General features: G+C 41.1%; 4 protein-coding genes and 1 long non-coding RNA gene across 17 annotated transcripts; 1 reads left to right on the top strand and 4 right to left on the bottom strand.

Moving 5' to 3' along the window:
* Positions 1-18,297: 18,297 nt before the first annotated feature.
* CFAP298 (cilia and flagella associated protein 298) lies at positions 18,298-31,261 on the bottom strand. Its single transcript, XM_061627811.1, is given in 9 exon segments — positions 18,298-19,562; positions 23,777-23,859; positions 23,862-23,914; positions 23,916-23,932; positions 28,636-28,703; positions 29,687-29,728; positions 29,731-29,811; positions 29,814-29,852; positions 31,123-31,261. Coding segments are annotated over 9 exon segments (579 nt in total). The 3' UTR covers positions 18,298-19,505.
* A 2,299-nt stretch (positions 31,262-33,560) lies between these two features.
* Positions 33,561-103,849, top strand: LOC133385222 (uncharacterized). The gene is made up of 6 exons (XR_009762819.1): positions 33,561-34,567; positions 95,873-95,924; positions 96,991-97,117; positions 98,444-98,604; positions 103,013-103,112; positions 103,527-103,849. It is a non-coding gene; the product is annotated as an uncharacterized LOC133385222 (long non-coding RNA).
* Positions 38,617-152,124, bottom strand: SYNJ1 (synaptojanin 1). Of its 13 annotated transcripts, XM_061627810.1 has the most exons (32): positions 151,927-152,124; positions 147,769-147,914; positions 139,236-139,322; positions 138,345-138,612; positions 136,220-136,445; positions 133,415-133,498; positions 132,540-132,601; positions 131,590-131,686; positions 129,820-129,989; positions 128,047-128,128; positions 118,042-118,194; positions 114,934-115,099; positions 104,389-104,580; positions 104,189-104,273; positions 98,718-98,858; positions 95,437-95,629; positions 89,214-89,372; positions 86,073-86,229; positions 85,356-85,473; positions 85,036-85,251; positions 79,941-80,019; positions 78,242-78,404; positions 66,944-67,156; positions 59,068-59,205; positions 58,339-58,377; positions 56,461-56,505; positions 55,568-55,603; positions 55,408-55,478; positions 46,822-46,930; positions 45,490-45,710; positions 43,700-43,720; positions 41,398-41,476 (listed from the first exon to the last, which is right to left on the bottom strand). In XM_061627810.1, the coding sequence occupies exons 1-31, from the start codon at positions 152,016-152,018 to the stop codon at positions 43,703-43,705; spliced, it is 4,026 nt and encodes a 1,341-aa protein (XP_061483794.1). In that variant the 5' UTR covers positions 152,019-152,124; the 3' UTR covers positions 41,398-41,476; positions 43,700-43,702. The 13 variants fall into 13 exon arrangements, with proteins under 13 accessions (XP_061483782.1, XP_061483781.1, XP_061483790.1 ...); XM_061627798.1 differs by lacking the exon at positions 43,700-43,720 and having other exon boundaries at positions 38,617-41,476; positions 59,068-59,193; XM_061627797.1 differs by lacking the exon at positions 43,700-43,720 and having other exon boundaries at positions 38,617-41,476; positions 151,927-152,123.
* Positions 152,125-159,333: 7,209 nt separating this feature from the next.
* On the bottom strand, positions 159,334-200,188 carry PAXBP1 (PAX3 and PAX7 binding protein 1). The gene is made up of 18 exons (XM_061627795.1): positions 199,548-200,188; positions 194,670-194,798; positions 185,767-185,940; positions 184,284-184,505; positions 182,163-182,266; positions 179,897-180,117; positions 178,493-178,682; positions 173,103-173,226; positions 171,418-171,517; positions 170,910-171,025; positions 169,710-169,909; positions 168,974-169,118; positions 168,738-168,859; positions 167,381-167,457; positions 167,184-167,250; positions 164,900-165,046; positions 162,547-162,701; positions 159,334-160,359 (listed from the first exon to the last, which is right to left on the bottom strand). Exons 1-18 carry the CDS (start codon positions 200,020-200,022, stop codon positions 160,242-160,244), a joined length of 2,886 nt encoding a protein of 961 aa, XP_061483779.1. The 5' UTR covers positions 200,023-200,188; the 3' UTR covers positions 159,334-160,241.
* Positions 200,189-208,680: 8,492 nt separating this feature from the next.
* On the bottom strand, positions 208,681-232,968 carry EPCIP (exosomal polycystin 1 interacting protein). The gene is made up of 4 exons (XM_061627796.1): positions 232,908-232,968; positions 225,374-225,465; positions 213,842-213,995; positions 208,681-211,531 (listed from the first exon to the last, which is right to left on the bottom strand). Exon 4 carries the CDS (start codon positions 210,902-210,904, stop codon positions 210,224-210,226), a length of 681 nt encoding a protein of 226 aa, XP_061483780.1. The 5' UTR covers positions 210,905-211,531; positions 213,842-213,995; positions 225,374-225,465; positions 232,908-232,968; the 3' UTR covers positions 208,681-210,223.
* Positions 232,969-244,779: the final 11,811 nt, after the last annotated feature.

Genomic DNA, 244,779 nt, shown 5'->3' with positions numbered 1-244,779 from the left:
ACAAAAGAATCATAGAATTGGGAAGGACTAAAAAGCAGTCTAGTTCATCTATTACAAGGCTAGAAAATGCATTTGTAAGCCCCCTCAACGGACTGACCTAGCAATTCCAGACTACATATCACAGCACGGAGCATGCACACAGTAAGATGCTGTTTACTGAGCAATAGCTGAAAAAGAACTGCAAATGAATGCAACAAAGGCACAGCTCAGACACTTAGTGGCCTAGTATTACAACTAGCCAGAACAAAGAGGTGGAGAGACACCACAGATATATCCCTTCTTCTGGGGAACCTATTGGATCTGGGCCCTTTGTCTTAGTGGGGCTGCTGTTTTGATACCAGGTCAGTCCACAGGTAAATAATCTATTATCCATGATTTAACCATGGGTGAAGGGACTGACCTGTTGTGTATTACTGAAACCTGCGTAGATGAACTGAGACGGAGTTGATTTGACATGACTCTGTCTACCTGGCTAAGCAGTTCAACACTAATACAGTGTAGAAGATCAGGAGAGATCAGATCACCTATAAGGAATCCATATCCCTTGTCAGGAGACCAGTCTGCTCAAAGGCTAGATCTGAGTGTTTGTACCTGGTGTTGGGTCAGAAATACAGATTAGGGATTTTACTTGTGTGCTGACTTCCATACTCCCATCAGTCTTCCTACCTGACCTGACCAAGATGATTCCAGCCATGTTAGAAAAAACTTGGTCAGTTCCTAGGGATTCCAATATCCATACTGGGACTATTTTGGGAGGATGTAGGACTTTATGCCTATCATGTCAACCATGGGGCTGTCTATAAACATCTCTGGCATATTCTTGATTTACTCTTTTCAACAGAATGGAAGGTCTATGGTCTGGAATGAGAAGAGTTCTTTATAAATATTTTCTCATGGGCATACTATTTCTGGGTCAAGTTTAGATTGGCAATGGCTAATCTGCCTCATCCAGAAGTGGGAGACCTATTAAGATGGTCCACCCTTTTAGACTGACATGACTGGTGCCCCTATTGAAGCCTTAGTCTCACAATTAAATAGTGAGATGAAAAAGACAGTTGCTCCCAAGCACCCTTGTCTGTGGTGTAGAGCCCAACTGGCTCCCTAGTTTTCTGGAGAGCTATGGACTATGAAACAGGCAAGACAACAGCTGGAAGGCAAGTCTCATTAGTGACTATAACTGAACACAAGTAAGAGCATATTATCATGCCTACTTTCTGGCAGTGAAACAATTACAATTCTGTATCCCCATTGCATCCTCAAGATAGACACCCAGCAGGGTACTTTCAGGTGGTAAAGGGTTATTTCAATCTGACCTGATCTATGGAGGTAGAAGAACACTTTGTAGCCTGCTGTGACAAATTTATAAGGCACTTGGAGAATAAACTATGTCATATTTGCGCTAATCTTGGCACTGCTGTTCCTATGGAGATGTCTAGATCACCATTTAGTCATGTAGTTTGGGTCAATTTCAGTTAATATGGCCTGAGGATGTGAATAAAGTGGTTGGATGGGACTTGGCCAATTGTATGTATATTTGACCTCCTCCTGTTGGCTTTTAACAGCCAGTTGGAGGGGATTGTCTGGGTCTGAGAGGTTTGAATTTTTCTTTGTGCGAGGGTGTAACATTAGCCACCTTGAAGGAAGTGGTTGTGTGATGACTCCTGAAGAAGCCCCATCTTCAGGACACAGAAGATTGCAATAACTAGTGTCTAGTCAAAGAAAGGGGAGAGAGAATATTGGGGACAAAATGCTTGAGAAGGTGGTGGCAGTTCAACTCCAAGTGTGGTTGGATGAGGCAGATTATCTGGACTCATTTCAATTTGAGTTCTGGTCTGGGTTTGGCACTAAGACAGCCTTAGTTGCCCTGATGAATAACATTCATCAGGAGAATGACAGGGTGAGTATAATTCTGTTGCTTCTTCTTGATCTCTCAGTGGCTTTTGATAGCAGTCTTGATACTAAGTGGCTTTTGATACCCTACTGGATTGACTCTATTGGATGGGTGTTTGGGTTATGGTGACACAGTAGCCTTACTCCTACTTGCTGGGACAGTTTCGAAAAATAACACTAGAAGGAATTCTGCTTGACTCCATGCCATCTGTGCTGTGGAGTCCCAGTGCTCTGTAATATCTATATGAAGCTGTTGTGTGAGGTCATTGGAGGCTTTGGAGTGAGGTGTATGCCGACACTCAGCTTTGTTTCTTTGTATCTGAGCTAGGCGAGACTGCGTGTGCTAAATCAAGGATAGGGAACTTTGGGCCCTCCAGATATTGCTGAACTATAATTCCCATAATCATCAGCTATGCTTGCTAGGGAGCTGTAGTTCATCAACATCTGGAGAGCCAAAGTTTCCTCCGTCCTGTGCTAGGCTTTTGCTTGGATTCAATAACAGGCTGGAGGAGAACCACATGGGGCTACTGAGGGTGGTGGTGCCATGGTTGTTATAATGTGCCTTCAAGTCGATTACAACTTATGGCAACCCTATGAATCAGTGACCTCCAAGAGCATCTGTCATAAACCACCCTGTTCAGATCTTGTAAGTTCAGGTCTGTGGCTTCCCTTATGGAATCAATCCATCTCTTTTTTGGCATTCCTCTTTTTCTACTCCCTTCTGTTTTTCCCAGCATTATTGTCTTTTCTAGTGAATCATGTCTTCTCATGATGTGTCCAAAGTATGATAACCTCAGTTTCATCATTTTAGCTTCTAGTGACAGTTCTGGTTTAATTTGTTCTAACACCCAATTATTTGTCTTTTTTGCAGTCCATGGTATGCGCAAAGCTCTCCTCCAACACCACATTTCAAATGAGTTGATTTTTCTCTTATCCAATTTTTTCACTGTCCAACTTTCACATCCATACATAGAGATCGGGAATACTATGGTCTGAATGATCCTGACTCTAGTGTTCAGTGATACATCTTTGCATTTGAGGACTTTTTCTAGTTCTCTCATAGCTGCCCTCCCCAGTCCTAGCCTTCTTCTGATTTCGTGACTATTGTCTCCATTTTGGTTAATGACTATGCCAAGGTATTGATAATCCTTGACAAGTTCAATGTCTTCACTGTCAACTTTAAAGTTACATACATCTTCTGTTGTCATTACTTTAGTCTTTTTGATGTTCAGCTGTAGTCCTGCTTTTGTGGTTTCCTCTTTAACTTTCATCAGCATTCGTTTCAAATCATTACTGGTTTTTGTGAGTAGTACAGTATCATCTGCATATCTTAAATATTTCTCCCTCCAGTTTTCACACCTCTTTCATCTTGGTCCAATCCCGCTTTCCCTATGATATGTTCTGCATATGGATTAAACAAATAGAGTGATAAAATACACCCGTCTCACATCCTTTCCAATTGGGAACCAATCGGTTTCTCCATATTCTGTCCTTACATTAGCTTCTTGTCCAGAGTATAGAATCATAGAGCTGAAAGGGGCCTTGTAGGCCATCGAGTCCAACCCCCTGCTCATAGCAGGAAATCCACAGCTAGAGCATCTCCCGCAGATAGCTGTCCAGCCTCTGCTTGAAGACATCCAGCGAAGGGGATCCCACCACCTCCCTAGGCAGTCGGTTCCATTGCCGAACTGCCCTTACTGTCAAGAAGTTCTTTCTAATGTCCAATCTGAATCTACGCTCCTGCAACTTAAAACCATTAGACCTAGTCTTACCCTCTGGGCAGCAGAGAACAAATCTGTACCCTCCTCTATGTGACAGCCCTTCAGGTACTTAAAGAGTGCAATCATGTCACCCCTCAGCCTTCTCTTCACCAGACTGAACATGCCAAGTTCCTTCAACCTTTCCTCATAAGACTTGTTCTCCATACCGGCTATCATCCTCGTCGCCCTTTCTGAACCCGCTCTAACTTGTCTATATCTTTCTTAAAATGAGGCGCCCAGAACTGAACGCAGTATTCCAGATGAGGCCTGACTAATGCAGAATATAGTGGGACTATTACTTCCCTCGACCTGGAAACTACAGCTCTGTTTATGCAGCCCTAAACCGCGTTTGCCTTTTTTGCCGCAGCATCACACTGCTGGGTCATGTTCAACTTGCGATCCACTACAATTCCAAGGTCCTTCTCACACGCACTACTGCTAAGCCGGGTATTTCCCATCCTGTACGCATAGGTTACGCATCAGGACAATCAGATGTTGTGGCACCCCCATTTCTTTTAAAGCATTCCATAGTTTTTCATGATCTACACAGTCAAAGGCTTTGCTGTAATCTATAAAGCACAGGGTGACTTTCTTCTGAAATTCCTTGGTCCGTTCCATTATCCAACGTTTGTTTGCGATATGATCTCTGGTGCCTCTTCCCTTTCTAAATCCAGCTTGGACGTCTGGCATTTCTCGCTCCATATATGGTAAGAGCCTTTCTTGTAGAATCGTGAGCATACCTTTAGTTGCATGGGATATTAAGGAATAAGTTCGATAATTACTGCATTCCCTGGGATCCCCTTTCTTTGGAATGCATATATATATTGAACACCTCCAGTCTGTGGGCCATTGTATAGTTTCCATATTTCTTGACAGATTTTTGTCAAAATTTGGACAGATTCAGTCTCAGTAGCTTGTAGCAACTCTATTGGTATGCCATCTGTTCCTGGTGATTTGTTTCTTCCAAGTATTTTAAGAGCAGCTTTCACCTGGCATTCTAAAATTTCTGGTTCTTCATCATTGGGTTCCTCCATGAATGAATCTGTCTTCCAGGCATCTCTTTTATAGCGTTCTTCGGTATATTGATTCCACCTTCCTTTTATTTCATCTCAGTCAGTCAGTGTGTTCCCCTGTTGATTATTCAGCATCCCTACTCTTGATAGGTTTCCCTTTCATTTCTCTAATCTTTTGGAATGAGGCTCTTGTTCTTCCCTTTTTGTTGTCCTATTCCATTTCTATACAATAACTATTGTAATAGTTCTCTTTGTCCCTATGTACTAGTCGCTGTATTGTTGTATTTAGGGTTCTGACCGTGTTTCTGTTTCCTCTTGCTTTTGCTTTCCTTCTCTCTTTAACCATTTTAAGAGTTTCTTCAGTCATCCATTTCTTTCTTTTTAAGAAGAGGTATTGTCTTTTTGCATTCTTCCCTGATAATGTCTCTGACTTCAGTCCATAGTTCTTCTGGCTCTCTGTCAACTAAGTTTAAAGCCTCAAATCTGTTCCTTATTTGATCTTTATATTCTTCTGGGATGTTATTTAAATTGTCTTTTGGCATTATGATTGCTTTGTTGTTCTTCAGCTTTACTCTGTTTTTCGATATGACCAGTTCATGATCTGTACCGCAGTCTGCTGCTGGTCTTGTTTTTGCAGAAAGTATGGAACTTCTCCATCTTCTGCTACCAATTATATAATCAATTTGATTCCTATATTGACTATTTGGTGATGTCCATGTGTACAGTCATCTTTTCAGTAGCTCAAAAGATGTGTTTGCAAGAAACAAATTATTGGCTTCACAGAATTCAGTAAGTCTTTCTCCTGCTTCATTTCTTTCTCCTAAGCGCCATTTCCCCACAATTCCTAGTTTTTCCTCTATTCGCTACTTTTGCATTTCAGTCCCCCATGATTATCAGCACATCTTGTTTTGGTGTGTGATCAATTTTCTCCTGTACTTCTGCATAAAATCTCTCCAATTCCTCTTCTTGTGTTTGCTGTTGCAGCATAGACTTGGATGATGGTTATGTTAATAGGTTTCCTGTTTAATCTCATTGATATCACTCGCTCAGACCTTGCATTGTAGCTCCTAATTGCTTTTGATACATCACTTCTCACTATTAAAGCAACCCCATTTCTTAATTTCTCATTTCCTGCATAACATATTTTGTAGTTGTCTGATTGAAAATGTCCCATTCCCGTCCATTTTAATTCACTCAAGCCAAGTATTGTAATGTTGATACGTTCCATTTCTTGCTTGACAATTTCTAACTTTCCCTGGTTCATGCTTCTCACATTCCATGTTCTTATTGTGTGCGTCGTACAACTTCGGACTCTCTTTTTGCATCTGTGCGCATCAGCCTCTGGGGTTCCCTTCGGCTTTGACCCAGCTGCATCATTAGTCACAGCACTACTCGTACTTGTCCTTTGTTCTTCCCCAGTAGCTCATTGAGTTCCTTCTGACCTGGGGGTCTCATCTTCCAGCACTATCTCGTGTTGCATTTTGGATACTCTGTTCATAGGGTTTTCGTGGTAAGAGGTATTCGGAGGTGGTTTACCATTGCCTTCCTCTGAGTCTGGATGCATCTTAGTCTGGTATCTCAGCTTTGACCATTCCGCCTTGGGTGTCCCTGCTAGGAGTCTAGCCTCTTGGTCTAGACTCCTGACAGCATTGCTCTCAGCTTCTTCAACACTCTCAAACCCCCTCACCATGTTAAGATGTGCATCCTAAAGGGGGTGATGGAGCCTATGTCCAATAATTATTGTTGCACGCCTCCCCAATCTCCGAGCTGTGAGATTCCAGGGGTCCCTGTACTTGTCCAGGGTTTGGTTTCCTTTGGGAAGAAGGTCAGCAGAGACTGTGGTGTCTTTATGAAATATGGTTTATTTATTCACACACATTCCAACCTGAGCTTAGGATGGAGGGGTTCAAGGCATCAGCAGTCCAATATCCAGCTTTTCCATGAGTGTTACAGGAGGCATCCTAAAGCCATAGTGCACAGAACCAGTCTCTCTGCCTGCCTCCAGTTCCCAGCCATTGTCCAACACACACTCCACACACTCAAACACAAACCTCTGCTAGATGCCGGGGGGGGGGAGGCTCTCCTGATAAGTTTCAATCACAAAAGGATCTTCCTGGCCCATTCACCAGTTGCTGGGCACCCGATAGACCCATTAACAACCTAGCCACTCTATTAGCTTAACAAAAGAAACTCATCTGACCAGCAGAGCCAGCCCCTCTCCCCAAGGCACAGGATTCCAAATCAGAGGCTGGAAGGGGACTCACAGGGACCATCCATTCCAACCCCCAAACTCAGAACATTATGTATGCAGCCTGTTCTAGGTGGGATTGCATTCCCCTTGAAGGAGCAGAACCATACTTTGGGGACACTCCTGTGACCAGCAATGTCACTAGAGGCTCATTCACATGGAGTGATTTTTTCAGCTTTGGCTGGTTCACCAGCTATGACTACTTCTGAACAGGGATAGTCTTTCCACAATGGCCCATGCTTAGTTAGCGTAGAATGTAACCGCCAGAGTTCTAACTGATGCATACTGAAAGAGTTGCATTGACTGCCTGTTCACTTCTGAGCCCAATTTAGGGCACTAGTGGTTATCTTTAAAGCCCTAAGCAACTTGAGACCCAAATACCTGAAAGAGTGCCTTTCTATATATGTGCATGTGTTAAGATCTTTGGAGGAGCTTCTTCTCCATTTTCCATAATTGGGAAAGGTTCACTATGTGGCAATGCAAGAACCTTCTTGATAGCGGTGCCCCATTTGTAGGATGCTTTCTGCTAAGACCTGTTATGTTGGAACCAAGCAGAAGGTTATTTGCCCAAGCATTTTAAGGTTTGATGTTGGTGATTATTTAGCATACTCTTTTATTATAGCAAGGTGCCTTCATTTGCTTTGATGATGTTTTTCTGTTTTATTGCTGCTTATTGTTTGATTTTATGTTCTGTACCCCATCCTTGTTTCTGTATAGATAAGTCTTCCCCAACTTGGTGTCCTTAGCCTCTGTTAGTATGACTGTGCTAGCCAAGGCTGATGGGAGTTGTAGTCCAAAAGGCCTGGAGGGCACCAGGTTGGCAAAGGCTGGGGTAGATGAAGGGTGGACTATAGAAATATTTTTAATAAATAAAAAAATAAATTCATCAGGCAGTTTTTTATATCGACCTTTCTGTGGAAAGCCCACGATTGTGCCATGTGATGTCATGCACTTGGTAGAAGGCTCAGGAGTTGTCTGAACTGGCTAAATCCCATGACACCATTCCAAGCGACGGTGTAAGCAACACAAGATAGTTACTAAACTCTTTGGTATTCTTAAACACAAATGATCAGATTCTAAGATGTACTGTCATACATATAATATTTTTCTAAGGTTCTCATGCTGCAGTTTGCAGCGCCATCTGTTGACAGCCGTGTACATGCTGCTGGGCCATCGTAGCAATGTCAGAGGGTGGCAGCAGATGTGGCAGCCAATCCAGGCTAGCTACGGAAGGACACTTATGACAGGCCAGGGCAGCTCTGCAGTAACCGTCCTGCTCTGCCGCCATTCACCTCACTGACGATTCTGTTTCCGTCTCAGCAGAGAAGGGCGAGGAGGAGGAAAGTGCCGGCTGGCTGGAAAGCAGGACATTTGCTGAGGAGCAGCCCTGGTGTTTTGTGAGTATTCCTGTGTGCCTCACCTCAGGTAGCCACTTCCATCCTGTGCTTCCCTCCTCCTCATGGAAGGTCTAAAGGGGCGGGGGGGAGGGAAGCTTGGCAGAAGGAGTGAGGGGGAAGGAGGCTTGATGACCTGTCAAGGGATGGGGGGAAGGAGGCACGGCCAGGTTGAAGAGGAGAGAGTTTGGCAAGCCTGGAGGCAGTGACAAGGGGATAGAGTTGCCAGGTCAGAAGCATCCCAAACCCTGAGATTTCAGGGGCGGGCTCTAGTGATGTCAAAGGGGTGGGCCCTAATGATGTCATTAAGCATGCTATATTAAGCATCAACCACTAGGGTTGCCAGGTTCATGGCCTGAGACTGAACCTGTATCTTTAGAAGAAGAGAAAGTCAGCCAAGTGCAGGTGTTCTTGCAACACTGTAATGAGAAAAACCACAAGGTGGAATTCTCCCTTCCCCCTGCACACCTTTTAAAGATACAGAAGACCTCTTGGTTGCCAGGCCTGAAAAATGCTCAACTTGCAAAAAGAAGAAGTCTGTGTGGAAAGTTCTGTTTTGAATTCCGTTGGTTACTGTTTCAGCTTTGCAGGAAAAAATGGCTATAGCTGGATATCAGTGGGATGCAAATGCTGAAACAAGAAGAATGAACAACAGTTGCCGGTATCATTTAAAAAAACAATCTAAAGACAAAAGGTACAGTTAAACAATGTGGCACACAGCATCACTCTAGAGGCAAGGACTTCCAAAGATAACAAGAAGAGGCATAGTAGTGTGTTTTGTATGCTCAAATGCAATGGCATTGGGTAAGAAACAAATATTCCAAACAGGAGCTAGCAAGTGACTTGGCTGACTGTGTGTGTCCTAAAGGCATCTACATATTAGGGTCATCATGTTACATTCTTACCTTACATAAATAACACATGCATTTGAAAAACACTACAATCTGCTACGACAAATAACTTTTAGTATTTGAAGTTCAACGTAAACTTTTTGTGCAGATCAGTTTTTTTAAAAAAATCCTGTCATTTGTCCCTTTGAACAGCTAGGCCACCTAGGAATCAAATGTTTACTATTGGGACTGCCCATTCTAAGGCTGAAAAAGAAGTTGAAAATTAATCCTTTTTGAAACCCAAGCCTTTTATCCAAACTCATTCAGGTGTTGCATGTACAACATTTCTCTGAGGCCCAAAGCATGCAGCTGCACTTTAGGAGCTTTTCAGGGTGCTATTGTGATCAGCCAGCCAGGGCACTGCTGTTTGAAAGGTGTGGTGAAGATGACAATGAAATAGGTGTGGCATCAAATTAAAGTAACTTTGAGGTTTCCTTCCATTCAAGTGAGGACCTGAAATAGTTGGAAAAATATAAAATAGAGACGCCAGAGAATTGGAAATGGAAAAGCCTTGGAAGCCATTCAACTGGTTTGACTTAAGCACTGTGAAGTGCCTAGATCTGCCTTGTAACACAATCCATTCCATTGTAAAATGGCTGAGCACCATATACAAACTTGGATGCTTTCACTCCAAGTCACACAATGAAAATCATTTGGTAACTGAAAGGACTTGCTCCAAAGCCTGTTGACATTGAAAGGATGAAATGGCTTTGATGGTGTTTTTTTTTTAAATATTAGATTCCTTTTATGACTCATCGTTGTTATTAATGTTTTTTTTAAAAAAAGGTTCACTCAAGTTTGTAATAGATCGGGTTCAAAGAGAATTCTCTCTCAGGCTGAAACAATCTGAGTAAAAAACACTTGTTTATAGTAAGAATTTACAGCTCTTAAAGGAACACTGAATTAAACTACACAATGGAATCCACTAGAAATGGTGGATATCTTGATTGTCCAAGATGACTGACCTAAGTTCCATACCCAATGGTAGCGATGATGAAATAGGACTGCTTTATGAAGGAGTCATCCTTCCCCCTTAGGGATTTTTGGAATAGTTACCTGAACCTATACAATATATGAGAACAGGTGTTCAAAAAGGTGGATGCCAAGTTATTTTCCTGGAGGAATCCTGAGGCAAGTGCAACCCAACAGGACTCTTTCATCCTATCACATAGAAGGATTCTGTTGAGGAACATTTTATAACATAAACACTTTTGATGGGATCCTCCATGTTGCAACACATTGTATTGATAAGGCAGAAAGCAGTATTTCTCATCATGTCTGTTTCCTTGCACTTCGCTTCTCCAGTCCATCCATCAAGAACTGCCAGACAGTTTGAATGAAGATGATTAATTTAAGCTGATGCGTTAGAAATGCCAGAAAGCTAAATTCTACCCTGAAATCTAGATGGTGATAAGGGGTGAATACAGAATGTGAACATCCCTCATTATTATCTTGCCAAGTAAGGAGGATGTGTCAAGTCTTGAAAAACAACTCTTTGAATGTCTCTTCTTGGGATGACTCCACCTGCATAGCATCAAGTACCTGGCACAGACATGTCCTAGCAAATATGGCACAGTGTCTCAATTGCCTCTCTTCTGGGTGGTGGCCAGAAAGAAAACAAAGTTTTATTAATGGCTCCATTATTTCCAAAGCACCAAAATCTATGTTAAGCGTTTAGGAAGAATTCCTTTGCTGAAGATGAGGAGAGCAGATCCCTCAGTGATGAAAAGGGCATCCTATATGAAAAGATGTGGTAAGGAGTGAAGTGAGCGCTAGAGAACAATTAGATTGGTTACATCATACTGCTGGTAGAGTTCTTTGACTGGCTGCTGTCTTACTAGTAACCCTAGTCATGTCACAATGTAGGACCTACATCTTTTGAAGTTATCACCTGACAAGTGGCCCCATAGTGGCCGGGAGAGCCTCATACCTGATGTAGGAGCAGCAAAGAGCATTTTGGCATATGCAAAGTCTCTCTTTACTGTCTCCCTTCCATTGGATTTTGGAGCTAAAAGCAGGAATGTGAGAAACTGTCTGTCTAAACACGGATGAAGAAACTGGTGCTATTTATTTATTAATTATTTGATTTATATCCCATCCTTCCTCCCAGCAGGAGCCCAGGGCAGCAAACACGCTAAAGATACATCAAAAGATCATAAAAATAGACTTGAAAATACACCAAAACAGAACAACTTTAAAAACAGTTAACTCCATCAGCTCCAGCCTGCATGACCAATAGTGAAGGATGAGAAGAGTTATCCAACAACATCCAGAGGGCCACAGGTTCCCCATCCTTGCTCTAGAAGCAGGAATGATGCTGTGCTGAACTCCTGGTTGACATTGCTGCTTTTAGCAGGTGGATAGCAGCCAACTGGATGGCCACACTAGGACCTCTGTTTTTCCTCTCGTAGCGTGCACAGTATTAGAATCAGCACAGACTGAGACCAGACATAGTATGTATCAGTCATCGAAATCGCGACCTCCCCAAATATTCTATGTACATTTAGTATTGAACAGAGAATGGAGGTGGGGTGGGAGTACAACAGAGTGGAATGCATTACTAGTGCCAAAAGTCTTCCCTCCACAAATGCCATATAACTAAAGGCAAGTAGTTAAAATTGGTAAATGCCCAAATGGATTTCTCAGCAAAAAACCCATCAACTTGAATAAACAGGGAATACATTTTATAGTAGTTAATTATACTTAGTACTTATTCTTCCTTGAAAGCCCTCCCCCCCCCCATCCCCTCAAGTGTAATCCGGGGATAAGAAAGCAATTGAAAGGGTGGGTTTTTTCCTTCTGAAGGAAGTGCCAAGTTTCCTAGTTTTTTTCTGTAAACTTCCTCATTCCAAGTCCCAAAAATTTAGTGCAGTACAGCATGTACTTGTGGGTGTACAATGACAGGCAAGTCATGCCCTTGAAGCTGACAAGCAGGAGTTCTATAGATAAGTATGTAATAATTCTGTCATGCATGTTTGTTTTTGCTGCTTTTTAGCTATTCCTTTTCATAGTACATTTTTGTCCATAGTAGTGTATAGCATAAACAGACAGAAAGTACATCAGGAACTCTGATCTCTAGTTGATTTGCCATAGATCTGCAAGGGTTTCTAAGCCCCTTCTAAATTAGGCTATTTAAATGAAGAAAGTTTGTGGGGTTGAGGGAGACTTTTTGGGCAAAAGAGCTCAGTTCTCACATACTGAAAGTGTACTGTTAGAAGCCCTGCTCTATAATAACTCAGATGTAAATTTGTACTTATCTATGCAAGTCAGCCTCATGTATGGTTCATGAGATGCAGTAGGCAATTGACTCCTTCCCAAGTCGTCATTTTGCCCCTGGCTCTACTCCTTGAGCCATTATTTCTATTTGGTGGACTTCAGGGCTCTAGTAAAAAAAAAAAGTAGATCCTACAAGCTTGACGTCTGCCCACCATTGTTCCACGCATGCAATACAGGCAAGCATAATGGCTTGTTGAAAACAATAGGGCTAATAACAAATTGTTAGAGATTTAATTAAAGCTATGCATTTCCAATTAATGTAATCAGATCTATTTCGTATCAGCGGCAGTGATGTGTACTCAGCTAGTCTGAGCATAGTACACTTCTCACTTATAATTAGCCCAAGACAGTAAGAGTAAGCACTGGAAAATTAAGAAGCTTGCTCTTTCTGCATCTTGATCCAGACGCTGTCTAATTTTTTATTATAATTTTGGCGGTTTTCAGATAACATACAACTTCAGTGAAGTAAAATAACTTAATCCCACATGGTAACAGAACATTTCTTATGCAATTTCATTAACTTTTCTTCCTCTGCCCCAGGATTATTGTTTTATATATATATATATACATGGAAATGGACTGCCTTTAAGTCGATTCCGACTTATGGTGACCCTACAAATAGGTAAGCGGTATTCAGAGGAGGTTTACCATTGCCTTTCTCTAAGGCTGAAAGGCAGTGACTGGCCCAAGGTCACCCAGTGAGCTTCATGGCTGTGTGGGGATTCGAACCCTGGTCTCCCAGGTCATAGTCCAATACTCTAACCACTATACCTCTCTCTCTCTCTCTTTATATATATATATATATATATATATATATATATATATATATATATATATATATATACACACACACACACACACACAGATCCTCAGCGGTCTGAGCTGCATGTGTGCCAGTGTGTGTTTTTACCTAAGCTCATTGAGACTTAAGACTTAGTAAAATAAGAAAAGCTGCTTTATTTATAGAAATACATAGTAGATACGTATGTTGGAGGCGCAATGCCTAGACTTTGGTATTGCCCTCGTGGCTCAGGAGAGAGAGCAAAGACAGAGATATCTCCTCTCTCCTGGGACAGTCAAAAAAGAAGACAAAGGAAGGAGGGACAGGTCAGCTTCCTGAGCATATCAGTTTACAACGAAGGAAGTTAGGTAGAGAACAGCCCAGGTAAAGGTGGGCAAGCCTAACCAGCTGGAGGACCCTAACTCTATCTTCCTTCTGGAATACAAACAAAAGAACCCAAGCAGGAGTTGCTCTTGCCCCACTTCCAACAATTACAGCACCAGAAATTTGCTAGAAAACATCATTTGTTGAGATCTTTCCAAAAGGCTTTCTGTATGCTCAGAGGCTGGAAGCCAGGAGCCCCCTTTATCAATAAATTCAACAAATGGAAACAATGACTCTGTCAAGTCACCATTTTTTGCAATCCCGCTGAGGAATCTGTTGTGGTGTGTTCACTTCTCAGGCAGAACTAATTTCCATAGGAATGCCAGGAAGGGTGTTCGAGCAAGGTGGGTAAAGGAAGTTGTTGATAGACCTAAGGTCTAGACCAGTGTTATGGGCTGTCCCCATGTATTTAGTGTTGATTTCCTCTCCGAGTCCTCAAATGTGTATTAATATGTTAATCCTAATGTATGGAGTATCATATATTCAGGTGTGTGGACCTCCTTGAATTTAAAAGGAGTCTTTTTTTTCCTTTCTGCTTCCCCTCCACTTTCAGATGTTCTGGGAAGAAAGCCAGCTTACACGCTACTCTATAAATAAAAGTTGATAAGACAGCAGCTGGCAGGAGCAGCCTTATATAGAAACTCCCAATATGTAACACCTGCATATAACTAACTAGTTTACCAACTATTTAGGTAGTTACTAGCTTATCAGTTGTCATCTGAGATGGAGCTCAAGAGGTGAAGGTTGTGCAGCTGTTAAGTAAGGTCATAGCCTTGAAACACTCGTATAAAAGGAGGAGAATTTAGGCAGCAAACTACCAATGCTTTTTAGCCTGGTTGAAGAGAGCTGATGTTGCTGAGGTCTGCCTCCCACAAGGGTGAGATGATTCTATTTCTTTCTGGATAAGAAACAGAAATGTATTAATATAGAGATGTACTACTATAGCGATATACCCATATGGATGTTATATATCTACACACATTGTATCATACTTTGATTCTGAGTCAGTGGCTAAATCACTGTATGCATTACTAGTAAAGATGCTTAATGTTTAAAAATAAATATTATATAAATTATAAAGATAATCCACTGTGGAACTCCCATTATTTTCCTGGTATCTCCTAAGCCCCAAGAAGGGTTAGTTGAGAGCTTCAACCTTAGCCTACCTATTCAGACAACTGTTGTTGGAAACTCTGTAAGCTTAGGTGAACACAGTGTCTGGCATATTGGGACTCTGAATAGGCAATGGGGAGAACATAAGAACCCTCTTATGCATTCATAAGAAAGAGACCATCTTGCTAGTTTCACCAACCTTCTCCAACCTGGTGCCCCCCAGGTGTTTGGGACTACCCATCAGCCTCAAATAGCACAGCTGAGGCTAATAAACGTCTGGATGGCAACAGGTTGGAGAAGGCCAATCCAGACCCTGACAGAAGAAATCTTCCAGATACAGATGCTATGATGACTATACACAATCCTTTGAGCCAGTGGTCCTAATGGGTGAAAAAGTGTTGTGGGAAAGAGGCACTGTTTTGAACTAACTGCAGCTGGTTCTTTGGCTCCAGGCTTCTTTTTAAAAAAAAAAAAAACTGCATTTCCCTGAGGGAGAGGGGGAATGAAAACATATCCCTCCTGTTACATTAAAATAACAATAATATGCAATATTAAGTGAACATGATTGTGGATTCCTTGCCTATGAAATATTCAGTCCGGATTAAGTTGGAAAGTGTGCATTTTATTTATTATGTAGGAATTATCAACTAATACTATGAAATGGCATTCAAATAATGTTTGGAATGTCTCTGATCACTTATCTCACAATTCATTGCTTGGCAACAGCTTTGTTTGGGGATATCTTAGCAACACTCTTGACTGCCATTAAGTAGAGTTGAATTTTAATTATTTTTCAGTTTTTCTCTCTGATCAGTACAGGAGCTTGTAAAGACTGCATGTTCAATGGCAGGGATTATAGCACCTTAGGGCTGTTCAGTGGTGATTCCACCTGCAGAATGGAATTCTGTGTTTGCCGCCCTGGGCTCCTTCTGGAAAGGCGGGATATAAATTTAATAAAGAAAGAAATACAGAACAGGGATGGGAGCTGTCAGTTCTTATTACACAGTTCTCATTAGGTGTGAATATAGAGGTGGGTAGTGAGAAAGGAAGTAAATTAGTAGATCCTATGGACTCTTATATGGAGTTAAGAAATATATGTTTTACCTAGGTTGTTTCAATGTCTGCCTTAAAGTTTCTAATTTGTCAGGAAAGCATTAGTCCTACACAGGGCCTGTTAGCCAGGAGACCCTGAAACAGGGATCCTCAGACTGTTAACCTTCATGCCTCAGATCCCTGAGGAACTGATCACCTCTCCACACTTCCTATGACAGGACCTCCAGTGCAGCACCATCAAACTAGGTGGGAACTAATGGAGCAGAGACACAGTGTTAGGCTCCAGGCCCTGTAAGCTCATCACTCTCCTGGTAAGCGGCAGGGCTCAGTAACATAAAAGGCATTATTTGGAATTCATTATTGTTATTCACTTAAAGGTTCTTCAACTCCAATATGTTCTGAGCCATGGGCTTCTGCCGAGGACAGAACAATAGCAAGAGCTGTTAGCTAAAGTCTACAGCAAATTCTCTCAACATTGATCATAAATAAATAGTGTTGCCAACTATGTTCATGCAATGTGCTTTCCCTTAAGCAATGTTTGTTGGCAATGTGCACTCATGCTGGAAAGGATATGCACACGGCCTTTGGGAAAAGAAAAAATACTGAATATTTTGGGGAAAGGTGAGCTACACAAAATGGCAGTTACATGGAAGTGGGATTTGTTCTGCAGGTGACTGTGCTAGTGCCACAGTCACCATTCTCACAGCACTTGGCTGTTTCCCAGCAACCACACTGCACAATCTAACTGCTAGAAACACCAGAGCTTGGTGGGATAATGTAATCCGAGCTGATAAATGAAGGATTAACAATGTGATGACTGAGTAGCTTCCTCCCACCCCTGCTGCAACTTGGATCCCAGTGTTTGAAAAAGTCCTTGTAAAAACAGATGGGGGATAGTTAGATAGGCAGTCACAGGTAGAGAATGGGTAGCTAACTACCAAGTCATGAATGTAATGCTAGAAAAGCTAATACCAAGTTAAAATGCTTTAACATAAAGTCTAGTAAAACTTTCCTCTCAAATATACTGTTCAGATCAATCATTTCATAAAGGATATTGACAAATTAGTAAAACTTCAGAACGCTGTGAAAATTATTAAGGATCTAAAAGGAAAATCATATGAGGGAATAAAGGAACTGGTTGTGTATTACAGAGAAGATGGAGGAAGAGCTATTGAACGTCTTTAAGTGGTTCAGCAAGAAGGGGATTTGTGGTTCTCTTTCCTCAGGAAAAAAAGATGCAATGGGCTTAAATTATAGGAAATGTATATTGAATCTTAACTATAAAGAAAAATATTGGAAATGAAGTTAGCCACTTAGGGAGAGCGTGGCATCTTTTTGCAGGGGTTAAAAAAAAAAACACCCTGGAAATAAAGATCCGAAAGGGTAATATCCAGCTGATATGAACAGTCAAGAACAAAGTAACTCCAAACCAATATTAGTTTTTGGTATTTATTCTTTCAAGCCAACATAGCTATTCAAAATAATTAAAATGAAAACATTAACTGTAATGGTTTGTATATTTTCAGCCATCCATTAAGACTGATCAAAACCATCTGGAAGCATTTCCACCAAATATACCAGTCTTTATATTCCCCACCGTTCCACTTAGAAAAAAAGTTTTTCTCATTATTACCATGAGATCAGATCCCCTTGAGGAATTTCATTTAGATCACACAGGCAGTTCCTGATGTAGCCTTTGAGATATGTTATTAAAAATATATCTGAATTTATGGAACTCAAAATACTTTTTAAAATATCAGTTGGCATTTTATTTTAGCTCAAGTCTATAATAAAAAGGCTGCTGACTGCAAGATTTTCTAACAGGTCCTAGCAACTATTTATCATGTATATCCTGCCTTTCCTTCAAGGAACTCAAGGTGGCATACATAGGATTCTCTCCATTTTATCTTCGCAACAATCCTGCAATGTTATTAGACTGAGAGATAAAAACAAGCACTGACCAAACGTCATCACTGTGGCTGCTCAGATGACTACGATGTCTGTGAGCTAGTATTTATTTAAATATTTTATACCACCTTTCAAGATAAGACATCTTAAGGCACTTCAGAAACAAAGAAAGAACAACATATAAGATAATAAAAGTTCTCTGGTACCCACACAGTTGCTAATTGATGAGAAGACCCTTGTAGTGCCACCCTACCCTGATGCTAACAGCTTGGGCTACTAATGTGTATATGTTTCAGGAGGTCCTTGTTAGAGGAATGTATCACAGCCGATCTGCCCCGCTGTTCCTACCTAGCTTTTGGTGCGTATGGCTTTACCACAGCTTGTGATGAGTTCTCCACTAAAGTTTCAATCACACAGTTGCAGAAGTGGGGATGGATCTAGAATTCACCTTCTGCAAAAGGAAAGGCTCCTTCCAGCCATTGAAAAGCTGATTCAGCAGGTAGATCCCATTAGTGGAAGATAGGAGGTGATGTTTGCTGATTCCCTCCAGAACAGTGTGAGAGGTAGTGCTGCAGGCTGCATGGAGAGAGGGGAATTGGCAAATGTCACTGGCAGAAGTGAAGTCTGGACCCAAACAGTGGTCTACTTGTTAAAATATACAGCCTAGGTCCAGGCTATTTGTCAGACCGTATCTCCCTATATGAGCCTGCCCAGGCCCTGAGATCTTCAGGAGAGGCCCTTCTCTCAGTCCCAACAACTTCGCAAGCGCGATTGGTGGGGACGCAAGATAGGGCCTTCTAGGTGGCTGCTCCTAGGTTCTGGAACTCCATTCCTAGGGAGGCACAAATGGCCCCCTCCTTGCCATCCTTCCGTCGGAAAGTAAAGACTTTTTTATTCCAACAGGCTTTTGGGTGTTTAGGATTGGGCTCTACAAGGTTTGTTTTATTGTTTTATGCTATTATTTGTATTATTTTAAATTGTTTTTTAGTATTTTAAGTGCCTGTTCCATGGTTTTAAGGTTGCGTATAGTTTAATTGTATTTTAATTGTATGTTTTTGTATGCTTTTAACTACATGTAGTTTTATTTGTAAGCCGCCCTGAGTTCCAGTTTGGAAAAAGGGCGGGGTAAAAATAAAATTACATTCATTTCATTCATATAAAAGAAGTGTTACCTTCTAAAGCAGCTTTTGCCATCTTGAATAGCTTCATTACAATGGAAAAATGGGAATAAGACAACTGAAGAATGAGAACAAACCTATTTAATTGTATATATTGTATGAACTAGTTTTGTGACCTAGTTAAAAATTGAAACGTCTGATCTGTAAGCCTATTAAATGAAATTTTAAAATACCTTATAAGCCATACTTTTCTGTTTCTAAAGGGCAAATGTGCACAAGAGGATGAACATATTTTGCAACAATAAATCATTTTTACAGAGAAATTTATTATTTCACAACAATTAAAATGCACAGATTTGCATCCATATTACCAGTATAACTCAGTGGGTTAATTTATCTTGTAAAAAGAAAAAGAAATCCTGTAAACATAGCTTCATTTTGGTCTCCATTTAATGTCATTTACACCATGAAAACAATGTCTTTTCAAGGCATGACTGTCAGCCCATTCAGACTCTAAAAATGAATCATCATTTTCTTCTAATTTCTGGGGAAACAAACAGCAATGAAAATGTGTTAAAAATTGCAAAAATGTTTCGCTATTTTGGTTTCAACAGTATAAATGCAGCAATAACCCTTGATACCTTGAGTTCTTCTTGCCTTCTGTGATAAAAAAGGAATCATCTGCGTTCTTCACTACTTATGACAGACTCACGGGCTAGGGCTCCTTGTCCTTTCTGGAAATAAAATAAGAAATTAGTACATTTTATTGTCATGATCCTGGCAACAGAATAATTCTACAAGAAACATGGCATAAAAATTGCCAACATTCTAATGTGATAAAAACACACTCGTCTAGCAGCTTAACTATGATTTCTTAACAATGGTTAAATGTCACACACATTAACTAAGGCTTGTAGTTTATATAACTTAGTTAATATTTATCATTGCTTAGCATTACATTTGAACTCTCATCTCCTCCATATCTCCTTAACCATAGCTGTCACTACTGAAAACTTACACAGCTGCAGAAAAGAGTGGGGGGGGGGAATCATACCACTCTCAAGGTTTACGTGCTTTTGTTGGGGCTTTTAACTATTTTGTGATGCAATCAAACCAAGATTTTTGGTTATGTGATCATCTGCCAGATGCCTCATCTTTAATTATGGTTTATCCAATGGCAAACGCAGAAGAGGAGGAACTGGAAAGATTTTACACAGAAGTACAGGAAGACACTGATCACACACCAAAACAAGATGTGCTGATAATCATGGGGGACTGGAATGCAAAAGCAGGAAACAGAAAAGAACTAGGAATTGTGGGGAAATGGCGCTTAGGAGACAGAAATGAAGCAGGAGAAAGACTTATTGAGTTCTGTGAAGCCAATTTGTTTCTTGCAAACACATTTTTTGAGCAAACAAAAAGATGACTGTACACATGGACATCACCAAATAGTCAATATAGGAATCAAAATGATTATATAATTGGTAGCAGAAGATGGAGAAGTTCCATACTTTCAGCAAAAACAAGACCAGCAGCAGACTGCGGTACAGATCATGAACTGGTCATATCGAAAAACAGAGTAAAGCTGAAGAACAACAAAGCAATCATAATGCCAAAAGACAATTTAAATAACATCCCAGAAGAATATAAAGATCAAATAAGGAACAGATTTGAGGCTTTAAACTTAGTTGACAGAGAGCCAGAAGAACTATGGACTGAAGTCAGAGACATTATCAGGGAAGAATGCAAAAAGACAATACCTCTTCTTAAAAAGAAAGAAATGGATGACTGAAGAAACTCTTAAAATGGTTAAAGAGAGAAGGAAAGCAAAAGCAAGAGGAAACAGAAACACGGTCAGAACCCTAAATACAACAATACAGCGACTAGTACATAGGGACAAAGAGAACTATTACAATAGTTATTGTATAGAAATGGAATAGGACAACAAAAAGGGAAGAACAAGAGCCTCATTCCAAAAGATTAGAGAAATGAAAGGGAAACCTATCAAGAGTAGGGATGCTGAATAATCAACAGGGGAACACACTGACTGACTGAGATGAAATAAAAGGAAGGTGGAATCAATATACCGAAGAACGCTATAAAAGAGATGCCTGGAAGACAGATTCATTCATGGAGGAACCCAATGATGAAGAACCAGAAATTTTAGAATGCCAGGTGAAAGCTGCTCTTAAAATACTTGGAAGAAACAAATCACCAGGAACAGATGGCATACCAATAGAGTTGCTACAAGCTACTGAGACTGAATCTGTCCAAATTTTGACAAAAATCTGTCAAGAAATATGGAAACTATACAATGGCCCACAGACTGGAGGTGTTCAATATATATATGCATTCCAAAGAAAGGGGATCCCAGGGAATGCAGTAATTATCGAACTTATTCCTTAATATCCCATGCAACTAAAGGTATGCTCACGATTCTACAAGAAAGGCTCTTACCATATATGGAGCGAGAAATGCCAGACGTCCAAGCTGGATTTAGAAAGGGAAGAGGCACCAGAGATCATATCGCAAACAAACGTTGGATAATGGAACGGACCAAGGAATTTCAGAAGAAAGTCACCCTGTGCTTTATAGATTACAGCAAAGCCTTTGACTGTGTAGATCATGAAAAACTATGGAATGCTTTAAAAGAAATGGGGGTGCCACAACATCTGATTGTCCTGATGCGTAACCTATGCGTACAGGATGGGAAATACCCGGCTTAGCAGTAGTGCGTGTGAGAAGGACCTTGGAATTGTAGTGGATCGCAAGTTGAACATGACCCAGCAGTGTGATGCTGCGGCAAAAAAGGCAAACGCGGTTTAGGGCTGCATAAACAGAGCTGTAGTTTCCAGGTCGAGGGAAGTAATAGTCCCACTATATTCTGCATTAGTCAGGCCTCATCTGGAATACTGCGTTCAGTTCTGGGCGCCTCATTTTAAGAAAGATATAGACAAGTTAGAGCGGGTTCAGAAAGGGCGACGAGGATGATAGCCGGTATGGAGAACAAGTCTTATGAGGAAAGGTTGAAGGAACTTGGCATGTTCAGTCTGGTGAAGAGAAGGCTGAGGGGTGACATGATTGCACTCTTTAAGTACCTGAAGGGCTGTCACATAGAGGAGGGTACAGATTTGTTCTCTGCTGCCCAGAGGGTAAGACTAGGTCTAATGGTTTTAAGTTGCAGGAGCGTAGATTCAGATTGGACATTAGAAAGAACTTCTTGACAGTAAGGGCAGTTCGGCAATGGAACCGACTGCCTAGGGAGGTGGTGGGATCCCCTTCGCTGGATGTCTTCAAGCAGAGGCTGGACAGCTATCTGCGGGAGATGCTCTAGCTGTGGATTTCCTGCTATGAGCAGGGGGTTGGACTCGATGGCCTACAAGGCCCCTTTCAGCTCTATGATTCTATACTCTGGACAAGAAGCTAATGTAAGGACAGAATATGGAGAAACCGATTGGTTCCCAATTGGAAAGGATGTGAGACGGGTGTATTTTATCACTCTATTTGTTTAATCCATATGCAGAACATATCATAGGGAAAGCGGGATTGGACCAAGATGAAAGAGGTGTGAAAACTGGAGGGAGAAATATTTAAGATATGCAGATGATACTGTACTACTCACAAAAACCAGTAATGATTTGAAACGAATGCTGATGAAAGTTAAAGAGGAAACCACAAAAGCAGGACTACAGCTGAACATCAAAAAGACTAAAGTAATGACAACAGAAGATGTATGTAACTTTAAAGTTGACAGTGAAGACATTGAACTTGTCAAGGATTATCAATACCTTGGCATAGTCATTAACCAAAATGGAGACAATAGTCACGAAATCAGAAGAAGGCTAGGACTGGGGAGGGCAGCTATGAGAGAACTAGAAAAAGTCCTCAAATGCAAAGATGTATCACTGAACACTAGAGTCAGGATCATTCAGACCATAGTATTCCCGATCTCTATGTATGGATGTGAAAGTTGGACAGTGAAAAAATTGGATAAGAGAAAAATCAACTCATTTGAAATGTGGTGTTGGAGGAGAGCTTTGCGCATACTATAGACCGTGAAACACCCAACAAATAATTGGGTGTTAGAACAAATTAAACCAGAACTGTCACTAGAAGCTAAAATGATGAAACTGAGGTTATCATACTTTGGACACATCATGAGAAGACATGGTTCACTAGAGAAGACAATAATGTTGGGAAAAACAGAAGGGAGTAGAAAAAGAGCAAGGCCAAACAAGAGATGGATTGATTCCATAAAGGAAGCCACAGACCTGAACTTACAAGATCTGAACAAGATGGCTTATAACAGATGCTACTGGATGTCTTTCAAAGGTGCCAACTTGAAGTAAAATAGGTGGCTTAAAGAACAACATCACCATGAACTTTTCTTTATCAGGTGATGGGAAGCCAATTTTAATGGATTCACTGTACTCTTGCTAACTTAATTTCTGTGTAATGCAGCATCAATTTCTTCAATATAGACTTCAGCATTTATGTTCAATTTCCAAATACATAATGTTTTTACGATAGATTTTTAAATAAATTAATTATTGTGTTATCCTAAAAACCAGCTAAATGGGAATTTAAGGAAATATTATTTCTAACAAATGTTTATTAGCTCACTAAATTCTCATAAACCTGAAATCATTATGATACAAGTCTGCTTGCCCTTGCCTCCCAAAAAATAATTCTGCAGAAATGGTCTCTTGCCCTTTGGCCTCTCACTAAAAGAAGAACCCCACTAAGAGGGAAGTAATGTAAAATGTATATAGTTGTGCAAGTCACTCAGAGCCTTTGGGATGGAGTAGAATATAAATCAAGAGATAAATCAAATAAATACATGAGTAATACATTAGTGAATACACCTCTGCAAAAACCTCAATTTTTTCATTCTAGGAAGGGCAACATTTTTAAAACTAGAAACCACATAACCTAAGTAAATAATTACATGAGTTCCTGACAGATCTTCTTTATCTTCAAACTCCATTCTAATTGGGTCGTATGGAGGGAGTCCCATTGAATAAATAACATTACAGCTCCTCTGAGCTGGTCCAGTGCATCTTTCACCATATCCTTATTAACACACGTTGGCTTGGACTTGTTTCTGCAATACAGACAGAAGTCATTTAATTTAACAAACTAACAAAGCACAGAGGAAAGAATGTTTTCCCTTCAGCTCACATTGTGACTCGGCATGACATCTGAGTAAAGACAAGTAACAAAGAAAGCTGCACTTTCCCCCCGATCATAAAGGATCAAATGTTTGCTTTACTGTACATATTGTAGAGCAGTTTACAATGGCTAAGGGAAAAATGAAATCTCTTATCAAAGATTCTGTTTAAAAGATATGTGGCCAAACCCACTTGTAGTCAATACAAAGCTGGATGTAGAATCACTTTTATGCAGTATTTACAATTTCCCCCCCAGAGTAATTCAAGCCAGCAGCATGATTTACTCAGAGGTCATTAAAAGGCCCATTTACTACTGTGGGGAAGAATGGGGCATCTGCTTACTTTCCTACTGAAATCAATAGTACTTGTTGATTTACATTGTATATTTTAATTGACTTCTAATCCTTTCCCCATCCCCCACCCCTTCAAAATTAAATATGAAGCTAGAAGAAGGGAGACTCCTTGTGGACAATACCTACATTAATTCTTCAGGAGACATTTTTGATTGGGAAAAATGGGGGAGGGAGGATTAATCACCCTTCCCTATTTGCTCCAAACAAATTGGCAGGTCCAAATAAACACATTTCAGTAAACACAGCCACCCAGAGGGTCATCAATCACAGATCTCATGTGTAACAAGTAATTTTTAAAAAAAATGCAGTTGTATAAATGCTTGTTTTCATCATTATTGATTGGTTTTGCTACTTTGGCAGCAGAAAGATTAAAGCAAAATTAAGTGTGATTTAGCTAGAAATCTTTGCCGCCCAGAGGAGCTTTTTAGAGTTGTCCGAAGGCTACTTCATTCTGGCCCTCAGGACATGTCAGAGTCATCGGTGGCCCGCTGCGATGAGTTTGCTGGACACTTCCAAAACAAGATCTCATGCATCCGTCGGGACTTAGATTCCCAGTTTATAGCAGTTGATCCTAATGAGGTGTCTGGAGCACAGTCTTGTCATGTTTTATTGGATGAGCTTCAGTTCGTTCAGCTCGAGGACGTGGACAAGGTGCTTGGACAGGTACGTGCAACCACTTCGATACTGGATCCTTGCCCCTCTTGGCTAATAAAAACTAGCAGGGATGGAACAGCTAGTTGGGCCAGGGAGTTGATAAACGCCTCTTTACGAGAGGGAGTGGTCCCTGGCCCTCTGAAAGAGGCGGCAGTGAGACCACTTCTGAAAAAACCTTCCTTGGACCCAGATAATTTCAACAGCTACAGACCAGTAGCGCATGTTCCATTCCTGGGCAAGATCTTGGAATGAGTGGTTGCTGGCCAGCTCCAGGCGCTCTTGGATGAAACCGATTATCTAGATCCATTTCAATCGGGTTTCAGGCCTGGTTTTGGCACTGAGACAGCCTTGGTTGCCCTGTATGATGACCTATGTCGGGAGAGGGACAGAGGGAGTGTAACTCTGTTGATTCTCCTTGATCTCTCAGAGGCTTTTGATACCATCGACCATGGTATCCTTCTGGAGAGGCTCGCGGAGCTGGGAGTTGGTGGTACTGCCTGGCAGTGGTTCCGCTCCTACTTGGCGGGTCATCTCTAGAAGGTAGTGCTTGGGGAACATTGCTCGACACCGTGGGTTCTCCAATGTGGAGTCCCGCAAGGGTCGGTCTTGTCTCCCATGCTTTTTAACATCTACATGAAGCCGTTGGGTGCGGTCATCAGGAGTTTTGGAGTGCGTTGTCATCAGTATGCTGATGACACGCAACTCTACTTCTCCTTTTCATCTTCCTCAGGTGAGGCCGTCAATGTGCTGAACCGTTGCCTGACCTCAATAATGGACTGGATGAGAGCTAACAAACTGAGACTCAATCCAGACAAGACTGAGATGCTGTTGGTGCGGGGTTTCTCTGATCAGACGGTGGATATATACCCTGTCCTGGATGGGGTTACACTCCCCCTAAAGGAGCAGGTTCGTAGTCTGGGAGTTCTTTTAGATCCTTCCCTGTCACTGGAGGCTCAAGTAGCCTCGGTGGCACGGAATGCGTTCTACCATCTTCGTTTGGTAGCTCAGCTACGTTCCTATCTGAGCGGGGACGACCTCACATCAGTGGTACATGCTCTGGTAACCTCGCGATTGGATTACTGAAATGCACTCTATGTAGGGCTGCCTCTGAAGACAGTTCGGAAGCTACAGCTCGGGCAAAACGCGGCTGCCAGATTGATAACAAGGACCAAGCGGTCCAAACACATAACACCTGTTCTGGCCCGCTTGCACTGGCTTCCAATTTGCTTCCGGGCCAGATTCAAAGTGCTGGTTTTGACCTATAAAGCCTTATACGGCGCGGGACCACAATACCTGTTGGAACGCCTCTCCCAATATGAACCTGCCCGTACACAGCGTTCCACATCAAAGGCCCTCCTCCGAGCTCTGACCCACAGAGAGGCTCGGAGGGTGGTAACAAGAACTAGGGCCTTCTCTGTGGTGGCCCCCGAACTGTGGAACAGTCTCCCCGATGAGGTGAGCCTGGCGCCGACGCTGCTGTCTTTTCGGTGCCAGGTTAAAACCTTCCTCTTTTCTAGGGCTTTTAATTTAACTTAATTTAGTTTTAAAATGTGTTGTAATTGTTTTTAGATCTTTCATTCTCTGTACTTTGCTTTATGTTTTACTGGATTTTATTGTATATACTTGTATTGCTTTGTTGTTCACCGCCCAGAGAGCTATGCTAGTGGGGCGGTATAAAAAATTAATAAATAAAATAAATAATAAATAAATAAATAAAACATATTCAGGAATTAATAGCATCTACATATACCAGGAACTATACCACCTACAAACTATTTTTTCTTCACAAGTATTTTAAACAAACTTAAAAGATACAACAGTCAATAAGGTCAAATGTTCTATAAAGCTGTTGCGCTACTGATATTTCTAAATAATAATAATAATAAAATTTTATTTCTAGGCCGCCTATCTGGCCGAATTAACGGCCACTCTAGGCAGCGTACATAGAGTAAAATATAACATAGAGTAAAATATAACATATAATACAGAACAACAATAAGTATACTCAATCCAAACCTACCCCCATCATACAAAAATTTAAACTAAATTAGACAGAGGTCTCGAATGCCTGCCTAAAAAAACATGTTTTCAGTTCTCGGCGGAAGCCTGTCAGGGAGGGGGCATGGCGGAGATCATAAGGCAGAGAGTTCCAGAGGGCGGGGGCCACAATTGAAAATGCCCTCTCTCTGGTCCGCACCAGCTTAGCTGTTTTGACTGGTGGGACCGAGAGGTCTTGGGAGGCTGATCTCGTTTGGCGGCCTATCTGGTGATGCTGAAGGTGTTCCTTTAGATAAACTGGACCAAAACCGTGTAGGGCTTTAAAGGTTAAAACCAACACCTTGAATTGGGCCCGGTAAACAACTGGTAGCCACTGCAGATCTTTAAGTACTGGAGTGATATGGTCTCGGCGGCGGCTGTTCTTGATCAGACGTGCCGCCACGTTCTGTACCAGCTGTAATTTCCGGACCGTCTTCAAGGGTAGCCCCACGTAGAGCGCATTACCATAGTCTAAGCGAGAGGAGACCAGGGCATGTACCACCCGTGGGAGCAGATGGACAGGGAGGTAGGGTCGCAGCCTTTGTATCAAATGTAATTGATACCAAGCTGCCCGGCTCACCACCACGACCTGAGCCTCCATGGACAGCTGGGAATCAAGAACAACACCGAGGCTGTGAACCTGGTCCTTCAGGGGCAATCTTACCCCATTCAACACCAGGTCAAAATCACCCAACTTCCTCCTATCTCCCACAAGCAGTACCTCGGTCTTGTCGGGGTTCAGCTTCAGCCTGTTTCCTCCCATCCATTCACTTACAGCCTCCAGGCACTTGGAAATGGTAACCGCAGCCATCTCTGGTGAGGACTTAAGTGAGAGATAGAGCTGAGTGTCATCTGCATATTGGTGGCACTGCAGCCCAAATCTCCTGATGATGCCCCCCAGCGGCTTTATATAGATGTTGAATAGCATGGGAGAGAGGATAGAACCCTGTGGCACACCACAATTGAGAGGCCAAGGGTCTGAAGCCTCATCTCCCAATGCCACCCGCTGGTGCCTATCAGAGAGATAGGAATGGAACCACTGTAAAACAGTGCCTCCTATTCCCATTCCCCTCAGGCGATCCAGGAGAATACCGTGGTCAACGGTATCAAAAGCCGCTGAGAGGTCCAGGAGGACGAGGAATGTGTGTTCACCTCTGTCCAACGCCCTCCTCAAATCATCCACCAGAGCGACCAAGGCTGTTTCAGTTCCATGTCCAGTCCTGAAGCCCAACTGGAATGGATCCAAATAATCCACTTCATCCAAGTGTGTCTGTAACTGAGTAGCCACCACTTGCTCGATCACCTTGCCCAAGAATGGTAAATTGGAAATTGGGCAAAAGTTGTTCAAATGACTTTCATATTGCAAAACCTGGCTGGCTTGCAATGCTACACTACTACAACTAAACTACAACGATTGCTTCCTCTGATGATTTTGTTTGCATAGAGGCTCTTAGGACCAGGTTGTCAGTTGTTCCTCTGAATAGGCAAGTTAACATTAGTTGCTTGATAAATTGTAATACTCGTAATTGTGTCCAAATTAAAAATGCCAATTAAGTGCCTCAAATTTCATACTAACAATGTAAGTATCTTACCTTAGATATTAGTGCCTTGGCTTCTTCTACTGTCTCTTTTAAAACCTGTTTCATTTTTTCATTTGGATCTTAAAATAAGAAATCAACCTTTAATATATATAAACATGTAGGCTGCAAAAAAAAAAGGTTTTCAGAAAAAAGGTGCCACTATAAGCCAGAGATAATCAAAGCTCATATTCACACCAATACTGACATTTTTTAAAAAACCGTATCTTACAATATATACTTTTGCTGAATGGTAACTATAAAGACTGCTTCAAATGTTGCATTTTACACCTGTTGCTTGATACAAACCTGAATATTGTCATTTATGAATGGTGCAGACAGTGGCTTGCATCTGAAGAAGTGCAAGTGGATTTCTGCTCATACAATGGTGGTTTCCTACCCTGTGTGTCTCACTGCAGCCTTCCTGTGCTTCTGGAAGACCCTTCAAATAGTGTGGGATGTGGTGTGGAAGGTGGGAATCAGTGGAAATGGGGTGGGACATCTTGAACCAATGGAAGTGCCTTTCTGCTTGGCAGGGCGCTTATAAATCCAAGCTATAAAATGTGTAGCTTTTGCTAGCAAAATTCAGGCTCATCTGGTGCTAAAAGGCTGAAGAGCTACTTTATTTCCCCAGTATTACCGCTCCATTTTAGGGATCCAATTAGGTTTTCTTGCTGACTGCATGCTCTTGTGCTTCACAAGGCCTGCACTGAAATGCTCATCCAGAACAACAGAATAGCTCTGCTCTCCATTATGCAAAGTGGCATGTATTTTGCTATTTGACACAGAAATGAAGCTTGCCAGTATAAGTATAAAAGTATAAAAAACAGTTGGGCAAACTGTTTGGATTCTGCAGAAAATTCCGAGTATGGTTTTTATATATCCATGCAAATATATAAGTATGATAACAAAGAGAACATAACTAGCATTGTTTTTATCTTACAGTCACTATTCAAGATGCAAACGTATGCAATTATCAAAACACAAAACAAAATAAAAATACCAAATAAAATCGTCTAGGTAATTATATACAGAAAATATGTATCCTTAAGCTACATTTATTTACCATGGCCATTTCTTCGTCCAATTTCATCTTTTTTTAGACACGTCCACTACGCGGAATACATTTTTCTGCCCATTCATCCTTCAGCTTCAGCTCTTCAATCTGCTCGTCTGTTAGACCTTGCATTTAGGAGACAAGAAAATACCATGTTCTGCCAGTGATTTTATTTCTATAAAAAGATCGGAGAATAGGATAAGAAGATAATTTTATGTCAGATATCCTTTATGGCTATTTGACAGAGATTTCTAAATATCCAAAGTATAAAAATTTGGCTGCTGTAGAATTAGAATATACATGTTATACAGACATACGTAAAAAGGTTATGATGCCTTCATACATGAATCCCATGTGGTTAATTCAAGAACCATTAAAAGGCTTTCATGTTTTTTAAAAAGACAGCAATTCTTGACAAAAAGAAAGCCTGAACTGTCAGCATAATTCTACAGTTCATCAGTGCCATCAGGAACACTAACACTTGCATGGCATAGGTAATCCACAGATACCAGGAAGGAAGCATTGCCATACAAAATTACGGTGCCAAGGTTAGAGATGTGAAGGCCTGGAAAAAACTGGAAAAAATCCGGGGGGGAAATGGTTTTTTTCCATTTTTCTGAAGCCTTTTTTGTTTTTTCCTGAAAAATTGAAAAAATGAAGAAAAAATAATTAGGAAATGTTTTATTTTAGCATGATGAATAAAATGTTGCACTGAATCTTGGTCCCTCCCCTTTCTCAGTTCTTTTTATGGGAAGGGATGCTTTATGTTTGCTTGACACTGTGGAGGACTAGCAGAGACATAAATAATGTTTTTGTTATTAATGTTGATGGTTTCGTCTGTTTTTTAAAGTTGTTTTTTGCCTGCTCCTCATAAACTAGCAAAACGAAAGAGGTTTCTTACAGTTCAGGTGTTCCTAACAGTTCAGGAGTTTGTAGCTCCATTTGTGACAAAAAAAGTAAAAATTTAAAAAAGCAAATTCAATTTGTAATAATTGTTTGAATAAAATGTATTTTTAATATACAAATGTGATAAACCAACTTGTACATAATTACATCTTATGTTCCTGAAATAACAAAGTGACTTTCAATCTGTAAAAAGTGCTAATATTGCATTTTTTCAATTTTTCTGAACATTTCAATTTTTTCCCAACCCCCCACCCCCAGAAAAAAGCCAGTTTTTTTCCATGGCTTCAAAATTTCCAAAATTCTGCCTCTCTAGCCAAGGCCGGAATTGGTCAAAAGAGACATCACAATAGGGAGAGTAGTCTCCAGCATTCATAATCCTTATCCAGAATCACATGAGCTTGGTACAGTGGTTCATATGAATGAAAATGATGTCACTTGTTAACATAAGGGGCAGCAATTCTATATTTTTAAGGGATGGGTACGTGTGTAATTAATACAGAAAGAGAGCTGGGGGGGAGGCAAATGGATACATTTGGCACCTGCACAAATATGCTGAACTTTGAGCCTTCCAGTGTCGATCTTGGTCATTTCCTGTGTTAAATCTTCAGTGCAAATGCTGTCCATTGTCTCTAGCAGAAATCAGCTCTCATCGCCATGCTTCACATGGAGCAAAACCATTTCTGCAAAAGCAGAGAAACACAGACAAATGGGTGGGGAATAATGAAAAGAGCATGTCACCATTTATTAGAGAAGATGGAAAGGATGCTAAGAACTTTGCAACAAACATAATCAAGATTTCAAGAAACTGCCCCCAAGAGCCAAATTCTTCTTCCCCACTCCACCTCTGTCTCTGAAATTATACAGAGTAATTAGGAAAAATGGGGGGGGGGCACCTGCAGCTTTATTTCCCCTATGCACCACCATTTTCCTTGTAATCAGTGAGAAAGTAATAGGCAAAAAAGCTGCAATTAAGCTAAAATAACTGGGGAAAATACATGGTTTTATTAAATGAAGATACACAACTGATAGACTTGTCAGTTAACGAGTCTGACAGTAGATTCAAATCATGACAGCAGGCTTTGGCTGCACATTTTCAAAGCAAACAAAGCCACTACCTTCCAAAACAGGAGCAGAATGTTCAGAGTTCATTGGGAGGAATATGAGTGAGCAAGCATAGCAGTTTCTAGTAAGAGCGAGGTTTAGAATTTTAGGGAAAAGTATTTTTTTTCTTCCTTTCCACTCTGGGAAAGTACGCAAGCACAGATCTGTTCCAAAAATAAACAAACTCTACCATGGTGCAACTCAACTGCTCAGGTCTTGGCTGCAGGAATCCTGTTCCTTCCTGGGACTTTGCACTTTCGCCTCCAGGTCAAGCCCTACTCCATTCATTTAGGAGGAGGAGGCGGAGGAGGATGTGGAGACTGATTATTTATTTTATTTATTTATTAAATTTATAACCTGCCCTTCCTCCTAGAAAGAGCCAGGGCGGCAAACAAAAACACTAAAACCAGTCCAAAAAGATTTTAAAAACAAAAGACTTTAAAACATATCAAAACAAAACATCTTTTTTAAAAAAAGCTTTAAGAACATCTAAAAAAGTGATTCCAACACAGTCGCAGACTAGGATAAGTTCTCTATTTAAAAAACTTGTTGAAAGAGGAATGTCTTCAGTAGGCCTTTAAACACATTTAGAAAGCCCGTTATACACAGGCTCTGCCCTATTTTGTAGGTTAAGGGGCTTTTGAAATGCAAATTATTGTTACGCTGCATGGACCTGTGACATTCTGGGATTCCTTTCTATACAATGTATCATATTATAATAAGGGTATGTGTAGCTCTTTCTCAGAAAATATGAGTTCCATCTTAGACTTTATTTTCACTAGTAGTATGTGCCATGAAACATGGAAAGTAAGATTAAAGAATCCCTCTGAGCATATTTGCCACACTTCTTAATTTACACCTACTAAACTTTGACATCCATTCTACTTTTACTCTACCCCAACCAAGGAGATAAGGCATTTATATATTTAATTTGTATACCACTTTGCATTTCAGGACATCTCAAAGCGGTTCAGATTCTAGTTCAAGGGTACATCAGAGCCCCCCCATGTCGCTTTCCAGGGGTTATAATTAGTCTAGACTCAGTAGTTAGCTGTTACCCCCCATTTTCTCTCTAAAATGTTTGAACTTTACCCATCCTCCTTCACCCCCTAAAACTTCTAGCAAAAAAAATTAAGCCTCTAAAAAGAGCAAAGTGGACTCCTACTTGAAAGAGGCTCATTTACTTATTCCAGTTTACAAAATGCAACCTCTCTAGTGGCTTTTGTCAGATGCTGAAAAGTATGTAAAATGACAACTTCTTACACAAAAGCTCCAGCCTCTAGTCTTTTACAACCAGAGTCTAGTCTTAAAACAACCAACAGAGCTCTTACCTGTAAGCTGGAGGAACATGACTGAGGGCAAATTAAATGCACTGATGTTGGGGCGAGTGCAGTGGTTCTTCTAGTATGTTTTGTGGCCCTATTGGTGTGAGGTTGGGATTGCATATAGGCTGGTGTGGGGTTGCCACCTTTCTTTTCCTGGCAGGATGTGTCTTTCTTTCTTTCTGGCATTAGCACAAGAGGCAGAGGCAGCAGTCGTCGTGTCCCCATCATTGCACCTCCAGTCTGCATTAAAAGGCAGCAACCCTGGTTTTCTTTCGGGCTAATCAAGAAGCTGTGAAAAGGCCCAAGAACTTTCTCCGTCTTACACGGTTCTTGGGCCTTTTAACAGTTTCTTGACTCTTAAGAAAACAGAAGTAGGGAATCTGGGAGGACACGGGGACAGTGGGAAGCCTGGAATGCAGGAACTGGGAAGCAACTGCAGCCTTATAACGCAGCGGCTGGATTGAAGGACGCCTCTCAAAGCTATCACTGGTAGAAGACCAAGAAGAGAGGAGGAAAAAGAATGAGGGTCTTGCCCACGCACTTACTCCGCCCCCTTCAACTGTTACTGCCGTGTCCATGGAAACCAAACGACGAGGAGAAAGCAGCGCGCGGCCATCTTCTTTACCTTCCCTCTTCCACGGCGTCCAGAACTCGCAAAATCCCCCTCACCTGAATCACCACCGCACAGGAACAGCCCCGCGCTCAAGCTCTTCGCTCTCCTCCAGCGTCGCCGCAGCCAGAGCTGAAAGCGGAGTGCTGCGGTATCATTTCACGCGGCACAGGAAGTGTTCTCCTCCCAACCAATCGCGCAGCACCCTGAATGCTCGTCACTCCCCTGTCACTCGGCGACACTAGCCCCGCCCCTATGGTGGGCAGTAAGACGGAAAGGGGCCCGAACAGTTTTTAAAGGGCCAGAGTACTCCTAAGGCACGCTTTGCTGGGGAGAGAATGCAGATAAGGTTTGACGTTTTGCCCCGGCGAGCTACCACGGCGAAGGGTGGCAAGCTTCCCAAGGGGAGGAGCCATTCGCAGAACGGGCAGATCGCCGAAGAACAGGAGCGTGCCTGTTTGTTGCCTGCTACAACTGGCAATTCTTTCCTGAAAGGGAAGGAACCCTCAGAAAAAAAATTTTTTTGAAGTTGAAAAGTCGTGCAGGCGGGAAGATGTGCCGGCGGGATATGCAAAAATAATGACATGGAGGCCAGGGTGGCGGGTACATCTGTCCAGGAAGATGGTGATCAACCAACTCTGGAGGATATTATACATTCTGTCTTGAAAGATAAGGAGCGCTATTAGTCTTTCTTCTTTGAGGCTCAGAAAGCCGAGGTGGGTGGGTTATGAATTAATCCAAATAAGAAGGGGAGATCCCACCATTAATTGGCTACCTCTTGAACTTGAAGCCAATCCACTTTACTATAGGGCTCTCTCATTTTTAAAAACTCAGTCCACAACGAATGTGAAACATTGATAACCCTTTTTATAAAGCAACGCTAACAGTTTGGAAAAGATGGGCTCGTCAGCGCCCCATGATTCTCCAGTGCTTCCTTTTCTGAATCAGGTAAGTTGCAGATAAATTCCAGCAATATAAAAATTGGGCACAGAAAGGTTTATATACGATAAAAGATGTGTTTAGAGATGGATATTCCCTTTCTGATGCACTGCTAATGCCGAATTTTACTATTTTTAAATTGGTTTTGATTCCTTTTTATCTAGCAGTATGGTTGGTTTTAATATTGGATGTAGTTTGTTCCATTTTAATGTAGATTCTGTTTGTTTCAATTATATGTGCTTTTATCTGGAAGCCGCTGCGAGTTCCAGTATTGGAAGGATGGCGGGATATAAATAAATAATAACTAACTAACTAACTAACAAATTAGGACACAGCTAGGTGAGAGATCTACTTGGTTTCAGTTGGCTCAAATTCGGTACTTCAGTACTCCTATTAATCTCCTGCCTGCTTCACACAGAAGCCTGACTTTCTTTGAAAACTATTCTGTTAATTTGGACAAAAATTTAAAAAGTATAATTCCCTCTTAAATAACATACTACTGGCAGATTCACTCCCAGCTCTGACGGGATTAAAGGAAAAATGGGAAGATGACTTAAACACACAAATTGAAGAGATACAATGTCGACTAATGTGTACTAAGCCTCCCCTGAAAACTGTTTCAGCTGGTGTTAGAGAAACCATGCTTAAAGTCATAGATAGGTGGTGTTGTATTTCTGTCAAACTAAAACAAATATACAGTATCATGGTTTATCAGATGTATGTTGGAGGGGCTGCAATATGTGTGGTAGTTACTTTCATATGTGGTGGGATTGCCCCACAATTCAATCTTTTTGGCAAAGTGTATTTCAAGAAATCTCTGCAGTGGTACAACAATTAATTCCAATGAATCTTGGTTTGGCATTGCTCTCCTTATATCTGGATACCACGACCACTGTAAGCAACAAAGAGCTGATAGTGTTTATGTTGGCTGCAGCGCATCTTGAGATCGCAAAGCATTGGTGTTATACTTCTCCCTTCATAGTATAAGGCTGGTGGTCTAAGATAGCACTAGCTGAGAAACTTACTGAAGCAAATAAAATTTGAAACCAAAGACTCTTTTATTGGAACATGGCACCCACTCACAATGTAGCTGATAAGCATGGAGTGAAACTGGCAGAAATCCACAAATCCTTATGATCTCCTACCAAAAAAGGTATGGTTATAATTGCCCAGAGCTGTTCTTGTTTTTTGTGTGAATACTTTACTTACCTGTAGTGTCATTCTCTTGTTACATGCTTCAAAATATGCCAGCTATGTAGTACAAAGCAACTTGTTGCTCTGACAACTATGTTTTTGGTTTGTTTCAAAAAGAAAATAGAAACTGAATGATTTTTAAAAAAGAGAGCCTGGGTAGTTTATAAGCAGACTGTGACCTCTCCTGGACAGAGATAGCCTAGTCACAGTCATCTACACTTTGGTATCTTTGATGATGGTTTATTGTAATGCGCTTTGCTTGGGGCTGCCTTTGAAGCCAATTCAGGATCTACAACTACTCCAAAACACTGCAATTAGGTTGCAAAAGAGATCATGTTGTCTGTACTGAAACAACTCTAGCTCCCAGTGAGTTTCCAAGATCAATTCAAAATAACACTATAAGTGGCAGGATCCATCCAGGTGTTATTGGGCTACCATATCTAGGCATCTGCCCATGGAGATAGTCATCCAAGAGATTTCTCCAGGTGCTATCAGTCACTTAAGTGCAGCAGGTGGTGACTGGAGAGCTTTTTCTATGGTGGCTTCTGGCCTTTGGAATGACCTCCCTTGAGGAGGCTCACCTATTAATCTCACTTGCTCTCATTTTAGGTACATCCCACACATACACCCACTTCTAATGTAAGCATTCTTTAGCTTAGAGCAGTTTGATCTTATCCAGTTTGATTTTATCATCTATTTAAATTGACTGTTCTTTTAGTTTGTTGCTTCAAGTTGCTGTGTTGGTTTTTATGCTTTATATTATTACTATAAGTTTTTGTTTCTTACTATTTACTCTGATACCCACTCAGAGAACATAAATCTGTGTTGAAGATGCAGGATATGAATTATGTAAGGCCCCATTCAAATAAATGTTAGCTACAAATAAAACAAAAGAAATGCATTCTGTTTAAGAATGGAATGGCACATTACATCAAGAGGAGACAGGGGAAATTATGGGGAATATCAATGACAGTTCCCAAGAGCCTGGAATGATGGCACCCATCCCCCTAAGGGGAAAGACTGATTTGGGATTGGAATGAAGGCTCTTGGGAAGGAAACAACAGACCTAGCACCAGATTGACAGTTGCTCAGGGTGGACTGACAGCCCCCAGAGCTAAGGAAACAGTTATAATCCCATAAGCACACCTTGTCTTCATCTTTTGCAAACTTTTTTGCTAATTTGTGTTGATGACACGTCACTGTTACTTAGCTAGTTAGAACTAAGTTTGCCTTTCTATCTACTTTGTATTTCTATAAATAAAGTAGCTTTCTTATTTTACTAAGTCTCAAGTCTCAGTGATGCCGATGCAGGGTAAAAGCCTGCTTTCTTAGGTAAGCGCGCACACACTGGCACACTCGCATTTCAACATCCGCTGTTACTCTCTGCTGCTGATGTGCTGCTTTAAACAAATTTAGCAACACAAACACACACAGCAACACTGCCTTCAAGTTGATTCCAACTTATGGCGACCCTATTAACAGGGTTTTCATGAAGCTGAGGCAGTGACTAGCCCAAGGTCACCCAGTGAGCTTCATGGCTATGTGGGGATTCGAACCCTGGTCTCCCAGGTCACAGTCCAACACCTTAACCACTACACCACACTGGCTCTCCTGTATTTTCAATAAATCTCTTAAATTCATTTGAAGGTGGCTCCTCACTTATTCAACATTTTTAACTGGAGCATTCTTAGAACTTGGTTGCAAAAAGGATAACTTTATTTATAAGAGCCAGAAAAGCAAAAGCTATTTTATTTAAAGAGACATGAGCAGGATAGATATCACCTCCTTACAACGAAAGTCCTGATAAATGGTTATAGCAATATATTAATAACCTTGATGCATCTAACTATGCAGTTCTACACCTGCCTATGCGGAGGTAAGTAACCAGGTAACTTTCCCAGGTAAGTGATTATAGGATTGTGCCCTAGTGGATTGCACTCCTTGTGAACATGTAATCAATTGCCTCTCAGAGAGCTGCATTTTTTTAGAGTTCCCTGAGGGCTGATTTTTAAAACCACTCTGAGAATTGTAGCTCTGTGTGGGGAATGGGGGGTGGGTCTCCTAACAACACTCAACACCCTTAACAAACTACAGTTCCCAGGACTCTTTTGGGGGAAGGCACGACTTTAAAGTGGTGTGATACTGCTTTAAATGTATAGTGCAAGTGGGGTCTTACTGTGGTTAATGTAGTCTACTCCTGTGTCTCATTCCATTCTGTTTCAGGATCTGTTCACTGCTTTATTTGTAGCTTGCTTTTCAGTGGAGCCCTGTTATGTCAACTAGAATTCACAATTCTCATTATTTCCAGTGGGCCTTCAGCTACCTCCCAGTTTTCAAACAGGCATTCTTGTCATACATTTCTAGTATGTCCCTTTGCACATGGCTCCTTTGTGAAGTTCAGGAAGAGCTGAGAATTCTACAATTCTGTTTCAAATGCTTTGAAGCAGGCCAGTGGTGCTGCATGCTTTGAACATGAACTGTTGACTCGAGTGCTTTTCTTAGATTACTCCACAGCCTAATTTTCTTTGCATTTTTACTGAGAAATAAATTCCACTGAACTCAAGGGTACTTACTCCCCAAAAAGTGTACATAAGACTACAGCCTATGAAAGGGATATGTGAATGGAGTATGAATGCCTCATAATGATAAAATGTCACCCCCTCCCACCTCTGGGGACTGTTCCACAACCAAGCGTAGTGCAGTGACCTGAGGTGTGAGCATCTGAATAAAAACCATCTACCAAGCTTTTCTTTGCATCTGAAATTTATGTCCTTTCATAAGGGCATAACACTAAAAAGGCTGGACATCTAAGACCACAAGATTAAGCCAAATCCTGACACAGACAATAAATGGAGATTATAATCTGAAAGATAGGTATATTTATTTAATTAATACAACACCACATTTCACAGGATATGTATGGAATATTGTAGACCATTGAGTTAATACTGTATTTTTGCAATGGATATAGTCAAATATTGTGTATCACAAGCAATAATTTGTTACACATGAACAAAGCAACTTGCCACAGGGAACACACTCCATGAAAAGATACAGCATTTTTTACATAGTTGGCAATTCTGACACCTCTAGTAATTACCTTTAAGCAATACATTAGGTTGTTAACTATTCATCCTATACTTGGTAGATGCTTTGTTGCAATTTATGTTACTGTGCTGCCGGATTCTGGAATCTACTGAATGTGTTGGGGGCTTGTATTTTAAATATAGAAAAAGTATAATACGTGAAATTAAATATCTAAACAAGGACTACATATCACTGAGCTGTAATTTGCACTAACTTTCCAGAACACAATTGCTTTGTTAACATAAGATTATTCCAAAGCACGATCACATAGATGTTAATAATCAGTTTGAATGACTTAAATCACATACTGAAGCACAAAGGTTACAGTACCACTGCTGTTTCAAGATGTACAAGTACTTTTAAATGAACTTCACTGTAAAAGTACAATATAGAAGTCACTGTATTTACTTATCTATCCAACTGCAGATAATGATTTTCACTGTTAGATGGGATGATTTATATAAATATGCTGGGATAGTAGTAAAGAATTTAGAAATGTAATTTTATTTTTGCTGCTCCATGGAATGCTGTGCTTCTCCCTCAGATGCTACCAAAAGACATATACTTAGCTAATAGAATCAATAGAAGAGCAGACATATTTGGCGAGGCTCTTCTCTCAAAGTTTTTTCATAAATGTTTAGAAAAGGAAGCAAGCAATATAAATAGCTGTGACAATATGCATAAGAAAGGGAATCTATAGCTTGCCTGACAAAGTATTGTTGAAAAAACTTGTTTCCTTCATAACACCAAAATACTACAAATGACTTTTGTTGCAAAAACCATGGGGGCAGGACCACTTGCAAGTTTACAAAGCGTTGAGCGAACAAAAACAGAATGATCCTTTATAATTGCCACATGTGGCATCGACAGCTTCTGTCTGTGAAGAACAGTGATACATCTAAATAGCTTGACAGAACAGTACAGAAATGGTCTGTTGAAGCCATATTTGAGACCCATAGTGAAGATGCAAATACAATTGAAATACATGGACCACTTATCAGATTACTTCTTCACCTAGATCCTCATATCAAGTTCTACATTTTCTTCAGTCATGAAGTTCTTGTTCTTTAAGTTAAAAAAGCAAAGACACATATTTTTCTGATAAGCTAGAACAGGAAAGTTCTTTAAGAGTAGTGTCCAAAACAAACATTGAATGAAACTAGATTATAATTAACCACAATTGTGTGCAAAACAATAAAATGTACGCAGTTGCAGCTAAAATATATTACTATATGCTGTGTACTTTAAAAAATCTTTCAACTATTTTGTAGAATTCACCATTACAAATCTTCATAAACCTCTGGTATATAATAACATTTCCCCAACATTACCCTTAAATAGTCAATAATTAAACTTTGGCAGTTCTTTGGTAAATACTCATAAATATACCAGTTTTCAGTTCCTGGAAGTGATTCTAAGTTCTAACAGTCCAGAGGGTGTTTAAAATAGTATTTAAATTGTGCTGTAAGAAACAGATTTTTCAATAGCTATGTGCATTTCACAGACAAGTCAATGCTCATCAGTTGTACTGAAAATCAATGGGTGGCAACACCTAATTTTGAACTTGAGTCCTATGGCATTAAAATGGGATTTAAATATATGCATAACCTTCCCTGCACTGTGCCCTATTAGAAGTGGGATAATGAAATCACTTGTGGAATTAGCTTTGTGAATTACCCTATAAGTACACATATTATTAATGTTTGTACATAGTGACCTAATAGGTTCAGTGCATCTGACAAATTATTGCACACAGAATTACATCAATGCCCAATTCTAGGGAATACTCTTAGCAAACAATTTATAGAAAGATAAAAGTGTAATTTATCTTTCAGTAAAATCTTGTACAGATAAAACTTTAGGTGCTTGGGAAGGGCCTGTAGTTGATTTAGCACTAGCGGACCTGGACGGTACAGGAGGTGCAGGTGGGAGTCTTGCTGGCAATGGAAAGAAAGAATCAGAACTTCTGTTCCAATCATTGTAAATGGCAGAATCTGAGCCCAGTGAACTTGGAAAATAAGTTGCTGGCAAGGAACCAGCTCTTTTTAACTCAATGGGATTATCCAGTGACTTTAGCTTCATCACATAATCTTCTTCATCAAATGTTACCCATCCTTTTGGTTTTCCATAGTTCGCTACAGAAGATGCGCTTTGCAAACTAAAAGTGTCTTCAAATGCATTAACATAAAATGAAGCCTTGCCTTTATGACTGGGCTGCTTTAGAGGTGGAAAAGTGAAGGCAGCAGGTCCTTCTGTTGAACACTGTGAAGTAGCTCCAGATTCTCGGGTTTCTGTACTAAATGGATTTCCAGCAGTAGTAGTTTTTTCAGTGAATGGATTGATGCTGTTTAGTTTGGTAGTAAATGGATTTGGAGAACTGTGCATATGTTCTTCAGGGATACTGTATGCTGGAATAACTGGCATTGCTGGCATGCAATTTACATTACTTAAAGTATTAAAACTGTCTGTTGCAGAAGGCAACTTTTTCGGCTTCTTTTGGTTTAAAGGTACAACTGATGACATTCGAAATGATGACTGAATCTTGGATGCAGAAAGAAGCTGAAGGGACGGATCTTCAAAAGGGTCACTGTTGAGCTGTGTTTCAAGCTGAATGGCATGAACTCCATTTGCTCTGATCTGAAATGTAAAAAAAAGTGCTCAAACATCTCACTTGGCTGCTAAATGATATTCTTCATTGTCCATGGCAGAAGCAATAGATTTGGACTTCTGCGTCACCTTTTTCTAATTTGCTTTTTTCTTTTTTCTTTCTGTCCTGTCTGATTTCCTTTCTAATCAAAATAATGTTTAGAACCTCCACTGTCCTAGATTCACTAGGCATTTTATTTAATAATATCTCTATTAACGGATGCCACTATAATATTTCAGTCTTTTGAACATAATAGAATAGTATAGCACTATTGGATTAAAAGCATTATGCTTCATTATTTGAACTAAAATATTAAATAAATAAAATTTTAAATGTAGTCACACTTTCACATGCAGAAGAGGATGATCTTATGAAGTTTTTATCATGATGAAAATGTTAGTAACATCCTGGTTTTTAAAACTTCAGATGGCTTCTCTATTTCTAGACAGACTTTAAAAAAAAGACTAATTATAAATTGCCTGGCTTATGATTTTCTACTAAGCCAACATATAAACATCTATTGAACTTCCAGATGAATGTTAAGCACAGTTAGAAGTATTTTTTTAACTAGGCAAAGATGTTTTATTCTCCCAGGCATTCTCCCAGTGCTAATGGTCTGGGGTTTGGCCAATTATTTTTGGTGCTTATCCTTATGTGGGTGGAGTAGTTATGCTATTGGACGACTTTTGTAGATTAACATTTAATATATTTCATTTTAATGAGTTTTTATTGCATCTTGTATATTATCCATGTAAATTGCTTTGGATTCCTTTTGTGGGAAGCAATACATAATTGAGTAAGTCTAATCTAAACTATTTCTGCCAATTTCAGTTGAACTAGAGCTCATCGGGAATGGAGACAAAGCACAGGCCTCAGTCCTAATAAATAGACTTGAGGATGTCCCCTTTGTGTTCATACCATGACATGACACCAAACTAAATGGTGGGGCAAGTTCACCCTTAGCTAGCCCAGAATTCTAACTTAAGTTGGATGCATTTCCACTAGCCTGGCTTCCTCTCCCAGCATGGGGAAGAAAAGGAGTCCTGCCCAAGTGCAGGAGTTGCCCTTATACTTAGGATCAAAGTGTTCCTCACCTTTAAGATATATTCTACATTTTTTCTTTCAGTAATTAAGACTGTAATCATAAACACACTTGAGAATAAGCTCCAATTGAACTTATTTCTGAGTGACTATGCCTATGTTAGTATAATCATATTTTTTGTTTTACATAAATATACATTAGACACTCAATTCAGTATCAAATTTTACATTCAACAAATCTAACACACAGTTTTAAATATGAAGATACATTTTATACTTAGTCGTAATTCATCTTATGTAAACAGCCTGCTGTAAAAAATTAAGAATTTTTTTCATTGTCCAAGTGTAACAATGTTTAACTATAGATTAAATATAAATCAAATGCAGTTTTGCATAGGACATTTGACATGCTATATTGACAGTGTAATTTAAAATGCCAAGTCCAAGAGCAGCAACACCTCTGCTTTTTAAGTTCACTTGAATGTGTTTAAGTCACACTGATCTCAGAAGCAAATTGATTCAAGACTAGATAAAATGTTGTTTGCATTAAAAAGTCAGTTTTTGTTTCATGAACTGGTGTGTGAGAGATGTCGATTCACATGAAATGAGATTTTGAAACCAATGTTAGATTTCCCCCCACAATATCCATTTTGTTTCAGAAAGTGGTTTCAAGTTATCGGGTGATCACTGTTAAATGGTTGCAGAAGAAGTGATGAAATTAAGTATTCTCTATAGCAGCAGTTCTCAAAGTGTGAGGCAGACAGACCTCTTAGTGAGGCATAAGTGAGGTTTCCAATTCTTTTCATCATAAAGCAACTTTGCTTTGCTATTGTTCTGCCTTACTGCCCTGTCCCGATTTCAGAAGATTGTCAATAATCAGATTTTTTTTTTTAACTTATTTATGTTGTTTGCTTGATTTGGGGAGAGGCTTACATGATACATTTTGAGAACTCTTGCTCTACGGGCCCTAGCATACCAAGCTAAATAAGGTGTTTTATATCAATATGCTGCAGAAAGCAAAAGGAAACTATGGCATGTCTGCCTATTTATGCAGGCAGGTGATTTCAATGCAAGTACAGATGTATGAAACAAAACTGTTCATACATCTTTTTTGTTTATGGAGAACATAGAATGGATGGACATTAACATAAGACTAGTAAAGAGTCAGGTACCTTTTACCCTGAAGGTTGATCCTGCTTGTGAGAAAGAGATAGATATCAAAGGGAAAGTATTAGGAAGAAATCAAAGGCAGAATGCTTTAAAAATGACTCTGTAGTATGTCTGTCCAATTGAATGCTCACCCAGTGTTAGCTGTTACTTTGATAACACACATATGCAAAAACACTCAACTATACTAATTGAACTTGCTATCACAAAAGCCAGGGCCAGCTAACCTTTTTCAGGTCAAGGACTGCACTGACTCATGGTCAAACCCCCGGGGCCACATGTCAAACTGGGTGTAGAAAACTGTTAGAGACTTTCCCATCAGCTATTGTATGTCAATTTTTATAATTTATTATTCATTACTAAATTAAGAAAAATATTTTTTAAATAAAATGGACATATCTGGAGGAGGCCTCAAAAACTTTTCCACATCATAGTATCATAGTGGGAGACCTATGAGAGCAGTCAGTAAGATTTTTTAAAAAGTAAATAAAAATGGGGGGCTCTGAGGGGTGCACACTTGTTGGGGACATCATGCCACCGCAGTGGAAGCAGTCAATAATTTTTAAAATGGGGGGTCTTGAGGGTACAAAAAACCCTTTTGGTGGGTGCAGATGTCCCATGTGGGCCATAGGTTAGCGACCTCTGATACCAACAGTACTTCAACTCAGGCCCTGCTCTTACAAAAGAAGCTGCCTCAACTGACAGGTTATGCTTGAGTCTAGCTATGCAGCAAGTATTTGGTAAGCTTGAAATACATTCTCTTAATAACCAAGGGACTATTCATTTGACTATCTCAGCCTGTGGCAGGTGCATTTTTAAATCAGCTCCAGATGACCTTTATTCCTGTTGCTATGTGAGCCAGATAATCATGTAACTGACTAGCTGCTAGCACATTCAAAGGTTAGGATGGATCGGGTTTTGCATTCTACTGCAACTACAGATTTAAAGCAGGCTGAGGTAATTAGGCTGTACTGGCTTCCAAGACTCAAAAGCTCTTTCTGAAACAAATCACTGCTAAGAGATTACTTTTCTTTGTCTAATTGCCAGTGGATATTCTAACAACACTGTTCTAGCTCTGCTCTAAATACCTCTTACATACTCATGCCATGCTATTTAGGGAAAGTGCATGGAGGACTGTGTTTTAACTGCCTCCTAACTTCACCAAGAAAATGGATGTTCAGTTGAACAACTTCCAACTCCTGTTCCCAATCCAGGCTAAAGTTATGCCAAGAAAAAGATCAGTCTAAGAAAATAAATTGTATGGAAGTCTCTGGGGAGCGCTTAGTCGCTGGTAGGGGTATTTGTGGGCGCTGACCTTTAGCCAGCCAGATGCCTCCCAAATGGCAAATGGATGCCACAGAGCTTCTCACCAGCTCCCCTTCCACCAGTTTCCCTTTAGTTGGATTGCTCTGTTAATTGTGCACAAGCCCCAATGAATTCAGTGGGGCTTAATTTCAAACAAATATGCACAGAATCAAATTTGTAACTGCCTCAGAGTAGAGACATATCACACTAATTAACCCACCTTTGAATTGCAAACATCTGTGTGAAAGTTAACTACAAAGAAGAAAACTAAATTTTACAGTGCTATTTTTCATTAGTTGGTTTAATGTGTTTCTTTGCGTTTTTTCCTCTACATGGTTTCTCATAGCCCTGTACTATAAATTTGAATGTAAAAGTCAGCAGTGTGTGAATGTGCTGCTCAGTAAGCCCATTAAAGTAAATGGAGCTGTGAAGCAGCGGTGCTAGACGAGTTGCACCAAAAATAAAGTATTATAAAGAATTGCATACATACTTGTTTCTGTGAAGGAATGGATTCAGAAGGCAAACTTTGGGATGATTTGCTACGAGGGGGAGGCTGTGGTGGTGCTTCCAGATTTTGTGGAGAAGTGGTCTGAGATGTTGCTGTCATAGGTATAAGAGGTTCCTGCATCTTTAGGACAGGGGGCGGCTGAGTGGTGGGATGAACAGGAATGGCAGCCTGTGGCTTAAGCGGTTCAGGAAGCATTGGGGATCCTACAAATACAAAGAAGGTATATTTTTATGGGATTAAGATTTTCTCAGTTAACACAAAACACACAGTTTTCTTGACAACAGCCAGTGTCTCATCACTGGACAGCAACAGGTAGGAAGAATAATCATCCGTACCTATGAATATGTTTTAAGAGTAAGCACAGTGTAGAGTTCAGGAAACCAGATCCAAAGAGCTGCTTAAACTCATTTGAATGCTTATACTACTTTTGGCCTTTCAAACTGCTTTTCAAACTCACATCAGTTTCAAAAGTGTTTGTCATTAAAGGAACTGCTCCTTGAGAATAACCGATCTAGACTCCTTGGGCTCATGGAACATGTCTTAACAGTTCTTTAGGTCCCGAGCAGAGAGAGTTCTTCGCACATTATGGAAGTAAGAGGTCAAAGTTTGAATAGTGCATACACCCGTTTTTCTCCATGATGCATAAGAATCGTTGGTGTATTTGATCACATACTATGTGTACATACCACAGCAGGTTTGGATGAGGCATGATTAGTCTTAAGGAGCAACATGGGTATACTGGCATGTTTGACAGTTGGCCCTGTAAGCTACTGTAATTCTAAAATTGTCCTTATATATAAAACAGCAGGAAATGGGGGTGGAAATGAGAATTGCTACCTTCAGATGCGTTACTCATCTCCAAAGTAGTCAACAACAAACTTTCCTGAGATTGCTTAGTAATCCAGTTCATTATGTTTTTTTCATGCTGTACTTCTGAAATACTTGTGTATCCATGTCTAAAGATCTGGACTACTTTCATACATATGGATAGGCACATTTTCTTGCAGGAAATTTTAAACAGGAACAGAGACCAGAAGCAGCTATTGAAATTCTAAAATCTTCTCTTTATAGCAGACCTATAGTTCATAGATTCGTTGTGTGAGATTGAGTCTGTATTCGATTAGTATCCTTGAACCACTTATAAATGTTATGTGCTACTAGGAAACTCTCTGACATTAATTCTTAAAGAGATGAGAACAAACAGGACACTGTCACAGAACCGGTAATGCTAAAGGGTGAAGTATGAGATGGCAAAATATAGGTTAGCCACTAAACTGAAGAATAATGACATCAAAGCAAAAACAAACAATTTACCTCTTGGTGATTCTGCTGGCTTGGGTTGGATTTCAGGTGTGTGTCTCCCCACAGGGGGACGGATGTGGCTTAGTGGTGCACTAATGACTCCAGCTCGGGGAGGAATAGTCTGAAAAGCATCAAGTTTAGAGATTCAATTAGGGCTATAATTTAGGAATTTTAATGATCACCTGTGAATTAAAGTTCAGTTTGCTTCAGATTGAGCAACATGGAATGTTAGACTACTGTATGGCTTTCTAGCTATTAGTAGAATCCTGAAAATCATTTGTTTATATTTAAGAAGTCAGTTTTTGGACTTCAAGTCTGCAGAGAAACATGCAGTTGGACATACAATGGTACACGTTTCTTATGGAGTTTCCAATGTTCAATAATTTTTACTTCTTGAAGCTTCATTTATGAAACATGTTCATCTTGTATAGTGGCTTTTGTTCTGTTTTCAGAAAATGCACATTTGTAATTATTGCATAAATATCTTTTTATATCTTAGAAAACTGCAAACATTCATCATCCAAACACACAAATTGCTGGATCAGAACAGTAGGAATAGTGTGATGTGGTAAGACACATCTGTCAGTTCTACTGTCAGGAACAATGATGAGTAGACCAGGGATTTCATTCTGAAGAATGATGTACATAATTTTCAAATGTGCAGTTTGCTCCATCTCAAAGACGTAGGTACTAGTAGTAAAAATCAACTAAACTGAGCAATATTATTATTCCATGAGATTTTCTGACCAATTTTAACTCTGAGACAAGATCCATTCAAACACACTTCTGAAAGATGCTCAGGCTTAGACTTTGAAAATTCTGCAATGAAGAATTACCCAATTGTGGCCAGGCACCCACTGCACTTATGGCCAAACTAGATACAACAAATTCAGACTCATTTTTTGTTCAAATGTCTGCTTCAGTCATATAAAAAGTAGAATTTATGTGCAGGTCTTACTTAATCACAACAGGGATATGGTGGATGAATGCTCACTGTCTTCGGATTCTCTGTTGCCTAAACTTCCCTGCCCCAACTCAAGAGACAGAAAGTGAAGCAGGCTAGGAAAAAAATTACTGGGGTGATGGACTGCAGACAAATTTTGTTTACCCCACCATGCACAACCATAATGTAAAATGGGCCATTAGTCTCACCTGAAAGGTGGTTTTCCCAGGTATCATGCCATCACATCGGTTATAGCGCCATCTAGCATCCGAAGGCAAGAATGCAAAGGAGTCAAGACCCTAGCTGCTCCTTCCGGTCCCACTCTAGTTCATTTGAGACAAGGCCGAAGTGAGACATCTTGACTGCCATTGCATACAGAACAGACAGAACAGCAAGGAAAAGGGCAACTGCACAAACAAAAGAGCAGCAACAGCCAGAACACATACACAAAGGACTTGACTCATTAACACATTATAACGTAGTTGAATTAAAGGAACCTTACCATGAAATACGTGTATGAAAAAGTGATACAAAACTATACACCCAGGCAGCCTCCATCAGGGAGGGCCATTATGGCATGATACCTGGGAAAACCACCTTTCAGATCAGACCAACAGTCTGTTTTCCCCAGGTAGCATGCCATCACATGGAATGTACTAAAGCAGCGAGAGAGGCTACCCGCTGCCTAAACATTAGAAACAACCTATTGCAGAACATGCCTCCCAAAAGAAGTGTCATCAGAGGCATAGCAGTCTATCTTATAGTGCCTGATGAATGGAAGAGGTGCATTAGTAGCGAATGAGCCATAGTAGAATGTGCTGTGATCTAGCGATGCACCTGAAGCTTGAGGGAGTCATAGGCCAGGTCAATGCAGACATGCAACCAACCAGAAGTGGATTTGTCACTTTCTTGAAAGGATATAAATTAGGATTCAGTTAGCCATATGTCTTGGGTACGGCAAAGGTAGACCTTGAAGGCTCTGAAGACATCTAGAGAATGCCAGGTTTTTTCAAGCAGGTGAGCCGGATTAGAACAGTTGTACCATGTCCTAGTTACCGTGAAACACAGAGCTTAATTTCAGTCATAAATATGGATCAGGACATAAAATGACGGAGTCCTTATGAAATAAGCAGAGATGGCAGCTGATGACACTGCTCCCTAACTCTGACCCCCATCAAGACGAAGTGAAGCCACTAGAAAAAGGACCCTGAGAGACAGCACTCGCAAGAGCACAGTTCTGAGGGATTCAAATGGGGGAAGCTGCAGTGCTTGCAGCACCTTCTGTAAGTTCCAGGATAGACAACAAATACCTACTACTGGAGCAAGCAAAGCAACTCCATTCAGAAAACGTTTAACTAGATAAGAGCCCACCTGCAAACCTCTGTGAATGAATTGTAAAACCCGTTGGGCAGAGGCTTTGGAGCGTTGCAGCCCACAGGAGGCACACCAGCTGAAAAATGCCAACCACATACTCTGCCTAGCAGGGGAATGGGCGGAACACATATAGGATGCCGTCTAGCCAAGGAGGCAGGAGAGTGTCTGTGGACTCAGTCTTTGTCTCTAGATACCTGGAAAAAAACCAGGAAAGCTGCTGAAGCAGTGTTGAAGAGGGAGAAACACTGTTGGATGTAGCCTCCACTCCCTGGAATCACTTGCTGCCTGCTGATCCAATCTGCAGTGACATTCAGAATCCCACTGAGATGTTCTGCCCTCAAGAGCAGCAGGTGTCTCTCGGCCCCTCCTGAAGGGTTTGAGCCTTGCTAGTTCAAATGAAATTTAATGCAGGCGTTGTCTTGACTGGAAGTGACAAAGGACCAGATGAAGTGCCCTCAACTTGAGCCACGTTACACAAATTGATAAATGGAGTTTTAAACTGCTGTATGTTACCCAGGGACCTGCAAATGAAGGTCAGGACTTGACTGAGGAAGCACTATCTTCCAGGAGAACTGCATCTCAGCACATATATGCCAATGCGAGTAACCTTGTGTTTAGTTACACAAATCAAGATGATGCAGTAAGCCTTAGCAAATGTCTTAAGTCACCCAGGAACCTGCTTGTGAACAGCAAGACTTAACTGAGCAACCAGCATAATTAACATATCTTGCTAAGTTACATTCACCCAGGAGGTCAGCCACGTGACCCTTAAAGCTTCCAATAGTCATGGGACCCTGAGAGCTTCCAATGAAGTCTTTGGATAAATCCAAATATTTACTCCAAAAGTTATGAAGAGCTGCAACTGTTCAGAGAAGCAATCTGGAGCTTTGCATTGATGTCCTAGAATTAGGTAGGGCAGAAACTCTCATGTAGTTGACAGATTCAGCTTAATTCACTTATCCTGCTTATTTACGTTTTCCCACTGGGATGAAAATAAGATCCTCCTCCATAAGGAAGTCACTGGATATTATAAAGGGCTGCCAGATTTTACACAGACATTTGTGAAGGGCTGCAACCATTCAGAAGAACAGAACAGAACCTTGAGCTGAGGCTCAGTAAGCTATTTGTATACCCTCTCTACACTGAGGCCCCCTAAAGGAGCCATCAGGTTATGAAGGGCTGCAAAAGTTTACACAGCCAGGTTATGAAGGGCTGCAACTGTACCAAGGAACAGACTGGAGTTTTGAATTGAAGCTCATGATGCAGTTCACATACCTTCACTACCCTGAGGCCCCATAGAGGAGCCACCAGGTTATTCTACAGTTGCCTCTGGAAATGGCCTGCTGCTGTTCAGGCCTAGAGAAAACTGGAGCTTTAAGCTGAGACTCATGAGGCCATTCACGTACCTTCACTACACTGAGAAGAGCCATCATGTTATTCTACTGTTGTCTCTGTACATGGTCAGCTGCTGTTCAAACCTTGGGAGAAGTGGAGCTTTGAGTTGAGGCTCATGAGGCAATTAATATGCTCTCACTAAAATGAGGTCCCTTGGAGGAACCACCAGGCTATTATACTATGCCTCTAGAAATAGCCTGCTGCTCTTCAAGCCTTGAGAGACCAGGATCTTTGAACTGAAGCTCATGAGGCAATCCATATGCCTTCACTACTCTGATGCCCCCCCCCCAGGGGAGCCACCACATTATTCTAATGTTGCCCCTGGAAACACAGTCTGCTGCTGTTCAGACTTAGGAAGAAAGGTAATCAGGTCTCTTAGAAATATTGAACCTACTGTTGTAGTGCCTCCAATAAAAAAAGGCGGAAATACTGCTCAGCCGAGGACTACGCCATATCTCTGCCCAAAGGTTTTGAGCAGAAAGACTAGGCCAGAGGCACCATAAAAATGGCGGGAAACTCCTCAGCATAGACTACGCCAGCCCTTTCCACAGTCACTGAACAGACTAGGACCCAAAACACAGCGAAGAGTTATAAACGCTACAAATTTCTCTCAACCACAAGCAGCATCGACATCAAATGTTACTGCTCTGGTGCAATTTCTGAGGAGGAATACTTGGAAGGCCGAAGTTTGGCTGCCCTACTTACCTTAGGACCTGAGGTGACCAAGGTGTCACACCTAAGAAGAATTGCGCACACAAGGTGAAGCCCAAATTGCAGTTCAACATTCCTCCCAGTGGGAGACAGATGGAACTGATGACCGCTGAAATGGCCACTGCTGCATATCACTGCTCTGTACCTCAATAGTGAAATCCATAAAAAACAGCACAGGGTGGCCCAGTCATGGTTACACACATGTAGTAGAGGGAAGCGGTATATGGATAGATTCCTGATTAATCCACACACGCACAGGTAGAAGGGTATGGTGGATTAACAGGGCCAGTGCCGTAACTAGCCAGGTGCAACAGGTGCACAGGCACAGGGCACAGGATGAAGGGGGCCCTGAAATGGAACTGACAAAAAAAATTGTCAAATATAATAATATTTTCAAATTTTAAATTTTGCTGCCGTGCTCTGCTGTGAGGTTCAGATGTCGGTGAAGCAAGTGCGTCGAGTGGGCCCAGGCAGCCCATTGCATTATTTAGTGGTTTAGCGATTGGTCATTGCGTCGCTCAGTCCCTGAGTTATTTAAAATGCAAATTTACAGCATTTTTGACACTCTATTGTCTCAAATAGATTGGCGTTATGAGCAACTGAGAACTATCTGTGATGATTTTTGCTTTCTCTATGGCTCGTCTTTAGAATCGATGAGCGTTGCTGATTTACAAAAATCAGCTGCAGATCTCGCTATTAAGTATAGCAAAGATTTAAATATGTACGAGCTCACATGTGAAATTCAAAGCTTTAAGTTTGAAGCCTTGACACTAATACAAAACATTAAAACTGCAACTCCGCTTGATATTCTACAGGCTCTTCATGACTTTGGATTAACTGAGTCATATCCGAATATCAATGTTGCTTTCTGAGTATTTCTCACTCTTCCCGTTTCTACTGCTTCGTGTGAGAGACGTTTTAGCAAGTTAAAATTAATTAAGAATTATTTAAGATCGACTATCGGACAAGAACGATTATCCAATCTTTCCATAATTTCGATTGAATATAATATCGTTAAAGATATTAATTATGATGATGTAATCAATGAATTTGCTGAAATGAAAGCCAGAAAAGTGCAATTAAAATAATTATTTTCATTTATAAATACATGTGAATGATCTTGTATATTTCTTGTGTACACAAAAATTATTTATAAACAATTGTTGTATCGTATTTGTTTTATTATTTCCCCCCCCCCCAAAAAAAAATTAAGGGGCCCAAAAATAAAACCTTGCACAGGGCACATGAAAAGCTAGTTACGGCACTGAACAGGGCCAAAACTACTGCATGGGTTAGAGGTGGTTTGACCTCTAAATGCATCCAAGAAATGCAGCCAAGGGCAAAAATAACACGAACAGTCAGCTGAAATGCAACCGAGGGTGAGGGCAAGCGTAACCGCATACAATAGAGGGGAGTGGTTTGAGCTCTAAATGCAGCCAAGAGATAACAGCCAAAATTAACCTCACACAGTCAACTGCAGCCCAAGCAAAGGAACTTGAGTGGTTGGCCGAGGGCTAAATCAAGTATCTGTAGTCACTAGGTGTGCCTGTTGTTGTAGTGACAAGACAGCAGCATCATGATTGCAGCCTCCAACTGACAAGTGGGAGCTGAAGAGGGCTCCAACACAGCAATGCCAGGAGACTGAGCCCTAGCCTCTGTGACTGGCGAACCAGCAGTGCAGGCACGGGAAGCTGGTGAGCAATGGAGGAGTGCACTGGAAATTGGAATAGGCTGCCAGTCTTTCTTGACCAGTAACACAGACCTCTGATCTAGCCTGCTCCACAGCAAAAGTGGCCATAGTAGAGGACACTTCCAGCAAAGCTGGGAAATGTACCATGCCCTCCTGGCAGCCAGATGAAGAGTGCTTGGTTTTGGCAGCAACCTTAGAGTGGTTCTTGGAGGAATGGTGCTGGAGGCCTTGCACTCTGATGCCTTGGACCCCATAACGGATTGAGGTGTTGTGGCGGAAACACAACACAATGCTGCTCCACCTCAGATAGCAGATCAAGAAAATCCACAATTGGCTGTGGACCTGACATGGCATATACACACACACAGTAGAAGGGTGTAGTACCTGGTGCATCTAACACTGAGGCACCTGTACCAGTAGAAGGGTGTGGTGATTTGGGGCTAATACATGGTATACAAGCATACAGTAGAGGGGTGCAGTACCTGAAGTCCAACACATGCACAAGAGGAAGGGTGTGGTGAATCTAACCGTGAGGCACATGCACACAGGAAAGGAGTGCAGTACCTTAAGTCCAATGCATGCAGTAGGAGAGTATGATGATTTCATGCACTAGAATAGGGGTGCGATGATTTCAGTTCTTAACACACACACACACAGTAAAGGGCACTGTGACAGTAGAGGGGTATGTTGATTTAGGGGGCCAGGTCCACACACACAGTAGAGGGGTGTGGCAAAGCCCCCACTTCACATCAGTTGTGCTTTTTTTTTTAAATGTATACATATAACTCCTCCCTGCCCTCTGTCCAAATTAGGGAGAGGAGGGAATGGACAAAATAACAGAGCTTGACGAGAAAAGCAAACGAATCATTTTAAACAAAAAGAGCGGGAAAATTCAAACAAAATGGTGGGTGGAAGGCAAAGGTCAGCCAAAAAGGAGGGAAAGTCCCAACAGCCTGGAGCTGCAGCCGTAAGCTCCAAAGGGCTTGCCTCAGCCAGCCATGTGGCCACACAGTAGAGGCAACACAGAGACCCCCACTGCTGCTTCAGCACAAAATGAAAAGTCGCAAGGGAGTGTCACTGCCCCCAACGAACGGCCTGAGCTGCAGCCATGAGACAGAAAAGTGGTAACAGGTGCTGCCGCCCCAGCAGCCGATACGAGCTGCAGCTGCGAGCTCTGGTAAAGGAAAGATCTGGGACTGCAGCATGAGCCTTGTTCAAGAGGGAGTCCCAAAGGACTTCCGGGGCCGCCACTGTGAGCCTCACGAGGTAAGGAAGCCAGCTCTGCCAACAAGCAAGGGGGGCTGCAGCTGTGAGCCCCGCAAAGGTGGGAAACAAAGATCTGCTCTGCAAAGAAGCAGGGGAATCTGCGGAGCTGTAGTCGCAAGTCCCACAAGGGTGGAAATGGGGAGATCTGTGGGGCAGCAGCTACAAGCCCCATGAAGAAGGTGGAGATGACAAATAGTGAGAGTTGCGGGGCTGCAGCTGCGAGCTCAGCAATGAAGGTGGGGAGGGCTGGGGAACTGCCAGAGCTCCAGCAGGGATCAATTCCCACATAACAAAAACAAACACTCTTACATACTCCTGACACCACTACTCCCAAACAATCCTAGAAAAACTCACTACAGTAAGGATAAAGAGATCAGCCTCAGATGAAAGCAAGAATGAACTGGAGCAGGACCAGAAGGAGCAGCTAGGGTCTGACTCCTTTGTATTCTTGCCTTCTGACACTAGATGGTGCTATAATGCACATGATGGCATGCTAACTGGGGAAAATTAAACTTCTCCCACCTTTACACGTGAATGAAGCAGACACATGATTAAACAAAAAAGGCTGCCCCCATCATGAGTAGTTTGGCTCTTAATACCCTGCTGATTGAATCTACTGTACAGATAGTATATTTAAGAGGGTATCCTCCCAGAGATTGTGAAGAGACACATGAGAGGCAGAGATCTCTGTGCTATGTTGCGGCTAGCCATTTAGGGCTTTGTAGTTTATAATCAGATCCTTGTATTGTGGCCAGGAGAGAACAAGAGCCAGTGCAAACTCTGGAACACTGCTCTCTAATGTAATAACACTAAAGTGATGCAATATCTTGATGTTATAAGACTATGAATAAAGGGTTGATCAAATTTGATCAGTTACGTGCTCTTAATCATTTTCAAGTCATATGGGAAAATACTAAACTAGTCTTCATAAACAAAGACTCAAAATTGAAAAACAAGCTCAAACTGCAAGAATGTTTATTTAGAGAAATGAGGAAAGAAGCTAAATCATGAAATCTTAGTGTTGGGATTCAAATTAAATGATAATACAGATATTAGAAGTTTTTTTTGTAGAAAAAGAGGATTCTTTGGCTAGTGTCACTAAACCTGAAAAATTATTTGAAGAGAGTACACAATTAAGTTTCATCTTGCTCTTTTTCAAGAACTTTGAAGGAAATACACTAAAATTCAAGATGAACCATCACAAATTCTGAATGCCTACCGGTCTACATGTACTATATCCAGATGTTCCTATGCTTGTAAGTCCAGCTGGAGTTGGTGACTGACTCTGAACTGCAGAAAGAGTAATACGTCACTAAATTAGAATATATTTCAAAGTCCAGGTTCTCTGCAATTAAGTATTTATAATCAATATATAGTACCTATGTCTTTTCTTTGCGGCCCAGGGCTTTTCTGACCTTTGGCACGTAAACAAACAAATAAAATCAGTCTGTACTATTGTCCACTTAAATTTACATATAGATAACTGATGTTTAGATAAAAATATTGCAAACATCCTAATCCTGAAGATTTGTATTATTGTATCTCCCTGTACTTATAACATTATGTTTTGATAGTCTTTAATGGCATAGCAATTGTATGCTTTATTCTCTCAGCATAGCATGCCCCTGGAAATATGAAACAAGCATTTGGGGATCCTCTATGAATGGTCCTGTGAATAGTCACATTAGATGCATTGTGAAGATGAGAACTAATTTGCAGAACAGGTTATCCATGGTTTTAGTAAAATGCGTATTGATTTCAAATAGGCTGAATTTCCTCCAGTGCTTACAAGGAGACTAGTGTGACAGTTCATGCCTAATCTAAACTATAGTTATGCAGTTTTCAATTTCAATATCTCAAAAAAACCCAAACCCAACTAGTACATTTTCAGTAGAAAATATGTCTAAAGCATCTTCACACCTGCCCAATCACTGCATCAACAGAAAGGTTTTGTTTCACGCAATTTTGCATCCCATGGAACTGAAAGTGCTTTTTAATTGTAAGCTTACACACACACTTACTTGCATAGATAGCAAACCCATGAAATACCTTTGTTGCTTTGAGGTTTTTTTTTAAATGGTGCCCTTTGTTCTGTAATTTCTTAAACAAAAACAAATTCAACTCTATTTACGATGGCTGAATTATTATCTTGATATGTCAATACTGAAAATTATAAAGTACAAATAGGACCCAACATGAAAGGACAGAGCTATGCATGAGTATTTGCATATACAATTTAAATATCTAGTTTGACATGAGGAATAATGGTTACCTTCTTCTCTCCTAGCTACAACAGGGCTGGGAGGAGCACCAAGACCTTATTAGAGAAAAGCAGTATATTGGCAATGCAGCAGATTAAGGAAAGATAGGAATGAACAGAATTGCAAGGTTTCTGTTTTAAATACAGTGATTAAATTTAACTGTACATTGCTGTGATGTGAAAATGAATATGCAAGCACAGAGTTCACATTTAGAAAGATTAAACAGCTTTTGTTTTATTTTTCATTGATAGGATCACATTTATCTCACAAACAAGATGATAATGATAATGATAATGATAATAGAAGAAGAGGAGAAAGAAGAAGAATGCATGCTTCTTGGTCAAGACCCAAACTGTGAATCAAAGTTCATTGTGCCTTGTAATTATACAGAACTGTCACAACCATCACAGAAGGACCCTTTGAATGAGTTCATTCACAGTGAGAGCCTGTAGCAATAGCACTTGTTCACAGAATGAGCTCTACAGAAATTTCAGTAGATCACCTCCTAGGCTTTTTAAAAAACATCCACAAATAGCTAATACATACATCTTGTCCATTTGTAAGTATTGTTTTTTACTATAGCTAGGACTCAAAGGCACTCCAGACAAGCACAAAGGAGGCTACAGCAGGAAGGGGTGTGTGAGACAGTCTTATCTTGTAAGCAAAACTACTTACAGAAGTTAGGATCCAAGGTTGTGCAGGTGAGAATGCAATCACACCCATATGCTGGGTACAGTTTCTGAATAAATAGTATACAATGTATACATTTTTATGTATATATCATACTCAGGACCCCAATACCTCAAGGACTGCTTCTCCTCACATGAACCAACCCAGATCCCGTATCTGTCATCCAAAGCCCTTCTGTGTCCCCACTCCAAAGGAGGTGTGATGGGTGGCAACATGAGAAGGGGAGATCCAACTCAACCCACCCCACTAAAAAAGCTTTAGCAGAAGAGGATGCCAAAAACATGTATTACCCTCCAAATAAAACTCCAAAAGTCTGGGTGAATAAAACAGATAGTAATGGCACCAGGCATGCCTCCCTGTGGAGAGCATTCCACAAATGGGGAACCACCAGTGAAAAGCCCCATTTTATACATGTTATTGGGAAACAGATTTTTTATACTTCTTTCTGTAAGTCACTTTTGTGAAAAAAGTTAGCAATAACAATAATAAATTATTTTGTTCACTGTTTTGCACAATTTTTTAAAGCAGAAAATCAAATAGGTGTTTCAATGTACAAAATGATCAAGTTGTCCTCCACCTAAAGAAGTAAATGTGAGGACAACCAAACCCTGCTTACCAAACTGGATTAAGGGCTTTTGGAAGATTTCACCACCTTCTGTCCAGCAAGAAGTTCTCTGTCAACTGCTCTGAGTCACTTCCATGGTGTATTTTGGGGGCACTTATAGAGCGTTAGGAATTTTTCTCTTTTTAAAAAGGTATTTTCACCTTTTCTGAGCCAGGTGCTCAGAAGTCAAGGGATATAGCTGTATATAACAAACAAATGTGCCCCCACATAATCTCAATTACAGGTTTACCCACATTTGTAATTAACATTTAATTAGTCATGTTACTATATTTTTAGCCCCATCTTTAACATTTTGTAGTAGGTAACAACTTTACTATATTTACGGAAAAATAAGAATTCTAGACTAAAAATGGGTCACAAAACCTTTGTTAAAAACAAGAAGAGATATCCAGCTAACTTACACCCAGAGCAGACCCACTGAAATCAATTTAAGTCCAGTGATTTCCATGGTCCTACTGTGAATATGTATGACCAACACATATCAACTAAAGTATTAACTTAGGAATATATTATAGAATAGTTTACACAAAATGTTTTGCTCATTATTTAAGTCATATTTGAACACAAACATTACCTCCAAATTCTCTTCTAGTAGGTGCAGGACTCTTGCCCCCTTAAGAGTAAGAGGTAAATGCAGCAGTCAAGAAAAAGTATCAGTTGAAAAAGAAGTATTAGATAAAGAGAATGAAAGAAAGAATTATGATCAATAAATGCATTGTATAGTTTTTGAGGGCTTCATGCTCACATTTAAAAGCTGTTTTAGTGAAGCTAGAAAAGCATCATAGACAGCAGTGACTGCATCAGATGGCTAAACCATAGTTTAGCATAATAATTTTGGGCTCATGCACTCTTCTCCCCTCTCTTCTTCCAGTGCAGTCAAAAGGAAGGAGTTTGGAAGATTTTGTTTCTGCTTTTCCTCAAGTGCAGTTTGTCATGTCATCCAAACTGACAAAACTGTAGGTAGTGGTAACTATGGTTTGTTTGAAACCATGGATTATGAAGAAGCTTGTTTCAAACAAACCATGGTTAACATTAACCATGGTTTTGTCACTTCAGAAGTCACAGTAAATTGTGGTTATGCAAAAACAGAACAGAAAGCTTCCAAAATCCTTCTCACAGCCATAATGGAGGGATGTGTGTGTATGTGCGCGTGCAAGAGAAAGAAAGTAGGCATGCAAGGTTTCCCTAGACTCTCATATTGAACCATGGGTTCAGTCAATATCAAGATGTGCCTAACTTAAGCTCATTTACCACCAAAAATAGAACTTTCTTAAGGTATTATTTTCACATTTTACTGGCTTACCTGATGGTGGAGGTGGTCTCTGTGGTGGAGCAGGACGAGCAGGAGGTGCTCCTGGGCGAGGTGGTGGCTGGCGTTTGGGTTCCAAACCTTGAGTAGACTCTCTTTGTTGAGTAATTGGTTGAAAATCTATTGGAGAACCTGACAATAGTAATTTGTAAACAAAGATAATTTTTTTCTAAAAAACGAAATACTCCTACTCAGAGCTTGGAAAAGTTACTTTTTGAACTACAACTCCCATCAGCCCCAGCCAGCATGGCTACTGGATTGGGCTGATGGGAGTTGTAGTTCAAAAAAGTAACTTTTCCAAGCTCTGCTCCTACTTAAATATCAACTATTTTTCAAAATTATATTATTCAAAGCAGCTTTCAGGACACGTATCTTAGTACAGGAAAATTCTAAACTAAGTTACAACACATGTAACAGTTAGGACAATTGCTCTGATGAAATATCTTGCACAACTAAAAGTAATAAAGGGCCCTTAAGTCATAACCAACATGCCTTACAATAGTGTCAAAATGCCTTCATCTTGGGTCTGCTCTTTTAGAATTTGAAGTTCCCTATAGACCAACTAATGACACATGGTGCTGTCACCTGCCAAATGCTTCCCCTTGTAGCACATGGTCTGGCTCATTTGGATGAGCCATCTGATAATATAACCCAGCATACTTCACATTCTGTTTTATTGTTTCCATTCATCTAACATAAATGTTTGTGTATATGTTTTTGGATAAAGTCTGCCGTATTTGCCTTTCTATCTGACAAGTGGAACCATTTTACTCAACAGAAAGGTCTTTCTCTGGGGGCACCAGGACACTGCCAAGTGGGTATTGTCTTCCTCTCCTGTTGCTTGAGGCAGGACAGAGTTAACACTCCAAGGGACTCTTACCTTAGCCCCTCCCACGGAGTGACAGTTCGCTGTCTGGCCAAGCTTGAAAGTATTACACTTATAACGCTGACATCATCATGACTCAAAATAACATTGCATGCACTGAAGCCAACATGAAACATGAACTTGCAAACTTCTAGGTCAGTTCCCCAACCCTTCAATCTCCCCCCATTTTCCTTGTGTTGTTCTTCCTCATGTTGCATCCCAGGGTGGGCCTTGGCGGTGTCCTGGTGCCCCCAGAGAAACACCTTTCTGGTGAGTAAGACGGTTCCTTCTCAAGTGGGCATCAGGACACCCCCAAGTGGGATGTTCCAAAGCTGACCTTCTGTGTGGGTGGGTACATGCCCCTTAATGATCCAGCAGCACCTGCTAAGAAACTCGCTTCCCCATGGCTGCCTCCGCAGATGCATAAATGCCCATCTTACAGTACGTGATAAATGTATCCGGGGTTGCCCAAGTGGCTGCCCGACAAACCTTGTAGAGGAACATTTGTTGTAAGTGCTGCATAAGCAGCTGCTGCTCTTGTTGAATGTGCCATGATACCAGGTGCAGAGTAAGGTGACCCCCTGAATGCTTTGGAAGCAGCTACAGAAGCTCCATCTAGGAAGAACTCACTAATGGACACCTGGTAATTTATGCAACCAAACCTCCTGAGTATTTCGAAAGCAGCTAGGAAATCTCCAACTAGGTGAAACTTCTCATACCTACAAAGCAATCCCTGAAATATTGCCATGCTACACGAACCTGCTGAGTGCCAGTAATCTGCAAACATAAATATTCCATTTTTGGGTAAGGTAATAGAGCGTGTGGTGGCCTCCCAGCTCCAGGGATTCTTGGATGAAACAGATTATCTGGATCCATTTCAATCTGGTTTCAGGCCTGGTTATGGGACAGAGACGGCTTTGGTCGCCTTGGTGGACGACCTACGCAGAGAACTGGACAGGGGGAGTGTATCCCTGTTGGTTCTGCTGGACCTCTCAGCAGCTTTTGATACCATCGACCATGGTATTCTTCTGGGCCGCCTTGCTGGGATGGGACTTGGGGGCACTGTTTTGCAGTGGCTCCATTCCTTCCTAGAGGGACGAACCCAGAAAGTGGTGCTGGGGGATTCCTGTTCGACCCCTTGGCCATTGACCTGTGGGGTCCCTCAGGGCTCAGTTTTATCCCCTATGCTATTTAACATCTACATCAAACCGCTGGGAGAGGTTGTCCGGGGGTTTGGGGTTCGGTGCCATCAGTATGCTGATGACACCCAACTCTATGTCTCCTTTCCATCTAATTCCAAGGAAGCTGTCTCGGTTTTAAACCAGTGTCTGGTGTCAGTGGTGGACTGGATGAGAGTGAACAAACTGAAGCTTAATCCAGACAAGACAGAGGTGCTCCTGGTCAGTCGTAAGGCGAATCAGGGAATAGGGATACAGCCTGTGCTGGATGGGGTTACACTCCTCCTGAAGACACAGGTTCGCAGTTTGGGTGTGCTCCTGGACTCAGCGTTAAATTTGGAGTCCCAGGTTTCTGCAGTGGCCAGGAGTGCTTTTGCACAATTAAGATTAGTGCGCCAACTGCGCCCGTTCCTTGAGCTGTCTGATCTGGCCACGGTGACACATGCCTTAGTTACATCCCGTTTAGATTACTGTAACGCGCTCTACGTGGGGCTGCCTCTGAAGACTGTTTGGAAACTTCAGTTGGTACAACGTGCTGCAGCCAGAATGTTAACTGGGGCTGGTTACAGGAACCGTACTACCCCCCTGTTAAAAAAGCTCCACTGGTTGCCAGTCTGTTTCCGGACACAATTCAAAGTGCTGGTGTTGACCTATAAAGCCCTATACGGCTTAGGTCCAGGCTATTTATCAGACCGTATCTCCCTGTATGAACCTGCCCGGGCCCTGAGATCCTCAGGAGAGGCCCTTCTCTCAATACCCACATCTTCTCAAGTATGACTAGTGGGGACGTGTGAGAGGGCCTTCTCGGTGGCTGCCCCTAGGCTTTGGAATTCCCTTCCTAGGGAGGTAAGAATGACCCCCTCTTTGCAGTCCTTCCGCCGACAAGCAAAGACCTTCCTATTCCAACAAGCCTTTGGAATTGAAGGGTAAGGATAGGGCGTGAAGGGTGCTGCATTGGTAATGTCTATTATATCATTTTTTTAGCTATATGTGTGTATGGTTTTAATATTGGAAATAGTTTAATCTTATTTTAATGTAGACTTTGTATGTTTTTAATTATATGTATTTTTTATCCGGAAGCCGCCATGAGTTCCAGTTTTGGAAAAATGGTGGGGTATAAATAAAGATAATAATAATAATAATAATAATAATAATAATAATAATAATAATAATAATAATAAACTACTGTTTAAATGAACACAAAGGAACAATAGGCCTGGTAGCCTTAATTTCCAGTGAATTAAGGATTATATAAGAAGCATATGTTTGTCTTCGATTCTGTTGCCCACATTCTCAAAAAACTATATAAAAAACTATCTACCTATTGAAGACAACGAATAAAGACAAGTTAACTTACACGCAGAACATGCATTAAATTTGCTACTGAACCTCCTTGAGGGAGGAAACGAAATGGCATCACATGTGTGTAAACCTTAGCCAAGTTACCAAATTGTGCAGAGTAGTAATCCCTACCAAAGGTTACTTTGTTCCAGCAAATAATTTGTTTGTAATATTAATCTATAAACTGTTTTACGTTGCCCTGGGACCTGGTGGCAAAAGGCGGGCAATGAATTGAACATCAGTACCATTCCAACAGTTCTTTAGCTAATGAACTGAACATCCTGGTAAAATAATAGTGAATATGTTGTTGCAGAAGATAATACTGAATATGTTGTTGCAGAGGATATGGCTGAAGCCTCATGGAAACTTGTGAAAAAACAAGCTCATCTATATTCTATTTATTTGTTGCTATTTAATAGTTATTGTTAAGGTATCCTATAAGGGACCCTTAAACTCCTCAAGAATTGGTATTATATGTAATATCCATTCCTTTAGCTATTAAGGACTGCAGCTCTTCAGGACAGCAAACTTATGCTATGTGTTGCTACTCTTGGAAAATACTTCCAAACAAAATTTTCACAGGGCCATCTGCTAGAAATAACATTCTCATGAAGCTCATGAGGTAACTGATATTTACTTATATGCCTCTGATCCTAGAGGAAACAACAGACTATTCCCAAAGGGCCAATATTCTGGTGTGTTCTGAGGGGGGAAAATCTGACAGTCTCCAGACATGTCTTTATAACTCTTCAACACTGTATGAACATTCTCAGGTCCAAAGAACCCCATATTGGCAACATTTAGGACTGGAAAAGATCAGATGGTTTGTCAGAATGATCCAATGCTGCTAACATTCTACAAAACAAATGAATAAAATGTTCATTCTTAACAGCATGTGAGATACTTTCTTTTCAATCTGTACCAAGAAGTTACTTCCTTTCCCCTTCTCAGTATCTGGAGTCACCTGAGGATCAAGGGAAAGTGTTCATAGCAGCATCTGACTGTCTAGCAACCTGTAATGTCACCCTGAACGGTGCCCCCCAGCCCCTTGGAATTGCATGCAAGTCTGCAAACTTAATACCCTCCTCATCTGAAGAACTGTGCCCATGATACGACTTTCTCCTAATCTGACTGTGCGTCAGACTAATTTTATTTATTTATTATTTTATGCTCAGTTGAATGTAGGCATTAAGCAGATATATAGCCCCTGCGTTTTCTTTGTGGAGACCAGAGGTTGTTTTTTTTAGTGAAGTGTCTTTGTCTTTTGCTTGTGCCCACAAATTCATCACTTGATGAAGATAACATACATGAAGCAGGCCCCAGTACTTGCAGTTGAGATGGGTGCTGCACATTTGACAGCTCAGCTGCATGCTTGATTGTAGTTTGCCAAACTGAATTAGTGTACTTCAACTGACCAGGGCATCCAGGCCATGCCTCCCTCATATAGCATGTTTGTAGTGGCCACTAGTTGCTGCCCAATCATTGACCCTTAGATGAGGAGGATGTCACACCCTCCACAGGACTACCTAAGACTATTGAGGGAACACAGCAGGGTTACTCAGACCAAACAGTTAGTTTACAAGTCCACAGACATCAGGAGTTGACTTTGCCATCCTTGATGGAAAAGCCTCAAGGTGGGCTGCTCTTCCACCTGTGAACCATTTATATCCTTCTCCAGAGAGACAACTGAATCATCATACACATTCTGTTGTGTCTCAGTGGTTTGTCTGCCAAACCTCTGTACCATCAGCCTCAGTGCTCTACCTCTGGACACATCATGTGGGTCTGGTTAAACACTGTCACATGTTCTCTGTTGCTACTTGAAAATACTGTTGAAATGCAGCTAGTTCTGCAGAAATGTCATCCATCTGAGCTCTTCTAATGTGATTTAATGCAGCAGGACTTAAATTAAAAGATTCCACCTGCTGAATTTCCTGACTGAAACTGGAGATGGCAGCAGAAAGCAAATTAACTGTCTGTGTTGAATCTTTATGCTGTTGCTGCTTTTTGACCAGAGGTTGTTTTTGACCAGAGGTGGCAGCATTAAGCAATGGCACCGTATCTAAACAGGTCTGTGGAAGTTCAGACTGCTGGGTGTTAAACGCAGTGCATTTTTCTTCCTCTGAATTTGAGCAAAAAAGGACCAAAGGACCAAAGGATCTGGAGCCCTTTCATCCTCATCTTTTGCTGCCACCCACTGCTGGCTTTGCTCTCCCACATAAGTTGCTCTTCTGCACTTCTAATAATGTTGGTAAAACTGCATTTTTATTTTTGTCCTTCGTTTTGGCGGTATTTTCCCTCCCTGATTGCTCTGCTACCACATCGCTTGCAGGGTTTGCAATGCTTTTGTGCATGTTTCTGGCCCTCTCTGTGCTACCGCAAGAGTTAATGGGCTGCCGGCTGCCTGTGAGGCTGTTTTCTGTTGCCCAAATGGCAGCCTTCTGCACTAATACTGTTGGTAAAATTGTGTTTTTATTTTTCTCTATAGTTCTGCCGACATTATCATCATCATCATCATCATTAATATCCCACCCTTCCTCCCAGCAGGAGCCCAAGGCGGCAAACAAAAGCACTAAAAACATTAAAACATCATAAAAACAAACTTTAAAACATATTAAACCAAAACATCTTCAAAAATGTTTTCCCTCCTTGATTGCTCTGCTACCGCATTGCTTGCAGGATTTTCAGTGCTTTTCTGCTGATTCCTGGCCTCTCTCTGTGCTACTGCAAGAGTGACTGGGCCACACGCTGACTGTGAGGCTGTTTGCCATTGGTCAAAATGGCAGCCGCTTCCATGAGCACTGCCGTGGCTTGTCTTCTTAAGTGTCATCTTGCCTGAGTGGGCTGAAGGTGCTAGCGCACCAACCACTCCTGCAGCTTTGTGCCATGACTTTAATCTTTTAGACTGCTCTATAGAGATTTTGTTACGATCCTTGTGTTTTTAACCAACATCTTTTTCTGTAAGAGGGCTGAAGGCACTATGGCACCACCTGCTTTTGCCACTTTCTATACTGATTTTATTTTTTGGAGTGCTCCTTTGGCATTTTGCTTCTATCAGGGTCCCCCCCCTTTCAGAAAAGTCACAGTTGAATCAATAGACAGAATTCATTAGATAAAATGAAATTAATTTGAACACCTCAGCTAATTACCTAGGTAATTAATTCAGGATATCAAATGCTTAGGGCAATCAATTTAACAATATAATAAACTGACCAACGAACATAATGGACACTTAACAGTCACTCTCACACACACACAATTCATTTGGAAAAAACTGTAAATGACACTCAAACCACTCAGAAAGGAATTCAGACACAACAAATCAAAAACAGTAGGTACAGATTTGGGATTCTAAGAAAGGATATAAGCCGGCCAGACTGAAGAGCAAGGAGAAAACAGTACTGCTCAAGCCAGGCACGAAAACGAACTGTCACTCCATGGGAGGGGCTAAGGTGAGAGTCCCTTGGAGTGTTAACTCTTTCCTGCCTCAAGCAACAGGAGAGGAAGACAATGCACACTTGGGGGTGTCCTGGTGCCCCTTGGAGAACTATATTTCACCATAACATAAGTGTGCTCAGTAGCAACTTCAGTCAACGGTATGACCTCTCTGCATGTGTTCCTAAACGTTTCATCTTCACTAAGACTAACCAATATGTTTTCACACACACAAGTCCCTATTGTTTTCATATGGCTCTGGCATTCTAACTCCTAGCTTGGTATCAAAGAAGTTGAAATACACGTTCCAGAAAAGAGAATTGCAAAGTGTGGTGCAGGTGAGTCTCTCTCCTTGGACTGTACGGCTTTGCAATTTCTCCCTGTTCTAAGGGGAAGTTCATAATCAGGGTGCCACCAAAGAATCAGCTGTTGGAATCAGCTGCTGATCTTAATACATAGGCAGATTGATATAGGAGGATACACTCCTTGAAATATCTAGGTCCCATGTTGTTTAGGTCTTTGTAAATCATTACACTAGTAATTTGAATTTGACTTGATAGCAAATTTAGCAGCCAGTGCAATTCTCTCAGGATTGATGCAACATGATCTCTAGGAGCTAACCCAGTCAGCAGTATGCTGCCGCATTTTACAGAAGCTGCACCTTTCAGGCTATTCTCAAAAGCAGCTTTACATAGAGTGCTTAGCAGTAATCAGTTGTGAGGTTACTGGTGCATGAGTCACAGTTGCTGGAAATGGCTGAAGCTGGGAAAGCTGCTCCTTCAAGGGGAGTGCAACCCTATCCAGAACAGGCTTTTTAATCAGTTTCCTGGACCTGGGCTTCCAGAGTGAGCAATAAGATGGTCCTTTCTCTCAAGCTCGCAATTTATATTGCATCAATTAACAACTGATGAGATTTTATAGATTCTGTTCTTGAAGAGCTTTGCTTGAACGCTTAGGGCACTTAGTATTTGAACATTCACACACATATATTGCGGAATATACGAGTAAGTACATGCACATATGGACGTGGTTTGTTAAGATGTAATAATACCTTGAGACGATGTAGGTGGTCCAGGAGTCTTGTTAGGTGCCCTGCTTGGTCTGGATGGAAGGGTTAGAGGTGGCCCATCTGATAGTGTAGGTGACTGGCAGGGGCTTGAACGAGGTGAAGAACCAGGTGAGGCTCCAAGACCAGAACTTGCTGCTAGCTGTAGATGCTGAGGAAGAATGTCTTCTACTTCAGCACTATAATCATCAATATCACCTTGAAATAAAGTTAAATATTCTTAAGTAAACAGAACTACAAATCTATGCAGTTGTTCCACAATACAGTATAATGGGCAGTGTAATGGGCTCAGCCGATATAGACTTAAAATGTACCATTGGTATCACCTGAAGGGTGATTTTCTTAGGTAGTCCGACATCACGTGGGATATAGCGCCATCTAGCGTCCGAAGGCAAGAATGGATCGAAGTCAAGACCTGGGGCATTGAGCCCCTCCCACTCCAGTTCATTCGTGATGAGACCGAAGTGAGAGACATATCTGAAAAGACAGAAAAGGCCAACGGGCCTCACAGCAAGGAAACAGTGTCCCAAAACATAACCCAAAGATCGCAAGCATATTAAACAGGTCCAAATTGGTCTTGACTTGGTAAAAAAGTTTAAATATTATAACACTGAAGAATAATAAGTGGTAAGGTAGCAAAAAAACCCCAATCCTCCAAAAAGGGAGGGCCGTGATGTCGGAATACCTAAGAAAATCACCCTTCAGGTGATACCAATGGTACATTTTCCTTAGGTAGTCTGACATCACGTGGGATGTACCAAAGCAGCCCCTAATAGGGAGGGACCGCCTCTTGGCTACTTAGCAAAGATAACCTGTTGTAAAACACGCCTCCCGAATGAGGCATCAGCAGAAGCGTAACGGTCTATCTTACAATGTCTTATGAAAGAATTTGGGGTAGACCATACAGCTGCTCTGCAAATCTCTGCTAGAGGACATTGGTTGCGAAGGCAGCCGTAGTGGCAGCTGACCTAGTGGAATGTGCCGTTATGTTACGAGGCACTGGCAGCTGAAGGGACTCATAGGCCAATGCAATACAGGCATGCAACCAACAAGATAACGTAGAGCTAGACACCTTGTGCCCCAAAGTACGCAGGTGAAAGGATACAAATAAGGAATCCGTTGACCGTATGTCCTGGGTGCGAGACAGGTAGGTCTTGAGGGCCCTCCGGACATCTAGCGAGTGCCAGGCCTTCTCGAGCGGATGAACAGGATCCGGACAGAACGAAGGCAAAACAATGTCTTGGTTACAGTGGAACGCCGAAATGACCTTGGGATGGAAGGAAGGATCTAGACGCAGTACCACTGAGTCCTTATGGAAAATACAGAGATGGCGGGCCGAGGACAGCGCCCCCAACTCTGAGATTCTTCTCGCCGAAGTGATCGCCACGAGGAACAGGACTTTGAAGGTCAAAAGACATAAAGGCACAGATCGAAGGGGCTCAAAAGGAGGGCGCTGCAGGGCTTGCAGGACCTTCAATAAACTCCACGAAGGAAAGCGATGACAAACTGCTGGTGACAGTAGGACGGCCCCCTTCAAAAAACGTATGACCAGTGGGTGTGAACCCATAGGAATATTAGGAGACGTGACGGAGAGAATAGATGAAATGGTGGCGGCGTAAGGTGTTAGGTTTCAGTCCCATCTTCAGGCCTCTATGTAAAAATTGCAGTAGATGTTGAACCTTGGCCTGAGATGGTAGAACGTTTTGAGAGTCACACCAACTAGCGAAGGTAGACCAGGTGCTCTGGTAGACCCGAGAGGTCGACTGCTTTCGAGATGGAAGAATTGTGTCCACAACTTCCTTAGACAGTCCCCAATGAATCAAATGTCTGCATTCAAATGCCACGCTGTCAGATTGAGCCATTTGGGATCCAGATGGCAAATTGGGCCCTGAGATAGAAGATCTGGTCTGAGTGGCAACCTCCAAGACTCCGTCACTGAAAGGGAGAGCAGGTCGGAGAACCACGGCCAACGAGGCCAGTACGGTGCTATCAGGATCAGATGGGCCCTTTCGCGTCGCAGCTTCCTGATGGTCCTGCCCAATAGCGGTATTGGGGGGAAAGCATATAGGAGGCCTGCTGGCCACTGAGTCAACAGTGCATCCGTCGATTCCGCATCGTTGTCCAGATACCTGGAGAAGTAGCGAGGTAGCTGGTAATTGTGACGGGATGCAAACAGATCCACCGAGAGGCTGCCGAACCGTCATTGGAGAAGGCTGAACACCATGGGGTGTAGCTTCCATTCTCCCGGGATCACCTGTTGTCTGCTGAGCCAGTCGGCCGCAACATTTAAAACACCTCGGAGATGTTCTGCTCTCAGTGAAAGTAGATGTATTTTGGCCCATTGGAAGAGTTGAGACGCTTCCGCCTGGAGGCACCGTGACCTGGTGCCCCCTTGTCTGTTCAGATGTGATTTCACACTAGTATTGTCCGTGCGAATCAATACGTGGTCCAGAAGGAACAAGGGTTGAAAATGCCGAAGAGCCAGATGGACCGCTCTTAGTTCCAGCCAGTTGATATTGTGACTTGCTTCCGTGTTGGACCACACTCCCTGAACATACTGGGAATTGCAATGGGTCCCCCATCTGGACAGACTGGCATCTGTGGTGAGTATGGTCCTGTCTAGTTCTCGGAACGGGGTTCCCAGTCTGAGATTTTTGGCCATAGCCCACGAATGGAAAGAGGTCCACAGAGATGGGTGCAGGTGGACTGTACGGTGGTTGGACGTGGCAATGTCCTATTGGAAAAGGAGTAGGGCCCACTGTAAGGGTCAAGTGTGGTGCCGAGCCCATGGTACGATGTGAATGGTCGAGACAAACATTCCCAGAGCCCTTGCCAGAAGCATTAAGTCCACTCTTGAACGACATGCGAGGTGTAGAGCCATCTCTGTGATGGCCGTAATACGATCTGGTGACAAAAAGATCATGGCCTGCGTGGTGTCTAGAATTGCACCCAAATGATGTAATCTCTGAGTTGGTAGTAGTTGACTTTTGTTGTAGTTGACCAGCCAACCATGGGTGCATAGAGTCGTAAGAGCAGAGTGAACATGAAAGAGGGCCAAATCTCTGGAACTCGCTCGAATCAACAGATCGTCCAAGTAAGGATAAATGTGGACTCCCTAGAGACGGAGATAAGCCACCAGGGTTAGCAGCACTTTGGTGAATACTCGCGGGGCCGACAAGAGACCGAAAGGCATTGCTCGATATTGGAAGTGATGGGGGCCGAAGGCAAATCGCAGGAAACGTCTGTGGGTTGGACAGATGGGCACATGAAGGTAAGCTTCTTTGAGATCTATGGAAGCCAGAAAATCCCCTTCGTGTAGCGCCTCTACAATTGACGCCAGGGACTCCATCTTGAACAGTCGGTATTTCACGAAACGGTTGACAAATTTGAGATCTAGTACCGCCTTCCATGACTGATCTCGTTTGGGAACTGCAAATAGGAGGGAGTAAACCCCTTGTGCTCTCTCCTCCGGTGGTACAGGTTCTATTGCAGCTATGTTGAGAAGATGGGTTATGGCTTCCCGCATGATCCGGCACCTGTCTCGAACTCTGGGTAGAGTGGATGGAATGAACTTGTCTGGAGGGGTCAACCAAAATTCCAGTTCGTAACCGTGGAGGAATAGATCTCTGACTCAAGTGACCTGTGTCAGACATAACCAGTGACTTGCAAACATTAGCAATCTGCCCCCCACAGGGAAAGCGTCAGTATTGTCTTCGCTGATGAGCTCCCCTGCCATAAATTGAAGTTGAGGCCCCTTGACTTCCCGTTCTGTGCTCTGGCTTGGAAACGTTGCCTGTTCCAGGATCCCCTGGAGGAGCGGAAACCAGAAGATCGAAAGTCGCGGCCTCGCCCTGCAGGCCACGCTCCTCGAAAGGGCTGAAAGGAGCGATATGGGGTGAAACATCTGAAAGCCCTACGATCCTCTCTCTTAGAAGTGGCCAATACTGGCCTTTGGCTGTCTTTAGGGTCTACCAAGACCGCCTTGAGGGCTTCATCTCCGAAGAGTAAAGACCCAGAAAAGGGTGCTCTAGACAAGTTACCCTTGGCCATAGAATCAGCATCCCAGTGCCTGAGCCAAAGGGTACGCCGAGCTACCACCTGTGAGGCTAGAGCTCGTGCTCCCAGCTGGGTGGCATCCAGTGTGGCATTGGCTACGAAGGCCGCTGTCTTAATTTACCAGGCCCTTGCGGAGCTTGACAGGGTCTGGTTCGGGATCATCCAAGAGTTCGTCTAGCCACATCATAGCCGCTCTTGAAAATATGGAAGCTGAAGCAGACGCCTGAATAGTAAAGGCAGTAGCCTTGTGGTTTTTACGCAAGGCATAGTCCATGCGGCGTTCAAAGGGGTCCTTTAGTTGTGATTCCCCTTGCTTTGGAAGGAGCGAGCGTGAAACCAAACTGGAGACTGGCTCATCGATGTCTGGAACAAGCAAGCGATTCATAAAGTCTGGGTCCAGTGCATAGAGCCTTTTGGCCATAATGAAAAGCGGCATGCCTGCAGAGGATGATCCAGCTCTTCCTTGGCCAGTTTGCCAATGGGGTCTGGCACAGGAAGGTAATGATCCAATGATTTTGGAGACTTAAGGACTTTAGCCCCTTTCATGGGGGGAGTGGTAGATTCGGGCTGTGTAGTTCGAAGGCCCAATATGCCCAAAGCTCTGCGAGATAGCAGAAGAAAGTCGGCCGCATCAAATAGGCGATATGAGGTGTCCTCCTCGAAGTCTGCCTCGTCACTCCACTCATCCCCTTCGGCTTGAAGAGAATAATCTGGGTCCTCCAACCCAGGGATGCCATCTTCAATCCTGCCTCTAGCAACGTCAAATGGGTTGGGCGAGGGGAGCGGTACCACATCAGAACAGCCACATGGGGCTGGGGCACAGGAAGGGTGCTGTTCTCTGTGCTGAGTCAATGGAGCTGTCTGGACTCTTGACTGATCTGAGAAGAGGCTTAGGATATCTTTCAACTGCATCAGGAATTCAGGAGACAACTGCAGTCCTGGTACAGAGGCAGGTAGTTGCCCTGATAGCGGACCAGCAGGCGGTTGTGTTTGTGGAGGAACAGCAACAGTGGGCTCACTGGTCTGCAGCGGCAGGCTGGACTGTGAGTGGCAGACCCCAGGCTGGTCAGGAAAACCCTCGAAGTCAGCCTCAGATGACCCAGCTGGAGAGTGAAAGAGGGCTGTCAAGTGCTCTTGGTTAGCAGCTTGAGAATGTGGCACAGAAATGTAACGTGTGTTTTTGGTGGCACTGAGGCAAGACAGGTGTTTAGTTTTAGCCACAGCCTTGGAGAGCAGCCTGGGCAGTTTTTGATTTGCAGACTTATGATGCGAGGACTTGCAGGGTCTCTTAGCCGCTGCTGAATGTGTATCTGAGTGTTGATCTGCCATTCTGAGCACCCAGCAATGCTATATATATATAGATATAGATATAGATATACACATATATATAAATACCAACACACACACAGAGGTGGGAGGTGCGGTGCGGCAAGGGACTTTCACCAACACACGGTATGCACAGAGGTGCAACACATGCACAGAGGTGGGGGGTGCGGTGTGGCGTACAGTTCCAATATGCAGCTGCGGCGCAGATAATTTCAAGGTGCAGTCCGAATATGCAGTTGCTGTGCAGAGGCACTTGTTGTAAAAATAAGTCCTACAGGCACTTGGATAGCCTGACTAAATAACTGTACAAACAAGTGAAGGAGAACAGAAAGGACGGGAAAAATGGGCAGATCAAAATGGTGCCCACGAAAAAGGGTGGGAATTTCAATCAAAATGGCGGCAAGGAAGAAGGCACAATAGCGGGTAGGCAAGGATTCTAGTGCTCCAGAAGGCCTATAACAGCCGCGGCAGGAGTCAGACAGACAGATAGGGGAGGAGGAGCAAGAGACAGCTCCAAGCACAGCAAGTGACGTGCTTTACAGTAAAGGCTGTGAACTGGTAAAAAAGAGCCGGGGGGGTCCTCCCACGGCCACCTGAAGAGCCTCAAGGCAGAGAAATGCCAGCAGAGGAGCCGCGAAAGCGAGCTCCAACCACTACTTGCTAAGGGAAGCAGCCGCCTTTCGCCACAGCCCAATAGCAGCCCCTGCCGGAAAAACGGTTGTTAAAGGAGCCACAGCCGCGGCTCCCTGCGAGGCAAAAAATAATAAAAAAGGCAGCAGCCACCGAACAGCAGTTGATAAAGGAGCCGCAGCCGTGGCTCCCGGCAAGGCAAAAAACAATTAAAAAGGCAGCAGCCGCCGAAAGCAGTTGTTAGAGGAGCTGCAGCTGCGGCTCCCTGCGAGGCAAAAAACCATTAAAAAGACGGCCGCCCCGTGAAAGTGGCAGCAAGGCAAAAACAAGGGCTGAAAAGAGAGCCGCAGCCACGGCTCGCAGAAAGGCTCGTCCAAAGGGAGAGGTGAGCCCAACAAAATCGGTCGTCGCCTGTGGAAGGGAGACCGATGGAGAAAAAACAGGGAAAAAACGGGCTGAAGAGAGAGAGCCGCAGCCGCGGCTCTCAGGGAAGGCTCGTCTCAGAGAGACGGGAGCCAAAAGGGAAAACGGCAGCCGACGGATTCCCCAACAAAGGGACTAAAAGGTGGAGGCAAAAATGAGTTAAAAATAAAATTCCCCCCCCAAAAATAACGTCCCAGATATATAAAGAGAGGGTGAGGGAGAGAGGAAACAAGAAGAAAAGTACAATCCCACACACTCCAACTTAGCTAGCTAGCAGATCCAAAAGCCTTGAACGAAGGAAGGCAAGAATGAACTGGAGTGGAAGGGGCTCGATGCCCCAGGTCTTGACTTCGATCCATTCTTGCCTTCGGATGCTAGATGGCACTATATCCCACGTGATGTCAGACTACCTAAGGAAAATATGTTTACTAATAATAATAATAAATTTAATTTTTGAGTCGCCTATCTGGCCGAAACCACTCTAGGCGACGTACAACATTAAATTCAACAATACATAATAATACAATACATAATAAAATACAGCGCAGTCAACAATAACCATTTTAAAAAGCGGCAGTACAGGGCCATCAATAGACAATTTTAAAACAATATAAAGAAATTAGCCCACCCCGGGGACCCCAAAGGCCTGTCCAAAGAGCCATGTTTTTAAGGCTCGGCGAAATGTATCTAGGGAAGGGGCATGGCGAAGATCGAACGGGAGGGAGTTCCAGAGAGTGGGGGCCGCCACTGAGAATGCCCTCTCTCTAGTCCCCACCAACCTAGCTGTTTTCGTTGGCGGGACTGAGAGAAGGCCCTGCGTGGCTGATCTAGTCGGCCGGCATAGTTTGTGGTACTGGAGGTGCTCCTTCAGGTAAACTGGGCCGAGACCGTATAGGGATTTAAAGGTTAACACCAACACCTTGAATTGGGCCCGGAAAACAACTGGAAGCCAATGTAGATGAAATAACACCGGCGTGATGTGATCACGGCAGCAGCTGTTTGTAAGCAGGCGTGCCGCCGCATTCTACACCAGTTGTAGTTTCCGGACCGTTTTCAAGGGTAACCCCACGTAGAGCGCATTGCAGTAGTCTAAACGAGAGGTAACCAGGGCATGTACCACCAGTGGGAGCTGATGAATAGGAAGGTAGGGTTGCAACCTCCGTATGAGGTGTAGTTGATACCAAGCTGCCCGGCTCACTGCCGAAATCTGAGCCTCCATGGACAGCTTGGAATCAAGAACAACCCCGAGGCTGCGGACCTGATCCTTCAGGGGCAATTTTACCCCATTAAGATTCAGGTCAGCAACACCCAACCTTCCCCTGTCACCCACAAGTAGCACCTCGGTCTTATCAGGATTGAGCTTCAGCCTGTTTCTTCCCATCCACCCACTCATGGATTCCAGGCACTTGGACAAGGTCTCTACAGCCAACTCCGGTGAAGATTTAAAGGAGAGATAGAGCTGCGTGTCATCAGCATATTGGTGACATCGCAGCCCAAAACCCCTGATGATAGCTCCCAGCGGTTTTACATAGATGTTAAATAGCATGGGAGAGAGGATAGAACCCTGTGGTACTCCACAAGTGAGGGGCCAAGGGTCTGAAACCTCATCTCCCAATGCTACCTGTTGATGCCTGTCAGAGAGAAAGAAACGGAACCATGGTAAAACAGTGCCTCCTATTCCTAATCCCTCCAGGCGATCTAACAGGATACCGTGGTCGACGGTATCAAAAGCCGCTGAGAGATCCAGGAGGACAAGAAAGGTGGATTCTCCCGTCTAGTGCCCTCCTCATATCATCTACCAGAGCGACCAAGGCTGTTTCTGTACCATGCCCAGTCCTGAAACCCAATTGGTATGGATCTAAATAATCCGTTTCATCCAAGTGTGCTGACAACTGGTTAGCCACCACTCGCTCAATGATCTTGCCCAAAAATGGCAAATTCGAAATGGGGCGAAAGTTGTTCAAAACTTGGGGATCCAAGGAGGACTTTTTTAGAATGGGTTTTATAATTGCCTCCTTGAGGGCCGGTGGCATTACACCCTCCTTCAAGGATGCATTTACCACCGCCCTGATCCCTTCGCCCAATTTCTCCTTGCAGTTCATAAGGAACCATGATGGGCAAGGATCAATCAGACAGGTGGTAGGCTTCACCGTTGAAAGTACCTTGTCCACATCCTCAGAAGGAAGAGGCCGGAACCGATCCCACTGAACCGGATTGCAACTGGTTAACTCTGGATCCTCTACTGCATCCACAGCGTACAGAATCGAGTTCTTCAGATGTTCGACTTTATCGGCAAAGTGCCTTGCCAATTTGTCACAGGAAGCCTTTGAATGCTCCAAGGGTTCCTGAGCGACTGGACCGACCAGGCTTCGGACCACTTGGAACAGCTTCCTGGGACAGCACTCTGCGGATGCAATAGAGGCAGCAAAGAAATCTTTCTTTGTTGCCTTTATTGCCAGCTGGTAGGCAGCTATTACTGCTCTAACCTGTGTTCGAGCATCTTCAGAGCGGGATTTCCGCCACCGGCGTTCTAATCGTCTCACCTCCTGTCTCAGACTTCGCAACCGAGGTGTATACCATGGTGCTGTCTGAGTTCTGTTCAGGGGGAGAGGACGTTTCGAAGCCACCCGGTCTAATGCCCTGGTGATTCCCTCGTTCCACTCCATCACCAGGGTTTCGACCGGACGACCTTCAGCAGGTTCCAAATCCCCCAGGGCAGTCAAGAATCCATCCGGATCCATCAGGCGCCTAGGGCGGACCATTCTAATAGGTCCTTTACCCCTGCGGAGGGTGTGTGGCATCGAGAAGTCAAAATTCACCAGATAGTGATCTGACCATGACACGGGGGTAAAAGAAAAGGCCCCCAACTTCAGAACACTCCCCACCACTCCCAGGACAAATACAAGGTCGAGAGCATGACCGGCTACATGGGTGGGCTCAGTGTTACTAAGGTGCAGTTCCCAGGAAGCCATGGTTTCCAGGAAATCCCGAGGGGCTCCAATGAGAGTGGTCTCAGCGTGTACGTTAAAATCCCCCAGTACTAACAGTTCTAGGGTCAACGTTCGCACATCTGAGACCACCTCCAACACCTCGGTCAGGGAGTCTGCCGTGCAGCGGGGCGGGCGGTACACAAGCAGGATCCCCAGACTACCCTTCGGGCCCAACCTCCAGTACATGCAATCAACAAACTTGGTCCTTGGGAGCAGAGGCCTGGTGAACATCAAAGACTCCCGATAGATGACTGCCACTCCCCCTCCCCGCCTTCCCACCCTCGGTTGCTGCGCATAGCGGAAACCTGGCGGACACATGGCCTCAAGAATGGGAGCTGAGGCCTCGTCCAGCCAGGTCTCCGTAATACATACCAGGTCTGCGCACTCATCCAGTATCATATCATGGATGACAGATGTTTTTTGTGTTTAATATTGTTGTTTTATATAGTCTGCTTAAATCAATAGTAAGCATATTGCAAAACAGCAAAAAAGTTCTTTTTAAAAAAGGGTTTATCTATCCTTCCTTCCCTCTGTATAACAGTCAGTTTAGTAACAGAATGCTGGGAGATAAGATGTCTGGGAAGACAGTCAAATATTCTGAGAAAAATTGTCAACATTGATAACTACCAGAACACTGTGTAACACCATATAAGGCGTTCCATTTTTTGGTGAATCTGAATGAGACATAGTAGTCAGAGCCACCAGAAAACATACCTAGTTAAGCCAACTAGCTGTTAACAAAACTTTCAACTAGTCACTAGACCCTATTAAGAATGGATTAAACTTAGTTTTCTAATTACAAATAGGACTTAAATTTTCTACTTCTTTTGCTTTTGAAAATTTCCAACCTATCTTTAACCACGAGGTCAACTTTTGTTGGTAAACACGTATTCTGTGTGTGTTATTCATACCCAGAGCAGACCCACTGAAATAGACAAGAATTTATTGCAACAGGTCTACTCTGAGTATTACTAACACTCAATCTATCACTCACTGACTTGTGATACTATAATGTTGTTGTTGTTATGTGCCTCCAAGTCAACTACAACTTATGGCGACCCTATGAATCAGCAACCTCCAAGAGCATCTGTCATAAAACACCCTGTTCAGATCTTGTAAGTTCAGGTCTGTGGCTTCCTTTATGGAATCAATCCATCTCTTTTTTGGCTTTCTTTTTCTACTCCCTTCTGTTTTTCCCAGCATTATGGTCTTTTCTAGTGAATCAGGTCTTCTCATTATGTGTTCAAAATATGATAACCTCAGTTTTATCATTTTAGCTTCTAGTGACAGTTCTGGTTTAATTTGTTCTAACACCCAATTATTTGCCTTTTTCGTAGTCCATGAAACCTGCAAAGCTCTCCTCCAACACCACATTTCAAAGGAGTTGATTTTTCTCTTAACCGCTTTTTTCACTGTCCAACTTTCACATCCATACATAGAGATTGGAAATACCATGGTCTGAATGATCCTGACTTTAGTGTTCAGTGATACATCTTTGCATTTGAGGACCTTTTCTAGTTCTCTCACAGCTGCCCTCCCCAGTCCTAGCCTTCTTCTGATTTCTTGACTATGGTCTCCATTTTGGTTAATGACTGTGCTGAGGTATTGATAATCCTTGACAAGTTCAATGTCCTCACTGTCAACTGTAAAGTTACATAAATCTTCTGTTGTCATTACTTTAGTCTTTTTGATGTTCAGCTGTAGCTAGACAGCTTTGTTTGAGGTTGAATTTTTACGCATGTTAGCTTGCATCTATCTTTATACAGGCTAGCTAAGATGTATTGCCTTTTAGCAATATATAATTCAAGCAGTACAGAATAATTTCCATAGTACAGATTCAAGTCTGAGTTTGGCAAACCTTCCATATCATAGTCTGCTGACACCTCTGCATCTTCACAAAGCAAAGTGGAACTTGTTGATGAAGACAATCCAATATTAACTCTCTCCAAACTCATCTCTTCTTCCAAGCTCTTAATCCAATCTGGGCTTTTCAAATTAATATTGATAGTTTTCCCAAGGAGCTGAATTTCAAATACATCAGAGAAAAAGTACAAACCTTTCAGAGTTATGGTTTATGCAACTCTTTTAAAATTATAAATATCAAGAAAAAATATAAGCAATAATTCTGAAAGAGGGAGATTCTTCTTCATGGTATAATGGGAGACACTGACTATGTTCTACACCCAGGCCAGTCTAGAAAGTGTAGACTTCTGTACTCAGATGAACTGAAAAGCTACATATTCTAGGAATATGGAAATATGAGGGTAGGGAAGCCACACATTTGTAAATTAAATTGTATTTTAAAAAACCAGCACAACCCTGTGAGTTTCCAGGTCACTGCTACATACTGAATGTTACAGGCATAAAAATGTAAATGTACTGCCTTCAAGTCAATTTTGACTTATGGCAACCCTATGAATAGGGTTTTCATGAGGCTGAGAGGCAGTGACTGGCCCAAGGTCACCCAGTGAGCTTCATGGCTATGTGGGGATTCGAACCCTGGTCTTCCAGGTCACAGTCCAACACCTTAACAACTACACCATGCTAGCTCTCCCTGTTACAGGCATATAGTTAAGAAAACACTCGATCAACTTATCTTGTTTCTAGAAAGTTTCACACTGAACTTCACAAAGAGCTTGTCTTTGCTGCTCCTTTGGCAGCAGTAATTGGGGTGGGGGGATAATGGCTGCTGCCCAATCATAGCTATGCAAAAATCATGTTTTTTAAAATACTCTATTGGCAGTTCTCATCTCTACCCAGGGGTGAGAAAAAAAATGGTCTAAAGCAGGTGGAGGGAACCTTTGGCTCTCTAGATGTTGCTGAACTACAACTGCCATCATCCCTGGCTACTGGCATGCTTGCTGGGGTTGGGCAATGTAATTCAGAAACATCAGGAGGGCCACAGATTCCTTATACCGGGTCTAAAGGATAAGGAGGTGAGCAGACAATGAGTTAAGTAATTAAATATATGCTTGACAGCAGCTGAACCATGGAATGCCAGTTGAAAACAGGTAGTTGAAATTATACACACAAAAGGAAAATGGGGAAAGATGGGAGGGGATTGGTCTGCTTGACTGTTGCAAGCTAATAGTATCTTGGAGGTGGAGCATTAGGAGGGAGGGTGTCATGAAAAGTTCTTCTCCACACACTAGATTCTCCCCCTTCTGCTATATAGAAATAAAGCACTCTGTTTCAAAGCTGGAAGTCAGTCCTGAACTTGAGGCCTTTAGCACTATATAACACAGCAGGGTGGGAAGAAAAGATTGTCTTCTGAAAGCTCCCCAAAGCCTTACAAATGTTCTTATTTGAGGCTGGCTAGAGGTCATACTGGAAGCCCAGAGTGTACTGCAACATTTTGTTACAGGTCTTTACTCTTCCAGATATGGCCTCATCCTAAAATAAAGCCATAAAATTAACGAACTATGTAAGAAGGCTTCAGTGGAAATCTATATCCCATGAACAGAACAAAGACCACTCTAGAACAAATCAAAAGTTCACAATATGCATAAAATACTACTACTAAGCAGACCACAAATATATTTAGAAATGTTTATTACCTCAATACCATTCATGTTAAGAACATTTAAAGCAGAACTCCCTTCCAAAAACGTCACCCACATTTTGTCTTCTACGAATCTGTAAAATATACCAAATGTTAAAATAACAAATTACAAAGCAAACATTTATACCCAAGCACCCAACTCGCCTCTATTTTGTCCCCAAGTTTCTGTTGTGGTATCAGTGTTTATATTTTGTCTGTAGAGATTATTAACAGCTAGTTATCTAGGACAGGGTGTATTTGCAAGACTAGTCTCCATGCCCTACTGGCATGTACAAGAGAGCATCCTGGCCCTCTATGCTTTGACCTAGGGAGCTCCAGGAAGCAAAAGCTACAGTTCCAGTATCTAAAATGCAATCAGGACAACATCTTACAATTTGGCACTAAAACAAACCCATCTAGAGTTAAGTATCTCTCTATTCAAAAAGCCACAGTTACTCTTCCCTCGGTTCACCTGGAAATCCCTCTTTCATTAGCACCCTGTTTATTTTCTATGAGTACAACTGGTCTTGGAACATCTGAATGGAACATTCTTCATTTACCATGAATGTTCCTTTTGGTTTGGTGTGCAGGAGACATTTAGGATGAGTTATCTTCCAGCACTGCCCAGGACAGGCAGGGATCACGTGACCTAACTTTGTAGACTACGTATTGCTCAGAGGGTGTTCTTCAGGGCTGGCCAGTGACCAAGGTGAATAATAGAGTGCACCAATGAGTCTGTAGGAAATGACCCTATGAGAAGGCAAAAAGGGAAAGAGGTATCTACCCCTGGCACAGGTGAGAACACAGCTGGGCTATGGCTGAAATGAGTATCAGTCAGTTACTAGACTAGGTGTGGACTGGATGCCTCCCACAGAAACCAGAAGGAACCTTCACAGTAAGTGACCAATGTTCTGTTCTCTATTTGGTGAGAAGGGGGCATCCAAGATGGGCATGCTCAAGCTGTCCTTTACAAAAGGGTCTAAAGGTGCCTGATTCTAGGGAGGGAAGTTGTGCTATAGCAACCTTCTGTCAAATGTTGCCTCTGCTGAGCCAAACATATCAATCTTACATCACTTAGTGAACCTATTAGTGAAGGTCCATGTTAACACCCAGAAGATCTCACTAAGTGGAACATTGGTGGAGAAACCTGGACATGTGGCCACTACCCTGGTGGAGTATACTGTGACATGCAGTGGCAAGGGTACATGTTGTGCTTCATACACCTTGATCTACCAACTCAAAAGTAGATCTTGAAGTCTTTGCTCCCTAGACTGATGGGACGGGAGGGCTGCAGCTCAATGGTAAGGCACATCAGCTTTGCATGCAGAAGGTTCTAGGTTTAATTCCTGGTATCTCCAGGGAGAGCTGGGAATGCCCCCTTTGTGAAAATCTGGAGAGCTGCTGCCAGTCACTGAGCACAATACCGAGCTAGATGAATCATTGGTCAGATTTGGTGTAAGGCAGCTTCCTGTGTTTTATACTGGGCATGTCCTCATTTCTGAAGGGCCATAGCTCAGTGGTAGAGCATCTGCTTTGCATGTAGAAGGTCCCAGGTCCAATCAGACAGGTGCCTAGCATGAGGATGTTTAGGTGCCTGCTGAATGCAAGCTTGCCGTGAGGTGTAACTCAGTCACTTATGGAATATCAATTTTATATTTATGAATATGTTTGATTGTTTGGGGAGTTTGTATAAATGGTTTTATTGTTTTTAGAGTTTGTTGAATTGATTTTATTGTTTTTAAAGCTTGCGTTTGTGTGTTTTATTCTGTTTTTATGGTGTATACTGCTTTGGTGATTTTATGCCGCGAAGCGGTCTATAAATTGGTATAATAATACTACAACTAATAAAAATCCCCAGCATCTCCAGGATAGAGCCGGGAAAGATTCCCTGCCTAAAACCCTGGAAAGCCACTGCCCGTCAGTGTAGACAATACTGAGCTAGATGGTCAGTGGCCTGACTCCATATAAGGCAGCTTGCTGTGAATAAAGAATGTGATTGTCTAAATGCCTTTGATTGGTGGATGCAAATTTTGAGCCCTCCACACTCTGAAATCCAATGAATGCCATGGTTGTTCCAACAGATGGGATGGCATAGAACAGGAGGAGGGAAGAATGGATTCCTGGAACAGTGGAAAAAGAGTTCACTTTAGGGATAAAGTTAGGGTTAGGATGAAGAATGACTACCTGGAATGCACATATGCGTCTTGATAGACAGTGCTCCTAAACTGGAAACATTTCAAGCTGATGTAATGGCCACAAAGAATGCCATCTTGATGGGTAACTGCTTTGGGGGGGATAGACAGGGCCTTCAGAATGATATGCAAGTTCCATTATGGGAAACAATGCACCATAGGCATGCTGATGAGCATTGCGTTACCTCCCCAAGGAAACTTTTGAGATAGAGTGAGATCCCAGCAATTTGATGCCTGCTTTAGTGAGAAGACAGGAAAGCAATGTTACCTGCTGATGTAGGGTATTGGGGTTCAGGCTCAACTCAATTTAGCTTGCAGGAAAGGCAAGAGTTCTACAATACCTGCTACTGATGTGTGAAGGAGCTCTGCTCCTGAGCAAGACAGAGAGGAAACCTCTGTGAGAGAGACCTAGTCTATAAAACTCTGCTTATCCAGTGTGATATGGGAGTTAACCCATCGAAGATGCCTCCTTCCCACCAACTGGACATTCAGTATTATTTGTGGTTTGTCATCTTTTGTGAGTGCACCCTGTGCATAGTCTGATAGCAGAGAGGGGTCTTGGTGGCCGTTATTCTATCCACAATCCTCTCTCTCCCCTCCCCAAGGATCTGCTACAGCTACACTCAGTTTTCTGGACTGTTGCCCACTCCTTGAGAGTGATTTGGCAGCCATTATTATTATTATTATTATTATTACTACTACTACTACTATTACTACTACTACTAAATTTTGCTTACCACAGTTAATAAGAACATAAGAACTTAAGAAGAGCCTGCTGGATCAGGCCAGTGGCCCATCTAGTTCAGCATCCTGTTCTCACAGTGGCCAACCAGGTGCCTGGGGGAAGCCCGCAAGCAGGACCCGAGTGCAAGAACACTCTCCCCTCCTGAGGCTTCCGGCAACTGGTTTTCAGAAGCATGCTGCCTCTGACTAGGGTGGCACAGCACAGCCATCACGGCTAGTAGTTTTTTGTCTTACTTTTTTAAAAAGCAAACAATACCAAATTTAAAATATGTCAAGATAGAATAACATAGTACTATCCTTAAATAACATAAAGACACATCCTACCCCACCCAGCTAAAAGATGAACACCAATTAAAGTGAAATGCCTGGGTGAATACAAACGTTTACACCTAGTGCCTAAAGACTGATACAGATGGCGCTATGTGCATCTCTCTGGTGAGAGCATTCCACAGTCAAGAAGCCATCACTGAAAAGGCCCAATCTCATGTTGCCACCCTTTCTCGCCTCTTCGGGGGGGGGGCACATGAAGAAGGACCTCAGATGACATATGCAGGGTCTGGATAGGTTCATGTGGGGAGAGGCAGTCCTTATAGTATTTAGATCCAGGGCTGTATAGATCTTTATAGATCTTTAAATCAGCACTTTGAATTGTGCCTGGAAAACTAATTGGCAGCCAATGCAGTCAGGCTAGATCAAACCTCCTACTTCTAGTCAACAACAATGGCTGCTCTGCCCAACTCACTCCTGAAAGCTCTGGTGGCTGTTTGTACCCCTACCTTCTTCAACTCTGGTTGGTTGCAGTGGCTCTGAAAACAGCTTTGATTTCCATTTTTTGATTTACCCTGATATTGCAAACCCTGCTCCCTTTTCTTCTGATGTACTGCTGACAGATCATAAATGGATAGGTGTGTCTCAATTTCTCTGTCTTCATCCTCTCTCATCTGCTTCCCAGCTTCCAATGTTCTCTGTCCCCTGCCCCCAAATGCTGAAGCATCACTGGGCAGCTGCATTTGGCTCACTGATTACCTCATGCTCTCACCAACCAGGATTGCCTTCAATTATTTGCCTTGCAATTTGCTTTTCATTTTACCGTACATTAAGATGCCCTTTTCTGGAAAAGCTTTGGTCTTGTCCATTCCTCCCTGCTGGGCACCCAAGACCAGGAGTAGTCAGCACAGTGCCCCCAGATGTTGATGGGCTACAGTTCCCATTTTCCCTGATCTTTGGCCATGCTGGTTGGAGCTGTTGAAGTCCAACAACATCAGGAGGGGACCACATTGGCCACCCCAAACCAAAATTCCTAACATTACTTACACTGTGCTCCTGTTATTTGTAACATGTGTCAGTTTCTGAGCCACCTCTACTCAACTGACAGCAGCCTGGGAAAACAGAGCAAGAGCTAAAGATAGAAGAGTTCCCCTAGCACTAGAGCTATTCATGTTAATCTTCCCTGTCCCACAGGAGTTTACTTCTTGAACACAGAAAATTAGTTTTCAAACATGTATTGAGACAGGTGTCCCAAACAAGCTTGGTGCCATTCTATTAATTATACCACATATTGCTTTAACAGCACTTTTGAAGTATTCTTCAGATACAATGGGTGAAGTGCCACACTTAAACTGGCAATCATTTGCACTGTAGGTCCTCTGATATTTTCTAGAGCAGACAAAGGGAGTGTGAATGACAGGTATGTGCACTGAAATACCCAGTCACATATACAGGGTGTTTAAGGCCATGTGCTTGCCATTCATATTTTTTGTGTCTGCTGTAGGAAATGTCAGTGTACCCACAGGACACTGAATTGTCTAGTAAAGAGAGGAGCTACTCTGGAAAATGGAATAGGCCTGTTTTGCCAGTATTGTTTTCCTCATAAGAATGCAGTCAATTCTTTGATTTAACAACAGCAAGATTAACTTTTGTTTAAAAAAATTACTCTAAATGCATTTTATACAACAGTTTAGGTCTCCCTTGAATTTCAGTGCAAATTTCTTAGATCGTGGGCAGAACATGTTTAAATCCCATATCCATAAAGCTACCATTCTCAGCTACCTAATGGATAATGAGAGTTTTAAGTTACAATATGATGCAAGTAGAAAAAATATGAGCGGGAAAAAAACATTCAGAAAACTGACAGTGTGGGAAAAGTCAGTGTCACTGAAATGAAGCTGTTCTAACCTTATGAGTATAACTTCACCATAAGTTGCAAACTTTTGAAGAAGTTCCTCAATCAAACTGTCATCAAAATAGTTCTCTTCTGATGAAGACCCTTTGATAGAGACCATTATAGTACCATCAGGTGGCCCCTGCACTGCAATTACTTCCTTGTAAATTTTGTGTCGTTCTTCCGCATCAACTTCAAAGATATCTATATCAACCAATGCAACAACAGGCCTGCAAAAACATCAGTAAACATTGCAAATCAATCAACAGCTGAGGAACACCAAGAAATAATTTTGTAAAATATTAGAAGGTATTATAAAAGGCCAACTCCAAACCTATGATCAGATGTCTTCAGCTCTGCCCTTCCATAATATAACAAAGTTCCAGGATTCCATGTGTAAATAAGTTTACTTTCATCATGAAAACTGGAATTCAGAAGATCCATGTCTTCGGCTAAAAATTCATATAAAAAATTATATAAATATGCTATAAATTGTCAGACTGTAAACATACATGCAACAGGAAAAAGAAGCCTGCTTGCAAGAGATGCTAACTTCATTTTGTACTCAAGAATGTATATCTGAGTACAAAATAAATAGGCACCTCTTCAAATGAGAACACCTATAGAATTCGGCACGTTTCTCTTAGATAATGTTTACTGGTGGCTGGGAGAATACTGGGCCTTTGCTTAAGGAAAGACCTCCACACAATTCTACACATATGCTACAGCAAGTGTGAAGGGTGAATATTTTTTTGTACTTCAGACTTGCCATTTATACAGCACATTTCAAGTGTACGAAGTACGTCATACACCTTTCATTAATTTGGACATGTGTATCCATGTACAAAAAAGGTGAATTGGCAATGAATTCTACAGAACATTAATCTTTTGTGCGTGTCTGGCTACTACAGTGCATATCCTAATAAAACAAATGAACATTTTATTATTTCAGTATTAAATAAAAACATGAATATTTAAAAGTTATACTATGACTCTATCAGAAGCAGTTATATCACTTTGAACTGATGAATACTCAATTTTATTATCTGACCTGATCGGTCAAAAGGCCATTTTCTTCTCCTCCACAGAACGCGATCTGTCCAGGCTGGTGTACGACATTTTTCACTGGTATCATAGTCATCCGAAAATAAGTCATATTTGTATGTAGGGGCAAAGGCTATTTTCCCCTCTAAAAAGCCTCTAAATATCTGTAGGGAGAAAGCTAGAGCATCAGGAAACCTGCAGTGTTGGAACCCTCTATTCAAGGGGGGAAAGGCACCTTGCATACAAAGCTACTATTGAAAGGGGAAAGAAGCCACTTGAAAACTACCGCAAATGAAGTCAAACTATATTGGTAATTGATTAACAAACTATTAATTGTTTAAATTGTTCAAACAAAGTAACTTATATTCTTAAATTTATCAGTTAGTGTATATTTGGTTTTAGAATTCTTGACAAAATAACAATTTAGAACAACTAAAATTTGTTTCTGACATGAGCATTACAAATTCAGTTACATTTTATTAATCCTTTAATGAAAAGGATAGTGATGATTACATGTTTACTCTTTTATTAAGCAAACAATCAAAAGAGAAGTGGTGCATGCTGTATAAATTGTAAACAAATCTGATCAAATGATGCAGAGATCTAATTATTGCAAACCAGTAAACATGTTTTTAAAAGGGTGAAGTTTATGGTATGTTTATGAAGTTATCTTCAAAAGCAATCAAGAGTCTTGTAGCACCTTAAAGTCTTAACTTTATTATGCCATAAGTTAGAGTCTACTTCATCAGGTGAAAGAACATAAAAGCTTATTTCTAAATAAATAAATGTTTAAGGTGCTGCAAGACTGATGTTTTTCTGCAACAGATTAACACAACCACCCCATGGAAGTTGTCCTCAACCATCTGACCACGGTGGTCCATGCACTGATAACCTTAAGACTCAATTACTGTAACGTGCTTTATGTTGGGCTGCCCTTGTATCTGATCTGGAAGCTGCAACTAGTGCAGAATGCAGCAGCCAGACTGCTAACAGGAGTAGGTTACTGACAACATGTTAGCCTGCTGCTAAAAGAGCTGTACTGGTTACCAATTTGCTACTGGGCCAGGTTCAAGGTACTTGTGTTAATTCACAAAGCCCTTAATAACTTGGGCCCATAGTACCTTAAGGACTACCTGACCCACTATGTTGCATCTTGATCACCAAGATCTTCTCATGGGGCACTTTTGGTGGTTCCCCATGCTTCTGAGGTTCGGTTGGCCTCCCCAGGGATCGAGCCTTTAGTGTGGCAAGCCCTGCCTTGTGGAACTCCCTGTCAATAGAGGCTCAGCAGAAACCATGCCTCCTTTTTCAGGCATCTTTTAAAAACTGAACTTTTTAGATAGGCCTTTTAACATGATTTCCCCACCTCAGCCAATTCAGTATTATTGAAACTTTTATTATTTAATGGTTTTTATTGTTTTAAAATTTTAATGCCTTTATATGTTGTAAGCTGCCTTGATCTACTCTATGAAAAGTGTGGACTATGAATACTTTAAGAAATAAAATAAATAAATCTCATTCTATTGTCATGTTCTACAACACAACACAACATAGTATCAAAACTACCAAATTTTATTTTTATTATCTTATATACCAGTATTTCTTTTCCCAGTTCTGAAATGTCAGGATAGAGAAATATCATCAAATATCAACCCTATAATTAACATAATACTTTATTCAAAGCCACTTTTTCAGTCCAAAATTCAGGTCAGTGATGGATTAAAAATTATTTATATAAGGTGATATCCAGCTAACCCATACTCAGAACAGACCATCAATGGACTTCATTAAACTTGTCTATTAATTTCACTATTTGCAAGATATAGCCAACTAGCCTAGCAAAATTTTATTTATTTTCTTGTATTTATATCCTTCCTTTCTTCCACTATGGAAATCATAGAATACATGTGGTTACCAGGCAGTTACCATCCAGGCATTGACCAGACCTAGACTTGTTTCCTTTCAGCAAGGAGGTGGCCTAATATGCCTTCAGATCATATAATAATATACACAATGATTATGTCCCAGCTTCCGCCTGCATTAACCCCCATCAACCACCACTTGAACTAAGAAGGGCTTACAGCTCCAGCTCCATTTGAGTTTAAGGAAAGAATCCTAGACCTGTAAAGCTGCTGAACGCATCTGTTTAATTACTAAAATGGCATGCTCAAAATATCTTTCAGACTATGTCAGAGCAGTCATTAAGTCTTTACAGGTTAAAAGGAGCTCCTTGAATTGCATGGAACACAATAGGAATCTTATGTACAAACATTAGCTGATGCATAGCTTGTAAGGAACATATTAGAAAAGTTCACAGCAATTTGCATAACATAGTTCCAACAACCCATTCTTGGCAAAGGGTGTAGTGCTAATTTAGGCATCACCTAGAGCTTCAAATCAGTCGGTCAGAAGGAGACCCATACCAAACACGTTACAGCAGACCAGTATTGAGGTTTAAAAAGTGATAATTCTGCCAGATCCCCTACAAATAGTCTCAGTCTTTTTGGTGAAAGGACATTTTTGTCCACTTCTACAGCACAGACTCCCAATACTGTGATTGATCTAGAAGCAACACAGTGTTGCAAAATCTATGTGACAAGGAAGACTGCAAACTATCAACAAAAGCCATCTTCTCTAGGACATACAGGTCTAGTTCTGATCAAACTGGTATACTATTGTCTGGGCTGTTCTTACTTGGGATTCGCATGACAATGTTTCTCCTCCTCCCCCCGAAAAAATCCCTTCAGAGAACTAGCAGGTCAGAGAGAAGAATTCTGGCCCAGCCCTTTCAGTAATCTGTTTTCTATGCACAGATAATTTTTAGTGGTTGGAGGCTTATGAATGAAACTAGACACGATAGAGCAGTCAGATGTATCTGCCACTTCACGTATAAAGCAGAGTGGTGGTAGCGATGGGTGCATACGTGAACACATTTTCAATAGAAAGTGGAAGCTCAAACCTGGCTCCAGCCAGAAATACTAGCAAAAGAAAGATTGTTGTGTTCTATACCACGTTATTTCTGAACATACAAAATTGCAGACGATTAACCAGCATGGACTAATGGAAAAGCTAACATGTACAACTCTCAATCATAAGAAGGCAGCAAAAAAAGAATCAACACATCTGTTAAGGAAACCTGAGTTGTTACCTGGCCAATATTTTTCTGATTAATAAGTTGATCTCCTGCAATAAGAGCATCCCAATTCTGCTGCCGAATTAGTTCCTTTACTTCCTCATTAGGAAGATCTATACGGTAATTAAAATCGCCACACCAGAACACATAGTCATGGGAAAAAAGCATTCGTCCCTGAAAAATGAAAAAAATAATGCAATTAAATACAAGTATTAACCCAAGTGCTATATCTAGTTTAAGTGATAAAAGAATATGTAAGATCTGTATTTACAACTTTGGAAAAATGTATGAAATCCGTATTTTGTCAATCTCTACCTGAAGGGCCAGAATTGCTATTGATAATTGCATTATAATTTCGCCTAAGAGCTCAGCTCAGTGTTATGTAATCCCTTCATTTTTCCTCATTACAATCCTCTGAGACATGTAGGCTGAAAGTGGTTGACATGTGTGCTGTTGTTAGACAGTGGCTTGGTGAAAGGGAGCATTAATAAGAATGGTAATTCTTTAACCTCTAGTAGAGATGTGATCACTCTCACAGACTGCCTTATCAGGTTGCAAGGATAAGTACAATCATGGGTTGGAAACAAATTGTACACTAAAATATGGTAGAAATAAATCAAATAGATGTAAAGAAATTACACAATCCTACTTTGATTCTAGAAATAATGTTAGCTGAATCATAAAGCTATTGCTATACATACAATGTACTAAATTAATAGTATGAAAGTGATGAATCTTAACTATTGATTTCACAATTAAGATATAATTTGGGATAGTAATTCAATACAGCTATGGAAAAAAATGGACCATTGGTCTCACCTGAAGGGTGATTTTCATAGGAGGAATGCCATCAAGTGGGTAACATAGCTCCACCTATCGTCCGAAGGCAAGAATGTTTTTTGAAGTCAAGACTAGGGGCGTCAGGCCCCTCCCACTCTCCAGTTCATTCTTGCCTTCGTCCATGCAAGTTAGATAAAGCTAGCGTCTAGATAAGTTCTTTGTCTATTTGTGTGACAGGGGGTGGAGGTTTTTTGTGTGTGTTTCCCACGTTATTCCCTTTCCCCTGTCTTTTATCTTGGAGTCTGTGGGACTGACTGCATTTGTTTGTCTTTGTTTTAAGGGGAATCCAAAGCGAGTCCAAAGAGAGAAATCTAAAAATGCAGGAGAAAAAGCCAACGGGCCTACCAGCAAAGACATGACACAATAGCAATAATCATAATATGACTCTAACACAGCTATATAACAGAAATATCAGTCTTGACTTCATTAGAAAGTCTAAATATAATAGCGTAACATGAATATATAAAAACTCCAGAAAAATATCTAAATATCCTCCAACTGGGAGGGTTGTGATGGCATTCCTCCTATGAAAATCACCCTTCAGGTGAGACCAATGGTCTATTTTCCATAGGAGGAATGCCATGAAGCAGGATGTACCAAAGCAGCCCATAACAGGGAGGGACCACCCACATCCTAATCATCCTTAAGAACCTGTTGCAAAAACTTGCCTGCCAAAAGAGGCATCGGCAGAGGCATACCGATCTATTTTGTAATGCCTTATAAAAGAATGTGAGATAGACCCACAGCAGCTCTACAAATATCAGCAACTGGAGTGTTGGTAGCAAAAGCAGCCGTAGTGGCCGCTGACCTAGTGGAATGTACTGGAATTGTTTTTATTGTTTTATTGTTATATTGTATTTTATGATGTATTTTATTATGATGTAATGTATTGTTGTTAAATTGTACGTCGCCTAGAGTGGCCATTGGCCAGATAGGCGACCCACAAATTAAATTATTATTATTATTATTATTATGAGCTGTTATGCTAGCTGGAATTGGAAGCTTAAGAGACTCATAAGCTAAGGCAATACATGTCCGCAACCAGCGGGATAAGGTGAAATTAGCTATTTTATGCCCCATAGAACGTGGATTAAAGGATACAAATAAAGACTCGGATCGTCGTATATCCTGGGTCTTAGACAGGTAGGTCTTGAGAGCCCTCTGAACATCCAATGAATGCCAAGACTTCTCTAGCAGATGGGTGGTTGCAATGGAAAACTGAATCGACCTTGGGACGGAAGGATCATTCTTCAGCAGGACCTTCGACAAATTCCATGAGCTTCCTTTAGCTCGATAGAAGCCAGGAAGTCTCCTTCTTGTAGGCTTTCTGTAATGGAGTGGAGGGATTCCATTTTGAACCTGCGATACTTTACAAAACGGTTAATGAACTTGAGGTCCAATACCGCCCTCCAAGACAGATCTCGTTTGGGCACAGCAAATAGGAGGGAGTACACCCCTTCCGACCTCTCTGTTGTAGGGACTGGCTCTATCGCCGCTATGTCCAAGAGGTGATGTATGGCAGTCTGCATGATGCAGTGCCTGGCTGGTGCCCTGGGACAGGGGGAGGGATGAAAACTTGTCTGGAGGTGTTGCCCAAAACTCAATTGCATAGCCATAACAAAAAAGCTCTCTCATCCAGGCAACCTGAGTCAGACGCAGCCAAAAATCTCCAAACAGGAGCAGTCCACCCCCAACCGGTATCATGTCCGCACTGTTTGTGCTGGCGAGACCCTCCCCTATATGAGGACGTGGAGGTACCTCTGCGCCCTTGGTACTGACCTCTGCCCGGGAAACGTCTGTTCCAGGTTCCCCTGAAGGGGCGGGAGTCGTAATTTCGGAATTTGCGGACTCATCCTCCGGGCCGCGATCCTCGAAGGGGCTGGGTCGTGTGGTATGGGGTGAAACGTCGGAAAGGTCTGCGATCGACGTTCCTGACAGTGGCCAAGACAGGCTTTCGAGCATCCCTGGGGTCAACAAGCACAGCCTTTAGGGCTTCCTTGCCGAACAGTAAGGAGTCGGAATAAGGTGCCCTTGATAAATTAACTCTGGCTGTAGAGTCCGCTTGTCAGTGACGAAGCCAGAGGATCCGTCGAGCGACTACCTGAGCTGTCATAGCTCGTGCACCCAGCTGATTTGCATCCAGGGTGGCATCGGCCACAAATGCAGCTGTCTTGTGCAGTGTAATCAGTGATCTCCTTAGAGCTACAGGATCTGGATTGGGATCATCTAAGAGGTCATCCAACCACTTCATCGCTGCCCTGGAAAAGAAGGAACCTGATGCAGAAGCTCTCATGGCGAAGGCGGTGGCTTCATGGTTTTTGCGTAAGGCAAAGTCCAGCCTCCGCTCAGTGGCGTCCCTTAAGTGGGACTCTCCTTCCCTCGGCAAGGGGGATCTAGAAACCAGACTGGATATGGGCTCGTCAATGCCAGGGACGGCTATTTTGCTAGTAAATTCCGGAGCCAAGAGCGTTAAAACAGCGAGTTTGCAATGGGTGAGACCATTCTTCAAAGGTCAGCTTAGCAATAGGGTCTGGTACTGGAAAGTAGTGCTCCGCTGGTGTGGGAGATTTCAGGACTCTGGCCCCCTTAATTGTGGAAGTGGCAGCTGCAGGTTGTGCAGATTGTAAACCAAGGGTGGTTAGTACTCTGCAAGCAAGGGGCTGATAATCGGAGGTATCAAATAGACGATATGAGTTATCTTCCGCTTGCTCCGACTGGTCACTCCAGACGTCACCTTCGGCTTGCATAGGATAAGGTGGATCCTCCCCACAAGAGACGTTATCGACAAACCTGCCTCTGGCAATGTCAAAAGGGTTTGGAGAACATGATGGATCTGCCTCATTGTGAACATAGTGACCCAGATCATCGGGTAGACTGCTAACCCTCTGCTGAGGCGAGGCAGTGACTTGTGCCTGAGACTGTATTTGACAAAAGAACGACAGCATGTCTTGTAGTTGTGATAAAAGCTCATGAGACAGCTGCAGCCCCAGTGTGGAAGATGGATGTGCTGGTAATACAGGAGGAGGATGGCTGGCGGCTGGCTGGTCAGGAAACCCTGCAAAATCCTCCTTGGAGGATGCGGTCGGAGAATTAAACAGAGATGTTAATGGTTCCTGGCCAGCTGCCTCAGACACTGGTACGGAGATGTAGCGGGCCCTCTTGGTTGATCCAAGGCTGGATATATGCTTAGTTTTGGCAACCGCTTTGACGTGCTTGTGCCTGGTTGCCTTAGACTGTATATGCTTGGTTGCCTGAGCTGTCGCTGGCTGTTCCGCCATCATATATTCCAAAGGGGGTTCAGTACACGGCCACGGGTGGGGCAGAATGTACAGACCCAGACAGGCTCAGTACAAGGCCACGGATGGGGCAGAATGCACTGGCTCAGATGGCGAGGTATACGGCCACGGATGGGGCAGAATATACCGAATTAACAGGCTTGGTACACGGCCACGGATGGGGCAGAATGTACAGTTCAAACAGGTTTTGTATAGTATCAACAGCCTTAGTACACGGCCACAAGTGGGGCAGAATGTACAGTTCAAACAGGTTTTGTATAGTATCAACAGCCTTGGTACACGGCCATGGATGGGGCAGAATGTACAGTTCAAACAGGTTTTGTATAGTATCAACAGCCTTGGTACACGGCCACGGATGGGGCAGAATGTACAGTTCAAACAGGTTTTGTATAGTATCAACAGCCTTGGTACACGGCCACGATAGTGCACAGCCAGTGCAGTACCAATAGTCTTGATGAAAAAGTCACAGATTGTACTGGGTCAGATAGTTGCAGTAATCAAATAGTTGTCAGAGCCAGCAGCAGTAGCATATTTAATAAAGGAACCTGTGAAGAACTATAGGATCCTATCTGCAACACACACACAAAGGGTAGATCACGCTGTGGGAGCTGACTGAAAGCCTGGGCTCTGCTATCCACAGCCCTTGTAATAGCGACTCCCCTTTGCAGTACTTAATAGGCTTAACAGAAAGAGCGGGAAAAGAGGGACAAACAAAATGGCGCCCGTGAAAAAGGCGGGAAAATTGGCCAATCAGAAGGGCTTGTGGTGATGAAGAAACAATGGCGGTCCCCGGGGAGCACCAGCGAGCCGAAAAATTGGCCTCCAAATTAAAAATGACGCTCTGGAGCCACAGGGCTGAGAAGCGCAATCGCGGCTATAAAAGCCAGGAAAGAGAGTCTGGCCAGCAAAATCCCCTAGTAATTGGGCAGAATTAGGGACACTGGTAGTAATCCGCAGCCGAAGACTGCTAGCAACTGTCGTGGTGAGATTTAAACTGCCGCAGAACAAGCCGGGGGAGGCGGGGCAGTCCAGCCAGAAAGGGACACTGAGAGTATTAAGAGCCGCAGCCGCAGGCTCTGGGGAAAAAACCGCCGTGAAAATAGGCGGCGAGTTGAAAGAGGAGAGCGGACGGACAGAGCAGCAGCCACAAGCTCCTGGTTAAATCTGCGTCCGCTGGCGAAGGGAGGGAGAGCCGCAGCTACGGACTCCTAGAATCGCCATTTGCCTAGGGAAGGAACGCAGCCGCAAGCTCCTGGGGTGAGCTTGCGAACGCTGACTGAGGACGGGAGAACCGCAGCCGCGGTCTCCCAAAATAGCCGTTTGACTAGTCAGGGAGCTGCAGCTGCAAGCTCCCTAAACAAGGCTGCGTCCGCCGCCTTGGGAAGGGAGAACCGCCGTCGCTGTCTCCCAGAAAAAGTTCAGGGACTGAGGGAAAAATATACAAAAAAGAGGATTCCCCTTAAAACAAAGACAAACAAATGCAGTCAGTCCCACAGACTCCAAGATAAAAGACAGGGGAAAGGGAATAACGTGGGAAACACACACAAAAAACCTCCACCCCCTGTCACACAAATAGACAAAGAACTTATCTAGACGCTAGCTTTATCTAACTTGCATGGACGAAGGCAAGAATGAACTGGAGAGTGGGAGGGGCCTGACGCCCCTAGTCTTGACTTCAAAAAACATTCTTGCCTTCGGACGATAGGTGGAGCTATGTTACCCACTTGATGGCATTCCTCCTATGGAAAATATAGAGAGATATTGTCTTGTGAGTAAGTATATTCCCGAGAGTAAAAATTTAGAACGAGTCTGTCTCCTAGGATCAAATGTTGATCATGGCAAGAACAAACAATTTTTGGTGCTGAAATATTAGGAAAGGAATGGATTTCAGTCAAATTATTTCTCAGATTGTTAAGGGTTTATAAATTTGTTATATTTTCTTATGCAAGGTAGAATAGCTCCTTTGTTGAACCTTCATATACTATGCTGATTTTGTTTGCTATACAATATTTTTATTTCAGACACCTTGAAAATGGATTCATTAGACATTCTTTAAATTATTTTTAGGTATTTCCCAATTAAGAAATCAAATTATTCCTTACCATTGGGAAGCTCAGTTTTCGACATATTTCCATGAAATCTTCATTTCTCTCTTTGACTTGCGACTGTCCTGCAGCAAAGTGGCTGCATACAAAGCAAAGGCTGGAGGTATGAAATAACATTCGAATTGCTACTGCACCCTTGTTACCAGTAGCTCCTCCCATGCCAGTCTTTACAGTATCAACGGCAACATCCCTAGAATGGTAGGTAAAGCAAATTCAAATAAGTTTTTAAATCTTGGCAAGAGGTTCTACCAGCTTGGATTATATTAAAGTCTATATTTTGAAATGACTAATTCAAGACTAAATTTTACAACTATGCCTACACATACAAATGTTGGTTACTTGTGGCACACACTGACAGCCAGAAGTAAGAATTATTTCTCATTTTAGAAATGTTCTTCTGCCTGATCACCTATACCTAATTCTTATTTTTCAGACAGACTATCAGGAGGTTGGTGAACAACTGGCATGGAAACCCACACACCTGAGTATGATTCAAAAGTTATGTAATGCTTGATCAAAGGATGTTAGCACTGAAGTTTTATGTCATTCAATCTGGCAATCTGGCAAGTGCTTATGCAACTGCAAATATCGCAAACTCCTACATCAGTTTTAGACCCACATGCTTGGGTTGATTCCTGCCACAACACAATGAGAAAAGGAGTCCAAGATGGGTGGGAGTTTCTAAAAAAAGAAATTCTAAAAGCGCAATGGCAAGCAATTCCAACAAGGAAAAAAGGGGGAAAACAGCAGAAGAAGCTAATGTGGCTTCACAAAAAGCTTAGAGATGACCTGAAAACAAAAAAGGACACATACAGGAAGTATGGCTTTATAGACCCCTTCCAACTCTACTATTCTATGATTCTATGAACCTGAATAGCAAAGGCCTTTTTAAAATATATATATATTATCAATAGTTTTTATCTATAGTTGTTAAGGGGAATGTCAGGCAATAAATGCACATTCCCCAAGGCCTGCTAGGGATTATGTATGTTGACTGGGAAATACGCATAATTCCTTCTTCATGGAAGAATTATGTGCACATTCTCCATGAAGCCTAGTGAATGTGCACAATGGATGGTTATGATGCACATTAACTGCTCAACTTACATTTCTCTTTACATAGCTATTATCAAATTATTACAATAAAACAGGCCAGTCTCTCTCCTATCACTAGCAAAAAGCTTCTGTCATTTGAATAGTAAATATTAAAGAAGATGAACAAATCTATTTTCAAAGACGCATTTGCTTTTATTTATTTATTTATCTAACTTGTATACTACTTTATATTTCAAAAAATCTCAAAGTGGTTTACATTTCAACAACGTTTAAATACAGTTGCTAATAAGAAAAAAATAATTGACATTTTAAGTAATATAATTGAGCAATAACTCTCTAAACAATGTACATAAAATGAAAACAAAGTGAATCATATACAAAACAAAAAAGGAATATAACAATTATAAAATACATCTAAAAATTCACATGAATATTACAATAAATGCATGTATGCAATATCTTAAGCCTGTTTTAATTGGAATTAACTATTGAAAGGAAACCACTACTAAAAATGGACCCATACAGTAGACACCAGCATCAGAGAACAAAGAAAAAAGATGAGTCTCTGACCTTCACAGAGGATTCGGGGATGATGCAACTGGCTGATTACACTCACCAAAAGGTAACTCAAATCTTGTATCCAACAAAATCTTATGATGGGTTGGGTTTTTGGTGCCACAGACCTCGTGGCCCTTCATCAAGACCTCTGCTTCCAGTGTAGCCCACTCCCCAGGGCCTTTCTCATCTGACTGCCTGATAGCCTTCAGCTCAATCCACGCTGTCCCAACCATGGTGTCCCAGATCAGCCCTTTGTTCCAGGCTTCCACCATTGGTCCATCTAGCCCAGTATTTTCTACAGCGATTGGCAGCAGCTCTTCAGGGTTTTAGGCAGGGGCCATTCTCAGCCCTAACTGGAGATGCTGAAAGAACCTGGGACCTTCTGTATGCAAATCAGATGCTCTGCCACTAAACAGCCTTCCCCAACCTGATGTCTTTAGTTGTTTTGGACTACAACTCCCATTAACCCCAGCCTACACAGTGCTGGCTGAGACTGATGGAAGTTCTAGTCCAAACAATCTGGAAGCACTAGGCTTGAGACACCTGTGCTACAATATGGCATGTATTGAATCAACCATTGCACTAGGATAGAACACTGATTGTAACCAACCTTGGTGGACAAAGTACTTCAGTACACAGCTTTTTTAAAAAATATATTATAAAAAATAAAAGCCATCAGTAAAAGCAGCTACATATAAAACCCAACAGCAGATTAAAAAAATTACAAGAAGTTAAAAGCAACAGCAACAGCAAGATTACCTCAACAAACCAAACGCCTGTCTAAACAGGAATGTTTTCATGCACCATCAAAAACAAGTAGAGCGCGAGTCAAATTCCAAAGCCTTGACACAGCCACTGAGAAGGCCATAAAACCTCCCTACTAATAATAAACTTCAGGTCAAATATTCCCCAGCATGAATTTTTAGTAAATGATTGAGAGTTCAAGGTGAAGTAGAGGCTAAAATATTTCCTAAAGTTCCCATGCCTATTTACCTTGTTATGTACCTGTTCACAGGAGCTCCTCTAGCATCATTTCCATAGCAGTTAATTACAATCTCTAGTTCCTGGGATTGTAATCCCAGTCAATTTGGAGAGGGGAAATACGGCTAATGTGGTACTAGCCAATCTGATATGGCTACATGGTTGTTCTCAGGAACCATTACCTGCATTTCGAATGAGTGAAGGGAATGAACTGTGCTGCAAACACTTTGACCCTGTTCAAAGTTTCACACACACCCCCAAAAAAAGCTAAAGTGGGATGCATTTCACAGCTGGTGAAAATGTCTGCAAGCACAACCTCCCATTTAAGCTCAGCATTAAAGAAAAAACATCAAGGAGAAGGCTAGACTAGAAAGATTAAACCTTTTTGTTTTTGATTAACTATTTTCAGATACATATCACAAACACTTTACCACTTGTATAAGCCAACCATCAAAATGTGAAAATGTGAAAAAGGTGGCAATGGGGAAGAAATGTTCCTTCAACCAGCTCTTATTATCGAAAATACTGACTCCTGAAGTCATCTCCAAGCCATTAGGCTGCCCTGACTCGGTATGTTCAATAACACAATAACTTTAAAATGCTATTGAAATACTACAGTTATCAACATCACTTATTTCACTTTAAACAACCTGAAATTTGTTTTAGCGTATCTATTCACTGACCTGATAAATGGTGCATGCTGTGGTCTGATGAATACAAAAAGGCAGACACCGACCAACTGTTCTGAAGCCAGCAGAACATATTTGTAATCTCTTGAGATGGTCTTCTGCAATTCAGCAGCCCATAACTTTTGATTCGTTGTACTGCCAAAGTGTGTGGGGGAAAAACATAGTTTTTACAGCATGCAAGCGCTCACAAACTTTGGCAAAGCAACAAAAAGATAATGAAAAACAAAGAGAAACTAAATAGAAAGGACAAATTGCATCATTTTACTCAAAACTGGAAAGATCTGGAGACCAAAGAAAAACGCAGAATGGAATATTGGGAACGAATCGTGAATGCTGGTTTTGAATTGAGTACCCAGGAGGTGCCCAAGTGGGTTGTTGTTCCTTCTACTGCCCAGAAGCGGAGAGATCAGCATTTTTAAAAGGTGCAACCTAATCATGATGCACTTAAGCATTAAGGAGAAATAAAGCAAAAGAAATAAAAGGACCCAATGGAAATACAGAGTGCCCAGGAGCACTGGACTGGTAACATCACAAAACTTCCTCTGGGGCATTGAAGAATCTAACTAAACATGAGGTGTGATGTAAGTGTGATCAGTGGCAGGCACCTACATGGATGGGCCTTGGACATCTCCCAGATACTGTGAATGTTGATTCTGAGTTGAATAAGTTCCCGACTTTCCATTCTAAGTTGGGTGAGGGAGGTATCCAACTAGGTAGCTGAGTGTTTAGGTGGCTGCATGTGGAGGGAAGAGAACGTGTTGAACACTTGTCTTCCAAAAGCAGCCTCTGTGGAGGCATGTAAATTGAGTCTAGTGATGAGTAAAGGTACTGGCTGATGCCCAGGTGGCTGCCTGGCAGATTTCAGGTAAGGGTGCATCGGTAGAAGCAGCTGCCAAAGTGGCAGCTGATCAAGTGTAGTGTGCTGTCAGGTAGTGGGGAGCCAGGAAGCATAAAGTCTCATAGACAAATGAGATGCAGCTTTCAGCCACCAGGCTAGACAGCAGATATCACCTTTCTATCTAAGTGTAGTGGGTCAGACACACACACAAATTCATTAAGAAATATCTGTGAATGACATTCAAGCGCAAACCAATCAAAAAGACATTCATACACAGAAGATCCAAACAGTAGAGAAATAATTGTGAATTTAAAGAAGGATATAAGCCAGCCAGACTCTAGAGCAAAAAACAGTACTGCTCAAGCAAGGCAGGAAAACAAACTAACACTCCATGGGAGGGGCTGAGGTGAGAGTCCTTTGGAGTGTTAACTCTTTCCTGCTTCAAGCAACAGGAGAGAAAGATGATATCCCACTTAGAGGTGTCCTGGTGCCCACTGGAGAAAAGGCCTTTTCTGATGAGTGTACTGGTTGGGGACAAAAAGATGGCAGCATCAGTACTTGAGAATGAGGGGAAAAGGAGTTGACCTTTGGAATAAAGGTGTGATCCAGATGAAGTACAACCGCCTGTGTGAAAAACATGACTAGAGAGCTGAGCTCCAAAATTCAGCAGGTTACAGGATCAGGAACACCACCTTCAAGGAGAGAAGCTGAAGAGGCCCTAACCACAGAAGCTTGAATGGAGGATATTATAGAGCCCAAAGGACTTTGTGGAGGTTTCATTATAGCAGGCAATGGATGATGGGAGGGGTTAGAAATTGGCACCCTGCAGAAATCTGTGTAACAAGGCATAGGCTCCAAGAAATTGAGCAAACAAAGTAGAGGCTCAACACTTTAAGGTGTTGGCCCAAAGACCCATTCAAAGCCCTGCTCAGAGGAAGCCTAATAGGTTTCCCATCAACACAGCAGCTGAGGAGACATGAGATAGTTTGCACCATCTGTGGTAAGCCTTCTATAATGGATTCTTAGATTTTTGACATGGATTTGCACCTGAAGGTGAGGGTGGTGGCTACTACTTCTGGAGGGAGACCAAATGTCAGAAGGGCCACTGCTCAGTTTCCAGACAGCTAGCTGAAACTAGTCAGGATTCAGGTGCAGGAGCTGGCCTTGCCTAAACAGGGCTAGTTGCAAGCTGGAGGATCTCCAAGAACTAGGAACACAAAGGCCAGTGGGGCTCCACCAAAATCACTACCCTATCTTTGCACAAAACATGTTTTTAAAGATGTTTTGTTCTAATATAGTTTAAAGTCTGTTTTTATGATGTTTTAGAGTGTTTTTAGTGTTTTTCTTACCACCCTGGGCTCCTACTGGGAGGAAGGGCATGATACAAATTTAAAATAAATAAATATAACCTGAGCAAGAAGAGGGAGCGCATAGAGAAGAGCCTGAGGCTGCAGTGCTAGGAGGGCATCCACTGTCTCTGCCACCACCGAGAGGTATCCAGAGAAACACCTCCTGGTCTGATGGCTGTTTTTGCAGGCCAAAAAGTCCACTTCCAAACACACAAAGTGAGGCTGAAATGCCATGGACTTCCAGGTTAATTTGCCATTCCCTTGAAAATATCTGCTGGTGGCTGAGCCATTCCTCTACTGTGATGAGGATACTTCAAATGCATTCTGCCTTCAGGGACTTCTCAGCCCAAAAGAGCAAGGTGGAAGCCTTGGAGCAAAGGAGATATGAAGCACTGAAGTAGGCAGGCTATCTGCTATCTTTTCGGTGCCTTTTGAAGACTTTTCTTTTTCTTTTTCAACAAGCCTTTTAAGCTGAGAGCTATCCCAGTCTGTGTCTGTGTCAGAATTGCTTAATATGTTTTTAATAATGTTTTTAACCCTTTTAAAAAGATTTTTTATAAAATGTTTTTAATGCTGTTTTGTCTTAATGTATTTTAAGATTTGTTTTTATGATGTTTTAATTAAAGTGTTTTTAGTGCCTTGTTTGCCACTCTGGGCTCCTGCTGGGAGGAAGGGTGGGATACAAATTAATTAATTAATTAATTAATAATAAATTAGTAGTAGTAGTAGTAGTATCAGATTGCATACCCATAAGCAGACTCTTTACTCACAAAAAGACCACAGACTCTCGGCTGTTGCTCTTAAGCCTGTACCCAAAGCTTCTGGTGCCAGCAGTTTCAAAGACTTGGGGGTTTCACCTCCTCTAACATTTCCAGAGATTCTTCGGGTATCAACCCAGAGGGCCCCTCAAGGAGACTCTTGGCATTGGATTCGAGGAATCCTGTCTGCTTCTCAAGGTCCCTCAACTGTGGAGTGTCTTGTTTGTCTGAGGACACAGAGTCTGGTTCCAGGTTAGGGCTAGGAACAGCAGCAACAAACTGGTTCTGAATGTTGATTTGATGAGCTGAAGGCTGGCTTGGCACTAGCTACAAGCTGAATAGAGTTGAAGGTGGCATCTGCCAGGAAAACTATGTGGTTTTCTGCCACTTGGTTGGGGTGGTCTAGCAGGTCATCTAATCAGAGAAAGGCCTCTCTAGCAAAAATGTGCTTTAACGCCAAGTCAGAACAATGGTCAGAAGTGTCCTTAAGCAGAGAATCCCTATCTTTAGGAAGAATAGATCCTGAAACAAGAGTTGAAATTAGACATTCCACAGTGGGTCATACAACATCTTCTTGTTCTAATGCAAAGTGCTTTTTGACCATTTGGTTATTTTTTTCTGCTGTGGAGCAAGGTGGCCCACAGATGTCTTAAAGACTTGATGGAAAGAAACTGGCCCTTGAAGGGATTTGAACTGTGGCAGGACATAATACCTCGTAGGCATTTTTGATTCAAGGACTGGTGGTTGTAAATTTAGGGCCTACAGAATTTTGGATAACAGAGACATGAAATTCTGCTCACTGAGAAGTCTAGGATTATGAACTTTCTCCCCATCAGATTCAGAACTCCACTCCCCCTCTTTTGATACCAAATCCTGGCGAGGGGGTGCAGGATTGGTGCAGGAGGATAACAAGCTGAGATCAAGGAAGCCTGTGACCACTGGGGTTCTAATCTAAGATGGGGATCAGGAAAGTCAGGGTCCTCTCCTTGGCAGGTGAGTGACTGTCAATAGCAGGAAGCTCTGAAACAGGAAGAGGAAGTAAAGTTCTCTCTTCTGAAGTTAAACCCTCAAGGGTAGGAGAAAGAAAGGGATCCCCAGCAGCAATGGAGCTTTTTGCAGGATCAAAGCCAATTCCCTGGTGTGACCAGCTATAATGTCCCACTTTACCATATGGATAAAATAGGGTCCAGTATGCGGGTTGCCCTTCCTGGAGAGAGGGAGGAAATCACAGGATCACCAAGGAAAGGTGCCTGTTCTAAAATATAGGTTCTCTGATCCCCTTGCTCCTGGTCTGGCTGCTAGTATAGTCTTTGGTACTGTAATGTTTGCCATTTGTTTCAATAGGTTTAATAATATCCAGCATCCTCTTGTGGAAAACATCAGAAAGGATGACATTGGCAGCTAATGAAGATGGTACCAACTGTTTGCTGTGCTGAGAAGCCTGGTAGGTCACTGCCTGTCATCCAAAGCTGTGAAGGGTGCATGCTCAAACCTTCTGTGATGGGCAGAGAGGGGGCAAGTCTGGCACATCTCTATCAGCAAGAGATGCCCTTCCTGGGAGAATTGCACCAGAGATGGATGTCCAATTACCACCACAGGGACAGAGAAAACAGCAGTAGAATTGGAGGTGGCATATGAGGTTAGGGGAGTGGATGGCCTCCTTTGGATGGTGCTAGTAGCTGACTCTGATTATTCACAGTTGTTTCAGACCATACTTGAGTGCGTCATGGAGTAGGCGGCTTTGGCTTAGTTCCCTTTCCTCATTGAAGCTATGTGGGAGAAGAGTGAGAAGAGCCAAAGAGATGGACAAAGATAAACAGAAAGAAATAGTTTCCCCGTTTTCCTTTTTTTTTTTAAGCTAAGGAAGAAATTCGGGAGAAGACAAGGAAGGAGAAAGGTGAGACAGTAAAGGTACAAGGAAGTAAGAAAAAACACCTGAGAGGAGCAAGTGGGTACTGCTCCAGGAAAGGGAGGAAATGCAACCAAGGTTCAGTACAGGGAAAGTCTTCAAGCAAAATAAAAAAATGCTGATCTCGCATCCTGCTGAGCAAAGTAAGAAGAAACATATAGTCCCTTTTCTAAGGGATGACAAAAAGAGCTGTGCAGTTGAAGCCTATTTCAATAAATAACTTTTTCTAATTTGACTTACTATTTTGGAGCCAGCACAAACCAATGTAGGGCTGCAATTTAGAAGAAAGCATGCATAATGCAAGTTCAAGGTTTTTTTAATACTGTCCTATATCTTCCCCCACCTCACCCCTACACTTGCTACACTGCATACTGTTTTGTGATGCTGCTACTAACTTGTGATATGCTGCAGATGGGATGCAATTAGAGAAGAGATAAGAGCCCTGCTGGACATGCAAAGCTAACCGCCCAGACATAGGCAAATCATAATTAGGAAGTCATACTTTGATGGTTAGGTGAGGTATATAGTATAACAGTAAGCTTTCCTAAAAATTCTTAAAAGTTTGACAAAATCTGCGTAACTTGCTTGTTTTACACAGCAGTGGCACTTACCTTGCACTCACAATGTTTCCTGCATTTAGCTCTACCATTTCTTCAAATCCTATAGCAAAGATGTCAATCGGTTTACTCCGCCGATCTGAAGTTAACATACAAAGCTTTGGTAATTACAAGTTTTGGTAATTATTTTAAAGAACAAAGATCAGAGTGACTAAAAATCTAACCCAAACTGATAACATGGTAATGACTCTCACCTTGGAATTCGCTGATGCCAGCTACCTTTGGTGCATCTAAAAGCCAGTCAGTGAGAGTCTGGTTTCTAAAGGCAATGCTTCGAAACTGCTTTCCGCCATTGACATTCCATGTTCCAACACAAATGCGAATTTTTTTTGGCTTTGAATATTTATAAAAATTCTCACACATGTTCTTCAGGATTGTTGCTGATGCTACAAAATATTAAGATTGATTTGCTTACAAAGAAGTTTCTATCTAGTTGCAAGTCAGCATGCCACAGATATGCTTACAAGCTAAGTTTTAAGATAGCAATGTATTCACAAGAGGAGATGCACTCCTCAGTTAGCATATTTCAATTTATTTTCAAGTGATAGTTCTCTCTATTAACCAATATGAAATTCCCCAAAACTTTAAAAATTAGAATCCTTTTTATCCCATGTTTTATCCCAACATGTTTTTCTCAACTATTCTATAAACAGATTCTCAACATGGAATAAAACAGAGTAAATTTATTTTCATGGTAAGATTTCAGATTATTTACATCCAATGGATAATTTAAACAGCCTATTAGTCCAATTGTAATTAGATTAGGTTAAATTGCTTGCATTGTGTAGTGTACTTAACACATGCACTTCATCAGGCATTTATCAAATCTGTAAGTCATTGGGTCAAAGTGATTTTTTCCCCTTGAGGTGCAAATTGTGCCTTAACTGCTTTTGAACTCTAAGGCTTTGTTTTCATTATATACCATATACTATATGAGTACAGTTTTCCAGCAAATTGTACAACAGTAGTAAGAAAACAGGATTGTAGCAGGGCTCTTCTAGTGTAAATGCTATCAAAGAACTACTCTCTACTAGACTGGGACTTGGACTAAATTGGAAGAAAACAACATTGGACTGGATTCAAAGAAAAGCATGCATAACAGGGCGGTCTGAAAGTGACTTTACCTTTCTTGCTTCACCCCAGTAGTCCCCTTTGTGAAGACTCTCTCAAGGGTGGGAGATCTTGCTAAATGGTGTGGGCTATAGTATAGGGGAAGAAGCTCCCATACATAGAAGGTACTTCCACCGATATTCAAGGATTCTCCCTTTCTTCCTCATTCCCCCTGCACCATAATCCACACCATTCAGCCAGGTCTCCCAACCCTTGGGGAAGCCAGTTTGTGCAAGCTTTCCTCTAGATCCAACCCTGTATTTTCTTCCAATTTAGTTCTACAGTCCATAAACCAAAGCAACTCCCAAATGTCATAAATCAAGGAGTCAAGCCAAGTTACGAAAAAATACAAATAGATGAACCATGAACTCCAACTAGGTATTTAACTTTGAATCCAGTATGCAGGATGGTTTCATTTTCTATCCCAGCTACTAAAAGGGGGATAGCATCATTTACACACAGAATTTAAACAGCTGAATGGCTTTCCTGAACAACATGAATCCCTTCTCTAATACAGAAAAACACAGCAAGTTATTTAATGCTTTCATATGTGTCAATAAGTAGGTCCACAGAAATAAAACTAGCAGGATATTATGAAGAAGTCCATAGAGAATTGCGTGCCAGACAGACTTCAGTTTCAAAATTTGAAAACATTTTAAGCATTAAAATTTAAGGGATAAGGCAATACATTTTTTAAAAAGGAAGATACCATGAATTATGGGACATGAGCCATGCTGAAGCAAACTGTGGGGCTGCAGTAACCACCTCCCTTACTCTACTGACCCAAGAACACGATTCAGTGGGGTATAATCTATTTGTTGAGGCTGGTGCCCTCTGAAGTATGTAGGCAGTGATGGCCACCAATCTGGACGGCTTTAAAAGAAGATTAGACAAATTCATGGTGAATAAGTATATCAAAGGCTATTAGTCATGATGGTTATGCTTTGCCTGTACCATAGTCAGAAGCAGTATGCTTCTGAATACTGTACCAGTTGCTAGAAACTGCAGGAGGGGAGAGTGCTCTTGTGCTCAGGTCCTGCTTGTGGGCTTCCCATGGGCATCTGATTTACCACTGTGAGAACAGGATGCTGGACTAGATGGGCCATTGGCCTGATCCAGCAGAACCTTCTTATGAAGTCAGATATGGATTTTTTCTCTTATTTGGACTGCCTGCTCAATGATGTCTAACCTCTACCTTCTAACAAATGGTACCCTGAATTTATTATTTTTTTAAAACTGGGAGTTTTTGTTGCAAGAGTTTATTTATACTCATTAGCTTTAAGCTGTTATTGCACTTTGACACTCTAAGGTAGATCAGCAGCAGCAGAAATAAAGGGATATGTTGTTACCCTAAGCCTAAGCCTATCTTTAAAAGCCTGGAGTACTCTTTTAAGTACACTGCAGTGCTGGTGGCTATTCATCAGAATATCTTATTCTGTGATACAGCAGAAATTATAGTCTAAACAATATAAGTGAAATGGATGCTATTTAATTACCATGGGTTGTATTCAACTAAGTCCTACTCAGAGTAGACCCACTGAAATTAATGAACCTAAATTAGTCATGTCTATCAACTTCATGGGTCTACTCTGAGTAGAACTAGCACTGAATACCACCCAGTCTTACAATATTTATAAATATTCTAATAAAATAATGTTCAAGTAAAGCTGTAGATTTGTTTAAAGAGAACACTTATGCCCCATTAAGGGCACTTTACTGATTTCCCCCCGATTAAATATTCTGTTCAAGTACTTTTGGCAACTGGAATCCTCCCCAAGATATTTATACAGCCCCACATCTAGAGCTCCACAGATTAGCCTCCCTCCCACATTAGACCATGGTGGTTGGTAGTCTCAAAATAAGGTAAAGACCTAAACCTCTATGCATCAATCTGCGCTGCCTCCAATTTTCTCAATTGTGGAGCAGTGTGCTATAATGGTTAGAGAGCTGGACTAGGATCTAGGAGACCAGGGTTCAAATCCCCACTTGGCAATGAAGCTCACTGGGTGACGTTGGGCCAGTCACAGTCTCTCAGCCTAGCCTACCTCGTGAGGTTGTTGTGAGAACAAAATTGGGAGGTGTGCCACACTGAGCTCCTTGGAGGACAGGTGGAATATAAATGTAATAATAAATACAATAAATAAATAAATCTGCAGAACATGCACTTGTCTCTTATCTTCTTTGCTTTCAGTCATGCTGACAGGAAAGACATATAGAGAAGGGCTATAGTTCAATGATAAGCATATGCTTCGCATGCAGAAGGTCCCAGGTTCAATTCTCATCATCTCCAGTTAGGGCTGGAAAATAACCATATCTAAAATCCTGTTGAGCTACTGCCATCATTGTAGTCAACACTGAGCTAGACAGACCAGTGGTCGGACTTGGCATAAGCAAGCTTCCAATATTCCTATTTTCAGAGACTTACAGCACACTATACTAAGAACATAAACCTATGGTTTAAAATTAACTTAATATCCTGGTCGGTTAGAAGGCATTAATCTTAATTTCTGAGCTTGCATGTCATGAGAACCTATGGTTCAGAGCTTAATCCTGGCTTGTTCAGCTGCTCATGCAGAGGGAAGGGCAAAGCAGCAGGAAAGCAGCTGTGTGCACCTGCATGTTGCTCATCTACATCCTGGCTTATTAAGACAGAATTGATCATGTGAACCAGGCCACTATATATATAGGATTGCTGCCCAAGAGTTGTTTTAGATTTCTAAATTGTGACATTCTACTAAAAACTATCTTTTTAAACACCCCCCCCAAATAAAATCCTGAAAGTACGCTATGGACGAATTCACATCATCAACAATCATGGGTATTAAGTATTCCATGATGTGTTGATCTTGTGAAGTCTAGTCTGTAGGGCCGATTCATACAAATTGGTATGACAATCATACTTTTAAATGGTTTTTAAGGTCTGTGATCTTAGAAATACTCTACTTGCATGTACTGTTATTTTCTATATAGCCAGTTCTTATGACCTCCAAAGCAATCACCAGGAGATCTGTACACTTGGTTCCCATTAGCAACGTGAACCAGTCTCCAACTATAAAGGGTTATCTACCTAATTTCCTAAAAGAGATTCATTCTTGACACAAGTGACTAGGGCAAATTGATATTTATATGCCTGGATTAAATATCCAGAGCTGTGCATATTCCATACATTCCGCAATGTTAAATTGAAAATACCCCCATACCATTCTGATGCTTCCCATAAGCTCATTTCAAAACAAAACCTTATAGTCCTGAACTCAGAAACGCTTGCTTAACAACCCTGTAAATTTTCATGGTGATACACAAAACAGTCAGAGAGAATAGAGAGTTCAAAGTCGAAAATGAGAGGGGAAAAACGAGAGCCCTTTTGGACTTCTTTCTGTCAGAGTTCTCATAAACTGTTGAAATTCATTAAAAATCAGCCATGTTAACAAAGTACCTGTAATCCTGTTACTGACCTTGCCCCATACTTTGACCTTCATCCTCTGCAGTTCAAAAGTTAAAAAAAATGCCTGGCTGATTTTTAATTAATTTAAGAAATTTTGGCTTGAACTCAATGATAGTGCCGGGCATGCTCAGTAAGAACCAACTGTCAGTGTTCTAAAGCCAGACTCACAGCTGCTGGGCTTGGCTAATCAGGGGGCCACACCCACACCAGACTTTGATTTCACGTGAGACAGTCATGGCTTCCCCCAAAGAATCCTGGGAAGTGTAGTTTGTGAAGGGTGCTGAGAGGAGCCTCCTATTCCCCTGAGAGAGCTCCAGTGGCCAGAGTGGTTTAACAGTCAGCCCCTATGATTGAAGGTCTGTGAGGGGAACAGGGCGTTTCTTAGCAACTCTCAGAAGCCTTCACTAACTATACTTCCCAGGATTCTTTGAGAGAAGCCAAGACTGTCCAAAGTGAAATAAAGGCCTGGTGTGGATGTCGCCAGGGACAGGTTTGGGTGGGAGGCTACATGTGCCTGCTGTAGAATAAAAAGGTTAGGGAAATGCTGAAAAGCAATGATACTGTTCACAATGCTTTCATTTTGCCCACCCCACCCAATCTCCTCCCCCCCTCCTCCTACCCTCCCTGCCCCTCCCCCAGGTAAGTGTTGGACTACGACCTGTGAGACCAGGGTTCAAATCCCTACACAGCCATGAAGCTCACTGGGTGACCTTGGGCCAGTCACTGCCTCTCAGCCTCAGAGGAAGGCAATAGTAAAACCACCTCTGAATACCGTTTACCATGAAAACCCTATTCATAGGGTTGCCATAAGTCAGGATCGACTTCAAGGCAGTCCATTTCCATTTTCAAACATGATTGCACAGAAATAAATCCCACTGAACTCAAAAAGTATGCAACTAATCAAACCCACCCTCCTCCTGCCTCCTATCCCCTCCTATCCCCTCCCCTCCCCCTCCTTCCCCTCCCCTTCCTCCTCCCCATGGTCAGTTTTACCTATCTTAAGCATGATTTCATGGGAGTAAATAACACCCAACTCTATAAGCATGCAAATGATCAAACCTGCCCTCCCCTTCCCCTTCCTTTGCCCCCTCCAATCTGCTCCTTCCCCTTCCCCCTCCTCCTCCCCCATGGTCAGTTTTACTTATCCTAACCATGACTGCATAAAAGTAAATCCCATTGAACTCAATAAACATGAAAATGATCAGACCTGCCTTTCCCCTCCTTCCCCTCTCCTCTCCCTTCTTCCTCTCCTCCCCTCTTCCTCCTTCCTCCTCCCCTGCCCACTCCAGCCCTCCCTCCCTGACCCGGTCAGTTTTAATTATCGTAAGCATGATTGCATGGGAGTAAATCCCACTGAACTCAACAAGCATGCAAATCATCAAACCTGTCCTTCTCCTCCCCTCCCCCTCCCCCGCTTGCCTGCTCCCATCCCCCTCCTCCCCTCTGCCCTTCCTATCCTTCCTCCTCATCCTCCCCCCTCCCCATCCCCTCTGGACAGTTTCACCTATCCTAAGCATGATTGCAGGGGAGTTAATCCCACTGAACTCAATAAGCATGCAAATGATCAATCCATTCTCAGCAAACTTGCACAGGATCCCATTTCTTACCTCCCAGATTAAAAAGCAGAGAAATTCACTAATAGGCAAAAACCCTTGCGGTTTAAGAATGTACCTATAGCCCACAGATATTTCTATCAAACTTTAAAAAGCAGGGAAATTGGGCAGCTATAGTGAATGCACCAGGGGAGCAGGAGACCTGACCTCCTCTCTGAGATATTGTACTGCCCTACAAAGTTGTCAAAAGGCAAACACAATTTGGGTTGGTCTTTCACAGTCCAATCCACTTGCTGTGTAGCTTGGAAGAATTTGGTAACGTGCCTCTGAGCATATGGTGTGTGGTGGCAACACCTGCAGTCAGCCCAATAGAAAGAAGACATGTACTGTGCTGATCTTGTTTTAGCAGGGAGGAAGCAACATTATTAAGATAGTTGATATAGTTTAGATGGTCACTTTAAATATGTCTGATTTACTTTGCAATTTTAGTGAAGTTTCCTATAGGAAATCATTTTCTTTTGTTTCTATTTCTGTGAATATGTGAAGTACAGCAACACTCTGCAAAATTTACACTAAAAAACTCCAAACGTAATTGTGGAATAATGGCACTGACTATTCTGCAGAATAGTCTCCAGTGGATATCAAGAGTGTCTTAATTTACACAAGATAAAACAGTGGGAGGTGAAATATATTCTAGCAAAATGCTAGGTGTGCTCTATGTTTTTAATTGACCGTGCCCACCTTGCCTTAAATAAAGTGGTTTCAACATAGCACCCTGAAAGCATGCATCCTCTTTTTCCCAACAGCTAGAGCAGTGGTTCTCAAACCTTTTTGGTTTGCGGCGCACTGTAAAACATATAAAAATTTTCTGGCGCACTTCGTGTACAAAATTAAAAATATATTAATATATTTTAAACTATGAATAAAAATAACTATACAAATGGGTTTCTTCTCATTTTTAAAATATACTTTCATAATATTAGCGGCACACCTAGTCACCTCTTGTGGCACACCGTTTGAGAATCACTGAGCTAGAGTCATTGCTGAAGTAGCAACATATTGTAATCAGTCTGATTTTACATCAAACTGCCGTTTCAGATTCAACTGTTAATACCCCCGAAATAGAACATAACCTCCAATTTGAAACACAAAAGGCTATCTTCACCATCATATGACATTGACCAATAAAAAGGCTTTGAAATTAATAAAAATAAATTTGACACAGATTTCTAAGATGAAAAATGAGAGAAATAAAATTTTCTAGATTAGATTCTCCGTAGAAACATTAGTAACACAGGAAAGAAGCAAAGTAAGAAGAACACAAATATACAAAAATATAATTCTCCATCTTTGGAGATGGCAGGTGTTGCCACCACTTACCATATGCTCAGGGGCACATGTTACCAAATTCTTCCAAGCTACACAGCAAGTGGATTGGACTGTGAAAGACCAACCCAAATTGTGTTTGCAATTTGACCAATTTGTGGGGCAGTCCAATATCTCAGTGAGGTCAGGTCTCCTGCTCCCCTGGTGCATTCATTATAACTGCCCAATCTCCCTGCTTTTAAAAGTTTGATAGAAATATCTGTGGGCTATAGGTAAGTCCTTAAACCGCAAGGTTTTTTGCCTGTCAGTGAATATTGAAAAAGCAGTCCCATTGACTGCAATGGGCCTTATTTCTGAATGTTTGCCTTATGACTACCAGTTAATGAGACGTTTTTGTGGAGCTATTTTTATACATCTTAAGACCAGAAGTATGCAGGAGATATATGTTGAAGATTGAAAAAACAAAGAGGGGAAACTTGACAGGGAAGGTTTCTGGACTCTGCATGTCTTTCCTGCTCAACTGTTTTCACACACTATCTCTGCCCTCCTCTTTATTTTATTTATTTTTTTATTTATTTCTTAAACTTATATACCGCCTGACTAGCAATAGCTCTCTGGGCGGTTAACATAAAATACAATAAAATTACAGAATCTGATACAACAAGCATATAAAAACTACACAATCTAAAACCAAGTTACAAACATTTAACTAAGATTAAAATGCCTCAGAGAAGAGAAAGGTTTTAACTTGGCGCCGAAAAGATGATAGTGTCGGCGCCAAGCGTACCTCCTTGGGGAGACCGTTCCACAATTCGGGGGCCGCCACTGAGAAGGCCCTAGATCTTGTCACCACCCTCTGGGCCTCCCTATGCGTCGGGACCCGGAGGAGGGCCTTCGTAGTAGACCATAGTGTACGAACCGGTTCGTATCGGCAGAGGTGTTCCGACAGATATCGTGGTCCCGCGCCGTATAAGGCTTTATAGGTTAACACCAACACTTTGAATCTGGCCCGGAAGCATATTGGAAGCCAGTGCAGGCGAGCCAGCACAGGTGTTATATGCTCAGACCACTTAGTTCTTGTTAGCAGTCTGGCTGCCGCATTTTGCACTAGCTGTAGCTTCTGAACTGTCTTCAAAGGTAGCCCTACGTAAAGCGCATTGCAGTAGTCCAAACGCAAGGTTACCAGAGCATGTACTACTGATGTAAGGTCCTCCTTACTCAGGTAGGGACGTAGCTGGGCTACAAACCGAAGTTGGTAGAACGCATTCCGTGCCACCGAGGCTACATGAGCCTCAAGTGAGAGGGAAGAGTCTAAAACGACTCCCAGACTACGAACCTGTTCCTTTAGGGGGAGTGTAACCCCGTCCAGGACAGGGTATATATCCACCATCTGATCGGAGAAACCATTTATTTTCTAGCTCTACCATAATTCTGTAGAAGTCCATATCCTGCAGTCAAAATTAATGATCTAAATTATGTATGTACATTTGTTAATATATTTGAAACATAGGCAATGAGTCTTTTGTACAAAATTATGGGAGATACATGAAGTACACATTCAAACATGTGGAATAAAAAGGATTTCTATGCTGTATGACTATATATTATTGGCATGTTTGTTATGCATTCAAGTAATTCTTCATCTAAAAGTAGAAACTGGCAACCAGGCAGAATGCAGTCATCAAGGGATACCATCTAGTGTGTCCTTCACTCACCTCCCATTCCCTTTCACCAGAATCCTTGGGACTGTGTTAGAAGAGAACAGACACAAAACGTACGAAATTTGTCACTGCTTGCAAGCAAGCTTTTCTCAGTGTCTTGGCACCCAATCTTTCCAAGCTATCTCCTGACTTACAAAGCCTCCCCCCATTAAATCCCTAGCATCTGAATGTAGGACTGGGAAAGACTCCTGTCCAAAAACCTAGAGAGCCAATGCCACTCAGTTTCACACAATACTGAGCTGAGTATAAAAGCAGCTTCCTAAGAAGATGACAGGGAGAAAGCAAGTACAATGACACCTTGAAAAAGAAGGAGGATCTCCTTCCCTCTCTCTTTTCTCCTCATGGCTTGAAAAGGAGAGGGGTCTGACTTGCCAGCAAATCTCTCTGTGTGTAAATACATAAAGAAGTTGGCCTGCCACTTTTCATTTGAAGTGGCTTGTGGTGCATCTCACTGCCAACCAAACAGATAGGAGTACGTAACAGATTCTCCTGCATGTATTTCAGGATGAGAAAAATTTAGAGAAATTTAACATGATAAAATTTAATCCCAGATGTTGATAGTTATGGGTACTATACTATACCTGATTGCAATGCCTGTTCTGAAACTACGGATGCAGTAAAGGAGAAAAGAAAAGAAATTAGTTGAAGAGTTATATGTTACCAAGCTACAGTGTACGCTTCCAGGACACTTTAAGCACACTTTTTATGTTTTAACTTTTAACAGTTAAATCACTTTGCTGCAAAATTACAGTTCTCACTCTTAAACATCTCGAAACTATGAAGCAATTGTTCAGTGTAGATTGTTACATATTATTCCATGTAATACTGCTTATTTCATAATGACTTTGTAATGCCACATGTCCCCGAAAGAGCTCTAAAATTGTTAACTGAGCTTTGCAATTATCACTTAGTCTCCCAGAACAAGATTATCTACATGCTGAAGGCTTAAGGTACAAGCATTTGTTTTTATATATGCATTTGGTTGTTACCTGCAAATCTAGGCTAAGATGCACTTAAATTTACAGAACATATGGGATTTCATCTTCTAGAAATGGATTCAGTTCTTAAGATATTTAATATATCCAAATAATGCCTGTATCTGATAAATCCGATTTTCCTCTACAATGCATTATGAAAATATTCATTCCTTTATTCTCCTAGATTCCTCAAAAGTAGTAATCCAACACTATTATTAAAAAACAGCACACTATTTATAAGCAGATTGCTGTTAAGATGACATGAACATTTTGAGGTTTTACTACATAGGATGGATCAGGATGGATCCAAAAACCAGAAGTAGAAAGAAAATAGATGCTAATGAAGGATCATAACTGTTAGCAGAAGAATTTGTGCAGTAGGGAGGCTCAAAAGCAGTTCTCATACTTCTTCAAGAGCTTGGAAAAGGGGAAGAAAGTCTTTAGTTTTAGTTTCAGTTTTCTTGCACAATGCTCTAGCATAAGTTGTAAAATATCTCTCCAGAAGAAGAAATACACTTTCCACATGCGGAAGGGCAGCTTTGGATCCAACTACAGCTTTATTAGTACTAGTTGTTGACATATAAATAAAGCACCTAGAAACACATACCACGTAAACTGCCGGTGGTTAAGAGAGCTCGTGCTTTGTCTGCTAAATCACTATTTAGGGTATTTCCCAACAACAAAACGTCAATGGCTTCCTGCTTTGAGCTATCAAAAAAGTTATTCTGAATTGTTCTGGTCACAGAACGTGCACCATCCTTCAGCTTTCCAGCCTGTTAGGGAGGAATACGCACAAATATTTTACTGAGTTACTTACAGAACACTGGCAATTGCATACAATTTTGAAGTTTTTATCTACTATAGCAAGCTAGTTTTTGTGGAGTATTAAATTCATTAGTTTCTGTTTATGGCATCGTTTTATTTACTTTTTCATAGGATGAGAATAGAGATAAACCAAAGGAATTTTGCCAAGAAATCACACAGTGTAGTCATGCAATACTTTGCCTTTACCCAAAATAGTGAGGAATGAACAAGCACTTAACACACACAAAATATGCATATATTACATTACATACTTTAGAAGCTCATGCTTTAAAATATCCACAATCCTTTTAAATGCAATGTCTTTAAAGGAATAGTCATTTCTTCTATAAATATGGAATAAGTAATAAGCTGATTATTAAAAGCCAAAACAGAGTATTGACTGGCAATATACAAAGCTGTGTTGACACATTAATATGTATGGAAATATTATACATAGATCAATATGCTATGCTTACAGCTACATTTATAAATGTGTATTATACACATATGCATGTACTAGTACACATCCATTATGCACACATTAAAAATATACAAACTGAAGAAATTGAAACTATGGTTTCAAATCTGCAAGCAAGCACAGATAGCATGCAGCCTCATCCAACATTTTGTTTGGATTATAGAGTATGATGAGAACCTTCAAAATTCTAGCTCTCAGTTTCAAAAAGTTTCTAGTCCTCATGGCGGAACACCTATTGACATGAGTGAAAAAAACTACTAGATGTTCTGACATGCATCAGTTTCATTAAAATGACAGGTATATTAAGTCAAATGTATATTATATCTGTACATATTGAGACCCACTCTTAAAGATATTTTCAACAGCAACCTCAGTGACTGAATTATCAGCCCATGTATTAAGTTCTGTCCATATGAGCACCTTTCCCATGCATATCCACCTATACAATTGTTGTTTTAGAAGTCAGGCTAACTATCCTATATGTTTGAAAATCTGCTTATAGCTGCTGTCTATTTTTCTGCTGGTTTGTATATTACAGGTTGTTGGTTTACTTTTACGGGTCCCTTTTATATTGCCAGAATGGGATTTGTAAGCCACCTTGAGGACCAGAAACAGTGGAAGACATGGCGTACATGTAATTTTAAAATACGAAATACTGGTCATTTAACTAGAATTGAATGTTTAAGACTGAAATAACTATAATGTTCAAGGATAAAATATAGAACACTACTGTTGAAGAAATCTACTATATGTTCCAGTAATAATATTTATACAGTATACTTCCTAAGGTCTTAAAAGTGCTTTCATCTATATTCTCTGTAGCTCTTGTAACATTGTAAGGTAGACCAGTAATGGTCCCATATTATAGATATGGGTCTAATGTCAACGAAGAGCAATTTGCCTAATGTACCTTTTTAGTTCATCTGCCATTGTAATTGAAGACTTTCAGCTCATGGGGACAATGGCTGGAATCCAAGAACCACACCAATAGTTGTATGTAACCAAGGGGCTTTGGCCTTGGATTTCTCAAACAAGTCCCCATGTCAAAGTACTTTTGACAAAGAAAGAAAATTTCAGAAGCACTTTGTGACATGGCATGAGGATATATTCAATGTCAAATATTGTACTAGCCATGTCAAGGTCTTAAACATGCCTGAAGTAGCTCCTTGGATCACAGGCAGTAACTTTACAAGAAAAACTGCAAGAACCATAACAATTGGCTCTATAAAAGGATGCTGTTAGGTTCAGTAAAGAATAATCTATCCTAACAAGTCATTCAAATAAAGTCTTTAGCATTTTGAACCATCAACAAGTTGGGCGGGGATAAATATTTTAACTCTTATGAATATATAAAATTTGACAGTATTCAAGAATTACACTCACCAATTACATATCAGGTAAATAATTGAAATGAACCAAGAGGAAAGCAAAAGAAAAGTTAGTTAAGATGTTAAACAGTAACACAATAGCTTAGAGAAAATTTGAAATAACCACTGTTGAGCACACATTTCAGGTTAGTTGTAGTTAAGATTAAATTGCATGGCTTGTATCTAACTAAATAACTGTGTGCAAATAACTTCCATAAGTACAACAGAACTTCCTGTTTCTCTCCTATCCCTCCCAAAAAAAATTTGATCTGGATGGTTGGGGAAAAATCAGAGCAGATCTGGGGGAGCACACAGGGAAGAAGAACTTCTGTTACACTTGCATAAGGTATTTCATATGCACAAAGATTTAGTTGGATACAACCCCATGGTTTGAGAAGGCCCTCCCCCAAGTACTGTCAGATAAAAACATGCAATGAAAATACTTCAATATCTGCTATTTCTTTTAATTTAACACCTGTGCCCTGCAAAGGTACAGTTCTTCAAGGCCACAAGCAAAATATACAGAAAGCTTCAGCTAAAAATACTACATTAAATTATGTTGTCAGACATAACATATACATGCTACCGAAATAAAGAGAACTTGTATGGAACTCGCAACTTGTCTGACTATTTGTGACTACCACTTACTGCTGCCTGTATCAGCATCGCTTCTGCTTACTACATCAGCAGAAGGATTTTTGGCATTTGACTTGAATGAAATAACTCTAATGACTAATAAATTACAATGGGTTGCAAGGTAATAGCTTATATCTTACCTAGGAGGGAACTTTTTTTTCCCTCAGACATTTTATATGAATTTTGGATAAATTGGTAAAGTTAAATAAAGCACTGCTGGGAAAGGAGTGAGAGAAGTTTTAAACTGATACATGCTAATCCAAGACCAGTGGGTAAAGATAGAGCACAACTTACCCCTCACTAGATAACAGTCAAATAATGGAAATTCCATACCCAGGCACTTAAGAGATTGAAAAACAACAGTTGTGAGCAGGAACACAATTTAGCCCTTTACAATTACAATACTCAAGCTTCTAAAACCATTACTTACCTTTGCTTTTCCTTCAAGAGCTCCAGTTCCAGCATATATTTTACTGACTGAGTCACCATTAACAGACCACATGGACCGAAAAACTTCCTGGAATCGAGTAACCAACTGAGGTTTTTCCGCTAAACCTAATACTTCCAATTGTTTTGTCAGCATCTGCAAAAGTATGCAAGGCAAAAGTAGATTTAAATACAAAACAGTATGAAAATATTTTATTTATGAAAGCTTTTGGGCAATCTTAGCAAACTAACATTGTTTGGTTTGGCTTCCCATTCCATCTGGTTAAGAAGCATTTTAAATTTACAGAATGTCATCAGTGAACAAAGTATGTTACAAAACAACATATGGAAGTAGTAAGGCCTGTATCCAATGCTGCTGTTCCACTTTCACAACGTACTTCCCTCTCCTCTTGTCTCCACGGCAGTCCTTCATACACTCTCAAAATCTGTTCCAGATGGTTGGGGGACCCTCTGAAGCATATTTTGGGGGTACATGGGGAAAGGAGAGGAAAGGGAAGTCATGTTGCACAAGGAGAATTAAGAGAGAGCACAGTCATAGTGAAGCTTTTCTCTATTGCATTTCCACAAGAGAAAAGCTTAACTTGTTGAATTTCTGTCTGCCACAGACCTGTTAAAAGTCACAAGAACTCTGTTTCCCCCAATGCCAACCACAAACCAAAGGCTAGGCTGCCATCATATACCCTTACTTGGGAGTAAGCCCATTAAAGACTTTTACTTCTAAGCAGACATGTGTACCATTGTACTGTAAGGTAACCATACAGTGAATTCTTAATGAGTGCCTAGTCTTTGGTTCCTGTACAGAAGGAGACATGCCTAAGCCTCTTTGCAAAACTTTCACATTTGACTTTGGTGAAGAGAGAGGATTCTTTAACATCCACCTACTGAGTTGGCTGAGTGTCTGAGAGTTGAATGTTTATATTTTGAAGCCTTGACAGTTGTGAGTGGATAGAGACAGGGCAAAGTTTGTGAGTGAGACAGGGAAACGTTTGCAGGTAGGCAGGGCAAGATTTATGAGACAAGGCTTGCTTTAGAGATAGGACTTGAGTAGTTTATCTTGGGCCATTGGAATAGGTTATGGGAATCATAATTAAATGATTTATTAAGTGTATTACATTTGAACTAAAGATCAACTAACTGTAACCACATGCTTAAGAACTGAGTTAAAGTACTCTTGTTTATTTTGTTTTTCTGTTCAATAGTCTGTTTAGTTTTCAAACATGCCTAGTTCTTAGTCAGCTATCAAAAATGGCATAAGTATTGGCTGAACATAAAGACAAAGATTTTGAAACAGTATCAATGGCAGCAGCAGAGCTTACCTTAGAGAAACAGTAACAAGTTAAGAGAGCAGCTCATAGGTATGATCTTTTAAAAAGGCACAAAGATGCGTGCGCGTGTGTGCGCGTGTGTGTGCGCGTGTGTGTGCGCGTGTGTGTGCGCGTGTGTGTGCGCGTGTGTGTGCGCGTGTGTGTGCGCGTGTGTGTGCGTGTGTGTGGCTTGCCTGTAAACCTGCCTGTAAACCTGGTTGTTTATACAGTAGGGCCCCGCTTTTCAGCGCCCCGCTTTTCAGCATTCTGCTAATACGGCACCAGTGGGGTGATCAGCTGATCTTCTCCTCTTCTGGCACGATCAGACTCCTGCTCTTGACCTGATCGTGCCGGAGGAGGGGAAGATCAGCTGTAGTGTGCTACAGCTGATCTTCTCCTCGGGGGCAGTCAGACTTCTGCACTCCAGCTGATCGTGTCGGAGGAGGAGAAGATCAGCAGTAGCGTGCTACAGCTGATCTTCTCCTCTTCTGGCGCGATCAGACTCCCGCTCGAGCTGATTGTGCCCGAGGAGGGGAAGATCTGATCTTCTCCTTTGGTGCGATCATCAGGTTAGGTTCCAGATCCCCGCACTACAGCTGATCCGCTTTTCGGCAGGGGTCTGGAACCTAACTTGCCGTATGAGTGGGGCCCTACTGTAGTGAGGGCTGAGGGAATATAGCAGAGCCCCTAGGAACAGCATTGCTATAAGAGTGTGTTGGATAAATAAAACATGTCCCCATCTACTACAAACAGTGTGGTGGGGGGTGAGGGCACAACAGCAACCTCTATCTAAAATATCAACACCGTTCAAACAACTCTCCAAACCTTGGCCTGGAGGATGGGAAATGAGATGTAGGCTCCCTCTCTCCTTTTGCATGCAGTTTCACTTTCAATTTCCAGATTACCACAAATCATAGGTTTCCGTTACAATGTAAATCAGCAGATCAAGTTTACTATTTGCCCTCCAAACCAGAATCAGAAGCCATGGTTCAACATGAGTTTCCAATTCTGGTTTTGAGATCAAATGCCAGCTAGGAATTGCCCATTCAGACATTACAGCAAACTATAATTATCACAAAACTGCAGAGCAGATTAAATAAGCTGCATACAAGAAGGGGCCAATGTATGAGTGTATGGTTTATTTCTGATCTTTTTAACTATGGTTTCAAGAATTGTCCAAAATGAGCCAGAGGTAGAGGGACAGTAGGAAGACACATTGATGTTTATGGCATAACCGCTAGGCCATACTGCAGCAATTAGCCCTTGTTGAATTCTGTTATCAGCAGAGGAATTCACTTGGTCACAATAATCTGAAACCTTAAATAACAGTCTTAAATAACAGCAGCAAAAACAACGACAGTCATCCAATAGCTAGCTCAGGAACCTAAATAAAATTTGTAAAGCAACATAGTCATGACTAAATGAGACAAAGTTTAGAATAGGGAACTGAGTATGCATAAAGTAAGTAGTGGACACTCTAGGATAACAATGAGAACAACACTACAAAGTATCCACATGGATGGGGAACAGAGAATAAATTAATGGAAAATTAAAGTCTAGCCCTATCAACCTTTACATAGCTTTTGAGTAAAGCATGTATCTGTCCACTGTTCAGAACAGACTGTTGGTCTCACCTGAAAGGTGGTTTTCCCAGGTATCATAACATCACGTGAGTTATAGCACCATCTAGCATCTGAAGGAAAGAATGCATAGGAGTCAAGACCGGGGTTCTTCCTTCTGGCTCCACTCCAGTTCATTCGTGACAAGGCCAAAGTGAGACATCTGACCAGCAGTCATACACAGCACAGGTGGACTGGCAAAGAAAAGGGCAACTGCCGAAACAAAGGAGCAGCACATCCAGAACACATACAAAAAGGTCTTGACTCATTCATACATTATAAACTTATAAAAATGATAAGAAAAAATACAGTGTAGTACACCCAGGCAGCCTCCATCAGGGAAACATAGAACTTACTTTGGGTCAGAAAGATGGATCCAGACGTAAGACTACTGAGTCCTTATGAAAGGTGCAGAGATGATGAGCCGATGACAGAGCTCCCAACTCTGAGACCTATCTAGCCAAAGTGACAGCAACTAGAAAATGGACTTTAAAGGAAAGCATCTACAAGGACACAGTCCTGAGGGGCTCGAATGGAGGGTGCTGCAGTGTTTGAAGCACCTTCTGTTAACTTCATGATGGAAAATAATGACACACTATTGGAGTGAGCACCACGGCTCCCTTCAAAAAAATGTTTAATCAGAGGATGAGAACCTACAGGGATACTTGGTGAAGTGGCAGCCAAGATAGAAGATACAGCAGAAGCTTGGCACCGCACAGTATTATGCTTCAGTCCCATCTTCAAACCCTTGTGAAGGAACTTTAAGACCTGTTGGACCGTGGCCTTAGAAGGTTGTAGACCCTGGGAGACACACCAGGTAGAAAATGCTGACCACGTACTCTGGGAAATTCAATAAGTTGACGGCCATCTTGAGGCCAGAATGGTGTCAATAACCTCCTACAGGCTGGTGCAGATCAACTGTGTCAGCTCAAATGCCAAGTTGTGAGACTCAGCCAGTCGGGATCCGGATGCCAGATCAGTCCCTGTGAGAGAAGATATGGCCTTACTAGTAACCTCCAAGGATCTGCTACTGACGAGGTGAGGCGATCTGAGAACCACAGGCAGCAAGGTCAGTACAGGGCTAGTAGAACTAATTGTGCCCACTCACACCCAAGTTTCCTCAGTGTTCTGCCTAGCAGGGGTACAGGTGGAAATGCATGTAGGAAGCCGTCAGGCCAAAGAGTCTGAACAGCATCTATAGACTCAGCCTTTGTCTCTAGATATCTTGAGAAGAATCGGGGAACCTGAGAGCTGCTACTCGAGGCAAACAGATCCACAGTCAAAGTGCAAAAGCTTTGCTGGAGATGACGGAACACTGCCAGATGTAACTTCCACTCCCCTGGAATCACTTGCTATCTGCTTAGCCAGTCCACAGAGACATTCAGAACCCCGCTGAGATGCTCCGCTCTCAGGAACAGCAGGTGTTTCTCAGCCCAATTGAGTACCACAGTGGTCTCTGCCTGGAGAATTCAAGATCTGGAGCCCCCATGCCAGTTCAAGTGAGATTTCACTCGTGTGTTGTCCATACGGATCTGGACATGAGTAAAATGAAACATTGTCTGAAAGTAACGGAGGGCGAGATGGTTTGCCCAGAGCTCCAGCCAGTTTATGCTGTGATGCCTCTCTGACATGGACTAGGTGCCTTGCGTGAAGCAGGATATGCAGTGGACCCCCCCAGCCAATCAGACTGGCATCTGTTGCAAGAACAGTCCTGTCCGACTCTTGGAATGGAGCCCCTTGTTGAAGATTCTGAGTTAAAGACCAGCACCGGAAGGAAGACTGCAGGGTTAGGGACAGATGAATCTCTCGATGTGTGGAATTAGCAATGTCTGACTGAAAAAGCAATAAGGCCCATTGGAGCTAGCCCATGGGACAATTATGAATAGTTGATACAAGCATGCCCAGGACCTTTGCCAGTAACATTACATCTGCCAATGAATGGCGCATCAGGAGCTGCGCCATGCCCTTGATCGCTGAGATTTTATCTGACCATAGAAAGACCATGGCTTAAGCTGTGTCCAGAATGGCTCCCAGGTGCTGGAGGCTTTGAGTAGGAGATAGATGGCTCTTCTCAAGATTGACTAGGAACCTGTAGTCCTCAGGGCCACGAGAATATGACAAAAGTGAAGTAAAGCCTGCTCCCTGGATTCTGCCTGGATGAATAGGTTGTCCATATACAGATAAATGTGGACACCCTGGAGATGGAGGTGGGCAACCAGTGTGACCATCACCTTTGTGAACATTCTTGGAGTCGATGAGATGCCAAATGGGAGGGCCCGATATTGGAAGTGATGGTGGCCAAACACAAACCTCAGGAATCATCTGTGGGCAGGACAGATTGGAACATGAAGATACACCTCCTTCAAGTCGATGGACGCCAAGAAGTCCCCTTCCTGTACTGCCTCTATGATTGAGGCTAGGGACTCCATCTTGAAGCAACAATATCTCACAAACCTGTTCAGAAACTTGAGGTCTAGAACAGCTCTCCATGAAATCTCTTTCTTGGGGACTGCAAACAGAATGGAGTAGACCCCTACACGGCATTTGTTCAGTGACACTGGCTCTATTGCCACTAAGTCCTGAAGGTGCTGTATGGCTTCTCCCATCACTAACCGTTTCCCCAGAGAGAGAACCAGGAGGGGTAGGATAAAAATCTGTTTGGTAGGGTCATCCAAAACACTTATTTTGTAGACATAAAAAATGAGATCTCTTACGCAGGAATCCACTGTCATGTGTTGCCAAAGTTCTGCAAAAGGAAGTAATCTGCCTCCAACAGGGATGGTGTCAGTAATGATGGCCTCCCATAGAGGAGGAAGAGGGGCCATACCTGCCCTGATATTGACTGCAGCTGTGGAATCACTGCTTGGGCCAAGAACCTTTGGGATTTCAAAAGTCACAGCCCTTTCCCCCAGTTTGCGTTCCTCGAAATGGCTGAAAGGAGTGGTATGGGGCGAACCTTCTAAATGATCTCTGGTCCTCTTTTCTAGTTGTGGCTAAGACCAGCTTCCGCTTGTCCTTAGGATCCACAAAGATGGATTTGAGAGCCTCTTCTCCAAATACAATAGTGCCCATATAAGGTGCCATCAAGAGACTGGCTTGGGCCGTAGTATCAGTATCCCAATGACGGAGCAAAAGAGCTCTCCGTGCTACCACACCTGCTGACATAACATGAGCTGCAAATTGTGTCACATCCAGAGTGGCATCAGCCACAAAAGCCACTGACTTGTGCAGCTTCACAAGAGCCCTTTTGATCTTGGCAGGATCTGGATTGGGGTCATCCAGGAGGTCATCCAACCACATCATGGACGCTCTAGTGAATATAGATGCTGCGCAAGGAGCCCTGATAGAATAGGCCATTGCGTCATGGTTCTTACGAAGGGCAAAATCTATTTTCCATTTGGATGAGTCCTTAAACTAGGAGTCTTCTTCCTTCACCAAGCCTAAAATTGGCTCATCCACTGCCAGAATCTTTAAGCGATTCATAAAGTCAGAGGCCAAGGAATAGTTTTTATTAGCCAGGGCTGGGACCCTTCTGGTGTGCCGAGGCCAAGCCCATTTCTCCTTTGCCAGATTATCAAGAGGATCCAGAACAGGAAGACAGTGTATTGTGGACCTAGGACTTCTCAGAACCTTGGTGCCCTTAACAGGAGGGGGCATAGGTTCCAATGGATCAGATTGGAGACCCAAGGTTTCCAGTGTCATGTAAAACAAAGGTAAGAAGTCGGCTGAGTCGAAGAGACGATGAGAAGTAGTCTCCTCTGCCTCTGATTCTCCACTCCAGTCATCTCCTTCAGCATCTGGTGGAATAGAGGGGTCCATTAGGTCTGAAGGGTCCATTAGATCTGTCACATCACCCATAGCTCTGCCTCTGGCCACATCAAAGGGATTGGGCAACACGTCTCGACCCTCATCTGAATGGCCATGAAGAGCTGAGGAGCTGGCGTGAAGTTGCGTACGCTAGGGGACTCACAAACCTGTGCCTTCGCCCTGCGGTTGCAGCAGTGGTTGAACTTGCGGCAATGCATCTTTCAACTGATTAACAATTCAGGAGTTAACTTCAGCCCCAGCAAAGGCACTTGAATGGTCAGTAGGAAGGGTGGCTCCATAGTCCCTGATTGAGCGTGCTGCGGTACTGATGTGGCAGCTGCCTGACCAGGTGACTGAGCTCTAGCCTCAGAAATAGTAGAAGGTGGAGGAGGCTGGTGGACAGTGGAAGGCTGAACTGGGAATCCATCAAACTCCTTGTCGGATGATACAGCTGAAGAGTGAAAGAGGGCTGTCAATCTTTCTTGACCTGTAACAGTTGCCTCCTCCGACACCACGGTGGCTCTAGTGTGCTTGGAAAGGACACATACCATGCCCATCTGGTTGCAAGCTGAGTAGAAGAGTACTGAGATTTGGCAACCACTTTACAATGTTGCTTGGAAGGCTTGCGCTTTGATATCTTAGGCTGCCTCTTTTGAGATGTTGTGGCGGATATGGCAATCCACTCTGCATCAGAAGCATCTACAGCTGCCATCTCATCTGCCATGATATGCATGCCCACAGTAAATGGGTGTGGTACCGAGAGTCCAACACACGCACTGGAAGAGGGGTGCAGTGATTAAAGTGCTTAGACACTTAGACACTCACAGCAGGAGGGTGCCATAACTTGAAACTCAGACACACACACACGGTAGAGGGGTGCAGTGACTTGACACTCAGACACACGCACACAGTAGAGGGGTGCAGTGAATAGAGACAGACACAAATACACACTAGAGGAGTGTGGTGACTGACAATTGAATAGAGACTTAGATACACACAGTGACTTGACAATTGGGCACAAGCACACCGTGAAAGGGTGCAGTGAATTGGCACTTGACACGTATGCTCACACGTAGACCTTGTGGAGGAATACAGTAAAGTAAGGGCTCAAACTCACACACTGGAGGTGCAATACAGCCCCACTGTATATAGAAATAATGATAATTTTTAATTTTAATATTTTAAAAAAAAATATATGCATATATATAAATCAATAGAATTATGTAAGCCCTTATATGCCCTTTCAGGGAGAGAGTGCACTAACACTAACAGGGATTAATTAGAATCAGCCAAAATCCCATAAAAACCTTTCATGAAAAAAGGCAGGAAAATTAGAAAACAAAATGGCAGGCACGAATGACTGTGGTAGACAAGAAGCTAACAAAATGGCAGGTGCTAGAGAAAAGGGTGGGAAATGTCAACTGCCAGGATCCTCCACCACTGTGAGCTCCAAGAAGGAAGCACCTCCACCCCCCGCAATCAATTGGATGTGCCAACAGCCACTGCAGCGGTCTACCAGAGCTGCAAAAGCGAGCTCCAGAGAGCTACCTCCAGAGAAGGGGGCAAATTAAGGTTCCCATGGGGCCGCAGCTGTAAGCCCCACAAGGTAACAGCCGGCTCTGACAGCCAGGAAATCTGCCAGCTCTCCAAGGAGGGGGGATCTGCGGGCCACAGTTGCAAGCCTCGTGAAGGTAGAAATCTCCCACCCTGTAAACTGCTGGCTCTGTCAGCCAGGAAGGCAGCCAGCTCTCCGGGGGGGGGGGGTCCGCAGGTCTCAGCTACAGGTCCTGCAAAGGTGGGAATCTCTCACCCTCTAACCTGGGTTCTGACAGGCTACAGGCACAAGCCCTGCCAAAGAGGGAACAAGTAAAAAGGAGGGAAGGTGAAAAATAGCTGCGAGTCAGGGCTAAGACCCAGAATGCAAGCAAACTGCCCGGCAGTGCCAAACACCCTCACACTCCACACACCACCTATTCCCCACACACAAACAACTCACTACACGACAGTAAGAACCTTCTCGGACGAAGGCAAGAATGAACTGGAGTGGAGCCGGAAGGAACAGCCCAGGTCTTGAATCCTGTGCATTCTTGCCTTTGGATGCTAGATGGCGCTATAACCCACATGATGGCATGCTACCTGGAGAAAATCCACTGCTATCATCCACTGCTGAAAAGTAGCAGACCTTAACATTATGTGCTAAACACTATGCTGCTGCCAGCACCATCCCCATACTTTAGTAGGTATAGTAGGCGTGATTCTTGGGGCAGGGTGGTGCTGTGCACATGGCGTCCCACTTACTGGGGGGGTGGAGAGAGTGAGGCGGTGAGAGGGCAGAGCCAATTTGGCACTCCCATCTGTGTGCCAGGACAGCCCCAACCTCCCCGTCACCTCATCCTTCCCCTCCTAGTAAGCAGCAGTAACACCAGAACCAGAAGCCAGATAAGAAGCATCACTCCTCCCTACTGGCTGCTCTTAGGCATTGAGTTGGTGTGCTTATACTAGGGAGAAATCCCATATGAAGAACTGCACAATAATCTGTTTCAAAAGGCGAGGAGGAAGAGGAAACTTAATATTCATGGAAACAACCTCATGTCCCTACTGTTTGCAAAGATCTATAGATAAAGGGTGAAAATGATGGTTTATGAAGCAAGGGCTTTTGTTGCAATAGTTTTAGCTATGGACAGAATTAGGCTACAGGATATATAGTTATGTTCTCTGGTTCAGCCAAGTGGGATACATTTGGAAACTAGGCATTTCTTTGACATCTGACAGTTAAAACAATATTAATTTGCTACCCAGATTGAAGTAATTTACAAAAGCATTATACAGGTGGAGTTCTAAACTACTCTGAGCGATATCCAGTGACATCCATCCACCTGTGCAACCGAAAATCTGCTGTAACCAAATAGTATGTGAACTTTGCAAGAAATACTTTTCTTCCCAATAAGTTACCAAGTTTTATATCATATCACTGAAAAAGGAAGCCTGAACCTACAAGAAAAACAACAACACATGAGCTTTCTGTCATGATTTCACAACAGCAAAAAACTAGGAAAGTTGGTATGAAATGCTGAGGGAAATTTCCTCAAAAGAAAGGGGTATATACAGTTTTGTACACTCTGGTAGGTCATCATTGATGATGAATCAATTTATCCTCTCATAAGATGTTTTAATATTTCATATATCATTCAACATTTCAAACATCAACATCTAAAATACTTCTAAAATACACCAAGGGCAATACCTTTATATTCCTACCTCTAAGCCAATGAAAGCCTGTACACTATTTGTTCTATCCAGACAGTCCAAGCAGTTTGTTCTTATAGTACCACTTTGCGATCTGTGCCAAATACAACAAAGAGGGACATTTAAAACTGCACATCACACCAAGGACTTTAAACATAGCTCTTGTCAGAAGTATTACTGTTACCAAAGAACACCAATGAAAGATTATGAAGACAAGGATATGCTCCTCTCAATTTTACCATTAGGTTTTCCAAACTAAAAAAAGCCCTCTCATTGCACATTCAGATTTATTTATTTAGTATGAGCCAACTTAATGTTCAACACAAATCCAGCCAGCCTACTACAGCCTTCAGATCAGCAGACCACAAAAATAGATCTGGGGGGAGAACCCTATTTTAAACAGAGCTCTGTTGAGAAGGTGGAATATAGGACTATTTCCCCCCCTTTCTGAGGGACAGCCCCATGCTCTGCTTTCCCTATTGTAAATAGGACTCATACTTGGCCATTTCTTTACTCCCTTCCAGGGAGGGAAAAGGAAGTGTTCTTCCAACACAAGGCTGCAACAGTTGTCTGCAGACAAATTTCACTTACCCCAGGCAAACGGGTGAGTAATTATTTGTAGAGTCTGGAGTAGAATACTTTGTCGGTATAATCCCATTCATGCAAATAAGATTAAAACTGGGTTCAATTTGGTTCAGCTAATTTGTGAACAGCATTTTTAAAATCATGATTGGTTGATTTCTCTGTACACCCTCCCTACAAATTCAGCTAAGAAATCCAAATGACAAATGAGTTGGCTGAAGTGTTTATCTACTTGAATGCACAATCTTATTTGAAGACATACTGCTGATGGGTGATTTTTCAAAGTATTTGTAGCATGTTTATGCAAATGAAAAATGTATTCAGAAAGCATTTAAGGAAAATGCCTTTATTAGATAATTGATTCTGAACAGTTTTGAGTGAACTGTTCGAAACAAATACAAAATGATTCTGACTTTGTAGTCAAAGATGTTAAGGCTGAACTCAAGGACTAATTATGGCTTTATGAAAATATATGAGAACATCACTAAAGCCCAGAGCAGATGTGATATTCCTCTTCTTTTGATCATGATTTTAAGACTGGGAGTGGTTACCTGTACACCCCAGCCCCATGTGAATAGTCTCCTCCCTTCCCTTGTTGGCTTTAATACTAGCTTAACATTACTGCCCTGAAGTTAGTCATACTAATTCATCAGAACTTTCTTCAGGCCTTGGTTAAATTTGGTGTAGATGTTGCACCAAACTGGTTAAAGCAAACAAATGGAGGAGGAAATTTGCATTGGAGTGTGCATAGCATTTGCACATAGAACTGCAACATATTCAGTTATTTTTTTCTTAGATGACTAGTGTCAACTTTTTTAAAAAAGCCGCTTCCCTTTTCAGACATTTTTTGCACTTCTGAAAGGGCTAAACCTAGCAACAGCCAGCAAGGTGAGGCTGCGTTGCTGACTTGACTTTCCAACATTCTGTGTCACAACCGCTTACCAAGAGAGAGAGAGGGGCAATGCAGCAGGGATTTCAGTGGGAGTGCAGTGGCAGGAGCATTGGATCAGCTCAGTTGCTGCACCTGCACCACATAGAACTCCCCATAGCCTTGTCCTCCCCCTCCCAGTAACTGTCAGCAATGTGTGGAGTTGGGAAGTCAGATCAAAAACACAGCCCCGCTTGTGCTGCGCCACCAACCACTACTGGCTAAACCAGAAGCATCTTCTATTCTGCCAGGTAACAGAAGCTAAGAATCCAAACCTTTGAACTTCCTTTCCATCAAAGTAAAAAAATCCACATTCTAAGAATTTCTGGATCTGTGGTTTAAGAACGCTGTGCAGCTTTTCTGCCTTTCCACCTTTGACCATTTGATGATAATCAAAGTTCACCATTTTGATGTCATCCGCATGTTCAGATGCTTTCAAATGGCTCTAATGAGAATCATGAAAGAAAGGAGAAACAAATACATTAACAAATAGATATTAATGTCATGGAATAGGACTTTGGTAGTACCTAAAAATGTGATACTACAATGAATTTTAACAATTATTTATCTTTATTATTACTTTAATACTTGTAATGTGTTAATTTCTAGACAAACAGTTATGCTTGAAGAAAATTAATCATAGTTGAAGTAGCCCTTAACCCACAAAAACATATTCACTTTATTAAAAGTCAAAGGGCACAACATTAATGGGATTACTGATATACTGCTACGGAAACTATTGTTTGTCATTTATGAGACATGAGTTTCCTCTACAGATATGTGTTGATTCATTAGTACAACACTTTTATGTTTTATTAATTATGAATTCTACTAATCTGACACTGGACATAATTTCACTGGTTTATAATTTCTAGAATCATTCATGGCACTTCCTAGTTCTTCCATATGGAAGGTTGACATCAGGCAGAAGCACTGTATATCAGAGTCATCATATTTTTACAGTGTTTCAATTGTTACATAAGCTTGAGTAGCTTACTGTGTAATTCACTTTGCTCCTTTATCAACATAAGAGTGTGAAGCCTTTGGAACTAGCCTAAAGAGACTTTTTATTATGCAGTGTCATCTGTGCATACCATGTACAAATAACAAGTTTATATTTGTTATTCCTCAAACAGTAACCCACTACCCAGGCCACACGGCAAAATGCTTTTTGAAACTGAAGGGAATTTCAAAAGTAATTTTTCAACAGCCAACCACACCACCATATCACAAACCACCATGATGATACCACAGCTTTGGCCAATGTATTTTTGATGATAAGTATACAATACACACATTTTTGGTATCTCTGATCCTAACAGCACAGCTGCATTTACACACTGAATGATATCTTCCTCTCAGTAAAGGATGAGATTTTCTTTGCTCATCAGAGTTCCAGTTCAGTGCTCCTGCAGACAATGGCTGCTTTTACATTTCTTGCTAAACTATGGTTTAGCGCAATGTGCACAAGCAGGAACAAGCTGCAGCAAGCCTTGGGCTTGTGTATGCCCATCTCTCATGCAGTCAGAAGAAGTTCAGAAACTTTTGCTTTCCCTTAGCTGCAATAAATCATGTTGTCTGGAACAACAAACAGTTGCTAACGCTAACACTAACCTTGGTTAGATTTTAAAAAGTCATTTTCAAACCATGGTATCTGAAGTTGGCTTGCTTAAAACCAACCACAAAAAAAATTAACCACAGTTCATGGTTTGGACAAGAGAAGCTGTGGCAAAAGCAAAGGTTTCCATGGCTCCTCCATTCAGTCACAGATATTAGGAAGGGAGGGGGAAATGCATGAACCTGAGGGTCACTGAGACGGTTTCTATTTATGCTAAACCATTGTTTCTTTTATAAAGCACACCTCTGCCTTATATGAAATATAAAATTGTCAAACAAACCTGTTAAAAAATATATCCTTCAGGCTTCTGTATGACTCCTTTAATATTATCTACTGATACACAGCTGTGCCTATTTTGCACTCATTAAGATTGAATGCTAGGGTAATGGCAAATTCAAGTAAGTAGTAGAATTTATAATATTTTTACCTGAAAAGCTTTACTAAGCATATGCTCCCCTTCTTTTGAGCCAAGAAGATTCACAATTATTTGCTTGCCATATATATTTTTAAGTGTATGAAAGTGTCTGCAAGGCAAAAAAAAATGTATCATTCTTGGGGCTAGTAAAGGAGTACCATCTTTAAATTTCCAAATAGACCATACACATTACCTTTAACTACTTATACTGATAGAGGACAAGAGCAGTTAAATGGATGAATGAAATTACAAAAACCAGTCACATGAGAAAACAGGAAACCAGTATAAGAATTACGACAATTTACATACAAAATAAAATTCAGTCCTAGCACAGATGAAGCCCACTCCGCAGAAAATGACGATTAAATGATTGCATGAAGTTCTTAAAAATCTCATTTTAAGCCTTCTCAAGTGTACATGTCACAAAATGTTGTTATTATTATTGTTAGTTTAATTTATATCCCATCCTTCCTCCCAAAGGAGGCCTGGGTGGCAAACATCAGCAAAACAAAACTAACAAATCAAAAAACAGTTAACACATTCTAAAAACAGTTACAGTTAAAAACAACATTTCATCCAGTGATCTCTGGGTTGCCAAGAAGAGTCTCCTTCAGCCATCAAATGCTTGGATAAACAGGAATGTTTTCAAGTTCCTCCAAAAAGTCAATAATGACAAAGACAGACACATCTCAGTGGGGAGGAAATTACACAAACAGGGAGCCATCACTGAAATAGCCCCGTCATGGGTCACCGCCAATAATGCCCCCACCTGCCGATCATAGAGTCTGAGATGGCTTATATTGCGGAAGGTACTCTTTAGTTCACCAACACACATGCTAACTTTTAGATACTGGTTTTACTTCATCCAATTCCCAGTGGACCGCTCATGCATTTAAGAACTTTGCAGAAATATGCCAGAGTATTCAAAATGAATAGCTTCTGCTAGAAGGAAGATTTTTTACCTGTCGAAGGCTGGTGCATTTGCTTCAAATCCTCTTGACATCCTGACACGATGAGATCCAACCTGAGACAGAAGAACACTTAGTTTATTTTTTGCATGTGTTATTGTTCCACAAAGCCTTTTGGATTTAATCAGATTTTATTAATAAAGTACTCAAATTACTACACTGTACAGTGATTATAAAAAAAGAAAAGAACACATGGTTTACCATGTGAATATGTTTTTTAGTTTCCTCATAATATTTGCAGAGCAGTCCTACCCTTCCACTCCCCTGTGCTTGGCTGGGGGGGGGGGTTTAGGATGGTGTGTAGTTGTCTCCCTGATGGCTTCCAATGATGGAGAGAAACATCTCTGCTGGGGTGGGGGAGGCTCTGCCACTGCAGACGCCCTATCTCTACCCTAGAGGGCAGAATGCAGGCTACTAGTTGTAACCAGCAGAGCACCCCGAAATAGGGCATTCTGGGGCAGAACTCTGGATGTAAACATCCATGGAACCCCCAAGAGGTGCTGCAGCAAAACATTAACAACCCCCCCCACTGCCCCAGCCAGCATGAGTACCCAGGTTCTGGATGCAGTGGTGGATCCAGTGCTCCATCCCACTGCTCTCAGCCAGGGGTCTGGAGTGGCCTGCCAGGTATGATTCTAATCAAAGTCAAAATAAAAACAAGTGCTATAATTTAAGAGCTGACATATAGTTTAAGATAACAAGACACAAAAAGTAGTAGGCTTGAAGCAACTTTCAAACAATTCTTGAATTCATTAAAATATATCCTGTAACATGCTCTCCTGAAATTACTAGGCCTTGATTCTTCAAGAAGAACGTAAAAGACTCCAACTAATGTGGGGAATACAATAAAAAAGATATAACCCTCATACTTGTAAACCAGGTTGCTCCCAAAATAATGGAACAGATCCACGAATTTGTATAAAGGAAGACACACATTCATCTAGGAATATCACCTGTTGGAGAAATAGCATTGTATTAGTTGTTTTAAGCAATGACATGCACACATCTACCAGTATAAGGAACAAAGCAGAAAATTTGTTCAAATTCTTCCATGCCATGCTCCCACACATGAAAACTTATTCTGATTAAATAGATCCAACATTGCCTAAGGCTATAAAAGAAATTTAAAAGCTTTACACAGTGATTTTAATAAAAATCAGATTATTTACAGTCTATGTATCAATCCATATAAAACAGGCAATTGCAAGATTAATATATTGCAATAAATGATTGCTTAGGGCATATCAGTTCCCATCAAACGATTACTGTAACACTTCATTTAAAATGTCAGGTCTTAGCCATGCAGACTGCCAGTTTTATTTAACAGCAGAATATTTAATACTGTGTTTATATGCTCATCTTAAATGTTTTGATTTTGTAAAACTCCTACTGTACATTGCTTCAAACATTCTCAAATATGAAGCAGTAAGTGCATTTTGCAAAAAAATTATGTGTGTGTGTATCTTTCTGTCTATATCTCCGGTGCCATATAAGCACAAGGATACTCACACAAGGGAATTCTCCACCACTTCCTCTCTAATGCAGGCTGCTGTGCCTCCCAAAAGTCTCTCCCACAGATTACAATCACATAAGGAAAGATCTGGAACATAGGGCTCCACTGAAAGAGGGGAACTGGAGAAGATCAGATAGGGGCAGCTTACATAAGCATGAATTGATCAAGATGTGCCATTCAAAGCTCCCTGGAGAGGGGGAAGGTATGAGGAGCCAGAATGGCTAAGTTTGATGTAGGCTGTAGGTAAGATTAGTCTTTCCTGGGAGAAGGCATCTTCACTCATCTGTGACTGGTGGCTACACTGCCGCCACACACAAAGGGATGCTTTTAGGACACAGGCCCTCTAGCAAGGCCCTGCAGAATAGATATACAAGGGCCAGGATTTTTTCTATTGGACTAATTTTTCTTATAAGCTTGAAGACACCTACTCCACTTGCTTTGAGGCTGATTGACAAAGGCTGAGTGAATTATTCTTTTGTGCATTAAGACTTTTATATTCACCTTTATTACACATGAATGAATGAATGAATGAATGAATGAATGAATGAAGACATAAAGAAATAGCTTGAAAGGTGGATATAAAACAGGGGTAGGGAACCTCAGGCCCAGGGGCCAAATGTGGCCTTCCAATCCTCTCTATCTGGCCCTCAGGACTCTTGGCATACCAATTTCCCCTCCGCACCCTTTTGTGTTTTTGCTTGGCTGGATTATGTCCTTGAACTCCAATGCCTCTTCTTGCCTGGATAGAGAGGGGTGTGAGTGTGTAGAAACCAGCCTACTGTACAATGGTTTGTAATGGAATGCAAGATTTACATTCATTGCTTTGCCCATGTTTGCCTCTGATCCCACATGTGGCCCCTCATAAGGTTCCCCAGTAGGGAATGTGGTCCTTGGGCTCAAAGAGGTTCCCCATTCCCGATATAAGGCACATACTGCTGAGACAGAATCATATGGCTAAACAAACAAACTAGATCCAAGTACAGACATTGGAAAAATACACTGCTGAATAATAAACTGTTGGGTAAATTAATATAAACCAGGATTGATAAACCAGGTAAAATATCATGCATTATCAAGCAATTTTATAACCAGCCGAGTGCTACTGGGTTATGGACCTTAACAAAAATCCATTTAAACACTGAGAAGCAGAGCAACAAGAAGTGACTTCCTAGAGCAAGACAGGAATGCATGTAAGGTATGCAGGTTGGTCACATCCTCATGTGAGATAAAAGGAAGCATATTTTGGCACCTGGTATTTCATCATTTATTAGTTGCAAGCAATTGAGGGAAGCTACAAGGCTAGGTAATTTTATTGTTTCAATAGAGCATCACTTCAACAGATGGAGATTTTGTTGTGAATGGGATTATGTCATATCGAGACACAAGTCAAAAGGAAATTCTCAATTTTTCAATATTTGCAAATAAGAAGTTGTCAACAAAAAAAGGCAAGATGTTTTAAAAGATTTAGACCTCATACTACATTTGAAGATTTATGGAGAGATCCGGTATAGTGCAAGCCTGCATCTGCAGTGGGGCTTCACCATCCTCCCCTCTCTCCCACATACACCCAAAATCTGCTCTGGAGAGAACAAACATTGGTTACAGCTCATGGTTAGTCCAGAGAGAGCTAAACCATGAGCCTGGGTTCACACAACACTCTAGCCAAGCTATAGGGAAGAGCAAAATGGCCACCATCTCCTCTCTGGGAGCCTGCCCAGTCATATATTCATGCTAAGCCATGGTTTGACTTAGTGTGACATGTGAACCACACCAATGCCTACCAATGAGATTGGCTCAGATAATAAAATGAAGGATAAGATATTCACATCTGTCTCACACACTGAGACAGTTTAATTTTAACAATAGGGGGATTTGAAGGTTCAAGGTAATGTTGTGACATCCTTGTAGAAACAGACATCTCATTTTTCACACTTGAGCCTTACAGTTCCAGAATGCAGTTATAATAGAAGAGGTGTGAGATATCCACAAAAGGGTAGGTTTTGCAACCACCATGTTCAAGGGCATTATATATAAGATATGATAGCCTTATGTACTAAATATGTGAATCAGATGTAGCTCCCTGTACAAAGCAATGCCTAACCTCAATTTATGTATTCTAGTCAGATCAATACAAAGATACAATACAGTGCACTTATCATACCTGCTCAGTTTCAACAAAATTGGCCACATGGCCATCATCATTTGTTCCTCGAACATTAAATCTGGTCCCAGCTCGTTCACAGCTCAACCGTGAAATAATACAAGCCTTTGCCTGTTTGTGAGCTGCATAAATTGTTCTAATCTCTACTCCTCCACACATGAGACGCAACAACCAGTCATCACAGTTCACTCCATAATGTTTAAGATGCAGGTGCAGTGATTGATTCCTGTCAAAGAAGTGATTCAGATTAACATTAGTTCAAAGAATTTCATTCTGAAGTGTGAAACATGGAAGACAGCACAGAAAATATGTCATGCATATCTAAGCAAGTATGCTTGAATGGAGCACAAGACCATTTCACATAATTCTAAATTACGCAGTCTTCTGTAATGACTTTTCAAGTAATAAATAGAGTTCAGACAAGCTTAAAGGGAAAGGTACAGATAAACATTCAGCAAATTACATTCTAGAAGTCCAGTTTCCCTATGCTGGCTAAACTGTACTTTCCAGTAGCAAAGTGGCAGCATAAAATGAAAATATAAATGAGAATTTCAAACAGTGCAAACTTCCAGGTTTCAGAGAAGACAGCGGTTATTTAAGTACAGAAAACCTTTCCTTTTTTAAAGCTTAAATGAAGCAAATCTGAGAAAAACCATGTAGATTTCACACGTGTGAAATTACTTATAAGTGAAAAAGGGCTTTCCCATTGATTTCCATGTCTGGCAGCTTCACATGTGGATGGTACAGAAACTAATTGTCATGGTCCTGATCATCAATCCACACCCAACAGAGAAATATATTGCTGCATTCTGAGTCCTGGATACTGAGTCCAGATACTGACCTGGGGTCGGATAGCTCACCAAGAGACCTCAGCAAACCAAAAGCAATGCTAAACTCCAGTTCAAAGTATTAAATAAAAGAGGGGGCCCTTAAGTATTTAGGACACCCCACAAGTAAGTGAAAGGCCCACTGGTGTTCTCTACAGAAGGGGTTCTATACCCAAAATTATCAGGTAGTAGCAACAGCTCAAATAAAGGGAGATTTTGGAGGAGTCCCTGAATTGTTTTTTACCAGAATCTCCACTACCTCTGCCAGCTCAGATAGAGCTAGTATTATTAGCATATTAGAAGCACTTGGACAGTTAAAGATCATGCATTGGAGTTTAAGCACAAAGCTTCTCAAGGCTCTGCGTGTTTCATGAACATATCATGCAAGTACAAGAAACTGGAACTGGGTGCAGAATGCTAAAACTAGAAAATTTTACAGCTACAAAGGCTACTTATTTTGTACAATTTATTCTGCTTTTCCTAGTCACAGGGAAAAGCAGGAGTCACACAGTGCACTGAAGAGCTAGGAGCTTGCTTTCTAAAAGCACTGAAATTATTATGCAAGTTGTATCCAATCCCAAACTCTGTTGTTCTGCTAAACTTGCACATAATTTGCTAACTATACAGCCATGCATATTAGAGAAGGCATCTAATCATATACACTATTATATCACAAATGACCATTCTATAAAGGGAGAGTGCTCTGTGTATCTCAACAAGCACCACACAAATATTTATGTTACTGATATCTGCTGACTTTCTCACTATAATAATTTATACTCAGATACTACTGATTTTCACATCTCCTTTTGACACTTGTAAAACATTTCCCAGAGCAGCTAAGCATGAGTTTGCAAAAGGGTTCCTTTTGTGTGCGCATGCTTTTTTTATTGGATGGAAAGGGTTATTTTATAATAAAATTATTTTATAATTCCCCTTATAACTGGTGAAGACAAAATGCAATGTTTTGCTTTCCAACCGAAGCCATCTTAGTTTGTGAGCATTTTTTCCTCAAATTTAATACTATCTTCCAGTATCTGTTTTCTAAAAGCAGTGATCCAGATAGCTTTTTTCTATACTATAAAGCTAAATGCTCAAAGGATAGAAGATGCTGTCTTTTTATTCATGATATTTTTCCATATTAATATTTATAAAATCCTTAAATGCAATTTTAAATGAAGTGCAATTTCAAAAAGGGAGAACTGCAAATACTATCTTAATGCATGCAACCATGAGAAATTCAACAGCTTAAAATACAAATGCACATGTATCAGACCTCCTAAAACTTATCAACTCACCAGAAAAACCTGTTATCAGTGGTTTGTTCTTGCACACTACGGTGGGCATTAAGACTAAGATCTAAACTGACCCCAGAAGAAGACCATGCAAAATAAAAGTTTCCTGAATTCAAAACTTTGCGCACTTCAGAGATGCGTTCTTCATCAGATGGATCAATTCGTAATGATATTAAATCAGTGGAAGTAACACGAAAAACTTCAGATTCTTGAATCTTTCCCACAGACATACATCCTGTGACAAGAACTAGATAATGTAGCAATGTGTCTCCTGTAAGAAATAAATGTAACTGATCACTGTAGTTTAAATTTTTGCAAAGAACACCTTCCCATTTCCCAGTTTTAACTGTTAAAATTTTACAGAGAATTAGTTACATAATTCTAAAAAAATTATTTATGTGTATAAGATGTTTTAGCAATTGATTTTGCATGAACGCTAAAACAGCTATTTTTAAATAAGTGCTAGGATGCCACCATGTCTATTTTAGGATGAGTATGTTTATTTTTGTTTTTTTAATTACTGATAGCATATGCATAAACTGAAAGAAACAATGACGTCAGCAGTCTTCTATAAATAGCTCAGAAAAAAATGAACTTCATATCAATCCAATCCTTTCTCCTTATGTTACATATACCATGTTATACACCCATGTCTTTGAGGCACTTGCAGTTCCAAAAATGGTTTGCTATGTGGTGTTGGGGAACAGGAGATGCTATTCAAAAACCCAACAAACATCACCAATAAAAAAACAAAATCCCCTGTTCTACACACAGAACAACTAGTCATGGTGTATGGTGGTCACATTCCAGTAACTGTATCAACTGAGAGATGGCATGAGCAATATGGGAAGAGGTCTTATAACTGTTACTGGTCCCAAAAGAAATTCTACTCACCAAGATTTAATCTTAATACACCTAGAAGTCCATATGCATCCATTACCTTGGAATACATGTTCTTGATAGCCTCTTTCTCTGCAGATGCTGTTTAAATAAAACATGAAAAATTAGGAATTCTGGCAAAAGAATTATCCTCTTCTACTTCTTGTCTCTGTTTTTTTCATTATTAATAAGTGACCCTTTTTTGGCAGAGCCAAGTCATCCAGGTGGAGAAAATCTAGCTAGAACATCAGAGTCCATTGAAATTTCTACTACCATGCTTCTTGGGTGCCAATAGCGGCTGGCTGGGTAGTGCTGTGTTCTTCACCTGACTTTCCAATGCAACATGTCACTGCCAGTTACCAAAAGGGGGAGAGACAAGGTAGCAGGGATCTTGGCACAGGTACAGCAGTGGAACCAATGCAACACTCTGCCATTGCACCTGCACTGAGGTCCCTGCTAGGTGAGCAACACTGTTTATTTATTTATTTATTTTATTTGTTTCATTTTTAAACTGCCCATAGTGAGTGGCTCTCTGGGCGGTGTACAAAAGATTAAAATACAGAATATCACAATAAAATCAACCTACCAACAGTAAACATAAACAGCAAACAAAAAAAGATTTAAAATTATAACATTAAACGCTTAAAATGCCTGGGAGCATAGCCAGGTCTTAACCTGGCGCCGAAAAGATAGAAGCGTCGGCGCCAGGTGTAATTCTTCGAGGAGGCTGTTCCATAGTTCGGGGGCCACTACAGAAAAGGCCCTAGATCGAGTAACTGTCCTCCGGGCTTCCTGATGGGTTGGTACCCGGAGGAGGGCCTTAGATGCTGAGCGAAGTGACCGTGTCGGTTCATAGCGGGAGAGGCGTTCCACAAGATACTGCGGTCCCACGCCGTGTAAGGCTTTATAGGTCAAAACCAGCACCTTGAATCTGGCTCGGAAACAAATGGGTAGCCAGTGCAAACGGGCCAGAACAGGTGTTATATGCGCTGACCGGCTGGTCCTCGTCAGCAGTCTGGCTGCTGCGTTTTGCACTAGCTAAAGCTTCCGAACTGTCTTCAAGGGCAGCCCTACGTAGAGCGCATTACAGTAATCCAACCTAGAAGTTACCAGAGCATGAACAACTGAGGCGAGGTCATCCCTGTCCAGATAGGGGCGTAGCTGGGCTACCAACCAAAGGTGGTAGAACACATTCCTTGCCACCGAGGCCACTTGCGCCTCAAGAGACAAGGAAGGATCGAAAAGAACCCCAAGACTACGAACCTGTTCCTTCAAGGGGAGTGTAATCCCATCTAAAACAGGGTAAACATCCACCATCTGGGCAGGGAAGGCATTCACCAACAGTGTCTCAGTCTTGTCTGGATTGAGTCTCAGTTTATTAGCTCTCATCCAGTCCATTATCGCGGTCAGGCAGTGATTCAGCACATCCACAGACTCACCTGTAGAAGATGAAAAGGAGAAATAGAGCTGCGTGTCATCAGCGTACTGGTGGCAACGCACTCCAAAACTCCTGATGACGGCACCCAGAGGCTGCATGTAGATGTTAAAAAGCATGGCGGACAAAACCGACCCCTGAGGGACTCCACAATGGAGAGTCCAAGGTGTCAAGCAATGTTCCCCAAGTACTACCTTCTGGCGATGATCCGCCAAGTAGGAGCGGAACCACTGCCAGGCAGTGCCTCTAACTCCCAACTCCGCGAGTCTCCCCAGAAGGATACCATGGTCGATGGTATCAAACGCCGCTGAGAGATCAAGGAGAATCAACAGAGTCACACTCCCTCTGTCCCTCTCCCGACAAAGGTCATCGTACAGGGCGACCAAGGCTGTTTCAGTGCCAAAACCAGGCCTAAAGCCGGATTGAAACGGATCCAGATAATCGGTCTCATCCAAGAGCACCTGGAGTTGACCGGCGACCACCCGCTCCAGAACCTTGCCCAAAAAGGGGACATTTGCCACCGGTCTATAATTGTTCAAGTTATCTGGGTCTAAGGAAGGTTTCTTTAAAAGAGGTCTCACTACTGCCTCCTTGAGACTACTAGGGACTACTCCCTCACTCAAGGAGGCATTTATCACTTCCTTGGCCCAGCCGGTGGTACTAGTCCTGCTAGCCTTCACTAGCCAAGGACAAGGATCTAGAGCAGATGTGGTCGCCCGCACCAATCCAAGCACCTTGTCCACTTCCTCAAGCTGCACCAACTGAAACTCATCCAATAATGAAAGACAAGACCGTGTTCTGGACACTTCAATGGATTCATCTGTCATAACATCGGAGTCTAGGTCCCTACGGATGCATGCGATTTTATTTTGGAAGTGCCCTGCGATGTCGTTACAGCGAGCTTCAGATGTTTCAATGGTATCTCGAGGACCAGAATGTAAGAGTCCTCGTACAACCCTAAAAAGCTCTGCAGGGCGGCAGAGAGATGTCCTGATAGAGGCAGCGAAGTGGGATTTCTTCTGCTAGCCACTACTGCTGTGGACTGCCAATATTTTCAGCAACAGCAGCCTAAAGCTGGGCCACTGGCATGTGTTCAAGTGTGTGTATAAGTGTGCACTGAGGGATAATTTGGGGACTTAAACTAGGAAACTCGTTGAATTTAGTGTTAAAGTTTAATCTTTGGTTTGGTTTTGTCCCAGGGTTGCATTTGTATTAATTTTAAACTTCTTTTAATGCTTTATTAGAATGATGGTTTGAGGGATCCACAGCTGATTGAGCTCACAGACTTGAATGAGGGGATGCTTATAAAATTTGCAAAGGAGAAAGCTAAGAGGGATACACAGAAGACAGAATCAAGATTTAAAAAATATTGAAAGCCTGGAACACTGGTCTGAAACTTAAATTCAACAGAGATAAATTTAAAGTCCTGCATGTTTGTGCAAAAAATAAAAAAAGTCAAGAACAGGCAGCAGTACATTTGAAAACGATCTAGGTGTCTTAATGGACACAAACTGAACATGAGCCAGCAGTGCAATGTGATCACTAAAAACTAATGCAATCTCAGGTTGTATTAACAGAAACATAGCATTCAGATCAGAGGTAGTAATAGTTGTACTCTATCACATCCTGGTAAGTAATAGTTGTACTCTATCACATCCTGGTAAGTAACAGTTGTACTTTATAACGTCATCTGAAGTACCATGTCCAAAGAAAGGCAATCAGAATGGAGACCTTCTATGAGGAACAGTTAGAAGAGCTAGATATATTTAGCTTAGAGAACATAACAGGGAAACATCTGAACCACTGTCACACAAAAGATGGAGCAAACTTGATCTGTTGCCCCAGAGGGGAGGAGTAGAATCAATGAGTAACAGGGAAGCAGATTTCAGCTAAACGGAAACTTAACAGTAACAGCGGTTTAGCAGAGGAACAGTGATGTGCACTTATTCATTGGAGGTATTTAAGCAAAGGCTGGATGGCCATCTATCAGAAATGCTGTAATTGTATCCTGCATTGCAGATCCTGTACTGTGCAGGGGGATTGCCGTGATGATCTTCAAGGGTGATGTTCAATGCTAGTCCTACACAGAGGAGACCCACTGAAGTTAATACACATGACTAATTTAGGTTCATTAATTTCAGTGGAGTTACTCTGAGTAGGACCTAGTCGAATACAATCCCAAGTTCCCTTCCAACTCTATGATTCATTAATCATAGCGTGACTGACAGATGCAGTGAATCTCCCCAGCTCATTATTTTTTAAATACAATTGCTGCCTCCTTCCACATCTTGCTTACAGTGGAATCACTGGTCAACTTTAAATATGATTATGTTCTTTAAGTAAACATGCATCAATACACTTTAAGGAAACATCTGCAGCAGCATCAATAATAACTCAAATACTTAAACAAGCAAAACTAATATGCATCAGTAGAGTGCTGTACATCTGTCCAAACATTTCACAACTGCCATGCACATTCTGTAAATCTAATTAGCAATATTATTCATATCAGAATATCTAATCTTAAAGAATGAAGAAAACCTAAAAAGTTATCAGGTTTTTGTTTAAAGTTTCAACCATTTACATGGGAATTCTGTAATTTAGGCACAGAGAAGAGTTACAGAAAAAGAAGACCAATAGTTTTTTAAATGACACGTGATCAATGCTTGCCTTTCTAATAAAAGTTATGTTTTGTCCCTCTACATTAAAACAGTTATCTGATAATTTTGTCTCCCCAAAGAAAGAACAATAGTTACTAAATTCTACCAACTACATATCACAAAAAATATTCTCATTCTTAAAAAAAAACTTCTAAGGCTGCAATTGTATGCATACTTATTACAGAATAAACCCCGCTAAACTCACAGGGACTCACTTCTGAGTAAACATCCATAGGAGTGCACTATGAAGACTAAAAGATTAAATACCTGCCTTACATATAGGGTATACCCTATTTTGCTGTGCTAACTCATACAAGCGTTGGACAGTTCCAGCCCTAGAGATTTTATTTCACTTAGCTACATGCATAATTTAAACCCTTTCACTGTAGATATTAAGTCTGTGTTAATAGAAATGTTATACATTTTAAATCTACATTCCTATTAAGAGCTGCCAATTGTTTAAGCAGCTGTGGCACAAGCAGGATTTCATTCTACAACATCTAAGAACGTCCACACCCTATCTGATACAAGTCAGACAAGGCTGTTAAGCTTTACACCACTTTCTCTAACTAAGTAGGAATACATCTTTATCTCCATCTTTTCTGGATATGTCAGCTAGCAGGTTAAAAAAATCTATTCAGTTTAATAACTGAGGGAGATGTGTTAACACAACTGTTTCATGAATGGTAGAGAAAGACAAAGGTCCAGTCCTCTCTTTTGAAAACTTCTTGCCTCTAACTAAAATTGCTGATAGCCATGACAAACAAATAAAATACTTTTACAAGGATCACCTATTCTAGAACTAAACCACTAAAGAGTCACAAAGAAGACAGCCCAATCTACCCTAAAATGAAGACTGGGGCTTTTTCATGATGCTCAAGATCTCTCAACCCACCTTGTTAAGCAAAACAAAAAACAAAACAAACAAACAAAAACAAACAAAAAACTACCTTGAAGAGTTTTTATGAATATACACAGATTGATATAGTTACCCGGCAGAACCTTCTACCACATAATGATGGAACAATACGTGCTCAACAACCATTCTCCCAAACCCAATAGGTAACACTTTTGTTAAAAGTGTATTTAATTGGGCTGTTTAAAATTTCTATTGATTTTAATTTTAGGTGCAGCAATTGGGTATGATCTCTAACTTTGTCAATATTATGACTATTACATTTTCCTTTATTTTTGCTCTCTTCCTTACAAGAGACTTGCAAGTTTCAATTAGTACAGCTTTGACTAAACTGCTGAGCTTAATTTTTCCAAACACCCATGGCCTCTGTAATCTTTGGTGGAATCAGACATCTTTTTACACCAAGCATAGCTTAACCTAATTAAATCTACATAACACCTCCCCCATTCCATTTTAAGACTATTACAAACTGCAGAATGGAGCCTCTCGTATTTTTGTTTCCTCACTCATTCACTTTTTTTTTGCATGTGTGTGCGAATTGTGTTTAACATAAAACAAAACTGTTAAAGGGTTTTTGATTAATGTGATTTTGTGGTTTTTTAGTTGGTCCTAAAAAAGGTATTGGTCCTGTATTTTGGATCACACCACAGTAACAACTAGTTATTATATTTTCAGCTACAGTACCAAACCATTAACTCAATATCATTTTAGGCCACACTTGGTATGCCTAATTTCATTTAAATGTATTTACAATGCGTCAGTGTCACTTTTCTAGTAATCAAGGTGTCAGTGTTTTGGTTTTGAATGTCACACTGTAGTGGTTGTATCAAATTCTCAGAGTACAAATAGTGGATTTACCCTATTTCAATCTCTCCAGATATGGAATTCTGTCTATACAAGTTAGAAAACATTAACTTCTCAGGAATCTGACAGATTTTGAAAAATGGCTGTGTATGGGCATGGGTTTTCAAAAATATATCTTATGCTTGCAGTATTAATGTAAATTTATTATTTAAAAATGGGGAAAGGATCAATAAAGGGATGTTTTTTCAGAATTTTGTCTTTCCTTTTTTGGACCTGGGAATCAGTTTACTGTGGGCTCATTGTTGAGAGAGTACTGCATAAAATGGCAATGCAATGGCATTTAACGTCTCTGAAATTAGACAAGATGTACAAAAGCTGGAAATAGCAACTACTGGTACTAGACAATACATAAAATGGTTTTACAGAAATTTAGATCGGCAAGGCGGTTAGTTGTTACAACTTACACAGGCTACCCAAATTCATGTTGTGGACCATAAACGTAAATAGCTTCAATTACATAGACAGATGGAGGGAGGAGAGTTTATCTTATTTGGAACATAAGGGTAGGTGCTAGAGAGCCAGGAGAGTTGAAGTGGCCTAAACACTTTAGGGGGGAAATTTCATATGCAAATGACTACGGTTTGAACAATACGGTTTGAACAATACGCAGACTGAAAGATAGCAAGATTACATAAATGAGAAAGGTAGAGATCAGAGGGAGAAATCTGACACTAATAATTAACAGACCAGAGGAAGGGATGGTGAAGAAAAGCAGTTCGTGTTTCACCATGATTTGAGGTAGCGTAACCATAGCTCAGTCCAGGGTTGCTGGCAGGAATTCAGTTGATTTAGGTGGCGACTTCTATAGATAAGGTAAATTTGCAAGTTTCCCTAAACCATGACAGGCTCAGGTGAGGACAGGGTGGCCAATAAGGCAGACCTCAAGCTAAACTCCAATTCCCATCTCCGTTCCTTAGCATCCTTCTAATAAAGTTGAAATATAGAAACAGCTTTCCTTTTTGCCTTATGTTTCCCACAGGGGTTCTGCCTAACTTGAAGAAAACAACAGACATGAGAGGCAGGGAAACGGTGAGGATAACAGACCCAGCATAGGATTAAGAAGTTTTGCTCTAGCAAGCACCCACAGGGTTAGAACAGGATTGAAATAGAAATGTGTGGAGCAGTCTCCAGAACAAAAGACTGAACCATGCAACAGCCTCCTGGACCAAAGACTACACGGAATCTGCAAGACACCCAGTTACAGGAAAGAAGCTTCTTGACAAGTATGAGCTCTAACACAAAGTATCCTGACCAACCCCATTGGATTCAGACTTAGACTCACTAATGTGTTTTCTCCGTTATGTTTAATGTGGAATCTCCGCTTACAGCGTTTCATAGATCAGCTTACACAAGACTCTGCATTGATACACAGCATAATTAGACATGATTACTCAAGCTAAGATGTTGTAGCAGCAATTGGACACACCCCTTGAGACCCTTTAAGTAGGCTCAGGGGTGGTTTTTATTTGCATGGTGAATGTTTCTCTGAGCAGGACTGGGTTAGCAAGCGGGCACTCCTATGAACAGGTTGGAAAGCTCATGCCTGCGCATCTGTCAGTGCAACCTTAGCAATGGGGGTGAAGGCACTTCAGCCAGATTCTGCTCTGACACTGCCTTTGGTGAACCTCTGGTTGCTCCTCCAGAGGCGAAGGCGCAAGTGATGGCTCCCACAACAAGGAAGGGCTGAGAGGAGGGGCAGGGACCAGCTCATTATCAGACAGCACTTCTTCAGTTGTAACTGGAACTAAGGGGGCAGAGCTGTCAGTGTCTAAACTGCTAAGGGCATCTCCAACTCAGCTCCCTCCTCTTGCAGCCCATTGTGTCCCTCCCCAGGATCCCAGTCCTCCTCCTCCTCCTGGTCATTCCGCCAAGAACTCTCCATGAGGCCCATGGCACAAAGGGTGATTAGTGCATGAAAAGGGCCACTGAATGCCAATTAAGCACAGAGTAGTTACCAGACATCAACACAAGTTTACCATAAAGTAGCATGGAGGTTGCAAGAGGTTTTGGGCCAATCAGAACTTAAAGCCAAGGTGTCCAAAATGTCACTTGTGGGGAAAGACAGTGGCACTTCCCCAGGAAACGCAAATTTAGGTTTAATCCAATTACTGGTGAAAAATGCTTGTTGGAGGAATCCCTCAGGATAAGGGTGTGTGCTTACATTAGATATAGTAATGGTTCTGGGGACTAATTAGTCTTGCACTTATATTGTAGCGCATGTGAAGGTTCATGTCTGGACACAATGCCAAAGGGTCCTTAGCTAAAAAGAGAAGTGAAAGCTTATGATGTCGTAGCCACACTGGAGGGGGTCCAGGGAGCTGATGAACCCAAGGCTTGTTCACATAATGCTAAACCCCCTCAATTTACCATTATATTTGAATGCAGTTGATATTTGAGAAGGTCTTATTTAGGTTATCAGCAAACAAGATGACATTAGGCAGAGTTTTACGGCAACTTTCAAGATACCAATAATTACAAAATGTGTTACTCTGAAAAATACAGTAAGACAGAACACATTTAAGCAAAAAAGACTAGAAAATATTCAAAAGACATTTAAAACACTGGCAGAACAGATAGGGTGACTCAACAGTTCTTCATCTGCTTCTGTGTTTCACTTTTACAATTTTTATAAAGTTAGCCATCTGCTTATATTTGCAGAGTTTCTCAACTTACAGAGAACAGCCACAGCTCCAGACTCAAACATGAGACATTCTTCCTTGTTTCTGGCTTCCACTATCACACTGAATGGTGGTGGGTCCAGTTTATGAAAGATACGATAACCTTTACTGAATGCCATTTTTCTTTTGTCAGAGGCAGAACTGCGCAACAAAGTACAAAAAAGAGGGGTGTTAGATTTCTCAACATTCAGAAACATCCATTCCAAAGCAGTCTGAAAGTAACCTATCCAATTGACAAAGCTACAATATTCTGTATTTATTTTCACTTGGTGGAACTCAAGAACTCTGCTAGACTTCTTTTAATAAGCCTAGCCCCTTCAGCAGCCTTTTCATGAATGAAAGAATCACGTCATGACTAGCTGAGAGAATCAACTCTGGACAAGTAACAGATATGTTACAGATTAAATGTGATAGAAGTTTGCATAAAGTATCAGAAGTTATTTAATGTAACTAGCCACAATCATTCATGTTCTAGATGCTTCCAGGCTGGAATACTGGAATGAGTTCTCTGTGGACTGCCTTTAAAGACAATTTAGGGACTTCAATTTGTGCAGAATGCAGCTGACAGGATTCTGCCTGGAGCAGCTGGACTGGTCCATAGTAGCTCTAGGAATAAATAAGTATACCTTAAACCAAGTCAGACCATTAATCCATCCGGCTCAACATTATTCACTCTGACTGGCAGCAGTTCTCCCATGTTTCAGACAAGGGACATTCCCAGTGCTACCTAGAGATGCTGGAGATTGAATCTGGAACCTTCTGCATACAAAGTGGATGTTCTACCACTGAGCTACAGTCCTTCTCCAATTCTATAAAATCTGCAATGATTACCAATTGTTTCTGGGCTCACTTCAAAGCTCAATTATAACCTTTAAAGTTCTAGCAACGTAACCAAAGTATTTTAAGAATTTCCTTTACCCCCACATAGCAATGTACACAACTTTTGAGATAGTCTACCAAAAATGTACTCAATCACATCCTACCACAGTATGATGGATGGGCATGAGGAGTAGGTCACCAAAACAAAGGAATAGCCTACCAAAGAAAATCTGCTTGACCCCATCACTAGTCACCGATTAATAAGCAGAGCAAACATACCTCTTTTAACAGCTCTTTCAGATGTTGCTTTTTAAAAATGTTTCATTTACTGGTGTTTTTATACTGGTTTATGTTCACTGTTAAGTCTAATTTTAATTTTTTATAATTTTATAATGATACGTTTCAGTTAGCACATCTGTATGGTACTAATGGCCTAGAGTTTGGTCATTTCATTTTTTTGTGTTCAACTTTAAGTAGCTGGGGTGTTTATTTTATATTACTGGGTGATTTTTAAGGATGAACACTATTAGTATATTTGTTTCATTTTAATAGATTCTTATTCTATATCGCATGCTCTCCCTAGAAATAGCTTCTCTTAGGGACTTCAGTATGAAGTGATACATAAATTGAATAAATCTAATCTAATTTTGACAACTGTCATCTTGATATTTTTCTATAAAAAGGCAGGATAAAAATATTGAAAATAAGGTATTTAACAACATACTGCTTCATGAGAACAGTAAGGTTCTCATACAAGGAAACTCTCAGGATGGATTAATATATCTAAATATTTATAAGATGGTTAATTGCCACAGTGCAACTAAATTTGCATCTGCTTCAGCTGCTTTGCCCAGAATATATCCCAAGAAAAGCAGATGCGATCCATACCTAATGGCATTCCCAATCAGGGCTACACTTCCAATTTCATAGGAGGATCTGCACCATACAGAACATGCATTGTCTTCGGCACAATGTTACAATGTTCAAATAGACATTAAAGAACATTATCCTGGGCAAGCTTACTACATAAAAAGATGCTTACTCATAATGTGATCTATTAATGTAACACACTCCAATTTGCTACTATCTTGTCCACTCTCAAACACATCTACTCACAAATGCTACAGCCTGTTATTGCAGTCAGCAAGTTGGCATGCCACCTCCCAAGGATATCTGCTTTAAGAAAGTATCTCAAACTACCTCTTGAAACCACCAGCAAGTTCTCCTGCATTGCTTCTTTGTCCATTTGAGATTACAAATGCAGAAAGAGCATTCCCCAGAAAAAATCCCAGAACAATGAAGTGCAAGCAGAAAAAACAATGAACATAAATGAAACCAAAAGGTATGGTGTGGCAGCCTAATAGCCAAAAATGAAAAATGTATGCTTTTTGTGAGGTATAAACTAAGGTAAAGGTAAAGGTGTCCCCGCACTTACAGTGCGTGTCATTTCCAACTCTTAGGGTGACGTCTTGTGACGTTTACTAGGCAGACCGTATATATGGGGTGGGATTGCCAGTTCCTTCCCCGGCCTTTCTTTACCCCCCGGCATATGCTGGGTACTCATTTTACCGACCACGGATGGATGGAAGGCTGAGTGGACCTCAACCCCTTTTACTAGAGATTCGACTTCCTCCTTCCATTGGAATCGAACTCCGGCTGTGAGCAGAGCTTCGGCTGCGTTACCGCACCGCTCTGCGCCACGGAGTAACTAGTAACAGTAACTAGTAACAGGCAAAAGTTATTTTAGTTTCCAACCTGTCCTGAGAGTCAGTGTGGTGTATCAGTTCGAGTGTTCGACTATGACCTGGGAGACCAGGGTTTGAATCCACACTCAACCATGAAGCTTGCTGAGTGACCTTGGGCCCTTCACTGCCTCTCAGCCTAACTTGCATCACAGTGTTGTTGTGAGGATACAATGGAGAGGAAGGAGAACAGTGTATGCCACCTTGAGCTCTTTGGAGGAAAGGTGGAATATAAATGTAATAAATAAATAAATGTAAGGTTAGGTTTGTTTTTGTTTAAGTGTTTTAAGTTTAAGAACACATACAAAAGGCTTTATATTTCATTACTGAGCATTCCACATACACTCTGTGCTCGGTCAGGGCTTAGCTTGAACCAAGGATCATCAGGGCTCATTTCTAGAACAGGATACTGCATTTGCTATAGTATCTTCTACTAAAGAAGGATAAGTTATCAAACCCCTATCCTACACCGATACATAAACACACTGGCTAGACTATATGTAACCTACAACAGCACCAGTACACATAACATGTAAGTCAGAACTTGAAGTTAATATCCAGTTATGAAAGTAGAACAAGCAAATTGTAGTTTTCAATCAAGTACCAACGTATTTGTTACAAAAGCATCAAGCAATGATTTTGCTTTGAGCATTTCATTATTTACTCTCTTACCATCAGTATGACAGAAACACCGCATTACCAAGTAAGGTAATCGATTTCTTAATAAAACACAGCCGAGAAGAAACTGATTAGTAATCAAAGCAGTAACAGGGGAAGAGTATAATACTTTTTAAGCGATTGCTCCAGCGGTGAACACAGCACTTCGGGAACGATATGTAAAGACACAAGGCAGTGCCAAGGTGCTTCCCACAGGCACCTGCACTGACAGTTCCTCCTTTCTCCCCCTCACAACTCCCTCTTATTCCAGAAAAAGGACCCCCCCCATTTCTCCAAGAGGGAGGAGTGGCATTCAAGCCAAACTAGACCACCCTCTTCGCCACACAGCCCCGACGAATAGTGGCGACGACCACAACCTTCTCAGACGTCATTGTAACGGAAACGAGAATAGAGCTCGAGGAATTATTTCCCCCGCCCTTCAGGGGTAAAATAAAGGGGGAGAAGTAAGCCCAAAGGATCGCCGTTTGCCGCCAGTTATTAGAGGACAGAGAGAAGTCTCGACTTCCTCGATGGGCGGTTAGGTGCGCAGTAGGTGGACGGAAAAGCGGGATCCGGGGGTGGGGATGGTAGTAGTAGTAATAATAATAATAACAACAACACTAATAATAAATATAGTAAGCAGAACTAAATCCCCGACGCCCTCCCCGTGACAGACCGAGGCAAACGGGCAGAGCGCCGTGTGGGTGTCGCTGCGGCTCAAAAAGCGTCCATCTTGTGCCGAGGGAACCTCTTCCCTTCTCCCCTCGAACAGCTCCGCCAGCCCAGGAAAGGTAGCTCCGCTCCTTGCGACCGGGGGGGGGGTGGCTAAAAGAAGACTTGCTTACACAGAGGAAGAGAGACAGGGAAGGGGGGGGAGAGAATGAGAGAAATACTGACGTCTCGTCCTATTTCCCCGTCAGTTCAGTTTCCCTTACCGGCTCCTCCGCCACCTCCAGGGGCGCTTCTTAGGGCCGCTGCCTGAGGCGGCTGCCTCACTTCCTCTCCGGCAAGGCCACCGCTTCCGCATTGCACCGCCCCCACACCGGAAGCCGTGGGCGGGAGGATGAAGAGAGGAGCGTGGAACGTGCGCTAGTGCTGATAGAGGGAGAGAAGTTGGCTTCCTTTTTTCGCCAGGGCGGTGGGGGGGGGTCTTTACCTCCGCCGTGTATAAACATTCCTTAGCCGCTGTACACCTGAGACTGTGGTTTTAGGCACGCTTGCTTGAGAGTAGACCCCACTGAACTCAGTAGTGCTTACTTCCGAATAAACGTGGGTAATTAGACATGTTAATCTTGTCAGACGCCAAAGCGGCGGATTCTCTTACCATCCTTTTTTCCATTACCTGAGGAAGCCCGGAGGGTGGAGTGGGGCGAATGACAGGTCGAAGAGGAACTGGTGGTTGGGCTGGGCCTTGTGCTCTACTCACTGACAAAGCGCAAGACGAATGCTAAAATGTCAAACAATAAAAACACTCCGCCCAAGCGGCTTTTCTATAGCAAGCTTTTTTATATAAATTAGCTGCTAAAGAATGAAATGAACTCTCGGTTTTTAAACACACTCAAATAGAGCAAATAATTTGCCTCGTTTTTAGAGAGGCCTTCCTGAATGGTACTGGACATGTAAACATGGCTTTCAGCCTACCCTTTGTTACATTTACTTGCTGTTGAAATATTTACCTGCTGGGAATTTTTGATCCGTCCATCAAGGCTGTATTACTACTGTAAGCTTATGATTTAAGCCTTTTCTGTTGCAATCCTTAAAAAAGCACTGGACTGCTCAGACAAATTTATTCTTAGCTGTGACTCAGTGTAATTAGAAAGCCTACTATTGCTCGTTAATAGGTTTTAGGCTACAATCCTATAGAGCAGGATTTAAAAGAAGACTTTTGTAACTTCAAAGTTGATAATGAGGACATTGAACTTGTCAAGGATTATCAATACCTTGGCACAGTCATTAACCAAAATGGAGACAATAGTCAAGAAATCAGAAGAAGGCTAGGACTGGGGAGGGTAGATGTGAGAGAACTAGAAAAGGTCCTCAAATGCAAAGATGTAGCACTGAACACTAAAGTCAGGATCATTCAGACCATGGTATTTCCTATCTCTATGTATGGATGTGAAAGTTGGACTGAAAAAAGCAGATAAGAAAAAAATCAACTCATTTGAAATGTGGTGTTGGAGGAGAGCTTTGCAGATACCATGGACTGTGAAAAAGACAAATAATTGTGTGTTAGAACAAATTAAACCAGAACTATCACTAGAAGCTAAAATGATGAAACTGAGGTTATCATACTTTGGACACATAATGAGAAGACATGATTAATTAGAAAAGATAATAATGCTGGGAAAAACAGAAGGGAGTAGAAAAAGAGGAAGGCCAAACAAGAGATGGATTGATTCCATAAAGGAAGCCACAGACCTGAACTTACAAGATCTGAACAGGGTGGTTCATGACAGATGTTGTTGGAGGTCGCTGATTCATAGGGTTGCCATAAGTCGTGGTCGACTTGAAGGCACATAACAACAACAGAATGAAATCGGTAGTGGTGCAGGAAAGAAAGACCTCAACAATGTTTCTTCTAATGGAAGTGTTTAAATATATTACTCTCAATCCATGTGAATGAGTAAGTGGTAAGACTACTGTATCAAATCGCCATCAGGCTCTGGTTCTGCATACTTTTGCTTACAGTAAGGATTTTCCTTGTTATTTTTCAGTACTTGAAAAGTTGTATGTATATCTGTAATGTTATTAAAACATCATTAATAATTTTGCTTAAGTTGGAATTGCACACAGACAACAGGGTAAATCCAGCACTGTATCTAAGGTTTGCAGTGTTAAGTAACTCCTGTCATCAAAAAATAGAACAAAATAGTCCTGAAGCTCGTTGTAAGAATCAATTTGAAGGCAGAAAAAACAAATGCCAGACTGCAGTGATAGATTGATAATTCTCAGAAAAGTTTCTATCCTGTTTTTCAATAAAACATTACCAAAGCATTGTATGTTAATATTTTTTTTTGTTACATGCTTTCAAGTCGATTATGACTTGTGGCGACCCTATGAATCAGCGACCTCCAACAGCATCTGTCATGAACCACCCTGTTCAGATCTTGTAAGTTCAGGTCTGTGGCTTCCTTTATGGAATCAATCCATCTCTTGTTTGGCCTTCCTCTTTTTCTACTCCCTTCTGTTTTTCCCAGCATTATTATCTTTTCTAATTAATCATGTCTTCTCATTATGTGTCCAAAGTATGATAACCTGTTTCATCATTTTAGCCTCTAGTGATAGTTCTGCTTTAATTTGTTCTAACACCCAATTATTTGTCTTTTTCACAGACCATGGTATGCGCAAAGCTCTCCTCCATCACGGTTCAAATGAGTTGATTTTTTTCTTATCTGCTTTTTTCACTGTCCAACTTTCACATCCATACATAGAGATCGGAAATACCATGGTCTGAATGATCCTGACTTTAGTGTTCAGTGATACATCTTTGCATTTGAGGACCTTTTCTAGTTCTCTCCCAGCTGCCCTCCCAAGTCCTAGCCTTCTTCTGCTGTCTTGACTATTGTCTCCATTTTGGTTAATGACTATGCCAAGGTATTGATAATCCTTGACAAGTTCAATGTCCTCATTGTCATCTTTAAAGTTACATAAATCTTCTGTTGTCTTTTTTTGATGTTCAGCTGTAATCCTGCATTTCTGCTTTCCTCTTGAACTTCCATCAGCATTTGTTTCTGGTATCTGCTAATAGTATGGTATCGTCTGCATATCTTAAATTATTAATATTTCTCCCTCCATTTTTCACACCTTCATCTTGGTCCAATCCTGCTTTCCGTATGATATGTTCTGTGAATAGATTAAATAAATAGGGTGATAAAATACACCCGTCTCACACCCTTTCCTATTGGGAACCAATCGGTTTCTCCATATTCTGTCCTTACAGTAGCCTCTTGTGCACAGTACAGGTGGGGGGACATAATCTGGGCCACTGGGCAGTGAAGGATCTCCACCCCTGCAATGTGTAATCAACCCAACACACATCACAAGACACACTCTATACACCTGTGCAGGAGGGTAGTGATCTGAAACTGGAAGACTTCACATCTCTTCCCTTGTCATGGTCAGATCGCTCCTGTTGAGGTTTAGACATCTATGATATTTCCCCTCTGCAAGGGCGTGGACCTTTTAAAATGGCCCACCCCAGAGACAAATGGATTTGGATGGATTTCTGAGGGCTTTGGAGGATTTTCCAGTTGGTATGACAGATACTCCTATTGAAGTCTTCATTGCTGCCTGGAATTATTTATTATTATTTATTGATTCATATATTGCTTATATGCCAAAATGGAGAGATGACTGGTGGTTAACACATTGATCCCTAAGTGCCACTTTCCACTGGGCAGAGCTCCTTGTGGTATATATCTGAGCTTAGGGGCTACAAAGCAAATGGGAAAATGGCTGGAGTGCAGGTGGAGGAAAATTCATGATGGATCTAATCAAACAATTCAGAGTCTATTCTGTGGTGGTGATAGAAGCACAGAAATGTTTTCCTATTCCGCTATTACATTCTCTCACTGTTGTCCAGTGGAGCTCTCTTAAGGAATGTGTGGGCTTTTGCAATCCAGCCCAAGAGGAGATTGGTAGAATGCTGTGACATATCTGCAAGACACTTTGAGGACAACATTGCTCATATCCATCATGACTTAGACTCCACAATTAGTGCAGTGTTGTTAATGGAGGTGTTCTGGTCCAATTTTGTAGGATGAATATGGACAAGGTTCTTAGTTGAGTCCTGATACCAATTTGTGTGCTTGATCCTTTGCCCTGCGTGGCTTATTCTTTCAGAGAGGCAATAATTTGACCACTGCTGAAGAAACCTAACCTGGACCCTTAAGATGTTAACAAATATACGCCAATGGCTATAATTTCCTTCCTAGGCAAATTGCTCAAGAGACTGGTTGGCAAGGCCACTTCAGTCATTCTTGGATGAAACAGATTGTCTAGATGTATTTCGGCTAGGCTTCAGGCCCAGGTTTGGGCAGAAACTGCCTTGGTTACTCTGGGATTATCTTTGCCAGGAGAGACAGGAAATGCAATCCTGTTAATTCATCTGGACCACTCAGTGGCATTCAGTACCATCAACCATAGTTTTCTTCTGGATAGGCTGAGTTGTGTGTTAGACACTGCTTGGTGCCGGTTCTGCCCTTACAGAGGTACCAAGGGTGGGTGGTTTGTCCAACAATGTGAATAGTATTTAACCTGTTCCTGAAGGTGTTGCATCCTTGTAAAGCAGGCATGCAGAACCTGTGTTTCTCCAGATGTTGTTGGGACTCCCATTTGCATCAGCTGCAGCCAGCATTGCGATTGGTCAGGGATAGTGGGAATTAATAGCAAACTTTTGGACTTCCAGATGTCAGACTATCTCTGCCCTTAGGGAATCAGGTTTATAACTTGGGATATTTTTGGATCAACATTTGTAACTTCTGTGACTCAAAGCACCTTTTATTAGCATTGGCTGATAATGCCTGCTACAACCGTATCTGGATGGTGTAGCTGAGCCAGTTACCTGTGCTTTGGAAACCTCCCATTTGCAATGTGTTGTATTTGGGCCTACCTTTACAAACAGTCTGGAAACCGCAGTTCAAAATAGGGCTGTAAGACTATTAATGGGGACTGGACACTTGATCATATTATTGCCTGTGCTTTACCAACTGCACTTGCTCTCAGTCTCTTTCCAGGCTTATGACCAGGTTACCTGAAAAATTACCTCCCTGTGTACATGCATCTTTAAACCTCAAGATCCTGTTCTGGATGTCCCTGCCCAGTGGAGCGGGGGGGGGAGCACTGTCAAGATGGTGGCATCCCAGCTATGGAATAGCCTCCCTAGAGGCTTGCTTGGCACCTTCCCTCTGGTCTTCTCAGCACCCCCCACCCCAAACTGTATTGTTTGGTTTGTCTGCCAAGAACAACATATTTTGCTATCTTTTGTTTAGTGTTGGTATACTGCATTTAATATTATCTTGTCTATAAAATGCCCAGGGAATATTTATCAACAGGGAACTATATAAATTTAACAAATAAGTGCTATGACAGCCCATCAGCCATGCTTTGTTTTGCGCAACAAGTATTCTGTTAGGATACACCAGGAGTATGGAATCTGATCCAGCCAGGAGGCTGGATCTAGAAGTAGCCAATCCTCCAAAGGCCATTTGGACATATAGGTAGGGCTGCCACATGCCAATCTCATAAACATTCAAGAAAAGAAAGTACACTTCTTCCCTTTTTAAAAACGTTCTAGTGCCTGTGGGAAAGATGGCTGTAATTGGCTCCAAACAGCCTGGTGTTAGGCCCATGGGCCAGAGGTCCCTTATCACTGCCCTTACAGGCATAACCACTTGTTTCAGTGGGGATAAGATGTGCATCCACAAACTGTTGTGGCACTTTTGTGCTAAATACACACCATTCATCTGCTTTCAGGCTTTCCTACTCTTTAAATCAGTTGGAAGCTGAACAAGTATTTGTGAAGCTGCATTATCATCTTGGCTACAGTCCTAACCTAGCATTTATGGACTTATATGCCATTGTTAAAGGATGAGAAATTAACTTAAAAAATCAAGCACCAATCACTTTTAAGCTTATTATATAGATATGATTCAAAATAATTGCTATTTAAATTTGGACTATTATCTTCCCAGACCTTAGCTACTGTTGCTGATGCACTCTAAAGAGATATGAGAAAATTTAACTATTAGTGAGTTCAATAAGACTGACTTCTGAGTGTGCATAGAGTTGCAACCTCAACAAAGCATAAAAACCTTTAAGGATATGTTGTAAATGTAAGGCGTTTATGCTACAGAATGGTAAGAAATATTTTTTGCATTCTGCAGTATAATAAATTATGCAGACTTTAATAAAAAATTATCTCCAGGCATAACTTGCAACTTAACTACAGTAGACCCAGACACAGGAACACCATATACAATTTAACCCCAAGAAATAATTGTGGATTATTTAGTGGTGAGCATTTTAGATGGGAATGAACATCCCCAACCAGCTCTACTAGTTGTATGGAACAAAACACAACTGGTCCTCTCATCCATGCTGCTTCATGAGTGAATTGTTCTAACAAGGGTTGCAATAGCTGTTTGAAACTGATGGTTTTAGAGTCTACAAGCTTATGCAGTAACTTGTTTTCACAAGTCTGGCCTGAGGAATCTATGCATCTCTGAGTTTTTGATACACATTTATGGGATATGTTCTCAAAGAACTGTAAAAGGTTTATAAACATTTCAAGTATCTGCAAACGGGCACAAACTAAGTCGCCATCTATTAACCCAACCTATTTTAATACTATTAACATTTTCTTGGTAGCAGTTCCCCCTAAACAACTCAGTCTTCCATATCATTTCATAGGTGCTTAATCTCCTGCTAGATTACATGTTTTCAAGTTTAAGAGTTTCATGGTATCTTTATACAGCATTGCCACTTAAGCAACTTTTTATGTTGTGTGATATGAAATTAAACCTTAAGTTTGAACTTAAGCCATCAGCAAATGATGCTAATTCAGTCTTCTCTGTTTGCTGAGGGATCTCAACAATCTTGAATAATAATACAAACCAAGGTTCTTTCTATTATAATCTCTGACAGTTTGAAAAAGAAAGGATAACTGATAGTGGTCAGTGCTACCATCTAATACTTACGCAGTTTGTATTTGTTTACACTGGAAGCTTCTGAACAAATCTCCCACTTATTTACTGGACTTTGCCCATCTTCCCACCATTTAAAATAAATATTGGAACAGAATGTATAGAATTCACATCACATTGATTAAACCAAAGTTAAACTATGGCTTTATGTGAATGTACAGCATGCTTATGTAGCCTGCTAAAATCAGAAGTGTTTTACTCCTTTTCCTGTTGTTGCTGTACTGTCAAGAAACAACCCCATGGTCTTAGCATTACATCCATACCTGGGTGTATGACTTGTTTCTCTCCAAACAAACCATTGGGGGGGGGGTAATCGAGGATTGTTCTTTGCCTACTGTTTGTGGGGGAAGCGAGGGAACAAAGAGCCCAGGTTCAGATGCAATGCTAACCCAAACCATGGCTTGTTTCTTGGCAGCAGGAGTTGGGGAGGAAGGAAGTGTCTGTAGTTTCAGCCCCATGTACCAGTATGCTGTGTGTTCACATTACATTATGGTTTATTTTAACTCTGGTTTAATGGGAATGTTAATGAGGCCACAGTATTAATATTTTAAATCTGAGGACTTGAAGATGGCTGGCCTTATATAATTGAAAATAATCAGTGTAAGAAATTCATAAAATGATTCAGTGTTCAAAAGGCAGACTGTACATTTAATATTTTCTTTACATCACACGACAGGAGCATCATAAAGTACAATGATCCAATGTTATTTAATATTCCAATTCCTACTGTTCTCAAGTATAAAAAGACTACGCTTGATAAACAGACTACCTACAACAGCAACAATATTCTTCAGAATTCAAACTAATCTCATCAGTAGCAAGCCATGACTCAAAAATAAAAGGGTTTATTTTTAAAATATTTCATTAAACAATGCAACTTTTTGAAATAGTCAATACTGTGATCATAGCATATAAACAAACATGTAGATGGGGGGACTTTAGTACCCTGAATTACCATATTGTGAGAAATGTCTTGCCAGTAAAAGTTAAAGGGATAAAAACAATTACATAATGAAGTGCCTTGAGTTTTAAGAGTGACAACACCATTACCTAAATGAAATTGCAAATTTTCAGCTATTTCTGTCACCAGTACATACACTTCAAACAACACTGTTACTATTTTGGACGCTTCGTTACTCTTACCAGGGTCATGCCATATTCATATATTTATGACTGGTTTCACTACTAAATTCCAGCAATGGAAAAATCTTACTTTGAAATATATCATTATTTCAAACTTATAACTATGGGGCTATAAATATTTGCAGATCACTTAATGAATTTTACAGAGCAGAATTTCCTGTTAACTAAGGGGCAGTTTAGTGACTAGATTGTCACCATGCAGTATAAAAGTTTTGCAAAGAAGATGCAGTTCTCCTGGTTTATTTTTCACTTTAAAGACATCAATACTATATTATAGATGCTGTATATAAGAATGCACTTTGTATTAAAAACAATCAGTTGTTTACAACTTAAGAAAACTTTACATATGTACAAAATTACACTTCAGGAATGATTTTTAAAGCCCAGAATTAACAGACAAAATTTTATTTCCCTTCACTTAAATTTTTTAACTCTTTTACATTATGATCATTTGCAACTGTTGCAGCATGGTCCAGTGCTCGGATACTTGATAGAAGTTTTATTATCTGTTTTATATGCTCCCTAAGAAGAGAAGAAAGAATAATTAGTGTTTTTGCAATCTACTCTCTGTACTTTCCAGAAACAATTGAAGACATTTTTGTTTTAATAAGCTTTTCCAGCTGGATTTTAATTTAACAAAATTTGTATACCACTTAACTGTAATTAAAACTTCTAAGGAGTTCATAAAAAGGCCTCTGTCTTATATATTCATTTTGTATTGTTTTAAACTTAGTTTTAGGGGGGGGTTTTGTAGTGTTTTAAAACGACTAAAAACACTTTAATACATCATAAAAAGACCTTAAAATACATTAAAACAAAACATTAAAAACATTTTTTTTAAAAGCTTTAAAAACAACTTTAAAAAAAAGAGTTAAAAACATATTAAAGAAAACACATTAAAAGCAATTCTAACACAGATGCAGACTGGGATAGGTCTCATCTTAAAGGCTTGTTGAAGCAGGAAAGTCTCCAAAAGGCGCCGAAAAGATAGCAGAGATGGTGCCTGCCTAATATTTAAGGGGAGGGAATTCCACAGGGAATTTAGCTGTTTTTATAGCATATTAGTAAACTGCCTTGAGATGTGTGTAAAAGGAGATTCACATATAAATAACTTGCAGTTAAACTCAGCTGGCTGACTGTGTGAGAACAAGGTACAGAATAAACCAAGATACTGCACTATAAGCAAACAGGAGTCTGGTTGAGGAAGTGTGCAAACTCAAAATTTAAACCTGTTCACCACTATAATCCCTGCTCCTAGTAGAATTGTTTTGTTCCATTTGGAATGGTTTTATTTATTTATCTATTTAGTATATTTGTATGCCGCTTTTCATCACCAGGTGACCTTAAAGCAACTTCCATAGCAAGAACAAAACAGTAAGATAAAAACAATTCAGAACATAATAATAAGAATAAACTACAAGAGTATCAATAAATAACACCACAAAATATTACAAAACAGGCTGAAATCTCAAATCAATCTAGTTTGCAAAAGAGACAGACAGAGAGAGAAAGAAAATATACAGTAAAGTCCCATCGTATGTTTTAAGTGTTCTATAACTGTAATGGTTTTATTTGTTTTTATAATTCTATTTTCTATTGTTGTAACCCATCCTGGGACCTCTTAGTGACAGGTGGGTAAGAAATCTTATTTATAAATAAAAAATATATATCTTGCTTCCCACGGGCATCTGGTTGGCTACTTTGAGAACAGTATGCTGGATTAGACGGGCCATGATCCAACAGACCTTTCTTATGTTCTTACCCTATAATTAGTCCTGTAAAGGCGTTACACGTATACAGGTTACACAGAATAAAATACTCACATGCTCCAGTAACTAGTGACTGACAAACTCTTCTTAGTATGATTCAGAGCTGGGTTAGCAATTACAAGCATAATTGGAGAATGCTTTTAAAAATCATTTCTAAAGTGGTTTAATTGTTTATACATGCACACTTGAGAATGAGAAAGCACTCTCACAATGCTGCTTGGGAACTGGAAGTATTGTGATAGTAGCTGGGGTTATCTGCGGTAATATTGCCCAACTATGGGTAGCAAATGGCACCCAAGCCAAGAAAAATGTGTGAAAGCAATAGCCAATATAGCCAATGTTAAGGTCTTCATATAGTAGTAATGTTTTTAAGCAGACAACAGACACACAACCTTAGTCATAAATTCCATATAGTTCAGTTTGTAAGTACAGGTTTGGAACAACAGCTGTGGCTGAATATTCTGCAGGAGGCAAGATGTCATGTACTCTAGGTAGACTCATGCAGTTATTACACCCAACAATATTGGACATATCTGGCAACCTTTTTCCATGTAGTTGTCACAGTAATGATCAAGTTGGGACACTACTACTACTTTTATCAAGCTATGGTAATTTTAAAATGAAAATGTTTACACACAACTAATTTTCATTACCAAAATATTGGTTATGATCCAAAAAGCCTCATGTACACTTCTAAAATACTCCCATACATAAAAGGATTCTGCAATTTTTCCTTCCCGCTGCAGTCATCCTAAAGCATCCCCTTCAACTTAACAGCATATAGGGATGCATGGGAAGGGAACCCTGCAACCCTTCATGGCCCTTTGAATCAAGCCACTTTTCAAATTTGTGATAAAATTAAAAGTGGGCTATATGTACATAAAATACAACAAAAAACTACCTTTCTATCCAAATTAAAACAGAATTTAAGACACATTACCTTGCATTTCTTTTTTCTACATCAGAGCTTCCAATGCTATTTCTGTATATTGTATCAGCAAGATGAACAAGATATCTACAGAGGTTTTCTAGATGGGAGATTGTCTTACTTCCTTTAAGATTAGTGAACCACTGTTTTGGAAAACAGCTGATTACCTATAGAATGGAGAAGAAAAGAGTGGTTTAGAATATAAGCTTAAAGAAGTAATTGAGTCTACTGTTCTGGGGGGGAAATGTGAATGGTATATTATCGTCACTGGTTTGCTGATATTGTATCTGTAAACATACTGTATCATGTATGAGGGTTCTATAGAAAGCCACCTCAAAAGACCTTACGTTTAAAACTCTTTCAAGGGGGGGGGGAGACTTCTGCTGATGAAGCCCACCAGCACCAACCCCCTTCATCCTCCTCCGCAACTATGCCACATCCTGAAGCCCTCAGCTTGGTGTAACTACCAGGAGGATTGCATCCTAAACCTCTTTACGGAAGAGGCCAGTTAGAAAAGATGGATTTGTAGATTTTTCTAAAAAGCCTAAACTATTGTGATCTGGCAGAGCTGCTACTCTTTTGACATGAAAAGAACAGCTTTATTTTCCTGAGAGTAAGTACCACTAAGTTCAGTGTGGCTTATGTCTGAGTAGACACTATAAAAACTCAATAAAGCAAGGTCTGGCTATTTGTACAGTTCACAAGAAAAAACTTTTGAAAAATATGGCTAAGTATATAAACACAATGCTATTCAACTGCAACACAACCAACATTATATTTAGTGACAGCCAAGCCTATCTGAAATGGAATGTCCCTAACACACTATTAAGATGCTTGAGGTTTCCTGAGCCATCAAACAACTTTCACATTTCACCTCAAATCACTGAATTAAAATCTTGATATCCAGGTGCTTAACTTTCAAGTATTTTTTTCCACCCAAACCAAGAACAAAACCCCAAACCTTATAACCATCAAGTGATCTCTGTGTAAATGGTTATGTGTGAAAGCATGCACATTAAAGATTTATTGAAAGGGCAGCAGCCAAGGCAGACTCTGCAACTCATTGGTCTGGCTGTTTTTGTGGGTTTAACATCAGTCAGCCTTCAAGTCTACTGGCAGCTTCTGCTCCAGGAACTGGACCATGTCATCAGCTGCCAGAGACTAGAAAAGACTAACATAAACAACTCCTTTAGTGTACATTTTTGTGGATGACAACTGTAAGCTACTTCGGGAGTTAATCTTGGATAAACGCAAGATATAAATATATATCATAAAATGTTAATTTTGCATTATAAAAAAGTAATGCTGTTAGGAATGCACATCAGTAAACTTCTTTGTTCTGTTATCAATTTTTTTATCCCACCTTTTTGCCAAATAATAAAAGCTGCATACATGCCCATTTTATCACAACAGTCCTGTTTGGATACTATAGAAATGACAGGGACATAAGTCTAGGTCTTCCAAACAAGCTTCAGAACTGAATGGAGATTTGAATATGGACAGCTCACATTCATACCCAAAATTCTAGCCATTACATTACACTGTCTCTCAATACATTTGCAATATATTGGCCGGATTCGCACATCACATGTAAGCATAGATGAAAACAAACTATGGTTTAATGTGATCAAGTAGTGTTCTAGTGCAAGGGTCCCAAACTGTGGTCCTGGAGCTTCATTCAGGTAGTCCACGGTATGCCCACACTGAATATTCATACTGATTTTTAATTGTATTTTATTGTTTTTTTATGGAATGGAAATTGTAATGCAATAAAATACAATGTAAGAAATAAAAGAAATAAAAATGCAATTAAAACAATACAGCATCTAACACAGTATGTTACAAGTGCTACACCAGGCAGAAAAAAGTAGCCTGCCCATACCCTCAGCAATTTTCAAGTGGCCCATGAGGAAAAAGGGTTGGGAACCACTGTTCTAATGCACACTGCTCTAAAGTTCCAGCAGAACTTCCTTCTCCCCTGGCTCCCACCACACTGCAGACGAAAGAAATGAGAATCTGGCTTCTTGTATTGTCTGAACCGGGAATCATGCTTTGCTTTCCCCAAACAAACCGCAAGTCGTCTGCCAAGAATACACTTTGGTTATTGCTTGTGGTTTATAAGGAGAGAAACAAACCAGGAGCCTGGGTTCGCATGACATGACAAGCCACACACTGGCTTGTTTTGTCTGTGGCACAGCAGCAGCAGGGCTGAAGGAACTTTTGAGCCATGTGCACTAGCATACTGATCCTTCACATTAAGGCATAGTTTCTTTTAAACTATAATTTAACATGATGTATGAAGCAGATCGCTAAAAAAGGATGCTTAAAAATAGAAACAGATTATTAAAGTGATGCATTTACTCACACTTTGAGCTTTCTTAATGCTGTCATCTCCATACTCAGAATTTTGGAAAGCCATGAGAACGTATCTATTTAGCAAGCCATCTATAGCTAACTCTTGTAGGGTTTTGTTGGAAAGGATTCCATACCACTGCAGAAAGTTTCCCAACAACTGAACACAGAGTAAAAAGTTGAAAATGAAAAGCAGAATAGAACTGTATTAACATATACATCTTTTACATGGGCAGATAGTCATTAGAGAATACAAATGAGAACATTTCCATTTTAAAATAATAATTTATATCTGAATTATATGAACCATTGGTATGCATATTTCCTGCAGCCCTATTGCTGGAGTTTGTTCTATCCTGGGATGAGATTCAAGTAAGTCAAAACTAGTACTTCTGTGGTGCAATTCAGCCAAAATTAAGTATATCTAGATACCAGTGATTTATATTAGAAAAATGTTATGCATGTGTATTCTTTCCTCCAGCAATAAGCGCTTTTTTATGGTGACCTATAAGCCACAAAACTTGTCCTGCTGCCATCAGAGAAGCAGACAGTGCAGTGGAGAGAATTCTTTATGTAGTCAACTACAGTAGGGCCCCGCTTTACGGCGTTCCATTGTCCGGCGTTCCGCTGATGTGGCGGCTTTCAATTAGGGGAAATTCCCCGTTTTAAAGCTGATTTTACGCTTTTGCGGCATTTTCGCGCGATGCGACCCATTATAGTCAATGGGTTCCGCTTTATGGTGATTTCCGCTTTACGGCGGGGGCCTGCTTCCTAACCCGCCATATATGCAGGGCCCTACTGTACAATGACTGATCAGCTACAGAAGTAAATTTGGTTCCAGTGTTAGAAGACACACTCCAAGAAATTGATAGTACTTTGAATGCTCAAGATGTTACCTGTCCTAATCAAAGTAATGAAGTTTATGGAATTGGATAAGGTAACAAATGATTTCTCACATCCCACCTGAGAGCCTCATGCATTCACAGGAGAACTAAATTTGCTACAACACACACACATATAACATTCATATTTAAAAATTTGTCTTGTGTATAGCTAAATCACAATTTTCCTTGTGAATTACAATTTTCTTATTATAGTTTTTGAAGTTTCAGATTCAGAACATAAACATTCAAAAATCCTTTTCCTTTAATTGTATGAGGCATTCACAATTTAAAATTACATGTAATGTTATCACTTTCTAAAATGCAATTGCCTTCTTTTGCTACATGTATAGATTAACGTTAAATAGACAATAGGGATGGAGAACCTCTTGACCTCCAGATGTTGACTCCAACTCCCATAAGCCCCAGTCACCATGGTCAATGGTGAGAAATTGATAGAAGTTGTAGCAAGCAAACTATATAAGCTGGGGTGGGGGCTTCTGCATTACCTTATGGGCAACCTTCCAGGGGCTGCATGCCATTGGTGGTGGAGGCAGATGCAAAACTGGGCAGATTAATGAATGTGACTCTTACCTTTGTACAGCAGATTACAATCCAGTCATGCAAAAATCAGTTTTACACACACACACACACACTCTCTCTCTCTCCATCCTCCTTCCAGGTAAGCAAGAGACATCATGACAGTTCAAGAACACATTCTGGCAGGCAAAAGCACTCAAGGATGGTGTGGCCTGAAGAAAGTTCTGAGGGCCAAACAGGCATGAGGAGCTGCATTTGGCACCTGACCCTGAGGTTCCCTACTCATACAGAGTTGGATCAGTAGGCCATGCAAGCAACCAATTTTTCTACTCTTCACCTCTTTCTGTCTGTGCAAGTTTTAACTAATTATCCCCTTCTCCAGCAGCCTCCCATAACAGAACACACACTGCACAGAAGGCCTCTTCAGCTGGCTTCTCAGTGAGCACAGGGATCAGCGATCAGGTGTACATGGCCTTCCACGAACACGGCCTTTGGAATCCAACCCACATGATGCAATCGACATGATAATCTAAAGGAAGGCTTGCCAATGTAGTGCCTGTAGGGGCACAAGCACCCAGGGAGGCCTTCCCTGGTGACCACATGGTCCCCTCCTCCCCAAAGTTTGGATTGAAAGAAACTGTTGTAGCCAGTAACTATGGTCTATGCTTGATTGCACGGCGTGTGTGGTACCCACAACAGTTTCACCAAATTGTAAGGCTGATGATCCCCATCTAAGCTGCAATGTTGGTTTGGAGCCAGCATACCTTCTTTCTTCCATAAGCAAATTATCTTTATACCCACTGTCAGTTACCCATTCCCAAAGAATACTTCAGGGGCACTACCTTTGTCTGAAATGTCATCTCTTTGCTAGCTCACCTTAACTGAAGACCAAAACTGTCGCTGGAAAAACAAATAAGGACCAGAGTTCTTGTTTTCTAAGACACTGAAAAATCAAAGAGATAAAGAAGCTTCAGTAGCATAGAAGATGTGAACTGCTGACATGATCCATTGCTATAATGCTAAACAATTCTGCTATCTAAGAACACAGAGTTGAAACCACAACACAAACTTACCTTTTAGGATAAAGTGGCATGAATACATCATCGTCTAGTGTTCTCCTCATTCTAAGCAAGAGGGCTTTTAGTAATGTCTGAAAGAGTTCAAATTTAACATAAGGTTTTGAAGTAATATTTTTTAACATTCATCAGACAAGGGAACTACAACTGTTTCTATCTTAAAGTTAAGTAACAAGTCTCTATTTATTTACTTACTAGATTTATATCCCACCCTTCCTCCCAGTAGGATCCCAGGGTGGCAAACAAAAGCACTAAAAACACTCTAAAACATAAAAACAGACTTTAAAATATATCAGAACAAAACATCTCTAAAAACATATTAAAACAAAAAACTTTAAAAACATGTTTTTTTAAAAAAGCTTTAAGAACATCTTAAAAGCAATTCCAACACAGATGCAGACTTCATAATCCAATTTTTATGTACTAGATTTTCTATATTTTTTACATAAAATACCTGTCCCTACCATCAAACATTTTGCATGTTGTTCCAAAATGCCCATGGGTACTAGTGTATTAGTTTTCTAGACTGATAAGAAAAATATTTCACATTCTTCAAGTCATGGATACTTCATGACTGCATGTCTTAAAGCGGCACAATTTGCAACAACTGTTGCATAAAAGTATCTAACAACATTCCCAGAAATAAGTAACAAATGAATTTAACGTAAGCAAAATAAAAACAGTCCATGAAACTGCACAAGAGTTTAATTTGCAGATGTGCAACAAAATCTTTCTAGTGAGGAAAACAATTTCATTCTTTTTTGTGTAACTCAGAGCAGTTTAAAGTTTTATCCACTGTTTATAATTGCCACATGGGAGTAATGTTAAAGTGCCTCTTTCATGTTTAAGTATCTTACATGTTTAAAACAAGCACATGAAAACCACACAAATGTGAATTGTCTGCAAAGGGATATTGATAACAGCGATGCATAATAAATAATATCTGGACAATCCTGAAGATGGAAACAGGGAGACAATGATGAACAGGTTGCCTAGAGTTGCTTGCTCAAGATGATTTTACACATCACTTACCTCTTAGCACACTTTATCTGCTCTTGTTGTGATTACAGAACAATTGATTAAAGAACCTTAAGAAGTAAATTTTTCCTGTTCTTTCAAAGCATGCTTAAATTAAGGACTTGAAATATAGAAAGGGGTTATTCTGAGATATTATTAAAGTGGAGTAAAAGAATGCCATTTTGCATCTGTTCTAAAAACCAGAGTCGTCACACTAGCTAGCTCAGCGGTTCAAAAACAAGGAATTTTGCAAAACTATGCTCAAACAAGATGGCTAAATGTGTTGATTTGAACCAGACATAGCAATCCTACAAACAAATTCAAGAACAGATTTTACCTGTGTGTTTTTGTTTTCTGCATGTACCACTGAAGGATAACCATTTATTAGTTTCTGGGTAATAGCTACCATCCTAGATGTCTGTGTTGCAGAAAAAGGGTCCCATACATTTTCAGCAAGTACTAGAAAAAGAAGAAAAAATAGAATCATGACTTCTCAAAACTGGCTATCAAGATGATATTGCTAAAAATTATTAACTGTTTTGTTTTTTAAATGACTGCATATTTATAAAGTACCTGTTAATTTAGGCAGAACCACTCTTTCCACAATTGTAGGCAATAATGAAACATCAGCATCATCTTTCTCTTGATCATATTCTTCACATCCATAAAAAAGCAAGGATTCAAACCATAACATACTCTCAAAGTCTTGGCACTTATCCTATTAAAATAAAACTGCAGGTATCAATTTGGGTTTTTTTTTAAAAAGGACCAATCACATGTGAACCATCTCATTTTAATATGCTAGTACAAATGTTTAGACTGTGTATCTCACTCTCAGAAAGTTCTTGTGGTACCTGGACCACCCTCATATTTTTTTAGGCTGCATTGGCAGTGATGCCAGGATATGTTCTTCAGTTGCCTATTTGCTAACTAGTGCATCAAGGCTGATCAGGCTATAGAAACCATTTTTCTGCATAAAAATGCCATCAAAGCACTGTCTCAGCAGACATAACAAAGCAGCTAGTTTCTGTAGTTTAGGCATAACATTTGGGCATTTGACTCAAGCATCAAGAAATTAGATAGGTAGCATGATGCTTAATTGGTAAATCAAGGACTTAGTTGGTAAATCAAGGACTTAGTTGGTAAATCAATTCAGTTGCAAACTACATTGTAGGGCCAATCTAGTATTGCATATGAGACAACATACCAATTAATTCAGAGTCATTTTGTAGGTACTTAATCCCTTCTACTTAACTTTGTTAAATAAGGCAAAATGGTTAACAGTGATCATGCTTCAATGTTCTCTCACCTCCAAAGGGTTCCAAGTAAGTAACTGAAGTCTTATTAAAGGATTTAACAGCTTAGGTAAGCAAAGGCCAATGTAAGCATCCTTGTAGGAAGATAAATACTTGTAACGCCATGCTTCAAACTGTGACTTGATGCAGTCAATAGAGGAAAAGTTTTCTAACACATCTTCAAAAACTTTGCTGGATTCCTTCAAAATGCGATCTAGATGGAAAATTTTCATTATCTTACACTGCATGAATCAATCTTCTGTTTTACTGGTTTACTTCTACAGTGTAGTTTACAAAACAAACTTTCAGACAAATAACCAAGAAAATAACTTCTTTATCACGTTTGGTTAGAACCAGAGTTAAGCAAGCACAAAGAGGCTGGCAGAAGTCTCCCCATGGCAGACTCCCCCAACCACCCAATGAGGAGATGGGGACCCTGCTGAATGGTGTGGCCTGGGATGGGAGCTGAGAGGAAAGAGGGAGATCCCCCAAAACAGTACTTTCACCTAATTTCTGGGGTCACTCCCTTTCTTTTCAGCTTCCTGTGCCACCGCATGGCTCATTCAGCAGTGTTTCCTGACCCTTGGTGGAGCATTTTTTTTGGGGGGGGGGACCACCATAGGGAGAAAGGGGTGAAGAGGTCAGCTTCCACCAGCCTTGTTATGCACAGTTAACTGTGGATCTAGCCCTTTCTATTGCTTATGTCCAGGCTTTTAAATATAATGAACTAAGTTATCGTTTTCTTCAGAAGCTGAGTTTATAACCATAGTGTTTATTTTCTGAGTATATCACTCAATTCATGAATGCCCCTTGTGGTGACAGTCACTTGAAAATATAGCCTCATGAAAGTAGTTCTGTGAGACAAAGAGTTTGTGAACAGTTCTCCCTCTACAGAAATATATTTAATTATGGAACTTAAAGCCTGCCTTTTGTCTAACACATCCTCAAGAGGGCTTACAACATCCCATACAATAAAATTCTTCCTTGTGATATCTCAAAGAAAAGCAAGAGTCACAAAAGAGAAGAAAGAGTAACAAGGGAGCAGCATTGGCCTCTGTCATGCTGTGGGTGAGATAATAATGATAACTCTACATTTAAGGTTGCCTTTATAGCGTAGTTTAAAATGGCATGCTGTTTAATCATACAAAATTTTCTCCTGAAAATAATAAGATTTAGATTTCTATGGCTGCTAACATTAAAGTGAACCATCTAACCTCGCTCCATATTGAAGTTTGTACTATCAGTTGAAGTTTCTTCATCATCACTAGAAAGGCCTTCAAGGTGATCAGCTATCTTCCCAGATTGCTCTCTGGCAAGTCTACGGCGAGCTCTATTAACAGGAACAGAACATGGTGGTATTATACTAAAGTTAGAAGCCATCCAACATGTTATATAACATATCTTATTTTATATGTTTAATACCTCAGCTCCTGAACATTTTGCGATTTTTAACTTCTCCTTAGTTTGAGATCCATCATATACCTAGTTGCCAATCTCCACCCCCAGCAACTGGTTCTTTATGGCACACTGTGTAAAACTCAAGCAATGCTCGACCTACAAGGCTAGTGACCCATTATTTTTTATGGAGCATTTATCTGCAAGCACGTAAATATGTGTGTGTGTGTGTGTAACCATATACTGTATAGAGAGTCATTATATGGAATACTGAAGCACAGAATATGTATTCCAATACATATAGGGGAAACCTAAATGCTGTTGTACCTTCTTGCTTCCCTTTCTGCAGTCCGTCTTTTTACATGTTCTTGGTACAGTGTTCTATCTCGTCCAAAAGAATCAAGATTTGGTGCCATCAGTGCTTTACCTGTAAGAGTACAAACACTGAAATTAGGACTCCAAAACTTCATCTCCTGTTACAGGAAGTATAATTATGACAGTGATGTGTGTGCGTGCTGTAATACATCTATACGTTTGACAATTATCATCCCCACCAACCCCACAAATAAAATGGTGGCGGCTGAATTATCTTCTGAAGAGATTACTAATTTGGTCCAATATTTGAATGCCTTCATCATTATGTGCAAACAAAAAATGTAAACCACTATCAAATCACTAAGAATTCTTCAGTACACAGAAAACACTTAAAAGACTTTTTATACAACATAAAAAGCTATGTTTGTATTAGAAAAAAAGTGTCCAACATTTATAAAAGAAGGAAGAAAAACAGCCCTTTAGCACATCTATAACAGGTCATATTTCCATTCTTGGTGAATGATACTGATGAGCAACAGGAATTAAATGATTTTCAATTGGTGTTAAGACAATTAGCACTGAAGCTGGCTATAACTTTATACCTAATGGTTGCCATTTGCTGAACATTTGAAAGCAAAAACTGTGGGGGATAGTGGGGTAAATGTAGCTTTCCTAATATCTACCAGCTTGGTTTCAAAAAGGGCATAAGATTTCACAGGAGAGACTCACTTTTGAACCATTAATTTTATTACAATGTTTTCCTAGCAAGATTGTCTTACATATGTAAAACAAAAATATTAGCACAAGAATTATTTGGTCCAATATATGAAGTATGGAAGGCATGACAAACTGTACCTTCCCCCCCTTTTTCCAAGCTGCAGAAACCAGTATTACTAAAATGTAAACTGCTAGCAAAATAACCTAAATGATTTTTAGGTTTAAAGAACATTCTAAAATATAGTTTCAGGGAGTGAACAAAAGACATACACATCTACAGGACCGGTACCAGACATGACTGGGCACCGGGGTGCCAGCTTGCTCCAGGCCTGCAGTGTCACACTCCCCAACACCGCCTCCCAATGCAGGCAGTGTGGGTCTTAAATAGGCCCGCCCACCCCACTTATCTCCCCCATCAGTATCAGTGTGCACACCTGCCATCACCCAAGATGGTGGCAGGGACATCAACCCATTAGGGACACCCCGGCCGCTACCTTGGGTGATGGCAGGCATGCGTATGCACGGATGCAGCAGATAGGTGGGCAGGCTTATTTAAGCCTACACTGCCTGTATCAGGCGTGGTGTGTTGCCTGTGAGCTCCTGCTCTGGGATCCACACCAGGGTTGCATCATTGGGTCCTGCAACCCGACGCTGGCATGTTTTGCAGAGCGAGAGCTCCATCCTCCCACTGTAAGCAGGGGCTCTTCATGGGCCCTCGGCCAGGACCCAACCTGGCTGTCTACTGTTGCCGGGCCTGCATACCTAATTCATAAAAAGGGATCAAAGCAAAATGCTACTGCTTTCAATCACTGAAACAGAAAACAGGAAAGGCACCTTAGAGTTGGAACTAGGATTCTTTAATCTGATTTTTTTCTACCAGATTTAAACCAGACATACTTTGTGGTTTCACTTTAAGTTAAAACTGCACTAAGTAAACAAGGTTGTTTAATGAATAATAAAAACCTTCAAGATGGACTGACTTGAATGGCTTGAAAACTCCGAAGATTCATCTTTAATATCATCTTGTCGTCTTTGGACAAGGCGGGAAGCTCGCTGTTTGTACAGCTGATGCATTGCTGATTCGAGTTCGTTAATCAGGAGCACCTGTAAAAATATAATACTCCGTAATAAAAAAAGTCTTCAAGTTTTAACTGTCTGGGATGCCACACTATTCCAAAGTGTACAGCTGCACATTTATTTAAGCTGCATCACTTTCTTTTTACTGTTTTATTTTAACAACTGACTGCTATTTAACTCAAAGCAAGTGCGTGGAAAAGAATGACAAACTACCTGACTGAAAGCAAAAGAGTAGGCCTGCAAAGAAGCCCACAACATTTACTAGCCTGCAAGAACATTTAAAAGATTGCCCTACAGTATATACTCATTAGGAAATTATTTCACTTGGGAGTAAACTGAAAGAAAAAAGGAACCCAAAGCTGCTCTGCTTGGACATCTGAGGGCAATTTTTACTTGCCATACATTATCAGATAAATGTCTACTTAAAAGCCCAAGAAAGAATAGGTTATGTTGGACCAAAAGTTAAGCACCTGTAATGAGGCTAAGAGTCAACTTTCCCACTCTCTCCTCCCTGTGTCAGCACTCAAACACCCCAAAATGCTCCACAAGTGTTGGGGGAACTCTGCTGAATGAGGTGGGCTGTGGTGGAGAGAACTGGTAAGATCCCCAAAAATGAGACAGAAGCAACTTGCCTTGCATTCTAAAAGTATTTTTTACTGTTTTACAGAATATTGCGATTTTAAATGGTTGCAAGCAGCGCAAAGTAATGCACAGGCACTAGAACTTAAAACCTGGATCATTCATCATATAAACAAACTTCCATGTGTTTGTTTATGTAAAGGGGTGTCCGTCTGATTTTCAGGGATCCCCTATGTGGCTAGTCACAATGCACAACTCCCCATCTGAAGCAGTTGCCATAGAGCTGGATTTCAAGCTGCCACATGTGACCTGCTTTTTTAATCTGAATCCATTCTCAATTCCTTTCCTTCTACTACTATCCAAGTAATTCCAAATTTGTTTAAACTGTTAATTGATATATTAATAAAAACTGTTCTAGCAGGGACTTTGTGATGACCTCACAGTACTTCCTGAAGCTATTTTAATTAAATGATTAATGCACAAGAATAAAAAACATTTTCTTTGCAAAGCAAGATAGAAAAGGCAGAACACTTCAAGGGGAAAGTGATCATGAATCTGCATATAGAAAACTGCAGGTGGTGTAAGGGGAAAAAAGCAGATTTAAATCTTGTGGACAGAAACCACAACTTTGTTTTTATTCAACAATTTTTTTAAAAAAAGGATAATGTTACAGAAAGGGCAATTTTAAAAAATTAAGCCTTGTAAACCAATGACAGAATGTATTTTCTTAAGGAACGGAAAAGATTCAGGGAGAACACTTGCATTCGTAACAGTCCAAAAGTAGTCACCAGCATGAGCAGATCAGACACCCTTTTTTTTGGCCTATTTTAGTTATTCTATCTATGACAATTCTGCCAACAGAAACTGAAGTATGATCAGCCAGACCAGGCTACTGAGAGGCTGAAAGCACTATCACATGGGTGCACTTCATCCTTCCATAGACATTGCACATGGTATCCCCTCCCTAAGCAGAACAGAATCCTCCTCAAGCTTCAAATCTAATCAAGCATTTATTTTCTTTGTCAAAATACGCAATTCAGACTTTGCCAATTCAAGGGAAGAAGGAAAGAGGCAGAAGCAAACATAAGAAAAGGCCATAGCCAAAGAAGGCAGGCAGGCAGAGTTATATACCTGGCGGTTGTTTCACAAGCAGGAGCCTCCTATGTGAGCAAGCTGGGCAAAGCTATACAGCTCTGCCCCACATGCTCATCACAATCCATAACACCCAATTGTACTGGTGCAAGATGAATAGGACTGTTCTTGAATTAGTTAGGATTCACCACTTAAATGAAGCAAAGCACACACACATTCAAAGTGTACTGCTAGCTACAATAAATTTATTATGTCATTTTCAGCCATATTAAACAAGTCTCCCTCCCCCCCACCCCCAACCTGAAAGCTAGGTTACCTATACTCAGTTTGTAACTTCACCGTTCTTTTGTTGTGCACTCTCTTATTTGTTGGAGAGCTTCTGGGTGATATCCAATGAAGTGCTTCTGCTAGCTCAAGGGCTTTGGGCTACACAATGAAATTTCCCTTACCTCTCCTGTACCTGAATGCCCCCTATTTGGGGACGGGGGGGGGCGCATGGAAGAGAGTGAGTTCAGTTGTGCAAGTGAAAATCCTTGCACTAGTACTTCACTAGATAGCGACCTCAAAGTTTTAGATGGAGCACAAGAGATGTTCCAAAACCATCATCAGTCTAAGCTCATTGTTTTACTAACAGAAATCTGGATTCAGACTGCCTCAGAAGAGAAATGGGGTAACCCGATTAAGACCTGCTAATAGTTCTCTGAAGAAGTCTACATTTCGCCCACTTACAGTGCAATCTCAAGCAAGTTTACTCAGAAGTTAAGTCTCACTGTGTTTGATGAGTCTGACTACCTAGTTACCAAGTTTAGGATTGCAGGCAGTTTTAACGTTGTTCACTTTTGCCGTTATACTTCTGCATCTGAATATATTAGTTTTCTATGCTAATATTATCATGATATTTTCATTAAAGATACAGGCTTGAATCCTAACTTCTATTCATAGAACAGGATATTCCTACCTTCCCCTTTCCTCTACACCCCATGAAAGTCTGCTCCTAAGACTGGGGGACTCTCAAACAGCACATGGTGAGGGGATGTGAAGTACGAAGGGGGAAATCATAAAAAAACCCAGGGACTCACCCACTGCATGAGCAAAAGAGCCTTCCATTTGCACAATTACACCTTTAAATCCAAGCCACAGAAACTAACAACATTTTTAAAAAAATTATCACTGGAGAATGGGTTCTAAGATTTTATTTTTTTGTGAAAGTATTATTTGGACTTGTTTTCCCTCCTTCTTCTGTAGTCTTTCAGGATACACTCAGGTCTGCATTTTAGACATTGATGAGAATTTTTACATAAATGATTTTAAACTTGTTTATTATTCTAACTTATGTTTTATTGGATTGTAACATATTTAAATGTTACTTAAGAGAGTACAGAACGTGGTACAGAAACAGGAAAATAAATTTCAAAATCTAACAGTGCCAGTGCAAAGCAGCTTGCAGAGTCACTTTCTCTTCCCCTCCTCACCACTATAGCCCCATGAAAAGCCTCTCCAGATGGCCAGGGGTACTTACTGAATGTTGTGGGCTCTGTCCAACAGGGTGCAGTGGGAGGGGGAGATTGTCAAAATTGGGCAGAGGAATCTTGCATGAGTAGGAGCTCCACTGGTACCAGATCCTTTTGTCCAGTTTCAACAATTTTTCTATCACCCACAGTCCCAGACATAGTGCACAATGTCAGCAGCTTCCCCAGAGAGGCTTTTGGCAAGGTTTAACTGACAGTTTAATGGATCAATCAGGGGGACAAGTGTGTTACTAGAATATGGAATGTAAATGTAAATGCTGGGTAGTTCCACTAGCACAAGGTCTTCCTGCTGTGCAATGAAGCTTCCCATCTCTTTCCTCTCCCTGCACACCCCCTAAATCTGTTCTGGGGATTCCCCCATGCCTCCAGAACAGATCTGGGGAGGACATGGGGGAAAGAGAAGGAAAATTCTGTTGTGCAAATGGAAATACTAGTACTAACATTAAGTTCACTATAGTTTCCACTTCCACCAATATCTCCAAAACCACTGCAGCTCACATTTCCACTAATTTCTTTTCTTTCTTTTTTTTTTTTAAAAAGAGGCTTTGGTAATACACATCTATTTATATAGATTCAAACTAATGACTAGCAGAAGGCACATTAACATATCCAGTAAAAATGCTTTAACTGGTTACAACTATATTCAAATATATTCTTCATGGCAAACCTATATAGGTAGCATCAGTTTGGCTCAGTGGAAATGTAACTCTGCTTGATTATCTAATCAAGGAACCCCGCTCCCCCAGGGCTCTTCCCCTCTGCTGTAGTCATCCCCATGCTTTCAGAGCTCACTATAGTTAGCAATATTATGTGCACTAAAGTTTTCACTAATCATTGTTAGTGCCAGGCCAGTTTGCAACCATGATTAGAAGTAGATTTGCAAACTGCAGTGTGGCATTAGCTACCATTAGTGAAAAGGAATAAATATTGGTAACTGCAGTTAGCTCTGAAACTGAAAGTGGCAAGGGGAAAGTGTTTGTGTGATAGAGGAGGATAGATTGTGTGAGAGGGGAGCTCACATGGCCCTCACAAGAGCTTAGGTGTTTGGGCAGTATTGTTTCAGCACTGAGCCTATGAGAATAACACCATAATCTTGATAATCTCAGTCTTGCTTAGACAAAAGGGATATATTAATGATGGGTGCCTGCATATCCCATTTCTTCTTTCCTTCCTGATCATACTGAATTTGTTTATCCAAATTTTCTAGGCCTTGCTTGGATTTTCTTCTGGTACCCTTCCTCCTTTGCAAGAATTATTTTAGTATATTATTTACAGACGAACACAGATATGAAGCTAAAATTTATGTATTTATATGGTACCATCAACGTGCATGGCACTTGACAGAGCACAAGTCTGATCCCTATCCAGACAGGTTACAATGTAACATAATCAAGAGCAAATTATCACCACAGCAAGGTTAAAAAGAATTCTAACTCAGTTTTATTTAGGTTTTATATTTTTTAACTAAACCATGGAAATAGCAAATTCATCCTGAACTTGCAGTGCAAACCTATGCCTATTTATTCAGACCTATGTCCTACTGTATCCAACGAGACTTACTCCCAGGTTACGTGTATGGATTAGTAAAGAATTGCTGAAAATAACATTTATAACAAAGGGTACCTGGCACTTGATACTTATTAGAACCCCCCCCCCCCCGCTTTTAAAAAACAATAATCCTCAGCCTGGGTTTCCAACATGCCACTGAAAACCAGGGTTTTAAGTGTCCTTATTTAACCAATCCTAGCTGCCAAGGAACCGTTATGTGTACTCCGTACGTGGACTCAGTGTTGTTGTAAGTATTTTTCATACTCAGTGTGTCAAGAACCAGGAAATGCAAATTAAAACAACCAGAACCTGAGTCATAACTGAGAACTACAATGGTTTCCTGAGATAAAAATCTGCCAAGAGTGAGAAAACTGGAATCACGTTATTATCAACGCTGTTGTACTGCAACAATGACTTACATTGCTTTCACCACATTTAAAACCAAACCTTCAAACATGTGCTGATGATTCACTGTCATGTATAAGAGAACTGAGCACAGACTAAACTTCGTTACTGAAAAAGATGAATATATTTTGCATTCTTACCTTTTCATTGAAACACTCAAGCAAGTCTTGGACATACCCTCGCATTTCTTGCAGAAATTTATACCGTTCACCAACACCCCCAGAAGACCCTTCCAATCTTTCAATTGTCTTGGTAGAGTCATCACGGCTTTGCAGATGCTTCTCATGTTGTTGCTGATTTGCTTTGTGAAATTCTTTCATTGAGTCCAACCTAAACGTCAATGGACACATATATTTACATCCCAAAGCCTATTGTAAGCTGCAGTGTGTGTGTTAGCTTTCTTATAACAAACCACAAAATCTGACATTAACATTTTAAAGTTGCATTCACTGCATCAAAGATAAGGAAACTGTGGCCTTCCAGAAGTTATTTGATTACAGCTACCATCATCCCTGATCACTGGCTGGGACTGATGGGAGTTGTAGCCCAACAACATCTGGATGGCCCATTTCTCTAGCCTCACACTGTGTTGAGAAGTGGCTACTCCACCCTTGAAATTTGTGCTTCTCCAATCTGCCCCAACATCCATCGACCCTAAAACTTTTCTCCAAGTAGCAGAGTACACAAACCCATCATATTTTTCTTTACCCCCCAAAGCATCCTCCACGCTCAAGACTATTGCTTTTATTCATCTTCCAGCTGGTGCATGGCACACCTAGGGATTCTTGCTGGACCCTCCCCCAACCACACACAAAAGTGGCTGTTTCTTCTTAATTTCATCTCATTCTTGAATTGCCTGGGAGTCATATGCACTATATATTATGTAGATAAAGCACACAGGTTAATTTGTGTGTCTATCACACATTTCCTTCCCAGTCTGTGTCTTGACACAATACTCAGTCTCCTTAATTCCTCTTGGTCTCAGCAGAAATGAGAGGCACACAGCAAGTTCTTTAAGCTTAACATTAAGAGCTTGTTAACTTAAAATACATAACCTTAGATCTAAGGTGTCATAATTTTTCTATTAATTTGACTCACCTTCAAATCATTAAGATACTTGTTTACATTAAGAAGCACATGCAACTGTTAACCCTTGATACTTTGAATTTCAATTGAATATGTTATAGTGCTTAAAACTTCTAAAACATAATTTTAAGCCTGTTTAAAATGTTTATGTATTCAGAAAAGATTTATACTTTTCATAAAAATATAATATGGTAAGCTAAACATCACAGTCTTTTCAATTCCTTTGCTACAAAATTATTTTTCAGTGTCCAGAAGATGCCCCAATCTTCAACATGATTGAATAGTTGCTGTATGGTCATTTCCAGAGAAGTAATCCAGGCAGCTTTTTGAACATAAGTTTGTTTTCTTCCTTTTTATAGTGAGGATCTGTGAGCTTCCGTGGATGAAATTCTGCATCAGCCCCCCAGAGTGAAACCTAGAGGACAGGTCTTAAACTTTAAGAAGCTGGTCTGCCCTACCTGTCTTTAAGCTGTTTCTTTACCAAATCAATAGTAACAGGACTCATCTCATTACTGGGAGTTTTGAAAGGTATTGTATTATCTGATTTTTGAGATTTTGTCTCTGATGATCCATAAGCAGCATATGTGTAAGGAATGCCGTAAGATGAACCATAAGGCATTGTCTGGTAAGTATTCTGGTAGTACAGGTTATTCACTTCTGCAGGCTGACTTGCTTGTACCTATAGGAACAAAATATATGTGATATGCACAAAACTGCTATCATACAAATCTTATGATAAAACCAAGGTAAAATCGTACACGCCAGTTTTTGGCCAGCCCAATCATGTATTTTCTGTGCATACAAGCACTTGTAAGGAAAGAAACACCTCAAAACATTCATCATGTCACAATAATACAGGGACATATCACAGCAAAACAGGATTTGGTTAGAGAATTTGTCCTTTCAGCTCTATGTACATCCCTGGTCTGCAAATTGTTTCACTGAGGTAGCATTTTGATGATGGGAGCCCCCTTCTTCTATTTCCACTATTCCCCCTTTACAAGCAACATTAATCAAAATTACCAAACACACCCTGATTGTTTTTAAACTATTTTGTCACTGGCACTTAAAAAAAAAGAATCCTGTTTAGGATGATAAATTAAAGTCAATACAGCCACAACACTTCTGCTTTATAAGATCTTGAAGTACCACTGGGTTGAATTCAAACTAAGTTAACTGAAAGGAGGTCCCATTCTAATCAATGGTTAAGTTAGACATTACTTAAGCCCAGGGAACCAATTTTGGCTACACAGGCCAGATCCTTATCAGGATCTGCCTTGCAGGCCAAATTTAACAGGTGGACAGGGCCACTCACCTGTCAATCACATGGCACCATTATAACATCACATGATTAGCAAGAGGATGGGGCACCCACCTGTCACAATCTCTTTAGCTTCTCTGCAATTGGGGAGTTCAAGGGGGAAGTGGGGACTTGCAAAAGCTGTTGCCAAATCTCCCCGTACTTCCCTTTTAATTCTCTGCTATTGGGGACTTAAAAGGAGGGGGGCAGATTTAGAAAAGCTCTTCCAATTGCATTTAATTGGTTGATCTGAAGAATTAAAAGGGAAATCCCCCTGGAAAATGCTTATGCAAGTCTCCTCCTTCCCCTTTAACTCCACGATCACAGAGGCTAAATGCATTTTCTAAGTCTTCCTGCACTTATCTTTTAACTGCCCAATCACAGAGACTTTAAGGCAGCCCCTATGCTCCTGTTTGAGAAAACAGAAGCACAGGACCTGCATTAAAACCACAAAAGCCTTTAGGAAGCAGTGTGCAAAGGGTGTTTTTTCACAGGGTTTTAATCTCTTGCTCAGTTGGTGAGAGAAGATTAAATCCTGCTACTTTGGCTGTGTGATCTTGTTCCCTACTGGGAACAGGATAACACAGCTAAGACAGGATTAAATCCTGTCCTTCCATCCATCAGTGGTATCAGCTGATGGGCATGGTTTAGAGAAAATGGTCTTACAAGCAAAACTGGACCCTTTGGGGGGTTGTGTTTAGCCTGGCAGTGCCCCACACATGGTTAAGCTCCATTGATTTCAATGGGAATAAAGGTCAACTAATGGACAGATCAATCCAACTCCCCCCTTACACTGAATGAGGGGATGTTTGGATGAAATAGGTGTCCCTCCAACTAACTCATCTGAATGAGCCAGGTTCCCACTAGATGCCGCCAATGCGTTGGCCCCAACCTTCCCCCCCTTCTGTCCAGCAAATGTACTTGTGGGATTTCAGGTGGTGGTATCCCTACTGGTAGGAACTAGCAGAAAGCCCTGAAATGTGCTGCTGCAGGGGCAGAGCTAAACTAGCCCAGGATCCATAGTCAACCTCTTTGCCACTGTGAAACAGTATCAGGTCCAATCATCCTGCCACACTCATCTTCTGTTACAATGAGCAGCAGGGCTGCAGATATACTGGTTGCCCTGCCACTCTATAAAGCCCTGCTGGTGGGCGTGGGAGTTTGAATTTTGCCATTAGTCTGGATGTAACCCATTATGTTTTTATCAGACCGTGGTCAAGTACAAATGGGCCTGTTTGAGAATGGAGTGAATGTGAGGAAGAGTGAAACATCAGAACATGGTCATCCCCAGAATTAGCTACCATCTACACCTCACTTCTCCCCTCTTGCACTGTCAGTAGGACATAAGATGGCAATTTGGGAACTAGGTTTGGCCAAAGGAACATCACTTGTTACCGTAATTTTAGAGTTATTTGAATACATGCCTGAGGTATATTAATGCCTTTACGTATCTGTTCTTGCTCCCATCGACTGAGTTCTTCATCCTGTTCCCCGGCAATTAGAGCTTCATCATCACTTCCCTCGATACCTGAACAGAAAGGAAAAACAATCAGTAGGAATAACACACTAAATGGAAGAGGAGAAAATAGGAACACAATATTCAAAGCTGCACTGCCCTCAATGAAAAACATGTGGCCCTTTTTCAAGGGGCAATTCAATCTGGAGCGTGTGGTCTTAACCCCACTCTGTTAAGTGAACCAGGCTGCACATAGGTATTCTTGAGAAAAGGAGATTTTTGCAAATTCCTGTAAAAATAACAACCTGATCTCCACTTCTTGCACTAAGGTGTAGAATGGAACTCTGCTATCTGCCAGACTTTTCACTTCTCCTAAAATTGTGACATTAGCTGTAGCTTAAACATATCAAAATACTCATGAAATACGTATTTTGATATATATCTTTAAATCACAGATTAATGCAGAAGCAAAACAGAATTATGGAGAAAAACATGCAACAGTGACATATGTCAGAAAGATATATTCCAGCCCTGCCTTGCTCCAAATGACTCAGTAGCTACTGTGACACAACTGATATAAGAGGGAGTTGAACTGGGATGCTCAGATGTTTTACACTGCTATTAAAATAATTCAGACTGGGACTCAAAGAGCTGACTAGGTTCATCGAAGGTCATTCTGCTAGGCCAGAAGATTTCTTGCCTTTTTTTCTTACAACAGCTGAACTTCATGCTATATCATAAACAACTTTTAAAATCCCCCTCAGTGTCAAAAATAATTTGCCATTCAGCTTGGGGTAGGGCTACTCTTCAAGAAAACTAGAACCCCACTGGATCCATATAACTAGTTTCATGGGTTTTGGGAGCTTGGTCCATATGGATAATAGCATGCAAATAACACTTTTCCTGGTTGTCCAAGAAAGTAGACGTTGACCCATGCAAGAGTTGGTTATGAATCCCGCTTCCCAACATTCACCTGATCCTCAACATATCTTATACTTAATATATATAATCCACTGCTTGAGGTTTAGAAAGCTTCAGTGCATGTACAGAAGTTAGGCATAAATCAGAAGCCTTGTTTATTGTATAAACAAGACTGTCTCTGCTATCTGTATCTAGTGCAATTTTTACACCTAATGAACATCTGGGAATTGACAGTGACTCAAACGTTATGATTCACATCAAGCTTGGCATTAAGCAAGACAACTTTAGGCTTATGTACTCCCTCTGCCTAAGAACCCCCTTCACATATTATATGTGAGAAGCCCTTGCAATTAAAGAGGCAGTGTACCTCTAAGAAAGAGTAACCGACACATTTAAGAATCTACATGCATAGGCTTTTCCCCTGCTGAGGTCCACACCTAATGTGTGAAATTTGTTTTTATGATGTTTTAAAGTGTTTTTAGTGCTTTTGTTTGCCGCCCTGGGCTCCTGCTGGGAGGAAGGGCAGGATATAAATCAAACAAACAATAAATAAAGTAAGTCAAAGGAAAAGCTGTGTAACACTGAGGCAGAGTCAGCAGTATGGCCCTACTGCTCCCTTGCACAACCCCCCTTACATATATAGAATGTGAAGGGAATTTTAGTTAGCTTGCAAACCAAAATTAGAAACCACAATCAATGAATGATTTTTATTTCTAGTTTTCAGGCAAACTATAGTTTGCACAAACCTATCGTAATGGCTAAATATGGTCTGCTGCAAAAATGAAAGTCAAGGAGGGAACTAGAGTGCATACTGAGAGGAAGGAGGAAGCCATTTATGTCAGATGGTCTTCCCTAATACCCACTCCTGATACGACTGTGCCATATCCTACACTGTACCTGACCCGCAGGCGTGTTCGGGGTGGTGGTGCAGGGGCTCCAGTGAGGAGTTAGTGGGAAAGCATAACTAAGCAATTCTTTTTCATTCATGCTTCTTTAGATCACAGCCAATCTACAAACAAATTTGTAACACACAATGTTTACTAGTACATTATGCTATTAAGACATTGAAAACACCACTTTAAACAATAATTTATGCCAAATGCTTTTAATAGCCATGGAATAACATTTGGAATTCATTGCAACTTTTTTCTTCATCTTTATATTTTACCTATTTCCTCTGCAATCTTTTGTCTTTGGGACTTCTCTTTCACTGAAAAGACTATTCTTCGCTTCTCATCATCATCTTCATCATCACTAGCATCATTTTCATCTTCTCTAACAAGGCGCCCTTTCCCAGGATCATTGTCAAGAGGTATAAAATCCCCAAGCTCACGAGCCATTTGGCGCTTTTTCCTAGCAGCATGAATAAAAGCAGCATCTGGAATTTCTCCTAGAAAAAAAGGTTACGCTTTTTAAAAGCCATCAGTTATCTTCAATCATGTATCCACATGTTACAGTTCCACCTGCATTCTAATTCCACCTGGCTGCAGCAGAGGTACAGCCATGACATCAAGACCTACTCCATCAACCTGGCTGGGATCAGCTGCCATCTTCTCCCAATCCCCCCCCCCAATGGCTACTGCACCTGGCTTCATCAACAAGGAAGTTGACACAGCAAGGCTTGTTGTCACAGCATAGGAACACAGGAAGCTGCCTTATACCAAGTCAGACTGTTGGTCTGTATAGTTCAGTATTGTCTACCCACTGTGGTGGCGGCTCTCCAGGATTTCAAGCAGGGAACATTTCCAGCTGGAGATGCCTGGGACTGAAGCTTGGACCTTCTGCATGCAAAGCAGATGCTCTACCACTGAGCCACTTTCAATTCTGTGGTTATGTGAATGTCTAAAGATCCCTGAATATTGTAAAGGAGTAACCCCATAGGTGAGATTAGTGCTTTATTAGATAAAGACTAGAAAACAGAAGATGAAAAACTTTTAACATGTTTAGGCAGAAAAGACAGACCACATCCACCACAGGCTGCTATGTTTATAGCAGTGTTTCCCAACCTCTTTTTATTTTTTTGTTGCTGGACTACAACTCCCATCAGCCCCAGCCAGCACGGCCAATGGTCAGGAATTATGGGAACTGTAGTCTAGCAACAACAAAAAATTTAAAAAGGTTGGGAAACACTGGTTTATAGGATCTGAAGAAAATGCAGAAGGTGAACCAGAAATAATAAATCAGACCAAAAGATTCAAATTTATTACACCAGAATTCTAAATAATTCATTAAAGAGAAGTAAACAAGAAAAATGACAATATACAGAGCCAATTTGTTCAATAAGGCTTTTAAATAGATATTTAAATAAAGCAGTGGATCAATTAAATATACTTAATCAAATCTAAACAATTTGTTAAGTGATTATTAAGAACTAATTTAATTAAGATAATTAGTGGACTTCACCTTCCCCCTAATTTCTGCTTAAAAGACCAGGTAAAAATACCTGCTTCATAGAAAATGAAAATACCTTTCTTCATAGAAAGAAGAGGCAAGAGCTCCAGAAAGATCCCAATGGTGTGAAGACAACAGAACTGGAACTGGGATGTGGTCCCCTCATTGACTGCATTGATTGACAAAGCCCAGCCTTTGGAGTGAGGAAGCAAATAACCCATTTCACGATACCCTCCTCCACTGAGAGAGAATGCACTAACCTGGGCGCAGAACATTCAGAGATGACAAAGAACTTGAAAATGCTCCTCCAGCTTTTGGCTTTTCTTCTTCCTTCTCACTTTCAACTTCCATCTCCTCTTCTCCGTGTTCACTGTTTGCAGTCCCATCTTCTTGAACTGCTTCTTTAATCTGTCCTGTTTTGTCTGTAGACTGTTCTGTTGTAAAACAAATGTGTACTTCAAGTATCTTCTTGGAGAAGTTATCTTAAATACATTTTTAAAAAAACACACTATATACACATGAGAGAAAAGCACTGAGTAGTACATAGATGTAGCCAATGATGTGACTAATGAATATTGGAACTTGGAAGTGCAGTGAAACAGTTGCCAAATATGAAAAATAAGTTGGATTTTAACTGCTTCTTGGCAAAAAGCTGGAAAAAGCATGTGTAGGAAGGGCTTCACTAAAATTTGAGGTTTAATAAGGAATGTTGTTTAGGATACTACTGTACCTTGAATTGGATTGTTGGGCACTCTGCACTTTATAACTGAGGAAATTTGGAGTCCTCTGAATTGTATTGTATTTTAACATCTGCATTTTTTATATTTAATTGGTACTTGGCACTTTGATAACTTATTGGTTCTAGATTACATATAAATGTATACTGTGTACTTACAGTGCCTTGCAAAAGTAATCAGACCCCTGACCAATGCTCTCATATTACTGAATTACAAATTGTGCATTGTAATTTTGCTCTGTATATTTTATTTTGAAACACTGAAACTCAAAATCAATTATTGTAAGGTGACATTGGTTTTATGTTGGGAAATGTTTGTAAGAAACATAAAAAACTGAAACATGTTGCTTGTATAAGCTCCCAGTTTACACAGATGAAAGAAACAGACCTATCGAAGACACAGTTACCTTACCATTGGCCTCCACCTGTGAACTATTAAAATTGCTGTCACACTGTCAGGATAAAAACCCCACTGTTGAAGGATCATTGGTCAGGCTGTGGATCTGAGGAAAATGAAGACCAAAGAGCATTCTACAGAAGTGAGAGATCATGTGATACAAATACACAGATTAGGGAAAAGGTACAAAGGAATATCCAAGTGTTTGGATATTCCAGTGCGTACAGTTGGATCAATAATCAGGAAGTGGAAGCTGCATCATACCACCCAGGCACTGCCAAGAAAAGGCCGTCCTTCAAAACTCTGCCCTTGAACTTGTGAGAGAAGCCACAGAGGCCAACAATCACTTTGAAGGAGCCACAGAGTTCAGTGGCTGGGAGTGGAGTAATGGTGCACCAGTCAACCTATCAAGAGCTCTGCATAACACTGGCCTGTATGGGAGGGTGGCAAGAAAGAAGGCATTACTCAAAAAGTACCATCTGAAAGCATGGCTGGAGTGTGTCAGAAAGCATGAGAGTGCTCCAGCTGCAATGTGGGGAAATGTTTTGTGGTCAGGTAAGACCAAGATAGAGCTTTTTGGCCAAAACTCAAAGTGCTGTGTGTGGCACAAACCTAACACTGCCCATGCCTCCAGACACACCATCCCTACAGTGAAGGAGGGTGGTGGCAGCATCATGCTGTGGGGATGCTCCTCATCAGCAGGGACGGAACCGTTTTACTCACCAGAAAGGTGTTTCTCAGTGGGCACCAGGACACCGCCAAGTGGGTATTGTGTTCCTTGCTAGTGCTTGAGGCAGGAAAGAGTTAACACTCCAAACCGACCGTTAATGCGGCCCCTCCCACGGAGTGCTAGTTCGCCGTCTGGCCAAGCTTAAAATATAAACTTATACATACCTAAAAAACTGTGACAACATTAACTGTAATTATCATGAAAACATACAATTTACACTTAAGTTGTAAAAATAACTATACAGTCTCTACTCAGAGCGACTGCCAACTCCACTGAATGATACATGGGATAGGAGTGATCATTGACTCTTCAGTGTCCACCCGTTTTATTATCATGTTTCCTGTCGTTTGTATCCCAGGGTGGGCCTTGGCGGTGTCCTGGCGCCCACTGAGAAACACCTTTCTGGTGAGTAAAATGGTTCCTTCTCCAGTGGGCACCAGGACACCCCCAAGTGGGATGTTCCAGAGCTGACGTATTGATTGGGAGGGTACATAAATGTTCCATGATCACTCAGGACCTGCTGAATAACTCGCCTCCCAAAGGCTGCTTCAGCTGAAGCATAAATATCTATTTTATAATGTTTAGTAAAAGTATTAGGGTTTGCCCAAGTGGCCGCCCTACATATTTCTTGAAGAGATGCATTTGTTGAATAAGCTGCAGTGGCAGCTGCTGCTCTAGTGGAATGAGCCATGATGCCTGAAGGTAATGGTATGTTTAGAGATCTGTATGCTAAGGCAATGCAGCCCTTAATCCATCTCGCCAAACTAGAGGAGGACACCTTTTTACTGAGAGTAGTTGGGTGGTAAGAAACAAAGAATCAGTTTGCCTTATTGGCCTAGTCCTATTTATATATACTTTAAGTGCTCTCCTCACATCCAATGAATCCCAAGCGTGTTCTAGAGGATGCTTTGGCGAAGGACAAAATGTTGGCAATACTATTTCCTGCTGACAGTGAAAGGCTGAATTAACTTTTGGAACGAAAGTAGAATCTGTTCTCAAAATGACTCTGTCAGTATGGAAGATACATAGATGTTTTGCCACCGAGAGAGCTCCAAGTTCAGATACTCGTCTAGCTGATGTTATTGCTATGAGAAATAATACTTTGAAGGAAAGTATTCGTAACATAGACATTTTCAATGGTTCAAATGGCGGTTTTTGAAGAGCTGCCAAGACCTTGTGAAGATTCCATGTTGGAAAACGATGATGAACAGGTGCTGACAATAGTGAAGCCCCTCTTAGAAATTGTTTCATATAGGGATGAGCTCCCAGTGATGCATAAGAAGACTTAGACAGGACTGTTGACAACGTAGATGCTTGTCGTCTCAAAGTATTGGGTCTCAACCCATTCTTCAAACCAGCATTTAAAAAGGATAACACCTCTGTAATTCCCGACTTCCTAGGTGTAACATGATTCCTGTTACACCATTTCAAAAAGGCAGCCCAGGTATACTGGTAGCTTCTTATTGTGGACTGTCTTCTAGATGCCAATATTGTGGTTACCACTTCCGTTGGTAATCCAGCCCTCAGCAGTTTGCCCTGCTCAATTTCCATGCGGTTAAGCTCAACCATTGGAGATCGGGGTGGCGAAGCGGTCCTTGTATCAGCAAATCTGGTCAAAGAGGCAGACGCCATGGGGGCTCGACAGATAGGTTGACTAGCTCTGAGAACCATGGCCTCCTTGGCCAATCTGGTGCTAGTAGAACAACATTGGCCCTCTCCATCCTTTTTCATTACCCGAGATAGCAATGGAAAAGGAGGGAAAAGATACAGTGTTGCCTTCGGCCAAGGAGAATTTAGGGCATCTACACCCTCTGCTATGAGAGATGGATAGCAAGTGTAATACCTCTTCAGTTGATGATTGACATCTGAAGCGAAAAGGTCCACATCCATCCTTCTGAACCTTCTGCATATCTGTTGGAACACATCTTTGTGGAACTGCCACTCTCCCAGCAACATCTCCTGTCTGCTTAACCAGTCCGCTTGTACATTCTCTACTCCCTTTATATATTCCGCTGTCAATGATTGTAGCATGTGCTCTGCCCAGGAAATTAGTAGAGATGCCTCCTGATGAAGAACCAGTGACTTTGTCCCTCCTTGACAATTTATGAACGCTTTCACACAGTTGTTGTCTGTTCTCAGCAGCACGTGTTTGAGATGGAATAAAGGCACAAAATGTTGCAGCACCAACCGTGCTGCCCGAAGTTCTAGTAAGTTGATGCTTTGGCTTGATTCGTGAGGGGACCAAGATCCCTGCAGGATTTGACCTCTGCAGTGAGCTCCCCACCCCTGGAGACTCGCATCTGATGTGACAGTCTCCCGTGGTGGGTCCTTTAAGGAAAGTCCTCTGCGTAGATTGCAATCCTTTGTCCACCAATGAAGAGCGGTTCTCAGTCGTAACGTCAGAGGAACCTGGAGATGCATGGAATGTGCTATCTGCCACTGGTATGGTAACAGTGTCCATTGGAGAGGACGAACATGAAATCTGGCCCATGGCGTAACTTGGATAGAGGAAACAAGCATGCCTAAAACCTGTGCTAAGACCATTAAGTCCTCTGCAGGCTTCGCTAACAATGGTTGAACAGCCAACTTTATCTTTTGAACTCTGTCTTCCAAAAGAGAAATTGTCTCCAGTTCCGTATCTATCATTGCTCCCAAATGCTGTAAACGTTGTTGAGGGAACAATTGACTCTTGGGTATGTTGACTAAGAACCCGTGATCGTGGAGAACTGCTAGTATGGTGTGAATGTCCTGATAAGCTGACTGTGCTGTGTGTGAACGAATCAGAATGTCGTCTAAATATGGGTAAAGATTCAACCCATGTTGACGGAGATGCGCGACAAAGGTCACCATAATTTTTGTGAAGACCCTCGGCGCTGAAGCCAAGCCAAAGGGCATTGCCCTGTACTGATAGTGTTGATTGTTGTAAACGAAGCGGAGGAACTTGCGGTGCTGCGGATGGATTGGCACATGTAAATATGCTTCGGTTAGATCTATGGAAGCTAGGAAGTCTTGAGGCTGAATAGCTTCTTTTATGGACACCAATGTTTCCATGCGAAATTTCCGGTATCTGACAAATCTGTTTAGAAATTTTAGATCGAGCACCGCTCTCCAATTGTTTCCTTTTTTGGGCACAAGAAAGAGAACAGAATAAACCCCTTGAAATTTCTGGTGCTGCTGAACCGGTTCTATGGCTGCTATCTGCAACAGATGTTGTATTGCCTGTTGTAGTAGCCTGCACTTCTCGGAATGTGCCGAAACAGGTGACGGGAGAAATCTGTTTGGAGGCGTAGCCTGAAACTCTATCTGATACCCATACTGTAGAGCATTCTTTACCCAGCGGTCTGATGTTGTCATCTGCCAAATGTGTGCAAATTTCATCAGGCGGCCTCCCACTGGTATCTGCAATAAGTCAGAATTGTCTTTGTTGTCTTCCACCCCTGTGGGTAGCTGAGAATGTATTTTGCACTGCTGATTGTTGTTGGTTGCGCACTTGGAATCTTGGACGACTCCAAACTTGTCTGTTAACACGGAAATCTCGCCCCCTGCCTCCAAACCTAGATGGACGAAAGGACTGGTATGGCTGAAAACAGCGAAAAGGTCGCCTGTCATCTCGTCTTTTACTTGTTACTGGCATTGCCTTCTTCTTGTCTCTTGTTTCAACTAGTACTTCACTGAGCACATTTTCACCAAATAATTTCTTGCCTGCATATGGTTGTTGCCAACACCATGCGAGAAGAAACGTCCATCTCCCAATGACGAAGCCACAAAATACGCCTAGCTACAACTTCAGCAGCCATGGCTCTAGCTGCGAATTGAGTAGCATCCATTGTTGCATCTGCAATGAAAGCCTGTGTCCTTGATACCTTCAAAATTGTTTTCCTAAGTCTGTCTTGGTCTTGATCTGGATTTTCCAAAACTTCATCTAACCACAATAATGCAGCCCTTGAAAACACAGATGCTGCTATAGATGCACGTACCGACAAGGCTGACACTTCATGGACCTTTTTAAGTGCCATATCTAACTTTCGTTCTGTAAGATCTTTCAATTGAGCATCTCCTTCTCTTAAAAGGAAGTTTCTAGAAACTAAGGCAGAAATTGGAGAATCAATGTCTGGAGTTTTCAGCTGCTCCATAAACTCTGGGTCCAATAAGTATAGTTTCTTAGCATACGTCATTGACTTGGTAGACTGAACTGGTGAGTGCCATTCAGATTCCACTATTTGTCTGAGCAGTGATGGTACCTTAATGACCTTATCAGTAGACTTTGTTTCCGGAAGGACAGATGCTCCTCTAGAGGTAGAAGGTGCCTGTTCTGTAACAACATCATTCAAATCTAAAGCCGCCATAGCCTTGCATAGCAGAGACATATAGTAAGTGCTATGAAACAACCTATTCGAGTGGTGCTCTTCCGGTTGTGAAGTATCACTCCATTCATCTGATTCGTCTTCGAAATCAAGCACTGAATCATCGTGCATAAACTGTTGCCTAGCAAATTTTGATCTGTCTGGTCTGTCAGCTAATAAGCCCTGTGCTCTACCCCTGGCCACATCATGTGGATCTGGTGATCCATTTGCAAGTTCAGTGTGGAGCTCCTGTTGCTCAACTTCAGGGAAACCTGCCTGATTCATCTGATCACTGCACTGTCGTATATTGTGTTCCCAGTGACTTTGTCCTGGTGCATGACTGCGCTGTTGTGCCTGTACAGGAACCACTTGAAAAGATTGGCGAAAAGCAGCTAGTTCTGCTGATATATCACCCATGAGAGCCTTTCTAATATAATTTAATTCTGCAGCTCCTAAATGAAAAGACTTCACCTGTTGAAGTTCCTGATCTGAACACGAGGTGGCAAGAGAGGCCATCTGTGTGGAGTTGAATTGATGCTGGTTATGATTAGTTCTGTCACGCAAAACTCTGTGCTGCTGTTTATGACTGTGCCCATTAGGCGCAATATCACTTACAGGCTCTATAGCCCCAGTGCTCTGTGGAACCTCAGGGTGATGAATATTAAAACCTGTAAATTCCTCATCATTTTCCTCAGAATCTGAGCAAAAAAGGACTGAAGGATCTGGAATCTCCTCCTGCTGTGAGGGAAATTCAGCATTTACTGTACTCAACTGCTGTGATTGCTGTCCTAGATACAGCGCCCTTCTGCTTTGTAAGGAAGCATTTTTCTTATATTCTGTGGCTCCCTCAGCAGCAACCCTTCCTGATTGCTCTGCTGTATGGCTAACTATATGTTTTGTTTTAGTCATATGCTTGCATCCTGATTGCTCTGCTACCGCAGTGCTGACAAGCTTTAACTGCTTCCATACTTTTACGTCCTGATTGCAGTGCTACTGCACCAGCTACAGGGTATGCAGTACCGTTAAGTGCTTTTAAATTTTTCCACCCTGATTGCTCTGATACCTCATCGCTTACAGGGGAAACAGGTGCATGTTGATTAACGGCCGTTCTCTGTGCTACCGCAAGAGCAATTGGGCCGCGCGGTGCCTGTGAGGCTGATTAAAATGGCGACCGTCTTCGAGAGCGCTGCAACGGCTTGTCTTTTTAACTGCTGGTTTATGCGAGCGAGCTGTAGGTGCTACCGCACCAAGCGCTGCAACCGTTCGTTTGGAAAGCCTTGAAGAGACACTTTTTTGCTCCTTAGGCATTTCGCTTTCAGCAGGAAAGACCAATTTATAATGGGAAGAAGGCTACTGTTCAAATCATTAAACGAGGGAAAATCACCCCAAAATTCATTAACGTAGGGAAATATCATTAACAGAAAAATCCAGAGAAATTTATTACTGAGGAAAACCTCCCCAGAAATTCATTAAATGAGGGAAATATTAACGGAATGCATAAATTGAAAAATCACGGAGAAATTCATTAGTGAGGAAAATCTTCCTGGAAAACCATTAAGTGAGGGAAATATCACTAAGGGAATGCATTAATTGGAAAAATCACAGAGAAATTCATTGCTGAGGAGAAACATTGTACTAATTAATCTTAGGACTAACACCTATATACAACACTGAGAGAAGAGTTAAGTGAACATTAACTGCTAATAAATAACATAAATAGAGAAAAAGATAAAGATATAACTCGGCCAGACTGAAGAGCAAGGCGAAAATCAGTACTGCTCAAGCGAGGCAGGAAAACGAACTAGCACTCCGTGGGAGGGGCCGCATTAACGGTCGGTTTGGAGTGTTAACTCTTTCCTGTCTCAAGCACTAGCAAGGAACACAATACCCACTTGGGGGTGTCCTGGTGCCCACTGGAGAATGGGCATCTTGTTAAAACTGAAGGAAGAACGGATGGAGCAAGATACAGGGAAAAACTGCAAGAGAACCTGCTTCAGTCCACTAAAAAACAGAAGCTTGTGAGGAAATTCACTTTTCAGTAGGACAATGATCTCAAGCACAAGGCCAAAGCAACACTGGAGTGACTCAAAACAAAAAGGTGAATGTCCTATAGTGGCCGAGTCAAAATCCTGATCTCAATCCCATTGAGAATCTGTTGTGCTCTTTGAAAATTGCAGTCCACAAGCGATTTCCAGCTACCCTGAACAACCTGGAGCAAATCCGCCAAGACTAGGCCCAAATTCCTCCAACATTATGTGCAAAGCTGGTACATACCTATCCCCAAAGACTTAAAGCTGTTACTGCAGTGAAAGGTGGCTCTACCAAATATTAATGTGTGGGGGTTGAATACTTATGCAAGCAACATGTTTCAGTTTTTTATGTTTCTTACAAACATTTCCCAACATAAAACCAATGTCACCTTACAATAATTGATTTTGAGTTTGTGTTTCAAAATAAAATATCATACAGAATGAAATTACAATGCACAATTTGTAATTCAGTAATATGAGCATTGGTCAGGGGTCTGATTACTTTTGCAAGGTGCTACAGCAACTGCTTGTTATTCATTTTTAAGTATTTATCTGCTAAAATCTCTTACTTCACATGATAATATTAGGTGCTTGGGAATAAGTCTATGATTACAGAAATGCACAGCAGTTAAATTAAAGTAGTGAGGGGAAGAGGTATGTATAGCACTGGAGATTGGGGAAGTCAAGTGGGGCATCTTCCAAGAGATTGTACTTGTGCTGACAAAATCCTTGCGCTGACTGAAAGATTGCCTCAGTGCTACACTGAATACCACCTTCTGCTTTTATCTACCAATTATTTTTAATATGTGATTTGCTATATCTGGATATTTTCAACTTTGTAAACCACACTGAATTGGTTGACGGTCTGCATATAAATATTTATTCATATTTCATTGTCGGCTACAATTTCAAGAGAAAGAGGATTACCATCAGCTAAAGAATTAACTTCCGGTTTTGTCTTGGATTTTTCAAGATCATCTTTGTATTCTTTCTTAAGCAGCTTTACTATCTTTTTGCTGTAACTTGATTTCTTCACTTTGAAGACTTCTTCAGTTTCTTTAAGGAAAAAAATAAGAGTGAAAGAGAAATTTCAAATTTACCAAACAGTAACTGACATCTCTTCAGCTATATGCAGAAAATAACAAATCATTTTCCTCTGTACAAATCTGCAAGTCTGATTTATTTTTCACAACAGCAGCTAATCCATACAATAGGAAAACACTACAAACAGCATCTGTGTTACCCCAATAACACAAGTCCTAGCTTGTTGCAAGAATGGATTCCAAGAGCTAAACAAGGCAATAGCCATATAGCCCAATGTTCTTCTTTTGCAATCTTCAGTTGTCTGGTACTTTTCTTAAAAGCTACATGCATATAATTAAAAGGCAGTTCAATAACAATTACAATTCAGTTACTTTAAAATGTGAATTTAAGCTTCATAAATAAAATAGAAAGCAGCATAAGCAGAATACAAAATAGGTAAAGATAATTTTAACATAAGTTCTAAAACTTGACATGTTTTGCGTTGTGTTGCTTGCTGTATTGACTTATCCTTGATCAAGGTCCTTCTCTGAATTGTAGTTCCACTTTCTACAGCTCCCACTCCAAGATGATCATTGGGTCAGTACACACTTCTACAAAGGCTTTTGATTTCCTAGCACACACATTCCCGTTTTGTTACTCTATTTGCTCACAAGAGTCAGGACAAGGGCTGAGCTATCTTTAATTTGGATAACCTACCTTTGGGGAAGGTTACTTGTCGTTTCTACAACTTAGGACTGCTCTTTACAATGTCTTCCAGTCAGGTACAAACACATGCATGCAAACCCAATGCATGTAAGGCCAATTATGAAGGAAGTATAAATAATAGGATTCTTCATAATTGCTGTGCACTCGGCTATTAATTCCTAAGTACAAAATATCCTTTAAAAGGGGGTTCTTAGGAGGCTCAGTAAAACACAAATGTGGAACCTCCTATCCTAGATGAACCAGATCAATGTCAAACGTCCAAAGCTCACATGAATTTTAGCAGGCGAGTTTGAGTATCACAGAACTTATCACACAAGTATCAAAGGAGTGCAGTTTAAGTATTCTGCAAGCTCACTATTTGAGAGATCTGATGAGCTCATTGTTATGGAAATATGCAGAGATACTCACAGTGTCTGAGCTGCGTGTGTGCCAGTGTGTGTATTTACCTAAGTAGCAGACTTTTACCCTCCATTTATATCACTGAGACTTAAAAATAAGAAAAGCTAATTTGTTTATAGAAATACACAGTAGATAGGAAAGGCATACCTAGTTCTAACTAACTTAGTTGAAGGTGCAATGCCCAGGCTTGGGTATTACCCTCATGGCTCAGGAGAGAGAGCAAAGACAAAGATGTCTCCTCTCTCCTTGGACAGTCGAAGAAGACAAAGGAAGGAGGGGCAGGTCAGCTTCTCTGAGCATATCAGTTTACAACAGCAGGAAGTTAGATAGAGAAGAGTACAGGTAAAGGTAGGCAAGCCTAGCCAGCTGGTCTAACTCTATCTTCCTTCTGGAATATAAACAAAAGAACCCAAACAGGAGTTGCTCTTGCCTCACTTCCAACCTACATTTGTTCCCAACAGTCCACATGCACAGAGGTTTCAATTCATACTGATTCACACCCATCACATAAACTAGTATGTTGTGAGTGTTATAGAACCACAAGTCTCCAGTTTGGGGGTGGCTGGAGTACAAATATATCTGTGACAAAGTAAAATATTTGGGATAGGGAATAACTGTATTGCTTTTTCTTCTTTATTTACATTTAGGTAAATCACAGATGAAGACTCAATGCAAAAATAGTCAAACTTGATCTAGTTCCTTGGCTACTTTATCTTCAGACATGCATTTGAAATTAGTAACAAACATGATTAAAAGTGGCCACCAGGACTGCTATCTCTAATAGATTAAGGGAGAGAACAAAGCTTTGATAAGGATGGAGTTAGTGGAACAGTGAGTTAGCCAGTGATTTTTAAGAAGAAAGGAATATGCTGGATTTCAAATAAATTAAATTAAATTAATTAATCATAAAACTAAGGTAGAGATCATGAAAACAAAATAAAACAATGTTATTTTCAGATTATAAACTGAATTTAAAAAAATCAATTGATGGAATCCATACCTGTCAATTCATGAGGAACAAGTTACATAAAAGGAGTGGAGTGAGGTTAGGTTCTTCACAAACTGTCCTGATCAGCAGTGGTAAGCATCTAGCTATAAGGCCTACCCCTTTAAGCTTAGAAATGTTTCTAAACTGTTTCAAATAACCTGTTTGTTGTGAGTTTTGCTAGTGACTTTTGGGGGGGATTTAAAAACATTACTTTTAGTTACGTTTCCTGTGCAATGACAATATTTTTACTCAATTTCTTAAGAAAACACTATTTATCAAGCTCTTTGATTTGAGAATTGTCAGTGCAACTCTGCCAGAGACAGTTATATAGCAGAAGTGATCTTCGTAGGTTTCTCTCAGATGTCTGGTTACTACAGTGATTTATGGTTTGCCTTGTCTGTGGTAGTCCCCTGGTTATCGAATTCCCTCCCCCATGGAATTCAGCTGGAGCCTACTCAGTTGTCATTTAACCTGGGCCTAAACAACAGCTCCCTGCGCTCCAATCTGGATGATACAGCAAAGAGCCAAGAACATGAGAAACACAATATCAAAAGGCAGGTACCACCTTTCTGGCCCACTCTCAGATGCCCATAAGAAGTCAGCCATGTAGCAGTGCTGGCCCCATATTTATTCAATGTATATTTTTAAACACCAGCTCATCAGGGTGCCAAACAAACAATAAAAGACATTTATTCCACTTTAAGTCATGGTTTCCCCCAAAGAATCCTAGGAAGTGTAGTTTGTGAAGGATGATGAGAGGAGACACCCTGTTCCCCGCACAGAGCTACAATTACCAGAGAAGGAGCTGACTGTTAAACTAATAATAAATAAACTACTCTGGCCACTGGTGCTCTGTCAAACAGCTGTGAGTCTGGCTTTTAGAACACCGACAGTTGGTTCTTAATGAGTGTGCCTGCGCTATCATAGACTCTAATGTTAAATTTCTTAAATTAATTAAAAATCACTCATGCATTTTTTAAACTACAGAAGATGAAGGTCAGTGTATAGGGCAAAGTCAGTAATAGGATTACACGATCTCTGTGAACATGGCCAATTTTTAATTTATTTCAACAAATTATGAGACCACTGACAGAAAAAAAGTCCAATGTCTGGATTTTTTCTCTCCTTTTACGCTTTGAACTCTACATTCGCTCTGACTGTTTTGTAAAAACTTGAAGAGGGTTGTTAAGCAAGTGTTTCTGAGTTCAGAACTATACGTTTTTAAATACTTTACTTTGAAATGAACTTATGAGAAGCAGTAGAATGGCATGTGGAGATATTTTCAATTTAACAAGGCAGAATGTGAAAAATCCATGGTGGCTGTATAATTTGGCCTAGTGGTCAGATTTGCACCATTGTTAAGAAAATATATGAAATAACATAAATTGGAAAATTAATTTATATTAATATTTAAATGATTTTCTTACTAATTTAAAATCAATCAATCCTGTCTGCTTCAACTGTTATTCTTGTTTCACAATGCTCTTCCAGTGTTAATGAGAATGCAGTGGCACCAAGTTGGCACACAAAATTATTTGCGTTTTTTTTTCAGTATTGACTGACAGTGCTGTTCTGGGAACAGGGCTTGTTGGCTGCAAATTTATTTTTGATGGAAATAGAACTGCCACTTATTACTGACATGCATAAGGTAGGGAGAGAATTTCTCACTGGGCTTTTACACAAGACTGTGCCTCAGTATGTTTAGTTTTCCTTTAAAAATGCACAATCAGGAAAGAACTAGGTCCCCACTTCTGCCTGTGTATGTATACATATGTGTGTGCGTGTGTGTGTATGTATATATACGGCCATATTACCCTGAACACACCTGATCTCGGAAGCTAAGCAGGGTCAGGCCTGATTAGTACATGGATGGGAGACAGCCTGGGAATACCAGGTGAAGTAGGCTTAGAAAAGGTAATGGTAAACCACCTCTGAATACCTTACCATGAAAACTCTATGAATATATCCAAATAAAGATTCATAAGGTCGCTGTAAGTTGTAATTGACTTGAAGGTATATATAACAACAAGCAGCACACAGGAGACTTTCCCGATCTCTCCTGAGGCTGTTTTAACTGAGAAATGCAGTATTTAAAGTTTAAACAAACATGTGCCATCTGTACACATACCTATTTCCTACTCACATTAGATGTTTGGCTAAATTGTAGTTTTACCACTCACCTAGATATCTGGATTTTTCATTAGTGTTGCAACTACTATTTCGTATTTTGGATGTTATAGTTTTATACTTATTTTGTATTATTAATGCTTTTAATCTAGTTGGATGTATGATTTTTTAAATGTTTTTGTGTACATTCTGACTTGCTTTGTTATGAACTGTGATTTCTGAGTTAAGTGTGACAAATCCCAAATATATCGAAGCGCTGCAAAATACAAGCATGGCATGAACGTGAAACCTAAGCGGAAGTGCTTGCCGTATGGCAAAGGGGGGGGCAGAGTACCCCATGAAGCGACCGAGAGTTTTTAATTACTAGAAAGGCAAAGGGCAGCAGTAGGGGTTGGAGAAAGCGAGCCTCCATCCACGATGACCTTAAGCCAGTTTCAATGCTGACCGGGGCAACGAGGGAGCACTAGGCCTCAGCTAAGACGTGGAGACTACAGCGCTAGCAAACCACAGAGCAGGCCAGGCTCGCTGGCTCTCTGACTTACCCTCTTCTTCATCTTGGAAGCTGAGACTCCCGCGTGGCGGTGGCGGCGCTCCCGCACCCGCCGCGGCCTCCTTGTTCTTGTTCTTCCGCTCTTTTAGCTTAGAAGCCGCCGGCACGAGCCCGTTGTTTCCCAGGGGCGGCTGTTGCGAAGGAGGAGGTGGAGGAGGAATAAGAACAGGCGGCGGTGGGGGCGGTTGGAGCGGTGGGGCCATCAAGCCGAGGCCGCCCCGGCCGACCGTTTCAGCGCCGCCAAAAGGAAAGCCGCCACCGCCGCCACCGCCGGGAGAGACAAGGGGGACGCAGCCTATCGGAAGCGGCAAGAGCGGAGGCTTTGGTGCTGGCGGATCGGCCTCTCCCGCAGGCCCATCCCCTCCTGGTGGGGGCAGCGGCAGCGGCGGCTCCTCGTTTCGCTCTTCGTCGTCCTCCTCAGACTCGTTCCGCTTCCGCACGTTCACGCGCCGCGCCTTGCGGAACATTCCGCTTAGGCCCAACTACCACCGGCGCGGGAAGCAACACGAAGAAGAGCAGAGCGCAACCACTGCAGCGACTACCCAAGAGCGCGCGCGCGGTGCTACTCACTTTTCTCTCGCTCCCCTCCACTGCATAATCACTTCCGCAGCCCAGACGTGGCTGCAGCGCCCTCTGCTGTTTGCCGCCGTCATGGGGAGGCGGGGAAACGGCCGGCTTACTATACTTCCGAACGGTTCCCTTAGTCACCATAGACAGCGGCAAGAGCGACCACCAGGCTGGTGGTTATAGGAATCCGCCATCTTGAGCCTAAAGAGAATGGTTATTGTGGAATTCTTTTCTGCTGGGAACGGGTTTGGAAACGACAATAACAAGGAGAAAGGCATTAAAAGTGAAGGTCGTGTCAAGTGCAATGTAGTGGAAGTATAGAGACCGCATGACGGGTTGACAACTTTGTGAAGAATTATTCAAATTATAATTATACAAATTATTAATCAAATAATAATTTCCGAAGAATTATAGAAGAATGATTAGGCTTTAGGAAAAGGGCCAGACGTTGCTCTGATTCAGTGGCAGTCAGAGCATCTGCTTTGTGTGCAGAAGGGCCCAGGTTCAATCCCTGGCATCTTCAAATAGGGCTGAGATAAACTCCGCTATGAAATCCTGGAGAGCCCCTTGCCAATCATTGTAGAGCGTACTGAGCTAGATGGACTAATCTGGTTCAGTATACGGCAGCTTCCTGTGATTTTGGGGGAGGACTGTAGCTGAATCATAGAGCATCTAGTTTGCATGCAGAAGGTCCTGCTTCAATCCTCAGCATCTGCATGTAGGGTTGGGAGAGTCCCCTGTCTGAAATCCTGGGCAGCTGCTTGCCAGTCTTTGTTGACCGGCATTTCCCAATCTTTGGGTTCCCAGATGTTGCTGGACTACAACTGCTATCAGCCCCAGCCAGCATGGCCAATGATCAGGAATTAATGAGAACTGTAGTCCAGCAACATCTGGGCACCCAAAGCTTGGGAAAGGCTGGTGTAGACCATGCAGAGCTAGATGGACCAATGGTCTGATTCCTTCTCATCACCTGTGACTATTAGCAATGCTGACTGAGGCTGATGGGAGTTGGAGTCCAACAATAATTAAAAATTAGGCAGGCGCCATTTATCTTTTCAGCGCCTACTGAAGACCTTCCTCTTTCAACAAGCCTTTTAAGCAGACACCTTATCCTGGTCTGCGTCTGTGCTGGAATTGCTTCTGAATATGTTTTCAAAGATGTTTTTTAAAGATGTTTAAGATGTTTTGTTTTACATCATGATGTTTTCAGGGGGGATTTCTCTCAGTGGTCAGTCAGAATTAGGGATGGGTGAGAATTTCAATTCAGCTTGTATTTCAAGCCAAATCTATCAAATTTGCAATTTCCAAAAGACAGACATCCTTTGAATTCCACACATACGAATTTTGCAATGCAGTTTGCCAACCAAACAATGTTTACAAAATGCATGTATTAGGAGAAAGTGTGCATAAGAATGAATATGTCAGAAAAAATAATATGAAAAAAATGTTATATGATAAGAAAAGCCTTGGAAAAATGTGTACATTAGTCAAAACTGCCTACAAAAATGTGTTTACACTAAATTCACACTAAAATGCTGAAGAATTTTCATGAGGATTTTTTTTTTTAAAAATTGCAAATTAATTGAATTTAAGATTAGAAAAATGAGTAACAAAACTGACACAGCTTTCCATCTCTAGTCAGCCTTCAGTGCCTACTGAACATACCCAGTCTTCATTGGTCTCCTTGTTGTGCCCACTAGGATTTTCTTCTGAAGATTTTTTTGGGGGGGGGCTAAGTTCTACAAACCTCAGTTAGCCTGATTTGGGAGATACCTCTCTCTTGTGCATGCTTGGTGAAGTTTGTTGTTGTTAGAGTGAAGGGTAGGTAAGCACTCAATAGTAACACTACATACATATATTCACATGTACAAGTACTCAAAGACTTGAGATTGATATAGGTATATAGAATATGATAATAGCCTGATCTTTTGTTATGCTATTAAACAATTAGGAGTCAAAAATCCTTACTGATCTACTTCAAACCTTCCTGTAGGTCTTCCTAGTCTACTTCTGCCCATCTGTAGACTAGGCCATGGTTATTTTAATCTTCTGGAAAGATTCACCTGTAGCTCAAGTTGCTCTTTGAGTCACACTAACCACGATGGTAGCAGGTCAGTGTATTTTAATCTGCCCCAACCTCAGTCATGGTGTGAAGAGAGTTTGAGCTCAGTTCCAGTATTAGGGCTTGGTTGTGGAGAAAAGCATGTGGATGGACAAACTGCAGGGAAGTAAGCTACATGCAGAGTGAGGGTTTACCACACTTTCTATCTAAGTGGGACCAGTCTGTGCTTAAACATGTGGATCTGCTGCAGTCATGTTTGGTTCTCAGCAGGGCAGTTTTAAAAGCTGGTTAAAAAGCTGACAGCTCTATACAGATTTAAGATCACGGAACTTTGGTATCTGTGGAATTCTATTGAAGGAGCAGTATAGAAATGCCTATAATAAATAAATAACTTGTCAGATTTTCAGTGGAATCAGTTAGTACATCCAGCTACTAGTTACCAAGTACAGTAGAGCACTAAGGAATACATATGTGTGTGGACCAGGCCTAGGAAATAAAAAAATGTATAGTTGTTGCTATTGTGCAGAACATAATATCCTCGACCTTTTTTTTAAAAGAACGGGATGGCATATAAATTGATAAATAAATGCCTGCCAACATCTCATTATTTAACTTTTCTCATCTACACTTCAAAATCAGATCCAGCACTTATCCCTCAAACCTAGTTTGAAAGTCATAGTTGAGTCCTTGACAATGTTAAGTAAAAATCGAATGAATCAGAGTATATCTCTATTCCTTGCTTGCTAAATCACCATGGTGAGTAATACTGTCTGAGTTGTCACCTTTTCTGGCAGAGCTCCTGTGTCTTTAACAGCTTTTATAGCCACAGTTTTCTCCATAAAATAGCATAAAACAAAGCTGTTTCCTGATTCTCATTAATACTACTACAATTTTGTCATTGCTGCTGTCTTACTATTATAGTTCAATATTTTTTGTTACTTCACTATATATTTTTGTTACTAGGGGGCAGTAGATTCTAAAGATATTCACTACTCTCATCATCTGATTGTATCAGGGTTTCTTCTACATGGAGATGTATAGTAATAAAATGTACCAAAGGATTAGGATTTATAGATCATCTTTTGAAATTGTACCACACCTTTTCTTCAAGACTATAGATCATGCAGAATTCGCTCTTGGAAATACATTTTGTCTCACTGAGAAATAATGATATTTAATGAAATTCAGTAAAAAAAAATCTAGATTATATCTGCTTACTGCTTGTGTGGGCATATTTTTATATTTGCCTCATGTTTTTTATACAAATTAAATGTCAGTACTTTCTACAGAATTCATGGGAAATTGAGTCTTCATTAGCAGAGCAATACAGCCTCTATTACACTGAGCTGAGGGTGGATATGTTTGGATAGGCAAAGGTGTCCCTGCGTCCAACTCTCCCAGCTTTGCTGGCCTCCTGTTAAAGGTTCTGAGGGAGGAGACAGATGAGCTGGCCCAGGAACCAAGCCAGTCTCACTGCCATCACATGGTCATGTCAGGCCCAATGTGGGCCCAATTGCTGCAACAACTTGGCAGGGCTGTGGATACCACAGGGTCCCCGTCGCTCCGCAAAGCCTAGCTATTGAGGGAGTGAGAGTTAGGATTGTCCCCTTAAAATGTTAGTTTACTGAGAAGCATAGAGTTGACCTAAATACTGGTGTGTATGTGTGTGAGAGAAAACCAGCCTGTAGGAGAAATCCATGACATCGGGGTTGAATGTTAAAAGGGACAAGACCTTTGCCATCCTTTGCTGTTGCTGAAGGGTGGGGTAAGACATGAAGAAGATTCTATAGCCTGAAAAAGGCTGAGAATGACTGAAGGAGTGACATGCATTTAATTAGGACTAAGCAACAGAGCTTGGAAGTTTCTTTTTTGAACTACAACTCCCATCAGCCCCGGCCAGCATGGCCACTGGATTGGGCTGATGGGAGTTGTAGTTCAAAAAAGTAACTTTTCCAAGCTCTGCTAAGGAATTAGTGTAAGAAGTCAGTTACTTGAATTGTGAGCCCTTCAGAGATGTGTGTGGTATAGGGTTGCCAGGCTCAGGGCCTGAGACTGATCCTGTATCTTTAGGAGAAGAGAAAGTCAGCCAAGTGCAGGTGTTCTTGCAACACCGTAATGGGAAAAACAACCAGGTGGAATTCCCCCTGCACAGGGGAAGGGAGAATTCCACCTGGTGGTTTTTCCCATTACGGTGTTGCGAGAACACCTGCACTTGGCTGACTTTCTCTTCTCCTAAAGATACAGGATCAGTCTCAGGCCCTGAGCCTGGCAACCCTAGTGTAATATTTCATTGCAGGCATATTTGCAAGCCACACTGAAGCTTTGGAATAGTGTGACTGTGATAGGAAATAATATCAATTAATATAAAATACTCCAAAACTGTCTTTTATTAATCACAGCCATGCAGCCCAGTAAAAATTACTTGTAGATTGGCATTAGTAAAAACTACAAAGAAAAAGGCCATGCTGAGTGAAAATGTTATATACATAATAAAATATTCAGCAGGTAAAACTGGATACATTATTGTACATCCTGTTTACAGAGCTGAGTATCCCAAATACTAATCACATCTCAAAGAACATAACCCACATGACTAATTATTATCAGGTAGTCAAATGTCAAGAGGTATGGAGTTACAAAGAGAAATACAGTTCAATAACGCAATCAGGAATATTCCATAAGAAAGTCATTTAACACTCGGTTATATTATTTCCACAATAACTGATATTTTCATTGACATTGCATTCATCTAGATTGTTTTTAGACTGTCAACACAGTCTAATACTCAGAATTTTGTTCTTTGATTTATTCTCACTGAGGATCACTTTACATTACACAGCAGCAAAACACATGTTTTTCTCTGCATGTAGCTGACAACTCTGATAGGAAGTACTGGGAAGCACTCTGGAAAAAATGTAATGTTCTGTAAGGAAACCAGTATTTTGTTTGTTTTAATTTATTCACACTTAATGTTTATTCTGTACTGTTTATGGTATGAAATTAATTCTGGGTAATCAAGTCATGAAGTATCTAAACCAGGGTCCAGAGCAGCTCTTCACCTTAGAGGGAAAAGGTGGTTCCCACTCCCCCATTGCTACATCCCACACCACTTCAGTAATGTTTGAACTTAAATGTTCATGAGGAAAGGGGTCAATTATATGGTTACTTCCTGTCCCAATGTTTAAACACAAATACAGCTACTATTTGGCTTTTCCCTTCCCTGAACTGTTGCCATTCCAGCTGGTCACTCTGAGAACACTTACGTAACTTCATGATGGAAGGGCCAATTGCATGGTTACTTCTCATGCCAATTGCACCAGCTGCCAAGGGGAATATGGCTGGCATGAGAAGTATTTCCTTTGCCTGATCTTCCATGTTTAAACACTCATACAACTGCCATTTGGCTCCTCCCTCCCTTCCCTGAACTTTTGCAATTCCAGCCGCTTTCTCTCTGAACAATTATGTAACTTTAAAATTTGGTACCTGAGTTTGCATTTTTCCTCATCCTTACTGACCTTTTCCCTTTCGGTTGTGTCTGGTAGATAATCCTTGCCTGCACGCTTACTGTCTTGCTTTTTCATGTTTGTACAGTGCTTAGTACATTTAAATCACCTTATAAATGTTTAATAAGAACAGAGCATCATGGGAGGAAACCGCAGAAATGCAGCACCAGCACCATCACTTCTGCAACGTAACGACTTGACACTTATAACCCATATTTAAGGCTGTCACTACTGAATTCTTCACAACTTGGAAGGGATTTTTTGCCACCACTTCATGGGTTCTGGACACTTACAATCTTTTCCTCAGCTTGAATTAGTAGTCCACTTACTGAAACCTGTATATGGTTACATCTCTAGCTTATCTTTCTTTGACAGGCCTGTAGCATGAAGTGGAAAACAAGTATGTCCTGTCTTTATTTTTTCACACAGGAAGCTGATTTATTACAAAATTTAGCTGATTTTGTTATAACTGAATTTAAGTACCCATGTCAAGGCCTATAACATCATGAATTATGATCCAGCTACCAGAAGAGTTGTCTGTTTTGAAGCCTCCTGTCTTCAGGATTTGTACTGATTCTTTCAAATGAAAGAAGATTAGTTAAGCAACCTCATCACAAATTCCTTAATTATTCTAACTACCCTTACAATTGTTAAAATATTTTCTCTGTCATATTGTTTAGAACATTAGCTTTTGTTAATGTGTCTGGCTTCTGCTTAGTAACAAACTGAGAAGAATATAGGGATATGCAGCAAAGCAAGAAGGAACAGTTAGACACATATTAAAGGCGCAATCCAAGTTGTATGTGAGGCGGGCTAGGGGAATTGATTGTTTTAGACCCCCCAGCTGAGCTCCTTCTCCTGGCTGAGCCGCGGCACCAAAAATGGGGTGTTCCAGGGACGTGGTGGAGGAGGAGCCAACAGCGGGGGACTTCCACAGCATCTAACTCCCCTTCAGAGATCTCCCACAGGTCCTGGCCTGCTGGGCAATGGGCCAGCAGAGTAAAATTATTTCAGTGCCAGTCAATGGGGAGTGCTTACTCCCCAGTAGGGTATTCACAGGAGCTGGCTTTTACTTTCCAGCCCCCGCATGTGACTCCTGACTGAGCCAACACTCAGGTGGCCTGGTGGCTCCTGAACAGCAAATGGATGCTGCAGAGCTTCCTACCAGCTCCTCTATTGGCTCCCTCCCACCAGCTTTGCATGACTTGGATTGTTCTGCCCATCCCCAACAGAGACAGCTAAATATTCTTCTTATTATTAGAATTTATTACCCACCCTTCACCCAGAGGTCCCAGGGCAGGTTACAACAATTCAAAAACACATAATTAAAACAGTTAAAAACAACCTAAACAACATCACAGAAAATAGGGTTGGTCCTAAAAGTATACATCTCAGGTGTTGAAGGCTAGGGTAAATAGGTGCATCTTTAGCATTCACCAAAAGTTGTACAATGAAGTTGCCAGACGTACCTGTGGGGAGGGAGTTCCACAGCTTAGGGCTGCCACAGAGAATGCCCTCTCCCAGGCCACCCTCCCAAGCTTCTGAGGGTGGTGGAACTACCAATAGGGCTCCCTTTGCTGATCTCAACACTGGAGAGGATCTGTAGGGAAGGAGGTGCTCTTTCAGATATTTGGGACCTAAGTTGTTTAGAGCTTTAAACACTAACATGAACACCTTGAACTGGGCCTGCTATTTTAAATTGAGGGTTATATGAGTTCTAAATAAAACCCCAGCCAGTAATCTGGCTGCTGCATTTTGGACCAGTTGAAGTTTCTGAGTCGTCTTCAAGGGCAGCCCCACATGGGGCACATTGCAATAATCCAGTCTGGAAGTTACCAGAGCATAGAGCACTGTGGCCACGTCTTCTCTGTCCAAAAGGGGCCAAAGTTGGGGAACCAGCCAGAGCTGGAAAAAGGCACTCCTAGCCACTGAGGCCACCTGAACCTCCAGTGACAGTGTTAGATCAAGGAGAATCCTGGGCTGCGGACCTACTCCTTCAAGGAAAGAGCAACTTCATCCAGAGCCGGCCGTCTTCCCACCTCCTGGACATAAGAACGCTGGACACATAACACCTCTGTCTTTTCAGGATTCAGCCTCAATTTATTGGCCCACATCCAGTCCATCACTGCCTCAAAACATCAGTTCAATACCTCAACTACCTTCGCTGATTCAAATGCAATAGAGAGGTACAGCTCACTCCAAACATGCTGATGACTGCTCCCAGTGGCTTCATATAGATGTTAAATAGCATGGGGGACAAGATGGCACCCTGCAGAACTTGCAGGATAATTCTCATGGTGCTGAACAGTAGCCTCCCACAACTACTTTTTGGAAGCATCACTGGAGGTATGAGTGGAACCACTGAAGCACAGTGCCCCCAACCCCCATCTCCTTGAGATACTCCAGAAGGAATACCCTGGTCAACAGAATCAAGAGTCACTGAGAGATCAAGGACAACAAGCAGGGTCATATTCCCCCTATCTGTCTCCTGACAGATGCCATCAACCAGGGTAACCAAGGCAGTTTCAGTGCCATGGCCAGGCCTAAAGCCAGACTGGAACAGATCCAAGTAATCTTAAGGTATTGGCAGCATCAATGCATATAAGATTATATGTGAAGCATTAAGTTGTAGTAGTTGTCAGTATGTTTTGAAGCTGTTCATCATCTAATAGCACAATCCTATACATGTCTACTCATTCCCATTATCAATTCAATTCTTTATTGTTATTGTTTTTAGCCAATACTCAGCCCCATTGAGTGCAACGTATAGGATTGCAACCAGGAATGAATGAACTTGAAATTAATTGCCAATATAAATATTTTGCTCACAAAATATTTGTATTGCCAAAGAATGACATTAATTTCAGTTCATGTTAAACCAAATTTGCATATTTTTTTCAAACTTCACTTCAAGATTTTCTTTACAGCTGTTTAGAATCTAGCTTTTTTAAAAAAAAAACTACATATTTTAACAAGCATTTGTGATTATACATGTGTGGCAGGAAGTGGGGGAGGAGCCTGAGGCATCTTGTTATGTCACCCGAAACGTTAGTTACAAAATTATGGACTCTTGGCTCCTTCACATTCTTTATTTAAACCATCATGTATAAAAGTAAAAATGATGTGGCAATACAGTGGAAACCCAAGAGTTTTTTTTATCCTATCTGATGGTATTTTCCTACTTAAAATGTTGGCAAAATGAATTCATATTAGCAAAGCAATATCCTACGACAGTGGTTCCCAACCTTTATGAGCACGGGACCCCCTTTATAAGCTGGGAAAAAATTGTGACCCCCTCCCCCCAGGGAGGCAGACTGGCTGCCAGGAAGGAAAGGGAAAAGCAGCCTTTCTTTGCTGGCATGCTTCTTTTTGCTTCACAAAAAGCCCTCTCCTCTCATTCTAAGTAAGGGTGTTGCCAGTAGCGGCAGTGCAAGGAGACAGGAATCAGTGATAGTAATCTCCTCTTCTTCCTGGTAGCTCCACCCTCAGCCTCCTTTGGCATCTGCCATGTATTTTATAGGCAGATGCCTGCCCTTAGTGTGCCTGAAAGATGCTCTGGAGCTTCAGAAAAGGCCTCCCCTCTTGTTTGGAGCAAGGGGGAGGTGTCATCTGCAGCGGCAGTGGAAAACAGACAGTGTAGAGGGAGTGAAGACTTTTTTTTAAAAAATTAATAAATAGTTCATTTCTTTACTGTTCACGGCCCCCTCTGGATTACTATGCGGCCCCCCTGGGGATCCTGGCCCCCAGGTTGGGAACCACTGTCCTAGGATACATGATCCCTATGGAGCCTGTTAAGAGTCTTGTTGGTTACTTTAAGGGCATTGTCCAGGACTAGAATAATGACTGGGAACTGTTATTGAATCTATTGTTTTTTTGCAAACAGTATTATTGTTTGAACTTAGACCAAATAGGTCAAGGAGTCAGTTACCTTAAGTATTGAACATAGCAGGCTAGGTAAAACTGGCAAACTTTATTAGAGTTAGAAAACATGGACAGCTGGCAGAGTAAATGAAAATGAGCTCCCTTTGTAGTTTACTCAAATAGGAATTATAGAGCCAGTGCTAATTAAGATTCCTTTTTTACTTTGATTTGTGTGTGTGTGTAGTTTAAAGCAAAAGTGGAGAACCAGGAGCTGAATGCGGCCCTCCAGGCTTCTCTATCTGGCTCTCGGAATGCTTCTCAAGCCACACCCCTCACTGGCCCAGCTTCATACCCCAATTGTTTTTGCTTGGCTGGAATGTGTCCTTTGAGAATGCCTCATGCCTGACTGAATGGAGGATAAAGAGGGGTGTGTGTACAAACTAGCTTACTGTATAAAGGTAAAATTTACATTTGTTGTTCCACCGACTTATGTCTCTGGCCCTGGCCATCACTAGCATGCGTCCCTCAGAAGGTTGCCCAAAAGGGAATGTGGCTCTCAGGCTGAAAAAGCTTCCCATCCTTCTTTTAAAGGAATGGTGGGAGCTCTGCTTCTGCAACATTGTACTTCTGGTGATGGCCTATGACTGCAGTGAAGAAATGGCCAAGCATACTGTGTCAGTAAATGAATGTTATAATACAGCTTTTGTTATTTGTGGTGAAGAACGTGTCCAAATACGGCAGATGTGGAAAGCGGTCTGTAATGTTTGAGATGTTTTCCACGCTGTATGATTTCAATGGGGAGAAGCCATTGAAGAGAGATGTGTCTAAAACAGCAATGTGAGTAATCATGTTCCTGTCTTTGCAGGGCATCTTTAATTTGCCTTGTGCTTCATTGTCATGGCTGCTGTAGATTGTTAAACTCTGCTGTTGTAACTGGCCGTTGATCTCACTTTTTATTTGTAGTCTTCGCAGTCCCCAAATGGTCAAATATTTTTTTGACAGAGGAATAGTGCCACATAGTGAGAGCTTCAGGTCATACACAGCTGTAAAGTTTAGCAGCATTCCCAACATGGATGTTTCTGTGAACCAAATTGTCAGATTATTGTAGTAGCTTTTGTCTATAGTATAGGGCAAGACGGTCTTACAATTGCAGATCAGATTTGCCAGATTGTAATCACAGTCATTATCACTAATATCATCAGGACATGTGCAATTACGAATTGTGTTTTCCTTGGTGAAAATTACAGTGTTGTTCTTTTGGCCTCTTACAAAGCTATCCATACAGAAGCCTAAGAAACAGACCAAAAAGAGATGGTGCCTGTAGGCTAATACTGCCATAATTAGTACATGTTTCATAGCTCCAGGAACACTACTTTGTTAAATTAGTACATCTGATTACTGCAACCTACAGAGAATAAAAGTGACATTATTCCCTTAGAGCACACATTGCTTTTAAAACTGCTTTATCCCACAAATTTCCTACCTTGTCTATTTATGGCTGGTTTGCATCTGCTCTAAGCAGGACCAAATTATTGAGAGTTGAGGTCAGTATTTACTTTTGGAAGGCTTCATATGTCATGGTGATCACAAAACCCTCTTTGCGAAACAGAGATAGATTAATCCCAGACTGAAATTCCTACTTCTCTATAAGGATTTTGGGTTGTCTTGGTAAAGGCTGTCTCTCAGTCGCATTTCTCCATTCATTTATTTGAGATTATTTGTGAAGTGCATTGCACACTGAAATGTTGATAAGAAACAATAATATTTTGATGCTGAGCCTCACGTCTCCCTTCATAGGCTTCAGTTTGAATTGTTTTGCGGTCCTTAATGCAATAACCAAATGAGAAATATGTCTTGAGTCAATGTTTCAATAATTTAAATGGAATACAGACTGGAGCAGTTTGGTCTTCTAAGGCACTTCTGCACAGGTGCTTCCTTAGCTCTGCATAAGCATCAGGACAACATGCAGCCACTTCAGAGGATCTGCAATAAGTAAGCAAGTTTTATTTGTCTGGCCATACACCATAACAAAACGAAAATACAAGAACAAAATAAAATCCAAGAGCTCAGTGGATCTGCACCATATTACAATGCAGAACCAGAGGATAGTCCAGGCACTAGCCCAGCATGATCAGTGTTATAGCTGAGCTGATGCTCTCTGCACAAGAATCAGAATGGTGACAATGTGAAATTTTCCTGCTTACCTATTTCTGCTTTGAGGTATAAATTGCCCAGCATCCCTTCCTGCCTGGAAAAAGTACAATCCTTGAACAGTTGCCTGGGTGTGGTCTATCACAGAGCAGTGTGTAATATTGTATTCTTAAATTGTAACCCATCCTTGGACCTCATGGTGAAGTGCAAGTAAGAAAGAAACAAATATTGCCACTTCTTTAAGCCAGAGAAATGTATAGCTGTCTTCCTCTATATTCCATGTAATTATGTGCTTGAATTATGTTACTTCCAGGACTGAATTAAGACAGTAGTGACCTTGCTGATCCATATTTTGAGGCCCAGAATCTTATGCTGTGCTTTTGCTTCTTCCAGCACATACTCAGCTTTCATTCATATGACTTCTCAAAGGGGGCAGTCTTCCAGTCATGGAGATGTATGAAATGGGGTGCAGGAGCATAGAGCTCCTTATTCAGCCTATTCATGTAGCGCTCTTTACAACTTTCACATAAGGACTGGGAACTAGTAGCCAGCTTCAACCTTGTTCCAAGCTAGCATCCCACCATGAACTTCAAATGCTCCACAGTACAGAGAATGTTCTGCACATCATGATTATCAGGGTACCATATTGAAAGGGTACCATGGTCATTTACCAAGTATTGGCTTGTGAGAAGTGATTACTCTTTCAAGAATAAAATAGGATCAGATGAGTTTAAAGTAGTGCCCAAAGAAGAGTAGGCACCTTATTCAAACTGGGTAACATCCAGATAATGATCCTTCTTTGGTTGGAGTTCTCTGCTGTAGCATGCTTAGCATGTACATTCAGTTCCAGGTACTTCGATTTTCAACACAGTGGGTAAGAAATAAAAGATATCCTAAAGCTGTCTCTATTCTAATGATGGTATGCTTATCTTTTCCACCCAAACAAGTAAGAAAGATGTTTGATTACTTTTAAAATCCAGTATTTAATCCAGTCTCTTCGTGGATACCTCTTCAACAGCATACCAGAGATGCCAATAAAAATGCAGTTAATACTAAACTTCAGAGGTCAAATTCATCTCAGCTGCAATGCTTTTGATGTCAATGGAATTACCTCAGTAGTAAATCTGGTCACATGCATCTAGGAGCCCAATCATGCATTAACAGGCAGATCCAGTTACTGCCCCACAACATGTTTCTCGGTGTTTTCTCATTTAAGCTTGGTTTCTAGCTCGGGTAAGTCAACTAAAGCAAAACATCTACAGTACTACGACTGTACTAGAGACAGACTAATATTTCACTCACACATTGTTTAGCTCTGAACTTATTTATCTATTTGCCAGCTAACTGCTGCAACACAACAATCCTAGACAATGTTTTTACAATGGCAGGACGAACCACACAAATAGTCGTTTTTAACAAAAGGAGCAAATGGGCATCAGTGGTGGGGAATGGGCAGTGGGTGGGAAGAGAATATTTCTGCAACAAAGTTTGTGGATTGGAAAATACGATTACACTCAATTTTAGTTCTTGATTACCTTCATTTGTCCTGCCTACCCCTCTGAAAGAAGGTACGTACAGCCAGACCAACAATACATTTGGGAGCCTGCCTGAAGCAGATAATTCAAATACCACTCCTTCTATAGTGAAAATAAAATTAATTAAATAATTGATGACTTGTGGCTCATTTAATGATGCCCCAAATCCGCCACATAAGGCAGCAACCTCATTCTTCCTAATGGTATGGCTAGCCCAACTGGGCAGACAAAAGGAGTAAGAGAAGGAAGCGTATGACTTTAGTTGTCCCATAGAAAAGTGGTAGTGGAAACTTCTGAAGCTTCCCTTCTGTGCGTATGTTCTCTTGCTAGAATAAAGATGATTCTCCACTGTCCATTGTGTGAGGAGAGGCAATAAGAAATGGAGTGGATGTGGCTACTGTGACTATGGTTTATTCCATCTAGGCTTGGGACTTTTATGACACTATCCAAATCAACCCATGATTTCAGAATCATAATCCCTTACGCACCAGAATAGGTGATTTCCTCCTCAAGAAATATATGCTGTAATGAATAATAACGACATAGAAAAAACACACTATTTTTGAAAAATAACTTTTTTCTTTCTTTCTTGCGTCTCTTTACTGACCTGAGCTTTGCTTTGTTTCTATGTCTCCCAAACTTCACACTTGACTTGACTTGCAGTGCTTGAGCTGGTTTATTCCATAGAAACAATATTGTATATTTTGATGTTGCAAGAAGAGTTACTTTTGGAAATTCTTGCTCACCTTTTCTGGTTCTCTCTGCAACACAAACTAGTGTCGGTGAGTCCTGAATGTTAAGTTCCTTTGTGCTTCAACAAGTACCATCCTGAGCCACATATTCTTCTCTGATAATTTTTACCACCCTCACTGCACTGATACTTGATCCACTGGTTACCTACATGGATGTGTGTGTTTCAAGACTCCTACTCAAACTACTTTACTGCTTGCATTTTGAAAATAGTTTCCCTGTAGCAATTAGCAAGCTGTTCTTCATGACAGTAGAAAATGTGTTTGACTACAATGACAAAATCTGTTACAATCAATCACGCAGGCTCCAGTACTTTAACCCATCTTTTGAATTGTTATTAGAACTGAGGAGAGAGAACATGTGCTGCACTCGAGCTTATAAAACTAACTTACAGTTTAAGAGAAACTGATTTTAATATAAATTGTTGCCCTTAATTTATGAGCCTTTAAAGAAATGCAGCGATTGTATGTTTCATACAGCAATACTAAAGCATCTATACTACTAGAAAAATGGCAAGAGTTTATTTTTTTGGATGAATATTCACAAGATCTGGAGCACTGTAAAAAAAATCTTATATCTACAATCAGCCGCTCTGATTGTAGCTCTGTGAGGGAAATAGGGCATCTCCTAGCAACTCTCAGCACCTTTCACTACATTTTCCAGGATTTTTTGGGGGAAGCCATGACTGTCTAAAGTGAAATAAAGGTCTGGTGTGGATGTGGCCAGGGACAGGTTTGGTTTAAATTTGGTTGGGAGGCTTTATGTGCCTGCTGTAGAATAAAAAGGTGGAGGAAACGCTGAAATAGAATGATACTGTTCACAATGTTTTCCTTTTGGAAAGAAAGGGGCCCTTTGCCCAGTGCCCACCCACCCAATCTCCTCCCATCCCCTTCCTCTTCCTGCCCTCCTCCTCCCCTCCCTCCCTCTTCCCCCCTCCTTGCCTCTCCCCCAGGTCAGTTTCACATATCCTAAGCATGATTGCACAGGAGGCACATGTTACCAAATCCTTCCAAGCTACACAGGTAGTGGATTGGACTATGGAAGACCAACCCAAATTGGGGTTTTTTTGTATTTATTTTTATTAATTTTTAAAGTTAAACATATTCCATTGTAATACAGTCATTAAAAAGAAAAAACAACATTTTTCTCAAAACTAAACTTCCCCCCGCCACAAATTCCTCCCCCCACCCATCTAGGCTCTTAAAAAAAAATTTTTTTTGCAGGCATCTTGTCTCCTTACCAAATATTAAAGAATGTTTACCAAGTCTTTTACACAACATCAAAGGTAAAAGTAAAAATCAAGTGTTAATATTGGGCCCATTATGTTTTAAACAACTCCTATTAAATATTACAGCTCTTAAACATTCCAGATGTGGGTATAATATGAAGGTGGTTTTTTACCATGTTCATTTTGGTTAATGCAGGCTACAAACGGGTACCATATATTTTAAATTTTGTCTGTTTTAGTTATGCCTTGCGCCAATCTAAATTTAGTTGTTAGCTTTTCCATGAGGGCTAAGTACTAGACCTTTGGGTACCAGTATTCCAGAGTGGCTCCATTTAGATCTTTCCAAAAAGTTGCCATTGTGATCCTAGCAGCCATCAGTAAATTACCTATAAGAAGTTTATTTTTAAGGTCCTTATTGGTCCCTACAAAAAGATTCAAAACGGCAAGTTGTGGGGTCCTCTCTGGAGCCGAGGCTGTGATATGTTGTATCTCTTTAAAGACTCAGGTCCAGAAAGGCCTCACTCTGTCACATCCCCACCAGATGTGGTGGCATGTCACCAGTGAGGGGCATCCCCTCCAGCAGGTTGGAGTACATACCACATTGATTCTTTTAACATGGTCTCCCAAATCTGTGGGGAGGATGTGTAGACAAATGGTTTATTCCACAACTTTTCCCATTCCTCTTCATCATTCTCACCACCCCAATCTCCCATACTTTTTTCAACCCATTCCTGCCATCCGTGTCCAGTGATAGTAGCACTCTATATATTTGAGAAATCATTCCCTTATTTCTATCTCTGGCTGCTAGAATGATGTTTTCAAATGGAGAGAAGACTGCAATGGCTTGGGCTTTAATTTCAGGGTGGGTTAAAAAGTCCAAGATCTGTCTCCAGTGTAGCCAGAGGACATCCTGACCACCTACAGCTGTGGTAAATGCTTGATATGTTATCATGACTTTGTTGATATAGAAGTCTCTTAATCTATAAAACCCTCTTTCTCTTCATAATTGGCACGGTAAGTACCTGTTTCTATTTAAAAAGTTTGTGTGAAAAAATAGTGGTGTTAGTGCTGATGGATTTGACAATAATTTCTTTCCCCAACAGCGCCAACTCAGAATCAGCGCCTTGGTGAATGGATTTCCCCCCCTTCTTTCCATATGTATTTTGGTGTGTTCCTGAAGAAGATTGTTCCCAAAGGGATCTCCCGCAGTGATATGTTTTCCAGTGCTACCCATCATTTAATCTTATCGTCTTAACATTATATAGATTAGATAATATAGTTGATTAGCATGGTAATAGTGTTTCAGATGTGGAATACCCCAGCCTCCTTTTTGGGTGGAGCCATACAGTAATGACTTTCTGATTCTGGGTTTTTTATCATTGAATATTAATTTTTCTATTTCTTTCTGCCAGATCTTTAATTGTTTGTCCGGGATATGCACTGGAAGGGCATGGAAAAGAAAGGTAAGTTTAGATAAGGTTGTCATTTTAACTGCTGCAGTTCTAGCTGATAAAGGTAATTGTAGTTTTTCCCCACTTATTTAGTTGTTCTGATTTTATACCAGGTCGGTCTATAGTTGGCCAAAAATTCTTTACTGAGGTTCTTATGCACCTGTATTCCTAAATAACGCATCTGTCTTGAACATAGTCTTATGTCCAAGTCACCTGCAAATTGTTTTTGCAAGTGTGATGGCAAATGAAAGCACATAGCTTCAGATTTTTTCAGATTCACTCTTAGTCCAGATACTTCCACAAATTGTTGGAGCTCTCTTTTTATATGTAAGGCTGCCTCTAAGGGATTAGTCACCAACAAGGCCATGTCATCTGCGTAAATACTTAGAAGATGATGTTCTTGGTCTATTTTAATATCTTTTATATTATGATTACCCCAGAAAGAAATGGCCAGTGGTTCTATAACAAGTAGAAAGAGGAGGGGAGAAAGAGGACACCCCTGTTTTGTACCTCTAAAAATATTAAATTTTGTGGATTCTGTGCTGTTCACTCATATTGTTGTTGTGGTTGGAGAATATATTTTATTTAATAATTGAATGAATTTATTACCAAAATTCATTTTTTGTATCACTTCGATTAAAAAAGGCCAATGAACACAATCAAATGCTTTGTAAATATCTAAGCTTAAAAAAACTAATGGGGTTTTGTTATGTTTACTGTAGTGAATTAAATTTAAAATACGTCTAACTGGGTCTGCAATTTGCCATCTGGGCACAAAACCTGATTGATCCGGGTGAATTAATTTCTTTATAACTGACTTCAATCTACATGCAATAACTGAGGTGAAAATTTTATCATCTGTGTTTAATAATGCTATGGGTCTATATGAGTCAACCAAAGAGGAGTTGTTTTGGGATAACCACAATTTTGGAAATGGACCATGTTTGAGGAAGAGGGTCTCCATGAAGAATACCATTAAACAAAATTAATAATTTAGATATTAGAACAGAAATTAGATATTATAAATATTTATAAAATGTGTTGGTAAAGCCATCTGGGTCTGGAGATTTATTCACTTTCTTAGAATTATTTCTAATTTGACTTCCTCTAGAGTAATATCTCTCATAATTTCCTTTTTCTCCTCTTCCTCCGGTTGCTCAAAACACAGGCTATCTACATATTTGGTAATCTTTTCTTTTGGCATCTGATGTTCCTGATATATGTCTTTTAAGAAGGATGCAAATGTAATCCCTATTTCTTTTGATGTCCAGGCCTTTGAACCATCTGGTTTCTGCACTGTAAATACCCAGGCAGCTCTACGTTTCCACCTGAGTCTATTTGCTAAAAGTCTGGAGCCTTTACTGCCATATTCAAAATATTTGTTTTGTATGTAGCATATTAACCAGAATTGTATTTGTATCAAGGAGATCCAATTCTTTTCTTTTTAATTCCACAGTTTGGAGGATTCTAGGTGACCCTGTTTCCTCATAAGCTTTCAATAAATTTGTGATTTCAGTCTCCAAAGTTTCTCTTTGTTTGCTATTATTTCGTCTTTATGTAATTCCTTAATGCAGACTCCTCTAATTACCACCTTCATAGCATCCCACTGAATGCCTATTGGTATACCTGGGATATCATTTTCTTGAAAATAATTGATCAGCTCCTCCTTTAGTGTGTCTTTGCAGGGTGATGAAGTGAGCAGACATTGATGTAACCCCCAACCAGGGGGTGTGCTTATACGTTGTCTCACTTCAAGTGTAACTGTTACAGGGGCATGATCTATTATTCTAATTGATCCTGTTGAGGTGTCTGTAATAGAGTGGAGAAGTGTGTCTGAGAAGAGGATCCCATTCAACCATGTGTGCGTGTGGTAGACCAAAGAAAAAAGGTAAAGCTATGGTCCTTGGAATATATTTGTTGACCAAACCTCTTTTAAATTTAGGTAGCGCAGTAAATAAAAAAAATATTTTTAACCGCCCTTGTCTTAGAGTAATTCTCATTCCCCCAGGGTTTCCATGGGGTTTTGGCGCTGTGGTTCAAACTATCCACATCCATTCCCTTCATATTGATGTTAAAATCCCCCCCCCATAATTAGTTGACCAACTTGAAATTTGGAGAGTTTTTGAAAATCTTTTAAAAGAATTTCATCTGCTCTTGGTTTGGAGCGTATACTGTGCCAAGGGTTAGATGATCCTTACCATCTAACAGTCCTGCTATAAATATAAAACAACCTTCTGGATTTTGCCAGATCTTTTGGACCACAAAAGGAAAATTGCACCTGAAAATTATAGCAACTCCATGGGCTTTGGATGTTCCAGTAGCCAGAAACTGATCACCAAAATATCCATGTTTTAACAGCACCTCTTTTGGTTTTGGATTATGAATTTCCTGCAAGAAAAGTACTGAGGGAAGCATTCTTTTTACATAGCTTATAATGCATTTCCTTTTAAAGTCATGACCTAAACCCTTAACATCTAATGTTACAATTTTTAATTTCTCTGACTCATCCATATCTACTGATATGTAAAAGATTACCCTTGTATACCTTTCTACCTAATGAAAGTAGACTTGGATACTGCTGTGACAGTGATATAAGCCTTTGGGCTGTTCCCTTCTTCCCTGTTCCTCCCTCCCTAATTTTCCCAACCCCCCTCAACCAACTCCCCAACATCCCTATATCTAAACAAGTTAACCAGGTGAACAACCATGGACCCAACACATCCATTCCATCATAACTGGCTTTAGGTCTGCAACCCAGCCAGCGCCTGTGCTTCATAGCACATGCTTTAAAATTGAACCTTGCACGTGTCTTGGTATGCAAATTATAAGGGGAAAGCTCCTTGTGCAAAGAAAACTGATAAACGCTATATAGAAACAATAGTCCCCCCAAAAAACCCTCCCTCCTCCAGATAAACAATATTACATCTGATTAAATCAGTACATGAAAGGGAAATCCCTTCGCACTGTTTTTTCCAGTTCCCATTTCAATAATATGAAGTCTAAAATATGTTGAAGAAACAAGCAGGAAAAAGAAACATATTTATCACCACTTATTATGATCCTGATTTGGTAATCTCTGCCTAGTAGCGAGTCTAAAATGGTCTGTATCCTATTGTGGATGAACAAAAGTTAAATATTTGGTTAGTCGCTTGTGGTGCCATCATCCTGTCGAACTGGCAGTCGTGAAGCATTCTTTGTTAATGTGTTATGTGACTTGGATGCTATCTTTGAGTGTTTGGTTTTCCAGCATTGATTTTTATTGTGCCCGTTGTTTTCCACCTCTGCACCTTCTTCATTCTCTGGCCATTCCAAACTGCAGGCAGTGAGTAAAGATAGAGCATTTTTAGGCAATGTTGCGATAAGTTGTTGACCGTTACGAATAACTATTAATCTAAAAGGGAATCCCCATCTATATTTTATACCAGCCTTTTGTAGTGCCATTGTGATGGGGCGGAGCTCTCTTCGTCATTGCAGCGTCTCGGGACAAAGATCATGTAAAGTCAGCACAGTTTGTCCATTATGCATTAATTCCTTCATTTTTCGTACTCATTACATAAGCTCTTCCTTTTTAGTATATCGTGCAAAACATACTATAATGTCTCTCAGAGCAGCTTCATCCTTAGGTTTTGCTGCCAGTGCCCGATGTGCCTTTTCTAAATCTGCAGTGTGAAGTTCAAACTCTGGGATCGCAGTTGCGAGCCATGCACAATAAAAGCAGTCATGGATGCTGAATGCTCTTCAGATCCTTCTTTAATGCCACGAAAGCATATGTTTGAGCGACGGGCCCGATCATACATTTCTTCCAGTTTGTTTTTTATCATTTTATTCTCTTGTTTGAGTAAAAGATTTTCTTCTGTGTTAGCCAGCCCCAAATCCAAGGCTTCTGATGCACAGGCTGCTATATCCCCCAACCTGTTGCCAAAGACTCCATTTTATTCTCTAGGGGTTTTAATTTTGCTTCCCAGCAGCTTTTCATTTTTCCTTTTAATAGTCTAAATTGCATAGCTAATTCCTCACGAAAGTTAAGAGGTGCAGTCCCAGATTCTTGGGTAGCCGCGCTGGAGTTTTTTGCCTGACATGGCACCATGTTGTCTACCACTAATCTCTTTGTTGCTATCAAACAGTCTGTTTCTAAGGGCCTAAAATAGCCCATTAAGCCCCCTTTTTTTGCTTTAGAAATGGTCGGTAGCATACCCCAGGGGGCTAACTTTTAAAGAGAAGTAAAATTTTAGAGATTACCATGTTTAATTTGGGAACATTATCCAGAGGACAGCAGAGCTGGGAAACTAGGCAGCCATCTTGTAGCTTTGCTGGTCAGGCCCCGACCAACCCAAATTATGTTTGCATTTTTACAAATTTGTACGATAATACAGTATCTCAGAGAGGAGGTCAGGTCTCCTGCTCCCCTGGTGCATTCACTATAGCTGCCCAATTTCCCTGCTTTTAAAAGTTTGATAGAAATAACTGTGGGCTATAGATACGTTCTTAAACCACAAGGTATTTTTGCCTATTAGTGAATAATACATTTCATTCAACAACTCCTTAAACTAACACCACACTGAAAGTACCAAATGAGGAGAAACAGTCAAATCCTGAGTGAAGTCAGCATTGAAAACCTCAGTTCCAGTTCAGTATCCAAATCAATCTCATATTGTTTAAGGTATAACACTAATAATTAAGTTTTCAGAATGCACCACTCCAGCTTCTTTGGTAGACAGACTATATAGTTCAAGATCTATGTGAGGACAGAGACTCCTTAACTTGTTTTCACTCTTTAAGGGTCCGGTTGCTCTCTGTGAAACATTTTAAAACATCTGACCTATCAATCTTTCAAGCAATTAGTAGAAACAAATGCTAGGCTTACACCGTTGAATTTGAAAGACAATTAATTTGAATGAACAGAAATAAATAACTTTTACAGAATGCTAGGCTTGACGTCTGAGGCCTTGCATGGAAAATATCTGGAAAGCCTTAGAGGTTGTTGATGATAAGTTGTCTAATGATTGGCTGAAGGCTAGTTACCTGAAAACTAAAAGATAAGGATTTCTAAGAGGGATTTCCAAAGATGAACTGAATATATTACCTCCAAATCATGATAAAGAGTATATTACCAAGACTTTGGCATTAGACCTATGTTGGAAATGTGAAGAGGAGTTAGAATCCACAGAGATCATGTGATTGCTGGATTATTATTTGTCAAAACACGATAAAGTTGCAAAAATCGTACAAGGACACCTAGCAATAAAATACGTTTTCTGCATGAGGCCAAACTATATTATACACAGTGGTATATAAATCTGACCTGATTTTTAAAAAAATGAGTGGCTGAAAATCTTGAGAGCAGGATCAGTGTGGGGAAGGACTGCTTAATCTTTTGCCATTGGGCTGCTTTTTTTCATGCTCAAAACTAGCCCCAGCTGTTTTTGTCCCCACAAAATATATACTGTGTTCCCACCTCATTTCCTTGTAGGGTGGCAGACACTGCCAAAAAGGAGAAACCCCCCCCCAAAAATAGAGGACAGAAGTGGACACAGTTTTGTGTGAAATTTACATTTGCTAACTTATGTTGATAGGTACACATTTAGAAATTACTATAAAATAAATAGAAATGCAACACATCTCAGCAAGGGGGAAGACTGTGACCAAGTGACCTGTGTCCCTGCTCAGTCTGCTGTTCAGGTGTTAACTGTTGATGGGCAACTTAAACATCCCTGTTCTCCCTTCTCATGGTTCTTTATCTTTCAGTAGGAATTGAACTGGACAACCCATCAAATAGAGGGCTATTTGAACACATGGCCATCCTAATAGGAAGAAAAGCATCTGGTGTGCAATTTTGAGCAGACAAATGGCCCAGGAAGAAAAGGTTAAGCAGCCCCTTTCCCCAGTGGTCCTCCACTGAAGACTGCAATTCCCTTCACTGCTTTTTATTTTTTAAAAAAACACCCCTGCCTAGACAAGTTTATATACAACTGCATACAATGTGCAATTTGGCCCTAAGTCTGCCCATATTATGTATTCACTAATAGGCAAAAAACCTTGCAGATTAAGAACGTACCTATAGCCAACAGATATTTGTATCAAACTTTAAAAAGCAGGGAATTTGGGCAACTATAGTGAATGTACCAGGGGAGCAGGACATGGGGTAGGTGGGCACTGGGCAGAGGGGAAGTCCCTTTCCTTTCTCAAAGGAAAACATTGTGAACAGTATCATTGCTTTTCAGCGTTTCCCCCATCGTTTTATTCTACAGCAGGCACATGAAGCCTCCCACCCAAATTTAAACCAAAGCTGTCCCTGGCTACATTCACACCAGACTGTTATTTAACTTTAGGCAGTCATGGCTTCTCCCAAAGAATCCTGGGAAGTGTAGTTAGTGAAAGGCGCTGAGAGTTGCTAGGAGATGCCAGGATTACTGGTCCTCTGTGAACATGGCTGATTTTTAATGAATTTCAACAGATTATGAGAACTCTGACAGAAAGAAGTCCAAAAGGGATCTGGTTCCCCCCCCTTTCTTTTTAGACTTTGAACTCTCAATTCTCTCTGATTGTTCTGATTGTTTACAGGGTTGTTAAGCAAGTGTTTCTGAGTTCAGGACTATAAGTTTTGTAAGGTTTCGTTTTCAAATGAGCTTATAGGAAGCATCAGAATGGGAAGGTGGGGTATTTTCAATTTAACAATGCGGAATGTGAAAAATCCACACTGGCTATAGCCACTGTTGTGGCTGTATAATACGTGCCTGATCTGGCCTTAGAGAATTCCAACTTCATAATATATTGAGACAAACCTGTCAGTACCAACAATGCAACTATAAAATGCCAATTTTAGGATGATATCCAACATTCATCACACTCAGAGTAGACCCATTATTTTTTTTATTTGTCCATTGATTTTAATGGACAGTCCAACAGCTAGTTTTCTGTTAATACTCTCTGTATGAATAACATTGGATATTACCCATATTATTTTATAAACAGAAATAAGTGACAAGGAAATAGGAAGAGAAAAAAGGTGAAATACCAAAACCTTGTAGCGAATATAAAAAGCAATCTGTTTTCAAAGAGCAGTTTAGTTTAGGAGAAGTCTTATATACAATGTTCAGGCTTTGCAGTTCAGTTGTTTCTGAAGGAAAAACCATGAAACTGCATTTCCAAGATAAGATGGAATTAAATTAGGAACTTGTTTTTATTCACCCAATAAGTAACATTCCAATAGGACTAGATAGTAGCCCTCTGATCCTTAAAAACCAAACAAAAGCCGAACTGCTACAAAAAAGCCAGTTTTGTGTAAATAAATCCTGCAACCTATTTTACTCTCATGACTGCAAAATCCTGCAGGATGAGTTTGTACAGATATTTTGTCTCATTGTATATTTAATCAGATCTATGAACATTTGGTTTAAAAATATAATTCTGTAAGGGCTTAATTTCAAAGCAACTTTTTGTGGTCTACCTTGTCAGTATACTATACATGCTGGGTTGGTTTGGATGTAATGCCATATAATGGCTAAGTGCTATGTGAATGATCTAGATGTAGTTTGACCCCAAACTACATATTATATTGTGTTACATTTTTAAGCAGCAACATTGCCATTAAAATGAGAAAAGCTATATAAGAGAGAACTTTTTTAAAAATAAAAGCCTCCCAGGTTTCAGCTCCTGGAATTAGTTTTCTTTTAGATAAACTTACAAATGCCAGTGGAATGATCGCATTGCCAATGTTTGTTTTACCCAAGCATGTGGTATCATAGCAGCCTGTCACTCCCACTAAATGTTTCTACTGATACTGGAAGAAAGCATTCTCCTTAACTGAGACTGAAAAAGATAGGAATTCAAAATTTAACAGGAGGCAAACTAACGTGAAAGGCAAGCAGGCAAAGGAAAGTATTATCTCCCAAACAAATGACAACAGTTTAAATTTGCCAACTGACAACTGATTTTGGACTGCCTACATGTTGATGAAGAAGTTATATTAAGTGCATATCATTAACCAGGTCTTAAAATCTATTTAAAATCGGAGGCATTTATAATCACTAGTTACATTAGAATTATGCCATAGGTTTCATTATTGATTCGGGGGGGGGGGGCATATACACCAGAACTATCCCTTTTCAAATTCTAGTTATGTTAAATGACCATCTTTCTCCAAACACAGTGCTCTGTTCCACCCTGCCTTGAGCTGCATGTTTTGTAGCTTTATAAATTTAGCTAATCAGCACTATTACCTTTATTTTACAAATAAACAAAACAAACCCTTGCAACATACGGGCAATTTTCTAAGGACAAGGTTAACACTAAAAATATGATTTGACTTTGTCCTTATTCCTATACAGTCAACATAGCTCAGAAAGCTAGTACCTTTGAACTTGCAAAAGTTGTTAGATCAGATGAACAATTGTTCTAGTAAAACCATTCTTTAGTGTTGTTGCTTATATTTATATAGTAAAGAATATTCATTCACAAATAATAAAGTCCTACACCTGCATGCAACATTCTGATATTAAAAGTTTATTTACAAACTAATTCACAGCAAAAACTGCATGGGAATGAAGTTTGAGATTCAGAAAAAGATTTCCACTTTGGAATGAAGCTTAATTACAGAGAAATAATGCTGTTGTGGTCAAAACGGCTTGTTTCCCAGACAAGAAGAATTATGCTCTGCTCTTTCTGTAATCATGGCACACAGTTTTGTTTAGCAACTGAGAAGAGTACTTACACTTGCAGTCCATTGAGTCGTTTTGCTGTGTTGCTCTTCACTTTGCAGATTTGATCTACGAAAGTACTGGTGCTTTGCTTTCATTTGACAGCCTGGTTAATCAACAAGACAGGATGGAATGTGTGGTCTTGCACTTGCTGTTCTTTTATGTTTTCTGGAGCCTTGTAGCCTGAGCTACCATGACAACCAGGAAAGAGGCTTGAGGCCCACACCACTTCATTAATAATAAGATAAAGACCTGATTTTATTAGTCCTCCTTGCATCACAGATTGGTAGCATGATGCCTTAAGATTTTATCTTGGAAATGACAAATCATATAGGAAAGCAGGTATACAGTTGTAAACCAAAATAGTCTGTCTGTTAAATACCCGTGAAAGAGCAACAGGACACGGAGAGTTTGTTTCTTCTTTATGTCAGCACTTTTTGTATAGAATAGTTACAAGTTGGGGTCAGGTGGCAGCAGGACACTGAGATGGGTGTGGCAATGGAGAGGGCACAAATTCAAACCTAACTTGAGAACAGATTTTGTCTATGTTCTATGTTCGTTTGCTGAGAACAGCAAATTTTTGGTACCTGGACCAGGTAAATCTCTACCTGGAAAATGTGTCAATTTTTGTACTCAGCATCCCCAGTAATATTGCAGAGGCTTTGAGGGGGGAACTATTGTACACTACTAGTTTTCATTTATCTTTGTTGTCAGCTATAGATGGAGAATAAATGTTTTCAGAACATGGGGCAGTATTCAATGAAGTAGTTCTGTTACTGCAATGTTTTCAGTTTGCATAATGGTAGTTCTCTATTTCTTCTACCCACGCCCCCCATCCCCAAATCTTTTTCAGAGGGTTGAGGAAAAGCCCAGATTGGGGGGGAGGATGGGGGTGCATGGGGAGAGGGAGGGGAACTTCTAATGGATACCACCCAATGATGTTCATTTCCTCACCCAAGGACTTCTGCAACTCAGACTTTAGAGGAGATTAAAGGGAGGAATGAATGCAGGGAATACAAAAGGACAGAGAATACATGAGGAAGGATGACTTTTGTTCCTTAGAGCGGATACACTTTGCAAGACCAATTAGAGTTGGAAGGGAATAGCCTAGTTCAGCCCTCTGGTGTAGGATCTACAATACAGGAAGCAACAACAGCATCTCTGATAGGTGGCTGTCTAGGCTGTTCTGAAATACCTCCAGTAAAGCAGAGCCCATCACCTCCTGAAACAGTTTGTTCTATACTTGAACAGCTCTTGCCATTAGGAATTTTATCTTTGTTGAAATCTGTTTCCCTGCAATTTCCACCCATGGGTTCTAGTCCTACCCTCTGTGGCAACAGAGAACAAGCCTGCTCCATCTTCTCTGTGGCAGCTCATCAAGATTGCTATCGTGTCTCCCCTAAATATTTTCTTCTACAGGGCCCAAGCGAAACATACCCAGTTCTCAACTGTTCGTCTAAGGACTTGGGTTCTAGACACCTCACCATCCTGGTCACCTTTTTCTGAAAATGCTCCAGTTTGTCAATGGCCTTCTTAAATTGTGGCATCCAGAACTGGATACACCATTCCAGAAGTTTTTCCTGATGTTCAGTCAAAATCTGGCTTCCTGCAACTTGAGCCCATTATTCCGTGTCCTGCACTCTGGGACAATCGAGAAGAGATCCTGGCCCTCCTCTATGTGACAACCTGTCATGTACTTGAAGAGTGCTATCATATCTCCCCTCAGTCTTCTCTTCTCCAGGCTAAACATGCCCAGTTCTTTTAGTCTGTCCTCATAGGGCTTTGTTTCCAGCCACTGAGAAGACTCTTTCATGTTGATTGGCTCCTATGTACATCTGTTGTTGTGGGAGAAGGAGTTAACAAGGATCTCATTCTCAACCCAGCAGCAAAAAGGGGAAGGGGAGTGGCTGTGATTTTTATGAAGGGACCCTGTAGTTTTGAATTTACCACTACACTACTGTTCATGTGGGAATGAATGATACAGCCAGAAGAAATCCTGAATGGGTCTCCAGACAGCAGGAAGCTTGGGGGAAGAAAATGAAAGAGAAGTACGTGGTGTTATCACTTCCTATAGTGTTGGTAAAGAAAGTAGGATACTAGAAGTGAACAGCTGGCTATGCAGATGGTGTCACTGCAGAATGGAGATAAAGAACTGTGGAGGTAAAAGATGACAGTGTGTGTGTGTGTGTGTGTGTGTGTGTGTGTGTGTGTGTGTGTGTGTGTGTGTGTGTGTGTGAATTCTGTGTTTGCACTTGGCACACAAAGTGGCCTCCACCACCCTCTCTGGTTACTGTGCTGCATTTGCTCTTTAACATTTTTATTAATGACTTGGATGAGGAGGTACAGAGCATGCTTATCAAATTTGCAGTTGGTACAAAATTGGGGGGCATAGCTAATACCGTGGAAGACAGAAACAAAATTCAAAGGGACCTTGACAGGCTGGAGCATTGGGCTGAAAACAACAGAATGTTTTCTGTTAATAAAATGCAAAGTTTTACACTTAGGAAAAAGAAACCAAATGCACATTTATAAGATGGGGGATAATTGGCTCAGCAGTACAACGTGTGAGAAGGATCTTGGAATTGTCGTTGATCACAAGCTGAATATGAGCCAACAGTGCGATGTGGCTGCAAAAAAGGCAAATGCTATATTATGCTGCATTAACAGAAGTATAGTTTCCAAATCGCGTGAAGTACTAGCTCCCCTCTATTCAGCACTGGTTAGGCCTCATCTTGAATACTGCGTCCAGTTCTGGTCTCCGCACTTCAAGAAGGATGCAGACAAACTGGAACAGGTTCAGAGGAGGGCAACAAAGATGATCAGGGGACTGGAAACCGAGAATGGCAGGAGGTCCAGCAGCAAAGGCAATGAGAGTGCCAGGAGCACTGGCAACAAATGGGGGAGATGTTTGAAAGCATCTTTGGAGAGAAAAAGGAGACCCCATGCAAGGAAGTAAGAGCCCTGCCTGATCAGCCGCTACAAGGGGTCGAGAGTGTCCCAGGAGTCCAGCTGCAGAGCACCCAGATGGGGGTGGCTAAAGAGATCCAGAAAGTGGATGGGCAGCTGGAGGGCTTGGACTGTGAGGAGTTGCAGTCAGTACCGGAGGAGGAAGAAGAGGCTTTGATTGTCCAGGAGCCTGCCGGGGGGAAGACACCAGAAAGCTGGAAGTAAAGCCCCAATGTTTGAAGGAGGGCAGGCTGGAAAATGAAGAGGAAGATGCCTCAGAAGAAAGTGGGGTAGAGGCTGGAGAATAGATGCTGCTGATAGATTTCTCTGCTCCCTGTGTGCCTGCTGTTGAAGAAGTAGTGCAGAAGGAAGAAAAGACCTTAGAGAGAAAGGTGAACTACAGGCTGGAGAACAGCAGCTGTTGATAGACTTCTTCACCCCGTGTGTGCCAGCTGTGGAAGAGAAAGTGCAGGAGGAAAAGTTGGAGATGTGTGTGCAAGAGGAGCTGCCAGCAGCTGAAGAAATGGCTGTGCAAGAAAAAATGCAGGAGGAAAAGCCTGAGGTGGGAGTGCAAGTCCAAGAGGAGCTCCCAGCACCTGGAGAGATGGTGAGATAAAATCCCTAAGTGACTTTGCCCCTTGGGTGTCCCATAATGGTCTTGTAGGGTGGGATGCAGTTCCTATGATGGGTGCAGTCCCTGAGCAAATTCCAGCAGTTAGAGGCACCCAGCACCCTGTGAGTTTGGAGGGGAAGTGAAACTGGGAGGGTTACCTTCCTCTGTTTGGGCCCATGATTCATACTGGCAAGGAAGAACAGAGAAGATTTCTTTCTGCCAACCTGGGTGGGCTAGACCAGCTAGTCCTGAAGAAGATGCCCCCAGATAAAGACTTGTGGCAGGACTTTGATTTGGAGTTTGGGGCCGGAGATGAGGTGGACTGGCTTAAAGACTTTTCCCAGGGCGGAGAGTGGGAGGAAAATGGCTACAGTCTGCTGTGTGCTGATGAGAAAACAAATGTGTCCCTGGAGATGCATCCCAAGACCCTGCAGGCAGCAGCAGGGATCAGTGTGGACTGGGAACTCCATGAAGCCCCAAGACAAAGGGCCATGTGGGCAACCACATGGTTTGGGGGTGGGGTTTGTGCTTATGGGACTGTGTACTGATTTGCTGTAGGAATTCTTCTGATGGTTTCAGTATTGCTTTTTGGATTTTGATTTGTGCTTTTGCATGCTTGTGTGGATATGAGCTGTTTAATGATTTTTTGGATGAAATTATGCTGATAGGTTTTTGCAATAAAGATTTAATGTTTAAGATTTACTGCACTGTCTGTTAGATTGTGGGTGTGTGTACAAATGTTTGGGGGAGCAAGGGAAAATGTGTGCGTGGTTGAGGGCTGCTGTGCTGCAGTGGCACAAGGCAGGACAAAGGAGCTCCAGTACTGAGGCTGTAATCTGGTTTAATCATGTCAGGAACTCACTATCTAGGCCACTGCCAAGTATGAGGACTGGGTAAGCAGTTTAGATGCAGAACTGTGACTGGGAGCTCCAAGAAAGAAGAGGAAGCCTAAAGAGAGAGCAGTTAATTGAGAACTTGCTGCAAAGGAATGGACTGTTTTTGAATTTGTGTTGTTTTGAAATGAGACTGTACTATGGCTATGCTTTTTATGATGTATATTTCAATGTCTTATTAGCCTGTATTTGTTATTTGTTTGTAGGAAAAGCTGTTATTCTGTTGTTTGTTTGCAGGTCTGGAACAGACCTTTGTCAGGGAAGGGGGTAGTTTTATGGGTGTGGAGTTGAGATAGATGATTTCTATGTCCCCTTCAGCCTCTAATTTGGAACTCTGCACCTGGAGGTGAGAAATCTGCTCTGCTGGCAAGACATCCCTTTGTTAGTCTAATAGAATGGCCAGGTGAGTTAATAGGCCTATCAAGTGCCCATTAACTGGGGAATGAGTCAGGAAGATCCTATTGTTATTGAAACTCTTCAGGAGAGCCCCCTCCCCTTCCTGAGGCCAAGGAGAGGTTTGAGTTTGAAGTTGGGTGGGAGAAAAAAAGGCTGGGGACTGAAGGCAGGCAGAGAGGCTGGCTCTCTGCACCATGGATTTGGGGTGCCTCCTGTAAGCCTGATGGAAAATGCAAGATCTGTTGGACTGCTGATGTCTTGAACCCCTCCATCCTAAACTCAGGCTTGAATGTGTGTAAATAAATAAACCATATTTCATAAAGACACCACAGACTCCGCTGACCTTCTTTCCAAGAAACCAAACCCTGGGCGAGCGTAGGGACTCCTGGAAATCTCTCACCACTCAGAGACTGGGGTGGTGCGCAACAATATATGCCTGATTTCTAGATGGCATGAATCAGCTGTGAACTGTAATTCACATGCACCATGTCAACCCCCCATTTTTAAAAAAAATGTGTGTGGCACAAGTGGCTGCTGTTCATGAAATACAAGTCCAAAGCCCTCTTGTGTGCATAGGTATGGTTGTGCAATTCTTTGGATCCTGCCCACAGTTTTCTGAAGGCAGCTCTCCCTCCCCTCCCTCTGTCTCTCTAACCTTTTCAACAAGTGTCGGAAAAGAACTACATTCATTTGTTAGCTTATAGTAGGTCCTAATGATAGAGTAAATATGGAACTCAGAAGCAGCCAAACTTGTTTTCACTGGACACAACTAATTAACTATAGGGAAAACAAGTCAAAGGCTGGAGAAGAGAAGGAACATTAATGGCATTTGTTATAGGTGGAAATATTATGCCATCTAGTGGCTCAGCATTGCCATGATTATGTGAAAGATGTGAAATGGTGTTCTCTCTCTCTCTCTCTCTCTGTCTCTCTCTCTCTCTCTCTCTCTCTGTGGGGGGGGGCTACCACATAGACCATATTTCATATAATGCTGGCTTGTATGCACTCCACCAATGTTTTCCTACAATTTCTATGTTTGGCCCAGATCAGCAAGTTGTTCCTTGAAAATCATATAGAAAAGGAGCATACCCCCTTTCCCGCATTGGGTGTTTATTGGATATTTTGTCTGGTGAAGAATTTTGTGAAGCATAGATACCTGCATCATCTTGTAATCAATGGGGCCTATTTTCATATGTATGTGTTAGGAGGACTGGGATATATGTTAATGCACTAGGAAGGGATTCATAATCTATTTGGGGAGGAAGTAGATGGGGCAATATGTAAGTAAGACTGTAAGCAACAATAAGAAACAGGCACAGTAAGGACAAGGAGGCGTTCAGCTTTCAGAAGTTTGATAAATAATGGGGAAAATGGTCACGGTTGCCCAGAAAGTGTAAGGAGGCCATGGGCACAAGCCCCTGAAACATTCTCCTGTGCAAGCCCAACCAAAATAAACAAGACTAACCTCTACTTTTGTGCAGCTGCTTCCATTCCTTTCATTGGGGTTACAGGAGATTTTATTCTCCAAAATGCCCACCAAATGGGAATGTAAGTTTGAGATTATTTATATTCCATTTCCCCACAGTAAACTGTGTCAAAAGTGGCTCACAATAGTCATGAAAGAAATATGGAATATAAATGTACTAAATAAGCAAAATAAAAGTATACCAAATGTATTTCTGATTCTCCCCATTTGAGCAGGTTTTCAGTACACCACTGTTATCTATATTCTTGTTTAACACCAAGTCCTTAAGGCTTCACCATCTTAACTTGGAGAACTCTGGTGTTATTTTATTTATTTAGTACATTTATATCCCTCCTTTCTTTCATTCTGGGACTGAAGACAGAGTACATGGGATTTGCAGGTCATCTCCCATACAGACCTAGACTCGCTTATCTTTAGCAAGATGGCTATGTCGCATGTTCTCAGACCATACTGGGAATGGTGTTGCACTGTATGTCAAAGAAGGCATAAATCAAAGTACAAAATGTAAGAGAAACAACCTTTTCTGCACAACCACTTCTAGTGGAAATATCAAGACCAATCCTATGCATGCTGTGTATACATAAACATTTAAAGTACATTATTTTCCCCAAAGGGGGAGGAGTTCAAGATGGCTACGTGATAGGACGCAAAACAAAGAAGCTCCGTGAATATACCTTATTTTATTTTATTTTAACCTTCACTTCTAAGACTCATGAATGCTAGACTCTTTATCACTCTACTACTCCTTAAAAGATACTGCTAGCTCTATTAATGCGGGACTTTTACAATTTACAAACTTCGTGCTTATCTATTTGAGGTCCGTTCGACATCAGAGACAGTAAATAACGCAGTTGTAATTCAAAGAACTTCCTTTCAAACTTTAGTCTTATCTTATCATAGAAAGACGGATATTTTAACTTGGAACCTTGAAACTCTTGCATATACTTTCACAAAGAGAAGAAAAACTAAATAGGAAAATAAATAAAGAGTGCTAGAAAGAAAAAAGAAAGACCAAACCTTTGTGTATTATAAAAAGGAGTTGGGAACAATTGAAACAAAATGGTCCTAACAAGACAATCTTATAGAGAGCAGGGTATTACCCCCTCTACAACCATGAATTTACAAATGAATATAAGTAAAAAACCTTTTAAAAAAAACAACAACCAAAAATAACACAATATTATAAACAGAAAGAACAGGAAGAATTAACTCACCTGCTAGTGAGCAAACTAAGTGGATGTAATTTAAAGGAACATGGTTCAATAGAAAGACCACCTTCACTTTCAACGAGAGAAAATATCTTATCAAAAGACAGTATAGCCTTTGAACTATTAGGTGAAGGAGAATTAAAAAACTTTTTGCCGCCCCCTGAGGAAGACGATCCAAGTTTAGATACATCTACAAATATGATTATAAATAATAGCACAAGCAGTTCCATGCCAACATTAGAATCATCCTTCGAGAGAGACCTACCTCCTTCAGAAGATGTGCACCAACAACCCGGGAATATAAACCAAAGACCCGAGTACTACGAGAACTTATCCCTGACAACCCATAACATCATAGAACATGAAACTCTTGAAGATTGGACTCCACAATGGAATATGGATGAATCAATAACATCATTTTGGAGATATATGGAGAACATAGAGAAGATACCTACCCAAGACAGATATATAACAGAAGAAACATGGACAACAGCAGTTACTGCTTCCCTGGCACAAATCTCTAAATACATTGAAGAATCTGTCCCATTACTAACACTATTAACAGAAATTATAACAAATACAAAGACTCTTGAAATTAAAGATGATAAGAAACCTACCAGGAAAACACAAGCTACACAAACAACATTAACTGATCCCTCGCTAATGGAAAAAAAGGGAATAAAGATGAATCGGAAGATAATAAACAATAAAAAAAAAAACCAGAAAGTAAAAATTAATAAAGGAAAGTATCATTCTTCTTTTAATTTTAAGAAATTATTTGTTCTATTAGACACCTCGCAACAACAGTTGGCAAAGAAAAAAGAAGAAAAGAAAAAGAAAAAGAGAAGGAGAAGGAAACATAAAAAATGTAAGAACGGACTTCACCAAGAACAAAATTCACCTTCACCCCCACCCTCACTGAGCCGGCCCCCAGAACAAAATCTACCTTCACCTCTGCCTTCTATAAGCCAGTTTCGAAGAAATGTAGCCGGGAGAGGAATGATGGATGACATGGTCGATGGTGTGAGCGGTCGGTTGATTATGCCAGAGCCTGATGGAGAGAGGATGTGCCTTACTCCGGAGATCTTACCTGACGATGAGTCGCCACAGCTGAACACTTCGAGCCATATCAGAGAGACGATATGGGAGAGACGATGGAGGATGCGGCTGACGGAGAGAGTAATCAGATTACTATATTGGAACCTATCAAGGATGAGATGTGTCTTAATTCAGACCCATTGCCTGATAGTGAATCAAATCTAGCGGAATATAAATGGAATTTAACCCTAAATGATTATAAACTGGTGTTTATCAATTATCCAAAACCGAGAGGCATGTTAAATTCCTACCAACGTAAATTACACTGCTGGAAGATTATAGAAGCCACGGAAACTGGACGGTTGAACATACATAAAATTCTATCAATTCAATATCTATTCTTTAATTATAAAAAAGCAAGAGCAATAATTACCTTTAAAGATGACAATACCGTGAGACTCATATATAATAAAAGATCAATATTCAATTATCAGAAGATCCAAATATCGAGATTATTTGAAAATACTGCTCCGCCGCTGAATCTTAATATATTTAAATCTACTAAACAAATGGCTATTTATCAAAAAATTATAAAGAGAAACATAGTTCCTAAACTAACAACAAAAACACCTTTGCCAGAAAAGTCTATAATTTGCCTACAGGAAACATCTGACCAATCTACTACCATAGAAAACTATACATCTCCGGCCCTTCTACCAGAAGAATTGATGCTTTTAGATCTATGTAATGGAGACAATACAACTGAGCGACTAAACATTATTACTCGATTGAGAACTTTACTATCAATTGCTGAAAGAGAAATGACAGGAAATATATCAATCAACGAAGAACTAAAAGAGCACCCTTCGAATTTAAATATAGCCATTGTACCCTTTGAGTACAATCTAGAACCAATACATTTGGATCATTTAAAGATGAACTCCATTATCTCGTTAACCAACTCTATCACACAAGACCAAAACCATGAATATAGTACAACTACATATCCATCTATTTGACTGAATAGACATTCTATATTGGATGATCATAAAATAATATCTTGGAACATTGCAGGTTGGCAAGCCAAAGCAAATGATGAACATCTAAAGCTGTTCCTATTAACTTATGATATTATCCTATTGCAAGAAACCTGGTTAAAAGAAAACCTATATATCAATGGATACACTGTATTTGAGATCCCAGCCACCCCTAGTTCTATGGGAGGGAGACCTAAGGGAGGGATAGCAGTATTAATCTCGACATCTCTAACTGTTAAATTAAAGCAATTGAATTCCCTTGACGAATTAGCAGTGGTTATAATATTGGAATTCTCCTATATATCAATTATCCTGATTAATGTCTATATACCCCCTGGCCGGGCTAAAGCTCTTATTATTAACAGTTTTAACCTCTTAGGAAAATATCTTACTGAATTGGCAATTAAACATCCAGCACTCCCGATGTTATTAATGGGAGACTTTAATGCCAGAATGGGCAGTTCCGATGACGCATTGTATTCTAGGTACTCCCAACAACATTTAATTCCTGACGAGTTATCGATATTCCCCATGAGAGCTTCAAAAGACCCTGGAATAAACTATGCGGGACTTTTGTTATCGAAATTAACACATAAAATGAATATGACTCTGATGAATGGTCGTTGTCCAGGGGATATAGAAGGAGAATTTACTTATGTCTCATATTCAGGAACATCTCTTATAGATCTAAGTTTTATTTCAAATGAACCTCTCCTCTCGGTGTCAAATTTTGCAGTTATTAGACGGATAGAAAGTGACCATTTTCCAATTGCTCTAACAATAAATGTTAATGAAGAACATATTCACCTAGTTAAAGACTCCTTCCCTGATGAGAATATTGAGGTAAATACCAAGAGAGTTAGATGGATTCCCAGAATAGCTAACCAAACTACAAATATACTTAACTCCTCAGAGATACTGATGATTAAACAAAAAATAATAACTAAATTAGAGGTAAATGAGACAGTGAATCAATTCCAAAAAATAATGGAGATATTAAAGAAATCCCTGTCAAAACAGACCATAAAAAACCCGAAAGGTAAAGTTAATAGAAGGAAAACCTGGTTTGACCAGGACTGTATCCAGTTAAAAACATAACTCCGTGAAATATATAAAACATACATTAGGACAGGCCTACATGAAGATTTACATAGATATGTAATAGTTAAGAAGAAATACAAGCAATTAATTAAGATGAAAAAACGAAAAGAAAGATCGGAAATATGGACACGGTTGCTAGAAACTTCCAAATTAAGAAACCCAAATATATTTTGGAAATTGATTACACATTACTGGCCAAGATCTCATCTACACTCTAATTGTAATATTTTGGCTAGAGACTGGGAAAAGCATTTTGAAACTCTCTATAATAATTCAGGGAAAGAGGAAATATATGAATATGCATTATTGGATGACTTTCAAACATGGACACCTGTATCTGAAGAAGAAATTATAGGACTGATTAAGAACTTAAAATCTAATAAAGCCCCTGGTCCTGACAACATTCCATCTGAAGTATTCAAAAATAATGTTAATTGGTGGGCTCCAATCTTGGCGACATTGTTTTCATATATTGATAATACTACTACTATACCTGAAGATTGGGGCATGGCGACAGTAGTACCTATTTTTAAGAAGGGTCTAAGGACAGACCCAGCAAACTGTCGGCCAATCAGCTTGTTAAATGTCATAAGCAAGCTATACTCCGCTCATTTATTTAACAAACTGATTAATTGGGTTGAACAATTAGATATAATAATGCCAGAACAAGCTGGTTTCTGTCCAAAGCGTTCAACAATGGACCATATAATAGTCTTGCAGCATATTATTGATAAATATACTCTTAGAAAAGGGGGATTTTTCTATGTGGCTTATATTGATCTGAAAGCGGCATTTGATTCGATCCCAAGATCAAGATTATGGTCGAAATTATACCATCTTGGAGTTGATAGACGACTATTAACCCTGTTACAAGGCTTATATAAAAATACTAAACTAAGAGTTAGATGTAATATCCAGGGACACCTAACAAATTCGATAAAAACCCAAAAAGGGGTAAGACAAGGATGTGTTTTATCACCCTTACTCTTTAATTTATATATTAATGATATTATCAAAAAGATAAATCATTGCACTATACACTCCCCTATGCTAGCTAACATCCCAAGAAATGCCCTCCTATATGCTGACGACATTGCTCTATTATCAAAGACCTCGATAGGGCTGAAGAAACTATTAAGAGGAACAGCCCAATACTGTCAAACAGAAGGCCTAGAAATAAATTATCAAAAGACCAAGGTATTAGTATTTAGTAAAAAAACGATTGAAACATAATTGGATGTTAAATGGAAGCACAATTGAACAGGTGAACTCGTTTAAATATTTAGGATTCACCTTTCAAGCGACAGGCAGCCATAGCCACCATATCAAATCAACTATATTAAATGCTAAGAGAACATCTAAAGCCTTGATAACTTTTTATTACACCAATGGACAATTAATCATCCCTGCCCTTAAAGTATTTAAAGCCAAAATAATCCCACAGCTCATGTATGGACTACAAGTAACAACAAGGGATAAATTCCCAGAGATAGAAGTGTTACAAACCTCTTTTATACGACCTATTATGGCACTACCTAGATGTGTCCCTAATAGTCTTATACGGCTAGAAACTGGAGTACAATCCATAGAATCAATTATTTGGACATCAAGGATTAATTATTGGCTAAAACTATCTTTAGATCCTCAAGGCCTAGCGCCCCATATTTTGGAGGACAATTTTAAGTCAATATGGAACACTACAATTATAGATAAACTTCAACACCTTGGCTTTACCATACAAACAATAAAACAGATGGAATATGAATCGGCAAGGATAAATATTAGACAACGTATCAGAGATATTGACTTACAAACCCATCGAGAAATGGTGAAGAAATATATATATAATATCAGTCCTTACCTTCCAATGCCCTATTTGACCAATCTTAACATACCCAAATATAGAAAAGCATTTACCTGGATTAGATGCGATGTCCTCCCATCAGCGGTACTGGAAAGCCGATATAGTAAGACTCCATATATTGATCGCCTATGTCCCTGTGAAAGAAGAGAAATTGAAATGAATGTTCATGTCCTATTATATTGCCCTCTATACGATCAACCCAGATTACACTTTATTACACCCCTTTTAGACAACCAAATTTTAAATTCTGATGCTCTACGAGTAGACTATTTATTGTCGGACCACAAGAAAGAAATCACATGGGAGGTAGCAAAATTTGCTACAATAGCAATATTAAAAAGGAAAGAGTCATTTTAGAGTTTTAATTTTTAATATCATGAGAAGCAGATATGATATGTAAGTTTTAAACTAAAATATGTCTATATTCGGGAATGTAAACCGAGATGTTATAAATGTTTTTATATGTTGTATGGATCCCTGTGATCGTTAATTAAAATTTCATTTCATTTTCATTTCCCCAAAGAATAATGGGAACTGTAGTTTGTTAAAGGCACTAGGTACTGTAGCTCTGTGAGTTCCTAGGATTTTTGGGGGGAAATGGTGTGCTTTAAATGTATGATGTGTATGTGGATATGTGTCTCACTGAAATCAAAGGCTTTACTTCTGAGTAAATATGTTTAGAATTGTGCTGTGAATTTTGCTCCAGGATGGAGGAGGGGCTGGCTATTTTTTCTTTGGTAAGCACTGTGTTTTGAAGAAGAACATGTCCTGATCTCAAAATGTTTTCTGTAATGGTTACCTATTTCACTTGGCATAACATCCTTTACATTTTTTTGTAGTTTTACTATGAGGTTTTGCCATGCTTTGAAAGAAACCACTTACAATATGAAAATAATCCTATAGAACAAGTTAGCACTGGATGTACAGAACAAGCTGCTAAATACGCAAAGTAGGCAAACAGGAAAAATAGAAGGAAATTTATATTCTTCTCTAATCTCTTTCTAGATACAGAGCTCTTCATTTATACCATCACTACTTCAAGCCACACAGCTGCTTAATCCATCCCAAATCCAGGAATCATTTCTTCACTGATTTGCTTCAATTAAACATACTTTAAATAATAAAATAAGATATTATCATGTATTATGGACAGAACTGATTTCTCGGTTAGAAAAAGATTACCCTTTCAGCTTTCTAATAAAACCTCCCTCAGTCACACTAGCAAAACGATTCAGGGTAAGGCAGACAGACAAGCAGACCCTCACCACCTTTTCAATGTTTAAGAAAAAGGGATGAGCAGAATGGATGATGAGTTACATATTATTATTATTATTGTTTATTTCTACCCCGCCTTTCGGCCAAAAGCCCCTCAAGGCGGCTTACAAAAAACCCACAAATATAAAAATACATCAATACATCAAAATACTTCGAAATACATCAATAAAACAATACAATTTACAACTTACAGTAGCCAATACATAAATAAATAAATGTGGGTGAGAAGAAGGATGGGCACAGGAGAAGTCCAAAGAAATGGATCTTGAGGGAAAGACCTGGAGAAGAGATCCTTTCTCCATAGCAACTGAGATGATGGGTTAGCAACGCCATGCTACTCAGAGTGGATTTTAGTCCAGCCACCACCGACTGCCCCAACCCAGATTATCAAATGGCACCAGTCTCTTCGCTCCAGGCTCCCTCCTCGGCTGCTGTGGCTGCTGCTGCTTCCCCTCTGGCTCCTGCGCCTCCTCCTGCCCCGCCAGCAGCGGCTTGGGCGAGCCTGGAATGGGCCGCTGTCCAGTTGCCTGTAGATGTTTAAAGTAGCTTCCTGTGGATACAAGTCTCAGCATTTGTCGGAAAGCCAGTAACCAAGAAAGCATCGGCGTCTGCTTCCATCGTTTCTGCCTTCACTTCCATTTGCATTCAGCACACTGCCCAAACTGCTGCTCCCTCCCTTGCCAACATGACGTTCTCTCCTAGAGGGGAAGGAGTTAAAATGACTGTCACAATATAAACTCATGTAGGCCAGTCATTTTATGATGGGGAAGGATGGAAAATCTCAAAGTAGGGGAATGAGACATTCCAAAGCCTCAGCCATTAGGCCAATATTTAGAGCAGCATTCACAAAGATGTGTCCCCTTCTCACCTTTGTCAGTGCCTTGACACCAAACATATGCCCTACTGACATATCACTTCCAAAATCTTTATTTATTTATTATTTGATTTATATCCCGCCCTTCCTCCCAGCAGGAGCCCATGACAAGGCATGACAAGACCAGCCCTACTATTAGGTGAAGTGAGGTGACTACACCACAGCTGTTCTTCTGATACTCCCAGCCTTTCCCGTTTGTTGGAGAACAGAACTGTGTGCGGGCGTGCAAATCTTTCTTTTAATTCTTTGGTGATGATGGTAAAATCCTTCCACCACTGATCCATTTGGTTGATCAAATACAACAATTGATATGACATTGTTCCACTTCACTTGGTCAATATATAATAAAACTGGCAGGTGAGCAGTTACATGTCACATTGTCTGGATCATATGTACAATCAACAAAAAGATAACTGGTGACCTCTGTGAATAACTTGTATTGCTGCTGCTGCTGAAGCCACCTTGTACATGCCTCTAGATGAAGTACTACACTAACAAAAAAGAAAAATTAAAAAGCACACATATCAACCAGAGCTTGGAAAAGTTACTTTTTTGAACTACAACTCCCATCAGCCCCAGTCAGCATGGCCACTGGATTGGGCTGATGGGAGTTGTAGTTCAAAAAAGTAACTTTTCCAAGCTCTGCAAATACACAATTCATACTAGTAATCAAGCCAAGCCAATTTTTAAAAAAGCAGAGCAAAGTAAGAATTCAGACTACCCCAGCTTTAGATGTTGTGCAAATGTGATGAAGCCACAGGACATCTGGCAGTAGTTTCTGAGAATCTTTGGTAGACTTCACATATTTCTTTCCCTAAGAAATTCGTGGTAGAAAATGAAATAATACATCTATAACATGATTCACTTAATGCAGTTAGAAAAGACAAACATACATACAATCCACTGCAGCTTCTGTGGGGTAATTCGGGTCTGAGGCTGCTGCTCCTGGATCAGATGACAATGATGAAAGGGACATTGGCATCTAGACATCACTCTCTAGTCTAGAGACTTCCTATAGATGTGAAAGACAATTTGGAGACTTTTAAAACGTTGCTCTTCAAATTAACTCCCTTGCAATATCACCCATTCCAGGTTCTGTAACATGCTGGATTGGAAGAACTAGGAGCACTTGAAAGCCATCATTTGTACTGAAGGCCTTGCTGGGCTAGTAAGGGTATTGGCCTGACAGTTGAAGCCATTGCTCCTATGCATCTCTGTGAAATATGCTTTTGCTTGCAGTTAAGATAATAAAGATACGGATGGTCAGTGACCTGTAGTAGTTAAATGCTGACAACCTGAAATTAATTTAAACTAAAAGGGAAATTAGTTCAAGGCAAAACTGGGGACCCTAAGAAAAAGAAGGGAAAGAGGATAAGTGGTGCTTGTGCGATAGATATGATGGAAAGACATTAACAGCAGATAACTTGGGGTTCCACAAGGTGGCAGAATTTCTCTCAAAATCTCCTTCACATCTTGGTTCCAAACTTGCCTCTCTGAGCTTAGTCAATGTGATACAATGAGTGTAGCTTACTATTTATTTATGTTACATTACAAGAAATACCAGGTATACTGTATTGTACAGTAAAAGTAAAGGGGCTAGACATATCTAAAGCTTCAGTCTTACACACAATTACCTAGGAGTAGGTCCTGTTGAAGTCAGTGGGAGGTTTACTTCTGAGATGGACAGGACTGCACTGAAAGTGAGTGTATGTCACAGGAAACATTATTACATGTTTCCTCCTGTTTCTGAGTCTTCTCAGTATCTGAAGTGTTTCTTATGATACTGAGGAAACTCTATTAAGGCTGCAGTCTTATACTCACTTACCTGAGAGTAAGTCCCATTGAACTCTCCATCCCTTAAACAGAACAATAAACATACTTGAATACAGGCAGCCCACTGTTTTGTAGACTAGACAGTTGACATTGTTTTTTGGTCACCTTCATGCAGATACCTTTAAAGAATAGGGATGTAATTCTTTTGCAAAATAAATCAGTGGCATAGCTCCATATATATTTGTACTATACTTTGCAGTTTGGCTTGAAATTACAGTACACCAAAACATTAAAAGAAAAAGAGTTGCCCACCAAATTCTCTTCTTCTTTTGTCACAAGGTGTTTCATTTCGTTTTAAAGATCATGAACATTTTCTGCCACAATTTCATTGTGGTCAGTTGGACTCTGATAGACTACCACAGTATAGGCTTTTGAGAAAGAGATATAAGCCTCTTTTTCTCACTCTTTCCTTTTCTTGAAAGAGGTTTAGTTACTGGGTATTTGCTATTCATAGATTTGTTATACATATATTTAGTGGTTTGGGGTTGGCTGTCTGTTTTATTAGTTGCTGGCTTGCTGATATTTTATCTATGAACATATTGTATAACAGATTAGTCCAATTATTCTCAGTCAGTCCTGGTGCTTTGGATAAAAGGCCAGCGGGTCCTGCTTCTCTGAAGCCTTCACTGTTTCATATCTCCTGCTGCAGAGGCTGGTTGGATTAGTGTACAAAATGAAGCAAAGAAATGGCCTTCAAACGAGGAATGTCCTCTGCAAAGTAGAACACATGGCCACCGTACGAACTGCCCTGTGTGAATGAATAGGAGAAAGTGGGAAATGAGCAAAGAATGTACCGCCTTGTTCCTGCTGGACTGCTCCTCTTTCTCACAGAGCTATCTACCACCAACAGGTGTATAGGGGGAAAAGGCAGGCAAAGAACATCAGAGTCTACTCCAACCTTTTAAGCAGAGAACATAAGAACATAAGAAGAGCCTGCTGGATCAGGCCAGTGGCCCATCTAGTCCAGCATCCTGTTCTCACAGTGGCCAACCAGGTGCCTGGGGGAAGCCCGCAAGCAGGACCCCAGTGCAAGAACACTCTCCCCTCCTGAGGCTTCCAGCAACTGGTTTTCAGAAGCATGCTGCCTCTGACTAGGGTGGCACAGCACAGCCATCATGGCTAGTAGCCATTGATAGCCCTGTCCTCCATGAATTTGTCTAATCTTTTTTTAAAGCCATCCAAGCTGGTGGCCATTACTGCATCTTGTGGGAGCAAATTCCATAGTTTAACTACGCGCTGAGTAAAGAAGTACTTCCTTTTGTCTGTCCTGAATCTTCCAACATTCAGCTTCTTTGAATGTCCCCGAGTTCTTGTATTATGAGAGAGGGAGAAGAACTTTTCTCTATCCACTTTCTCAATGCCATGCATAATTTTATACACTTCTATCATGTCTCCTCTGACCCGCCTTTTCTCTCAACTAAAAAGCCCCAAATGCTGCAACCTTTCCTCGTAAGGGAGTCGCTCCATCCCCTTGATCATTCTGGTTGCCCTCTTCTGAACCTTTTCCAACTCTAGAATATCCTTTTTGAGATGAGGCGACCAGAACTGTACACAGTATTCCAAATGCGGCCGCACCATAGATTTATACAACGGCATTATGATATCGGCTGTTTTATTTTCAATACCTTTCCTAATTATCGCTAGCATGGAATTTGCCTTTTTCACAGCTGCCGCACACTGGGTCGACATTTTCATCGTGCTGTCCACTACAACCCTGAGGTCTCTCTCCTGGTCGGTCACCGCCAGTTCAGACCCCATGAGCGTATATGTGAAATTAAGATTTTTTGCTCCAATATGCATAATTTTACACTTGTTTATATTGAATTGCATTTGCCATTTTTCCGCCCATTCACTCAGTTTGGAGAGGTCTTTTTGAAGCTCTTCGCAATCCCTTTTTGTTTTAACAACCCTGAACAATTTAGTGTCATCAGCAAACTTGGCCACTTCACTGCTCACTCCTAATTCTAGGTCATTAATGAACAAGTTGAAAAGTACAGGTCCCAATACCGATCCTTGAGGGACTCCACTTTCTACAGCCCTCCATTGGGAGAACTGTCCGTTTATTCCTACTCTCTGCTTTCTGCTTCTTAACCAATCCCTTATCCACAAGAGGACCTCTCCTCTTATTCCATGACTGCTAAGCTTCCTCAGAAGTCTTTGGTGAGGTACCTTGTCAAACGCTTTTTGAAAGTCAAGTACACTATGTCCACTGGATCACCTCTATCTATATGCTTGTTGACACTCTCAAAGAATTCTAGTAGGTTACTGAGACACGACTTTCCCTTGCAGAAGCCATGCTGGCTCTGCTTTAGCAAGGCTTGTTCTTCTATGTGCTTAGTTAATCTGGCTTTAATAATACTTTCTACCTGTTTCCCAGGGACAGAGGTTAAGCTAACTGGCCTGTAATTTCCGGGATCCCCTCTGGATCCCTTTTTGAAGATTGGCATTACATTTGCCACTTTCCAGTCCTCAGGCACAGAGGAGGACCCGAGGGACAAGTTACATATTTTAGTTAGCAGATCAGCAATTTCACATTTGAGTTCTCTGAGAACTCTCAGGTGGATGCCATCCGGGCCCGGTGATTTGTCAGTTTTTATATTGTCCGTTAAGCCTAGAACTTCCTCTCTCGTTACCACTATTTGTCTCAGTTCCTCAGAATCCCTTCCTGCAAATGTTAGCTCAGGTTCAGGGATCTGCCCTATATCTTCCACTGTGAAGACAGATGCAAAGAATTCATTTAGCTTCTCTGCAATCTCCTTATCGTTCTTTAGTACGCCTTTGACTCTCTTATCATCCAAGGGTCCAGTCGCCTCCCTAGATGGTCTCCTGCTTTGAATGTATTTATAGAATTTTTTG

This window comes from Rhineura floridana, chromosome 5 (assembly GCF_030035675.1).
Source record: "Rhineura floridana isolate rRhiFlo1 chromosome 5, rRhiFlo1.hap2, whole genome shotgun sequence".
Classification (NCBI taxonomy): domain Eukaryota; kingdom Metazoa; phylum Chordata; class Lepidosauria; order Squamata; family Rhineuridae; genus Rhineura; species Rhineura floridana.
The sequence above is the reverse complement of the archived record's forward strand: the minus strand, read 5'-3'. Positions and strand labels throughout refer to the sequence as shown.

Excerpts from the sequence above, each read along its gene's own strand:
- SYNJ1 (XM_061627797.1), bottom strand. The coding sequence starts at position 152,018 with ATGCGGAAGCGGTGGCCTTGCCGGAGAGGAAGTGAGGCAGCCGCCTCA. Across the intron at positions 132,602-133,414 it reads GGGAGCAACCTGGTTTACAA|GTTGGATCTCATCGTGTCAG; the intron begins GTATGAGGGTTA and ends CTTCTGTCTCAG. Across the intron at positions 55,604-56,460 it reads TGTAGCTAGGAGAGAAGAAG|GTCAGAAAAGCCCTGGGCCG; the intron begins GTAACCATTATT and ends TACGTGCCAAAG.
- PAXBP1 (XM_061627795.1), bottom strand. The coding sequence starts at position 200,022 with ATGTTCCGCAAGGCGCGGCGCGTGAACGTGCGGAAGCGGAACGAGTCT. Across the intron at positions 185,941-194,669 it reads AGTTAATTCTTTAGCTGATG|AACAGTCTACAGACAAAACA; the intron begins GTAATCCTCTTT and ends GTTTTACAACAG. Across the intron at positions 169,119-169,709 it reads TTACTTGGAACCCTTTGGAG|GATAAGTGCCAAGACTTTGA; the intron begins GTGAGAGAACAT and ends TTATTTTAATAG.
- EPCIP (XM_061627796.1), bottom strand. The coding sequence starts at position 210,904 with ATGAAACATGTACTAATTATGGCAGTATTAGCCTACAGGCACCATCTC.